Genomic DNA, 288,358 nt, shown 5'->3' with positions numbered 1-288,358 from the left:
GTATACTTTTCCATTTTTACGTAAAATGGTTCATATTGTCCATGCAGTGCCGGCTGTACAGGTTTCATTGAAAAAATTTAATAACAGTTATTTTTGGTCTCTGCTATAAAGTAAACAACAAAGATTTTTCTGCTTCGAAAATGTTACCTCTTTTATTTTAAAATAAGTGCGGTTGAAGCACACCATGAAAATTGTTGTAAAACTCAACAGGAGCTTGACAGACCTTGAAAGACAATTTTGCATGTCGAAAATGAATCTTGAACGATATAAAGAGAATAATTTTTGCACCGAATCATTACTTGCGATGAAAAATTAATCAAAAAAAAAAATCCCGGATTTTTAACTCATACACACAATATATGGGTTCGTAGTTGGCATAAGAGCTATTGGGCGGCCCCTCAAACTTGCTCACTTCGGGACTGTAAAATTTAAAAAAAATCACAAACATTTTTACTTTTCATAACATCAAGAAACTGTATATTAGATAGTACTGACAAATATATATTATGTTATAGATGTGAGTTATCTCTTTTAGTTGTTGACACATTTTATTTTTTCATTTTTACCGACGCTTTTTCGACGCTTATACGAATCTGTATAGGGTGGGAAAATTTTTTGGAAAAATATTAGTTATATTTGTGATAATATTTCAAATAAAATAGAGAACAGTTTCATCTAAAATAGGGCATATTTTTAAGTTTCTTCCCAATTATCTTATAGAAAAACATTTTTTCGGACTAAATTAAAGATTAGCTCATTTAATTACTTTGTCCGCTTTCAGCGCTTTCCAAAATTGCTAAATTTGGAAGAAAAATTTCAGATTTATACAAAAATTTCTAAAAATTCCAAGCTCTTATAAAAAAATGAAATGTTTGAATGAAAAAACTAAATTTTTAGAACATAGTTAGAAATTTCAGTATTTAAGTGAGGCAAAAAGTTATGTTTTGCACTTTCAGGAATGCCTTTTTTGTTGTTGGTATTTGATAAAGAATATATTAAAGCAAATAACGGCATGTTTTGTTTTTGTAAGAAATTAACGGCGACCGCTCAGCAAGTGGTCAAAATCATTGTTTGTGAGAAAAGTGTTGAAAGCTACATATATATACAGTGTAATTTGGTCGAATTTTTAAGTTTATTTAAATAGTTAAAATATAAAAATAAATTTAAATTAAATATGGAAAACAAGAGTGATAGTAAGTGTTTAATAGTTTAAGAAAAATATTTTGTAAAAAAACAGTTTTTGGCGAAAAAACCATAGAGAAAACACATAGAGCGGAAACTCTCCTGTCAAAGACCTAACTCAGTTGTCAAAAACTTAAGTGGTGAGAATGTATTAGTAAAAAAAAACTATGTGAAAACAAAAACATCACTCGTATGTGTAACTTTTCTGAGTAATTTTTTTGTTTTAGTTTTTTCGAGTTTCCGCTCTATGTTCTCTATGGAAAAAACTCATACTTCTGACATAAACTTAAATTTTATAATTTTTTCTATAAAATTAATTTTGGATAAGCTTTTAAAAAGTTGGCCCAATTTGAAGAAATGAAGAATTTTGAGTTTAATTTGTCAATTTCATGTTGCGCTTTTTTGAGAAAAATCATTTTTCGTAGACAGCCTCCGCTTCCAAAATAGCGAACTTGAGGAAGTTTGGTTGGATGAACAAATGAAAGAGGAGAAGAATGCTGCAGTTTACAATTTTGTTGTTGCTAAAGTTGAATTCAGCGAAATTTTGTAAGAATATCTCAGTTAGATGGAAGAGTTCCCGCAATATTAGATCCGCTATTTTGAATTTGAAAAAGTTTACCTCAGATTTGAAATCAGCAACCAATTTTCATGTAAATCAGAAGACATTTTAAAATTTACGATTTGAAATCAGCAACCCTGAATACCCCCGTATACTGATTTTCATCCTTGTTCAGTGATTCCTTATAGTTTTGGGCACAAAAATGGGTGAATTTACATATAGTGCAAGTTATTCTTATATTTTACGAGTTATTCGCATTTGAAAAGTAAAATTTTATGTTTTTTACCTACCCTGGTCTGCTTTTTTGCTAATAACGGATTCAATTCTTTCCTTGAAGTACATATTGGGATACAAAACAGGTCTTAATTTTTTGAAAGCAGCTATGCGATTAGAGAACATGTTGTCTAAATTTGAAATTTATATAAAAAAATACGTCTACTTCGGAAGGCTCTGGACCACGCACTAATACGAATTTTGACATTATTTTGCTTTTGTAATATTTCCTGAGATGTTATCCTGCAGAAAAATATATATACATTATTTATATTTTTCTTATGTTCTGTACAATTTAAAATTAATGTAAGTACTTTTTCGAAAAAACGACTTTTTTATTTTTTTAAGTTTGAATACACATAAGTTTTGAGTCAGTCAAGTTTTTTAAACGGTTTTTTCTTACGGTTATTAATAAATTTGTTGTTAATTCAAAAAAAGATACTTCAAGAAAATCGAGAAAGATATGGATCCGTTGTTAGCTATAAATCAGACCAAGGTAGGTAAAAAACATAAAACATTTTTTTCTCAGTTCTCCCACTGTGCGGCGTCGCTATAGGAAGAAATTTATATAAATTTATATACATCAGGTTATATAATCGGTACTGAAGCTACAGAAAAATACTAACATTTTGGTCATAAATTTTATTTTTAGATTGGCATCTGCATCTACTCATTAGTGATTTAACGGTTAACTAGCTAATGCACTATAGGTTAAATGACTACTTTTTCTGTGCTAAATTAATAACGACTACAAAATCATGGTATTCAAACAAAAACCTTAAAGAATTTCGAAAGTAAGAATAATTCTATTAAAAAAATGGAATTTAACCCACTAACGACCAAAAATTAACCCATTTACAATCATTAATGCAAACTTAATACATTAATTTATTTTATTATACTAAAACTTTTAGTAATATCTTAAATCTAATACATTTTGTAAATTTAAATCCTCTTCGCTTTCATTAAATTCATTGTATTGGTGGCTAAAGTGAAATTCTTCCATGGGTTCACTGCAACATAACAGTTGAATTACTTCTGGTAGAAGTATGGAACGTTTCCGGTTTTGTAAGCGCCTATCTAAAAATGATGTGGAAATTAACGGATCTGAGGTACAACTAGGTACAACAACTAATTATGAGCTTAAAAAATATGTCTTCTCCGCCTCCATTACAGCGTCTTTTTGAATCTCAAAAATTTGTCAGCAATATGAAGTAAAATAGCTTTTAAAATTTCAATAATTTTTATTCGTGAGTGATGTTCGGAAGTGGGTTATATGGGAGCTATGACCAATTATTATTTTCTTTATGAGAGTTGAATTTTCTGTTGAATTTTATGTGTATACCAAAATTTTTAAGAGATTTATGCACGTTAAAGTTATTTTCGGAAGCGGGTATTATATGGGAGCTATGACTAATTAAGGACCGATCATCATAAAATTAGCTGACATGAATTCCGTATATATAAAATTTATTTGGAGCAAAATTTGTGTATATACCTATATAAATTAAACATTTATGACCGATAAAGTCCAATTACGGGAGGAAATTTGTATGGGGGCTATGTGGTATATGGTGGTGTAGGGTATAACAAATTTATTGTTTTCGTTATATGCTTCTCCACTTCATCTGAAAATATGTTTACTTCAATTTTGTCCACTACATGTTTGAAAACGGCATAAAATTTTCCTTTTTTTGAATTTTCGTTAAGCCAAATTTTAAACAATAACCTAAAAAGATAGTATTATTCGAAATCGGTTTGTAACATTTCAATATATTCATTTCTGATTTCATTTAATCTGCCGAACCTTGAAATTTTAAAAGCTTCCACGAAGTTTCATTTTGAAAACAATCGCAGCTCTTTTAAGGTTATGTTAAAAAAGTGGATTTATTTCAAGCAAGTTAAACAATTTTATCACATATTTTAACAAAAAACATTACTTACTTACTTAGTTTATTGTTCTCCATTTTCACTTTCTTATTTATAAATCGCGAAATTATTTAAACATGCAATTGAATATTTGAAACCAATACAGGCTTTTCAACAAAATTTATTAAGTAATTACGATGCAATGTCTTTGACTGCGTGTTGTCAAATGGAATTTAATATTTACCAAAAACAAAAAGCTGACTTAGTTAATTTGGAGTATTGGTTACAAAATGGCATTAAAAGAAGTGCAATATTTGCATTTGAAAAATTGGACTTTAGCACAGTTTTGGTAGCCGTTTAACCTATAGTGTAATGGCACGTTTTTCATTTTCCTATGAAGATAGTGCATAGGAAAATGAAATAAGTATGTTTATGAACGACAAAAAGACATATTTTTCACCAAACTATAACCATTGCCAAACCTGCTAATTTCTCTGAAATATACTGAGCAACTCCGATAAATAGTTAGACTACTTACTTTGACAGCAAGTTGTAGTCGCACAGTTATTATTCGAACAGTAGATATACATAATTGCAGTGATAGTTTCATATTCTTATTTTATACATTGTCAATATCTGGAAAATAATTTTATACCAATGTGCAAATTTACCTTAAGAAAATTTACACATCAAGATAATTATATACAGGTTTTTCAGAGATTACTTCATAACGAAAACTTTCAATTTGAAAACTGTCTTACTAAATTCATATGAATATTTAAATAAATTTGTCATTGATAAGCTTTAAAAATATATATCACTTTATATGTTGTATCACTTTATATTTGTCACCCCTAACCACAAACTTTATATCACTTTATCTATCTAATTTAAATATGAAAATTATAATGCTGAAACTAAATTCACACGCAGAGAAAAAATATGGTTGTGGTAAACATAATCTAAGAACAACATATTATGATAAGATTTATGATTGTAGTCAAAACATATTATGATCATTATAATATCATATTATGATATTTTTACTCCATAAGTAACTTAGCACTGATGGATATCTATTTGTTTAAATTGCAGGAATTAATGTGAGAAATTCCCAATTTAAATATTATTGATAAATTCACTGAAATTTATTGCTGTTATCTTTAGCAAGTCTAAAGATATTATGCAAATAAAACTATATTGTTACAAAGAACACAGTTTAGTTGTCGTAACCAAGCCGAACCATAATTTTTCTCTGTGTTTAGAAGATTTCTCTTTCTGTGCGAATAAAGGTATTAGGGGAGGACAGCATTAACAAAATCTTCTTTTATTGTAGTTTTGAAAAATGAAACGAAAGCGAAAGTATTGCATATTTTAAAAAAGTAATGAATGAATGACTTTACAAACATAATTAGTTTAAAAGAGTTGATGAAATTAAAATTGTTTTGAAATAAATATTTGTATGTGTGTATTGTTGTCGAGTTGAAGGACAACAAAGACTAAACAATTACACTCACAATATTCGTAAGTTTCATATTGAAGTAGTGAAAAAAGTAGAACGAGGCTGACTGACTGGGGTGTTTAGAAGTGGTAAAATTCAAATGAGAAGAGAAGTGTTTGAGTGAAATGAAAATAATTAAATTAGTTTTATGCTCGTTGAAAGTAGAGATATTATTCATTATAAAATTAATGTATAATAGAAATTATTGAAAAGTACTTAAGGGTATTTTAGTGTTTTAAATCAGTTGATAAATGTTACTAAAATATAATGAGTTTAAAACGTTGTATCTTAAATGGTTTGGTTTAAAGCTATTTATGTTATACAGAGTGCTATTACAATTAAATAACTTACTTATATGGCTAATTACAAGCTTAAAAGGTCTTTAGCCGTGTTTAAAGTAAAACTCCATACGCTTCGGAGTTGTGCTCGTGACCTCCAATTTCATTAGACATTCTTGTACTTGTTCTTTAACCTTCTGCGTAGTAACTTGAAATCGTTGTTATCCATTCGTAGTATATGGCCCAGGCAGCGCAACTATATCGATATAGGAAAAGAGCTCACTTATCCCACTATTCATTCGTCGTCGATAATTTTCGTTCACGCATAGAGGTCCGAAGATTATCAAACGAATCTCTCTCTCCCTCGGAAACTCCTAATATAGCTTCGTTAGCTTGCCTAAGTTTCAGCGCCATAAAAAACACAGGTATTACTTATAATCGTTTTGTAGAGCGTAGTTTTAGTTCCTCGGGAGATGGCTTTGTTTTGGAGCTGTTTATGTAGCCCAAAAGTAGCACATGTTTGCTAATATTGTTCTTCATTTAATTTTGAAGGTCGCTTTTACACACAGCAAGTTTACTTGAAGCAAGTCTCTTCGATTCTCTTTTAAACTTGCTCGCCTGTTTACACATAGCAAGTCTGTTCAATTTTGTATGTCAAAACCTAATAGACGCCATAGTGAAAATGAGAAAACAAAAGTGAATTGAAGAGACTTGCTAGTACAAGCATGTATGTCTTCTTTCTTCTTGCCTCTCTCTCCTATAAGCTCAGACTTGCGGCAAGAAAACTTGCCCTGTGTAAAAGCAGGCAAGCTGAGCAGATCTCGCAACTGCCAGTCTCTCCTCTGTTTATTCCTCCCCAATTATCCTCGTTTATTCCTCCCCATGATGCTAATTTCATCTGCATGTTCAAATCAGTATCATTGGATGCTTTGTATAAAATTCATTGCAGCAGTATATTGAATAGGTTTATCATCTTGTCTGAGACATTGTTTCGTATCAAATGGATTAGAGAGGTCCTTCCCCATTTTTTGAGTCGGTCAGCGTTATTCTGCATAGACGTACTAATATTGAAGGGACACAAAGATCAGTCGTGGTTTGAAATAGCTTTGATCATATCGATATCATATCATATGTCGAAGGCTGCTTTATAATTGACGGTATTTGTTTTTCGTGGTTCCTTTTCAGGATTTGCCGCAGTATCAGTTGTCAGTTTTATATATAGCAGGCCTAAAGCCACATTGACATGTCTCTCTCTTTATGTACAGGATGAAATTCCAATCATCAGGCATACTTTTATTAAACCAAATTGCGCAGATAAGTTGGTGCATTCCTCCAGTCTTAAATAGCTCAACCGGTAGACCATCGAAACTAGCTGCCTTATTATTTTTAAGGCAGTATGATGTTTAACTTTTTGAAAACCATTTCGGGCACCTTTTCTACTAGTATAAACCTCAATATCCTCCCACTCGCATCTTCCGAGCATTCCGATGTTCTATTATTTTATCGGAGTAGTCACTTTTCCTCTCTGTTGACTTTCCGATAATTCTCCCATGCTTTCATTACTTCTGTAGATTTTTTTTGTCATGTTTGCACTGTGCACTAATATCATCAGAGGGAGGTGTATTCATTCAGAGTAATTGTGATAAATTGGTGGAAAACTCATGCTATGTGTTCCGTTTTATACGGCCTGTGCTACACTGAATGTTACGTACCTTTGCTACAACTAGGTAATAATCGGAATCTATGTTACCACCCCAGATTGCTGGTTCATCTCTTCTGTCTATCACAACGATCAATTCAATTGCGTATTTTGAGATCTAGGAACAGCCATCATAATTGTTTACGTGGTATTGGCCCATGTTTCCAACACATCCTTATTTCAAGTGCCCCAATAAAATTTAAAAAATTTCCTTACAAAGTCGCAAAAATCATTTATTGGTTTGGAATCCAAGCATCAATGTACAATGTTTTACAAAAATAGAAATTTTCCTTAATTATAACATCTATATTCTTTAAAAGACGAAATTGGTATCATTAAAAATTAACTTTTTATAACCACCATCCGTAAAGATGGGGAATAATTGATTTTGTCATTCCGATTGTTTCACATCAAAATTTTTGTCACAGACCCACATAAGCATACAATATCTTCTGGATCCTCATACGATTCTAGACGATCTAGCTATACCCGTCTCTTAAAAAACTGATCCCTGTTGATCAAATTAGTTTGGTATTGAAAATGGGCTATATCGGTCCATTATTTCACCTAGCCCCCATACAAATGTCCCCCCGGAAAACTGTTTGAGCAGTCATAAATATATTGATTATGCGGCAATCCAGATAAAATTTCGCGCAATTTAGTTCTAAGTACTCTGTAATTATATAAAATCATATAAAATCTACTTTAGAAAATGACTTGAACATTCATAATTGTCTTATAACAAATATCCTGATGGAATTGGACGTAAACAAGTTTTATATAAACCTAAATCGTTCTACCAACTTTTGTGAGGATGGATACATAATTGACCCATAACCCCTATATCAGAAAAACATTTCATTGTCACATATTGATGTTTGGAATACAAGATTCGGCACAGCCAAATATAACACTCTGTAACGATTCTTCTGTCGAGGTGTATCTCCTTTTGGGAAGGTCTACCTAGTAATACCGGCCGTGCTCTGTGTTGGGGTGTGTTCTTGCCCAATCAGAGTTACAATCGAATCGAAAACAGAAAACTGTACTTTAGGTAGCAAGAAAGAATTTCACAATTTCTACAGAAAGCGATTCCTCATGTAAAATAAAACTAATAAAAATCATAACTTTAAATAATAAACAAGCATAAATATTATTGAGAACCCTTTGATAGAGAGATGGTAACCTCTATTCAATTATTAACCCACCCACCATGCCGAATTTCTCGTTAATATCAGCCCAATATCTGCCATAACCTAGTCTATTTCCATGCTATAACTTCACCTTTCGTAATTAGTACACACAAATATTTAAAATTTCATAATTACACAATACAAATTTATTAATAAAAAAAATGTAAACAAAACATTCAAACAAAATTAAATGCAAAATTGATATGATATAAGAAGAAATTGACAAGATATGGTCACCTTAATATAATGTGACATATGGAAACAATATATTATTAATCTTTTGAAATAAGAAATTATTATTATTTTTTTTCTTTTCTTTTTAATTAATTTACTATATATTCATATGTATGTTTAATTTAGTTAAATTTAATATTAATTTTTGTTACTTACTCTTAAACTTGACACTCGTATCTGAAGGTGCCGGAAGATGTAGAGCTTGAGTTTGGCAATTCAAAATTAAAAGTTTATAGATATTTCCTTTAACTAATTAAACATAAAGCTGATAGATTTGTAATATCAAAAGGTTGTAAAAATTTAAATTATATCATATTTAGGTGACCATCACAAAACAAAAGTAAAAATTTAAACCAAAATTAATTAAATTTTAAATTATCAAATGTGGGTTAAATTACACTAAGAAATGTTAAATTACTAAAATTGAATAAATTACGTTAAAATTATGTTAATTATATTAATGAAATTAGCAAAGTTAAGTTAAATTAGGTGACTTGATTATTTTACGTTAAAATTATGTTAAAAAAAAACTAGCAGAGTTAAGTTTAATTAGGTGAAAATGTAACTTGAGATTAAGTTTTAAATGAATCAAATCTGATTTTTTCTTTGTCAAAATTAGAAATATGGAAAATTAGATATTTGATGTAAAGAAGCCACTCTAAATTTTGAAATTTTGAATATTTGTACTCCCAAAATATGTTTCGTTCTCGATGTATTTGATTAAAATTTTGAATCAATGAAATATTTTGTTTCTTGATTGCTGTTTTTCCCCAAATGATTAATTTTCCTGTGCAATTATGTATTATCCTAGATATACAATTTTGATTTATTGCTATGACAAATATTACAAATTCTAAAAGAAAAGGTTGACGATTAATTATATGCCAAATTTACCACCGAAGCTATCTGCCTTACCTTTATAATCAATTAGATAGGTAAAAAAATTAGAAATTCCTTGCTTCTATAAAAATTGACAAAAAAAAACTTTCAAACACCTTTTCTCGATTATATTTTCTTGTTCAATGAAAATTTTAGTTTTTACATTTTCAAAAGCAAAATGAATAGCCTGCTCGATAAAAAATGTTTCTAGTTTCATATAGATGTATAAAATTTTAAATATTTTAAATAAGTATTTATATATATATTAATTCCTGTTGTTCCTATAAGGAGCATAGGGCCGTATCATTCGTTACGGTTTCATTAATCATTTAAGCTTCGGATGATTAGCGGATTGGGCTAAAGCATCCTAGACTGGTGCTAGGGCTGCTAGCTAAGCCTACCAGACAGGCACGGAGAACATCCGAACACATTTATATAGCGAGCCGCTTGATGCAAGAACAGACGCCCGCTTGCAGCTGTACCAAATCGGCACACCCTGCAGTAGCTAATGGTTTTGGATGGCGCCAATGACTCGCCATGTCATTTCGAGTATCATTGACACTCAGAATTTAGGTGGAGACCGGTGCAACCCGGTATCCCTCTGAGACTCTACTCTCAAAACCGCTGATTGTCCGCGACTGCATAAAGCAGCTACCCCACATATCTGTGGGACGTACCACTATCCGCAACCTGTGACGCGTCCGGTAGCATTCAGCTATGCTTCCCACAGGCAGATAATAAATCGGGCACCATCATAGATGGTAATGTCCGAATTATTATCCGCAATTGGGCGGAGATAAGTATTTACACTGAACCAAATAATGAAAAAAATAAATATCGGGATTAACTAACATCACAACTCTTACTTACTTGCTTAAATTTATTTGAGTTTATTTACCCTAAAGCAATATAGATAGTTTTTTTCATTAAACATATTTGTTATCTAAATTAATAAGTTTAAATATGAACTATTTATATTTCACTTTATTAATGTGAAATACATAAACAAAGTTGACTACAGTATATAAACAATACATCAACAGTATTTTTGTTTCTTTTTTTTGGCACAGTTTTAATGTTGATTTATAGTTTATAAAACAAAAAAAAAATAATATTCTCAATCATTTATTCTTTAATAAACATGATTTCTCACACATATATACATATGAATACAGGCATACATAAATACAAAATACAATGCAATTGAACAAGAACAATTAATGGAATTTCAATGATGCATGATGAACACATCACAATATTGTGTTTATTATATTTTCAGAAATACAAACACTTGTATACATATATACATATACATTTATTTATATAGAATTCATAAATACAAATGCAAACACTTGCACACATACATATCGCTCATTTGCTGCAACAACGTCATAACTCAAAATCCGGGTGTTTTGAACTGAGTAATACAAAATATGCGCCGTTCTTTAGCCTTTCATATAGTTTTATCAGTTTTTTATTGTCAAAATTAAAATTCATGTTTTGTCGTATATTTGACTATTAAAAATTTGGTTTAAATACAGTTAAGAAAGATTATAACATCTACTATTTAAATCAGGTTTTATTTCTGAAATCGCATGATTTATTGAAAATTTATTTAAGAAATAGTAAAATGTCATAAAACATTCAAAGCCGTTTTTCTCGAAACGACTTTTTTTGAATTATGACGTTGTTGCAGCAAATCAGCGATATGTGTATTATTATTGTTTATTTAATTTAATGAAATTGTTATAATACAATTCAAATTTATCAATATGTTTCTTTTTGTTCGTATTTGTTTTTTTCTTTTTTAAATTATATGGAATTAAAGAAGTCTGAATTGTAATCGTACATTTTCAATTTAAATGATAATGTATTGAAAGCTTTAATTGTTTTCTGTGGCAACACATGTCGTATGATGGTTTTTAATTGCTAGTGAATCAATTTAATATTAATTATACGCCATGGCGTACTTATAACCATAAAATGGATAGTTAATAAACACCTGATTTAATGCATTTGAAACAAATTTCAAACCATTCTTTTGCTTACATTGGCTTAAGACAAAGCTTAAAATTTAAAAGAGAACAATAATAAATACAATTTGAAACGAAATAGTAAAAATATGCCCACAAATCAATTCTAGAAATCTTTAATATATCGAGCCCTAACCGCAAAAATAACATAAGCGACATTTTTTTTAAAAATTGGCTTTTTAATGAAAATCGATAGAAAACTTTCGTGCGCATCAACACCCGAAATAATGAAAATTAAGTGTTTATATATACAGAGTTATCGCAATTTCAATTATATCGTAAGCGACACTCACCTTTTTGCTTTACCGCAAAAATAACGTAAGCGACATAAAAGCAAAAAGGGGCAGTAAATGAAAGCAAGAGTAGCCGAAGAACTAGAGAGAAAATCAAAAGAAATTGAAATACAAAAAGATTGATGTACTAAATGTGATCAAGGAAAAAATTTAGACAGCAGTCAGATCCAAACAGAAGATTTTAAGTTTAAGAATTTTTTTGAAGGAACAAAAACAAAGCAGGGAAAATGTTTTGTTTTTATGTGCTAGTTTCGACCTTCAAAAAGTTTTGAATATGCCTCATAGTAAAACAAGTAAGAAAGTATGGTTGGTCAAGCCCGACCATATAATACCCTACACTAAGAAAAAGAGCAAAATCATTTTTCTTTTAAAGTTTCAATAATTTATATTTTTGAGTGATTTTCGAAATGGGCCTTATATGGGAGCTATGACCAATTATGGGACCGATCAGCATGAAATTATGTCGTGTGAATTACGTTTACATGAAAGTTATTTATGTTGAATTTTATGTTTATACCAACATTTATAAGAGATTTATCCATGTTAAAGTGATTTTTGGAAACGGAACTTATATGGGAGCTATAACTAATTCTGGGCCAATCACAATAACATTTGGTGACAGGAATTCCGTATATATAAAACTTATTTGAAGCAAAATTTGTGGATGTATCCTTATAAATTAAACATATATGACCGATAAAGTCCAATTTCGGTAGGAAATTTGTATGGGGGCTAGGTGAAATAATGGACCGAATTCAGCCAGTTTCAATAGGATCCGTCCTTGGGCCGAAAAAATTATGTATATGTGCAAAATTGCCACCTGTACTCTGCGCACAAGCTTCACATGGACAGCCAGCCAGACGGACGGACATCGTTTAATCGACTCAGAAAGTGATTCTGAGTCGATCGGTGTAATATCGGTATACTTTAAGTTGGGGGTTACAAACATCTGCATAAACGCATAATACCCTCCCCACTATGGTGGTGTAGGGAATAAATATTACACTGTTTTATTCAAGAAAATACTAGTATTACAATTTAAGTGTTTATGGATTGTGTTTTTTATGGGGTGAAAAAGACAGCAAACGATGTTGTAATGAAATTTATACATTTTATTTTAGATGAACGGAAAAATGTGAATTGATTTAAATACTTCTACGGTCCGTGGACCTCTTCCGCTATACAATACAGAATTAAAAATTTCGTCACATAAATTCAATGATATAAAAGCTCATTGCAATAAAAATAGTATTCCTCAATGTTTTCATATCGAATATATTGGCCTAAAACATTCCCAAAATATTAAAGACACCTTAAAAGAAACATATGAAGAAGATGTGCCTTAATTTCCTAAGCACCTACTATATTATGTTAAATCTTTACTATGATTTATAACAAATGCTTAATTTACCGCATACTTTAAGAAAATATATTTTTTTTGCGAAACTTAAGAAAATATTTTTTCTTTGTAAAGTATGTATCGAATGCGCCTTAATTTAGTCTCAGCTGCCTGTAATAGAGACGGTAAAAATAACGTAAGCTCCAAAACAAATTTGTTGCTCACAAATTTAACTTAAAAATGCACTTATCGCATGTATGATACCCTTAATAGACTACATTTTAATTTTCAAAGAAATCCTTCGCACAACTTAAAAAAAAACGAAAAGAACTCTCTCCTATAAAATTTGACTTTTGGCTCTTACATTATTTTCGCGGTTAGGGCTCGCATTGAAAGGCGTCTTAAAAAGAGTGGAAACATATATACGACTAAGGAAAATAAAGTCCCGCAATTCTTTAAAATTTTGCCCATAGCTGACATGTAAAATATCAAAAAAATGGCACGTGTTTAAAAATTTTAATTGGAGAACTCATAGCGCCGCCCTCGAGTATTTGTAGGGCCCATTTTAATAACTTAAACCCACGTCAAATTTTATCCCGATGGGAGATAATTTTTTTCCAAAAAAATTTGATTCTGTCTCACTGTGCACTGTTATTTAAACTCTCGGCAAATTGTTAGGATTTCCCTAATTAATTTGCAACGTAAAAACATAAGTTAGTCTACCTTATGTTAATGGATATATATAGCTTTTATCATGATAAACTTCAAACTTAGTATTATTGCTTCGTTATAAAAATATTGTTAGAGCTTTTGCTTAGACATCTTTGTCTTGACAACAAATGTCATTTATTCATGTAATACTTTTTTTAAAATTATGACAAAAAATGCTTTCAAAATTTTTATTTATGAATATTTTTTAATGAAATGTTACAGTTATATAAACTTATATTGAAAATTTAAAAATAAAAACAAATTTTGAAATTTTTAATCAGGAATCCCGACAGCAGCCCTCAAAATAGAAAACACTTCTTCTTTGTGCGTGTAAAATTTCATTCAAATCGGCTTAAGGGTTTAGAAGTTACAGATTTCACTTATTTTTCTTTCCTATACCACCCTTGCCCCTTCCGACTACTATTTGTTTCGATTTATGCAGAACGCTCTCTAAGAGATACACTTCACTTGGAATATTGTATCCGATATTGGCTGGATTCATTATTGTCCTTATAAGATGAGTAGTTATTTTAGCTCGGAATCCATATGTTGCCAGAAAGATGGAAAAAGGGCATAGCTGAAAATGCCCAATACCTTGAATAAATTTATATTAAACAAAAGTTTCAAAATACATGCAAAACATTTGAAAAATCCCTCATTTTTAAGTCATACACCCAATATCCTTCGAACATTTATTCGGGATACTTATAAAATTCATAGACGATCTAACTGGTACCGTGAAATAGCTCCCAAATGAAATAACTCCCAATGAAGTAAATCTCAATAGAAAGGAAATAATTCCCAATCCGAAGCACTTTATTTATATAATCTAAAAAAAGGAACTACAAAAGTGAAATTATTCTTCGCTTACCAACCATTTTTTGAATTGCGGGCCTATGGCGTAGCGCAAAGTTTTACTCCTTTGGGATGTGTAAAAAACTGGCTTCACTCAGAAATTTTTTTTTGCATTGCCGGCCTTTAGCCGGTCGCTTAGGTTTTCTCCTCTGGGGTGTATCAAAAACTGGCATCGCTCAGAAAAGTTTTTTGCAATACCGGCCTTTGGCCGTGCGCTAAGGTTTTCTCCTCTGGATTGTGTCAAAAACCTTTGTGCTAGAACCCAACAAAAATTTCATTGGGAGTTATTGCATTATGAAATAACTCCCAACAAAGAATTATGAAATAACTCCCTATGCGTTAGGAGTTGTTTCATAATGAAATAAGTCCTAAGTTATATGAAAAATTTGTTTTGTATTTCATTTTTTCGTGGGGAGTTATTTCATTTGGGAGTTATAGTATGTTAGTGGAAAAATAAGGCCTAAAAGGTGGATTTAGGATTATAACATTTTTTTTATCAGATATGTTTGGTGTTGAAAACGACGACCAACCTTTAGAAGAAATTAAAATACGAAAAGACTTAGAAAACGGAAATTTTTCACAAATAGTTATGACTAAGTTTATGTTGTGTTTATAGAAGATTCGATTTGTTTAATTTATATTAAAAGTGGCTCCCTTAATTTGTTAAAATATTTTTTTCTAATTAATAAATAAAACTTTTCTTTCTATTTTCAGGTTTGTAAAATATTAACATTATGTCACGACAACAAATAATATTATGGTGAATATTTAAAAGAATAATAGCAGGTTTGTATAAATAAAATAATAATACAAACGGGAAACATTGTTTAATCAACCAATTACATACTTATTTGACTAACTCAGTCATAAACATTCAGTTTAAAAATTTAAAGTTCCAAAAATTACCAAAATAAATAATTTTAATTTAAATTTCAAAATATATGTAAATAAAAGAGAATCATCATATTTTACATGAAAGATTGACATGACTGACCAAACAATAACCAACAGTTTTTTTTTCACAATTTATTTTTGGTACGAGTATGTCCTTTAAAAATATTTTATACAAAGTAGTCATTAATTTTACAACACACTCATATGTACATTTATTTTTGTGTACATATGTATATATGTATGTATGTCTCTGCACATAAAAGAAAGATGGACAGCCAAAAAGGGGAAGGAATATTATAAAAATAAAATTAAACAAAAAAAAGAAGAGAAGTGAAAACGCGAATACATTGTAAGTCGACATGTCATTGCGAAAGAATAAAGAGAAGAAAAACTCTGAATGAAAACTGAAATGTCATAAAAATAACAAGCACACAACAATGTAATGATTATTATGCTGTCATAAAGGAAAAAATGATTTAAGAGTAAGAAATTACATATTTTTAAATGGATCATAATGAAGTTTAAGTAGTTTTTGCTGCTTTAAAAGGAAGAATGATGAAGAATTTATTAAAAACAGGAAATTTGTACTAAAACGAATTTAAGTGGGGATAATAAAAGGTCAATTATATAAAGTACTTAAATTTGTAATTTGCACTAGTTCTTTAGTTTGGATATATCAGAAAACGGTAGCCAGTCGTAATCTCTTTGGACGGTATGACACTTCTAAGTTTAATGAATTTCTCTATTTTTTTTTTTAAATTATTGGAAACTTGGAAATATTTGTGTACCTATCACCAAAATTATTTTGTCATTCCGTTAGTAACACATTGTCTGTCTATTTGTTTAACGCACAATAAGGCCTAGAAAGAAAGACATAAGGGGATTCAATTTTACGCCAAATTTTAAAATACCAAAAAAATGATTGGTATTTTAAAATTTTAGAACAAAATGTTAGTTCACCCAATGTTTCAATACATTTACAACATGATATTTTGCACAAATAGTTATTGGAAATTATTGAAAAAAATAAGTTAGGTTTCCAAAAATTAACCAAATATGTTGAACCAGTAAAAAGTAATAGAATATAGAAAACAAATAAGAATATATTTGTCGCTCAAGCTATGCGAAATTATGAGCCGATCGCAATGAGATAAGATCTTGTGAATTATGTCTATATGAAACTTATTTCTGTGGAATTTTATGTTGATATAAAAATGTTTAATTTTATGTCAACAGCAGAACTGCTTTACGCACTTCAACAGAAACATACCTGGGTATGTTAATACGTTTTGTATGGTGAATGACATGCCGTTAGCATAAAAATGGTAATATCTATCTCGTTTGTTGGAATATCTGTATTATTTTTTTTTTAATTTATATACAAAATGTTAAAAAAATTTATGATAACCAGGTTTACCCTTTCATTTAGTCATTGTTTTTTGAAAAAAGTGGTAGGTATGTCCAAAAATGCTTTTTATTCAGTTTTTGGAAAGATACAAATTTTTATATTAAAATGAATTTTTTATTTATTTATAGATTTTAATGAAATTTAGAGTTATATAGACTTTTCTATTAGATATACATAGAAAAATAAAAACAAATTTTGAAATTTATAATCAGGAATCCCGTAATTCCCAAAAAAAGTTTTGAAAAATCCCAAAAATGGGATTTTTTAGTTTTTTTACTATAATATCCACACCAGGAGCGGGGTTATCGGAACCCTTTACAAAATAATTTAGAACATATTTGGCCATCTAAAATAGGTTACATTATTTTGATATCGACTACGCGATTTGAGAATTTTTGCCCTAAAGTTGAATTTTACATAAAAATAGGCGTTTTTTGAATGGACCTGGTCCCCTCCGTATCAACAATTTTTAAATTTGTTTTCATTTAAGATATTTAACGTAAAGTTAGCTTTTCAAAAAGCATAAATACATCTTCTTTGAAATTTTTTAGATAACTTAAAAATAAAAAAGTAATTTTTTCCCAAAAACTAGCGAAAAATCGCCTTTTTAATTTGTTTTAAATTCAAATACATATAACTTTGGAGTCAGTCACGATTTTTAAATAACTCTTTTTTTGTTTGACATATACATTTGTTGTTAGTCCAATAAAAATCGGGATATATTTGGTCCCGCTGTTATCAAAAATGTGGAGTAAGGTGGGTAAAAACTTTAAAAAATACTATACTTTTAAATTTTATCATTATATTTGCATGCGTTTTACTATGGATACGTAAAGGTGCAACTTTGTAAATGGGCTTTCTCTTCCAAACGGGTTATCATATCCTAACCAAACTTGGGACAATTGCGGAAAATATGAAATTTCAAGTCGATCCGAATATTCAATTCAGAGCTACATCAATTTAAAAATGCAAAACATACCCAGGATCGATTAACGGTAAATTTCTGATTCGATCATGTTGTGCTCCGGTACCTTAATCGTCAAAAAAATATGTCGCCTTACGAATGTCGCGTGACAAATCATACTAAAGTTTGTAAAACAAAAACCAATGCAAACATTTCAACAAGACAACTCTTTATTGATGCCAATTTAATATCAAAAAATCTTTAATAAATGATGTCCCAATTAACTGATTTTTTCCTTTTTTGTAAAGGTAGTCGAAACGAGTTACATTTTTTGCGCGTTACCATGATTATTGCTAATATATGTATATGAAATAATTAATCGACAAAACCTATCTTTTGCACTAAACATAGTGCTACAGATAGATATGCTATCGACAAATGGAATAAAAAAATTCAGATTTTCTTAATTTTTTCATTTCAAAGTCATACGAGTGTCATGTACGGCACCGTGAAAGTTTTCATATGTATATGGGGCATTTCATGTCAAGTGAACCAACTTTTGAAATCGATGTCTTCCGATCGGGATGAAATTTGCACCAAGGTTAGCTCTATTGGATAGTAACTCAGACACAATTTTTCAACAACATCGGTCGAGAACTCTCTGAGTTATAGGGGGTAAAATTTTGACAATTTGGTCAAACAGGGGTTTTTTCTTATCCATGTAACTTATTACCTATTGTTCTTAGCAAAAAATGTGTCCCAAATGGCCCATTTGGAAAAAAAATCGTATTTGCAAAAAAAAAAGTCAAAAATTGTAAGTCTTGAGTTAAAAAATATTTATTTTGATAGATATCCCACTCGCATCCCACTAAGCGACCAAAAGGGTCTTCAAGGATAATATCTAAGCTTTTGTTTGACCTAAAAAAAAAGATTAAAAAAGGGTCCATTTTGAAAAAAAAAAGTCAACAAAGTTTTTGATTTTGCAAAAAAAGTCAAAAATTTTATGTTTTGAGTTACAAAATATTTATTTTGATAGATATCCCACTCGCATCCCACTAAGCGACCAAGTAGGTGTTCAAGGAAAATATCTAAACTTTATTTTAAGAAAAAAAAAAAAAAAAAAAAGGACGCATTTTAAAAAAAAGTCAAAAAAGTTTTTGATTTCGGAAAAAAAATATTAAAAATTTTTTATTTTTTTTTTTAAATATTTTTTTTCGAAAGATCGAAGAAATAGCTATCTATACTATTTGGGACACATTTTGCTAAGAACAATAGGTAATAAGTTACATGGATAAGAAAAAACCCCTGTTTGACCAAATTGTCAAAATTTTACCCCCTATAACTCAGAGAGTTCTCGACCGATGTTGTTGAAAAATTGTGTCTGAGTTACTATCCAATAGAGCTAACCTTGGTGCAAATTTCATCCCGATCGGAAGACATCGATTTCAAAAGTTGGTTCACTTGACATGAAATGCCCCATATATGAATTCTCTAATTTGATTATTTTTATCTAAAACTTCAATTATTTCTGAAATATCTGAGACAAGTTTACTCCGACTTCCACTAAAATTAAGTCTTGTTTAGAAACAAAAAATGTAAAAAAATTCAAATAAAAACAAGTAAGAAAGTATGGTCGGTCAAGCCCGGCCATATAATACTTAGTGTAGGGTATGAATGAGTAAAAGCATTTTTATTTTAAAATTTCAATAATTTATATTCGTGAGTGATTTTCGAAATGGGCTTTATGGACAATTATGGACCGATCACCATGAAATTATGTCGTGTGGTTTATGTCTATATGAAAGTTATTTATGTTGAATTAAATGTGTATACCAATATTTTTAAGAGATTTATGCATTTACTGTCTGTTTCTCTATATGAAAACGAACGTTTTCTTTAGTATTTTATATTGAAAACAATAAAATTTAAATTTAAAATTTAAAATACGAAAGAAAACGTTCGTTCGCACTTAGAGAAACGGGCTGTTAAAGAGATTTTCGGAAACTAGTGTTATATGTGAGCTATGAACTATTTATGTACCGATCATAATAAAATTTGGTTACATGAATTCCGTATATATAAAACTTATTTGGATACAAATTTGTGGAGATACCTATATAAATTAAACATTTATGACCGATAAAATTCAACTTCGGGAGGACATTTGTATGGGTGCTAGGTGAAATTATGGACCGAATTCAGCCAGTTTCAATAGAAAAAGTAATATATACCAAATTTGAGAGAAATATTTTCAAAATTGTGATCTGTACTTTGTGCACAAGATTTACATGGACAGCCAGACGAACGGACAGAAAGTGATTCTGAGTCGATCGCTATACTTTAAGACTAATTAAAAGCATCTGCACAAAAACATTATACCCTCTCCACAATTGTGGTGTAGGGTATAAATACTGCATCGAATAATACTAATTTACAAACACACATTTTTGTTTGCTCATGGATGAAACTTATATTTTTGAGAAGAGCTAGGGACGCTAGCTAATTGACCATTTTTTGTTTCCCATCTATACATCAAAATTTTGAGATATATGGGTTTTTATTTTTCACCTGCCCTGAGTACTAATGCATACTGTATTATACCGAATTGTGGTAATTAGGTATTTACCGTTTCTGGGTACTCAACACGCTGGCGAATCTACTAGATACTTTCAGAGTTGTATTTTTTCGACAAATTCCAAAAAAACTTAACGGGAAAAAGTAAATATTGTTTAAAAGTACATCTTTTTTGTAGATAAACGTTAATAAATCGCTATTAAATACAAAACTCTAAAGTAAAGACTATTTTAAAATGTTTTCTAGAAAGAAAAATTTAGGGTGATACCAAATTTGAGTGTCTATTAACCAATGTTGAAAAAACAGCATGGAATTCTTTTAAACTTGTTGTTCAAGAATTTTTGGGAAAAAAGAAAAGTCAAAACTACAGAGATATTGTTGCGAATTTATTACATAATTTTGACCTGATGGGTGTAAATATGTCCCTCAAAATTCACTTTTTACATTCTCATGTGGATTTTTTCCCGGAAAACCTCGGACACATGAGTGACAAACATAGAGAGCGTTTTCATCAAGTTGCAGATTTTCGAGAGGTATTATCAAGGTTTTTGGGATCAGAATATGCTAGGAGACTATTGTTGGAGTGCCATGAGGGAGACAAATGAAAATAATTATAAAAAGAGGACTAAAACACTTCACTTTAAATTTTTTTTGTCCTAATTTAATGTACATTTTTATATGTTTCGTTTTTAATAATTATCTCAAAATTTGACTTCCAGGATTTTTTTTAATATTATTTCCGAAGTTTGAAGACCTAAATACACAAATCCTCATATGTTTCAATTTACGAGCAAAATCCTTGTAAACTAGGTCGGCAAACGACTTATTATAAAGTAAATGCAACGGCTGCAATCCAAGGAGATAAGTCTTTGACTCTATAAGTTAGGACTATGCTAATGAGCATAATCCGACGAGATAAATTTTACTCCAACTTTCACTAAAATGAACATTTATATAAAAACAGCTGGCTTTAAAGACATTTTGAATTTAATAGATTTTTAATAAAAAAAAAATAACCCACATACAAACTATAGTGACTCGAGTAGAATGTTAACAAATACACATAATTCTTATTATTTTCTTAAAGAGATTATTTCTACATATATTTATCATGATAAAGCAAACGCGTAGTTAAAATTTTTTAAAAAAAAAACTTAGCATACTACCTGTTTTAACCAATGTGTCTTATCTTTAATAGGGATCCATTTATCGAAATTCCTAATTTAACAATTTTTTAAAAAAAAATCTCAAAGCTAGAAATTCTAAACAGAATATACATGCATACTTCCTAAGCCTTTTATCAGCCTCGGACAAAATTTGGCCCTAATCGATAAAAATCGGGAAATTATGGGATTCCATTTTTAATTTCTAGCAACTAACTATTTACAATTACATTGTCTACTTACGTAGAATTTATTTGCGACATGTTAAATAGCAAACACCATATTTTTTATAATATATATTTAAAGATCAATTTAAGCCAAATTTTCTAAATATACTTTTCCAAAATTGATGAAAGTTATCTCTAGCAAAAATGCACTTTTACAATATGCTATTTTCCTTGCTGTAATCATAATATTAAGGAAATGTTTTGTTTAAAATAAATTTTAATAAAACTACTTTGTCTGTTAATACTGAAGATTAATGAATGCTAAATTTATATTTGCTTTACAGTTGACGTAAATTATTGGCTCTTCCAAGTTTAAATTTAGTAATAATTTTACACTAAATTAAGCTGAATAAAATATACAATAAATGGACACAGCCAGCCCACTTAAAGGTTTCTCACTACAAAAGATGTTAAATGGTTTGATAAAAATAAATTATAAAAAATTATAGAAAAACATACACATCTATGCATTTTAAATGGCACACCAGCTCTCAGTCTATTATACATTATAAAGTCTGCTAGTATTTATTGGCTCTGGCAATAAAAATAAACCCATAGTATGATTATAAGGATTTAAAAGTTAGACCAACAAAAAAAAACAACATATGAAAACAAATATTCATTTTGATTGATGTTTACTGTAGTAGGATGACATCGAACACAATCTTTATTTCAAACATAAAATTCCTACAAACAAAAGTATTTCAATCAATATTTCAATTTGGTTTTGGATTTCTATGTTGTTTTTTTAGTTTTTGGCTTAGTTTTATTCAATTTAAGCTTTGAAAAGTCATTTATCTATGACATACGAGCAAACATTCAAACATTTAGTGTGTGTATTTTTCGATACATCTTTTGGTTAAAGAGAAAAAAATCAAATAAATGAAGTCATTGTGGGAAGTGCTTTCCACTAATCATAAACCTAATGTTGGGGGAACTTTGAATAGCCAGTTAGGTTTGACGATATATTCGGATATAGCAAATTGATATTGTAATGGAAAATTTAATTAAAACTTGTACCTAATCTAATTTATTTTTTAAATCTAAAATCCGAGAACTATTTGTAGTGCTGAGATACATATTTATCTCAAAAATGTCGAAGGTATCAAATTAGCAAAATGGGCTAACTCACAATTATTAAATTTATTGTTATTTTTATGGAGATTTAAACCTGCCTTCGTATGTATCTATACATGTGTGTTTATTCCCAATACTTTAACCCTTTGAAAATCTATTCTTCTCTTGGAATCCATGTAAACGAATGTGTCATTTGGCTTTTGTTTGCTTGTCATCCTTAATAGTTTATTTTTTCCTTGCATTCGTTTTTGTTTGTGTTACTTTTTCCAAGTAGATATATTCTTAGACAATTTGTTGTAATATGTATTAGATTCAGATACCTTTTCTATATGTTTATGTTCACACACAAACATTTTCCTTAGCTCTATACATGTCATTATGAAAATGTCGTTTATAAATGACCCCCTTTGTTCTCTTACATAAATTTGTTTTGTTCAATGTGTTTTAGGTCAGAGAACAGAAAGAGAGATAAATGTTGAAACAAGAAAAAAGTTCTGCCACTTGTAATATTGTTTTAGAGCCGTGTAGAGTATGTGTCTGTGAAAAGAGAGAGGAGTGTGTTTGAATGTTCTATTTTGATTTTATGATGATTAATTTTCCAAGTTACATAGTTTATTGTGGCGTATAAGTGTTTTATAATTAATTATTATCCTTACTCATGCTACGGATATTTAAATCACTGGTCGGCCGTTAAAGAGAAACCATATTTGTAAATGTATTTATGTGATTTAACTAAATGAAAATTATGTTCACTACATTGTATTTGATTTGGTCATAATCTCATGGGTTCTGGATACTAAATTATAAGTGGAATTGCTTTAAAAAACTGATTTTTTATACCATACACAATCATAGTGTGGATAGTATCATGTGTTTGTAACTCCCAGAAATATTAGCCTAACACCCACCTCAAGTGTCACTTTCTGAGTCGATGTAAACATTTTGTGCCAAGTAAAGGAAGTAATTTTGAAGACAAAATTTGGTACATACATTTTGTTTGATTCAACAACGAAGCTTATTGAAATTGGTTGGAAGCGATGCTAGCCCCCATTCAAATGGTAATTTATAGGTCATATATATTTAATTCATATTCGATCGAGTTTTTAAATTAACCCACCTCTAAACAACAAATACACAGAGGGCATTGTTTCTAGGCAACAACAGATGGCAGCCCCATTATCCTATACCAGCTACAGCAGACCAATTATCTACTTAGCTGGAACAACAACCGATTATCGAAAATGATACAATGCAAAAATAATAATAGACTGGCAACAACGTACATGTATCCTTGGATCCGCTACAGCAGACCAATCATCTACTTAGCTGGAACAATAGACTGGTTATAATGGCAACATCGTACATAGAGACGCACGATACTCCAATAACTAGAACATATGAAGAAGCTTTGTGGAAGCCAAATGCCCCCAAGAGGAGTAGTGGAGAAAAAAATGTATGCATTGTTCTTAACATTATTCTTATTTATTACAAACTAGTTGACCGCCCCGGCTTCGCCCGGTAGCATTTACTAATATTAGTTTTAGGTCCAACTTGCTATAGCCTTATATACGTCGCACAGTGGTATGAGAATAAAAAAGGAGGGAAATAAATCTGTAACTTCAACACGCGCAAAGAGAAAGTGTAGTCGAGTTTAAGTTTTGAATTTGGACCTCATGACCCCACCAGGAGCGGGACCAGGGGTTCCCAAAGTAGGACACCTCGGGTATGTTCAATTTTTAAAATGATCCTATTTCTTCGTCAGGTTTCCGATTTTAAAACAATTACACATATAGAATCTCCTCGTCGAACACTACATAAAACCTCGTCGTATCTATCAATTATCTCTTATAGCTTAGGAGATATTCGCATTTGAAATTTAATTTTCAAAATTTTTACATTCAAAAAATGCCAATTTGTTATGTAAAATTCAACTTTAGGGCAAAAATTCTCAAATCACATACTCGATATCAAAATATAGTAATCTATTTTAGATGGCCCAATAAGTTCTTAATCATTTTGTAAAGGGTTCCGATAACCCCACCCCTGGTATGGATATTATAGCCAAAAAACGAAAAAATCCCATTTTTGGGATTTTTCAAGATTTTTTTGGGAATTGCGGGATACTTGATAACAAATTTCAAAATTTGTTTTTATTTGTCCATTTTAAATAGAAAAATCTACATAACTGTGAAATTTGATTAAAAAATATTCATAAACAAAAATTTTATTTCAATTTGAAAAATTTGTATCTATGCAAAATTCAATAAAATGCATTTTTTGTCATATTTTTCAAAAAAGTATTCCATGAAATTTTTAATTGTCAAAAGTTATACATTTTTGAAAAGTAGACTAAATCCTCTATCCACTGATATATAACATGTCTACCTTATGTTTCTTACGTGTCATATAAATTAGGGAAAACTTAACAACTCGCTGAGAATTTACTACACTTCCTCTTTGCGCATGTGAAATTTCATTCAAATCGGCGTAAGGGTTTAGAAGTTACAGATTTATTTCCCTCTTTTTTTATTCTCATACCACTGTACGTCGTTGCAAAGGTCTTTGAAATATCTATCATTAGATATCCATATTGTCTATATTAATGACTTAGTAATCCAGATATAGGTCAAAAATAGGTGAAAAATTGAAGCATGTCTGACAGAATTATTGATGATTTGTATACCAAAGATATCTGGGGTCTTTAAATTATCGGAAAATTATATTATATTGGATCCAGAATATGTATACTTTATAGGGTCGGAAAATTATATTGTGAAAATTACAAACGGAATGACAAACTTCTCACGATGAAGCAAAGCCGAGACATCCGTGTTTAGTGCAGCTTTCTCCCGCAAATCACTTTTACAATTAAAATTCTCTTACATAGAGAAGTAAAATTTAGCAAGCATAAGTTGTTAACACTCTCTCACTATTCAAAATTCTGTAATGATCGATCCACAATTGATCTTATAGAATATTGAATATAAGAAAATCTCAAATGTTCAAATTGATGTAACGTTCAAGCTGTAAACTTTTAAACCGTGTGGTAGTTCCTTTAAAATTTTAAATCAAATAATTAAAAACCATTTAAGGAATGACACTTTTTTTTGAGGAATCTCTTCCATTTTTAACCTTTATGTCAACAGCAGAACTGATTTACTCACGTCAACAGCAAAATTTTTCTACAGTTATATAGAATTTTTATTAGATATACCCCCATTACCACGAAGCCTGGTAATGTCTTAACTAATAGTTATACTGTCGGTTAAAAATATTTTTGTATGAAAATTGTCAGTTTAACTATTAGTTAATACATAATCAGAGTTCGTGTTACTGGGGGATAGAAAAATAAAAACATATTTTTAAATTTATAATCAGTAATGCCCAAAAAAGTTTTGAAATATCCCAAAAATGGGATTTTTTAGTTTTTTGCTATAATATCCACACCAGGAGCGGGGTTATCGGAACCCTTTACAAAATAATTAAAAACATATTTGGCCATCTAAAATAGGTTACTTTATTTTGATATCGACTACGCGATTTGATAATTTTTGCCCTAAAGTTAAATTTTACATAAAAAATAGGCGTTATTTGAATGGACCTGGTCCCCACCGTATAAACAATTTTAAAATTTATTCTCATTTAAAATATTTATTGTAAAGTTACCCAGCAAAAACTTGGTAATGACTTGCAGTTACTGAACAGCTTACTTTTCAATGACTACTACATACCACCTGCATTACATATAAGTAGTTTAGTAATGGCTGGCATATAATCTGTTACATAAGTACTTGTTTATAGCTAAAGTCTAAAAAAACAAAATAAACAAACAAAACAAATAATCAGTTACTTTTTCTCAATATAGTTTTTAAAAAAGTTTAAATCCCTAATACGTCTTCTTTGAAATTTTTTTGGATAACTTAAAATTAAAAAGATTTTTTTAAATTCAAATACATATAACTTTGGAGCCAGTCACGATTTTTAAATAACTCGTTTTTTGTTTGACATATACATTTGTTGTTAAAAAATGGAGAAAATCGGGATATATTTAGTCACGCTGTTGTCAAAAATGTGGAGTAGGGTGGGTTAAAATGTTGAAAAAATACTATACTTTTCAATTATATCATTATACTAGCTGACCCGGTGCGCTTCGCCACCCCAATTAGAAGAAAGAAATAGTACTATTAAGTCTCCCGCTCACTCGGGTCCATATAATCTTTATTTCATGGTAAGGAAATTACTAAAAGTACCATTCGAATAAAGAAATAGTACCAAAAAGTCTCCCCCTAGAATCCTAACTAGTCTCCCCCTGAATTCTCACTCACTTAGGACCATGTATGCTTAATTTCATGTTTCTAAGTCCATTGTAATAGAAAATTCAAAAAGTACCATTAGAAGAATGAAAAAGTACCTATAGTTCAGTTCTCACATTTTGATACCTAAATATAATCCCTTATTTCTAACACTAACTTTGCTCAGATACATATCAGCTAACTTTAATGTCGATAAGTGAAATTATTTAAAATATCAAAAAGGTACCATTAGGAAAAGTACCAATTTCCCTTTTCCTCCTTGAACACTCCTCAAGTTTGAAATTTAAAAATATTCCATTTTGCAAAAGTTGTTTATGCTACAGACATGTCTCAATCGATTAAAATCTGTGTCCAATAATAAATATGTTTTAAAAAAAGTACCAAATTGTTCACCCGGATTTGGCCTGAAATACACCATGGCACTCGAGTTCCAAATAACAACCTGTTAGTTAATTTTTGTATGAATCCAGGAACCAATGTTAAACAAATTATCAAAATCGGCTTAATAATTTGCAATAAAATGTATTTTCCCGATGTTGTCCCCTTTTTGGTACTTTTTTATCCCCATTGCGGTGGTAAAATATTATTAAAATAATTTTCTGTATCGTGGTGGGAGCTCATAGTAAAATATTCGAATGTCTATGTCAAATTATAGAAAAACATATTTTATGAAAAAGTACCAAAAATAAACACAATTTTTATCCCTTAAGGGTTCGAATTTCCAAAAAGTACCAAACTTATATTTTTTATTTTTTGATAAGTAAAGAATACGATTTAAATTTTGTTTCTATGTTTATTGATTTAAAAGATACATAGGGTGCCAAAAAAGAACCAAAATACAGTTTTTACCCGTTTTCTCCCCTAAACGGTTCGAATTTCGAAAAAGTACGAAACACCTGTCAGGTTATTTTTTAAATGGAGTAACATGCAATTTCAAGTTTTTTGTTTCTTTATTAGTTCTGAAGATATAAGACTACCGGATTTACCCTTTTTTACCCCCTAAACGTTCGAATTTCCAAAAATCGTTTGGGGGAGGGAGGAACCCACAGTTAAAATTTCATGATTCTAGCTTCAGTCGTTTGGGCTGTGGGATGATGAATCAGTCAGTAACGTTACTCTTTTATATATATAGATTTGCATGCGTTTTACTATACTACGTTTTACTACGTAAGGGTGCAACTTTGTAAATGGGATTTATCTTCCAAACGGGTGATCCTATCCTAACCAAACTCGGGACAATTGGGAAAACCGTTTGGCTAGGGTATCAAGAAATTTCAAGTCGATCCGAATATCCAATTCAGAGCTACAGCATTTTGAAAATGCAAAACATACCCAGGTATGTTGCCGTTGACATAAAGGTTAAAGTTTTTAAAACTTTTTTGCAAACATATTTACATTGTAGTGCACTAAAAGTATATTTCAGCTAGGCACCCCAATAATATCATTAAATTTAATTAGAAAGTCATATATATCATACATATGCAAACGGTTGTGTATGAAACGTTCAAAATTATAACCTATTTAGCATAATTGGTTTTTGTATGTAGATTTCAAAAATATTTTTAATTAAAAATGCAAATGAATGCTAAACAACATTAATAACAAATAACAGCTACAACAGGGCAAACATTTCCAATTCATAAAATGATTGTTTTCGCCTACAATAATTAAAAATTAAAGTGATCCTTAAACAAAATGTTATCTTATCCAAAAACATGTAGAAAAGTTCAATTATATTTGTTGTGGAAAATGTTTGAATGAATGCATATACCCAGCTTTACTAGCTTTGTAACTATTTAGTTAAAAATCAAAGTATCCTAAGAGGAAGGCAATTGCACAAACATAGACTACAAAGGGATAGTAAAGTAGCCAATCTGATGATATAATGTAAAAAGTTGGTCTTAAAATAATTAAGCACATAAGTATCAAATGACCCTAAGTTATAGAAATTACGGATTTACACTACAGTACAAAGTACTTTTTTATTTGGAAAGGTACTAAATTTGTAATCAAAATATTTTGCTAGAAATTGTTGTGGTATAATATTTCATAACATAGTTTGGAAGCAATTTTATTTAGAAACATATTTTGCAGTCAAATACTTTGATTTTAGCTGTTATTGTTTCCAAAAATAAAAACTAAACTTTTTGTGAGAAATGTACCCTAATACCAAGAATTTTCCAGCCCCAATACACACTCTATTATGTAAATTAATCCATACGTATTTCTACCAAACAACATTGGTTTCACTCGATTTTTAATAAAGGCAGCTAAACTAAAGCAAAATCTTTCCAATACATAAAGTTATGCTTTTCAAATCCAAACACTTGAGAAATACAGTTCATGTACTCGTACAATGAATTTGTTCATACTAACACGTACTTGAGGGGAAAAGTCGATTTTTATTTTTTATTTTTTTTTTGTAGTTTAGTGTGTTATACGTGTGTTAAGATTTCATTTCTTAAAATCAAATAGAAATTTCGTATGTGTAGGAAGTAGTAGTGATGGAATGATGAATAAATGAACGAATGGATGAATGAGTGAATTGAATAGAAGTGATTTTAATGGCAAATCGATGGCAGGTCATAAGTGAATGAATTGAGTTTTGGAATAAGTAAATAACCCAAGGCTGAAAATGTAATAGAGAAAACAAAATATGCACTACAGGGGGAAGAAAATAAATACGAGGGGCAACCTTGAGAAACTTTACGAATTAGGCTTAATTAGGTTCAGGATCTCATTAGTCTCGCCAAATTTCAGTTTGACGCTCATTTCAGTTTGTTCAATTATTAATTTAAATAAATGCATGTTTAATCAACTTCTGGCGAGTTTGGATTGAAAATTTACATAAACAGATTTTGTTTTAACTGATAACTTCTAATATTAACATTTTACTTCATTTCTTGGTAACGAAGGTTTTTGATGTTATTCCCTTAATTATGTATGTATATGCCTTTATATAGTCTTAATTCATTAATCGTGTATTTTTATGTTCTATTGTGTTTTAACCAGGGACCGAAAATAATAATTATTCTTGAAATTTCAAAGAAATATTTGATTTTTATTTTTTTGTCAGAAATAATTGTTATATTTTTGTCAGACATATTTGTCAGACTATGATTTTTATTTTTTTGGCAGATATAAAAATTTATTTTTGAGTTTTATTTACATATTATTTACATATATGTAAATAAAAAAGTCTACGTACGACCACAATTTTTGCCACTTTATTAGAGAAAACCCGGTAAATAAAAAAATAATGCAGTTTCGTTTGAAATCTATTTTTATTGCTATGCACCAAAAAAACTTGCAAAATTATTCATAAAAAACAATAAAAAAACATTGACAAAAGTCTACATACGACCACATCATATCCTGATTTTTTTTGAATACTAACAGATAAGCATGCAATTTATTAAATCTACAGTTCAAACAATATTCAGTAACTTTGAAAACACTGGTAGAGCTAAAAACAAGCTGCGAAGTGGTCGCCCTAAAGAAACTACATCGTAGAGATGTAATCTTCATTTTAAAAGAAGTCAACAAAAACTAAAAAGTAAATACCACAAAATTGACCACAGAACTCGAAACAAGATAAGAAGTCATCCACGAACAATTCAAAGAACCTTAAATAATAATGCCAATTAAAGCAGAAATCCTCGTAAATTAGCGAACGGATCGCAAACTTCGTTTGGAATTCGCCCAAAAGCGAAGTTAAGCATGGTGTTGGCAGTGTGATGGTTTGGTGTACTGTCGCTGCTTCTGGAGTGGGAAAGTTAGTGTTTATTGAGGATAATATGGATCGTTATCAGTACAAATCCATTTTGGAACAAAATTTGAGAGCACCAGTTGATATTTTAACTCTTGGTTAAAGTAGGACGTCACAAACTGTCAAAGATTGGCTACTCTACCATGCCCCACGACAATTGTACACACCACCTCAAAGCCCGGACTTAAAAGTTATTGAGCGCTTGTGGGAAATTCTACATCGGAAGATCCGAAAACATCTTATTACTTGTGAACCAATGTTAAAGAGGAAGCTTCCAGAAGAATGGCAAAATATAACGTCCGCAGAACTGAAAATATGCCCGTGGTGGCCAAACGAAAATTTGAATTTAATGAAAATTTGTATTCGCTGAAAAATGTTTATTTAGTGTACAGATCGTATGTAGACTTTTGTCAACATATTTTTTTAACTTTTTGTGAATAAAAGTTAAATTAATTATAAATTTAGCGATATATTTTCGTTATATTACTAAAAATGCATTTGAAATAAAACTGCATCATTACTTTTACTTGTTATGGTTTAGAAGTTCAAAAGTATGTAGACTTTTGTCGGTCACTGTATGTACATATGTAGTAATATTTTAGCCTTAATCATGGTCATATTTTATCTTTAATCTTGGCTCTTTATACAGTCATATTTTAACTTTAATCGTGGGCCTTTATAGGGTCATATTTTATTATCTTAGTTGTAATCTTGGCTCTTTATAGAGTGATATCTTATATTTAATCGTGTATTTTTATGAAGTCATATTTTGGCTTTAATTGTGGCCCTTTATGCAGTGATATTTTGGCATTCATCATGGTCCTTTATAGAGTAATATTTTTTCGTGGCACTTTGTGAAGTCATATTTTTGCTTTAATCGTGGCCGTCTATAGAATCATATTCTTTATAAGTCATATATTAGCCTCAATCGTGGTCATATTTTAGTCTAATCTTTACCCTATGTGACTTAGCCGTATTTTAGCTTTAATCGTGGGTCTATATGGATACAAATTTTGGCTTTAATCGTGGACCTTTATGGAGTCATATTTTAGCCTCAATCGTGGTCATATTTTTGTCTATTCTTTGCCGTTTACTTAGACATTTAATCGTTTATCTTTATAATGTCATACTTTGGCTTTAATCGTGACGGTTAACGAGTCGTATTTAATACTGGCCGTTTATAGAGTCATATTTCAGCTTTAAACTGGGCACTTACAGCGTCTTATCTAAACTTTAATCGGGGCTCTTTATAATGTATAATTTTTACCCGCTGTCCTTTAAAAAGTCATATTTTAGTTTCTTTCACGTCTCTTCAAAATGTCGTGTCTTAGATCCAATCATTTCTTCTAAATAGTCATATCCAGATAAAGTTTTTCAAGCAAAAGGCTTTAAAAGTAAGCTACTGCATATTTTACAAGTTTTTAGAAAAAAAAAACACTTTTTTCTGAACCGTGCATAAATATTTATTCATTGAATATAATTTCTTTAAATAAAATATTGCTTTTCAGCTTTTTACCCACAAACAGACCTTAAACATTGATTGTAGATTCCACAACATTTATATACTTTGGGTCCTTCTGAAACTTAAAGACGATCTAACTATATTCGTCAGTTTGTCTGTCTTTAAAATTAAATTATTTTTTTCATTAATTTTTTTTATAAAGTTTCAGCCTAACCACAAAAGTCGATTTTAAGTCCATAAAGTTGACTATTATTATAAACTAGCTTGACCCGGTGCGCTTCGCTACCCCTGTCGTAGTAAAATAAAAAATATATAGCCTATTGACGCTTCCCAGTAAGGATCTATCTACGTTCCAAATTTCAATAAAATCGGCTCAAACAAACAAACAAACCAACAGACCAACAAACAAACTTACAAAGACATTTATATATTTATATAGATATCGTACCATAAAACAAAAACTATTTTCATTTATTTGAATGTATAGGTTGGAAAAGGTTTTGAAAACTTTTTAAAAATATTTCTTATGGTACAAAAAAAACAAAAGTTCTATTTTAAAATAAAGTCGATTTTAACAAAACTTAACTTTAACGTTTTGTTTATAGTTAGGCTGTTTATTTTTAAATATTTTTATTACAATAAAATTAATTAATTTATGCTTTTTCTTATGCATATATACATATATATATATAGCATATATGCTATGTGCAAATTTTCCCGTTTTTGTAGCTTATTTTTAATTTTGTTGTGCATATAATTTATTTTAAATAGCCGAATCTTATCTTCAGACCTGGTTCATAATACATTATCATACCTCAACCTAGGCTCGTTATATAGTCATAGTTTAACTTTAATCCCAATCACTTGCATAGTCATTTTTCAGACTTAGAGTCATTTTTTAGCTTGGCCATTTAAGACCTCTTTTTTTCCTCAATTGTAGCTCTTATTCAGTCATATTATTCCTTTCTATCTTTAAATTACAAATCTCTTCATACAACCCTCGCAAAACCATCATCATCATTTATTTGAGCGCCATTATATCCACACAATCAAACCATCATTGACTTTTATGAAGAGTTTTCTTTTTATACCCTTCACCTTCGTGAGAAGGGTATATATAAGTTTGTCATTCCGTTTGTAATTTCTACATTTTTCATTTCCGACCCTATAAAGTATATATATTCTGGATCCTTATAGATAGCGGAGTCGATTAAGCCATGTCCGTCTGTCTGTCTGTCTGTCTGTCTGTCTGTCTGTCTGTCTGTCTGTCTGTCTGTCTGTCTGTCTGTCTGTCTGTCTGTCTGTCTGTCCGTCTGTCTGTCTGTCTGTCTGTTGAAATCAGTTTTCTGAAGACCCCAGATATCTTCGGGATCCAAATCTTCAATAATTCTGTCAGACATGCTTTCGAGAATTTTGCTATTTAAAATCAGCAAAATCGGTCCACAAATGGCTGAGATATGAGGAAAAAACCAAGACAACCTCGATTTTTGACCTATTTTTTTACCTATATCTGGATTACTAAGACATTAATATAGACAATATGGATATCTAATGATAGATATTTCAAATACATTTGCAACTACGTATATAAGACCATAGTAAGTTGGACCTACAATGGGTCAAAATCGGGAAAAAAATGTTTAACCCGAATTTTTTTTTCAAAAAAAAAAAATTTAAAAAACAAAAAATATTTTTTTAAAATTTAAAAAAAAAAAAATTTAAAAAACAAAAAATATTTTTTTAAAATTTAAAAAAAAAAAATTTTAAAATTTAAAAAAAAAAAATTTTAAATTTAAAAAAAAAAAAAAATTTTAAAATTTAAAAAAAAAAAATTTTAAATTTAAAAAAATTTAAAATTAAAAAAAAAAAATTTTAAATTAAAAAAAAAATTTTAAAATTTAAAAAAAAAAAAAATAACAATAGAAAAAAATTTTTTTCCAAAAAATTAAAAAAATGGAAAAAAAAAAAATAAATTTTGTTTACCTAGAAATATTTAAAAGTTTGAAGTATAATTTGGTGAAGGGTATATAAGATTCGGCACAGCCGAATATAGCACTCTTACTTGTTTTTTTGTAGTTTTTTTTAGCAGTTTTTTTGCTCGTTCGTTTTTATTCAATACATGAGCCATGAAATTTATAAACTCAAAATTTGTGTTATGATGTTAAAGAGTGTGAGTTTGTTGATTTTGGTTTTAAGATTTAAGTATAAACATGGCATTTTTGCACAAAATATCCTTGTATTTTCTTAAATATTTTGTTACGACCTAATAACACTAACACTTATTTAAAGACTCACACACAAACTCATCCACATTAAGGAAGTTATTTCTTTAAGGCAAAAAAGTAGTAGTAGACTTTTTGCCTCAAGGATTATAAACATGAAGACACACACACAATTCCAATACTTTTATTGTTTATCTCTCTTCTCTCTCTCGGTATATTTCTTATGAAACCTCTTTCTACCACACTTTGTTTTATTTATTTTCTGTACCAATTTTATGTTAATTTATCTGTCAACACAGATTGACATAATTTTATGTTAGACATCTAAATCAGCATTTATTCTAATATGTGTATTTTAATTTATGCTTGTGCATAAGTATACATATATCTATGTATCTATGTTTAATTTATATATTTAAACATAAATATACATATGTACTATATATTATACATATAAATTATATAATATTAATTTATAAGAAAAACATTTATAAATTATCTTGTACTTAAATACAGTGTGACAAGTAAAATTTGTTTAACGAAATAAATTTCCAACATTTATTAGATATTGCAAAACATTACCACAAATTAAACCTGGGTCTTCAGATATTCTATATAATCAACTTATACATTTATATTCTATGATGTAAAATCGGTTTTTCCTAATTGTTTCATTTATTATTTGTCACTTTATACCTTGCCCAACATATAACCTTACATATGTATGTATATTTTAAACAAAGTTTATGTAGCTGAACATTAAGATAAAATAATATTGAAATTAGAATTACATAAAATAACTGTTGGTTTAAAGGATTAAGCTTTGCATGAACTTGACGACTACCAGCAACAAAAATAATAAACATAATTAATAAGTCACACACAAAATCTCATATCTATGAATCCTATTAAAAGTTAATTCATTTTAAACCTTTTTTCCACATTTGAGTTTTTATTGCTTTTAACTTTTAGTATTATTTATTGAGCTTTTAAAAATAATATCAAGGGTTTAGATATGAAATATGTAATGTATCAAAGGTTGTAATCATAACTACTGACCTTCATTCAACCTTAGTTGGTTAATTGGTGATGGTGATAGTTCAAAACGAGCAAACAGTCAAGTACACAAAACCACACCTATCGCCAGATGCGATGTGCTTTATATCACAATTAATGCTAGTGGGGAAGGTACTAAATCCAACCTGTAGCCATGAGGTAGGTCATAGTTTCCCAGGATTTTGTGTATCTAGAGAGTTCTTTATCTTTGCAACTTAAAATAATGTATTTCTGCAAGGCAGTTACGAATTTTTTTGCCGAATGCCTTTTTACATTTTTCGTTATATCTTTGTAATTTGCAGTCGGATCTTAGAGTATAATATATCAATGTTTTTGTCTTGAATAGGCCAATATTTTTCTTTAAAGCATCCCGTTTTACTATTTATCCACCAGAACTGTATTCCTACCACCCTAATGTACCACCCTAATATCAGAAAATTACAGCTCGCAAGAAATCATGCGAGTTCGGCTTACATAAAACTAAGATATTTATGAGAGCTTAACTATTTTCAGATAGGGCAATTATATGGGGGCTAGGAGAAATAATGGTCCGATTCTAACAAAATTCAATAGACTTCGTCCTTGGAGCAATAGAAAAGCTTGTACCAAATTTTGTCGAATTATCTTTGACAAGAAGACACGATTTCGTTGGCTAGCTCTCCTGCCTGTTCATTACCATAGTTATTATGTAAAGTTTAATAGGAACAAGGGGCAGTGAGCAGTGCCTTTGAAAGATTAGTTCTTAGTGCAACCGTGATTCTAATGCATGCATAACTCAGATCTTTATATATCTGGTCTGCGACATATTTTCACCTAGTTGCAGTTCTCCATACCAGAGATCCATATGTCAAAATTGGACTAGTACAGCTGTAGATATCCATTTAACTATGTTAGGTCTAAGACCCAATTTTACACCGAACATCTTACGACAGGTGTTACGCTACTACTGCCTTCTTGACTCTTCAGATTCCATGATATCATAACCATTTAACTACCACTTTAGCGGCCACATCGAACTAGTTACTTGTATAAGTAGTAATATAGCTAGTGTAAGGTTTCCATTTGGCACTTTTCAAACTGCTGGGTAAGAAATAGAACATATTCCTACTACTAATAAACCAATCACGGGTTCAATTCATTCTAGTGATGGATTTGCTTTTTTCTGCAAAGCATTGGCAATGAAAGTCTAACTTAGATTATATCACACATCGACCATTTATACAGCTTGTATCGAAACTCGTGTCCAACGAAATCATTACGTCAATTTAAAAAAGAAAATGTAAATAAATTTTTCAAAATTAAAAAATTGCAAAATAAAGCATTAAACTTACATGAATACTCTTGCCAATTGTAACACAGTGATATTTAAAATAATACTTAAGACTTTTTCACCATGACTTTACTTCGTAAATAAAATGTTTCTGTCTGTTAATGGATAACACCTGGCATATATATTACTTTCGTCTTAAAAATGTGCTAATTACTTAACTCCTGCACATACACATTCATCTTAATTAAAATTCATGACAAAACTAAAACTTATCTTAAATGTTCACCAATTTGTCCTTATATTACACAAAAGAACTATTAAACTTATGTAATGTTATCTCTTAAACTATTATATCAAAAAGGTCATTTTGATTAAACGACAAACATGAAAATTTTATTTGAATAACCCTTTAACTCAGTTGCGTAATATGATGTAATCAGAGTGTGAAAGGAATTCATTTTGATGTACGATAGAATGACAAATTTAACATTAAAAACGTATAGTTCTTAATATAGTAAAAATAGCCCTCTTTTCCAGTTAAGTTTTTCTCCCGCTTGTTCTATTAAGTTCATGGAAATTTCATACATGCATGTAATGTAACCACTCCCCAGACAATTTATCCAATGAACATATCCACTGGAACCGCGTCAACTATTCTAAAACCGATTTAAGGTAATAGGTATTTTCTGTTTTAGGTTAATGGTTAAAAACGAGATATGTATCTTGCAAAAACCCCAGTCGTTGATGAATTAGATGAGTTGAGATTGCAATTAGCAAAATAGTAATTGTGTTATTAACTAAATTTCGCCGTTACATATTATTATTCCTTCTAATTTTTATTTCCATTAAATTAATTCACGATTGTGAATGTTAATTTATTCCATAGAAAGGTCCACCGTGACCGAAAATAAAAATATTCATAAACAATCATCTAACATCATATTAAAAAAAAGTACTGAAAACTGAAAATATATTTTTTTCTTATTCTTATCAACTTTTAATTACATTTTGTTTAGAGTAATTGTTGATCACAAATTGATATCATGTAATATAAAAACTTTCTATAAACAACAAATTAATCAAAAAAAAAAAAATAAAAGAGGCAAAACAAAGATTGATTAACTTTTTCATTGGATTTTGTTCATGTTCCAACGTCGCGTTCCGGTATCTAAATCATTTTTGGTTATCAGTACTCCGAGATTGTTTTACTAAAGTGGTAAAAATGTTATTTCACATCAAAATTTAGTGGCTGTAACTAAAAAATAAAATACTGCATCTAATAATCGTATGTGCAACATTTTTAAAGTTTTTTTATAATTATTTTTGATTTCATTATTAAACTAAACTAATGAAATCAATTTAGAATTTAATTAAACTCATTTTGCTTTATTTATATATGTATTGTGATTTCTTTTATAATATTTATAATACATTAGTTCAAAATATACATACTTGAATAACCGGTATTACAAATATGACGGAAAAATATGTCACGTGACATATCATACTAATGGTTGTAAAATAAAAACCAATTCAAATATTTCAACAAGACAACTGTCAATTGAAAACTACATATGTAATTCTATTTTAATTTAAAAAATAAATATGTAATTCTATTTTAATTTAAAAAATAAATTATGTTCCAATCCGATTTTTTAATTTTTTCAGACACAGTCGAAAACGAGTTATATTTTTCGTTAATATACTGGAAACATCCAAGCGACAAACAGATTTCTTTATATTGCTTCACTTCAAAGGCATACGAATGTCGCATTCGAAACTTTGAAAATGCCCATTTATTGGGTATGCCTTAAAAATTCGGTATTTTTTTTTAGTTTTTAGCTTTTGTACAATATAAATTTATTCAAAGTATTGACCATTGTTAGCTATGACCTTTTCCCATCTTCCTGGAAATATATGCATTCCGAGCCAAAAGAACAGCTCATCTTTTGAGGCCAAAAACGAATCAAGCCAACACACAGTGGGGGATCTGAAAAAAAAGTGGAAATAAATCTTTAACTTCTAAACGAATAGCCCGATTTTAATAAAATTCCGTGGCTATAGAGTAGGTGTTGATAAGATTTATTTTTGAATTTGGGCCTTTGACCCCAAGGGGGGCCCGAGCCACAATGTCCCAAAGTTGGGCACCTCTGGTATATGAAAAATTAAAAATGATGCCAAATTTTTGTTTGCGATCCGATTTGAAAGATTTATATATATATATGGAATCTACTAGATGAGATCTACAAAAAACATAGCCTTAGCCATATATTATCCCTTATAGTTTACGAGTTATTCGCATTTGAAAAGTAAAAATTTATTTTATTTACCCACCAAAGAATGCACATAACTTTTGACTCAGTAAAGGTTTTTAAACAATTCTTTCTTACTATTATTAATACGTGTCTTGTTAATTCAAAAAATTATTTCAAGAAAATCGGGAAAGAATTGGATCCGTTATTAGCCAAAAACCAGACCAAGGTGGGTAAATAAAATAAAATTTTACTTTTCAAATGCAAATGTTTACCAGTTATTTGCATAAGGGATAACATATGGCTAAAGCAATGTTTTTGTTGATCTCATCTAGTAGATTCCATACATATATATAAATCTTTCAAATCGGTTCGCAAACAAAAATTTGGCATCATTTTTAATTTTTGATATACCCGAGGTGCCCCACTTTGGGGCATTGTGGCTTGGGCCCCCTTGGTGTTATAAGCTTAAATTCAAAAATGAAACATATCAACACCTCCTCTATAGCCATGGGAAATTTTATTAAAATCGGACTATTCGTTTAGAAGTTACAGATTTATTTCCACTTTTTTTGCAAATCCCCCACTGTGCAACATCGGATAATCTGTTTCGAAGTGAAGCATATCCCAGAGAGAGCGTTCTTCATCGATCGAAACAAATAGTAGTCGGACGGGGCACGGTCTGGAATATAAAGCTGGTGAGCCAAAATTTCGTTCTAAATTTTTATTACTGATATCATCAATATCAATATTACTGATTCATGTCTCGGCGCATATTCTGGGAGTTTTTCGGCCAGTGCTCGCTTCAAACGAATCAGATACGTACGGCACAGTTTACCTGTGATGCTCTGGTAAGATTTCAGCAGCTCATAATAGGACCCTTTTGCTCCCACCAAATACAGAAAATACCTTAGCGCCATGGATATTTGGGTTTGGTGTCCATTCGGCTGGTTGGCCTGGCTTCACATACAGTCTCTTATGCTTCGGGTTACACTCCACTTCTTGGTCTTCAAACTTTTCTGGCTGGCCTGGTCGCAATTTGTCTTCAGAGTCAAAATCACCACCAAACTAACCATTTCACGCAGATTGATACCACTGGAAGTCAATCACCATAAGCTTTGGTGAGCAATCGGTGTGCTTCAGCGCACTTTTTTCAAATGTGATGCTTTGTTATTACAAAATTTTACATTTTTGAAGCAAATAAAAAAAAATTTGTTTACACTACACTGTTCAATAACTAAGTGAGAATAAATGACAGATATGTACCCTTTAATATGATATATAAGTTATTAAAAAGAAGAACCGCGTTCACAAAGTCATAAAGTCATACACCAGGATTGACCAAAACATAATGTGGATAGTTTTGTCCGTTAAGAGCTATCATGAAGCTACTCGAATGAAGATGGCACTGTGTATAAATAGTGGCTGCGGGTGCAGTAGTTCGTTAGTTTCTCATCCAGCTAACAAAATCATGACACTCATTTTGAGGCTCATAATTTATCTTCCATACAAACGGGTCTAATATATATATGTTTATGGGCTTATTTTTGTTTAAGGGAGTCGATTTATGTATGTCTGTTGAAATTATCTTTCCGAAGTGCCTAGATAACTTAGGACCAGTATGATTATTATTTTTCTTATTTAAAAAACCTACTTATTAAAGCTTCCATATAAATTTCAAAACCATATATTGCTCACATGTATTATCAACATCTGAATGCCCACATTATCAACAGTATTTAATATCTGAATCCAAATCTAGTTTTCTCAATACATACAAACAAAAATCTTTAAAATTACTGAGATCCTGTTACTTAAGAATATATTCCTTTAAATTCTTTAAACAAATATTCTCCTATAAACAAGTTCCTCAAACCATTTATGTAATTCCCACAAATCCTCTTACAAAATGGTACCTTTCCCAACAAAACCTCACAAAAAGGTAAAACTTTATTCCTCAGCGCACACAACAAACTAATTGTTATCCTTTAAATGTGTAAATTTTCATGACTTTTCCATTTTCGTCAGGATTTACTAATAAATATTGTGCTTTGCTTTGTTTTATGTTATTTTGGGTCAAAAGGGCGGACAAGCAAGGACGTTTTTTCCTTAATTCTAAATTGATAAATAAGGGCTATAAAGTACACGAATGTTTGAGAGTGTGTAGGAGTGCCGAAGTGTGGGAATAATGAAAGTGGATGTTGTTAAGAATGTTTTTGTTCAAAAACTTTGCTGTATTCCAACGACCCTTTTCAATAAATTCTCTGGCATCATTTTAAATACTTGTCGACAAAGGAGTTGGTGGGTCCTTTGTAAACAAAAATGTGTTTAGTGTTGATGTTGCTGTTGTCGTTGTTGTTTTTGCAATTTATGAGCATAATTTATATATTGGTAAAATAATAATAATAAAATAATAAAAATAAAATGCTTGTAACCAACATAATATGAGCACCAAACAACAGCAACAGCAAATACCGCTTGTTTTTTATACACCTAAATAGATTTCATTTTTATTGTTGTTTAATGTGTTAGAAAAAATTTAATATGTGTCAAAGTATCCATAGACTAACATTATAATCTGGAAAATATGCACACATAGTTATTCATACATGCTAAATTTATAAATAAATTTAATTAATTTCTAACATCTGAAAGCTTTGCGAAATCATATTAAACCTCTTATGCCTGAATTAGTTTTATCGATTTTATATGCAAAATACCGCAGTGTACAGTCAGTTTTCGACATGTTTCGACATATAATTAAGATATTTATTGAAGATGAGGTTTAATAAGTTTTTTTAATAAAATTAAATTTAAAACGTTTCAACTTAATGTTCCTAGTTATAAGAATTGGTAAAAGATTTAATTTTGCGCTACCATCCCTATCGTAGTCAAATAAAAACAAGTAAGAGATATATGGGGGAGTTCATGTCAAGTGAACCAATATTTCAAATCGTTGTCTTCGGATCGGGATGAATTTGCACCAAGGTTAGTTCTATTGGACAGTAATTCAGACACAATTTTTCATCAAGATCGGTGGAGAACTCTGAGAAATTTGACATTTTGGCCAAGCAGGTGTTTTTTCTCATCCACACGCAGAGAAAAAATATAATTGGGCATTGTTACTGTAACCATTTATATAGTGTTACAAGTTTTTTAACTATATTATAGTCACAGTAACCATTTACATGATTGTGGTAACCATAATATGGTTAACTTACGATTCACATGATTATCTCAACCATATATATGGTTACAGTAAACATATATATGTTTGTGGCAACCATAATTATGATGAATAATTTTATCATAATATGTTGTTCTCGGATTATGATAAGCCTTAAGCCGAGAGCACCATAATATGATAAGTCCTTCGTCATATAAATGGTTGTCACAAACATATATATGTTTACTGTAACCATATATATGGTTGATACAATCATGTGAATCGTAAATTAACCATATTATGGTTACCACAATCATGTAAATGGTTACTGTGACTATAATATAGTTAAAAAACTTGTAACAATATTGAAATGGTTACAGTAACCATGCCCAACTATATTTTTTCTCTGCGTGCACGTAACTTATTACCTACCGTTCTTAGCAAAATGTATCCCAAATAGTTTAGATAGCTATTTTCTAAATCTTTCGCAAAAAAAAATGTAAAAATTTACAATTTTTTCCCCGACATCAAAAATTTGTTCCCAATAAAGCTTAGATAGTTTCCTTAAAGACCTATTTGGTCGCTTAGTAGGGCGAGAGTTGGATATCTATCAAAATAAATGTTTTGTAACTCAAGACATAAAATTGTTGACTTTTTTTGCAAAATCAAAAACTTTTTTGATTTTTTTTTTTCAAAATGGACCTTTTTTTTTCTTAAAGGGAAACTTAGGGTTTTCCTTGAATACTTTTTACCAATATCTATTTTTTTTTTCAAAATGGCCATTTTTTAATTTTTTTCCTGTAAGACGTTTTTGGTCGCTTAGTGAGAAGGTTTGGTTTTGCAAAAAAAAAAAAATCAAAAATTGTATGACTTAAGTTACAAATCATTTGTTTTGATAGATATCTAACTCGCATCCCATTAAGCGACCAAGGAGGTCTTCAAGGGAAATATCTAAGCTTTCAAAAAATAACAAAAGTTTATTATTTTATAGTTCTAAAAATATTTAGAAATAACTATTTACATTGAATTGTAGTTGGAACACCACATGTTCCAATGCGTCCTATTTTTAGTTAATTCAAATGTGAAGACTGATTCAATTATAGTTCTGCAGATATTCGAAAATATATATTTCCTTTGTACGAATTAAATAACTAATACATATTTTTTATTTTCAGGTATGTGCTCGTGATCAATATATTTATTTCCAACATCAAGGTAATTTTAATAACAATACAATTTATTCTTATCGGTTGAATTGTTTCTGTGGTAGCTAGGTGCACCCGAGAAATCAAGTCGATTTTGCAAGAGCACATCACTCAATGAGATTAAGTACAGATTCTAGTGAAATCAGTGTAAGATCAAGCTCATCGTTCAGTATATTTAATTTTAGAAATTTGGCAATGCCTTGATACACATCAGTCTTACACAGAGAAAACTGATTCGTGATAGCAACCGAATTTGTTGCCTATCGAATGATTCTACCTTAGTAACCGAATTTTACAGTTGTAGCTACAATATTTTAGAAGCGATAACAAAATATTGGTTGCTTCAACCGAAATTCTTCTTTATCAACTGACTTTCTGTTGATGGACCCGAAAAATTCTATGTGTGGAACCGAATCATTCGATTGGCAACAAACTTGAACTTTTTGACAGTGACAAAACTAAATAAACTGAAAATTTTACTACTTTTGTATTGTTATAGTTTTGTCAGCGACATGAAATAACACCCAATGAAATAACGCCCAATTAGGAAAATGAAATAAGTTCCAATAAAATTGGAAAAATTTTAAATTGGGCTTTATTTAATTTTTTTGGGGGGTTAATTAATTTTTAAATTGGGAATTATTTCATTATGAAATAACTCCCAAATGAAGTCAATTCAAAAAAAAAAAACAATTGGATTTTTCATATACAATATTTTTGTGCTTTATTTCATTTTATTTGTCCCTAAATTATTAAGAATTCATTTGTCTTTCAAACTGCAATGTTAGTTTTTTTAATTTTCATAAACATTTTAAAAGTTATATAGCCTTATTTACAAAATTTATGGAAAATTTTCGAAAAATTGTAATGTAGGGCACCTTAATGAGCCAATTCATTGCAAAAACTACAAATATTTGCACACAAAAATAAAGCATGGACATTTTTCTTTTAAACTGTGTCCTCAAAAGTAATGAAATTCGAGGGTCTTGACAAAGTTATGAATAAAACTCAAAAAAAGGCCGACAAACACGATTTTTGGCAAAACCTCGACTTGAGCGACCTCTAAACCTCTTCCGACAAATCTGAAAAAAAATCTCAAAAATACTATACCCTATAAGCTTTTTTATGATATAAAACCCAAATATGTATTGGGAATTACGTTGTAATTTTAATTGGGAGTTAGTTCATTAAAATTGGGTGTTTATTCATTTTCTTTCATTTGGGAGTTATATAATTTTTTTGGGTTTTAATTTATTGGGACTAGTATTTTCCTAATTGGGCGTCATTTCATTGGTTGTTCAGAATCCGGGAGTTAATACAAATTTAGAACCGGTGACAATATCAAGCAAAAATTATTGATTAGAGAATCATTGTAATGGAGGGGTACGGGCTACACTACGCTTCCGTAGACATTTTTGCGAAGTTGACATATACAAACAACATAAGTCGTTACACCAAACTAGAACTTATAAACAAACAAAAATTTAAATATAAATAGAATACTTTAAACCTTATAAAATAATGCCATCACTTAAAACAAATTAAAAAAAATGTTTGTACATATTTTAAATCAAACCTATTTAAACCATGCAAAAATATTAAATTGTCCAACTAATTAAAAGTTTTCTCGTCTTCTGGTAAATTTGGCAACCAATTTAGTTGCGTGTAGCAACACACAGTCAACACAAATAATGAACAGTAAAGCAAAATCAAATTAAAAACAACAACAACAACGACAACTGTGAGAACAACAGTAAACGAAACTGTAGCAGGAACAGGAAATCATATTTATTATTTCATTAGGTGTGTATTTATGTGCACCGGAGGAGTGTGTGCGTGGGTATGTGTCTGTTTTACACAAGTCAAGGTAAACATAAACTAAAGCATTAATAAGCCGCATTTAGTATCGGTTACTAAATAAAAGTTTCCGCTAAATAAAGCAACAACAACGAAAAAACTTATAATTAGTAACAGATTTCTTTGGCGCAAAAGAGGATAAAACATATAGTAACACACCCATACAAATGTTTTTGATAATTGTGTACATGAGTGTGTGTTTAAGCAATAAACTTAATTATAATTATAGTGAAAAACACGCACTCTAAAACAATGTATGCATGTGTATTAGGGTGGCCATTATATTGGACGATTTTTGGTGATTGCAAGGCCTATGTTTTCCGTCATCTAAAAACCAAATACCAACAATTTTAACAAAATCGGATAACTTTGTTATTTAAAGTTAGCAATATTTTCCAAAAAAAAAATAAATATTGAAAAAAAATCCAACTAAATATAATTTTCATAATAAGTTAGATGTTGAATTACAAACTATGTAAACTGTCTGATATCAATTCCAATTTTTTACCGAAAAAATTATAACATTTCATACATATTTCAAATCTCAGATTGTACATTTTCAAATTTTTTTAATGAAATTTCAAAATGTTATGATAATTGCTTTTGATTGTAACAATCGCTAAATAACGATTAAAAACTAAAATTTTAACATTTGTATATATTATGGGATTAGGTTGGAGATAAATTTTAAATCGGTGGATTTCAAGGCAACTGGAGTTTTGATTTATTCTTGTAATGACACTATAATGATTTTTTATATAGAATTGGATGTTATAAATGATATATATGCAAATAAAAAAAATTTTGAAAATTAAAAAAACAAAAAAACAAAATTTTTACTTGTCCAAAAATATTTATTTTCTCCAACTTCTATGGATTGTACCTATTGATCTCTAACGACCTCTAGCCCGAGACTAGAGGTCTCGGGCCTCTGAAGTCTCAGCTAACGATTTATTAAAAATTCAGCTGCCCGTTTTTGCCCCTAAGCAATTCCGGTACAAAAATACAAAAAAGAAGTTAGAAAAAATTTGCTTCACAAGCATGTTATTGCGCATGCAATAACAGCTTTTTTTTAATAATTCGGTATCTCGGGAACTATTCGAAATATTATTACGATTGGTTGGAGCTGAGATGGTTTCGAGTTGATTCGTAGTTGTTCAGATTCCTAAGGGTAATGGGGGCCAGTACGTGGCCCCTCAAATTTGGTCACCTCGGGTCTCAAATTTTAAAAAAAAATCGCAAAAAACCATTTATGATCCGAATGAGCTGTAATTTAAAATATAAATAGTACTTGAGAAGATCTACTAAAAATACGCTAAGATTTGTAGGTTATCTATATTAGTTGAAGAGATATTGATTTATTTTTTTTAATTTTGCTCGATCTTGTTTTGGTTTTTTAGATATGTCAGGCCAACGGACGGAAATTTTTTTAATAACGTCAGCTATATTGGCGATAAAATTCTAAATAAAATAAAAACAACTTGGAGACAGTTATGTAGTCCCTATAAAAAGTTACATGCATCCAAAGTTAGAAAATGTAAAAACTAAAAAAAAATTATAATATGGTGATTTTCCATGAAGAAAAATATAAAATTTAAATTAATATAAAATTTTAACGGTTAAAGATATCATAACAAAATTTTGAACTGATATAGACTCAAATATCCTAAAATCAATGGCATTATAATTTTTGAAATTTTTTATTTTCTTGAAACGGGGAAAATTTGTTCCAAAAACTCAGTTTTTTTTTAGAAAACTGCCTACTGTGACGTTATTTACCGTGTGATAGTAAAAAAACTTTGCAAGTATTTAAGAAACATATAGGGCTATACAAATAGGAGGCTATTTCAAGGATCGATGCCTTGCCTTTTTAAATTTTTTTTTTAAATTGGCCAAGTTTGGATAGATCTAGTGAGTGTTATGTCCGCTTATGTGAGCCAAATTTTAGTTTCGCGCTTTTCCATTAAGTTCTCTTTCCGGAGCATATACAAATTGTATATAGTTCCGAAGAAAATTTTTTTCTACAAAAAAAAACTACGGACTTTTTTCATGTTCCAAATTTGGATGAGTGTAAGTTTTTATAGGGACGACATGACTCTTAGCAAGTTATTTGTATTTTATTTAGAATTTTATCGCCAATATAGCTGATTTTGTAAAAAAAATTGCGACTCTCCGTTGGCCCGCCATAACTAAAAAACCAAAAAAAGATCGAGCACAATTAAAAAAAATAAATCAATAAACCTAAATATCTCTTCAACTAATAGAGATAACCTACACGTGTAAGTGTATTTTTAGTAGATCTTCTCAAGGACTATTTATATTTTAAATTTCAGCTAATTCGGATCATAAATGGATTTTTGGCGATTTTTTTAAAAATTTAAGACCCGAGGTGACAAAATTTGAGGGGCAACCATTACCCCTAGGAAGCTGAACAACTGCAAATCAACTCGAAAACACCTCAGCTCCAATCGTGTGAAATTTCGTAATAATATCTCTAATAGTTCCCGAGATACCGAATTATTGCCAAAAAAAATACGTTTCTGAACCACTGTGATACGTGCCACAAGCCCTCTGAAGTTTTTAGATGCATTTCAAGTGGAAAAATGCATTTTTTCAGTTTTTATAAAAATGTTGCCATTAAAAAATTAATTTTGCAATTTAATTTAAAAGAAGAGAAATGTGTACGTCATTGTCGTTCTAATGAGACATAAAAAACAGAAATTGGTCAAAAAATTTTAAAGTTATTAAAAATTCGCCAGGCTATTAACGTGTTCCTATTCTACCATTTCCTACTGTGCATTAGAACAAGAAATTTAGGGACAAAATTAATATATTTTGAGAAATATTAAAATAAAAGTTCATTTTTACTTAAAATATATCTATATTGACTTGTCTATGAGTTTTTTTTCGTCGTAGGATACCGTTAACATATTTTACCTAAAATTGTTTCAGTATGATTTTTTTATCAATGTTCACCAAACTGTTGGGTGAGACATTCAAAAATCCAACTTTCGTTTATTAAGGGCCACCCTATTACCCATATTCAACCGAAGTCAAATGAACCATTCATAGCAATATGTAATACATAAAGGGTCTTTCGTTAAGCGCAGCCTATCAATTAAATTTAAATAAAACAATGGTGTGTGAAAAATCATCGACATTTTTTTATTCGTTTGAAAGGTCTATCAATGCTAATATTTATAATGCTATCGTGTAAATGTAAAGTTTGTTTGTCGCGGCTTCTCTGGTTGCCCGCATACGAAATGTACTGTCGCATAAATCTGGCTGAATTTGACCGACGGCATGAGTTATCTTGGCTTTGAGGGCCGCTGTTGTTTGTGGCTAATTGCATAGACCTGCAACTTAAGAAAACACCACAAGAAAAAATCTAACGGGGTAAAATCACACGATCTCGGGATCTAGTTTATAATCATCGACCTATAGTGCTTGCTGTTGATGGTGACGACCTGACCAACGCACGATGGCACCATTTGAGTTTATTGTTGCAAAAAACATAACTCTTGAATCAAATGAGATAATCAAAAAATTTACAAGGCATATGATAGATAATTGAACAAATCAATTTTATGGGAAGTAAAATACAATTTTTATACCCTACACCACCTTAGTATACAAAATTCATGTCACCAAATTTTGTTATGATCAGTCCATAATTAGTCATAGCTCCCATATAGACCCGCTTCCGAAAATCACTTTAACGTTCATAAATCGCTTAAAAATGTTGGTATACTCACAAAATTCAACATAGTAAACTTCCATATATGCATAAATCACACGACCTAATTTCATGGTGATCGGTCCATAATTGGTCATAGCCCCCATATAAGGCCCACTTCCGAAAATCACTCAAAAATATAAATTATTGAAATTTTAGAAGAAAAAAGTTTTTGCTCTTTTACTTAGTGTGGTCTTGACCGACCATACTTTCTTACTTGTTTATGTTTCTTTTTGTTTTTATATATCTTCCTCTTCATTCGTTTTTAAAAGTTTTTTAAAAAAACATTCTACAAACTAATTGGAAATTATTTGTGTTACTGTCCCAAAACGTCGTACGTAAATTATCATCGTTTAAAGCAGCCATTTATAGATTTTCAATTGGCCAGTAGGTATATATGTAGATCTGTGTTTAATACTAAGACATAAATCGATTCTAAATATTAACATCTAAATAAATGTTCCAATAAATATGGCAAAATGTAACAATTAAACTAAATAAAGATTTATTCCCAGTGTTGCCTTAACTTCTTAAATAATTTGTCACTGCGTGTTTAGTTGTGTGTGTTATTATGATTGTAGATTAATTAATGAAAGTATAAACAACATATGACTATTAATTACTATTAAAATTGATAAGTAGAGATTTCCATCTATAACACTTAAGGAATTAACAGCTATAACTTATAAATTAGCAAAATATTATGAACTTTCTTGTAAAAAAACGTCATAGAAAAAGGTGATGACAATCTTAATCGTTTTATAATTAGTGGCTTTATTCTATATATATTAATAGTTAATGCTGTATAAGTTGTTTTAGACATTTTGTAAGTAAATAATGCTGATTTGTGTAGCAACCTTTTTGAATCATAAAGTGTTTTTTGTAATTTTAGATTGCGTTACATATTTGACATAAGCACCGAAAAATCACAGGAATGAATTTTAAAACCAAATTCATTGTTGAGTGATAGTTATGATTTTAACATCTTTCTAAAATTTTCGAACGTAAGTTCGAATTCTCGAATTTAACTTCGAATTTCCGAACATAATATTCGATTGTTCTTGTTCAGGTTCATGCATGATCTAGAGATTATTTTTACATCTTTAAAATTATTTTCGAACAAATTTGGAATTTTCGAACATAGTATTGCATTGGTTGCATGCTAAATTATCTGTAATCGCATAGCTGGAATCAAAAAACGAGAATCTGTTCTGTATTTTTGAATTATTATCCCTGCTTTAGGATTGTTCGAGAAATCGAGAAATTTTGAACTAAAAGTTCTATAGAATTTATTTAAAAACATTCATTAATAATTACTTGCGATGAAAAATGGATTCATTACGAAAACCCGAAGCGTAAGAGATCGTATATGAAGCCCGGTCTACCAGCCTAATCGACACTAAAGCCAAATATCCATAAGGTAACTTGCTGATCCTTATATATAACACCTCAAGTCGACTTACAAACCTCCTCGTGGTGGTCCCTGGGCGATGAAGCATCGGCGAGTAGCGTCTGTTCTCCTAGTTGGTGCGGCTGCGAGCGAATGTCTGTTCTTATATTAAGCGGTTCGCTATATGAATGTGATACATACTCAGTCAGTCTTATGGCTTATCTGACAATTAATTATTAACGAAACCCTAAAAAAGCCAGGTTTCCCACTAGCGCACGTATTGTTACGTGTATCCAATGTTATGATACCCTGGAGAAGGCAATTAATGGGAGCAACCGATGATTGTAATAGAGATTTTCATAAAGTGACTTGGGTCTCCCCGGACCAAAGAACGAAAAACCAAATCGACCATGTGGTGATAACCGGTAAATATAGGGGTTCTCTATTAGATGAGCGTAGTCGTAGGGGCGCAGACATGATCACTATCTTCTAGTCGCAGAGGTGCGTATCAAACTTGAAGTATGGAGAAATTGCCGCAGCATATTCTGAAGCCTTGAGAAATGCTGTGTGATCTTGCCAAGAACGTAATCTAACGGAATGGTAAAAAGTGAGGTCTATATTTATGGAACCTGCTACTCGAATTTTCGACCATAAGGAACGTGCGCTAAAAGAGTGGATCCCCGATGAAACCCGTCGAGTAATCGTACTACGGTAAAGCACGAAATTTGATATCATTAGAGCTCGCACTTGTAGTGTTAAACTACACTTGCAGACACGTTACAACGAGGTCGATAGAGAAGTGAAACGTAGTGGTCGTCGAAATAAAAGGAGATGGCTGGGCAAAATCAGCAAGGACGCACAAATCGCAGTAGGTAGTCATCGTAACAATGAGGGATCTATACTCTGAGGAAACTCACGATTGATTATATGATATCGCAAAGGCCCCTAAGAGGTGCGAACGGCGAACTTGCGACGACAGAAGAGCAACAAGTTGAGGTATGGGCGGATCACTATAACCGAATGCTCTCGAAGAATGTCCGTCCTTAACGCTGGCAGAGAAATCAGTAGGTTTGATGATAAAAGTCATGAAGACAAAAACTTTACGTATAAATGCAACCTCACGGTATTTAATTCCAATTGGTGCAAGCGAAATAAAAGATGTCAGCCAATTCTGCTATCTTGAAAGCATAATATCTATGTACGGGGTATCGGGTGCAGAAGGCACATAAAACATTTGGCCGCCTAAAACCTATTTGTAGATCACCCTCTTTATATCTGCGTACAAAAATTGCAATCTTCAATGTTAATGTAAAAACTACCCTTCTATACGGCAGCAAAACTTGGAACGCCGCCACTCCTGATATACGAAAAATGCAAGTATTCGTGAACCGCTGTCTTCGCAAGATCTTACGTGTATTCTGGCCGAGAACCATATCTAATCATACGCTATGGGAAAAACAGGCCAACATATCCTATCGATGGAATTAAGAAGACAAAAATGGCGTTAGACCGGCCACAGCCTTAGAAGAAACTCGTTTGACGTTTACACACATCAACACTTTAATTATAATTTTTCACAAAGCAAAACATGAAAAATTCCTTACATTCGCAAGACAAAAAGTTGCTACGATTTATGCTAATGTGCCTAATTAAAGTATATTCTTAACTAAAACTATAAAATTATTTACAACAATTTATAAAATTCTCCAATAATTCTAAAAAATATTTACTAAATCATTATGCCAATGACAACTCAATAAAATATCCATTCTACTCTAGCTCTAATTTATTTACAGAACTATTTTTGAATAAAATTTCTATTCAAAACAACATTTCAAATACAAATATATTCCGTGCTCTCAAATCCCCCTTGAATTAAAGGTACTTGTAGAGTAAAATGGTACAAGTATCCATGTCATATCCTCTTTGGCATGCTGTGTGAATGAGTGGTTTCTGGCAGGCGGTATTTACCACAAACTGTGACACATGACAAACTGATGGGTCAATAATATTTTGTATTTCAACTCTCGTAAACTAAATGATGCATAAACAATGGAAATTTAATGCGTCTATAAACAATTACAAATGGTCAGTTTGATACATTATTTTATTGGAAAAAAAACTAAATAACAACTACAATTACTCGTGCATACAGTAGTAGCCAGCATAATAAATAAATTGGTAAAATAATTTCTACACAGTAGGCCAAATGGGTAACACTTTAAATTAACAATAACAAAATCTACTCATCAATATATTTATGTAGATGCTGGCATAAATTTATGGCTGTGACAATTCCATAAATAAAAATCTATATTGGACATTTTTCAAAAACTAAAAAAAAAAGGTTTTTTTTTTGCTTAAAAACAGAATTTATAGAGGTTATAAATTTTAAAACATGAATATATGGTGTGTTTTATAAAGAGGAAATTGAGGTTTCAAAGAAAAATATTACTTATTCAATACAAAAGCGTGAAATACGAGGATTGTCTGTTTAATATTCAACATTTCATTAGAGAAATGTATTTTTATGCTGTGGCTTTGGATTGGTGGCATTATTGATGAATTTCCTATTTCATTTTAATGAATTTCCCAAAATAACTTTTAACATATGTTTAGTTAACAATTAAATTAGTACATGTCTATTTTGGAATGTGCGTCATCATCAGCTGAATTAATTATTTCAACAAAACAGCATTAATGTCTTATTCTTTGGAAAAAAGTAATATTTTTCACTTGTTTCTCTTCTCTCTCATCTGCTGCCCCATCAACATCTATTTATTCCCATTTAGTCAGCCAACATGTTGTGACATGTTCATTAGAGTGACAATCAGTTGTATGGAAAAAAATTTTTGTTAAAATTTTGAAGAGTGCCGGGTGGAATATTGTGACACTAGGCCTAAATGTTAAGTGCTGAAAATTTGAGCCAAATCGGGCAACGATTTCTGGACGCGCATCGAGGTCAAAGTTCAGATATATGCAAAATTTTACTGTTAATATGGAATAAATAGGTGAAACTCGTTAACTTTCTGCATTGTTTTCTGGAAATATGTAGATTTATTTATATTAATGAATATTACATTAAAAAAAAAGTTTTGGAAATTAACCCTGTATCTCCTTTGGTTCAAAATGACCCAATACTGTATTATCGCCAAAATTAGAGAAAAATGCAAATTTTTCAGTTTTTGAAAAAATTTTGCTACTAAATAAATACTTTTGCAATTGAATGTAAAAGAATCGAAATATGTACGTAATTATCGTTGTAATGAGATATAAATGACAAAATTTGATTAAAAAATTTCAAAGTTATTACAAATTCGCCAGACCATTAACGTGTTTCAGGCCAATTGAACAAAAAATTTAGGAAAAAAATTAAGATATTTCGAGAAAAATTAAAATAAAAGCTCATTTTTACTTAAAATATGTCCATATTTACTTGTATATGAGTTTTTGTCTTCGTAGGATATCGTTAACCTATTCGCAGGTAAGGCCAAAAAAAATAATTTTTTTTAACGGCTGTTTCAAAACTCCATTTTCAAATTTTTAAAAATTTTGTTAAACAAATTTCAGATTTTTTCGATCATCACATTGGGGTTTATTGAGATCAAAATAGGGAATAAAAATATGAAAAAATTATATCAATACCTCTTACAGTTTTTCCGTACCTGCGATTTAAATTTAGCGCTTTTCAAGAAAAACTAATTTTTTGTCCATATTTAGGCGAATGAGTCCAATTTCCATACTGTTATAAATTTTAAGTAAAACCTATTCATAATATTATAGTCCTTGTAATTTTAAATATGTTCTGAAAGTTTTACTAAAATCGGAAAACGATAACCTTTGAATCGTGAAGGTCAAAGGTCAAATTTTTCAATATTTGGAATTTTTCATGGAGAGATAGCGAAATGTTATATATTTTTGGGCCGATTTTCATGAAACTTGAGGAAAATATATATTGGTGTCTAGCATTTACAACAACAGTGCAAAAATGGATTTTAACCTTTAAGAGGACTTGGGGTCAAAATGGTTGTGTTTTTCGTGATTTTAAAAGTTGAGGGTAATTTGAACCCCAAGTGCTGCTAAGGGTTAATTTCCATTTTTGTGCTGTTATTTTAAATTCTGGACTTTATGTTATATTTTCCTTAAGTTGCATTAAAATCGGCCCAAAAATATATAACATTTCGCTATCTTTTCATTAGAAATTCCAAATATTGAAAAATTTGACCTTTGACCTTCACGATTTAAAGGTTATCGTTTTCCGATTTTAGTAAAACTTTCAGACTGTATTTAAAATTATCTGGACCATAATAGTCTGAATAGGTTTTACTTAAAATTTATAACAGTATGGAAATTGGACTCATTCGCCTAAATATGGACAAAAAATTAGTTTTTCTTGAAAAGCGCTAAATTTAAATCGCAGGTACGGAAAAACTGTAAGAGGTATTGATATAATTTTTTCATATTTTTATTCCCTATTTTGATCTCAATAAACCCCAATGTGATGATCGAAAAAATCTGAAATTTGTTTAACAAAATTTTTAAAAATTTGAAAATGGAGTTTTGAAACAGCCGTTAAAAAAAAATATTTTTTTTGGCCTTACCTGCGAATAGGTTAACGGTATCCTACGAAGACAAAAACTCATATACAAGTAAATATGGACATATTTTAAGTAAAAATGAGCTTTTATTTTAATTTTTCTCGAAATATCTTAATTTTTTTCCTAAATTTTTTGTTCAAGTGGCCTTAAACACGTTAATGGTCTGGCGAATTTGTAATAACTTTAAAATTTTTTAATCAAATTTTGTTATTTATATCTCATTACAACGATAATTACGTACATATTTCGATTCTTTTGCATTCAATTGCAAAAGTATTTATTTAGTAGCAAAATTTTTTCAAAAACTGAAAAATTTGCATTTTTCTCTAATTTTGGCGATAATACAGTTTTTGGGTCATTTTGAACCAAAGGAGATACAGGGTTAATTTCCAAAATTTTTTTTTTAATGTAATATTCATTAATATAAATAAATTTACATATTTCTAGAAAACAATGCAGAAAGTTAACGAGTTTCACCTATTTATTACATATTAACAGTAAAATTTTGCATATATCTGAACTTTGACCTCGATGCGCGTCCAGAAATCGTTGCCCGATTTGGCTTAAATTTTCAGCACTTAACATTTAGGCCTAGTGTCACAATATTCCACCCGGCACTCTTTGAAATCTAAAAAAAAAAAATCGGCTGTCACTCTAATGTTCATGTATCATAATTATAATGAAAACATGACACATTGCTATTCTTCTGTTTTGTTGTTTTAATTAAGAAGCCTGCAAAGGAGCAACAGAATAATATTTCAAGAAAAACACCAGTCAAATGTATTAAGTCAATATTATTGACTTTGCTTGTGTAATTTTGTGGTGTAAATATACGTGTTGATAAAAATCATTTAAGAAATAATTAATCATCAGGGGACATTAAATGTCACATAGTAAAATTTAGTATGACGCAAAATTTCACTATTTTAGTATTAATGGAATGTTTTTGCAAAACACTTAATTATATATCCGTTCGTTAATTTGTATTGAATTAACAAAATAAAGGTTAGGATTTTTATTGTTTTTCAAAAAAATTACGAACGAAAATAATGTTTTGTTTAACAATAACAGGTGTTAAGTTTAAAATCGGGTTCATATACTTTGCGCTTCGAAAGTATTAAGTTGGGAAACCCTACATGGAATTCAACTCACTAACCAAACAAAATTCAGCACAAATAAGTTTTATGTAAGCCGAACTCGTACCACCAAATTTTGTGACGATCGGTCCATAATTAGTCATAGCTCCCATATAAGGCCCACTTCCGAAAATCACTTTAACTAGCACAAATTTCATATAAATGTTGGTATTCCAATTAAATTTTATGAAAATATCTATACATAAGTCATTTCCCCAAATTTTATAACGATCGGTCCATAATTAGTCATAGCTCCCATATGAGACCCACTTCTGAAAATCATTTTAACGAGATTTCTTAAAAATGTTGGTATTCAAATCCAGCTCCTCCCATATAAATTTTAAAAGAGAACTGTTTGTAATCATATTCTAGGTGTAGAGTAGGGTCGGGCATGACCGACTATACTTTCTTACTTGTTGTTATTCTTTGGGTATAATTAAATTATAAAGTATTTCCAGTTACTTAGAGAAAAATAATGGCATTATGTTAACGTTGAGAGTTGGATCACCAATAACGCTTCTCCGCAACTTAAACATGCCAAAATTATGCAACGGAAAAGATTGACCATCAAAAAATGTTCACCCACTTTAATTGAGGCAACAATCATCGGTGGCTCCCGTTTCTTTTTTTTTTAAGGGCATATCATGGCACCAACCCATAAGCCGTCATCTGGCTACATATAATGCCGACACTGTATATTAACATCGAGATCGAGATGCAATATAAAATAGATTTAGGGGCCAGCAACGCGGACAGCTAGTTCCTTAATATATTAATTAATTATGACAAAACATAACATAATTCAAAATGATTCCTGAAAAAGCTTAAGTATTTTATTTTTGGCCAACATTTTCTGTGTTATCTTTTCCGCATATATTAATTTATTTTTAATATAACCATTTTAAAATAGAGCCAATTTCTTTTTAAATTAATATCGAAGTAAATTGAAATCTATAAAATATTTGTGAAAAGATTGGGGTAATAAATTGAATTTCATAAATAAAATATCTGTAAATAACTTTTATTATTTTGGTTACATTTATACTGAAAAAAATCAAAAACCTAACTCTAGCAACAACAAAATAAATGTTAGTCAATATATTTTGTTGTTATGATTTGTGTTATTTTTCTTTTACAAAACAGAGTGTCTAGTGTCTATGTATAAGTCTCTATGGTTACAGAAATGTAGCAACAAATATAATTTGTAAATTAAATTCACTCATTTATAAAATTTTATTTTCAGTGTAATACGTTAGCTTCCACCGACTCTTACACACTTAGCAAAATTCGCAGTAGCACAGTGTAAATGAAATGAAATAGAAGCCAAAAGTTCGAATGTCTCTTGTTATCTCTGTACTTTTGTATATCTTTTCTCAGTTTTCTAAGAATTGTTTCTATTTGCGGTAGATATTGTTTATTTTCGATGTTGTTCTTCCACTCTTTATGCCACTTGCTATCGCTTTCATATTCTTTACGATTTTTCTGTCACAATGACTAATTAAGTTCGCCAGTGATGATGGAGCAAACGAAAGCTTTATCACTTAAACTGTTTTTATACATACATATGTATACTGCTAGCAATATGGTTAGATAAAGTGTAAATGTATGTAGGTATGCGTGTATGTGTGTTAGGAAGGAGCAAAAGTAAAAAAAACGGAAATATTTTAGCACATACTCACTCACATACTCACTTACTGGATTATTAGACGGAAAGCTTTAATTAATCAAGTTATTATCAGCAACATTTTTGTTGAAACGAAAACAGTTTTGCTATCTATCTATTTTGTTAGGCGACTTAAACAGATACAAATTCTTTGTGTGTTTTTTGTATACTGTTAAGAAGGCTTTTTGGAGAGTAAAATGGTAAATATGGAATATAAATCAGATAAAATGAAGCATACTTAGTTGATGAATTGATAAAATTTACTTTTCTAAAAATCCGTTTCTCAACAAAACAGGATATTTGAAGGATGCCACAAGATAAAGGTTACTTTTGCAAAATACACAGCATATTTTCTAATGAAAAAGAAGGATATTTTTCAATATTATATATTATATATAAAAAAATTATATATCAAAATATATAAAATATTGTTACGTTTTAACCTTTTTAAAACGCTGGTTTATTTCCTTTAAATAAACCGGATACTTTTGATTGCAAATAAAAGCCGTTTAGTAGTTTAAAAATTGTAACAACTCTTTATTTATTTAAAATGTACAACAACCACAGAATTAAATAGCCACTCAATGTTTTTTATACACATTTATAAATTCTCAGAAATACAGACACAGGCACTAAGTTGATATTTATTCGAAAAGCGTCTCTGATAAACTCACTAACGACTGCAACCTCTGCTAATATTTATAACACTGCCATCTGCACTCTAGATTTCTCTTTAACTGTCTAGAGGTTTCTAATACATACGCCATCTGTGGTGTACTTTCTACAATGTTCTTTAACTGAATATTCGAAATCGAATACAGCGTTGCCAACTTACGATCAAATCAACTGAAAGCTTTTATTTAATAATGCCCACAGATATGTTACAGTTTTACAGCACTGTTATTTGAAAGCATTATGCTACTTTTAAATCAGCCGTTAAAATCGTTATATTTGAATTCAAGTACAATTTCGTAACAATATAATACAATCAAATTTGATCATTCAAAATTTAAATTACTATGCCATGTGTGAGGGCTATGGCTTCCACAATCTATCGCACTTTCAATCTCTGTTCGGCCAACAATATGGTGAATTTTCCAATTGTTTCGGAATTTAGAGAACTCAACTGTGCGTGCAGAACGTTCGGCATCTTCCGTGCTTGTACGGTTAACCACATTTTTACTATTGAAATTGATGGTGCAGAATTCCTATAGTATTGCTCAAGCTTAGCCTTGGTTTGAGTGATAGTTTTTTTTCCTCCATATTTTTCTCAAGTCAAGAGGTAGTCTGCTATAAATGGTTGTCAAAAACCAACTGAATGACGCACCTTGTAAAAAATTTTACGGGAGTCTACTTACAGATGCCTGTCGACAGGAGCCCTTTCAGTTAAGTGCCAGGAAATTCAAAAGTCGCGGACATATTGACCCACCTTCGTATTACAATAAGAAAATATGTACAGTGACTTACAGCTTATTTGATGCAGGTAAAATTATTTTAGAAAATCGAAAATTAGTCAATGTTCATTCAGTATATCAAAAAATTTTATATAAAATGTAATGATATATGTCCTGTTATAATGCTGAGGAATAAAAAATAACAAATACCCATCTAATTGAAGAAATATTAATGAAAAAAAGAATTTTCTCCTTAAAATAAACTCACAGCTTAAATGATGCACTGTATTTTATACATTCTCTGATAATGAAATAACGGTGCTGGACAGTTGAGGACCTAATTGCAACAATTTAAGAAATTTATCGTTGGATTTTGCACTGTTTAAAATGACGAATAGCGTCTTTTCTGTTCTGAACTGAATTTTTTTTCCCCCATTTTAAGATTTAATATCTTTTCAACTTATTTTTATAAAAATTCTTTAAAAATGACCTTAGCTTAGCAGTTACATATGTATATATATTTATATGCATGTATAAGTATATTAATTTATCCAGTATAAATACCCCCACTATATTGTTAGTACGTAAGTCTATATAATATTCATACTCACTTAAATATATATACATACGTACATACATATATAAAATAAGTACTCATGATTCTGCATGCCCAATTTTGTTTTGTTTTCTTGTTACTAGCTGATGCAATAATAGATCAAACATGCACAATCTTGCCTACCTATTTATATACACATAATGCGTATATTAAATAAGTAATCATGATTCTGCATGCTCAATTTTATTTTCTTCTCTTCTATAATTAACTGATATACATATATCACTACTTACTTACATACGCACAGCATATCTAAAATTAAGTAAACATGATCGTGCATGTTCATTCTTGGTTTGCATATATGTCTACTTACTTACATATGCACAGCATATATAATTTTAAGTAAACATGATTGTGCATGCTCATTATTGTTTTGCCTATTTGTCTATGCAATATTTTTGTTACTATGCACTTGTTTATCACTAAAGAAATAATTAAACATGCATGATCATGATCGGTATTTATTACCGTTTTCTATTCTTGTAAAAGCATATTATAAAACACTTAATTATAAGAATTGATGTGTAGTTGGATTTGAGGATTGATCTTGAACACATCTTTAACACAAATTTAAAATAAAAATATAAATTAATAAAATAATAAAATAAATAACTTTGTTTTTTTTATATAATATAAAAATCCTACGATAAAACTGGCGCAGTCGGTAGGATTGCCCAAATAATCCTTGCTATAAGTGCAAATTATATGCAAAGGATATTTGACATTTTAATGTCCTTGTGGGCAATCATAAAAAAAATTTAATTGAAAACTCAAAAAAAAAATTCTTACATAAGTGCAAATTATGTTTGTGTAATAAAACATTAAAAAACTATAAACATAAAAAATAGTATATTTTTAGTGAGAATTTCGAAAAATAGTAAACTTAAACAACAAAATTAAAAAAAAAAAAACTATTTTTATAAACTATAAATTTTATTTTTGTAATCTCTAATTTTTTGAAAATATCGTATCAAAAGAAAATTTACTGTAAAAAAAAAAATAATAAATAAACTTAAAAATAAAATATTTTGAAGTTCAAAAGAAAAAACTTTACGCAACAAAAAACAACATAAGTGCAAATTATGTTGGTATAATAAAACATTAAAAAAAAATAATAAACATAAAAACAGTATATTTTTTTAGTGAGAATTTTTTCAAGTAAATGTTGAAAAATAATAAACTTAAACATTAAAAATAAAATTAAAAAAAAATTAAATTTTTGTTGTAATCTCAAATTTTTTATGAAAATTGACCGTTATAAAAAAAAATAAATAAATTAAATTCATAAATAAACTTAAAAATAAAACATTTTGAAATTGAAAAAAAAATGTACGCAACAAAAAAAATAAACAACATAATAAATTATACAAATTCAGAAGCTGCATAATACTACCAAGAAACCGTATACAGATTTAAATTGTACAGTAAAATAAAGGCCATCGTTGCAGAAGAAATATCATCATTTAAAATTGTTTATTGTTAAGTATTGTATTATATTGTATATTTCGTATATATGTATGTATATTATTAAAGTCTTAAAATAATTATTGAAAAAAAATTTTTTCTTTTTACCAAATTTGTAATTTCAAATAATTCGTAAAACTTAAATATAATTAAGTTCAATATATAGTATATAATAATACAGTTTCTTCCTAAAAATATATATTTTTTTTTATTATATACAAAATGGCTCAGGAAAACGTTGCATTTGTTCCAATTACCCTTAACCCTCTTACATTAATTGAACGATTACCGGAATTTTCAGGCGAAAAACAAGATTTGTACACATTTATTTCTCTCGTTGATAGAATCAACCCGCTTTTCCTTCAATATGATAATCCTTCTCAATTATTATTCATAGATTTAATTAAAAGCAAATTCAGAGGTAAAGCCAAAGAGGCTCTTGAGATAAATTTTCATGCTCAATCGTGGTCTGAAATTAAAACAGTTTTAATTAATTACTTCGGTGAACATCAGAGTGTGGAAATACTGTACGATAAGCTTCGATCCATAATTTTCAGAACAAATACTGTGGATTTTTATAACGAAATTAAAGACAGGCTTCGAAGCCTTAATAATAAAACTGTATCGGATTTGGGAATAAATTTGAATAGCGAGCAAATTGCTTGCAATAATATGAGAACTGCTCTCAATATTTTTAGACAAAAAATTCCAGAACCGATGAGAACAATATTGGCGTGTAGAAATCCCCAGACTCTAGAGGAGGCCATGAATATTATTTTTGCATCAGGATACGGTAATTATAGGGTTGCTAATGAACCTCGTAATTTAGAAAATAGGAATATAAATCGGTCTAATACGGATAATAGGGGCAAACGCGCTAATCCAAATTCTAGCTTTTATAGGAATGAAATCCGTTATGATAATGGTCCACATAACAGGAATAATTTTACCAGATCTAATGATAGTTACGGCTTCAAACCCCGGAATACTAATTTTGATTATAATAACCGAAATCGCTTCGGCAATAATAATAATAATGGTCAAATCTATGGCAACAATTTTTCTAACCCTAATAACAATGGGCAGAACTTTTCGAAACCTTTTCAGGACAGGAATTCATACTTTCGACAACAGATCCCTGAACCAATGGATATTAATATGGTTCATAATTTTAACCCTTTAGTTAATACACCACAGTTTTGTCCCAATTTTTCAAATCCAATTTCTAAAGACCGTTATTGCGAACGTCCTTTAGAGAATTTAAGTCAATCTGGTGGAATTCAAAGTTCTTGGAATAATGCATCTTTGATGCCACGGGAAACCCTGAATTTTTCAGGCCAATTTCATAACACAGAACAACTAAATTCAAACTTAAATACGGATGAGAACCATACAGCACAAAATTTTCATTTTCCGGCCTCTCCGGAGAGCTACCGTATATAATACTGAAGAATAAACTTAAATTTTTAGTGGACACAGGAGCCTCTCACTCAATTGTGAATCCTGGGCTATGTGATCCAAAATGGAAAATAAGGTCCAAGACCTTAACACTAAGGACCTTGCAGAATACGATATTGTCGGACACCATATATCGAGTACCGTTGTTCTCGGAATTGGGAGATAGTACTGAGAGAATGTGTTTGATAGAGTGCAAATTTCATGAGGAGTATGACGGAATTATAGGTAACGACATTTTACGGACTTACAACGCAATTGTAGATTATGATAAAAATCTATTGATAATAAACAATAGAATAGTACCTTTGATATTTCCAAAATTTAACCACGTAAAACTCGTTACTCATGTTGAGTGCGGATTAATACACATTAAGCAACATTGCAACAGTGCTGGGGAAGTTATTGCAAACGAGGGTGTTTATAATGCACAAAATTTTAAGGTCGATATAAAGACACTTGCCAAATGCCCGGATATAATCTACCTAACTAAGGAAAATTCTTGGCCAGTTACTCCCGACAATTATTATTTAGTGAACGACAATGTAATGCAAGAAGATAATCGTGAAATTCCATTATTTGACAAAATTAAAACGGATCATTTAAATTTCGAAGAAAAGCATAATTTGAGAAATATTTTAAATAATTTTAGCGAACTGTTTTATGAACCTAATTCGAATTTATCATTCACGAATGCTATTAAACACCGGATTATTACCAAGGACGAACTACCAGTTTTTTCGAGAGCTTATAGATACCCTTATATACACAAGGATGAGGTGAAAAGACAAATTCAGGAGATGTTAGAATCCGGAATAATAAGATCTTCAAAATCCCCGTATTCCGCTCCTATATGGATTGTGCCAAAAAAGGATGACGCCAGTGGCTTGAAAAAATGGCGATTAGTAGTGGATTACAGGAAACTAAATGAGAACACTGTGGATGATCGTTTCCCTATTCCAAACATAGAGGAAATTTTAGACAAACTTGGTAGATGTATGTACTTTACGACTTTAGATCTAGCTAAGGGTTTTCACCAAGTAGAAATCGATGAAAGGGATGTCCACAAGACCGCGTTCTCAGTTGAAGGGGGCCACTATGAATTCCTCAGAATGCCTTTCGGACTTAAAACTGCACCGGCTACATTTCAGAGGCTTATGAATAGCATTTTAGGTGATCTTGTAAATAAGGTTTGTCTGGTTTACCTGGATGACATAATCGTCTATTCCACGTCCCTTCAGGAACATATTAATGCACTACGACAAGTACTTGGAAGACTTAAGGAAGCAAATTTGAAAATTCAGATAGATAAGTGCGAGTTTTTAAAGCAAGAGACTGAATTTCTAGGTCACGTTGTCACCCGAAATGGTATAAAACCGAACCCTAAGAAGGTCGAGTGTGTAGTAAATTATCCATTACCTAAAACACAGAAACAAATTAAACAATTTTTAGGACTCAGTGGGTATTATCGGAAATTTATAAAGGATTACTCTAAGATAGCAAGGCCAATGACAAAATATTTAAAGAAGGATGCTAAAATTAATTTAGATGATACAGAGTACGTGGAATGCTTTAGAACTTTGAAAATGCTTTTGGTTAACGACCCCATATTAGCACATCCCGATTTTAAAAAACAATTTGTTTTAAACACGGATGCAAGTAATTTTGCGCTGGGTGCCGTACTCTCACAAGACAACCACCCCATATGTTATGCAAGCAGAACGCTCAATCAACACGAAATAAATTATAGCACAGTCGAAAAGGAACTGCTAGCAGTAGTATGGGCCGTAACGTATTTTCGGCCTTATCTTTTTGGGAGGAAATTTCTTATCAAGACAGATCATCAACCTCTGCAATGGCTAGTTTCAATTAAGGAACCCAACTCTAAATTAATAAGATGGCGACTTAAATTGGAAGAATACGATTACGAAATTGTATACAAACGTGGCATAAATAATGGTAATGCAGACGCATTATCACGCATAGAACATCAGATAAACTTAATTCAACAACCACAACAAAGCATAATATCTACAAGCAATTCTCCACTAAATGTATATAAAAACCAAATTATTATTGAAAAGTCAAATAACGGTTCGTTAAAAATAATAAACAAGTCAATATTTAAGAACTCGAGAAAAATTATAACCGCAAGTAGTTTCAACGAGAGTGATATGATAGCTATAATTAAGAACTATTTTCACCCCACAGGAGTTAATGCTGTTTTTATCAGTGATAGTTCTCTGTATGAAATTTTTAGGGAAACCTTTTTAAAATATTTTTCAGGAAACCCCCATCTTAAAATTGTGAAATGCGACAATTTCCTTAACGATGTTGTAGATGAAAATAATCTTTATGAGTATATTAAAAGCGAGCATGAAAGAAATAATCATAGAGGTATAAGTGAAAACTTTGAGCAACTACGGCGTAAGATATATAATCCAAATTTAAAGGTCAGAATTCAACAGTTTATTAACAGTTGTCACATCTGTAATATAGAAAAATATGACCGCAACCCTATAAAACAACATTATAAAATAACTGAAACACCTGACAGGCCTGGCCAAATTGTACATATAGATGTATTTTATAGTTTGGGAAAAACGCTATTTTTGACCATTATAGATAAATTTTCTAAATTCGCACAGGCAATAAGAATTCAAAACAGGACGTGGGTTGAATTTAAAAGGGCACTTATTCAATATCTTAGTATTGTAGGCAATATTGGGAAAATTATAACCGATAACGAATTGGGATTTAAAGCATTGCCACTTTTAGAATTTTTGAGACAAAGAAATATTGAAATACATTTTACTTCTAATAATAACCACACCTCTAATGCAGACGTAGAACGTCTTCATAATACGATAAACGAACATATTCGCCTACTAAGACACGACCCTGAAAGGGACATTGACACTGTCGAGGAAAAGATTAATAAGGTAATTATGTTTTACAATAGCACAATACACTCTACAATAGGATGTAAACCTATCGATTTCCAAAACGGTCTAATAAAGGCTGAAGATTTTCCAAAAATTAAGGAGAAAATTAGAAAATTGAAGGAAAAGTCGATTGCTAATTTAAATTCTAATCGGGAAGACTGCGATGTTCAAACTGGTGATGTTTATCTTAAATGTGAAAGAGGTGGTAAAAACCATGCAAAATTTCGAAAGATTAAAGTAGATCAATTAGACAGTGACCATGTTATAACTCAAACAGGTCACAAGTATTACAAATCACATATTAAAAGGAAGAAAACACGCTAGAACTTAAAATTATTTAATACACTCATTATATACATAAGCCTTGTAATTATTTACTAAGTTATTTTAAGTTATAAAGAGCAAAAATATATGTATGATTATTTTTAATTACTTTTCTAAAGATTGTTTAATACTTAATAAATAATATTTAAATATCCTTGTTGCTAATTTACATTTTATTTTGCAAAACAAAAAAAATATATGTATGTACATATATATAAAAAAAAAATAATAATAATAATTCTAAATGTAAAAATAATAATATTAAATGTAATGTAAGTAATTAATTATGTATGTCTTCATGTACGTAGTACATATGTTGTAATATTGTTATTTCTAAATTGTTTTCCTCGGAGCGTCAATCAAACGTTGGGGGAGTTACATATGTATATATATTTATATGCATGTATAAGTATATTAATTTATCCAGTATAAATACCCCCACTATATTGTTAGTACGTAAGTCTATATAATATTCATACTCACTTAAATATATATACATACGTACATACATATATAAAATAAGTACTCATGATTCTGCATGCCCAATTTTGTTTTGTTTTCTTGTTACTAGCTGATGCAATAATAGATCAAACATGCACAATCTTGCCTACCTATTTATATACACATAATGCGTATATTAAATAAGTAATCATGATTCTGCATGCTCAATTTTATTTTCTTCTCTTCTATAATTAACTGATATACATATATCACTACTTACTTACATACGCACAGCATATCTAAAATTAAGTAAACATGATCGTGCATGTTCATTCTTGGTTTGCATATATGTCTACTTACTTACATATGCACAGCATATATAATTTTAAGTAAACATGATTGTGCATGCTCATTATTGTTTTGCCTATTTGTCTATGCAATATTTTTGTTACTATGCACTTGTTTATCACTAAAGAAATAATTAAACATGCATGATCATGATCGGTATTTATTACCGTTTTCTATTCTTGTAAAAGCATATTATAAAACACTTAATTATAAGAATTGATGTGTAGTTGGATTTGAGGATTGATCTTGAACACATCTTTAACACAAATTTAAAATAAAAATATAAATTAATAAAATAATAAAATAAATAACTTTGTTTTTTTTATATAATATAAAAATCCTACGATAAAACTCTTAGCGTCTAAACAAAAAAATGTGCATTGCACCGTTATTTCATTATCAGAGAATGTATAAAATACACTGCATCATTTAAGCTGTGAGTTTATTTTAAGGAGAAAATTCTTTTTTTCATTAATATTTCTTCAATTAGATGGGTATTTTTTGTTGTTTTTCTTCCTCAGCATTATAACAGGACATACAGTTTGTCAAAAATATCTTTGCACAGTAAACAAATTTTTAAAATTTTATTTTCATTTAAGAATTCAAAGAATAAATTCATTACATTTTTGTTTTTTTCCCACACATTCCGTTATTGAACCTGTTACGACTACCTGAATCCACCAACACATTTAAAATTGACACACACATTACAACACCAACAATAAAAATATATGTTCTTCAATATGAATGGTGTCAAAAAAATCTTTGCATACTGAGTGAAGAAAACAAAAAACTAGTTAAATTTACTCGAATTTCGTGCAATTAGGCCTTTTTATGAATATTATCGCATTTGAAAGAGGTTGCATAGCGTTAAGTTATAAAATATTTTTTTAAAGTTCTACAAGTGACTTTATATTTAAATAAAAATAATGACAGGAAATCGCATTTCGAAAAAGATTATACTTTTTGTATTTTAATTATTATAAAGGAAAATCTGCAAGCGGAAAATGATTATGGGCTAAGAGTATCACTATCACATGAAACACTCCGAAATGTGCTACTAAAACACAAATATTCCTCACGAGTGGCTAGGAAAAGTTCCCTGCTCTCAATCAAAAATATTGAGAAACGAGTAAGGTTTTCTATAGAGCACATTTTACTCCCTCCAGAGTGCTGGGACGACTTAATTTGTTCTGATGAGACAAAAATAATGTTGTACTGTCATGATGGAATCCAAAAAGTTTGGCAAAAACCTCTGACAGCTCTAGAAAACAAAAATGTAATTCCTACAGTTAAGTTTGGAAAGCTTTCAGTTATGGTATGGGGTTGTATATCCAGTAAGGGAGTAGGGGTAATCAGGATTTTGGATAAAATATTGACGAAATAAGTTTATATTGATGTTTTAAAAACCGATTTAACCGCTATCATTCTGAAATTCGGTTTTGTTGACCCTGTAAATTCGAACAAGTTTAAATAGAAATATTACCAAGACAATGATCCTAAACATTACTCTTATTTATGTAGGTCGTGGTTACAATATAACTGCACAAAAGTTATTGATACCCCTACCCGAAGATTAACCATATCGAAAATTTGTAGGTACATTTAAAGAAAAAAGTGGGAAAAATAAAGCCATAGAATGAAAACGAATTAACTAAAGAAGAGTGGGACAAAAAATGTTAGAATATGATATCCCAAAGCTAATTAACTCAATGGGCAGCCGTAATTGAAGCTCAAGGTGGACACACAAATTATTAGCAACTAAAATCCTGGAAATGTATCAAAAACTTAATATTTTATCGAATGTGCAAACATTTATTTGACAGTATAAAAATTGATTTTTTTGTCCTTTCTTATTATAAATATGAATGGTTTTATTGAAATTGATTTTTTTTGTTATCTATTATATTAATAAACATATGTTTATAAAAAGTATGTTGAAAATAATAAAGAAGTTGATTATTTATATTAGTAATCAATGCTTTCTTGGAAATTTTGTTATTTTTTCTCTATGTGCAAAGATTTTTTGACAAACTGTATATCGTTATTTGATATTTGTATTTGTTTGATATACTGAATGAACATTGACTAATTTTCGATTTTCTAAAATAATTTTACCTGCATCAAATAAGCTGTGAGTCACTGTATATGAAAATATTAATTTTAAACATTTCGTGCTGTTGTTCTCTATTTGTGCAAAAGATATTTTTAAAAAAATAAAAATATTCAAAATTGTAGGACTTTATTATTTATCAAATGTATATACAATCAATAATATCCGACGTCAGGGTCATTAAATATGAGTATTTAAGTTATAGCTCATGTAAATTTTCTTGATTTTTACAAAAATTTGAATCGTGAATAAAGTTTTTCTAAATTTAAAACATTGAAAATGGAAATGTCCAAAGACTCCAAAGGGTATGTGTTTACCGAATATAGTAAAAATCGGAAGACCCAAGGTATAAAACTTGTGATTTTTATATGCTCTGGTGGAATTCATGATATATGTCTAACTTATAAGTTACAGATAAATAATACTGTCGCTTGAATGAAATAACAGCCAAGTGGAAGGAAATTTTCATTTTGGGACATTCTTACTAAATTTTTATTATTTCAAGATTCCATCATGGTTCCGGTCCGAATTTATTATGTGTTGTTAACCACACAATGACTTACAATTGAGGAAAATCTTAAAAAATGGAAAATAACTTCTTATTCTCTGTTTAAAGACAATTTTTTGGTTCAATAAAAAATCATTTTTAGGAAAATATATTGACATACCATGTCTAATATTGTAAAAATTGGATAAGCAGTTAAACAGTAATATACAAATAAAATTGAACGATTTTCAAGCATTATTATTTAAATTTTAACTTTAAACTTTTATAAAACAGAAACCAAATCGAATTTAAAATATTTAAAATTTTGTATGACTATAAATATCCTGTGTTCCAACTTTTAACAAATTTGAAAAGAGTAAGGTCTGAAGCCTTTCCAAACTATTAGTTTTTTTCCTGTAATAAATTAAACAAACTCATAATAGCTTTAAAGGACAAGATATCAATGTAGATTATACAAAAATTTTAACATAATAATAAAATGACCTAAAAGAAAATTTCAAAACTTATTTGCATTCAAAATTTAATTGTTTTGGCTAACCAAACTCTGCTGCCACCTTCAAAACCACAAACATTATTTTTTGGCTGTCAATATTTGAAATTTTCTGAAAAGGAAACATTATTAAAAATTCAACAATATATACAATAGCAAATATATAGAAAGCAAAATATACATAAGTATTTGTTTATGTACTTATGTATAGAACATATCCCAGCAGTTCCAGGAGACTGTCCCGAACTAGTGATTTTACCTGAAATTTTGAGTTACAACTAGTTAAATAACTAGCTACGTTATTTTAACTAACAGTACGAAATAAACGATCAAATTGACTACACTCTAGATTACTTAGAGACACTAAAGTGGCAATTGTCTTCACTCTAGATTACCTGGGATGTATAAAGTAACCAATTGTTTTCTATCTGCACTACAAATAGCACATACGTGTTCGAACATTAGTGACAATTACGGTATACTGCTGAAATCCTGGGCACTGCTGGGATGTTCGTGTTTTATATACATAAACACACACTCAGACTTATTTATTTATTTTCCGTTATCGTTGACAAATATTCAACATATGGTTTCATCGTATGAATATTCCATATTTTGAATATTCCATTGTGGTTTCTTTGCTAAAACAATTTATTTGTATTTTTGACCACTAATTAACCACAATGTGGGTAGTGATGAAAATAAATAATTTTTAGTGTTTTTGAATGTTTTTACTTGCAGCGGTGAAAGTACAAAAATATTTGCTATATAAATGTGGTTCAAACACACATATATTTTTTTTAGTTATTATTAAGGGAATGGTTGCTTCTCCAACACAAATGTCATAAAAATGTGGTTTAAACTGTCAAAGACCAACAGTTCTAAGAGACAGTACCGAACTAGTGATTTTACCCATCATTTAGGGTGACAACTAGTTACATAACTAACCACGGTTTCAAAACCGATTCCGACAATATTCCGACCGATTATTTTAAATTCCCTCATTCTTGGTGATAGTGTACAAAATGTATGAGAATGGAAATTAGTAGCTTCTTATAAGGGAAGCTTATAGGAACCTACTTACTTCCATTTTCATACGTTTTGTCCACTAATTCGGTATATCGGGAACTATTGGAGGTATTATAATGAAATTTCACAAGGTTGGAGCTGAGCTATTTTTGAGTTGATTTCAGCTTCCTTCGAGGAATGGGGGCCTGTGGGTGGCCCCTCTAATTTGGTCACCTCAGGTCTCACATTTTTTTTAATATCGTCAAATATCCATTTATGATCCAAATGAGCTCAAATTAAAAACTCTAGAATCGGAATTCGACCACTTTAGAACGCTTTTTACCAACAATAAATGATAACAATTTTTGTTTCGTATACATTTTTTTGAAATGGAATATTTTTGACAAAATTTCCTGACCAAACAACCGAAATATCAAAGTAACACTGTATTCGATGAACTATAAACACTCTGTGCTTTTTTTATTGAATGCTCGAAAGTCTCTTAAAAAACTGATATTTACAATACTTCCAAATTAATATATTTATGTAACCAGAGCACCCTGACGGCAAAGTTTTGCATAAAATCATAAACGATGACTTCAAAAAATATATAATTGTTTAGCAAAATGGCAATAAATGCCAATAAACTATGTTTTAGAGACTATAGAAAATGTGGTTAGTAAACTAACCACCAAACCGCAAAGAGTTAAACCACATATGTTTCATCAATATTGGTGGACAATAACATAATTAAAAGTGTCCCACAAAAAAACGTGTGGCCTATTTATATACATATAAGATATATAGAGAGGATCGACAAAAAATATTCTTACTTATATATATTCAGCTTAAATGTAAACGGACGTAACTACACTTTTATTTTATTTACAGGAGAAGCAAAAATCCTTATACAATCAATAATAATAAAGTCAAACGTCCGTTGGAATTTCTTTAATAAAGTTGTAATTTTTGATCTAAAAATCTGCGTGAGCATGTAGTCAGCATAAATAGTTACGTTCTTTTGCTCATAATTTGGGTCGAAATTCGAACTTGAAACATGTAAAGAGGCTGTTTTTATACCCATCGCAATGAGTGGTAAGGGTGTATACTAGACCGTCTCAGTTTTTATACTATTTTCGAAATTCCTTCATGAACATGGATTTTCTTAATCTACTCTAAAAACCAAGAATTTTGGTGTATAACACTTAAATATGGATGAACGTTAAGTGGTCTCACAAATCGCTTTTTCGTTTTTTTAGGTAAAATGCATTTTTTCCAAAAAAATAAAAAATCGTGCTTTAGTAATTTGCTTCTAATTTAAGCAATTCTTAACAGATTTGAACCTAATTACATGCATTAGAAACCTAATTAAATTTCATAAATGTTTCTTAAAGCAACATTGCCATTTTGTTCGATGGTTTTTTATTCATAGCATTACAAACTCAGATTTTCAAATAAGAACTTATCATTTTTTTTTAATTTTTGAAATTGAACGAGGAACAATTTTTATATTCTGTAAATGCAGGAATTTTAAAATGAAGATTTTGATGTAAATTACGGTAGCATTCGGTTAAGAAAAACTACAGTTTTAGTTAAAATTATGAAATTACTAAAGTTGTTTATTTGTAAATTTGCATCAATTTCATAAATACATTAATATAAAGTAGGAAGAGAATGATGTTGGTTTTTTATTTTTTCAAATTTGTTAAAATTGCACTTTGGTTGCAGTTTGGATGCATTTTGGGAAAATGCTAAAAAGACTTGAATCAAATCATTTTGCTCTCTGTTTTCCATCACTACACAGTGGGGCAGAATCAACATTTTTTGGAAATAAATCTGCCATTCTAAATGGCTGGTCCGATCGGGATAAAATTTGACATGAGGGTAGCCAAGGAGTATTCGAGTTTAATGTTTTAAAATGCGCCCTACAAATTGTAAAATTTTTAAACACGTTCCATTTCTTGTTTCCCATCTGATTTTTGGAAAGCGCTTGGCTAGGTCTTGAAAAACGTGTTTACGTGTGCTATTTATCTCTTATAATTTCCGAGTTATAGGCATTTCAAAATTGAAATTTTAAAATTTTGCCATACCTTGGTCCGCTTTTTTAAAAATATAGGTCGTACTTTTGGACCGAATGGACTCGATTTTTTTTGTTAGTTAGACAACTAAATCGCCAATAATATACAAAAGATGTTAGAGCAATATCAATTATGGATCCAAAAATAAACGATTTTCAATTTAAAAATTCAAAAAATAGTAGATTTTTGCTGTTTTTTGGGCGAAAAGGTGCCTTAACTCTTTCTTTGTTAAAAAAAAAACTTTCTTTAAGAACATATAAAAATTTGTTGTGTTTCTGTAATGTATGTTTACGGAGAACATTTTGATATAAAAAACATGTCCTATTTTTCGACTATGCTGTCCCTACGCCCTTCGGAATTTGACCTATTTTTTATCAAAATTTCAAATTTGGACCACATGTTCTATAATCCCAAAGCTGGGATCAGAACACGGAAAGTAGCCTTGGAAACCTCGATGTGTTCCCTATTTAACCATAAAGTATTTTCCCAGCCCGGATGGAAATGTTGGCAAAATTGTAAATAATACCATTTTTGGGATTTTCGCTCCAATTTTTAGGAATTGTGGGATTCACTAACCGTCCTTCAAAAATATTACACTTTTAAAGCGGATGCCATTTCGTCCATCAAAAGTACAATTTTAACAAATTTGAAAAAATAAAAAACCAACATCAATCTCTTCTTACTTTATTATGAAATTGAAGCAAATTTACAAATAAACAACTTTAGTCAATTCATCATTTCAACTAAAACTGCAGTTTCTCTTAACAGAATGCTACTGTTATTTACATCAAAATCTTCATTTTAAAATTTTCTACCATACTACATTCACAAAATATAAAAATTGTTCCTCGTTCAATTTTTATAAAAGAAAAGGTAAGCAAAAATTAAAAAAAAAAATTATAAGTTTGTGTTTGAAAATCTGAAATTGTAATGCTATGAATAAAAAACCATCGAACAGAATGGCAATATTACTTTAAGAAACAATTAGGAAATTTAATTAGCTTTATAATGCATGTAATTAGGTTCAAATCCGTTATGAACTGCTTAAATTAGAAGCAAATTGCTAAAGCACGATTTTTTGGTTTTTAAATTAGATTAAGAAAATCGATGTTCATGAAGGAATTTCGAAAAAAAATTAAAAGTGAGACGGTCTAGTGTATACATATAAGTTCGTAATTTCTACATTTTTCATTTGCGACCCCACAAGGTATATATATTCAGGATCGTTATAGATAGCGAAGTCGATATAGCCATGTCCGTCTGTATGTTGAAATCAAATTTCCCAAATAACTTACATACATCAAAATATTGGGAATTCTTCCGGCTCGGCTGTAAAATCGACAAAATCGGCCCACAAATGGCTGAGATATAAGGAAAAACCGGGACAACCTCGATTTTGGGCCTATTTTTGATCTATATTTGGATTACAGTCATTGATATAGACGATATGGATAAATATTTCAAAAAATTTAATTTTGTTTAAATAAAAATATTTAAAAAATAAAATATTTTTAGGTATAATTTGGTGAAGGGTATATAAGATTCGGCACAGCCGAATATATCTCCTTACTTGTTTTTACATAGGTTTGAGTAAAAAATTCTAAAAACGAAAATTAACGACCCTTGAAAAGGCTCCATATTTGTATAGCCCTGTATATTACTGAAATACGTACAATATGTTTTTGAACACATTTCCCCTGTTTAGGAAATGTTATTTATTTAAGAAACTGTGGAAAGTTGATTTCAACATACAGACGGATAGACAGATATGGCTATATCGTCTGCTTTATCTATAACGATCCAGAATAAATACTCTTTATGAGGTGGCATATGAAAAATGTAAAAAATACAAATGGAATGAGAAACTTATATATACCCTCGCCACTCATGGTGAAACTTATAATAATCTAATAGTCACCTAAAAGATTTTCAGTTTAAAAATAAATATTTTTATCAGCGAAATATTTTACACTCGTTTTTTAAGCTGATATACAAACAAACGTTTTTTATGTGTATTTACATTCATTTAACATTATTATTTTCACCCTTCTTTATTTAAATCCCCAACAGCATAATTTTTATATATTAGAAATATTTCAATTTAATTTATTTGCTGCAAATCGAAAAATTTATAGAAATGAATAACAAAATACTTTTAAACGCCCAAAACATTCATTCATTCAAACTCAGTGGTATATAAAATAGAATTTGACCCTCCTTTCAAATACAGACTGTTAAAAAAAAACACACACTTATGTATAATACACCTACAAAAGCTACATTTTATACCCTATATCAACATATGTGGTATAGGGTATGCGATTATGCAGATGTTTGTACTGCATATATTGAAATAATATTACAAAACCCAGCTTTTAGTACACAATTCGACTCACTCAGGATTTATTACATTCTGAATATATCCGTAGCAGACACGGAAAATTAAGTTTTAAAAAATGGCTGAATGGCAAAATAACTACATTTTTTTCGAAGTGATGAGGATCCACCAAACATGTAATTGATTGCTATTTTTATCGGACTACTTACTCATACATTTGAAAAAGTCAACTTTTAAAATAAAAAAGTGACGTAAAGGATTTTTTTACGAATTTTAGAGAGATAATTTTTGAGAACAATACCATTTATTATCTAAAGATGTAACCTTTGACCTATTGAAATAAATAATAAGTATTCATACTATTGTAGATTTAGGGTAATATCAAAAGGAAATACAAATTTTCACAATATGTTGGTTTGATGAAGGGTATTTATTAAATGGTCATGCCTGCCTGTTTATACACTCTTACTTGTATTTTATTAAAAAAGGATATACCAACAAATACAAACATTCACTCCCTCTTACACGTTCTCGTATGAATATAAAACTTGAATTTTATCACAAAAAATAAACTCGACTTCTGAAAAAAATAAAAATATGACTTTAAATAATAATTTCATCAATGTATATAAAATTAACAACTACACTGACAATGAATGTGTTTGTACGTTTGTTTGTTAATACCCAGCAGTTCTAGGAGACTGTTCCGAACTATTGATTTTACATTTATGTCCTTAGCGGTGGCTCAATACTGGTTATATAGCGTTAGCTTCCTTACCACCTACCTAACTGGTTACATTATCAGATACTTAACTGGTAATTATACCCTACACCACCATAGTGGGGAGGGTATAATGCGTTTGTGCAGATGTCTGTAACGTGCAAAAATATTAGTCTAACACCCACCTTAAATTATACCGATCGACTTAGAATCACTTTCTGAGTCGATAGTCAGCTAAAATAGTCAGCTAAAAAGGAATATCATACAGAGTCCAATAAACGATTGCTTCTAAACAAACTTTCCTCCGACAGCTATACAATATTTTACTTCTGTTGGCTAAAATAACTACTATTCAAAATGCTTTAAACAATAAACGTTCAAAGTGACTTTACTCCAGGTTACTTAGAGACACTGAAGTTACAATTGACTTCACGCTAGCTTACATAGAATGTCAGTATATTAAAGCAAGCAAAAAATAAACTGTATGAGATTATATCAATACAATTTTTATAAAATCAGTTTGTACGAATTTCTCACAAAAAGGAGCAGCAAAATAAACGTTTAAAGTGTCTACACTCTAGATTACTTAGAGGCACTTTAGTGACAATTACCAAGGATATAAAACCACTTGACGTCTCTCTGCACTATAAATAGCACATATATGTCAACTAAAACAAAATATATTAGCCCAATTCACAATTGATGTCGTAGTGTTGTAGCGTTGTATGTCATAAATATTTTTCAAACAATTTTTTCGAAACAAAAACAAAACATTAATAAAAAAAACTACGACATACAACGATACAACGCTACGACAACAATTGTGAATTGGCCAATTGATTGAAGTTAGTTAAGTGATCAAAGAACTCACAATTGAGTATTGAGTGACAAGTACTGTCTATAAGGGGTACATTGACTACTTGCTTAACTGCTGGGTATGATTAAATTTCCACATATGTATCTGTTTTTTGTAAGGACTTTTTTGAGCAAAAACGAGCGGAATGATTTTAAGAGAAAAAATTGTGAACAAGAGGAGCAGGTGAATACATATTTATGTACATAGTATTTATATAGAATTAACATAAATAAACATACATGCGATTATACATATAGCACAGTGCGACCTTAATTTGTACATATGGAAAAATCTTAAAATATCTTAAAGTAGTGACCATTCAAAGTAATACTGCTTAGTCAGTTTTGCTTGATCGGATCAGATGTACTCTTAACTCTTTGCGGTTGAGTGGTCACTTTACTAACCACCTTTGCTATAATCTTTAAAACATAGTTTATTGGCATATATTGCCATTTTGCCTAACAATTATATTTTTTGAAGTAATCGCAAAGTTTTGCAAAAAATCATAAATTTTTGCAAAACTTTGCGGTCAGGGTGCTCTGGTTAGATAAATCAGAGATCGAGGTCCATATATCAAAAAACACAAATTGTGATTTATACTATTGTGATAAAAATAAATCACTGAAAATAAGAGTTATAAAATGATTTTTATTTAAATAGTTTGGTATAACCTTTATTCGTTTTTGTTGTTTTTTAATGGTTTGGTGTTCTTGTTCTTAATAACTGTATAATTTGTTCTTGTTCTTAATAACTGTTACACAGTGGGGCAGAATCGAAATTTTTTGGAAATAAATCTGGCATTTCTAAACGTCTGGTCCGATCGGGATAAAATTGAATTGGGCGTAGTCAAGGAGTATTCGAGTTTAAGTTATTAAAATGGGCCCTACAGATAATCCAGGGGCGGCGCTATCGGGGCTCAAAGTAGGGTACCTTCGACATGTAAATTTTTTAAACACGTGCCATTTTTTTGTTTCCATCCGATTTCAAAGAATTTTATATTTTTGGAAAGCGCTCGGCTAGATCTTGAAAAAACATGCGTGTGCTATTTAATTCTTATAATTTCCTAGTTATAGGCATTTCAAAATTGAAATTTTAAAATTTAGGGCGCACTTTTGCACCGAATGGACTCGATTTTTTATTGTTAGTTAGACAACTAAATTACCAACAACATACAAAAGATTTCAGAGCAATACCAATTACGAATCCAAAAATAACAGATTTTCAATTTAAAAATTCAAAAAATAGTATATTTTTGCTGTTTTTTGGACAAAAAATTGACATAACTCTTTTTTTTTATTAAAAAACAATTTTCTTTAAGAACATGTAACAATTTTATGCTTTTCTATAAAGTTTCTTTGCGGAGAACATTTTGGTATAAAAAACATGTCCTACTTTTCGAACATGTCGGCCCTACGCCCTTTGGAAATTGACCTATTTTTCATCAAAATTTCAACTTTGGGCCACATGTTCTAAAATCCCAAAGCTGGAATCAGAAAATGGAAAGCAGTTTTGGAAACCCTGATGTGTTCCCTATTTATCCCTAAAGTATTTTCCCATCCCCGAAGGAAATGTGGACCCTATAGACAAAATTGTAAAAAATACCATTTTTGGGATTTTCGCTCCAATTTTTAATAATTGCGGGATTCCCTTTGACAAGTTTTTTTACACCTTGTTATTTAGTATGAGAAACTTAAAAACGCTGAAAATTTCATTGAGTTTCGTTAATAAATAAAGATTTTATTACATATTACATATTCATTGAGTTTCTAAAACTAAAATTTATATCAAAATTGTAATAGGATTGCAAATATTAGGAACAATTTGATCCATATTTTTTCCAAGCTATATTTTTTTGTTTAGATAAGTTAATTTTTGGTCTTACAAAAAAATTTCAAGTCAATATCTCAATTAGATTCATAAATATGCCACTTTAAAACTCCGTCCTTCAAAAATATTGCACTTTTTCAATATTCTTTAGATCTGTAAACGCAGTTCTCTCCTATGATCTGTTGGCTTTAAGTATCGGTTGAAAAAATACAATAATTGAAATGACTTTAGAAACTGAAGCCATTTTTAGGGACTTAGCTCTTTTGATTTTTATGATTTTGTGTTTTTTGGCACATTTTCTTATTTTAATTTATCATTTTATTATTTTACAAATTAGTTTTATTATTTTATATTATTTAAAAAAAAAACAGTCTTATTTCATTGCTGTAAAACAAAATAACCCAAAATCTTAAATAAATTAGTTTTTTATTATTATTTCTTCAAAATTTATTTATTTTTTTTATTTTATAGTGAATTGTGTAATCTACTATAGTGATTACATCGAAAAATGTTAATCTTCAATGTATTATAGCAAATATTATTGAAAAAGTAGATTTAAATAGCATATTCAATGTTTTTTGCTGGACTTAGCATGTTTTCTTATTATTATTTTTTTTTTGTGGAGTTAGCACTTTTGCGCATCACTGAAAAATCATCAGCTAGAAACAAAATAACAAAATTTTTTATTGCAAAATATGTATCTTACGTTTTACTATCTTTCTGCTTCGAAATCTTAATTTCAATCAAAAGTGGACTTGTTACATTTGCGTACTAAGCTAACGATATATTAAATATTTGATTCCATAATGGGTATCAAATAAACAGTTTAATAAAGCTAAATGTTTTTCCTTTGATTTAAAAATTTAAATCTACCATGGCTACATACAAATATGTAATGTTTAAAAGTTTCTCTATTCAAATTTTCCATTCTCCTTGGTACCAATAATATAAACTACTCTTTTTTGACTAAAATATGACCAACGGCCTAAACGAAAAGGATGCAAAAAACTTTCTTTTAATGCAAACTTCAACAAAGGTCAAAATAAAACCCAATTAAGTCATTTATCAAAAAGGTTCTCTACTAATAAATACTTACCTCCTTAAGCCGTTTTTACAGTTGCTTAACTACAATACAGCAGGTTTAGCAAAGAGATTTTCTTTAGAATAATCAACAAACTTTTAAAAAGGGTTAATTGAGGAATTTGTAAATTTTTACACATGACTTACTTTTAGTACCCCAATTTTTTTCTGCAGCTCTTTGGTGAACATCCGGTTGTATCCCAGCAGTTATAGGAAACTGTCCTGAACTAGTGATTTTAGCTATCATTTATCAAATCGCCACGTAACTATTTATTTTAACACGTACATGTCCTAAACACGTGATCTTTGGATTACAATGAGAATGTCTGATAACTGGTCCAAAGTAGTCAACGCGTTGTATTCACATACCGGTTGCATAGAGTCAGTTATTTTACCAACTACCAAAGTGGTTACTTGATCAGCTACATAACTAGTTATTTTACAATGTACGGTTGCTAACTGACCTCTAATAGTCAGTTGAAAAGACATCTCATAGACAGTCCAACAACCGATTACTTGTAAACAAACCTTCCTCCAACAACTCTTCAATCTGGTGGGTAAAATAACTACTTTCTAAAGTGCAGTATAACAAAATTTTAAAGCGTCTACAACACTCCAGGTTATTTAGAGACACAAAATGTCAGTATCCTTAAACAAAAAGAAAATAAACTATATGAGAATTATATGAACAAAATTTGTATAAAACCAGTTTTTATGCTAGATTACATGACATTTATAAAGTAACCAATTCACGTCTCTCTGCACTACTCATTCGTGTCAAGTGACGCAAAATATATAAATTGGAGTCACCCAAGTGGCCAGACATGTGTGCCAAATACTGTCTATGGGGGATACATTGACTACTTGCTTAACTGCTGGGATATTTGTACATAAAAATACTGTGACAAAAACTTTGTACATCTGTATATACCTGTATGTATGTATTCGTTGGTTATAAAAATGACAACAAAAGCTAAATATTGGTTTTCGTTTATTGAGTTATATTGAAAACTGATGATGCATGATGTATTGTAATCGCATATTGGTGTTTGTTTAAAATATTTATATACATAATACTTTTACTTTGTTACATAATTATATGGCTATAGTTTTATCAGGAACTTGCAGTGACGTTTCCTCTAAGATACGGAGATGTTCTCCGCACACCACAAAATAATTGCATATTCTTTGATGTACACACAATATAAAGAGTGAGTCAGAAAAAACTTAAACACTCTATTCCAGCCAAAACTTATCCTTTTGTGTTAAATTATATTTTTGTGTTAAAACATTTATTTTGATACTATCCCACTCGCATCCCACTAATAGACTAAAAAGCTCTTAAAGGAATGGACCTAAGCTTTCATTTGAGCAAAAAAAAAATTTTAAAAGAGGGCTCATTTTGGAAAAAGTTCGATTTTGCCAAAAAAAATCAATGGACCGATTTCAGCTAGTTTCAATAGACTTCGCGTTTGGGCCGAAAAAATAATATGTACCAAATTATATCGAAATATCTTAAATAAAACACGATGATTATCAACATTTTAATTTTCGATTCTGGTTGGAAATGCCCATATATAATCTGGGCTCTCATATAATTCGTCTGTCCGCTGAAATTTTCCACAAATACCCTCTATTGATAAGATTTGTTTGGTATTGAAAATAGGCAATAACGGTATATGATTTCACCCGGGCCCCCGAAATTCTGTTTGAGCAGCTATAATTATGTTGATTATGCGGCAAATTTGATAAAATTGTGCACTAACAGTTCTAAGTAATCTGCAATTATACTATAAATTATGGCGAAAATCAGGCAACATTTGTCCCTATTCCCCAGACAAGGTCCTCGTCCGAAAATGACTTGAACTTTCATAATTGTCTTATAATAACAAATATCAACATTAGTGAGAATCGATCCATAATATACCCTACTTCCCATATAACCCCTGTATCAGAAAATTATTTTATTATTTTACATTAACATAAATTTCGACAGAAGTCATTTAAACTTTTATAAAATTGATCACTCTATTACTAAGTCAATTTATCAAGTCCCCATAGAATGTCAAAACTACATATTGATGGTGGGTATACAAGCAAAATGATAATTTCACATACTTTTCATTCTGTTTATCCAAAAATGCAAATAATATTGATTGGAACCATTAGCAAAAATAATTGTTGCTCAAACGATGTTCAGTTAAGAATCTTTTGCTCTCAGTTAATTACTGTTAATTCTATTCATAAACCGCTAGATAATTGTTATTTTTGTAAAACTCTTATTGTAAAGAATTATTTCGTTCATTTTGAGACACAATATGACAGATAAAAGATAAAAGTTTTTTCTGTATTTGAAATGTGTTACATTGGAGAATTTCTTAAATTGGTAATTTGAAAAATTGTATGAAAATAAATTTGAGATCGAATTAAAACATTTAAGATCCAATAATTATTTAAGATTTCATTGATTTAGAGATATACATGAGTTCCGAAACATTATGTAAAATATGCAACGTCTAAGTGCCACACTTGTACTTACACAACACTTCAGAAGATTATCGTATTCTCTGTTTTTTTTAATTTTTTTTTTTTAAATTTCCCCCCATATATGTTAACACTGATAGTGTTTGAGTATGTACGAGTATTTTTAGTTCTTAATTTAACACAATCAATATTTTATTGATTCAATTTTCGATAACAGTGTTTAAACACATGCACAAATATATGTAAATACAGACACATACAGGTTTTATATCAACTTAAAGCTTTATTTTATATTTTATTTAAAAATATATATAATAACAGCAACAACAACAAATATTACAAAAGAAATAAAAATGTACAAAAATCAATAAGTGCTTGATAAACAAATTTACCTGCACATTTCAAGTTTATGTACCTTTGGTTACATCTGCAATCTGCAAATATTTGCCATTTCAGACAAAAAGGAAAATTCTACAAACAACAAAAATAATATATCTTAAAACTAAAATCAATTTCATTTGTTTTGCTGCTGTTGTTGTTTTTGTCTATGTGTTTTGTTTAGCATTTTAACATTTGTTGAAATCCATTTCCTTGGCCCTTTTTGGGCAACGGAAACAGGAAGTTATAAAAAACGGACATTACAACCATACAGGATGTGACAAAATATGTAAAGCAGAGAAGCTTTAGTATTTAGTAGCAATTGTAGCACAGCAAAGACTGCAAGCAGCTTTTCTTGCTTAGTTTGTTTTGCAATAAACATTAATGCGGATATTTAAATATTTTTGTTGCAGTGTGCTCAACAAAAAGGCACGAACATTTGGATTTTTAAATGTAACTAATGTTTCCTCTTGTGTTACATTTATTGCGACAGGTTTTTACAATCGCAGCCAGCGACGACAATAAACAAATTGATAAGAAGAAAATAAAAATTGATTTTGGCTGGAAATGAATAAAACAAAAGCAATATTCCAAAATTGCGTTGGTATTAAAATGCGTGCAAATCTAGCCAAATTGTAATGAATTTAAAAACAAGTAAGAAAGTATGGTCGGTCAAGCCCGACCATATAATACCCTACACCAAGTAAATGAGTAAAAATATTTTTCTTTTAAAATATCAATAATTTATATTCGTGAGTGACTTTCGGAAGTGGGCCTTATATGGCAGCTATGACCAATTATGGACCGATCACCATAAAATTAGGTCGAGTGATTTATGTCTATATGAAAGTTATTTATGTTGAATTTTGTGTATATACCAACATTTTTAAGTGATTTAAGCACTTTTAAGTGATTTTCGGAAGCGGGTCTATATGGGAGCTATGACTAATTATGGACCGTTCGTAACAAAATTTGGTGACATGAATTTTGTATATATAAAACTTATTTGGAGCGAAATTTGTGTAGATACATATATAAATTAAAGATTTATGACCGATAAAGTCCAATTTCGAGAGGACATTTGTATGGGGGCTAGGTGAAATAATGGACCGATTTCAGTCAGTTTCAATAGGCTTCGTCCATGGGCCGAAAAAATTATATGTACCAAATTTTATCGAAATATCTTCAAAATTGCGACCTGTACTCTGCGCACAAGCTTTACATGGACAGCCAGCCAACCAGCCAGCCAGAAGGACGGACGGACATTTAATCGACTCAGAAAGTGATTCTAAGTCGATCGGTATACTTTAAGGTGGGTGTTAGACCAATATTTTTGGGCGTTACATACATCTGCACAAACGCATAATACCCTCCCCACTATGGTGGTGTAGGGTATAACAATGGGTTTTTGCCATCCAAGAGTTGCAATATAAGGTGCCATTCAAACGGATAAAGTCACATATTTTATGTTCTGCTTAGCAGATTTATTGGTATCATTGATAATCCGAAGCTTAAGGCCATACATAAATCCCGGCCTACTAGCCGAATCGATACCAAAGCCAAATATCCGAAGCGCTAAGATAATGCTCTGTATTTGGTAGAAGCAAAAGGGTCCTATATATTATGAGCTGCTGAAATCTTACGCCCAGACATGAAACTGTAATATTCCATCATGACAACACTCGGCCATATTTATGTTGCAATACCTGTTAAAAGCTAGTTAGAATGAAGTGGTTGGGAAGTTTTGATATACGCTTCATATACGTTATATAATGGACAAGACACCACTTCTGATACTCGATGGCTCTCAATAGCCGAAAATCATTTTAACGAGCACAAATCTCTTAAAGATGTTGGTACATTTTAAAAGAAAACTGTTAAAAGAAAATTGTTGTCTCTAAATTATTAAGAATTAATTGATCTTTCAAACTGCATTGTTAGTTTTTTTCATTTTCATAAAAAATACAAAATTTATGGAAAAATTACGAAAAATTGTAATGAGCCAATGCATTGCAAAACCTAAAAATTTTTGCACACAAAAATAAGGATGGACGTTTTTCTTTTAAACTGTGTCTTCAAAATAATTTGGAAAATAAAATCAATTTTTTAAACATTAAAGCAAACATAAGGTTTAGATTCATGCTTTTAAAACCTGATATCCTGGGTTCGAATCTCAATGGAGGCGCAAACATTGTTACTTAAAAAATTAAAATAATAGTACATAATATAAAATAGGAAAAAATACTTTTCAAAATAAAGTTCCAAAGTATGAGAACCGAAATTTTCCCTTTTTTACCCATGCAGAAATAGTTCTAGGGAATTTTCATATTAATGCTTGTAATAAATCGAATATGAAAGTAATACATCATGATCCTTTCATTGAAAAAATTAAATTTTTATAAAAAAGTAACAAAAAATAATAAAATGATATTAAAAATTAGAAATTAAAAAAAGTACCAAAAGTAGTACATTTGAAATTTTATTTCTGTGATTATTTGGAAAAAACAAAGTGTACCAACTGGTTCTACGGTTACCATTTTTACCCGCTAGACCAACTAGAACTTCGAATTTCCAAAAAGTACCAGAAGAATGTTACATATTTTTGATTAAATGCGGACACATTTAAAATATTACTTCTAGAGAAATTTGTTTTCGAGATATAAGGGTACATGTTTTACCCATTTTTGCCCATCGTATCCCTCTTAACGTTAGAATTTCCTTTTTAGTGGATCTATATGATGCAAAGGGAACCCATAACCCGAATTTCAAGTTTCTAGATTCTCGTTACACTTTTCTACTCATATATGGATCAAATTACACTGTCCAACAGCATTTGCAACAGACTACCGACCCAGTAATTCTGAAAAGGCATGTTGAGTAGATCATTTTTGTAGAATAAACTTATAGTCCAGCTGGTCTGAATTCTTTTTACAGTGGGTCAAAGTTTTCATTTTTTGATCGAAGGTAGCATTATACCAACTGAAAAAAATGTTGTAAATTAATATCTGAGAGAATTCTTATTGTCAGAGTTATATTGTGGAATTTTATAAGAATCATTTCTGTGGAAGATCTTAACCCGTCATCTCCTCTCTTTAGGGGTCAATTTGACCCCTTTTTCTAGAAAATCGAAAAAAGTCCTTTCAAAAAGGACATTTAAGGATTGAAATATTCTACGAAATTTTTTGCCGTAAAATTTCAGTGGGTGTCACCAAAGACACAAAAGTTGTACATAAAGCCCTTTACGCTTAATTAGCAAAATTACACACCATATCGTGTCTCACATTTTTTAAAAATATCTCCAAAACTTCAAGTATCATCCGAATGAGCTGAAATTTTAAATGTAAAGAGTCCTTAAGGAGATCAACAAAATAAATGCATTCATATGTAAGTTATCTCTTTTAGTTCAAGAGATATTTATGTTTATTTATTTATTTTTTTTAATTCTGCTTGATCTTTTTTTTTGGTTTTTTTGATATGGCGGGCCTTCGAAATTTTTTTTAAATATCGTCTTTAATAAAATTTCGAATACAATAAAAATAACATGCTAACAGTTATCTCATTCCTATAAAAAGTTAGACGCATCCAAAGTTGGAACATGAAAAATTGTCGTATTTTTTACGTTTTTTCCTAAAAAAGTCCATATATTTTTTCTTTTGTAGAAATTTCTTCGGGACTATATAAAATATGCATATGACATGAAAAGAGCACCTAATGCAAAAGCGTGTAAAGTAAAACTTGGCTCACTTAAGTGGACCTAGTCGCCTCCAGAATTATCCAAACTTTTCCAATTTAAAAAAAAAAATTGGTTTCAGTAAAAAATTATGAAAAGGCAAAGCACCGATCCTCGAAAAGGCATCATAAGGCTTGTATAGCCCTATATCTTATTTAAATACATACAAAGTTATTTTGCTATCACATGGTAAGTAAAGTCGCAGTAGGGTATTTTCTAAAAAAACTCAGTTTTTAGAACACATTTTTCCCGTTTTAGGAATTTTGGTATTTTAAAATAAAAAGTGTCAAAAATTATAATGCATTGATTTAAGGACATTTGATCCTACATTATTTCTAATTTTAGATGTATTATCTTTAACAGTTGAAATTTTAAATTAATTCAAACTTTATATTTTTGTTCATTATAATTTTTTAGTTTCTAAGGTAAAAAACGTCTGAAAAATTCATAAAATTATTTCACTTCACTAAACTGTTAAGCTTCGAATCCTAAGGTTTTCAACAATACCAATTACATATACAAAAAGCTTATATTAATTCACCAGGAGCTCCAGAAACATTGCTCCCTTTGGAATTTTAAAATTTTGGAATTTTAAAATTTTTTTATACATTCCATGCAAAATGTGTTTTGGAAAAAACTTAAAAAGTACGGCCATTTTTTCATGTTCCAACTTTGGGTGCGTGTAACTTTTTATAGGGATGAGATAACTGTTAGCATGTTATTTTCATTTTATTCGAAATTTTATTGCAAATATAGATGATATTTAAAAAAAAAATTCGAACCTCCGTAGAGAGGTTCAGAACAGAATTAAAATAAATAAATAAACCTATATATCTCTTGAACTAAAAGAGATAACAAAAGTAGGCACATTTTTTGTAGATCTCCTTAAGGACTATTTATATTTTAAAATTCAACTCTTTCGGATCATATTTTTATTTTTGGAGATATTTTTAAAAAATGTTGGACCCGATATGGCGTGTAATTTTGCTAATTCAGTTGGTGACCCCCACTGAAATTTCACGGCAAAAAATTTCATCCTTAAATGTCTTTTTTGAAATGACTTTTTTGATTTTCTCAATAAAAGGGTCTTATTGACCCCTAAAGAGAGGAGCTAGCGGGTTCAGGTCTTCCACGAAAGTGACGACCATAAAATTCCACAATATAACTCTGACAATAAGAATTCTCTCAGATATTAACTTACAACATTTTTTTCAGTTGGTATAATGCTACCTTCGATCAAAAAATTAAAACTTTGACCCACTGTAAAAAGAATTCAGACCAGCTGGACTATAAGTTTATTCTACAGAAATGAGCTACTCAACATGCCCTTTCCGAATTATAGGGTCGCTATTCTGTTCCAATCAAAAAATTTCAATGTGTTGGACAGTGTTATTAGAATAATAATACTTATTTCACCGAATAAAAAAATTACTTTTATTTGTTGTCAAATAGCTTCAGCTTAGAACAGGTACATGTTAAAATAACTAGTTATATAGCTAGTTAAGTAACTAGTTATGTATCTAGTTAAGCAACTATTTAAGTAGCTTGTAAGGTAAATGCCACTTGTAACCGACATCTGAATCCCATTTTTTGACTTCCTTGGACCACCTATTAGACCGTTTTCTTGTAATCTATATAGGGTCAATTGAACTCCGTCTAGGACACACATATATTCGTACCTTAATTTTATTAGTGAAGTGTATAAAAATAATATATTTCAACTTTTTTTATAATTGTTTCTTTACATTTTTTCTTTTTCCTGTTTGTTGCTTCCATTTTAATGTATAATAATAATCCTTTTTTTACTGTTCATAAAGTTTTATCGCACTGTATCCCATGTTTGTATTTTTTGTCATAATATTAAAACAATATAAATGTTATTATTTATTGTAATATTACTAGCAATAAATGGCCAGGCTACCAGTAACAAAGTTATTAAGCGGAAAAATAAATATATAAAAATTATTAATGATTAAATCAGAATACATACTTAATAAATTATGCAAAATAATAATAGAAATTATTAAAAATACATGTAGTTTCTTACAATTTACCATTACAAGAAATAATGGTTGCATTTGCATAATCTGTGACACCATCGCAGTCACCTTCCTCGTCAACGTCATCATCATTAGGAGTGAAAATTTGCATGTTGCACTCACATTTAATAAAACAGTGTGGCAGAAAACTAAAAAATTAAAAAAAATTAAGAGGCATAACTTCTAAAATGTTTCCTTTAAATAGCCTATAGTTGCTCCTTTCTTATAACTAAAAATATGTAATTCTTAAAATTAAAATGCAAGTAATTCATAAACTATTTTATCATCTTAGACCACTGTTAAAACTATAAATAACCAACTTCAAGTAATTTCAAGGAGTGTTAGGTTTTGTTATTCAAAAATTACTCTTGCATGTTATTCGTACTTAAATTCTCACAATAAATAAATAAATAAAACTTAAACTTGCATGTTATGCAAATATCACATTTTGTACACACCAGCTCTTCTAACATGGAATCATTTTTGATTTAACACTAAACATTACAGTAGGGGCTTGGCCGAATCAGTAATTTAATTTAAGTGTTCTTAAACTCGTTTATTTTATTGACATTTAATAATTTTCTGGTAATATTAGTGTTAATGTCATTAACCGATTTTTTGACATTTCACCTTTAACATGCATTTCGTTCAGTTCGCTCATTTCAAATTCAGTTTAGAAAATTAATTTTAACATGCAAATTTTCTATTTTTTTTTTTTTTGTTTTTGTGTTTATTTTTATGGTTTTATTAGTACTCGTATGTATACGAAATATTGCAAAAATGCTAATTGAAATTGTAGGTGGTGGGTTATTATTTCAGTTGTACTTGACTCATTAAATAATAAATTTAAATTTTTATTTTTTATGAACAAATGAATAGGGGTGTTCAAAAAGAAGTGTTAAAAACACATTTAATTTTGTACAAAAATAAGAAAAAGTAGAGTTATAAGAATAAAATAGTACTTTCATGTCAGGATCATTAATTTATACAATCAGAAACAAGTAAGAAAGTATGGTCGGTCAAGCCCGACCATATAATACCCTACACTAAGTAAATGGTCAAAAGCATTTTCTTTTAAAATATCAATAATTTATATTTGTGAGTGATTTTCGGAAGTGGGCCTTATATGGGAGTTATGATCAATTATGGACCGATCACCATGAAATTAAATCACGTGATTTAAGTCTATATAAGAGTTTTATATGTTCAATATTGTATGTATACCAACATTTTTAAGATATTTCTGCTAGTTAAAATGATTTTCGGAAGCAGGTCTATATGGGAGCTATGACTAATTATGGACCGATCATAACAAAATTTGGTGACATGAATTTCGTATATATGAAACTTATTTTGAGTGAAATTTGTGTAGATACATATATAAATTAAACATTTATGACCGATAAAGTCCAATTCCGGGAGGACATTTGTATGGGGGCTAGGTGAAATAATGGACCGATTTCAGATAGTTTCAGTAGGCTCCGTCCTTATGCCGAAAAATTTTATGTACCGAATTTGATCGAATTATCCTCAAAATTGCGGCCTGTACTCTGCGCACAAAGTTTACATGGACAGCCATCTAGACGGACGGACTGACGTCGTTTAAACGACTAAGAAAGCGAGTCGATCTGATTTAAGGTGGGTGTTAGACTAATATTTTTGGGCGTTACAAACATCTGCATAAACGCATAATACCCTCCCCACTTTTGAGTCCCAATGAAAACTGCAATTAAAACGATTTAGACAGAAATCATCCAACTATTGAAACACGTTATGATGATTTTATTCAAACCTTGTATCCCTAGATCAGAGTTGGGGGTAGTGCACTAAATTTGCAGTTTCCACTAAAAGTTAGTGATAGTGCAAAATGTTTCACTATGACTAATAGCTATTTAGTGGTGAGTTGAAAAATAACAGTCTCACTAAGCAATAGTGGTAGTGGTACAAGAAAGTTTTTCACTAAAATAGTGATAGTGAAAAACCTTTATTTTACAGTTTAGTTAAAATTTTTTTTCTCCACTAACAGAATATTGGAAAATATATATATCATATCATTATAATGAATCATTTTATACTTTTTTAACTTAATATTGTATTATTTAACCTTTAATTCTTGAGGTGGTGGTAAATTTGGACGAACTAGACATATCACGAGCGGAGCTACGCACATCCTGGTGTAAAAATTACCACTCGTCAGCATTTACGTAATTTTATCTTTGAGAATATTTTCCACGTCAGCGTTAGCTTAGGTATGTAGTGGAAAAAAATTTACCCCACATCAAATTAAACGTAATATTTTCATAGAATTATTATTTTGGATATTTGTGGTGTCAACTCTTACATTATTTTTCAGACTTTTTAAAAAAGATTTTACCACATTTGAAATACGTCAACACAACCAAAAGCTCCCTTGATTATTACTGGACAATTGGTAACATTTTGGGTCTGGACTCAGTAACTCCGTCTCCTTTAGAGTCGATTCCTGCTTGTAAGCCAATGTGTAGGTGATTCAGCAAACGTATGCTCAAACGTATCGAACAGTTTATGAGAATTGCTCATACACTGTTCGAACACAGATTTTGATGAGTAAAAAACCTCCAAAACGGATGAAATGTAGTTTCTACAGCTTTTATGATCTCTTTTTATACCCTACACCACCATAGTGGGGAGGGTATAATGCGTTTGTGCAGATGTTTGTAACGCCCAAAAATATTAGTCTAACACCCACCTTAAAGTATACCGATCGACTTAGAATCACTTTCTGAGTCGATTTGTCGTCCGTCTGGTTGGCTGGCTGGCTGGCTGGCTGGCTGGCTGGCTGGCTGGCTGGCTGGCTGGCTGTCCATGTAAACCTTGTGCGCAGAGTACAGGTCGCAATTTTGAAGATATTTCGATCAAATTTGGTACATATTACTTTTTCGGACCAAGCCTATTGAAACTGGCTGAAATCGGTCCATTATTTCACCTAGCCCCCATACAAATGTCCCCTCGAAATTGGACTTTATCGGTCATAAATGTTTAATTTATCTATGTATCTACACAGATTTCGCTCCAAATAAGTTTTATATATACAAAATTCATGTCACCAAATTTTGTTACGATCGGTCCATAATTAGTCATAGCTCCCATATAGACCCGCTTCCGAAAATCACTTTAACGTGCATAAATCGCTTAAAAATGTTGGTATACACACAAAATTCAACATAGTTAACTTTAATATAGACATAAACCACACGACCTAATTTTATGGTGATCGGTCCATAATTGGTCATAGCTCCCATATAAGGCCCACTTCCGAAAATCACTCAAAAATATAAATTATTGATATTTTAAAAGAAAAATATTTTTACTCATTTACTTGGTGAAGGGTATTATATGGTCGGGCTTGACCGACCATACTTTCTTACTTGTTTGTAATTGAAAATGTATTAGCTTATTTTTCAAAAGCAAATAATTATTATAAAATATTTTTTGCTGAATTTTTTTTTAGTAACATTAAAACTATGTCCCAAAATTTCACCTCGACTGTTAAAGGTTAAGTTTATTTCTTAAAACATTAGGTTATATTGCGATATACGTTGTTAAATTATATTAATACAAATTAATATTGCTAAGATTTTAATTCCTGAAATTTAATTTAGTTAAAAATTTAAAGTTTTTATTTTATTTTTTTTATTCAATAAAAAGTAATAAAATGGAAATATTTTTACTCTATTTTAAATTTGTTTGAAATATTTCTATAAACACTATTTTTGGAGATTTTAGTGCATATAATATAATTAAAGCATTCAGTAGTGACTGTTAAAAATTTGCACTATTTTATTGTAGTGCAAAATTTTCACTACCACTAATTTTTTTGGTGGTAGTTAAAATAAGGTTTCACTACCACTATAGTGATGAAAAATATTGGAAAATCAAAATGTTGTAACAAATGTTGTGACAAATAGTGGGATTTAGTGGAAACCTTAGTGCACTAAATATCTAATGCATTACCCCCAACTCTGCCCAACACACATGTTAGAAGAATTTAATTGGATACAAATAAAAAATCTAATAAAATTTAATATATAGAGAGAAAAAATTACTAGATTTCTAATTTTGGTTATATACAAATCTGTCAGCATTTGTCTTTTTTATCGGAATGATATCAATTAATTCTGTTAATTCGCTAAAAATAAATACTTTTTTTTTTAATTTTGAATTAGCCATGTTTTGCTTATTAAATCAGAAATTAAGTAAAAATATTAATTAAAACTTTAAGAAACCCCAATAATATTAAACAATATTCAATTCCACGGAATGTGTGATAAAGAAAAATACTAAAATAATTCCACTTTCGATCGGAATAGAATCTATGACAGCCCTGAATATTAACTAGTTTTTGGAATAATTTGAATAATAAACTTGTTGTTGGTCTATTTGGGTTAAATCTTTTTGCTGTATGAATCTGCTGCATTTGTTTTGGAGCCTTAAGCTTATTTTAGAGAAAATCATGTTCGAAAAATATCACATAAAACTAAGGAAAATAATTCCCAAGAACTCTCGTACAATTTCCCGGGATTTTGGGATTGCGAATTTTGCGGAATTCGCGTGTAAAACTAATCAGTAAAATGAGCGATTATACCCATCTCTATAAGGAATGTCGAGTAGAGATATTTAGAGCAATTTATCCGGAACTTCATGAATGAGTCGAATTATTTTAATGGAGTCCAAAGTCACTAAAATCAAAATTATAGTTATTAGTTTATTATGACGAATCAAACCCAAATTAATCATTGTACACTATTATTCTGACTTTAGATGAATCAAAAGTATAAATTTATTTTTCAGTCATAACTTTTTCGCAAGCACATATTGCTAGATTTAAGGCTAATAAATAGTGTTATCGGAGTACTAACTTCTAGCCTATTCTTATATTGAGTAGTTAAAACAACATTGTACAATTTTGTTTTAACCCTCCGTTACTCGCAACTGATCTGGTTGATATTTGCAAATATTTTTTTATTGTAAATTTTTTGAAACACCCAAAATTTTAAGCAATTTTTTGATAAAATAATATTTTTACTGCAATTTTTTTGTATTACTCTTTTAAATACATTGCATTTAATATTGTTTTTATGTTTTCGAAATAAAAACTGAAGAGATTATTTTCAAACGCTCCTTTTTATACCCTACACCACCATAGTGGGGAGGGTATAATGCGTTTGTGCAGATGTTTGTAACGCCCAAAAATATTAGTCTAACACCCACCTTAAAGTATACCGATCGAATTAGAATCACTTTCTGAGTCGAATTTCATAGCTCCCATAAATCACCGCTTCCGAAAATCACTTTAACGTTCATAAATCGCTTAAAAATGTTGGTACACACACAAAATTCAACATAGTTAACTTTAATGTAGACATAAATCACACGACCTAATTTCATGGTGATCGGTCCATAATTGGTCATAGCCCCCATATAACCCCACATCCGAAAATCACTCAAAAATATATATTATTGAAATTTTAAAAGAAATTTTTTTTTGCTGTTTTACTTAGTGTAGGGTATTATTATTTAAAAGGGCTTGACCGACCATACTTTCTTACTTGTTTTGATATCAATTTGATACATTGCGACTAGTCTCGATTGAAAATGATTGCGACTAACGGAGAGTTAAATCTCTGGTAAACTATTTTTAAACTATCATTAATCTTAAATTATTTTATTCCAATTTTTGTTTATCTATCTGAATTAATTTATAATTTCAAAAACGCAAAACTCAACTTCTTCAATACAGCAGAATATCACATTGCTGTGGCGTATGAGTCACACACACAAATTCGTAATTCCAAATTACTCATACGTACCCCCCAGCCATATAATAATTTTACAATATCACCAAATAGTTAATCCAACAACAATTATTTTACTGTTTTCATTTGTTTTACCTTTTTTTATTATTTAACAGTTTTACGTTACTAATCGCCTTAATTCAACAATGCTTAAACGTTGTAAAAACAAAAAAACGAAAATAAATTCCCAACGCATTAAAATATAAAACACAAACGAGCGTTAAGAGCTAATCCTAAGCCACTAAAGGGTTATTTTCATTTACATACACACATGTACTTACACCTATAAACACACCTATACTTGTTTATTTGTTACAAAAACAATGTTGATAAACAAAATCCCCCATCATCCCCTTCTCACCCATGTAGAATAGCAAAGTAGAACGTAAGTAAAGAACTTAAACAAAATTTTGTAAAAGTAGATTAAGGGCTCAATAAACGTAATGACCTTCAAATTGATTTGAAACCAAAACAAAACATATCAAATATGCGTAAGACAGCCAAACAGCCCAACAGATGGACGGACGTACAGTTAGAAAAGCGATTAAACTGCAAACAAGACTTGGCGTTATTTTGAATGTATGTTTGTGCAATAAACCGACAATAAACTAAATCAAATCAAAACCAAATGAGAACAAGTGTTAAAGTAAAATAGAGTGTAAAAAGTGGGCATACAATTAATGGGTACGAGTATGGTAAATAAACCAACAATAGTTAAAACAACATTGTGTAAGTGTAAACAGTTTTTAATTGATTTACACCAACTACAAGTTACAAATGCCTGCACACAATTCAAGGATGGAAAATGCACAACTGTAATAATTTTGTTTGCACTGTTAATATATTTTGTTAAATCATATTTATTTTTTATAAACTAAATAATTTTTTTAATCATTTATTTGTGAATTAGCTATATAGATGACTTAAAAAAGAAACGACATAATTTCCTTTTTTTTATTTGGACCTTTAAATTATTTTTTTACACTTCACCATGAATGCCAAGGATATACGTTTGTCCATGTACAATATACGATCCCATAAAGTATATATTTGTCCAATTCACATTCGGTGTCGTAGCGTTGTATGTCGACATTTTTATACCCTTCACCATGAGTGGCAAGGGTATATATAAGTTTGTCATTCCGTTTGTAATTTCCACATTTTTCATTTGCGACCCCATAAAGTATATATATTCTGGATCGCTATAGATAGCGGAATCGATATAGCCATGTCCGTCTGTCCGTCTGTCCGTCTGTCCGTCTGTGTGTTGAAATCAACTTTCCGAAGCCCCCAAATAACATACATACATGATTCATATATCAATATCTCCGGAATTCTTCCGGCTCGGTTGCTATTTAAAATCGGTCCACAAATGGCTGAGATATAAGGAAAAAACCAGGACAACCTCGATTCTACAACAAGTACAACATTTACAAAAACCACTTGCAATTTGTTTTTGTTTATGTGGTTTAAGCTGTCAAAGTTTGCCTGTTGTTTTTGTTACTTTTACGTTTGTTGTAGCATTCGCCGCAACAATCACAGGATAATTGACAGCACAAACATCCAAACAACACTAATCAGCTGTGCTATCAACACCACCTGGTATATAAATTCGCCTTGAGAGAGAGCTTTTCATAATGTGTTCTCCAAAGAGCAACTCTCTCACGCGTACACAGAACCAGTGTTGCTATATTTTTTGAAGAAAACTTTTTATTTCTAAGTACATACTAAAATTACAAAACCCAATTCGTACATATATGTAATCAAACTGAGGTAATTTATGTGAATTTAGTGCTGGAGACACTTTCAATATATTCAAATCAATCTCCCCATTTAGTGAATGAATTTGGGGACTATCATTTTGAAATCATCGGTTCACTTATTGATATCAATTTTCCAAAAAACCTTTTTTTTTTAAAAATAAAACTTTTTGCGTCTCAAAAACCTTGCTAAAAAGGGAAAACTTGACATATGGTAACACTGCACAGAACAAATATTGTACAAAAACAACAACCATGTTGTTTGAGCACATTGCGTTTGCGCTTATTTCATTTTTGTTGTTGTTTGTTGGAGCAACGCAACCAAATGTACAAAAACAACAGGTACTTTGTTTTTGTTAAAAGATAGTCGAACTGTCAAAGTTGCCTGTTGTTGTTTTTGCCTTTGGGTTTGTTGTATTTTTCGCCACAACAATCACAAGTGAATTGACAGTTCACTTGTCTAAACAGTTCGCCTTGACTCCCATATTGTTATTCTATTTTTATTCTATTCTATAGTTATTCTACAATGCAAAAACAACAGGCAATTTGTTTTTGTTAAAATGTACGGTAGATGGCAAAATCAAGGCGAATTAAAATATTACTATGTTATTTACAATAACAAATGTAAACATAAACAAAGTTTGACATATAGTGTACATAAAACCACAGCGAATTAAGTAACAGCTGATTTTATGCACTCACCTTGTTAATACGCCTTGTAACAAACATTTCAGAAAAAGCTTTTTTTTCGAATGTTGTGTTTAATTCTTTTAATACCTTTCATCATAAGTGGCAAGGCTATATACATATGTATATGTAAGTTTGTCATTCCGTTTGCAATTTCTATAAAATTTTATGAAATTTCAACAGATTATGTAAAAGATTCAATATTGGATTTGCTGTTACGGTTCCATATGTGTTCTCCTATTTTAAGATATACTTTTAATCTTATATACAGGGATGGAAAATTATATTTTTGTTCCATATTAAAATAGTATTAAAAAATTACTTTCATCACTAGAGTACTTAAAATTTTAATATTACAGTAGCTTTATGTTGTAAACAGTCGTCTGTTATCACAAAATTGTCTATAGAAAGTGCTGTTGAATACGAGATTTTCTATAGAAAATGCTGTTATAATAGACAAGATTTTTAAAGAAAATGCTGTTTTTCATACGATTTTCTATAGAAAATACTATTATACACAACATGTCCAAAAAATATAGTTATAGACAAGATTTTCTATAGAAAATTATTTTATTTCCTATAGAAAAATGTTACACTCAAGATTTTCAACAGAAAATATAGTTATACTTAAGATTTTCTACAGCAAATAATGTTATACACAAGATTGTTTATACAAAATATTGTTCTACGCAAGATTTTCTATAGAAAATATTGTTCTACACAAGATTTTCTATAGAAAATATTGTTCTACACAATATATAGAAAATATTGTTCTACACAAGATTTTCTATAGAAAATATTGCTCTACACAAGATTTTCCATAGACAATATTGTTCTACACAATATTTTCTATAGAAAATATTGTTCTACACAAGATTTTCTATAGAAAATATTGTTCTACACAAGATTTTCTATAGAAAATATTGTTCTACACAAGATTTTCTATAGAAAATATTGTTCTACACAAGATTTTCTATAGAAAATATTGTTCTACACAAGATTTTCTATAGAAAATATTGCTCTACACAAGATTTTCTATAGACAATATTGTTCTACACAAGATTTTCTATAGAAAATATTGTTATAGACAAGATTTTCTACAGAAAATATAGTTATAGACAAGATTTTCTACAGAAAATATAGTTATAGACAAGATTTTCTACAGAAAATATAGTTATAGACAAGATTTTCTACAGAAAATATTGTTCTACACAAGATTTTCTACAGAAAATGTTGTTCTACACAAGATTTTCTACAGAAAATATAGTTATAGACAAGATTTTCTACAGAAAATATTGTTCTACACAAGATTTTCTACAGAAAATGTTGTTCTACACAAGATTTTCTACAGAAAATGTTGTTCTACACAAGATTTTGACCTATATCTGTATTATGGATATCTAATGATAGATATTTCAAAGAAATTTGCAACGACGTATATAAGACCATAGTAAGTTGGACCTACAATGGGTCAAAATCGAAAAAATATATTTTAACCCAAATTTTTTTTTCACTAAATTTAAAAAAAAAATTAAAAAACAATTTCGAAAAAAAAAATTCCAAAAAATTGGAAAAATAAAATTGAATTTGTGTTTACCTAAAAATATTTAAAATTTTTATTTAAAAGTATAATTTGGTGAAGGGTATTTAAGATTCGGCACAGCCGAATATAGCTCTCTTACTTGTTTTTATTAATATTTTGTTTTTGTTTAGAAAAATTTAGTTTGAAAAATATATATGGGCTAATCCTGCGTGACGAACGTTTCATTCGTACACGTTTTCATATTTAAATATGAAAATTTTTTGGTTTTTCAAATAAGATACCTCCAACGTATACTATACGCTATAGTGAGATTTAAGTGCAATTCCAAATGGCATAAGACATTTCCTTTTAATTGCCATTTCTTGCGAAATAATTGAGCGCAAAATTTTGTGACGCACGTTACAAAAAGTGGAAGTAACATTCAAAGTTGAAGTTTTTATTCGTAATTTTAGCGAATTTGGCATAATAAAGCACACAAAATCTTATTTCTAAAAGAAAGAGGAATGAAAGAGAATTCTAATATAACTTATTTGCATGAACAATCAGTTGCCGTTTTCATAAAAAGCCGAGAACATTTTGTTACGCACGTTACGTGACGCTCGTTACAAATTATCCAGATGCTAGAATATTATCTCCTTTTCCGTGAGAAGTTGCGAAAAATTCCATTCAAAGTGAAATTACTCAAAATTCATTTGTATTTAAATTGAATGGTTAAAAATATAGCTGTCAATAGAACCATCTTGTTAACATTTCATTAATTATAAAAACACATTAAAAAATTCAATTTTTTTGTATAAAATTAAGATATGTGACCTAGTGTTGGATTTGATAATCATTTTTGTATGAATGACCATCAAAATACATTTTGTTTATATATAAAATATAATATAGATATCAAGTCTAATATTACAATTAAGAATTCCAAGTTTGATTCATTTAACAATTTTTTTGTTGGTAGACTGTTGACCCATATGACAAATAACATACAACGCTACGACTCTGATTGTGACTTGGGCAATTGTATATTCTGGATCATTATATATGGCGGAGTTGATATAGTCATGTCCGTCTGTCTGTTAAAGCATAGATACAGTTGCGAACAAGATAATAGCAGTACCACTAAATTTTTAAATATTTCAACTGACTTCATAGCGCACAGGGGTTTAGAAACGTTTTTATTTAGATAATCTCGGGAACTATTAGAGATATTTTTTATAGTTTCACAAGGTTGGAGATGATGTATTTTTGAGTTGATTTACAGTTTTTCAGCTTCCTAGGGATAATGGGGGCCAGTGTGTTGTCCCTCAACTAAGGTCACCCCAGGTATCATATTTCTAAAAAAATCTCCAAAAATCCATATGATTACATATCGTCACCTGAAACGCAAAAGGGATTTTTTTTCATATCATATTTTTAATCATATTTGTAACGACAACACTTTAAATTTTATTATGTTTTTTTTTCTCTCCTAGGCTCTTTTATATTTTAGTTGACAATATGTAGGTTATTTCTTTTAGTTGAAGAGATATTTAGGTTTATTGCTTTATTTTATTTAATTTTGATCGATTTTTTTTTGTTTAGGTATGGAGGGCCTACAGAGAGTCGATTTTTTTTAATCGGATATATTGGTGGTAAATATATAATTAAAATAAAGTTGGACAATTTTTTATATATGCAATTTGTATATGATCCAAAAGGAAAAGCGTGTAAATTAAAACTTGACTCACTTAAATGGACCCAGTTCCCAATTAAAAAAAAAAAATATGTTTGAGTAAAAAATTCTAAAACGCAAAGCACCGATTCTTTAAAAGCTCCATATTTGTATAAATCTTTATTTTGTTTTAAGAAGTACAAAGTCTTTTTACTATCACACGGTAAATAACATCACAGTAGGCTCTTTTCTAAAAAAAACTCAGTTTTTGGAACACATTTTCCCAGTTTTAGAAATTTCGGTATTTGAAAATAAAAAATATCTAAAGTTATTACGCCTTTGATCTAAGGACACTTTAGCTCTAAATTTTGTTATGATACCTTTAACCGTTAAAATTTTACATTAATTCAAATTTTATATTTTTCTTTATGGAATCAGCATATTATAATTTTTTTAGTTTTTAATGTAAATAACGTCCGAAAAGTTCATAAAATCATTTCATTTCTCTAAAATAGCAATCTTTATGTCCTTAGGTATTTTCCAATACCAAATACTTATACAGTGGAGTCGGGATAGAGTGAAATAATTAATGCAAGTTCACTTTATCCAATAAATTCACTTTATCGAGACTGAAAAAATTATAAAGAATTAATAAAATTTTATGTCAAAAATGTACATTTTATTATATTTTTATAAAGGAACAAATAAATCATTAATGGTTGCTCATTTTGTACATGTACTTTTGGCTTTTTGTACTGCTAAATCACGAAATATGTAAAACTAAGATATTTTAATAATCTTTAGTATTGTTTTCAGCCCAGTCAATGGCTTTTTCAAAAATTTGATCGTGTAACTACTCGTGTATCGCTGCTTTAAAAGTCAATTATTATTATATTGTGGCATAGAATTCCACTTTGTATTTTTTTAATGCCACATATTGTGGACTTTGCTTAGAAACTTAGTCTAAGTGGTATAAAAATACTAATGAGATTCAAAACTGCCTGTTGACAAAATAAACAAATAAAAACTGTTGATTTTAAATTTTTTTGCAAAAAAAAAAAAATTAAGTTCACTCTATAGATGTAGGCGATGTTAACACTTTAGAGTCTCCAATGTAAAAATTTGTGAGTTCATACTATCCAGTAGTTCATATTATCAAGTGTTCGCTCTAACCCGACTCCACTATATAAAAAGTTTATACTTATTCTTCAAAAACTCCACAAATCTTGCACCCATTCAAAAGTTTTAACATTTTTTTTATATATTCCATAGTCCTTCTTGAGGACTATTTATTTTTTAAATTTCAGCTCATTCGGATAAAAAAGAATTTTTTACGATTTTTTAAAAAAATGTGAGACCCGAGGTAATCATCTTTGAGAGCTGGCCCCCAATACCACTTTTGAGAAAAAAGGCCCGTTTTGAAAAAACAGTTAAAAAAGTTTTTGATTTTGGAACAAAAATGTAAAACATTTTTATACCCTACCATAGTGGCGAGGCTGTAATGCGTTTGTGGAGATGTTTATAACTCCCAAAAATATTAGTCTAACACCCACCTTAAAATATACCGACCGACTTAGAATCACTTTCTGAGTCGACTAAACGATGTCCCTCCGTCCGTCCGTCTGGCTGGCTGTCCATGTAAACCTTGTGCGCAGAGTACAGGTCGCAAATTGGAAGATATTTCGATCAAATTTGTTAGATAAGCCTATTGAAACTGGCTGAAATCCGCCCATGATTTCACCTAGCCCCCTTACAAATGTCCTTTCGAAATTGGACTTTATCGGTCATAAATATTTAATTTATATATGTATATCCACAAATTCCGCTCCAAATAAGTTTTGTATATACAGAATTCATTTCACCAAATTTTGTTACGATCAGTCCATAATTAGTCATAGCTCCCATATAGACCCGCTTCCGAAAATCACTTTAACGTGCATAAATCGCTTAAAAATGTTGATATATACACAAAATTCAACATAAATAACTTTCATATAGACATAAATCACACGACCTAATTTCATGGTGATCGGTCCATAATTGGTCATAGCTCCCATATAACCCTACTTCCGAAAATCACTCAAAAATATAAATTATTAAAATTTTAAAAGAAAAATGTTTTTGCTCTTTTACTTAGTGTAGGATATTATATGGTCGGGCTTGACCGACCATACTTCTTACATGTTTATTTTTTTTTTAATTTTTGTCTCCAAAGATTGAAAAAATAACTATCTAACTAATTGCTAAAAACAATATATTATAAGATACATGGATGAAAAAAAGAAACACCTGTTTGGCCAAAATGTTTTTTATTATATGGTCGGGCTTGACCGACCATACTTCTTACATGTTTATTTTTTTTTTAATTTTTGTCTCCAAAGATTGAAAAAATAACTATCTAACTAATTGCTAAAAACAATATATTATAAGATACATGGATGAAAAAAAGAAACACCTGTTTGGCCAAAATGTAAAATTTTGACCCCTAACTCAGAGAGGTCTTGACCGATCTTGTTGAAAAATTTTGTCTGAATTACTATCCAATAGGACATCGATTTCAAAACTTGATTCACTTGACATGAAATGAACCATATACTTTATGGAATGACAAACTGGCCACTCATTATGAAGGGTAAAAAAATAAAGTTAATTATTTAAAAACTGAATTTGGGAAATTTTTGTTTTGTATAAGTAATAAATCAATTACATAAGACATGAATGGAAGATCAACAATATTAAAAAGTTGTAGAGGGGATTCTCTTATAATTTGCAAGGCTTTTTTTTCTTAATTCCTCGCTATTTTCCATCCCTGATACAACACCAATACCCAAACACATGTTTTTGTGAGTACAGTTTTGCTAAATTTATTGACTAAAACTTGTTAATGGCACCAATTTGGTGCGTTTTTCTTGAGACCATAAAAGAGAAATGGGTGAGTTTTATTTAACACCAACCCACATGCCAAATAAATGTGTGTGTTTTATTTACATTTTCACTCTTACATACGTATAATTGTGGTTATGTAACAATTTTACAGTAATTTGAATTTACCATTTAACAGTAGAGTTTAAAAATTTAGCAACATTTGGTTGTTGAACTTCTAAATCCTCTGTAATAACTTAGATTGTGAACATTACACAGTGTCTGTTATAAAAGCAGATCTGTGCCTTAAATGAGCTAGAATTAAATTGCTAAAAAATCATTGGTAAAGATTCCCTTGAAATTTATAGTAGAATTTCTTCTAATTTATGACTCTAATCCCATCACTTTTCTTCTCCCCCTATGCTTAATAAATAAAAGCTTAATTTTTGTCATAATTCTTGATTTTATAGCTTCAAATTTTCTGCAACAAAACGATTTCATTTGTCAGCATTACGTGTGCTGTCTTTGCCCATAATCGAGAGTGAAAATTTAATTTTAAAATAAAATGATTTATGTTCCACAATGTTGACACTTAATAATTCAAGCTAAAATGTGTATGTGTGTTTTGTTGGTAGTCATGTATCAATTTCGTGTTATTTTTTTAACAGCCATTATTCATAAATCGCTACTCTTTTGTGCAGATTTCTTTTCATTTTGCACATAAATAAATCCTTGTCAATGGCAATGATTGTATTTGTTCAATGTAAAAAAATAGCGAACATTTAACACAATTTTCTTTTAAATGATGTAGTAATTTAATTATTGGGACGAAACGAAAAATTTGGATCAAAAAATAAAATTTTAAAACTTTACTCTTTTGGTTCTCTTATTAGGGCATAAAACTTAGAGCTTCCCTAAGTCTAAAGGTACCTACAGCTTCATCCAAAACAAATTACTTACAAAAACTTGTTATATGGAGGCTATGTAGCCCTTAGTAAACAAAAGTTGGATGCCAGTATCACCCCCCAGTTTGGTGAACATTGGTAAAAAAAAAATTATTCGAAAAAGCCCTCTGAAGTTTAGAGATGCTTTTACAAGGGAAAAAATGTATTTTTTTCAGTTTTTGTAAAATTTATGCGATTATAAAATTACTTTTACAATTTAATTTAAAAGAATAGAAATGTGTACGTAATTGTCGTTCTAATGAGATATAAAAAACAGAAATTGGTCAAAAAATGTTAAAGTTATTAAAAATTCGCCAGACCATTAACGTGTCTCAGACAACTAGAACAAGAAATGTAGGAACAAAATTAACATATTTTGATAAATAATAAAATAAAAGCTCATTTTTACTTAAAATATATTCACAGTTACTTGTATATGAGTTTTTGGCTTCGTAGGATACTTAACCTATTCTTAGGTATGACCAAAAAAAAATAGTTTTTTTTACGGCAGTTTCAAAACTACATTTTCAATTTTTTAAAAATTTTGTTAAACAAAATTCAAAATTTTTGGATCAGCTATTTTGAGTCTTATTGAGAATATAATAGGGAATAAAAATATGAAAAAATTAAGAAAATATCGTTTATAGTTTTTCCGTAACTACGATTTAAATTTCGAAATTTTCGAGAAAAACAAATTATTTGACCATTTTTGGTGAATGATCTTAATTTCCTTACTGTTAAAAATTTCAAGTAGAACCTATTCTGAATATTATAGTGCAGATAATTATAAATATTCTCTGAAAGTTTTACTAAAATTGGAGAACGCTAAACCTTAAATCGTGAAGGTCAAAAGTCAAATTTTTCAATATTTGGAACTTCTCATGGAAAGATAGCGAAATGTTATATATTTTTGGGCCGATTTTGATGAAACTTAAGAAGAATATAAAGTGAAGCCTAGTATTTATAAAAACAGCACAAAAATGGAAATTAACCTTTAATTGCACTTGGGGTTAAAATTACCCCAAACTGTTGAATCCCTCCAATTCAGTATATACAAATTTGGAACTATTATGTCATTTCCTTTTCTGGAAAAAGAGCTGCCTTTTTTCTGCCTTCCAACCCATTAAGCTTTGCAACCTTAATAACAAACTAAGTAGATTTCCACCCATTAAAGTAGCCATGAAAACAAAATGAATGTCTGCTTTTAATGTTACCATAAAAATACATTTTATTTTGACACCTACAAAAGCAAAAAAAAAACATACAGCAAAAACAACTAACAAGTCTCACAACCAAACACTGATACTTAATTTTGAACACAAAACCTTTAGCAGCAAAATGACACACAATTTGCTGCATGTTTTATGGTCGAACAGAAAAGAGTTTGATGTAGAAATTGAAATCAAAATAAATGGCTTTTAAATGTCATTGAATTAATGACAACAATATTTGTTTTAGTTGAATATCTTTTTTCTCATTTAGTTTAGCAAATAGCTTTTAGCCTGGCTGGTATTTAAATATTTAAATGAGTAAATTTAAATTTTAAAACAAATCACTGGCAAAGGCACAAACTGGTTTTGTACAGCTGGTATTTACTAAAGAGATACTGGTCATGATGATGATGATGCTGCTGTTGCTGCTTTGGCTGAAATAAATATAAATATGCTTTTTCTGTTAAATAAATATTTAACAACATAAATAAATATTTAAAGCTGTCATGCTGTTTTTTATGTTTTTTCCCTGTTTCCTTGTTAAAGGTCATACAGAATGCTTAAGGGTACTTAAACATTTTCTTAGAAGACCCAGAAAATGTTAAAGTTTGAATTATTTTCATTTTGGTTAAGAAATATTACTTAATATTTCTTAATAAGCGAAAAAGTAACCAGCAACTGAAATTCTGTACAATAACTTTTGACATTTGCTCGTAATAATGTGGAAATTGTTTGACAACTGAACAAGATGTTGCGCGTGTATTTAAATAAAATAAATTCTGACAAATTCCTTTCAAACACGATTGGATTACCAACCAGTCGCTAACATCTGACATATTTCCTTTCATTTTATGCTCCTAGATTGTACTAATTAAGGTGGATGAATTTGTACATGTATTTGAAGTCAAATAGACATTTAATGTTTATTAAATTAGCTGTTGAATTAATTAGGAGTTAATTAGTTCTATAGGCTGGCATGGATAAGTTTTATACTTGGTATTTCATTGATTTTTTTATTAGCCTACATTTTTTAAAAGGATTTTAAATTTAATTTTGAAGCAATCTTTAATCAAATTTAGCATTTTAGTAGTTTAAGTAACAAATAAGAGTTTAGGATGCAAAACATTAATTTAACATATTTTTTTATTTTCACTCTTTGGGGAAATTGTACTTTAAAGAAATGTCTTTTTGAAACATTAAAATTGTATCTAATTCAAATACATTTCAAAAAAGCTTAATATAATTAAATAATGCTATAATTTTTCTTTAATTCAAATCTATTAAAAATATGATTTTTTAATACCCACCATAAAAAAGTCCTCATTCAAATGTCCCCCCGGACGCTGTCTTAGCAGTCACAAATATGTTGATTATGTAGCAATCCTGCTAAAATCGTGTACAAATTAGTTCTAATTACTTTCAAGTTATACTGTAAAGTAGGTGAAAATTGGGCAACATTTATCCCTAGTCCACATACCAAATGACTTGAACATTCATTATAATATCATATAATAACCAACACAGAAAAATCTATTTTTTTAACCGTTTCAATTCAAATATTTGTCACATATTGCACTGGTTTCAATTATTTCATAATTAAATCAAGTATTGATTTGCTCAAAACCAAAATTTCTTGATATTTTCTATTGAATTTGATTATTTTGACAATTAAATATACAATTTTCGTTATTGGTTGAATTTAAAATACAAAAATTATTGAATAGACAATTTTCGTAATTGAAAACACATTTTTGTTATTTTTTGTGTTTCAATTACGAAAATTATCTATTCAATAATTTTTGTATTTGAAATTCAACCAATAACGAAAATTGTATATTCAATTGTCAAAATAATCAAATTCAAAACTCAAAATTCAATAGAAAATATCAAGAAATTTTATTTTTGAGCAAATGAATACTTGATTTAATTATGAAATAATTGAAACCAGTTCAATATGGGATAAATGGTTGAATTGAAATGTAATTTTTTCTGTGCAACAAATTGAGGCTTTTTCATTGGAACCTATGTTCTGAAAGGGCATGTTGAGTATATCATTTTTGTTGAATAAACTTATAGTACAGCTGGTCTGAATTTTTTTTTACAGTGGATCAAAGTTTTAATTTTTTAATGAAAAAAATGTTGAAAGTTAATGTCTGAGAGAATTCTTATCAGAGTTATATGGTGGAACTATTTATATGAGGAATATTTTTGTAGAAAATCTTAACCGTCTAGCTCCTTTCGAGAATATCCAAAAATCCTTTCAGAAATTCCATTTAAAGATTAAAATATACCACGAAAATGTTTGTCGAAAAACTTCTCTGAGGTAGACACTCACTGAAATTATTCGGCAAGATAATAAGGTTGTAAGTAAAGCTCTTAACGGTTAACTAGAAAAATTACAGGTCACCTTGGGTCTCACATTTTGTAAAAAATCGCCAAAAATCTATTTATGATCCGAATGAGCTGTTATTTAAAATATAAATAGTCCTTGAGAAGATCTACATAATTTGATCTACATACTTTAATATCTTTGGTGATCCCCACTGAAATTTTTCGACAAACATTTCCATGAAATATCTTAATTTTTAAATGATCTTTTTGAAAGGAATTTTTTTTGATTTCCTCAAAAAAGGGGTCCCTACAGAAAGGAGCTAAATGGTCAAAGATTATCCTCAAAAAATTCCACCATATAACTCTACATACTCTGACAATAAGAATTCTCTCAGACATTAACTTACAACATTTTCATTTAGTATCATGCACCCTTCGACCAAAAAATTAAAACTACAGACCAGCTGGACTATAAATTAATTATACTTGCTATTCTGTTCCAAAAATGCTGTTGGACAGTGTAAGTAATATCGTGAAGGAATTGGAAAATAACAAGTTTTTTATTAACTTAAATCGTTCTACCAACTTTTGTGAGTATCGAAGCGTAATTGACCATACCCTCATAAAACAAATTGATGGTGGGTGTACTGGATTCGAAACAACCGAATATAACACTTACTTGTTTTACTTGTTTTTCATGTATTGTTGGCAGTTATAGTTTTAAAACTTTAAATAAGAATATCTTGGGTCTGAAATGAATTTTGAAGGCTTTTGAAATTCGGCCTGCTGTTTTGCTTAAAGCCAATTATCCGATAATAAAACGTGGACCGCTGTTTGCCTTTACTAAATTAAAACATGGACGGTTGCAATTAACATTTTGTTAAAAAATATGAATAAACTCAAAGAACGTACAAAAATTACTTTTATTATTTTCGAGAGTTATTATATGTATATAAAATGTCAAGACAGACTTCAAATAGTAAATCCAAATCATTTAAGACAGCTCAACCCACTATAGGCAAATGGCAGAAATATATTAGACAAAAGATTGATCTAAATTAGACAAAAGATTGTCCAGCAAATGCCGTAAATAATATAAGTCTAAATCAAATCCCAATTCATAATTTCATTAGTCAATCTTAAGGATTTAAATTTTTCTATATTTTCTCAATAAAACAGACAAGTTCTGAACACAATTCTGAATTTTGGACAAAAAAGAGGTCAATTACAGCAACTGAAAAATTTTTATGGAATAGCTATATCCATCATTATTATTCATCTTTCTTCCACCTGGGTACCATAGTAGCCAGCTTAGAACCATATGTCTCTAAGTATACACTCTTTCTCTATCGACAATTGCACTAGTTAAAATGTCGACAACTTTCCTTAAGGGTCAGTAGAGATACGTTAGAGACAATAGTTCTATTGTATTTCTGGTGACATTGATAAATGTCATTAGAAGATTACATGGGCTGAGGTGAATATGGTAGTAATAATACTGACAATGTCACTAGTAAATCACTAAAAATTCACTATTTTCATTCCCTGCAGAGGTATAAACAAGACAATCTGACATTAAAGTATTTCTACTGAACTGTTATTTAGAGTAATCTTCCAACAACTTAACAAAGAATCAACTTGAAAATTTTACTTTAATCATAAAGTACTTATGCAAAACACTCTCTCTTGCACACATACACAACCATATAAAAGCATCGGGAATTTGACAACAACTACAAAAAGAACACGAATACAAATGACACTCTCACATGAAATTCGTATTTGTTGTTGCATTCGTTGTGTTGTTTTGCAGCAGTTGTTATTATTCAAGTGTTATTTTCCCACACATTTAGTTACTTTATTAACTGGGTTAAATGTCTACTTCAAAGCCATATAATTATCAATGCAAAACTACCCACACACATCCACACTTGCGAATATACGAGAACACACACCATTACCCATGTTTACATACCCAGCAGTGTGCGGAATTGCAAGCCACTTTAAAGGATACTAATATCTTTGAAGGTAACTAATGTGTTGTATAAGTAGCATTACAGCTAAGTAGTTTGAAGTAGACAATTGCTACTTTTAAAACTGCAGGGTTTATGCACATTAAATACTTTATTTGCATAAATTTATAGAAACGCTACTACTGCACGTATTTATCTCAATGAAATGCCCGTACAAATTGTGTATGTTTTTTCTATGTTATTGTAGTTTGTTGTAGTTGTAGTATTAGAAAGTTTTTTTTAGAACTTTCTGGTTTTTTTCACATTTCTCTATCTGTTCAGACAGGAAATCCCCTAAAAGTAGTTTTGTTCAAAATCATACAAAAAGGAAAGAAAGATAAAAGTGCTATTTAAATGAATGCTCAACTACAGTGGTGATTAGAAGAGAAGTCGACAGCGTTTAATTGTTATTAAAGTTGTTTGATGGATGTAAATAATGGTTATGAAATCAAAGCGTTTTTTATAAATCTCGATGGGGTTGTTTTTGAATAAGTGAAAATTGGTAGATAATAGAGATGAGAAATCACATCGGCTTCGAAATACATTTCGCTGAAGGAGAATCTGAATTAGTATCAAGCTTATATTCGTCTGAAATTAAGTGGAACTGTAATGTAGAGAATTTGCCACAATATTCATTTAAGGGCTAATAATGTTTTTGCAAGGACGTATAACATAAGTTATGACTTTAATCTAATGAATAATATGACTCTTTATGTCATCAGATTTTAAATAGGATTTTTGTTGAAAAAGTTGCGCCATCAAAAACTGATATGTGTTATTGTTTAAAGATTCTTTATTTGACCAACTGAAAACATTATCCGTCGTCCATTTACTTGCCAAACTATTCTCAACTATGTCAATTAGTTCGTACAAAGAGATTATTATGTATGTTTTCATGACTTTTACATATATTAAAAATAAAAAATGTTTGCTCCACAGTTGGAGCATCGACGAAATGTTTATCTAGTATCAACTCAAACAGCAATTTCCCAGTTGCTACGGAATTTAATTGTATTAGCTTTTTCACGGTTCCTCTGGTTTCAGTACATACACCTGAAAGATTATTCATTAACGCAACTCTGAGGCTACCAAGATGCTAAGATAAGTGTATTCCGACTGACCAAAGTCTGCAATCTTCTATAGGAAGGATGTGGCACTTCCATTGGCATGTACCCACTCATCTTCCCCCTCGTACAAACAGCTTTTGTAGAAGTCAGACAATAACTTTTAAAGTGCATTATATTTGTTACCAATTAGTACAAGGGCGCTTGTACTCTTACTCATAAGTTCAATTCAGAGGAATTTATCTAGGAGTAGTCCATATCCACTCCACTGAACTGAAGATGCTTTTACTCTTGGTATTATAAACTTAAAGGATTTATTGATATTAACTTGGTAAATTATTCGCAATCATGTCTTACGACTCCCTAAGTCCCAGTGAAAGCAAAACAGACCAGCCCATATTCAAAATGGAGTGATTTGTTTCTCTACACCGCCCTCCAACGAGCCAATTTGAACGGCCCAGTTTCTCAAAATCGAGTATACATTTATTATTGGAATGTTTTAATGATTTGAAGTTAGGCCTCTTCTCAAGGGTGCAATACTCGATGTCATACCACACAGTGGTTCAGAAACGTATTTTTTTTGGCAATAATTCGGTATCTCGGGAACTCTTAGAGATATTATTACGAAATTTCACATGATTTGCAGTTGTTCAGCTTCCTAGGGGTAATGGGGGCCAGTACGTGGACCCTCAAATTTGGTCACCTCGGGTCTTAAATTTTTAAAAAATCGCCAAAAATCCATTTATGATCCGAATGAGCTGAAATTTAAAATATAGATAGTCCTTGAGAAGATCTACTAAAAATATGCTTAAACGTGTAAGTTATCTGTATTAGTTGAAGAGATATTTAGGTTTATTGATTTATTTTTTTTAATTTTGTTCGATCTTTTTTTGGTTTTTTAGTTATGGCGGGCCAATGGAGGGTCGAAATTTTTTTTTACAAAATCTGCTATATTGGCGATAAAATTCTAAATAAAATACAAACAACTTGCTAAGAGTCATGTCGTCCCTATAAAAACTTACACTAATCCAAATTTGGAACATGTAAAAAGTCCGTATTTTTTATGTTTTTTACCAAAAAAGTGCCTATATTTTTTCTTATGTAGAAAAAAAATTTTCTTCGGAACTATATACAATTTGTATATGATCCGGAAAGAGAACTTAATGGAAAAGCGTGTAAACTAAAATTTGGCTCACATAAGCGGACATAACACTCCCTAGATTTATCCAAACTTAAAAAAAAAAAAATTGGTTTGAGTAAAACTTTTTAAAAAAGCAAAGCATCGATCTCGAAATAGCCCCCTATTTGTATATCCCTATATGTTTCTTAAATACTTGCAAAGTTTTTTTACTATCACACGGTAAATAACGTCACAGTCGGCAGTTTTCTAAAAAAAACTGAGTTTTTGGAACACATTTTCCCCGTTTCAGGAATTTCGGTATTTGAAAATAAAAAATGTCAAAAATTATATTGCCATTTAAGGACATTTGAGTCTATATCAGTTCCAAATTTTGTTATGATATCTTTAACAGTTAAAATTTTACATTAATTCAAATTTTATATTTTTCTTCATGGAAAATCACCATATTATAATTTTTGTTTAGTTTTTACATTTTCTAACTCCAAGTTGTTTTTATTTTATTTAGAATTTTATTGCTAATATAGCTGACGTTGTTGGCCCGCCATATTTAAAAAACCAAAACAAGATCGAGCAAAATTAAAAAAAAAATAAATCAATAAACCTAAATATCTCTTCAACTAATATAGATAATCTACAAATCTAAGCATATTTTTAGTAGATCTTCTCAAGTACTATTTATATTTTAAATTTCAGCTCATTCGGAATTTTGGCGATTTTTTTTTTAAATTTGAGACCCGAGGCGACAAAATTTGAGACCGGAGGTGACAAAATTTGAGGGGCCACGTACTGGCCCCCATTATCCGTAGGAAGCTGAACAACTACGAATCAACTCGAAAACATCTCAGCTACAATCATGTGAAATTTCGTAATAATATCTCGAATAGTTCCCGAGATACCGAATTATTTTTTTAAAAAAAGCTGTTATTGCATGCGCATAACATGCTTGTGAAGCAAATTTTTCCTAACATTTTTTTTGTTTTTTGTACCGGAATTGCTGAGGGGCAAAAACGGGCAGCTGAATTTTTAATAAATCGTTATCTGAGACTTCAGGCTTTAATTCGATATAAGTCTCGGGCTAGAGGTCGTTGGAGATCAATAGGTACAATCCATAGAAGTTGGAGAAAATAAATATTTTTGGACAATTTATAGTAGTAAACATTTTTTTTTTTTAATTTTAAAAATTTTTTTATTTGCATTTATATCATTTATAACATCCAATTCTATAAAAAAAAATCAGTATGGTGTCATTACAAGAATATTTTAACAGCATGAAGCGATAAAAGGTAGCATATATAATACGGGCATTCACTTAGGTCACCTTTGAATTTCTCTGGACAAATAAGTAATAAAGATATAAGCCTAATATTTTTGGTACATGATAATTATATTGTTTATTACAAAGTGTGAAAAAATCAAGTAGATCAGAAGACATAAAAAAAACTAATGCCGCCCTTGAACCAGTGTGTACCACGGTTCAATCATTGTAGTATCGAAATTTTGAATCTCTGAGACGTATTCTGATATGTAGAACTAACAATTTAATAGAAATTAAATGCTTGAGAATTAGGGATGCTAATCATATTGGTATGATAATCCAATTCACTAGTAATAATATCTTATGACTCTCTCCATTGATAAGTCACAATGATTGCAAAACAGGCCAGCCTATATCCAAAATGGATATATCGAATGATTTTACCTCAGTGACCTATACAGACCTGTACAGTTATAGATACAAAATTTTAGAAAGGGTTACCAAATTTTGGTTTTTTAAACCGAATTTGAAATCGAATTTGATATTTTACTATTTCACTATTTCACTAAACAATACATTACAAATTAATTCAAATGTAAATTCCTATTAGCTTCAAATATATTGAATTCATTCCTTTAAGTATTTATTCTTTATAGAATTAATACCTTATTGAATCACTCAATTTGTGTTTAATTCCAAAAAATCCTTTTTCATTACTCGATAATAAAATATTATGCTGAAATAAAGGTTATATGGGAGCTAGGGTAATTACGGACCGATCCTCACAAAAATTGGTAGAAAGATTTAGGTTCATATACTTGCTTATCAGCAATTTCATCTCGTTATTAACTACTATGACCCCCATTAATACAAAGTCTGGTTATGTCTTAAGTAATAGTTATAATTAGTTTTGTATGAAAACTGTCAGTATAATTATTATTTAACACATAACCAGACCTCGTTTTACTGCGGGTAAGACAATTATGAATATTCAAGTCCTTATGAGGGGGTCCACACCTGATTTTTGCCATATTTTACAGTATAATTTCAAAGTACTTAGAACCAATTTGTGCAAAATTATATCACTATTACAGCATAATCAAAATATTTATGACTGCTCAAACAGTATTCAAGGGGGTCAATTTTATTGGGGTTAGGTGAAATCATGAACCGATATTGCCCATTTTCAATACATACCTTGTCAGCAGAGAGTATTTGTGAAAAATTTCAGCCAGCTAGCTTCATTCGTTTTTGCACTATCATTTTCAAATTCAAATGACAGAAAGACGGAGGAACATACCTAGAACGTATTATAATCTAATGAGGAACCAGAATATATGTACAGTTGTGGCCACCAATTTAAGACAAATACTTGAATTTTTTTCATCAACTGAATTTTAAGTGCGATAGAGCCAAAATAAAAGGACCTCTAAGGGTATGAAATTTATTATTAATGTTTCTAATTTCTGAAAAATGTTTAGAAAAATCGGTAAAACATATATGGACAAAGATATGTGGAAATACGTTGACCCACCTCAGCGAACATCCGCTGTTAATAACATGATATGACCGAAACTAATGGAACTAAAAATACGAAATTTGGTCCGAATATTTCATAATAATAAAATTATAATGATATAAATGTGAGAAAATATGTTTATTTAAAAAAAAAATTTTTTGGTCAAGTTGTAGAAAAATTGTATGTGTTCATGGTGAATATGTATGAATTGACACAGTCGAATAAAACACACTTGTGTGTTAAAACAGTCCTCATGCATACATATTTGTGGAAATATTTGAAAAAATAATTGACAATTACATGGAATTTAGCAAACAATTTTTGTCTTAAATTCCTGGCCACCACTGTATATGTATATCAATGTGGTTCCAGGGACTCCTAATTTTCACTAACAATATTTGCCAAAGTTGTAGCTACGGTAAAGCTAGACAAATCTTGTGAACATATGAATGCATTCTGAATGTGTCTAGTAGGGTATTCAATTAATCGGGTTTCTGGTTTAATCGGTTAATCGAGCAAATAATTAATCGGGGTTTAGATTTATTCGGTTAATAATCGGTTAATTTAAAATTATTCGATTAACCGAATAATTTCAATTTTAATTTTAAATTGAAAATACAACAACGAATTTCGTGTACAAATACATACAAAAACAAAACATAACAATTCAACCAAAAAATAATAGTAAATATGGTATTTGAGATCCTTTTTGTATACACATGTAAGTTTTTTAGGGTTTTATTGAAAACTTCTGAAATAATCTTTTAAAAAAAAACATACAATTTAAATGTTTTCCTTTAAAACTATTTTTTTCCTTAGATTTAATAAAACTTGACTTGGAAAAAATTCTCTCGCTGATGTATTGTTGGAGAAATCGAAATCATGATAAAGAATATCTTTCTTAGTTATACCATTGGAGTCCTTTTTGGATTGTTTTAGATATTGAATACTCTTAATAGTTTCGTTATGTTCTGATAAAAAACTCTTTTCCAAAAAAATTTCGTCTATACATGTAAATACAAACAAAGTTTCAAATACATGTAAATTAAATATGTCAGTTTTTATACTCACTAAACATGTTTCTTGAATGTTTGAAAAATATGTCATTTTAATTTGAAATTTGTTTCTTAATTGAAACGGAAAAAAAATACAAAAAAATATGTATGTTAATGTGCAAAAAAAAGGAATTTCGGTTAATCGACACAAATTAATCGGTTTATTTGTTATTCGAAAATCGGCAATTTTAAATTATTCGAACAGTTTACCGTCAAAAATTAATCGGTTAACCGATTAACGGTTAATCGATTGAATACCCTAGTGTCTAGGTACTCCAAATAGAACATAAGGAACACTTTGTACCTTAAAATTTTTCGTTTTTATTATTTTTGCCGTTAAAACAAAGTTTTTTTTGTTAAAATAGTATGATCAAGTCCACAATTCTATGTTGAGCTGTATTATTTACTCGGCTGAAGTGTTATCGAGTTGATTTACTGTTTTTCAGCATTGTAGGCGGAATGATGGATCAGTGGCTGCACTTCAAAGTCCCACATTTAAAAAAAACGCCAAAAATCCATTTATGATCCGATTTAGTTGAAATTTAAAATTGAGAAAGTCTACAAAAAATATGACGTATATTTGCTATGAAATCCCAAAGAGAATAAAACAAATCAGACACAGAAAAAATTATATTTCAATTCAAACATTTATCCCATATTGAACTGGTTTCAATTATTTCATAATTAAATCAAGTATTCATTTGCTCAAAAACTAAATTTCTTGATATTTTCTATTGAATTTTGAGTTTTGAATTTGATTATTTTGACAATTGAATATACAATTTTCGTTATTGGTTGAATTTCAAATACAAAAATTATTGAATAGATAACTTTCGTAATTGAAACACAAAAAATAACAAAAATATGTCTTCAATTACGAAAATTATCTATTCAATAATTTTTGTATTTGAAATTCAACCAATAACTAAAATTTTATATTCAATTGTCAAAATAATCAAATTCAAAACTCAAAATTCAATAGAAAATATCAAGAAATTTTATTTTTGAGCAAATGAATACTTGATTTAATTATGAAATAATTGAAACCAGTTCAATGTGGGATAAATGTTTGAATTGAAACGGTTTAAGAAATAGTTTTTTCTGTGGATAGCAATTATCTTGTACCGAAAAAAACACAAAATTATTTCATTTTACTAAAATATCAATCTTCAAGTCCTAAAGCTTCGGCCAATATCAAAAACTTGTATAAAACGCTTATATTTACTGTTCAGAAGATCCACAAAGCTTATCCACTTTCAAAAATGTTAATGTTTTTTCATTTCTTGCATCAAGCCGGTCTTGATCAAGATTGGGTAATGTAATGGGCCCGGATCATACTGATAATGTATTGCCCATTCTTCACGATTGCAGTACAGTAGAGAAGAATAGTCTAAAACGAAAATATTTCAGGTACAAAGTGATCTTTGTGAGCTATTCAAAGTACCTAGATATGTTCATATTGCATTGATATGTTCACAAGAGCTGTTCAGAATTTACCGTAGTTACAACTTGGCTAAATATTGTTAGTGAAAAGTTAGGAGTCCCTGGAAGTTATTAAAGCTTTTCTTCCTATATTTTTTCAAAAATAGTAAACGAAAAAACTATTTTTTGAGAAAAAAAATGTTAACACAATTTGTGTGGCAGACTCTTATCTATATGATTGCCATATAAAGTTATGCGTTATTGCCAAGCCTGAATTAGCTGTTGATTTTCAGAATTTTTGATTGCCCATAAAAAAATATTGGTCACCAATATGGACAAACTGAGTATAGGGTTTTACTACCCTCTGGTAGTAGAGTCGAACCTATACTGTCATGATCTTGTGTTTTTCCAAAAGTCTTCATTTGTCAAATTCAAAGTCAAATTTCTAAAATATTTAAAATAAAGGATTTTAGATTAGCTTGTACAAAATTTATGAACATGGACTTATCATGTTTGCACACTAAGCTAACGAGTTAATTTAATAAAAGATTAATAACTATGAACCAATTATAAAGATTTTTTTAAATTTCATTGTGCGTATCGAAAAAAAACTCTTGACAAATTATGGATGATTACTTTTTGTCAACACTGTACTGGTGTATAAGTAGCTCTATATATGCGGCTAAATGTGTAGGAGTATTGGAGGTTGAATGTGCAGAGGAATATTTTACTTAAATGCCAGGTGTACGCAATTTGTATGTTAATTTTTTGGAAAGCACTCAAAAAAACAACACACATGTACATTTAAACATGCACAAATACAAACTCGTATGTATTTACTTTACATATATAAGTGAGTAAGTAAACTAAACATATTCATACAGGTACAAGTAAGCAGTAGGGAAAACTTTGGCAACAAGCAAAACACTCGCACACAGCAGGTGACTTTCTGTAAATAGACAGAAGAAAAAAAAAACAAATTGAAAATGAAACTTATTTCTCTCATTGTCTTCCTGCTTCATTACAATGGAAACGTTTTTAGATTTTGTTCAGCTTTTTTTCAGTACAAAGTCAAGTGTTTTTAGAATTTCATGGGAGGGCAAGTGGCTGGTGTATGAATAAAAAAACAAGCATTTGGTTGTCACACAGATTTCCAGTAAATGTTTTCATTATTGCGCTGCTGTTTCTAATTTCTGTTGTTGTTACTACTGCTGCTGTTGTTTGTCTTAAATCTTCAGTTTAAATCAAGTGTTTTAATATGTAATTTAAATGGCTGCTAAAAAATAGAATTCTAGATAAGTAAAATTGTAGTAGCTCTTCTTTAAACTGAAATTTCAAAAAGTAAAGATTAAAATCTGTTTCTATTATACAAGTATTAGCTGTATGCCATTTCTTAATATGGTAAGAAACTTTATTTTACTTGTAAATGTCACTGAAAGAATTGTGTGGGAGCATGTGAAACTAAATATGAAATGAATTTTGGGAATTTGTTGAACTTTTTTTTCTTAAGCAAAGGCAAAAGATAAAGGTTAAAAAGTCAAAGAAAAGGTGGCTTCCCAGCAAAAATTTTTATGAATTTTTGTAATGACAACTAGTAATTTCATGCATTATTTTGTAAGTAGTGGTGGTTACCCAGCACATTATTTTATTTACTAGAATAAGTACTTATTTTTATACAGGTAGGTAATGAACTTTTGCATTTAGCACAGCTATCTAGTGTGTTTGGCTGGAAAACGGGAGGTTAGTGGTTCGCCACCTATCAAAGCCATTAATTTTTTTGTTCATATCATATTCATTTATATGTTGATGTTAAAACTATTGTTAACTTACAATAAAATAACTCGTACATGGAGCAGTGAGTTAGCAGCTTGACTATCAAACAAAAGCAAATAATGTGACTGTTCGATTCCCACACAAGGCAATTTTTTTTGTGTGTTTTTATTTAGCTACATATTCTTGTTGTGAATTTACTACATATTTCTTAACTGATTGTAAGTAGATTTGTAAGCTTGACCCATGAATTTTTTTTAAAAATTTCGAACAAAGGTAAGTAGTGTTTCAGTCAAATAATAAGTAGTTATGCCTTGGCTCCAATATTACTTGCTGGCTTACTAAGTAAAGTTTTTGCTTTGTTATAATTTCATCAATTTATGTATGTATTCTATTTAATAAATAGAAAATTTTTAAATGAGTATCATGAAGCGTATGTTTAATATTTTATTGAATTAAATAACAATCATACGCCTCCTAGGGAATTTCTTTAAAAACCTGATTTTATTAAGTCAATAAACTTAATTTGAAATTATTTCTATGAAATGGGTTTGTTTTCCTTAGAACTTAAAAATCTAATAGAACTATTTAAAAAAACATAAGGAATAGGTACTAGGGTATTCAACCGATTAACCGTTAATCGGTTAACCGATTAATTTTGGACGGTTAACTGTTCGAATAATTTAAAATTGCCGATTTTCAAATAACAAATAACCCGATTAATTCGTGTCGATTAACCGATTAACCGAAATTCCTTTTTTTACACTTCAACATATTTTTTTGCATTTATTTTTCCATTTCAATTCAAATACAAATTTCAAATTAAAATTAGATATTTTTTCGAATTTTAATTTACATGTATTTGAAACTTTGTTTGCATTTACATGTACAGAACTTACAGAAAATATCAAAAGTATTCAATATATAAAACAATCCAAAAAGGACACCAATGGTATAATGAAAGATTTGATATGCTAGAAAAAACTAAAAAAAAACTGAGATATTGGATATTATTTATCATGCTTTCGATTTCTCCAACATCTACAACCAGCGCGAGAGTTTTTTCTGAGTAGTTTTATTAAATCTAAAGAAAAAAATCGTTTAAAAGGAAAAAATTAAATTATATTCTTTTTTAAAAAAATTATTTCAGAAGATCTCACTAAAATCCTAAAAAAATCAAATGTGTATACAAAAAGGATCTAAATTATCATATTTGATATTATTTTTTGGTTGAATTGTTATGTTTTGTTTGTTTTTTATGTTTTTGTACACAAAATTCGTTTTATTTTCAATTTAAAATTAAAATAGACATTATTCGGTTAATCGAATAATTTTAAATTAACCGATTATTAACCGAATAAATCTAGAACCCGATTAATTATTTGCTCGATTAATCGATTAAACCAGAAACCCGATTAATTGAATACCCTAATAGGTACTCACGAACAAATGTTTTATAAGTTTGTTTATATACCAGCGAAATTGTTATCATTTTAGTTTTCACATAGTCACAAGTAATGTTGACAATTTAGAATTTTTAGCGCTAGTTCAAGCATTTTCTCAAGTCAATTAGCACCTAGCAATTTTCAATTTTGTTTTATAATTTTTTTTTATCATATTTTAGTTGTTTGTAGATTTTTCGATATGTAAAATTTTTAAACACATGCCATTTTTTTGTTTCCCATCCAATTTCAATGATTTTATATTTTTGAAAAGCGCTTGGCTAAGTCTTGAACAGTTATAAACGAGTTACAGGCATTTCAAAATTTAAATTTTGCAATACCTTGGTCGGCTTTTTTAAAAATATAGGGCATACGTTTGGACCGAATTTACTCAAATTTGTTTCGATAGTTAGACAACTAAGTTTCCAATAATATACAAAAGATTTCAAAGCAATTTCGATTACGGATCCATAAATAAACGGTTTTCAATATAAAAATTACAAAAATAGTAGATTTTTACTGATTTTTGTGTGAAAATGTCACTTAAATCTTTTTTTATTAAAAAAAAACTTTCCTTGAGAACATATAACATTTTTAAGTTTATCTGTAGGGTATCTTTACAGAGAAGATTTTGGTATTAAAAAATGACCCGTTTTATGAATATGACGCTCCTACGCCCTTCGTATTTTCACCTATTTTTTTATCAAAATTTTGGCCACATGATCTAAAATCTCAAAGCTGGGATCAGAAAACGCAAAGCAGCTTTGCAAACTTTAATGTGCTCCCTATTTATTCCCAAAATAAATTAGATTTTTTTATTACCTACTAAAAAAAAAACATTAAAAATAGAAGTTGAGAAAAAGTAAATTTTGTTACTTTGGATGCTCCGAAAATGATTTTTTTGATATGTCGTAGTGGAAATTTTTTTCCTCATGCCAAAAGCTATCGAAAAATCGTTGGCACAATATAGATACCCTATTAACAGAGACGACAAACGGGCTTATTTAATCCCGAAGCCCGGGATTTTACAATCTCCGTTATTAAATAAGGGAAATTGTAATTTTTGTGTGCCTTTTTCATGCTTTTTGACATTCTATATGGCCGAATATTGCAAACCCAGCAAAAACTTTACTTACTTAGTAAGCCAGCAAGTAATATTGGAGCCAAGGCATAACTACTTATTATTTGACTGAAATACTACTTACCTTTGTTCGAGATTTTTTAAAAATTCATGGGTCAAGCTTACAAATGTACTTACAATCAGTTGAGAAATAAGTAGTAAATTCACAACAAGAATATGTAGCTAAAAAAAAAACACAAAAAATATTGCCTTGTGTGGGTGGGAATCGAACAGTCACATTATTTGCTTGTGTTTGATAGTCAAGCTGCTAACTCACTGCTCCATGTACGAGTTATTTTATTGGAAGTTAACAATAGTTTTAACATCAACATATAAATGAATAAATAAATCAAACACACTAGATAGCTGTGCTAAATGCAAAAGTTCATTACCAACCTGTATAAAAATAAGTACTTATTCTAGTAAATAAAATAATGTGCTGTGTACCACCACTCATTACAAAATAATGCATGAAATAACTAGTTGTCATTACAAAAATTCACAAAATTTTTGCTGGGTTATTGAACATTTAATGGAGTTCTATGTTAGAAACTATTTGGAGATACTAATATTAACTTCGTTAATAATGCATCAAACTTAACTTGCTAGAAAGTTATGATTTCAGAAATCTTCATTCACTTATTACAAGTCTGTTATCTAGATATATAGAGTAACTTCGGGTATTGTGGACTATGCGTCTAATGTGGACCAGTGTCTTTTTTCAGAAACTATTGAAGGTATGATAAAACTGATTTGTCGTACATTTTACAATTAGTTTGAAACAACAATTGCACATTTGCTTTCATGAGTAATTGATATGTTGGCTTTTTATTCTTGTATTGAAATTAATGCGCGTGCTCAACATTTTTTTCGGCTCAAGTAAGAAACAAAATTTGGTACAGTTACTTGGTAGAATTTAATGTTTGGTTGTTTTATATAATTAAAGTGGACACGTAGTTTTGCATATATTTGGTAAGAATTTAAGCAAATTTAGATTATTAGGTAAAAATAATTTTTTACCACTGTAACCCAAGTTCGTGTAATGTTAAATTACTTAATTATGTACTACTGGTCCATATTACCCGACAATAACTATGTACTTTGTAAGCAATCTGTCTAAGCCAAGAACGCGACTTTTTAGTTTGTATTAATAAAAATATATTGAAATTAAATTTTTTAATCATTCATGATTAGCTGGTTCATGAATTTTATGTATTAAATACTAGTCCACATTACCCTCATATAGTGGTCCATATAACCCTCCATTTTTTTTAATGCTGGTTTTTGGGTTCCTTACAATATTTTCACATAAACTTTTTATCCTTTGACGGAAAAAATTTTCAACTGCAAAAACAATTAGAGAATACATTAGCTAATTTATTGCTTCACAACTTTTTTAATATCCATATATATTGTGGCCAAAATTTAGAAAAAACAAAACGGTAGTCCACATTACCCGAAGTTACTCTATATAAAAGAGTAACGTTACTGACTGACTGACTGATTCATCATCCCACAGCCCAAACGACTGAAGCTAGAATCATGAAATTTTAACTGTGGGTTCCTCCCTCCCCAAAACGATCCACTAAGAAGGGATTTTTGGAAATTCGAACGTTTAGGGGGTAAAAAAGGGTAAAAACGGGTAAATCCGGTAATCTTATATCTTCAAAACTAATAAAGATACAAAAAAACTTAAAATTGCATGTTACTCCATTTAAAAAATAAGCTGACAGGTGTTTCGTACTTCTTCGAAATTCGAACCTTTTATGGGAGAAAACGGGTAAAAACTGTATTTTGGTACTTTTTTTGGCACCCTATGTATCTTTTAAACCAATAAACATAGAAACAAAATTTAAATCGTATTCTTTACTTATCAAAAAATAAAAAATATAAGTTTGGTACTTTTTGGAAATTCGAACCCTTAAGGGATAAAAATTATGTTTATTTTTGGTACTTTTTCATAAAATATGTTTTTCTATAATTTGACATAGACATTCGAATATTTTACTATGAGCTCCCACCACGATACAGAAAATTATTTTAATAATATTTTACCACCGTAATGGGGATAAAAAAGGTACCAAAAAGGGGATAAAATCTGGAAAATACATTATATTTGAAATTATTAAGCCAATTTTGATAATTTTTTTAACATTGGTTCTTGGATTCATACAAAAATTAACTAACAGCGTGTTATTTGGAACTCGAGTACCAAGGTGTATATTGGGCCAAATCCGGGTAAACAGTTTGGTACTTTTTTTAAAACATATTTATTCTTGGGCACATTAACACAGATTTTAATCGATTGAGACATGTCTGTAGCACAAACAACTTTTGCAAAATGGAATAATTTTAAATTTCAAACTTGAGGGGTGTTCAAGAAGGAAATTGGTACTTTTCTCCTAATGGTACCTTTTTAATATTTTAAATTATTTCACTTATCGACATTAAAGTTAGCTGATATGTGTCTGAGTGAAGTTAGTGTTAGAAATAAGGGATTATATTTAGGTACCAAAATGTGAAAACTGAACTATAGGTACTTTTTCATTCTTCTAATGGTACTTTTTGAATTTTCTATTACAATGGACTTAGAAACATGAAATTAAGCATATATGGTCCTGAGTGAGAATTCTAGGGGGATACTTTTTGGTACTTTTTCTTTATTCGAATGGTACTTTTTGTAAAGCTTACATGTGCCCGAGTGAGTGGGAGTCCACAAGTGGCTGCTTTTTGGTACTTTTTCTATATTCTAATGATACTTTTTGAATTTTCTATAATAATGGATATGAAATTAATAATGGATATGAAATTAAGAGTATACGTCCTAAGTGAGTGAAAATTCAAGCGGATACTTCATGGTACTTTTCTTTACTATAACGGTAATTTTTTAATTTTCTATAATAACGGACTTAGAAACATGAAATTAAGCATACATGGTCCTAAGTGAGTGAGAATTCTAGGGGGAGACTTTTTGGTACTTTTTCTTTATTCTAATCGTACTTTTTGTAATTTCTTCATCAATGAACCTAGAAACATGAAATAAAGCTTATATGGACCCAAGTGAGTGGGAAACTACAAGTATATATGGTCCTAAGTGAGTGAAAATTCAAGGGGATACTTCATGATAGTTTTCATTAATCTAATGGTACTATATATGGTCCTAAGTGAGTGAAAATTCAAGGGGATACTTCATGATAGTTTTCATTAATCTAATGGTACTTTTTTGAAATTTCTATAACAATGGACTTCGAAATATGAAATTAAACATATATGGACCTAAGTTAGTTAGGATTCTAGGGGTAGACTTTTTGGTACAATTTCTTTATTCGAATGGTACTTTTAGTAATTTCTTCACCAATGGATTTAGAAACATGAAATAAAGATTATATGGACCCGAGTGAGCGGGAGACTTAATAGTACTAATTCTTTCTTCTAATTGGGGTGGCGAAGTGCACCGGGTCAGCTAGTCTTTTATATAAATTTACAACCTATTTACAAATGTTTCTAATTCCCTATACATTGATGAAATCCAATGTGCGATATCTGATCACAACATGATTATGTTGAGATTGCGAAGAAGAATTGTGACTACAACTAATTTATAGAATATTTTTTTATAATGCAAATAATAATAATTAACCCTCTAACCCGCAAGCGTGCCTCAAGGCGTGTATTAAAAAACACCAAAAGTAATTATATATGTATATATTTTTAAATTTAACTGTGACTTTAGTTATAGTTTTGTTAACATTTCCCTCGAAGGTCGAAGTGCATTCTGACTTTTAGTTTTTGTTCTGTCAGCTGTTTTGTGAGTGATGTCATAATTTTAGCACGTGAAATTTTTTATGTAATTTTTGTTGTTGTTTCAAATCAAAGTTTTACTAACTTTTACTAGTAGATCGGCTATTCGAAATATTTTGTATTAGTTCATTTTCATTATTTTTGCAATAAAATTATTCAATAATTATTGTTTTTTACACCTAAACCTGAAACAATGAGGCACTTCACCTTTTTGCACTGTTCTGAGTTTATAGGACTATTTATTAGCTTTTTAAAGTTTGCGGATTAGAGGGTTAAAGTTGCCTATTAATAATATATGTATCATTATTACCATGATAATTTATACAACATTCAGCACGATCCTATAAATAGTGTTGGGGATTTTCGAACGAAAGGCTGGGAAGAAACTTTAAAAAGCAAATAAATTTACAAAGTTAATGTGGCGAATTAACCACAGATGATGCAATAAAATGTGATCGTCAGAATAAATACTTTTTTCAAATTCATAAAACAACGAAGAAACAAATTTATTGTTCTTCTACTGATTAGTATAATGGACTCCGAACTCTAAGATACTGCAATATTTTGAAATTTAGAAACACAACGATTGCTGAAATTTCACAAATCATACTTGATCTCTCCAATAATAAGACCCCTGATCTTGATGGCGTATCGCCAAGTTTATTTATTAAATTGAATCATCAAATCACATCATATATAGTAAATATATTTAATAACGTAATTTTGTAAATCCCAACATAAAAGATATGTATAGACTTATTGCGATATTACCTATAATTAATAGGCAAGTCGATTTCTTTAGAACCCTTTTACGCTCACATTATACATTCAATTTGGGCAAGAAATATACCATTTTAAAGGGATTTATTCACAGAAGTGCAGAATATATATTTTGTTGAAATCGGTTCAGTTTTTTAAGAGTTATAAGCGTTTAAAGATGTTACTAACACATATGAAAAAACGCGTACATGTGAACCTTAAGCTAAAATGTAAACAAAGCGATGCGTGTTTGTCCAATTTGTTGTTGTAAATAAATAAGAGAAACAATTAAACAGTATTGAATTCGCTCTGTTTTAAGTGAGAGTTGTTATAGAAAACAAAGAAGAAGACTTTAGAAATTCAAAGTCACTTAAAAAAACTATATTTTGAAGGTGTTTTTTGTTTTGTTTTCTAATTCCCATATGCATAAATTAATTTTTAAATTTATCAAAGGTTTGTAAAACAAAATTTCCATTCAAAATTTGTTTTATAAACTTCTGACAAATTTAAAAACTGTTTATGCATATTGGGGTAAATACTTCATACGAATCAATTTCTTATCAAGGCATGAAGTTTAATAAAAAATGGGACGGGTCGGAACAAATTAAATAGTTATTTCTAAGTATTTTGTGAACTATAATTGCAAGATTCTTCTAACTTCAAAATGGCTCATTTATAATTTTGCATAGTTTCGATGAAATTGTTCGGAATTGGAATAGTGGGCGTGGCACACCCTATACAAAGTAAATAATTAATTTCGAATATCTGTAGAACTATAATTGTAAAAGTGTTTAAACTTTTTACGAATTAATTTCTTATTACTGTGCGGAGTTTAGCTGAATATAGACGGAATTAGATTAGATGGCGTAGCATCTCCCATGCAGAATAAATATTGATTTCGAATATCTGGGGAACCAAAATGGGAGGGGTTGGAAAAGTAGGTGAGTCACCTTCCATACAAAGTAATAATTGCATGGTTATTCAAACTTTGTCCGCATAGCTCTCTTATCATTTTACAGAGATTGTCTGAAAATGGTCGGGATTGTGGCACAATGTAAATAATTAATTTTGAATATCTCGAGAACAATAATTCTAAAAATATTTAAACTCTGTATCAATCAATTTATTACCATTCTACGGAGGTTAGAATTTATTCCTGATTACTGTTCGCAGTTTAGCTAAGCATGATCGGCTTAGTAGGAATGATCCCTCCCTTATAAAGGAAAGATAAAGTAAAGCTTGATATTTACATAAAAGGTTTAAAAATGGGTGGGATCAGAGCAGTGGAGTGGTATATCCCATACCAAATTAGTTAGTTATTTTCGAATATCAAGTGAACTGTAATTGAGGGATTCTCATTATTTTGTATGTTTAGTTAGGTTTTATCAGAAATCCATTAATTTTTTTTTAATTTTACTAGGGTAGGGGTAGCGAAGTGCACCGGGTTATGCTAGTTACCTATAATCGATAATATTTTTGAGAAATATAATTCAGCAACAATTTTCTACATTTCCGGGAAATTAAAATCTACTTCATGATTGCCAAAAAGGTTTTAGAAAGGGTAGTGGTACTGAAAATGCTGTATCATGGGTTGGATGAGAGATAAAATGGTGTTGCTGGTATGGAAAAAAAACACAAGTAGCGGTAAAAACTATTTCCCGACAAGCTAGCCTCAAAATAGGACACATCGGGTATGTTACATTTTTAAAACGATCCTATTTCTTCGTTTGTGTTTGATTTCAAAAAATTACATAGAATGTCCTCACCGAGCAAAAAACCTCGTTATAGCTATCAATATCTCTTACAACTATTTGCATTTAAAAATAAAATTTTGCACATTTTTACCCACTCTACTCCAGTTTTTTGATAACAGCGGATCCAAATATTTACCGATTTTCCCAATTTTCCTTTATTGAACTAATAATATATGTATGTGTCATATAGAAGAATAATTGTTTAAAAATAATGACTAAATCCAAAGTAATATACATTTGAATTTAAAAACTTTTCATTAAATAAATGAAAAAAATTTTAAATTGTTGATACCGAGGTGACTAGGTCCTTTAAAAAAACGCCTATTTTTTATATAAAATTCAAATTTAGGGCAGAAATTCTGATATCGCATATTCGATATCAAAATACAGTATCCGAGTTTAGATGGCTCAATATGTCTTTAATTATTTTGTAAAGGATTCCGATAACTCCGTCCCTGGTATGGATATTATAGCCAAAAAACTAAAAATAACCAATTTTGGGATTTTTCAACACTTTTTTTTGGGAATTGCGGGATTGCTGATAATAAATTTCAAAATTTATTTTTATTTTTCCATTTTAAATAGTAAAATATAAATAACAGTGAAATTACATTAAAAACAATTCATAAACAAAAATTTAATTTCAATTTCTATTTACATACATACATATGTAATTTTTTGAAATTTGGATTTGGTGTAGTTCTTTTGGCGCGGTATCCATTTGTTATCAGAAAGATTGGAAAAGGTCATAGCTAACAATGGTCAATACTTTGATTAAGTTTATATTCTACAAATGTTTCAAAATAAAAGCTAAAAATTTGAAAATATCCCTCTCCTATTTATGGGTTATACAACCAATAATATTGCAAAGCGTATGTTTAATACGTATTTTTTTATAATTAAATATCAATCATACGCTCTATACGAAATATTTTAAAGAAATATTAAATAAATGATTTATGAACTTAACTTAATATTCTTTCTATTAAATTGCATTAAAACCCAAAGAACTTGCAACTAAAACTATTTGAAATTTAACATATATTTTATTTAATACAAAGTGCAAATACAATGTTAGTCCACAATGCAAACATCTGACATGAACATCTGTTATTTTATTTTACTGAAAATAATATATTGCATTTAACTTATTTTATATCCTCTTTTGCTAACCTTTCATTTTCTTGTTTTCCTGTGTTTTCTTTCCAGGATATCGTGTGTCTGTAACATTTGCTAAAGAAAAATCTATAGTGCCATGCAAGTGGATTTAAGAAAACATACAGCGGAAACACATTTTTGGATTGTAAGTATCTAAAAAAAAAAGTAAAAAAAATATAAATTCACGTTTTGCCTTTAGGATAAACTTTGAAATGTTTTTACGCAAATATTTATGCAGGTGAATTTATGTTTTTACATATTTCAATAATAGAATAATTTGATATTCTTTCTTATGATGGGAGTTTAATGTTTTTGTTGACAATTTAAATATTTGATGACATTTAGATACTTCAATACTGTTGATGCACGAATGACATTATAAAATTATTAAGATATGCGGAGATGTGCGGAGTTCTAATAGTTATGCACATAATATAATACTGAGTACTTTCGAATGAGAACAAGATCGCCAATTATTTGAAATTAAGAAAAGCATAAGGTCATCAAATTAAATAATTTATAAAATTAATTATATCGATTTTCAGGTATTGGAATTTGTTTATCTTTATTAATCACATATACTCTCTTACCGATATGATTCTAAATAGGTATTGGATATTAATTTTGTTTATTTTTAAAAATCCTTTTAACAATTTTCAAATAATATATTTTATTTTATATTCCTGAAAGGAAATTCCAATAGTCTACACATTGATATATTATTTCAAAACTATAATCATCTTTTTCTGTTATTTACTTAGAAACATTTCATAAAAAAAAAAAAACTTTACTGACATTCATTTGGCAATATTATGCCATAAGTTTTAAGTAAATATGAAGCAGTCTGGTTCAAAAGCCAAAAATAACACCTACAACAAAAGCCACAAAAGAATCTAGTTCATCAAATACGCTTAGACAAATATTTAAATAAAGTGCAAATTCAAAGTGTTTTCATTGGCACGCAGCCAACCACAAACAATATGGTTTTTGATTAAAAACAAAAAACCAAAAAAAAATCTCGAAACAACCAAAACAATCAGCCTTCCTTTCTCTTGGCCATCTACACAATTTATTATCAATACTGTCTTAACAATACAAACTAACGCACAAATACCAGAGTTTACAAAAGAAATTACACGAGAAACAGAAACGTGAGTGAGTGTGCGGAAAATCCTTTTTTGGTATTTTTTTTTTTATTTTTTGTTCAAGCCTAAAAACCCACAATAGAAATTTTATTGTTTTGCAATTGAGAAAATAAAACAACAACAAAAACAAATTATTTGTTTCCCCTTAATTTTACATCTGCTGCTACAGTTTATTTTCATGGGGTAAAGTTTCTTTTTGATTTCTCTTTTTCTATTTTTTGTTTGTTTTTGATTTTTATTTTTGTGTTTTTTGGCAAATAGACTTTGCCGTAAGCTCCATAAAAAATGTCATCAAAAGTATTTGGATTTCATTCATTCTTACGCAAAGAGAAGCACACAAATTGTGTTGTTATTGAAACCAACACTTTTGTTTCCTTTATCCTTTTTATTTATTTTTTTTTACATTAAACATGCTTTGACTTGTTGTTGTTGTTTTTTTGAGAATTTTTGGCTTTTTCGTAACCCTAGTAGTCACTTTTGTTTAAACATAAAGCAACATGTCACATGTTTAATGTGCTACTGAACCAGCACAGTTTTCTTTCATGAAAAAGTGGGTTAAATAAATACCATAAATAGTTACTCCTGTCTCCTCCACTTATTGCTTAACAGAATTTTCTTTATCATTCTATATATGTATGTATGTTTATACTTGTATTTAAGTCCAATCAAATTTTGATTTGTTGTGACATTTAATGTCATATTTTGTTAACATTTCATATAAACCTATAAACTGTTTGCCAAGTTTTAGCATTTTTATATTATTTTTTGCTATTTTACCATAAAAATTAATAAATTCTAAAACAATTGTTGTATTTAATGTGTAGGTTGAAGTTAAATATTAAATGTCAAGTTAATCAAAAGTTCAAAAGGTATTGTTACAAAAAATTAAAACAATTTAAACCTACGAGCTAAATTCAAAATTTCCTTTATAAAAGGTTTGTTATCAAAGTAGTGAATGACTTAAGGGGATAAACTGGTTCCTAAATATTTTTTGTTGATCAGAAATGTTTGTTATTTGGTTAAGTACAACAAAAATCTGGCAAGTAGAACCAGAGTTATGGACAAAAGTGTGAGAAACCTTCAAAAAAGTTTATATTTTTAAAAAATTTCTTACTATTTTCTTTTAATATATTGTATTGTTGTTCCTATGATAAAATTACAAGCTCTGTTGAAAATGCTTAGACGGGGTTCATAAATAAGTTCCATGTAAAAATAAATCACAAAACGATTTTTTGTTCAAATCGGCACATAATTAATATTTTCAAGTAATAGGAAATAAAATAAAGCCATAAAAAAGACTTACAAAAGTCTATGTCGAATGACTATATTCAAAACCCTCTATCTTGTTTGTTTTTTTTTGGCGTATTACTTGAGTTACTAAAATTTGGTGTTCTACAATATTTTTTAAAAGCAACTACTGAATCTCACATGTAATTGGTTTTTAAAATGTTGCATTATTGTGGACTTAATGAAAGATAGAGGGTTTTGCTTTTCAAAAATATTCAATGTGAATGTACTAGGGTATTCAATTAATCGGGTTTCTGGTTTAATCGGTTAATCGAGCAAATAATTAATCGAGGTTTAGATTTATTCGGTTAATAATGGGTTAATTTAAAATTATTCGATTAACCGATTAATTTCTATTTTTATTTTAAATTGAAAATACAACAACAAATTTTGTGTACAAAAACATAAAAAAACAAAATAAGGTATTTGAGATCATTTTTGTAAACATATCGCCTATTTGCTGCAACAACGTCATAACTCAAAATCCGTATTTTATGAACTGAGTAATACAAAATATGCGCTGTTCTATAATCTTTCAAAAAATTAATTGTATAAGATAGAGAAATAACAAAAATTCAAATAAAACAGCAAAAACAAAATACGTTCGTTATGAAATTCACACCATAGATGAGGGCTGTTTTACTGAACATTTTACCATCAAAAAGTAATTTTCGTGAAAATCAAAGATAGAGGGTTTTGAATATAGTCCCTCGACATATATTATGGGTTGTTATAATATTGTATCACGATCCACATATGTCTGTCTATTTGTTAAACGGTAGGCCCTAAAGGGCAGCACTTAGGGGTATGAACATTTTTCGCAAATTGGCTCTGTTGTCAGAAATGAGCAATATCTGTTTAAAAAAGAATTAAAAACACTGTCCAACAAATTGAGACTTTTTGATTGAAACAGAATAGCAACCCTATAATTCTGAATGAGTATCATTTTTGTAGAATAAAATTATAGTCCAGCTGGTCTGAATTTTTAAGAAAATATTGGAACATTTTGAAATTTATTATCATCTCGAATACTAACATTAAAAACTTTAAATCAATTAACAGAATTAAAACGATAAAAATAGAGATAAAATAGGATATAAGAAAATGTTCTAACACCAAAAAAAAAAAAAACAAAAAACGTAATAGAAAATGTGCTAAGTCTCAAATAAATAAACATTCTTCTAAACTGTGATTATTTATTATTATAATAAAAGCAATATATAACTGAATTAACAGATTTCAGAAATAAGTAAAACAAAAGATTTTAGAAAGTGTTTTGTATTTGCTGTACAATTTGGACTTTTGCACACTAAACTCACGATATTAGGAGGGAATTATCAAATGTGGATTATATTCCTTTTATCTATATATATACAAAAAATATTTCTACCTATGTCCGTAATAGTCTCTGAGACCATCCATCCGATTAGCTCCAAAGGAAAGGAAATTTTCTGAACATGGTTTAGAAATTACATATTAGATATTACATTAGGTCCATTCGGTGCTTCCGTAAAGAAGATTTTCGAATTTTCTCATACAAACACTTTTCATCTCTATATATAAAAATGGATGTATGTTCCGAATGAACTCAAAAAGGCCTGGACCGATTTCAATGCAATTTTCAGGGAATCTTCAGAATAGCCTAGCGGGTAACACTCTAAAGTCAGATTTTTGATTTTCGGTCTGTGAGAGGAGGGGTGTGGCAAAATCAATTTTTTACATTATACCGCTAATGTCATCTATATATATAAAAAACCGCTGAACCGATTTTGATGAAATTTTCAGATAATCTTCAGAATAGCCCAGCGGGTAACACTGTATAGTCAGATTTTTAATATTCTGTGAGCGGAGGGACGTGTAAAAATCCAATTTTTACATTATACCGCTAATGCCATATCTATATATATAAAATTAAAAAAATGTTTCTGCCTATGTCCATTATAGACTCTGAGACGATCCAACCGATTAGCTCCAAACTGGTATCATTGGAAAGAAAATTTCCTGAATATGGCTTTAGACACCTAAAATACTACATTAGGTCCATTCGGTGCTTTTTTAAAGAAGATTTTCGAATTTTCTCATACAAACATTTTTCATCTATATATATAAAAATGGATGTATGTTCCGAATGAACTCAAAAACGGCTGGACCGATTTTAACGAAATTTTCAGGTAATATTCAGAATAGCCTAGCGGTCAGATTTTTGATTTTCGGTCTTTTGGCGGAGGGGTGTGGCAAAATCAAATTTTAACATTATACCGCTAATGCCACCTATATACATATATAAAAAAGCGCTGGACCGATTCTGATGAAATTTTTAGGGAATCTTCAGAATAGCCCAGCGGGTATAGTCGGATTTTTACGGCTATATTCATAAAAAAAACCTTATTGTAGAATTAAAACACAATTTTGTTAACGAACACTTTAGCTTTAAAAACCATTTATAAAAGTAATGTATTCATAAAAGTTTGATAAAGGTACAATAACTAATGTACTGATTTTTGTCTAAGCTGGCAATGCTTCTCATTTATTTCTCCTTTTTTGTTGTTAGTGTTGCTTTCAATTAGGATAAAATATTCGTTAATTTTCTTTTTTTCATTAATTGTTTTTAGTAATAATAAATTTTTGAAGATAACCACTAATTTTTAGATAAAAATATGTATATCTGATTCTAGTAAATTTATATTAAGCTAAAATGTATTAATGTACAAACTTTTTTATATAGTTTATTTCAATTATTATTTAAAGTATTCGAATGACGAATATTCTGTGATAAAATAAACATCACTGTTTTATAATTTGTTTTATTAATTTATTTTTATTGACATTTTGTTAAATTTTAACAAAATTTAATGAATTTCTATGTGGAAACACATAGTTTTAATTCCGCAGTGGGTATATTAGATTGTGTGGACCTTCTTCCACAATGTTTACACATTTTATTCCTATATGGCGTTGCAGGTTAAAAGTAAATGACAAAAATGCCAATCAAACTCACTTGTGAACCTCATATAGTTAACTGCCGGAGGAATATTAAACAAAATCATATACTATTAAAATGGAACTTAATCGCCAGCGGAGTGGAAATTGTGTTTAGAAATTGCAATAGTATCATCTATTATTCCAAATTTATCTTTAAAATCCTCTTTTTTAAGATAAAAAGCAAAAAGAATTCCTTAAAGTAGGTTTAAAGTAGGGTCGAACCTACTATAAAATTTTTACATTTAACAATTGTTTATCAAATGTATTTTAAGCTATTAATCGTTTATGAATACAACTTTATGAAAATTTTCCTATAATTGGTTTATAAACCTTTTGTAAATGTTTATGCATATGGCTGTTAATATTCGGTCTGTGGGCGGAGGGGCGTGTAAAAATCCAATTTTTAAATTATACCGCTAATGCCATATATTTCATAAAAATGGATGTGTATGTATGTATGTTCCGTATGGACTCAAAAATGGCTGGACCGATTTTGATAAAATTTTCACGGAATCTTCAGAAAGGCCTTTTGGGTAACAGTGTATAGTAAGATTTTTGATTTTCGGTCTGTGATAAACAATAAAATACAAATCGATTGACACAGTAATGAACGAAAAACAAGTCCTCAATTCTCCTACTGAATTTTTGAATTCATTGGAACCAGCCGAAATGCCACCACATGTATTAACATTGCAGGTTGGATTACTGACTTTTTCCGACACTGTATATTAAAATCGAGATCGAGGAACAGATGTTTTCTAAAGGCCAGCAACGCGGACCGGGTTCATCTATATTACATAAAAATGGATGTGTGTATATATGTATGTTCCGTATGGACTCAAAAATGGCTGGACCGATTTTGATAAAATTTTCACGGAATCTTCAGAAAAGCCTTTTGGGTAACAGTGTATAGTCAAATTTTTGATTTTCGGTCTGTGATAAACAATTTTGCTTACTCTTGCATATTAAATGAATGAATAAGAAATTTATATATAAAATATACTTTTAATCAAAAAATTATGATGTTAACAAGCTCGATGACCAAATACAATTGAAAGTGTCTGGCGAAACAATAAAATACAAATCTATTGGCACAGTGACAACGAAAAACAAGTCATCAATTCTCCTACTGAATTTTTGAATTCATTAGAACCAGCCGAAATGCCACCACATGTATTAACATTGAAGGTTGGATTACCGACTTTTTCCGACACTGTATATTAAAATCGAGATCTAGATGCAATATAAAACAGATGTTTTCTAAAGGCCAGCAACGCGGACCGGGTTCAGCTAGTTATTAATATTAATTGTTGGTTAAGTTGTAGTTATAACATGGCATTCTTTTAATACATGGGAAATATTTTTGGATTTTTAAATATAATTATTAAAATATCAAATATTAAGTTCTTACTGCAATGAAAAAAAAATAAATATTTTTAGAATAACCAAATTAAGAAGAAAAATAAAAAAAAATTAAATCTTAACCCATATAGGATTCGAACTCTGGTTCCAGGATGAAGATATGAAGAAAGTTCGGATTGCAAAACCAAGTCAGTTGTGAAAACCTATAAAAATAGTTAATTTACATAAAAATTAAAAATACTTAAATTAAGAAAAATCAAATTTAAAAAAAAAATAAAACAAAATTTAAATCTTAACCCACATAGGATTTGAACCCAGATTCCAGATATGCAAAGAAATCCTAAAATTAAAAAAATCTGGAACGTAGATAAACAACTGTCTATTATGAAAAACCTATATCATGAAGAAATATTTGTAAAAGTTTTTGTTTACGCGTATTTGTAAAATCATATTTTCTTTATTTCCTAGATCAGGGGTGCCCACAAGTTCCTTATGGAAGAGTAAACACCAATACATTTAAAGAAAAGCTACCTTTTATTCAATATTTGTTGTTGCTAAAACCAATTCATACAAAGAAAAAAGAAAAAAAACTCACTTTCAACACACACATTATTAAAATATCATACGATAAACAAAATCTACATGGATGATCGGAGTCGTCAATGTTTACCAGCAAAGCATACGAAAGTGTTGTTGCTTTCAACATGAGTGTATTCAGTGAAGAACGACAAAAAAAATAATAAGACAAAGTTGTTTGTGTATTTTGTATTGCTAGTGCTGTAGTGAGTATACAAAACACACAGCCTATAGCTTAGAGCAATTACAAAAACAAAAGAGTACCAAGAGTATAGGGCTTGGGCATGACTGTCCTAGATGATCCCAATTTTCACATTCAGTTTATTCTCATATTATCGGATGTTTAATTGCTGTAATATAATTGACTATTTAAATAAGTATATTTTAGCCTCCATATTTTTTTCACTACTTTCTATAATTTTTCTTTACAGAACATTATCTGGTGTGCCTTGGGTGCCATAATATTAGTTGGCATAGCGGTCATATCGTACTGGATAAGAAGATGCAGGTAAGTTTTCGTCTACTCCAAAGCAACACCAACAAATTAAACATGTTTATACATAGTATATTGATTTTTTTTATGAGTTTAATAAAACCTATATTACAAGATAATTATTATATGGAGGATTTATTCAATAATTTTGTGTGTCAAATCAAGTTAGGATGGTGTTACTAATATGTTTTTTACTTGTTATTTATTGACTACTCTGTAGTATAATTAACTTGTAATTAATTTAACATTGTTTTTTGGTGTGTGTAAAAATATAGTTAACATATCCGCTTTTAGTTGTAATTTCCTATTTATTAACATTTGCTGTAAATGTTAGAAAATTTACGAAATGAGTAAAGAGAAAGAAGAAAAATTGTAATGATTTTTTGTAATATAAAAATAATAGCGTGCTGGGTAGGATGACATGATAAACTGTGATATATTGGATGACATGTGTCATACATATGCTACGAAATCAGAAAAGGAAAATGTTTATACTTGTTTGTCTTTGTTGTTATTTATTATAAGAAAATATTTGTGTTTGTTTTGGGATTGTAAGGGAAGTATGCCGGCGTTAAGTAAATTTTGACAACTATACTTTCTTTTATTATAGCTAAATTAATTAGGTAACTTAAAAATTTAATAAAGATACATATCTAAATTTTAATGTAAACGGACGTAACTTCACATTGATTATGGTTCATAATATCAAACTACATGCTCATGCAAATTTTTAGACCCCTGCGATCAAAAATTACAACTTTATTAAAGAAATTCAAACGGACGTTTGAATTGCTTCGCCTGTAAAAAAATAAAAGTGTAGTTACGTCCGCTTGCATTTAAGGTGACGATATATGAATAGATGTTTCGCATGTTAACGGATTTGAAATAAAACAATTGGATTTTAAATGGATTCACTTAATAAATCATGATCAATCATGCACTTGGCTTAGTTGTCTAAAGTGTTTTGTTTGCAACCAAAAGGTTGTTGGTTCGAATCCCACCTTGGTCTTATTTTATTTCTCACACATAAAAGTAAGTTTAGTTAAAATAATTGTCAGAAGTTTTAGCAAAATTATTCAATTTATACATAAAATTTTTGTGGAAAATAAACGAATTATTAAAAATTATGACATTTGACCTCTGAGCTTAAACGGTTAAAGTTACTTGATTTCGATCAAATTGTCAATATAATCTGTCTAGTGTTATCTGTCGGATAATAGTTTAAAACTGTGTTATTGAAACTGGACAGATTATTGGCATATGTCAATTTATATTTTCAAATCCATTGTCAACTCTTTATACATAGTTTTTAATAGAATATTTGAAATTTTTTTAAACAGATTTAACAAAAAAAATTTATAATGTCAATTATAATTATTTAGTTTCTTTTTAAACAACATAAAACAAATTAAAGGTCGTAAAAATCAATAATGAAAATTGTCTGAAAATAGAAAATAAATAATGAATATTTTCATTGTTTAATATGTTTTCATAGCAAATGGTACAAAATAATTATTTACTAACGTACATTTATGTGTTTCAACTTAATATAAATACAAAAAGCTAATTAAACATAATTCATTATGTTTTAATATTAATTAATAATTTTGCAACAAAAAAAAAGAATCTTTTAATAAATAAAAAACCAAAAAAATTAAATAAAAAAAAACTTTGTGACAGCGGTGGGATTCGAACCCACGCCCTTTCGGACTGGTGCCTAAAACCAGCGCCTTAGACCGCTCGGCCACGCTGCCTTGTATCTGATGTCTGCTAAAAGTTACATTTAAACTTGTGGTGTGTAAATTTCTGTTTTACAGAATTTCTTTTTGTTTATTATTCTTGTACTGTTCTTTTTATTCTAGTAAAATTAACAATTATCACACATTTTACTGCTGGTAGCTTATTCTAGCTTTAAAATAACAACAATAAATAATACAATTTATTATTATTTGTGTTGTTATTGTGATTAGCGTGTGACATATTCATAAACATTTGTACAGTGAGCTACAAAATATTAGAAAAAATAGTTTATAAAAGATAACGAGAACGTTTTTATCAATGATTAGAATTTAACACGGAACAATTAAAATATTTTTGTAGCTTTTTGCTACAAAGAGTAATTGTGATTCCATGTTCAACAAGTCCAACAAAAGTAATGAAAAAATACCATAAGGTCTCAGTATTTTTGTATCATTAGAAGTAAAATATCATTAAGTTCCGATTTTTTTTTCAATTTAAATTTGTGTAAATTTGCCTCAAATAAAACAATTTTTTTTTTAAACATTTTTCGAACCAAAGTTGATATTTTCGAAATAAATTTCAAATTTTAGAACATAATAGTTCTTTGTCATCATATAAGATAATACATACTATATAGCGATTTTTTCAACAGTTTTAAAAATTGTTCAAACATTCAGAATTGCATATGTCTTCTATGCTTAATACCTATAAAATATTAAAAAATTACAATTATAATAAAGACAATCTAAGACATTGTGCATAGTAACTTCATTTGGGGTCATATGAGCTTAATATAGATTCATTGTAGGGTTCTATACTTAAAAAGAAAAAGTTGACTTTTCGATCTTTCGATTTATTGTAATTTATAAAAAGTCGATTCTTCGATTTTTTTTTACTTTTTATCATATTTTTTTGACTTTTAAAAAAGTTTATTGCACAAATGTCGATTTATAGAAAAACATTAAGAGATAAAAATTTTCAGAAAATCTCAGTTGTGTTTTTAACTTATTCATATATTCATAATTTGAGGAGCCGCAGAACAAAAGGTACTCTTTTGCATCTTATCAAAAATTGTTTTTTTGGTATTTTTATAAAATTTGGGTTGAAATCTTCTAGAAACAATCAAGTCAGCAAAATTTTTTGTAATTTTTTTATTAAGTAAATGGGTTCTAAAATTTGTACTTAATACAAATTTTAATCAAACATAAATTGTTTATGACAAAACAAATTGTATACATCGTTGCAATGGACCTGGAAATATTTATCATTAGATATACATATTGTCTATTTTAATGACTTAGTAATCCAGATATAGAGCAACAATAGGCCAAAAATCGAGGTTGTCCCGGTTTATATCAGCCATTTGAGGGTCGATTTTCTCGATTTTAAATAGCAAACGAGCCGGAAGAATTCTCAATATATTGATGTATCAATCATTGATTTCAACTTACAGACGAATCCGCTATCTATAACGATCCAGTATATAGATACTATGTGGGGTCGCAAATGAAAAATGTAGAAATTACAAATGGAATGACTAATATATATATCCCCTTGCCACCCAATGTGAAGTGTATCAAATAACAGCATGATTTTATTAAATGGGTTGTATTTGTATTAATTTAATACATTTACCAGTTTATCTCTTTTTTACCTCTAAAGTATGAAATTTCCAAAAACATATTCTATTTGGATCTATTTTATTTAAATATATTCATACATATGTAGATATGTGAACCAGGAAATGATTTTTATTTGAAATTTTCAAATTATTGAGCAAATTTTGTAATATATTATTTATGCTTCAAATTTTCTCCCTCGAAACTAGTTTTGACAACTGCATTAAGTAAGAAACTCCTTTTTAGTGTTTATAACTTTGATTTTTGTTAAACATTTTTACGCTTAAATTAGTTTTGAAAAGGAGTCAATGAGCCATAGGGTAACATAGATACGAGACGTAATTTTCAGAAACCTAAGTCTGTTGTCAAAAACCTATCACTGGCAACAACCAAATACATTCTAGTCAATGTATTTTGTTTTTGTATCAGACATATGATTTGTTGTATTTGTTGTTTGACAAATCGTAGTGTCTCGTCTCTATGTACATATAATTGTCTATGCAAAGAGCTTTCATTATTTTTTTTTTATTCTTCGGGAGATATCACCACTCATGTGTATTCTCTGAATTTCAAATGCAGCAAATTTTTACGATCGTTTAGGATGATTTTATATGAACTGTGGCAGCCAAGCTTTCATTATTTTTGAATAATGTAATGTAATTTTTTAAGTCATGGAAATATAACCATATACGGACACCATTATGTGATAAAAGACCAAAAATAAAGACCTGTGTCTCCCAGTTTCCCCAAAGACATGCTCTTTTTTATGGGCCTCCAAAGATTTGGAGCATCGGAGTAATTTTTGCAAAAAAGTGATCATTTTCTCAGACTCATATCTTGCAAGCAGTTCGGAAATTTGAACATATAAAATCAAAAAAACTTCATCTTCAACATCAAAATCGCAAAAAGCTTTACAAATGGCGGCAAATTAAAATATAAAACAAATAACTATTGTCCCTTGTAAACCGGATCTACACAGCTGAGCGAATCTAGTGTATGTACAAAAGAAAACTATTCTAGGAGAAATAAATATCGAAATTCGACATATTCAGCCTTAGATTATGTTTAATCAATCTGCAAATTTACATTAGCATATAATTTCAATAACACGTGTTTCCCTCATTAACCCTTCCACTTTTACAAATGTTTTAGCAAATTATCCATAAAAATATTAAATCAATTCCAAGTGAAATGTCTTTGTTTATAAAACAATAAAAAACACAATAATATGCCGAACCCATAAATAACATTAAATACTAACATCCGCTTTAATAAAATTCACATGGAAATAAGGAAGCAAAGGACTCTTGCCAATATTTTCTTTTTTACACACCCACGTATTCTCCATCTCTCTCTCTTTCACTCTTTCCAAACAACTACCTACCTACTACTTAAACATATTTCCATATTCCACATATTTATTAAACCTTAAATGTCATTGTTAATAAATAATTTAAGACATTTATTCCATTTTGATATGAACGTTTAACTTTAATGGCTCAAGGTCGAAGCAATAAAAAATATGTGAACTGCTAAATTTTATTCTTAATTCTTGAAATTCCTTGTAAAGAGACATTTTAAAAAGGTCTTTTACCTGTGTAAAATCAGCAATTCATATTGTAACAATCTTAAATATACAATAATTTTTATTTCATTTCGGTATTTGTTCACTCCACCCTCATCAGTCTGTTTGGCTGGGGGTTTTCTGTGTTTTTTGTTTTGTTTTATTTATAAGAAAAAGCTTTACCACTTTTACACATTAGTTACTTATGTGGCGCTACTCTTTTGTCATAGGTATTATTTGTTTGAGTTAGGGGTATGATATATAAGTAGGGACTTTTTTGCATTTTCAAGAATTATTGAAACTTTTAAGATAATAAATTGAAAATATAGAAAAACGAAGCACCAAAATAGACTTTGAAGCATCGGCCCATAGGAGTCATTTTCCATTTTAGATCGGATATAGGTAGTGTTATTAGTAAGGAGATCAGATAGAGTGAAGTAATTCCTACAGAGTTTCTGAAAACCGAGACACCTGAATGATGCTTTCGACACTTAAAAAATGTGTTTAGTGGGCAGAATCAAAATTTTTTGGAAATAAATCTGGCATTTGTAATTGGCTGGTCCCATCGGTATAAAATTTGACGTGAGCATAGCCAAGGAGTATTTAAATTTAGGTTATTAAAATATGTCCTACAAATTATCCAGGGGCTGCACAATCGGAGCTCAATGTAAGGTAACTCCGACATGTGAAATTTTTAAACACGTGTCATTTTTATGTTTCCCAACCAATATTTTACAATATTTTTGAAGAACAGAGTTAAAGTGGCATATTTTTGGATCTAATTGAGATACTGACTTGACATTTTTTTTTGGAAGACCAAAAATTCACTTATCTCAACAAAAGAAGTTAGTTTGGATACAAATTTTAGCTTTAGAAACTCAATAAATATGTAATAAAATCTTTATTTATTACCAAAGCTCCCGCAATTCCTAAAAATTGGAGCGAAAATCCCAAAACTGGTATTTTTTACAATTTTTCTCATAGGGTCCCCATTTCATTCGGGGCTCGGAAAATATTCTGGGGATAAATAGAGAACACAGCAGGCCTGCTTTCCGTTTTTTGGTCGCATTTTTGAGATTTTAGACGTCTGGAGTTGAAATTTTTATAAAAAATATGTCAATTTTCGAAGATCGTAGGGACAACGTATTCCAAAAATAGGACATGTTTATTATACCAAAATGTTTTCCGTAAAGATACCTTAGAGAAAAACATAAAATTGTTATTAATTCTTAAAGAAAGTTTTTTTTTAATAAAAAAAGAGTTAAGTCGCCCAAAAACAGCATAAATATACTATTTTTTTAATTTTTTAATTGAAAATAGTTTATTTTTGGATCCATAATTGCTATTGCTCAGAAATCTTTTTTCTATTATTACTAATTTAGTTATCTAACTAACCACACAAAATTGAGTCCATTCGGTCAAAATTATGCCCTATATTTTTAAAAAAGTGGATCAAGGTATGGCCAAAATGTTTAAATGCCTAGAACTTAAGTTCCAATTTTTAAATGCCTAGAACTCCGAAATCATAAGAGATAACCTGGCCGAGCGCTTTACAAAAATATAAAAATCTTTACAATTGGATGGGAAGCAAAAATATTACACATGTTTAAAAATTTTACATGTCGATGGTACCTTACTTTGAGCCCCAGTAGCGCTGCTCCTGGACAATTTTATCCCGATCGGACAAGACGTTTGGAAATCCCAGATTTATTTCCAATAAATTTTGACTCTGCCCCACTGTACAGCGGACCAAGAGCGTCTGATTTCACAGTATTTACACCACCCATAAACACAGATGAAGCGACATGGTCTGTCGTTCGTTTTTAGGTCAACATGACCCCATTCCGAGATTGTCACAAGGTCCCGATTAAGGGAATCATGTTTTGCCTCATTTCCCCAATCTCCTAGAGGCTTGGTCTATAACTGAATGAATATGAATAGCAAATGTTGCTGACATCTGCAAAAGAATATATAGGGTTGGAAGTTTCACGTAGAGGGTCGTTTAGAAAAATAAGTAATAGAGTAGGAGAAAGAAAGAAGCCTTGTGGTATCCCTGAATTTATCTTGAACTCATTTGATAAGATCCCATATATAACTCGTATAGTGCGATCTCTCGACACCAATAAGTTTTGATAAAAGAGCACCATTGCACACTCTATCGAATGCCTTGGAAATAGCTAGAGCCACCACTTTACTTTACAATTACTTTAAGATGGAGACCAGGGACCTGAATAAGCCGTGTCATCGAAATATTCTGTATAAAATGTGTAGTAAACCTTTAAGACATTGGGAAAGAAGTAAACAAACGGAGTACCTATGATTTGGACAGAACCGAGAAACCACATTGATGGCTGCTATTTATGTGTTGTAAAATTACATAATCATGGAATCAAGAAAGACTAGCTTCTGACTGAAAATATGAAAAAAAATTTACAAGCCCACCTTTGATTTCCAGAGATTAGATAATTTCACCTCCATTACACATGGAATTGGGAATTATAAATCAGTATTTGAAGACATTAGATAAAAGTGGCCTATGTTTTGCCTTTGTTTCAAGAAAATTTCCAGTTTTTAGTACAGAAAAACTAAAAGCTGATATTTTTGATGTTCCACAAATGAAACGCAGCGATTTCATATATTTAATGAATGATTTAGATGCAGCGACATGGAAATCTTTAGTTGCCATTGTGAAAAATTCCTTAGTAGATCAGAAGGCAGAAAATTACGAGGAATTAGTTACATAGTTTTTAAAAGTAGACCATCTGCACAGTCGTGTAGCGAAGAAAGAGGACAACATTTCCCCATAGATTTAAAAGTAATGTACGATAGTTAGGTCGCTGGGATGAACATATGATGGCAGATTACTGTTGGAGTATTATACGGGAGTGTCCTGAGGGCCTTCATCCTCTAACCTCTAAAATAATTTAATAAAATGTAAAATCGTTTATTTTTGTGTTTCTAAATCTACAATTTACCGAAAACTACATGTAGCATTGAAAGTATACATTTATAAACAGGATATCGAATATACTTAAAATGAGTTTTAGTTTTGGCAGCACCAAAATTATTGTAGACCTGGAGGGTTTTTGTATAATGCAATTCGACAGAACACATTCAATGTTAAGTACTTTTAAAGATTTTGTAAAATACAGATAGGGATATATAGCGAATCCAAAATTCGACCAATTTCTCTGTAAATAAGTTTTGTTTTCATTTCGTTTCAATCGTTGTCATTGGATTTTGTTGTATTCTAAAGCTAAAGCGTCTTTTGGTCTTGTTTTTTTCCATGTAACCCCATAAAATTATTGTCGCCATAACAATCAACACAAAAATGTCAGTGTCAGGTTCTACATTTTTTGTTTATTCGTAAAACAACGACCATAAAATACAACTCTGTCAAGTGTATAGCTGTACATTTGAGTATACCGTTGCGGCATGGCCAGAAAACTCAACATTTCTATTTCAAACGACTGTTAAATGTGACAAAAAGTAGACAGAAAGCTAAACAAAAACAAGTAAATGTACGCTGGAAAACATTTCTTTTGTTTTTTGTTTTATTAGTCTGTTGAAAAATTGAAATGTTATTTTGGTTTTTGTTTATAGTTTTCTTCTGTCCAAAAAAAGGGAAACAAATTTTTCATTGAAAGTTGTAGGTGTTGAAATAAAACTACCGCAGTAATGAATTTTGTAAACGGAAAAATTACTAAGAAGTTGATTTATTTTTACTCATAAAATAACTTTGGTTTTCATAGAATATACTACAGACATACTAGGTATTTATTTGCTATTTTATGATATCAAATAATTATATTATTGTTTTTGTTAAATAACAAACTTTTTGCAAACAGTTCTTAGGTACTGTTTTGAAATTAAACTTACAAAACTTTCCAGACAGCTTAATTTTAAAGTCAAAATAACTACCAAGGAAATTTGTATATTTAGTAAATAATACTCAAGGATGTTAATATATGTACGTATTTTAGTTATTATATGTAGGTAGATAGGTTGAGTTCGAATAGGGTTTTGTACAGTTACTTTTATAATTTAAAAACACTCCAAATGTCTCTGAATTCGCGATTTGAAAGATTTGGGTTGAATACAATCATATCGTATTCACGCAGTATACGATTTTATCTTCTAACATTTGAATGTAACTCAGTACCGCAAAGAATCTTGATGGTGTTGAAGAAATAGTTTCTGTTATTGTACGCAATAAGCTGTGAGTAAAGTTTCTCTTCTGCAGCAGATGTATAGTGGTAATTCCAAACCAAGAGATGCAGATATCACGTTTCAAGCTGTGGCTCCATATGTCGTTAATGCAAGCTTTTGGATTATGTATACTATATATTTCTTAATTACAAAGTCCTGTCTAGCGCCTTGAATATTTAGTTAATATTTATGTGCTGGACCGCACAGTGGGGCAGAATCGTAATTTATTGAAATAAATCTGGCATTTCTAAACTCTTGGTCCGATCGGAATAAAATTTGACGTGGACGTAACTAAGGAGTATTCGAGTTAAGGTTATTAAAATGGGTACTACAAATAATTCAGGGGTGGCGCAATCGAGGCTCAAAATAGGGTAGCTTCGACATGTAAAATGTTTAAACATGTGTAATTTTTCTTTCTCTTCCGATTTCAAAGATTTTTATATTTTTGGAAAGCGTTTGACTAGGCCTTGAATTTATTATTCTTATAATTTCCGAGTTATAGGCATTTCAAAATTTAAGTTTTAAAAATTTGCCATGGACCAAATGGAGTCGAGTTTTCTTTTGTTAGTTAGACAACTAAATTACAAATAATATACAAAAGATTTTAGAGCAATATAAAAATTAAAAAAAATAGTAGATTTTTGCTGTTGGGCAAAAAGGTGACCAACTCTTTTTTTATTAAAAAAACCTTCTTTAAGAACATATAACAATTTTATGTTTTTCTGTAAAGTATCTCTACGGAGAATATTTTGGTATGAAAAATATATTCTAGTTTTCGAAAATGTCGGTCTTACGCCCTTCGGAATTTGACCTATTTTTGATCATGTTCTAAAATCCCAAAGCTGGGATCAGAAAACGGAAAGCAGCTTTGGAAACCTTGATATGTTCCCTATTTATTCCCAAAGTATTTTCCCAGCCCCAAAGGAAATGTGTACCCTATTGGCAAAATTGTAAAAAATTCCATTTTTGGGATTTTCGCTCCAATTTAAAAGTGGCGTATTTTTGAATCTAATAAAGATATTGACTTGAAATTTTTTTTGTAATACCAGAAATTAATTTATCTAAACAAAAGAAATTAGTTCAGAATAAATGTGGATCAAATTGCTTCTAATATTTACAATCGTATTAAAATTTTGATACAAGGCCTAGCCGAATGCTTTCCAAAAATATAAAAATCTTTGAAATCGGATGTGAAACAAAAAAGTGGCACGTGTTTAAAAAATGTTCATGTCGAAGGTACCATAATTTGAGACCCCATAGCCCCTGGAGCATTTGTAGGGCTTATTTAAATAACTTAAACTCGAACACTTCGTTTAGAAATGCCAGATTTATTTCCAAAAAATTTCAATTCTGCCCCAATGGGGACCCTTAGTTTGTTTGCATGTACAACTTGATTTATCATCAAATAAACTTTTAAAAATTTACATATTATTAAGTGCAGTATCAATTTTCATGCAGTTTATAATATTTAGAATTTGGATATCAGCCCATCATTATAAATTATTTCTTCTGGAAACCGGACTTAGTTAATGCGAGCACTTGGACGCTATAGCTGCGTCCGGATATTTATTCCGTTTGCTTCGTGGTTCATTTTTGTTCAATATAAGCTATTTAAGAACTATTAGATGAAAACGAATTATACTTCGGTTTTCCATTGTTTAGAAGAGCTAAGATAAGAGATATTTTCAAAGAGAAGGGAATATATCCAGTGAGCATGATTTCAGAGTAAAATTGTTAAAATAAACTATTTCTTTATTTCAATGGTTCTCCATTTATCAGTAACTGATATGACATCTGGATCAATAGAATATTTGTTAATGGAAATTGATGTGCTAGTACGCATTATTCTCATCGCTTGTAATTTTCGACAGCTTGCCAACAATTTTTATTTGAGAATTTTAATGTGAGATCAGCAGCACCATAGCAATCTTTGGGTCCGACTTATAGTATGTCACTTTGCTAAGTCCAGTGATACTTTGTTCAGCGCTTGGCAGTTGCAGGGATGATGTGACATCCATCTAATATTTGCATAAAGGGCGTTAACGAATGTTGACCATAGCGCTTTTTGAAAATTCTTCTTGGTAGCGGAATTAGATCTTACGGAAAATTATTACTGACCTATGATTTTCGTCTACTTGAGTCCTTTTGCATCGAAGTCCAGGTGTATATTACTCAGCTCAGCTCATTTGTATTTATGAAGGATGGGGGATATTAGGAGTACAAATTAAGGCCATAATGAGTTTAGTGGTCTGTAAATACTAATTATATTAGTTGAAAAGCCTATCCATGACAGGCAAATATAAATAATTTTCATAAGTTAACAAAAAATAATAAAAAAAATGTTTTGTAGACAATATTCTTAGAGAAAACTGCTTCCCATCTTCATGAATCACTTTCACACTAACATCATGTAGGGATCTGGCTCTAGAAAATGCAACATATTGTTACGTTTTAACCTTTTCAAAACGTTTGTTTATTTCCTTTAAATAAACCGGATACTTTTGATTGCAAATAAAAGCCGTTTAGTAGTTTAAAAATTGTAACAACTCTTTATTTATTTAAAATGTACAACAATCACAGAATTAAATAGTCACTCAATGTTTTTTATACACGTTTATAAATTCGAAGAAATGCAGACACACTTTATAATGTACACGAATTCACTTGAAAAATACAGCACACTTTAAGGCACTCAGTTGATGTTTATTCGAAATACGTCTCTGATAAACGCACTAACGACTGCAACCTCTGTCACTATTTATAACACTGCCATCTGCATTCTAGATTGCTCTTTAACTGTATAGAGCTTTCTAATACATACGCCATCTGTGGTGTACTTTCTACAATGTTCTTTAACTGAATATTTGAATTCGAATATACGGTCGCAGCAAACAACGTTGCCATACTTACGATCAATGGTCAACTGAAAGCTTTTATTTAATGTTAATAATGCCCACAGATATGTTAAAGTTTGGGCACTGCTATTTGAAAGCATCATGCAACTTTAAATCAGCCGTTAAAATCGTTATATTTGAATTCAAGTACAATTTCGTAACAATATATTTGGCCACGCCTAAAAACATATTTAGGTAGATACGTCCAACGTCTGGCCTTGTCCTTTATTAGTTGTTATGCAAAATGCCAGCCTTATGGGGAATTGTGTTCTGGAGCCAGGTCAATCCCTGGGATAAATGAGGGACTTCCTTCGGCAGTGCCTGTCAGGATATTTGCACATATGAGGTTTTTCGAAAGATTGGTGCCATTACCGAGTCGCCTCCTCGTATTTAAATTCCACAGAAGCATTACAATAGCACCGACCTTGAGGTTTAATTTATGAGGCTGTTCAAAAACTCGACCGGATAGTTTTCTCTTTCGGCAATGCATTCTACTGTGTCAATATTCAAGTATATGAAACGCTCGCCCTCTAAAAGGTTTAACACCTCCTCGTTGATTTAACAAACGTCATCATTTCTAGCGCAAAGAATGGCAGATTTTGAATACTTTTCTATTGTAGAAGAATTAAATTTTTCACCAAAAATGCAATTGAAAACCATAATTTCATTTGGAATTCAACTCCGATTCTTCTCCAAACTCTGATTCCCTTCATCGGTATTCATAAAAATCTATAAAATATAAAAATTCCCTACAAAAAATAACTAAGTAAATATTTTTTAATTCTTTTCATTATTTTACTATGATTGGAGTGGCGAAGCGAACCGGGTTTGCTAGTATAATATAATTGTCAAGACTATTATAAATAAATGTGGTAACACAATTACCCGCATATTTAAAATTGTTGCAAAGTTATTACAATATAAATGTCAAGACTATTAAAAAGATCTACATGCATATCTATTTGCTAATTCTATTATTCTATTTTATTTAGAAGTAATAACTTGTCCTTTTATCTTAAATATCAATAAAGCATTCTAAATGGTTAAAATGTCCTGCATTTGTTCTTGACCCAACTAATTAATAACAATTTCACAACTTGTTACATTTTACACATAAAAAGTCTTCGTTCGTACCTCCTCCGCCACCCAAAGACAAACAAATGAGAAATCATGCTGTTTTCATTTCTAAAATACAGCTTACTCTCGCATTCAACGACGTTAACATTGTTCAGCAATGAACTTATTTCGTGCGCTTTTTTCTAGCCATTTAATCTGTTTTTTAGCAAAAATCGAAAAAGAAAGAAAGATAAAAACTTAAAAATCAATTTTTATAATCCATTTAAAGGTAAAACATCTTAACAAACTGTATAAACTTGTCGTACACTTACATACAATGTTTGCTCTACTCTGGTCAACATGCTACAATAACAACAATTTACAATAATAATAATAATAACAACAAAGAAAAATTATTGTTGCTGTCAGTCAGCTACAAGCAACAAAAACAACAACAGTTCAAAAAAAATTTAAAAACTAAATAAATGAACGAAGGAACGAATGTCCGACCAGTGTCTAACATTAAATAATTGAAGGGCTAACTGACATAGAGACAAAGGAACGGATGGACGGACTTAACCGTTTATTGCATGCATACATACATATGTGTTTGTTTGTTTGATTGCCTGAATGAATGACGAAGTGACTGATTGCCAAACACAAATAATTTACACAAAGAAAAAAATAAATAAAATATAAAACACGACCGACAAAAGAAAAAAAAAAGAGAACAAGTGGTGATTGGACTGACGGACTGCATGTATAGAATAGGAAAATAAAAACACAAACGAACCGAAATAATCACATATTCACATACACAAATATATTAATGTACAAGTACTAATACAGTCATAATTAGTTACTAATACGAACACATTATAAAAAACATAAAAAAATATAAAAAAAATAATAAAGAAAAAACGAGGTAAAATAAAATACTAAATAACACACCACAAACTAAGTAAGGACACCGGGGTTGTAAAAGGATACATTCGTTTAACATTTAAATCCAGATTATTTAATCTAAAACATGGACTGACAAGTCCGACAACATTATTAACTTGCTTCTAGGTTTTTAAACTTTAAATTTTACCGAAATATCTTTATATCAGACCTAATTGGAAATTAATTGTTCCTTGTAGACATACCATCTGCATACATTTGATCAAATTAGTAAGAAAGTATAGTCGGTCAAGTCCGACCATATAATACAATAGGCTTCGTCATTGGGCCTAGAAAATGTGTCAATTTTAATCGAAATATCTTCAAAATTGTGACTTGTACTTTTCTGAGCCGATCTGTCTACTTTAAGGTGGGCGTTTGACTAATATTTTTGAGATTACAAACATCAGCACAAACGTATAACATTCTCCCCACTACACTGTGGTTCCAAATCAAAATCCAGGTGGACAAAATTATTTGGTGCTCCTTTTATACAGCATTGGTGTCTCCGATTCCAAAAAAAAATGTTTAAAATATCAATATAAACTTTTTTTCAAGTTACAGTAGGGTTTACGTTTTCATGTGTTTCTGAAACTAAATTTTTAAAAAGATCTGTATTTGCAATATTTCGAGATACAGTAGGGTCTAGAAATCAATAGTAAAAAAAAAAATATTTCTTAAAATTCCATTCCATAAAAATTAAAAAAAAAAGTATTTCGGCGGGTGCTGGCGACTACAATTTTTTTACTAAGACATTCCCTAGAAGTTTCTTTAAATGGTGTACATATATAGTCATTGAACGGGCTTCGACGGTCTTTTTTTGGCAAGCTATATAATATTCTTAGAAAAAAAAAATATCAGTATATTTGAGACCCAAGTTTAAAGGACTATAACAGGAAAATGGAAAGGCCCATAAATATAAGACATACACTTAATATCTATGTTTGGAAGTATGAAGTTCTATATGGTAAAACAATTGAGATATATGTAATTTAGTAAAGCAGTAAAATATTAAAAAAATTAACGAAAATATGATTCAAAATTTTTTTAACTTCTGGCGCTTCTGTCGATAAAATGAAATGTCCAATTGAAAAACTTATTTGTATTGGAGGAGAGCAGATTGTCAGCTACCGAAAAAACTTAGTTTTTCCAAATTCTGAAGATACCGATTTCATATTTTTGTCCACTTAGATTTAGATTTGGAACCACAGTGCACTATGGTGGTTTAGGATATAAAAATACATGAAATATTATTTCTAAAAGTGTATATTTCATAATAATATGACAAAACTATTAAGAAAGAATATTTGGCCAAGTCCGTTAGTATTTTTTTAAAGTTCCATTTATTTATTGAATATGTCACTAATTAGACCTAACAATAAATATATAAATCTTAAAAATTTACTCACTATTGAGAGTTATATTAAGCTAATAAGCCTCAAATAGCTCAAATCGCGGGTTGGTAGATCGGCTCTGCAAAGCCTTGTATGTGTAAGAGTTCGAGTGAGCTGTCTTGTAAGAGGGTTCGGAAGACTATTCTTTTTTCAGTGAGACTTTTAAGTCATTATGGACGCTTTCGTTCCTTATGTACCATGGTGCTCTCGTCATTATGAGGGCATAACTATTTTCACATAGGGCAATCGTATGGGAGCTAGGTGAAATAATGGTTTTGGATTTTAACCAAATTCAATAGAATTTGTCCTTGAGCAAATAAAAAAGCTTGTACCAAATTTTATCGAATTATCTTTATAATTGCAACCTGTAGTTTGATTACAAGGTTTGCAAGGACGGACAGACGGACGGGCGAACATCGCTTCATCGACTCAGAAAGTGATCCTGAGTAGATTAGTATGTATACTTTAAGGTGGGTGTTGCGACAATATCTCTGCAAGTTGAAAATATCAGCACTAACCCAATATACCATACCCCCCCACTTTGGTGGTGTAATCACTTTTGTGGATCTTAACGCAGTAGATCTCAACCCTCTAGGTCCTCTTTGTAAGGGTCAATTTGACCCTTTTTTCAAGAAGATAAAAAAAGTCCTTTCAAAAGGGACACTAAATATTCGAAAGTTGCAAATAATGCTCTTTACGCTTAATTAGCAAAATTACACGCCACCTTGTGTATCACATTTTTTACAAAATCGCCAAAACCCTATTTATGATCCGAATGAGCTGAAATTTAAAATATAAATAGTCCTTGAGAAGATCTACAAAAAATATGCATATATATGTAAGTTATCTCTTTTACTTCATGAGATATTTAGGTTTATTTATTTTGCTCGATTTATTATTGAAATGGCGGGCCTTCACCTTCGTCATTCCATTTGTAATTTCCACAAATAATTTTCCGACCCTATAATGTATATATATTCTGTATCCTTATAGATAGCGGGGTCGATTAAGCCATGTCCGTCTGTCTTTCTGTTGAAATCAATTTTCTGAAGACCCCAGATACCTTCGGGATCCAAATCTTCAATAATTATGTCAGGCATGCGAGAAGTTTCGAGAACTTTCCTATTTAAAATCAGCAAAATTGGTCCACAAATGGCTGAGATATGCGGAAAAAACCAGGACAACCTCGATTTTTAACCTATTTTTGATTACTAAGTCATTAATATAGACAATATGGATATCTAATGATAGATATTTAAAAAGACTTTTGCAACGACGTATATAAGACCATAGTAAGTTGGACCTACAATGGGTCAAAGTCGGAAAAAATATTTTTAACACGATTTTTTTTTTGTCACCAAAAAAAATTTTTTTTTAAATTTAAAAAAAAAAATTTTAATTTTAAAAAAATAATTTAAAATAATTCGAAAAAAAATTTTTTACAAAAAATTAAAAAAAAAAAATTGGGAAAAAAAATTAATTTTGTTTACCTAAAAATATTTAAAATTTGTATTTGGAAGTATAATTTGGTGAAGGGTATATAAGATTCGGCACAGCCGAATATAGCTCTCTTACTTGTTTTTTTTTTTTAATTTTGCTAATTAATCGTAAAGAGCTTTATTTACAACTTTGGTGTCTTTAAACATTATCGTTAAATATTTTTCCTTAAATGTTGTTTTTGAAAGGAATTTTTTAAGAGGGTTAAGATCTACATAAATTTTCACAATATAACTCTGACAATAAAAATTCTCTCAGACATTAACTTACAACTTTTTTTCATTTAGTATGATGTTATATGATCAAAAAATTAAAACATTGACCCACTGAAAACAAAAAACTCAGACCAGCTGGACTCTAAGTTTATTTTACAAAAATTCTCTACTCAAAATTTTCTTTATAGCGTCGCTATTCTGTTCCAATAGTGCTGTTGGACAGTGTAATTTACATAAAAAAATAAAAAAATAATTTTCATATGTTAAGGCATTAAAAAAGAGTTCAGCAATAACCGATCTCAACGCTCTATGGGCACTGCTACACGTTCAATATATATTGTGATATTTGGATACTTTCTGATTTTTTAAACTCATTTCACACAAAAGAAAACATTCGAGAGCAAACAATATCTCTCAAGCTTATTACATAAGCTGGCACAAAGTTATATACTAATAGATAAATCATTCCAAATATGGTTAAAAGATGTGATCTCTTCACGTCGACAAATTTCCGCTGGCCGTACACCAGTATTATCCTGGGGTACACCATCAATGAATTGGATAAATGGCTACACAAATAGAGAATATGTATAAGTTAATGTTGCGAAATGTGTCCACCCTAAGATGATGCACGATATCTTCGTATCCATCTCGACCGCCGTCCAACATGGACCCATCATATCGAATCTAAAATAACACAAATAACCTCGGCAAACATCTTTAAATATTGGAATAGCAAATTGTGCTCCATTAAGAGCTTAACACCGTAAATAGTTCTTAAAACTTTCAGCTTAAGTTCACGTTAGTAATAATCTAAAAGCTAAAATATCTTGAAAACTGCCGTATCTCGAAAATGTTTGACATACATATCTGTGATCAGCATCCTAAAATTATACATAAAATATATTTTGGCCGACATAAAGACACTTGGTTATAGAATTATTAAATCGAGAGTAGTCAGCTCTTGTCTCAGAGAGCTGTAGAGAGCAGTTCTAAATATACATCAAGTATTCCAAAGTACTCAATTAAGAGATTAATTTGCATAGATTTTGAATTCATAAATATTATTTGTTTTTGTATTTGTATTCTGTTTTCTCTGTTTAACTATAAATATGTTTTTGTTTAATCCATGCGGGGTTCGAAATTCAAATCTAGCTGGCCAAATCATTTATGGGTATTTTTATATGGATTTGGGAGCTCTGAATTCAAAAATGCGAATTTTCGGTTGTTTTAATACGCTATATCTACACTCAAATTCACTAAATTGGAGTAAATTAAAAATGTAAAAATTAAAATTTCATACCAATTCTTTAAAATTCTATATCCATCTCAAAAAATACTTATAATTGATTGGTTTGCTGCAGTAACTCGATAGCCACCCAAATTCGAAAACAGATTTTATCTGTTAATTTTAGTACTATATGTCTCGGTTACATTAAACAAAAATATTTTGTGTAATTTCTAACATATTTATTTTACATGCTTTTATAAAACACATACATTTTTGTGTTTTTCAACATTGTGATATTGTGCATTGTCTACACCATCTCCAATTGTATTTCAGAATCTTCCACTTGTATTTCAGAAATTTCTATTTGTATATCAGAAACTTCTAATAGCAATATAAATGGAAATTTCTGAAATACAAAAAGAAATTTCTGAAAAACAATTCGAAAATTCTGAAATACAATTAGAAACTTTTTAAGTATAAATTACAAAGTCTGAAATACAAATGAAAATTTCTAAAATAAAATTAGAAACTTCTGAAATATAATTAGAAAATTCGGAAAAATAATTGAAAATTTCTGAAATTCAATTGGAAATTCTGAAATACAATTGGAAATGGTGTAGTTACTGCAGCAATCCCTTCAATTCTAAATTGTGTACTTGAATAAAGATTCCACTCCTTTATACATCAGTATCTCTGCAATAAGTATAGCAAAAAAATATATATATTTATACACAATATACATAAATACATTTAAAAATTAGTGTTTTTCTATACACTCACACATACTCACTCACTCACACCATACCGCCAATTTCCCATGTGTATTGGTGTACATGTCGCTGTGTGCGTGTGAATTTTGTGTCAAACTGTAGAACGTTTGTATATTTGTAGTCGGCCGTGTAACTTGTATGGTTAATTTTCGTAAAATTTTACTTCATTGTTAAATGAAACGTAGATCGTAAAACATTAAATGTAGCAACAGAAATTTATTCAAACTATTTTTTTATTCAAATTTCAACAAAAAAATAAATAACCACGACAAGAAGAAAAAAATACGCGAAACGCGTTTGTTATCATAATAACAAAAAAAACAACAGTGAAACCTTTTAAAAACAAAAAATAGCAAAAAAAATAATAAAAAAAGGAATAAAAAGTCATAGAAACAAGTGAAATAAATGAATTCATAAAAAAATTATGACAAAGCAAGTGTATAAAAAGAAATCCTATTTTTAATCTGAATAAAAATGTAAATCGTGTTGAAATTGAGAATTTTTTATAGATTTTAATTTTGAATTATTTAAAAGGTGCAGAGAGAAAGAAAGAGTGTTAATAAAAAATAAATTTTTAATTTAATAGAGAAATACATTCATACACAACAACAACAGCAACTAAAAACTAATGTTCGCTTAATTGCGGAAACAGGAAATGTAAAATGAAAATTTTGAAATTTAAATTTAATTTTGAATATTTATGAAATTTGCCACGCCAAATACCTGCTACTACAACAAAATAAATAGTTAGCAAACAAAATTAAGTGCTAAATTTGATTAAAGTGTTTGGCAAATCCCAACAAAAAGTTTTTCCTGTTAAACATGTAAACTGGAGCAGCTATAAAAAGTGTATGTTTTAAAAATTTTCTCCTTCATGTTTTCCATTTTTTTTAATGCTGAACACCTGTTTGGCCAATTTTAGTTTTTAGCCTTGTGCAATTTTAGACACAGTTTTTCACACACATTTTACTCGTTTTGTTTTCGCTTTCATCTCATTGAAGTCATTATTGGCAAAATGTTGGACCATTAGAAAACACTTTTATTTTAGTTCTTCTGTTAACAACATTTTTGTATTTTGTTGCACCTGCCGCTTTTGCAACTTTATTGTAATGGTGCACACAGCATACAACACATTAGTCATTAATTCTCCCATCAATTTGGGTCAAGTTTTTGGATACAAAAACCTATTATGCATTTAAAACAATGTGTCCAGCATACAAGAAAACATTAATTACAAGCTCAAAAACAATATTAGTATTTTTTTGAAAACATGTGCTGAAAATGCATAATTTTACAAGTTTACAAAAAAACAAAAACATCTTTTTTTTGTTCATTAAATGAAATATATACTTTTGAGATGGACTAGGTACGGTACTTTATTAAATATTTTTTAATTCCCAAATATACATCACAGTGTTAAGAAAAAATGGTTTTTATAAACACCATCAAAAAAGATTGATTTTGTCATTCAGTTTGTAATACATCAACATATTTGTCGCAGACCCACATTAGTATATACATTCTGAGTCCTCAAAAGATTCTAAGACGATCTATCTATTTCCGCCAGCTTGTCCGTCTATCTGTCAGTTGAAAACACGACAAGGTCCAAACGAAGGGAGCTAGCTGTCTAAAATTGTCCACAACTACACTCTACTGATAAGGTTTATTTGATATTAAAAATGGGATATGTTGATCCATGATTTCACCTAGTCGCAATACAAATGTCCCCTGGCAATTTTGCACAAATTAGTTCCAAGTACACTTAAATTATACCGTAAAGTATGGCGAAAATCGGGCAATATATGTCCCTAGTCCCTATTCAAATGACTTGGCTATTCATAATTGTCTTATAATAACACTGTCCAACAAATAGAGACTTTTTGATTGGAACAGAATAGCGACCCTATAATTCTGAAATTTTGTTTTTGCTTTCCACATAAATATCACTCTGGTGACGTGATTTAACAAAATTAGGGCCTTAATGTTTTGATCGAAGGGAACTGAAAAAAATGTTGTAAATTAATGTCTGAGAGAATTCTTATTGTCAGAGTTATATTGTGGAATTTTATGAGAATAATTTTTGTGGAAGATCCTAACACTCTATCTCCTCTCTTTAGGGGTCAATTTGACCCTCTTTTTGAAAAAATCAAAAAAGTCCTTTCAAAAAGGACATTTAAGGATTAAAATATTCTAAGAAATTTTTTGCCGTAAAATTTCAGTGGGGCTCACCAAAGATACAAAAGTTGTAAATAAAGCCCTTTACGCTTAATTAGCAAAATTACACGCCATATCGGGTATCACATTTTTTAAAAAAATCTCCAAAAATCCAAGTATGATCCGAATGAACTGAAATTTAAAATATAAATAGTCCTTAAGGAGATCCACAAAAAAATTTATACAAATGCAAGTTATCTTTTTTAGTTCAAGAGATATTTAGGTATATTTGTTATTTTTTTTTAATTCTGCTCGAAAGTTCGATTTTTTTCTAAATATTACCTACATCTATTTGCTATAAAATTTCGAATACAATAAAAACAACCCGCTAAAAGTTATCAAAGTTGGAACATGCAAAAATGGTTGTACGTTTAAATTGTTGTGTTGTGTTGTGGAGCTCCTGATGAATAAATATATGAAAACCTTAGGACTTGAGGATTAATAGTTTAGTAAAAGGAACTAATTTTATTAATTTTTGGACGTCATTTACCTTAGAAACTAAAAAAATTATAATATATGGATTTTCCATGAATAAAAATATAAAATTTAAATTAATGTACAATTTTAACGGTAAAAATATGTAGTTCCAAATGTCCTCAAATCAGTGGCATTATAATATTTGACATTTTTATACCCTTCACCATGAGTGGCAAAGGTATATATAAGTTTGTCATTCCGTTTGTAATTTATACATTTTTCATTTGCGACCCCACAAAGTTTATATATTCTGAATCGTTATAGATAGCGGTGTCGATATAGCCATGTCCGTCCGTGTGTTGAAATCAACTTTCTGAAGCCCCCAAATAAATTACATACACGAATGATACATCAATATCTCCGAAATTCTTCCGGCTCGGTTGCAATTTAAAATCGAGAAAATCGGTCTACAAATGGCTGAGATATAAGAAAAAACCAGGACAACCTAGATTTTTTACCTATTTTTGACCCATATCTGGATTACTAAATTATAATATAGACAATATGGATATCTAATGATAGATATTTCAAAGACCTTTGCAACGACGTATATAAGACCATAGTAATTTGACCTACAATGGGTCAAAATCAAATTTTTTTTCACTAAATTTTAAAAAAAAAAAATTTAAAAACTAAAAAATTTTTTTTTTTTAAATTAAAAAAAAATATAAAATTTAAAAAAAAAATTAAAAAACTATTTCGAAAAAACAACTGGAAAAAAATTTAAATTTTGTTTACCGAAAAATATTTAAAATTTTTTTTTTAAAGTATAATTTGGTGAAGGGTATATAAGATTCGGCACAGTCGAATATAGCTCTCTTACTTTTTTATTTTCAAATACCAAAATTCCTAAAAGGGGAAAATGTGCTACAAAAACTGTTTTTTTAAGTTCATACTGTGACGTTATTTACCATGGGATAGTAAAATAACTCTGTGCTTATTTAAATAAGATATAGGGCTATACAAACATGGAGCTTTTTCGAGGATCGGAGTTTTTTTTAATTGGCGAAGTTTGGATAGATCTGGGGCGACTCGGTCCACTTAAGTTAGCCAAGTTTTACTTTACACGCTTTCGCATTAGCTTCTCTTTCTGAATCATATAAAAAAATATAAGGACTTTTTTAGGAAAAAAACGTAAAAAATACGGCCATTTTTACATGTTCCAACTTTTGATGCATGTAACTTGTTATAGGTACGAGAAAACTGTTAGCAATTTATTTTGATTTTATTAAGAATTTAATGCCAAAAATAGCTGATATTCTAAAAATATTCGGCGCTCCATAGGCTCCCCATATCTAAAAAAACCGAAAAAAGATCGAGCAGAATTAAAAAAAAAAATTAATAAATAAACCTAAATATTTCTTGAACTAAAAGAGATAACTAACATGTGTATATATATTTTTCGTAGACCTCCATAAGGACTATTTATATTTAAACTTTCAGCTCATTGAATCCAATCCAAGCTCATACTTGGATTTTTGGTGATTTTTTTAAAAAATGTTACACCCGAGGTGTCGTATAATTTAGCTAATTAAGCGTAAAGAGCTTTATTTCGTAGAGTATTTTATTCTTTAAATGTCATTCTTGAAAGGACTTTTTTAATATTCTCGAAAAAGTGTCTAATTGTCCCCTAAAGACAGGAGAGGGTTAAGAACTTCCACAAAAATGATTCTAATAAAATTCCACAATAAATCTGACAATAAGAATTCTCTTAAAAATTAATACTTTGACCCACTGTAAAAAAAATTCAGACCAGCTGGACTATAAGGGCACATATACACGTTCAATATATATTGTGATATTTGGATCGCGATCCATTGTAATGGATCACGCAAAATTAGGTTCTTCTGCGATTTGGATTGCGATCCATCAATACTGCATGCTACACGTTCAATAAATACCGCGATATTGGATCGCGGTCAATATATATTGAACGTGTAGCAGTGCCCTAAGTTTATTCCACAAAACTGATCTACTCAACATGTCCTTTCAGAATTATATGGTCGGTATTCTGTTCCAAAAATGCTGATGGAGAGTGTTATTAACTTTCATTGCTGTTAGATTAGTGGACATGGCAACTCACATTATCTCTCCGAATTACACAGTTTGTTATAAAATGGTATCGATTTCTTAGAGCAAATTTTATTGATAATGCATAGTTTTTGTTATATTTTACATCAAAATGCATATTATTTGAATTTTTAATAAATGTGTAAGTTTTTGTCCCGAGAAAAGGGTTTTTGTTGAATTTGTTATAGAAATAGCATCAAATTTTGTCGACTAACTGGCAGTGAGTTTTTACTTCTCTATCACTAATTGAAAATGATAATTTCAAAACATTTTGCTTCAAAAAACTTTAGAGTTTTTTTTCATAATTTTCTAACGAAGATATTTGCGAAAAACAAAATAAAGTCAAGTTAAAAAACGGAAATTTCAAAATGTTTACTTAAATATATTTTAAACTATAAGAGATAACTTAGTGAAATAAATATATATGTCTTTACCTTCTAAATTTCTTCAAACATAGTTTCATTCTTTAAAAGTTGTCCTCATTTTTACAAGTTGAACAAAGTTTACCTAACCAGAGGCGGTTGACTTTGCCACCCTGTATCTCACTTTGTATTTCTTGAAGCCCATGTTCTACTAAACGATTCGGCATACATAATTTTCCAATCATCCTAGTAGTTTAACAGATTCAGATGAATTACCACTTTTTTGCGATTGACCCACTATGCGATGGAGAACAATTTTCGATGGACAAAGTTCAAAATAAAGCCACCCACCCTAATGTACACAATTATTGTTTAACAAATTAAAGTTAAATAAAAGTTAATGAAACAATTTCAAAACAAACAAACTGCATAATAAAATAAACAATTTAAATAAAATAAATAAAAACTATGCGATTTTTCAAGGGCAGGATAAATTTATTTACTTTGTTTAGCAATTCCACCCATTTGACTATTTGACTGATACCAGACAAAAAGAGGCGTTTTGAACAACAAACTTTAATATGAATTCTTAAGGGAGATACAAGTATGGTTATTAAACAACTATTACATGTTTTGTTTAAACTGTTTAAATAAATAAAACTCAAAATTCATAACAAATTCAAAAACTAAAATTCTTTTTACTTTATCTAAGTAAAACAAATCGCATTTAATTCATGTGAGTGCTTAAAATGTATCTACAATAATTTATCACATTCAGTTTTTACTTTCGGACTCATTATTTACTATTTAATCTATATCTAAGACTGTGTTTACTTTTTACTTTTATGTAAAAGCTTTCTATAGCTATCTGTCTATAGGTTTGAGTCTATAAATTAACAAAACCCTTTCTTTTAGCAGCTCTTTTAACATTAATTGTCCTTCACCGACTAAAATTTTCCATTAAATCTAGTTTTACCTTTCACTTAATTTATTTTATAACTGAACTTAATGGTTAATCCCTTCTTTTAACCTACAAAACAAACTAAATACAAACGCCCGCACAATTAAATTTTCTTTTTGTTTCTAGTTTATTTTGACTTTGTTTTCATTATTATGTTTCTCTTATACTCTGTATTTAGTTTTGTGTTTATTTTAACACAGTTCTTTAATATTGTATTTGTATTATAATTTGTATTTGTTTTTTTTTTTGTTTTATTTTATTTATACTAGTTTACACACATTAGGATGACACCATTTGTAGGGAGTAAAAAAGAGGTTGACTTTCAAACAAAAATTTAAATTTTATTATGCCCATCATCAAAAAAGATGCGGGTATATTGACTTTGTCATTTCGTTTATTATAAATCAGAATATTTGTCACATGCCCACATTCGTATATATATATATTCTGGGTCCTAAGAACATTCTAAGATGTCCGTCCGTCTGTCTGTCTGTCTGTTGAGCAGTCATAAATATGTAGATTATGCGGCAATCCTGATACAATTTTGCACAAATAGTTCTAAGTACTCTGAAATTATACTGTATAGTATGGCGAAAATCGGTCAACATTTGTCCCTAATCCCCATACAAGGCCTTGTCAGAAAATGACTTGAACATTAAGAATTTTAATGAAATTTATAAGAACCAAAATCGTTCTTTAAACTTTTGTGAAGATCGGTCCATAATTGACCCACATTAGTCCAATATCAGAAAAATATTATATTGTCCCATATTGATGATGGGTATACACGATTCTGCAAAGCAGTCCTTGGAGGGCAATTGACAGGTCCATTTCTCAAAATCAAATTATCGGAAAATTTTGATTTCTATTTGATCCTGTTGAAACCGCATCTCGTCCGGATCAATGTCATCCATATTTTCAAACAAAAAATCACTGATCATGTTGCGGTAAAGATCTCCATTGACCGCAACGCAAGAGCATAAGGTTCGATGACGGTGAGTTTTTCTCTATATAATGGAGTCTGTAGGCTCTGTTGTGGATTGGTCTCACTCAATATGCAGCAATTAAGCCAAAAATTAATCCCATCGCTAAACACAATTTTCCGATAAAACAGTAAATACAAGTTGCACGAATCGATGACTGATTTTCAAAGTAAATTGGTAGCGTTGTTCAAGCCTTAATCTATTCATGATGATTTGCTAGATTATACTGATAATAAATATCAAAAAGTGAGCCAAGTATGACAGTTAAGCATTTCATAAGTTCTATCGTAAATTGCACTAGATTGTGAAAAATTGTACGATATTATATATTTAAAGAAAATAGAAAAAAAAATATCAACTTCTTTGATCCAAAACACTGACCGATTTTTCTCAATTTCAAAGCCAAACATTTCTGATCATCAAGGAATGTTTTGGGAAAATGTAATGCCCGTACGTCTATACCTAGAGGGCCAACAATAGAAAGACGGACAGACAAACAAACGTAGCTATTCGATAGGTTACAAAGGGAATGACAAACTCAATATTCCCCCCATCATCTGGTAGGTAGCTGATACAAATAGCCAGCCTGTTGAATAATTCAAAAATATAAAGTATTCGAAACAAGTCGGCTTTCCAATCAGAATAATTAAGTTTCGCTTTTTGAATTCTCTACTAGAAAGTCTTCAGTATACTTTCCCTAGATAGGTGAAGTTGATAAGAAACTTATTCTAACACTTTATATGAAGGGGACCGCGTTAGCTTAGAATTGGACAAATTGTTATCTTTTAAAAATTCTATAAAATCAGCAACTTATGTAAACCAAACAGAAGCATTTAATTAAATGATAATATTTTTTAACAAATGATAAATTGATAAATTCTCAAGTTTTTGCAACAATTAAATCAAATGTCATCTTTTGCACATTCAAGTACTATTTTCCTCATTTCATCCCCAAGGAATAAATTTTCCCAATACAAACCGCAACAATAGTTTTCAATTAGTATAATACGTTTGGCAAATAATTTTAGTTTAGCTGTGCGTGAGTTTTGGTTTGGTATTTTAAAGTAAATTTAAAAATAATTTTCACAAAATGTGTTGGGCCCATCCTAATATATATACATTAGGGTGGCCCTTAATAAACGAAAGTTGGATTTTGGCCATTCTCACCCCCCAGTTTGGTGAACATTAGTAAAAAAATCATCCTGAAAAAATTTTAGGTAAATCGGTTGGGGTTAAGACGTGCCGCAAGCCCTCTGAAGTTTTGAGATGCATTTACAAGGGGAAAAAATTCATTTTTTTCAGTTTTTGTAAAAATTTTGCCATTAAAAAATTACTTTTGTAATTCAATTTAAAAGAATCGAAATGTGTACGTAATTGTCGTTCTAATGAGACATAAAAAACAGAAATCGGTTAAAAAATTTTAAAGTTATTAAAAATTCGCCAGGCCATTAACGTGTCTCAGGCCACTAGAACAAGAAATGTTGGAACAAAATTAACATATTTTGAGAAATATTAAAATAAAAGCTCATTTTTACTTAAAATATGTCCATATTTACTTGTATATGAGTTTTTGTCTTCGTAGGATACCGTTAACCTATTCTTAGGTATGAACAAAAAAAATTAATTTTTTTAACGGCAGTTTCAAAACTCCATTTTCAAATTTTTAAAAATTTTGTTAAACAAATTTCAGAATTTTTTGATCATCTCATTGGGATTTATTAAGAGTATAATAGGGAATTAAATCGTGAAAAAATTATGAAAATATCTCTTATAGTTTTTCCGTACCTGTGATTTAAATTTTGAAATTTTCGAGAAAAACCAATTATTTGGCAATTTTTAGGCCAATGAGCTCTATTTTCTTACTCTTATGAATTTTAAGCAAAACTTAATTAGAATATTATAGTCCAGATAATTCTAAATATACTCTGAAACTTTTACTAAAATCAAAAAACGTTAACCCTTAAATCGTGAAGGTCAAAAGTCAAATTTTTCAATATTTGGAATTTCTCTTGGAAAGATTTTGAAATGTTCGAAATGTTGTATATTTTTGGGCCGATTTTGATGAAATTTAACAAAAATATAACACAAAGCCTAGTATTTACAAAAGCAGCAGAAAAATTAAAATTAACCCTATATAGCACTTGGTGTTAAAATGACCCCAAACTTCTAAAACCATAAAAAATTATGATTTTAAAAGTTTGGTGTCATTTTAACCCCAAGTGCCATTAAGCGTTAATTTCCATTCTTGTGCTGTTATTATAAACCCTAGAGTTTATGTTATATTTTTGTTAAATTTCATCAAAATCGGCGCAAAAATATACAACATTTCGATCATTTCGAAATCTTTCCAAGAGAAATTCCAAATATTGAAAAATTTTACCTTTGACCTTCACGATTTAAAATTTTTTAACCGATTTCTGTTTTTTATGTCTCATTAGAACGACAATTACGTACACATTTCGATTCTTTTAAATTGAATTACAAAAGTAATTTTTTAATGGCAAAATTTTTACAAAAACTGAAAAAAATGAATTTTTTCCCCTTGTAAATGCATCTCAAAACTTCAGAGGGCTTGCGGCACGTCTTAACCCCAACCGATTTACCTAAAATTTTTTCAGGATGATTTTTTTACTAATGTTCACCAAACTGGGGGGTGAGAATGGCCAAAATCCAACTTTCGTTTATTAAGGGCCACCCTAATATACATATGTACGTATACAAACAGTCGGCTTATTTGTCCATGTTTGTGTGAATTGTAGATGCATTCGTGCCTTGACCTTGAAATCATTTAACAAATGACTAGTGATTATTGGTTTTCAAGTTGTTCTCAACATTTTCAACTCATTTTCTACAAAGAAATTTTTCTTTTCATCAATAATGGCACTCACATAGAGCGAATTATCTCAATACATACTACTACTAGTTTTTGGGAATGATAGCGGACTAACACCTAATTTTAGCCAATATTACTTGAAATTTCAAAACCAATATAAATATGATTTTTTTTTTAAATAGGGATGGCAAACGCGACTGTTTTCACAATCCCGGATTTCGGATTGTTATTTTTCCAAGCCCCGGATTTATTGGGATTACACGAACTACAGAGAGAACTACCGGGACAATTTCATTATTCTCTGCTAATGACGGATAAATATTATTTTAAAACACTATAAATATATTGCATGAAATTTTTAACTAAAAAGCTAAACCCTGTTGAAAATGGTAAGAATAGGTCCATGATTTTTCGAAGCTCCCATACAATTTTCGGCCCGAAATATGGTACTTTGAAATATAACTGTCTGTGGATTAGTAGTAGGGTTCCTACGCGAGAAAAATTTCCTGGGAATTTCCGTGAATATTTTTTTATAATTTTCGGGAAATGTTTGTCGGGAATTTTCGGGAATTTCTTCATAAGTTTTCTTCTAAAAGTTACAATTTTCAGATTCGTTTCGACGGCCAAATTTGTTGCTAATTTAATCATTTCATTATATCCATAGATTTTTTCGGTTCTAGCAAGAGCTAGTCAGTTGGCAAAGAAGTATTACGGTTGAAATAACCAAATTTTTTTCACACAACTCAAGCCACAGCAGAAAATTTTGGTTATTAAGAATGAATATAATTCAAAGTTTATACTCTTAAAGGAATTATTAAGATGTCTAACATTTAGGGATATTCAATGAATATTATTAATATTTAGAGAAAGTAATAGCAATAATAGTGGTTCAAATTTGTTTATCTACAATCAGATATGAAAAATGCCTTTAACTACGCATGTTTTATAGATTTAACATAGTCGAAATTCTTAAGTTTTTAATTAAACTACGACTGTGACAATACCGATAAAATGCCACTATTAAATTAGAAACCCTGTGCTGGACCAACATTGTACAACCAAATATAGTTATTTTATACTTCCTTTAAAACCATGGTACAATTATAAGTCAATTTATTTGAAAACAAATTTCTGGTTTTGGTTTAATTTAGTGTTAAAAAACGATTTTTAACTTCCTCACGGGAAAGAAAAAAGTCCGGGAAATTAGGAACCGTAATTAGTAGTATCCATGCAATATTCTGCAAATATTAGTTTTGTGCAGAAACAAATGACAAGAATAATTATTTTCTGGATCGGTGATATTTAGCCATAGCCCCCATATAAAAATCACTTCCGAAAATCTTTTGAATGCAAATACATATCTTATCAATAATGTAATCAGATTGAATTTTGATATAAATAATCCCCATATATATAAAAATCGAAGCAAAATTTTACACAGATTAGTTATTTGTGTCTATGAATCATACTAATGGATTTTGTAAATATCGGTCCATAATTTGCCATAGTTCACATGTGATATCCATTTCAGAGTATATCTCAAATCCTGTGATATTACTCATTTCCATTCGGTTTGGCCGAATATAGAACTCTACACCACCATAAATAAGGAAGAAAGTTATTTAATGATTTATTGCATGTAACTATGATATTATTGAAATGTTATTGAAAATTAACACGGCAGGGAATTGCCCTTTTACTTCTATTACTTCTCCATTTTTCTATAATTTTAACTTTTGCTAGTAATAGCAGGGGAAGTGTTAACAATTTATTTTGGCATTAAAACTAAATTGTTAAATTAATAACATCAAATAAGAACATAGTATTAGAACGCAATTTTTAGCTTTATATAGAAACTTAAATAATACCACTACTATATAATTTTTTATTTGTTAGTAAATTCTAAATTAATTACAATATAATAGGATGGTAAGACAAGTTTTACTTTTGACAGTTAAATTGTTATTAACAAAATGGCCAGCCATTATGGCATTTTCTTAGTTCAAATCAATAAAATAATTTTGACAGTTCTTAATATTTATTTTCGTTTGAAGTGAAAATTATACATTTGTTATTGTGTCCAAGTAATGTATAATTATTTGACTCATTAAAGCAGTCAATTGAATTCCATTTGAAGTTGCTGAAAAATTGATGGGGTTGATTTTGACATTGAATTTAATTTGGTGCCTGTTTTAGTATGTTGTCTTTTAGACATGATTATTTATTATTGATTTGAAGACAATAAGGAGGTTAATTTTGATGTGTTTTCATGACTAATGACAATTTACAAGTTATAATGCTTGTTTAAAAAAAAGCATTTATTTATAAGTATTAAAAAAGGAAATGTTAACATTTTAACTCATAAAGTTTGAATTTTTTATAAATGCTGGAAAATATAGATAAAGTAATAATGCTTTAAGTTTCTATTGAGATGCTTATGACATCCATTTTATTAATTTTTGCTAGAAATTCCAATTAGTATTCGATTTTTAAAAATTTTGATCCTAAGTTATAACCAAAAAAAGATTTTCGGTTATATCATTTACAGCCATTATTAAAACTTGCCTTTATTGTTAAAGCTAACTAACCTTTTTCTATTGCTTAAAGTTACCTTTAACTATAAAGGCAAGTTGTAATAATGTCCCTAAGAGAAAGGCAAAATTTGTTTTTCTACACATATGATATGTTTTTAGGAAAAATGTAATGTTCAATCTTTTTAGTAAAACTCAAACAACATTTTGTCTTTTAGTTAATCAAAATAGATATTTATAGAAAATTATTAAAAACTCGTCTAAAACTTTCTTTGTTTGGTATTGTTCTTTGATATCTGTTCATGATTTCAGCTAACCCATGCACAGTCATAAATATGTTGAATATGCGGCAATCTTGAAAAAAATTTGCACATATTAGTTCTAAGTACTCAGAAATTATACAGTAAACTATGATGAAAATCGGGAAAACCATTTGTCCGTAGTCCCCACGCAATGCCCCCTTCAGAAAATTACTTGAACATTACTATTTTTATAATAATTAATATCCTGATGAAATTGCACATAAACAAGTTTTATACGAACCTTAATCTTTCTACCAACATTTGTGAGGATCGGTCCATAACTGACTCTACCCCCATATAACCCCTATATTAGAAAAATATTTCATTTTCAAAAATGATATTCACATAAATTTCGAGTTTTAGAGTTTTAAGAAATTAATCACTCTATCAAATTCTGTACAGTTCGGACCATAACTGATTCAAGTTCCCAGATAAGGCAGATGATGAGTATACAAGATTCGGCACAGCCGAATATATAACTCTGACTTGTTTAGTTTGATGCTCGTAATATCACATGCCAAAAAAGTGTCTTGTCTTGTATCCATAAGATTTTGTACACAGTGGACAGAATCAAAATAGTTTGGAAATAAATCTGCCATTTCTAAATGACTAATCCGATTGGCATGTGGGATCTCAAAGTAGGGCACCTTAGACATACAAAATTTTCTAAAATCCCAGAATTTCTTAGGAAAACGTTGCTGCAATAAATCGATTGTTGAATGCGCGGTGTTGCAGGTGGCGCTGTCTTGCTGATACCACATGTCGTCCAGATCCATACCATCTAGTTAAGGTCACAATAACTCCGTTATCATGTTCCTGTTACGAATGCCGTTCACTGCAATTTCGGTCTCATCTTCGAAAATTTGGTGCAGTCACGAAGCCATTCAGATCAAATGTTTGATATAATTAGTATAAAATAACTATAAAAAATTCACCAAAACATGATTTCTGCTGATTTTAGTCCCAAATTTTCAAAACCGGTTAACCGAGTGATATAAACCGGATAAACCGTTTAACCGAAAATCAACATTAACGGTTGACCGGATTATAAACACTACCGACCAGTACGTTGACGCAAATGGAATCTTAATGTCCATTACCGACCCAGTTTCTTCAAATTGTTTGACAACTCTCTAAGTTTTCACAATTATAACTTGTTATTCTTTCGTAAAGTGCTCCATTTTTTATCGGAATAAACCTAGAAAGCTTTTATAAGGATTTCTTTAAAATAGAAAACTCCTAAAATATACTAACATCCCTAGATCCTTCAGAATTCAACCTCGTTTTATCGAAATTTTGAATTTGGGCTAAGTGTTCTAAAATCCCAAAACTGAGATTCCAAAATGGGCAACAGTTTTACATACGAAAACATAGGACAGCAAAATTTTCCGATTTATTGTTTTGTCGCAAAGCCACATTTAATAGGAACAAAATGTGATATCCATCATAAAAATCGATGGATTCTTTTAGAATTTATTCACAATTAAGTGAATTCGGTCATTTTCAGAAAATTGTATGTGCTTACATGCGTTTACTTAATTTTACATGTGTTTTGTTATTGTAACAAAAATTCAAAAAAATATTTTATAAGAGTCCAAAACTAGGTCAATTTAAAGTTGAATATTTTAGAAATTTTGAATTTCATAGATTTTTAGTCAAAAAATCCTATACAAATTTTAACTCCTGGCGTAAATATTTTTATAAAAGTACAATCGTTTGTATATTTTCTTGCAGATATTACTACAGAGACTATTTAAACATAAACATATGGTCAATTCATAAGGTATCTTATCAGTCATATAATGTCCTAATATATCGCGATTCGGCGGCTCGGCTTAACCGACTCTTAGGCATTCGGCGCAGGTCTCTGCTGATTGGTTATGATAACACAATAAACATAGCATACAGAGTAGTATTATTTTAGGACATTTTTTGCTTCAAAATCAATAAAAACCATTGTGAAATATTATGACATTATGACAATATGACATGATAAATAACCTTGTGAATTGTCGAATTTTTAATAGGTGTCCTTCTCAAGTAAAGTTAATACATTTTATGTCGAAATTTTGGATCCAAAATACCAATGCACCAAGTGGACAAAAATCCGAAAATTCCCAAATTGCCTTCACTTACTGCTTCATAAGTCCCAAGTTAATATGTAATGGAGGCAAAATAATCTTATTTCTGAAATCCAAAGTTCATAACATTTTGTTTTCCAACCGTAATGTTTTCCCTCAGAGGCCAGTCATTCTTGATCCATATTTTAGCAACACAAAAATAGCTGTCATCAATGTGGTTTTTCGTTTATGTCCAAATCATAGGTACACCAAGCTTCAAATGACTACCGCTTTCTTATTGTCCTAAGTGTTCACTGAAAACTTTACATACAATATTTGTAAACCACGGATTATTCGGGGTCATAATCTCCACCTTAAAGTAATTGAAATACCTTATCCTCACTAAGTCTGTTATGAGTTTTAGCGATGAGGGCATAATGTTAAAATCAATTTATTTATAGAAATGTACAAATAAGATAACGAAATGAGCACACGAATTTATGAAATGAAAATTTAAACATTTTAAAAAAGTACTTTTTTCCAAAAATTGTTTATTAAAAATTTTAGGAAAATTTAAAAAAACTCGTAAAAAATAATTTTTTTCTGTTGTTGCAAAATTAAAGATCTAAAATAAATAAATATTCTATTTAAATTACTTTTACTTTTTAACGCTAATTTAAAGACAACAAAATCCCTCTTTTAATAAATGCATCCCTTTAAATTTAAAATTTCTTAGAAAAAGTACTTTAGAAATGCATGTTGTATTTTTGCGATTACATTTGGTTTTAAATAAAACGTTGAAAACTAATTGTCAAACAGTGTGGTCTAAACTTTGTCAAACAAATGTCATAAGACATGTCCACTCAACCGATTAGTGCTAAATGTCTACTAATGCAAATCCACACAACAAAGAAAGACAGGACAGAACAGAACAGAAACACTTGATATATAAGTTAAACAATATATACAAATAAATGTACAATAAACTAATAAGAACATGAATGTTATAAGTGGATAGATAGAAAGTATTCTCCACATGCTAAATATTAACACTTGTAAGTTTTCCAACGAAAACAATGCCAATAAAACGATAGCAATACATCACTTCTATCCCATTATTCACGCGTAAATTATATTATCACTTTATTGTTATTATAGCTGCTACTAACATTATTATAGGTTTTATTGTTCTTGTCATTATTATCTTGTCTATTTGACTGTCATGTCATATTTTACAAGTTGGCCTTCTGCTCCTTTTGTGTGTCCTATCGTCTACCTGTCTACAATATTTAACCACATAATTGTGAGGGAAATTGTAATAATAATAACATATCAAGACAAGAGAAGTATAAAAGAGTAATAAATACAGAGAGAGTGAGAGAGTCTAAATTTCTTTCCTTTGTTTTGTAGGTTTTTTTTTGAAACAAAACGAACTTATTCGTTTCCAATAAATCATTTGATTATATACAAGAACTCACCTACATATCATTTTTCTACTCATAAATGATTTTCTTAAATGGTATTCGAAAATAACATAGATGTATGTATGATTATGTATGTAGGTATTGTCTACAATACCGGTCAAGACTTGAGAATAAAACGAAAACTATTAGAGCGAGAGAAAAACAATAAAATAGAAAAATTAAAGAGCACAATAATAAAGAGAAAATTAAACAGTAATCAATACAATCACAATATTTATTACAAAATTCATCAATACAAAACACATAGAAACAGTACATTAAAAATAAAAAGAAAAACAATCAGCAAATTTGTATTTATAGACAAGATTGATTCAAAAAATGCCGTACTTTGTTAGAAATTCTCTATTAGAGAAAATAGTATTTATTTGTCCATTTAACTTAAAGTGAAAGAATAATTTTCACTCTGGAGTGAATAATTAAGGCGATAGAAGTTACTTTAATTAGACAACAATATGTTCCTCAATATTGGAATTATTTAGGGATCTGTCAGTCATTGTATGCTTATGCTAGAAATCTCATGGATCTCATCATGCCCAACACCAATCCCATTACTACTTATGCTTAAATGTAACATTTGTAACACATGCAGTGATATCTGCAGATCATTATCCAGAAAGCTCTTGTACTTTGACCTGACAATTTGGAGATCCAAATTTGAAAAAAAAAAAATAATTTTTGGAAATATTTCGGTGTCTCGAAAACTATTAGGGATATCGTAACGACAAGGTTGGAGCTGGGGTGTCGATTTACGATTGTTTGTCTTCGTAGGCGCAATGGGGCCCCTTAAAGATTTTTTAAAAATCGCTAAAATCCATTTATGATCAGAATGAGATAAATTTTAAAACATTAATAGTCTTGAGAAGATCAGTTATCTCGTCCCTAAAAGTTACACGCATCCTAAAAGAGATGTCTCTACCAATTTTTGTTAAATTTGGAAGAGTAACACAGACGTTTTCAGAATATTCCTTTATCTCAATATCGCCTGGTGGTATATGCGTATACTTGTTATAATTATCACATATTAATCATACGCATGCAATCCCAATCCTAGATATACTAAATACTGTACACTACTTTTAAATTTAGAAGAAATATCGAAATTTTTTCAAATCAGTGAACCTTTTCGGGATTTTTTTTTTCTAAAAAAATATTACAAATCATTTGATAAACATGTAATACTATATTACTTGCTTTCTTACTCTGTAGGATACAAATAAAAAATCAATAAAAACAAAATCAGAAAGCAATTGACAATCTCAAAACAACAACAATAATAATAACAATAATGCAACAACCACAACACAAACAATACGACAATAGGCCAAATCCAATATTAACAATATAAACGTGGTATTATTTTTGAGTTTGTATTTGTCTTTTAAACAACAAATACTCAGACAAACAAATTGATGAAAATACATCATAACAAATACAATATAGTGTGGCCCTTATTTTGCAGTTTTTCAATTTTGAAGAATTTACCACATTATACTGCTCTCGGCTTATGGTTATCATAATCTGAGAACAACATATTATGATATAATGATTCATCATGAGCATGATAGTCATACAAATTTTTTTCTCTCCAATTTCATTTGTTTTCTTCACATTAAGTTCACACCGGGTTATATTTCTAAAGGGTATCACAATGGATCCTATGGGTCTCCGAGTGGAAGTGTGTTTCTATAGAACACACCCCTTCGAGTCTATCTAGACCAGGGAAAGGCAAAACATGGACGCCGCGTTTTTCATTTACTCTTCTCTTACGTACGTGTGCACACGCATTGTAGAGAAATAAACAACTTTTAATAAGTCTGGCTTGAGAATTCAAACAAGCAGGTTGTGTATCGTTTTTTATCGCACAATTTAAGAATCAGCGTTGCCAGTGAAAAAAAAATTGTCCCAACTTTTAAAGATGTATGATGAACAATATGAGATTTTATATTTTTAATTGGGGAAAAGAGACGAAAGTTTACTGGCAACACCGATTCGTGGTGAAAGCGGAGAGAGTGTATAACTAATACAGTCGTAAAATGCAATAGTATAGGTTGCCTTTCCCTGATCTAGACCATGGATTCTGTAATTTTGTTTCTAAAAGTGTCATTGACACAAAATTATTTGCTATTTGCTTTAAAAGAAAACTGTTTTCGCCCATATATTCAAAAATAAAATGTATCTATTTTATTTTTAATGATTTTTAGTGTAGCTGTCTTGGACAATTTTGACACCGGCTTTAAAAGGGTTAGCAATGTCCTAGAATACGTACAATCTGAAATTAATATTTGAATTGTGTTTTTAGGTAAACAAATTAAATTTCCTCGAAATACGCCAATTTCAATTCGGTCCATACTAAGTAGAATGCATAGTGGTATAGAAAAAAATGTGGGAAATAAAATTTCTGAACCCTTAGTCTGATTTGAATTTTGACATACCCAAAGAAGAATTGTTGTCGAGTTTAAGTTTTGAATTCTGACCATATGAGACCACCAGGGGAGCGGCCGGGATCCCCAAATTAGGATACCACGGGCATATTCAATTTCTAAAACGATCATATTTCTTCTTCTGTGTTCCGTTTTCCAAAACATATATCCTCGAGCACTACAAAAATCTTGATAGCTATCAATTATCTCTTATATATTAGGAGATATTCGCATTTGAAAATTAAATTTTCAACATTTTTACCCACCCTACTTCTAAAATATTTGATGTGAAGTTAGCTTTTCAAAAAGTATAAATTGCTTATAAATTATCTTAGAAATTTGTTAGATAACTTTAAGAGAGGAAAAGTACTGTTTTTCCAAAAAAACTAGCGAAAAATCGCCTTTTTAATTTTTTTGTAAATTAAAATGCATACAAATTTGGATTTGGTCAGGATTTTTAAACAATTCTTTCCCTGTTTGATATATATATTTATTGTTAATCTAATAAAATAAAACTGGAGAAAATCTGAAAATATTTGGAACCGCTGATATCTAAAAACTAGAGTAGGGTGGGTAAAAATGTGGAAAATTTAATTTTCAAATGCGAATATCTCCTAATCTATAAGAGTGCTCGACGAGGAGATACTATATATGTAATTCAACATACCCGAGGTGTCCTACTTTGGGGACCCCTTGCCGCTCCCCTGGTGGGCCATGCGGTCAAATTTCAAAAATTAAACTCGACTTAAACTTCTTTGCGCATGTCAAATTTCATTCAAATTGGACTAAGAGTTTAGAAGTCAAATATTTATTTCCTTCTTTTCTTTATACCACTGTGCAACGGTTAAAATTTGCATATTTAATTCTAATTTGATGTTTGTTAGAATTGATAACAAATTTTCTAATTTTTTGAAATTTTGATTAAGAAAATGTTTGAAAATGTAAAATATGAGATTTGAGATACATGCATAAAAATTTATGATTTTTTGGTACGAAGTCACAACGATTTATCAATAAATGAAATACAAAAGCAATTTTTAATTGGATGTTTTTTAAATTTTTATATTTTTTTCAATTTCTTTGAACCAAAACTTCGAATAACTATGTGCAGCTCTTAACGTTATCAAATTTTCAGCAGTTATGATCAGGGCTGCCAGATGAATTCGTCAATATCCCGATAAAAAAGAAAACAATTTCGTCATTTCGAATTTTAAACATCGTCAAAAAAAATCGGAGAATTAAAAAGGTCAAGATTTCTAACAGGAATTTTAAATTTCTATTAAAAAAACATTTCTTAAAATTGAAGTTTATAAATAAGGGATCACTAAAATAAAAAAGTAAAGCTCAATTTAATTATAATATAAGGTTTCATTCAGAATTGTTTTTAATTTTAAATAAAACACATAAAATAGAATTTAATGTCTAAATCTTTATTATGACAAGAAAGAACAATCTCTGACTTTAAAGATAATTTCATTAAAATATAGCACTACGATGTAGGTGGTCCATTCGGAAGGTAATAATGCCTGAGATTAGAGCATAAATTCAAGCTTGGTGGCTTCAATTGAATGGGGTAATGTCATTATATTCTCCATAAATTTTGTCAAAATAGAAAAAGTTGCTTTAGAATTTTCTCGTTTTATTACAGTAATTTATTTACAAAAATTGATTTAAAATCTAAAAATTTTAATTGACAAAATTCAAAATCTAAATATGCTTTTCATATTCACCAACAAAATGAGAAAATTCTTAAACTATTTCATAATATAGTACCATATTTTCATAATGCAGAAAATCGTAATTTTCGAGTAAGAAATCGTCAAATTGCTATTTTTGAAACCAAAAATCGTCATAATGACGATAAATCATCAAATCTTGCAGACATGGTTGTGAAAAAAAAACAAAAGTACAATATAAGGGCCACCCTATTACACATACATACATACATGCACTAAATAAACACAAATCCCTATAAAATTGTTGTTTAGTGTTTAACATTGAAACATACGTAAATATTATTTATTTATAAATTTGTATTTATTGTTTATATACAAAACGTAAATATGAATGAATACCCTGCAATGTTAAAAGCAACAGTTGCCAACTTTGTAATACTTATGCACACCTTCTAAGGTGATTCTACAAGCGACTGGTAGTACAGAGCATGTCAATGACATTCTTATGTGGTATTATTGTACCATGGTCTATAGGTTATTTACACACTTCCCCAAGTATTCTAGAAACTGATTCATATATTTAAAATCTCACAAACAAATTTTCACCTCAACTAAATATCATTCAGGTTCCACGTGCAAAAAAATTACATTTTCATGTTCATACTCATGTTATACATTTCAAAGAAAATACATCATGTCAATAAATATAAATGTTGTTTTCTTTTTGTTCCTCTTCTCTGTTTTCACTTTGTTTTCATTTCTCCGCCGGCTTTGTTCTAATGCCTAAATGAACACAATGTTCTACACATGTTGGGGCTAAAGATAAAGAATGGGGAAACCACCTCCCCCGCTTTCAACAAATAAGTATTAGAAAATTAACTTAAATTTTGTTTTAACTCATGTTTATTCCTCAACATCCATACAATATTTAAACAACAGCAAACAAAAAAATGTTTAAATCACAAGGATTTTTTTGTCGTTCTTGCTTAACAAGAAATTTACAAGACTCATATGGGGGAGCATACAATTTTATATTTTTATTGAATGAAAAACTGAATAAAGCTGTTAAAATTATGTATCAGCAAATTTATTTAAACTGATGTTTATTTAAGATGAAGTTAACAATATAAATTATGGGATTATTGGGGCTTTATTAAATGCATATGTGTGTTTATGACATGTGACAGGTAAAAGACATTTGCTAAAGTGACGGAAGTGAAATTGTTTACAACTTTCATGTATTTACATAATTTTTTGTTTGTTTATACATATTTAAGTGAAAAAAAATAAGAGGTTGAAGTTATCTCCTAAACAGATAAATTTGGTAACCTTATATATAAAAAACAGTTGAATTAAATCATCATTAATATAAAGAAGATCAGTCAGACAAACATAAAAAAATAAAATGAAAGTTTAGTTTGTTTTAAGGTGACCATTTCTCTATATTTTTGTGTTGTCATCAGTATTTGATGAGCTGGATCAAAGGATAAATAGGTCCTTTTTTAAGATTCTTATGATTTTTTAAGAACCGTAACGGTTATAAGTGATAACAAAAAAGCTATTTTATAACAGTTATTTTGTGACTTTAAAAATAAAAATCCATCTAAAACAGTTATTATTCAACTTAAAAATAAAAGTTCGCATGAAACTTTTAAAAAAGGAGTTTTAAATAGCCTTCATAATAAACTCAATTGAAGAGTTTTATTTCTCCCGTCAGAAAAGAAAATTCATTTGAGGAGTTTTATTTTTCCGTCATAAAAGAAAAGTCATTTGGAAATTTTATTATTCCCGTCAGAAAATAAAAGACATTTTATGTAAATTGACACCTAAAGCTTGCCGCTGGTCAGATCATTAAAATTTGTAAAGCACCTTGCATTGATTTGAATAAATTGTCATTAAAAACAAGTATGATTTCAATTTGCTATTGTTTGATTCCAATTATCAAATTGTTGTTGTTTTTTTTTTTCTTAAACAGAAAGACTCAATAAAGTAAAATACTGAAAAAAATAGAAAATAACCGAAGAGTTTTATTTTTTAAACTCTCTTTTAAGAGTTTCATGCGAACTTTTATTTTTACGTTGAAAAATAACTGTCAACTGTGGAGTTGAGATCATTTTTTACTATCACCATAGATTCTGAAAGAGCACGTCACTACCAATATATTTTTATAAAACAGTATAGGTATCCGTTGACTCTAACATAGTGGTTTTTTGATTTAAAATTTTCTGGATAACCGTTATTTACGATCCCTGGATTTTTTTCACATTTTTCTCAAACGAAACATACGAAATATTAGTATCATGTGAAAGGTCTTTGAAAGGCGTATTAAATGGCTGATCTGAATTCTCGTCCAAATCTAAAAATATTCGAAATTTTTGAATTTTTGGTAAAAATTTAAAGTTTTTTTAAAATTTCTACATCGAATTATTCAAAGTAATTATTGGGTGTACGACTTAAAAATGTGGGATTTGTTCCAATTTTTAGCTTTTATTTTGAAACATTTGTACAGTGTAAATTTATTCAGAGTATATATTTATGGCAACATATGGTTTCCGAGCCAAAAAAAACTGCTCATCTTTTGAGGCCAAGAACAAATCAAGCCATTATCGGATACTCTATTCCAAAGTGAAGCGTATCCCAGTGGGAGCATTCTGCATCGATCGAAACAAATAGTAGTCAGACGGGGCACGGTTTGGACTTGGGTGAGGGAAGACTTCCCAACCAATTCATTCCAAAAACTTTTTAACAGGTATTACAACATGCTGCTGAGCTTTGTCATCATAAAATATTACGGCTTCATGTCTGGCCGCATATTCTGGGCGATTTTTGGCCAATGCTCGCACCAGATTTTACTATCTCAAAATAGATAGGGTCTTTGCTCCTACCAAATGCAGATTCGGTGCAAAAATAATTTTCATTTATTGCGTTCAAGCAGCAAAATCGTCTTTCAAGGTCGACTTTAATTCGTATGGTAACCAATTTCCCTGATTTTGGATGAATCCTGCTGCTTGCAAATTTTTTGAAATTGCTGTTGAGTTTTGCAATAATCTTCATGGATGCACAAAATTCGACATTTGTGAAGTAAAAAAAAATGTTGTTGTTTACTATTAATACGTTATAAGCAAAATTCCATTTATATCGAATTTTATTTGAACTTTTAGAATCAAATTTTTATCCCGATTTGATGTTAGCTACTTGTTAAATACGACTACAATATGAACATAAAAATAAGCTTAATTTTGTATTGGTATAACACTTCATAATTTCATTAGATTATATAACATACGTTTTACTTTAAATAAAACTCTTGCAACATTTCACAAAAGACATCATGTATTGTCATGTTTTCTTTGTGATTAACATTTTTATATCCACCATCAAAAGAAATGGGGGGTATATGGATTTTGAGTTTCCGTTTGTAACCTATCAAAATTTTCATCTGGATTCTTATGAAATTCTAAGATGATCTAGCTATGTCCTCTGTCTGTCTGTTAAAAGCACGAAAGGAGATAGCTGGCTGAATTTTTCCACAAATACTATATGTTGGAAAGGTTGGTACTGAAAATGGACAATATCGGTCCTTGATTTCACCTAGCCCCTATACAAATGAGCTGTCATAAATATGTTGATTATGCGGCATTATTCATACAATTTTTCACAAATTAGTTCTAAGTACTCCGAAATATACTGCATACTGTAATGTATGGCGAGTCCCCATACAAATGACGAGTCCCCAGAAAATGACTTGAACATTCATAATTGTGTTATAATAACACTCTGCTACAAAATGACACTTTTTGTGAGAACTTGAAAAGCGACCTAATGGGGGTTATAGGCCTAGGTGAGGACATACTAAAACCGTTTTCAAAGATTTTGAAACACCCTCAACATTTTGAGTTATTTTGAAAAAACTATTTTAGGGTTGGTCGTGGTACTTTAGTACCTCTAACTCACACATTTTTAGACCGATTTCAAACCCTTAAAAAATATGAATAAGCACAGAATTAAGCTTCCATCTTGTGTCTGCATAAAATGTATATTCTAAGAAATTGTTTAAGTTATTATAAAAAGTTTAAAATTAGTTTTTATTTTTTTTTTTTGTAATTTTTCAAATTCAACAATAGTTATTTTAATGTTTTTCTATGAAAACCAAATCTTTTGCACAATGTTTTCAAGACAATTTTATATAGACAAAAACGAGATATTACTTATTAAAATCGGGTTATATTTGCAAAAGTTATTAAACTTTTTCGAAAAAAGTTCCAAAAAATTTACCTTGTAAATTAAAAATTTTACAAATATTTTTTTTTCATATAATTTTCTGTTTTTTTATTCATATGAGCTGGGGCAGAAAATACTCCAAAAGGTATTAATGAAATGTTGAATAACTTTTACAGTTTTCTTCCGATTTTAAAAATTTAAATTTTGTTCTATTAAGAACTAAATTTTCTTTATACATTGATATAAATTATTATAAGATTTTATATCAAAATAAGCAATGAAAAGCGACTAAAATCAGAAAAGTTTATAAATTTTTTTTTTAGATATTCTAAACAAAATCAATACTTATAACTTACAAATGTATCAATAAATGCATGTCGCTTTAAAGCGTCATCAGTTTTCTACACGTTAAAAAAATTAAAATCGGACAAAAACTGACTGAGTTACAGGTCCTTAAGTTGACGAACATCACTGAAAACGGTGTTTTAGAATAACTTCTGAATTTGAGGGTGTTTCTGAAATTTTTTGACATAATTTGTAATGTACTCAGCAAGACCAATAACCCACGCTATGTCATTTTTAAAGTTTTTTTTACATCGTAGAACCGTGTAATTAATATCGTGATGAAATTTGGGATAAACAGGATTTATAAGAACATAAGTAAAAATAATAAACCCATTTTGAGAAAACAATTTTATCAATTGCACGTTATATCCATTTATATTGATTTGGCAAAACAAACTAAATAAATGACAGCCAATTCGACAGATGTAGCTTCAACAGTATGTATCATTGTAAGGCAAAAATAATGTTGAAACTATTTTGTTTTAAACAAAGTATCTGAACAATTTTTATAACACATATACAGAAGGATACAACACCAGATGTAAATTGGACAATTCTCTATCACTTAAAAATAGCATGTTTACAAGAAAATTTACTTTAATGTATATTGTTCGAAACTTATCAGCTGTTATGCCATGTTCGAGGTACTAAACTTTTAAACTTTGTGTCTTTCTAAATTAACCTATCATTATAACAAATGTTAATATGGGAAGTGATTCTGATATGTACCATGTATACAAATATTAAAAATCTATTTCCTGAAAGTGTAGTGAAGGAATTAATGCCGGTTGTTGTTATTTAATAATTTACAAAATATTGTTTCAGGTAATTAGTTGAAGTTTCTCAAAACATAAATAAAAAACTTTCCTTAACAACATAACAACGATTTAACTACAAGTCATTATTGATAAAACGAAAAAAGACATACATATTAAATATAAGGTTGCCTTAAGCGAAAAAAAGCCTATCTAACATTTTAATAATTTTACAGAAGAAGCAAGTAATTTATTTGATAAAATAGACAATTAAGAATTAATTAAATTTTTTAAAGTTTATTCTTAACCAATCCGTTAATGAATTCATTACGAATTCATTCATATGCATAATTCCTTAGTACTTCAAACGTATTAAATTCATTCCATTGAGAATTCATTATTTCTGTGGCCGTATGGAAAAACTAGTTAACACCACTTTTTGCGAAAATTGAGTTAACACCAAAAATAGAAAGTACGCATTTACTGTCACTCTGTCATAACAAAATTGTTTAAAAGTTATTTTTTAAAAAAAAGAATGTAACTCCAGAAAAACAGAAAAATTAGAAGTTTAAAACGACGTTTTTTCGAAAACATAGAGAGAAAGAGCGAAATAGAACAAATTCGAATCAAAATCTCTTTTAATCCAAATTTTTAAACCTAAAAAAATAAAAAACTTTTTTGGAAAAACTAGGTAACTGCCATCGATTTTCGGTTTTAATGTCCAAAAATTAATTCAGTGGAACCAGATATCTTCAACATTATTTAAAAATTATGTTACGTTTAATGCGCAAACATAACATAAATTCATATTAAATAATTAGCGAAATATGTTTAAAACGTTAAGTGTGTTTTTCTTGTGTTTTAAAAAAAATGGAGTTACCTAGTTCTTCCATACGACCACAGATTTATAGTGTTAATTCCTTATTAAATAATTTTAAGTTTTCTTTAATTTAAATCCATTATAAAATAGCTTTAAAAATTTATTGAAGGATCAGGCTTTTTCTTGTACAAATATATGTATGATATACATTAGAGTTAATTTCAAAAAATTGATTTGCGGGTATCATAATTGTTCTGTGCTTTTTTTTGGAAAATTTTCACTCCTTGTGGTGGTTCAACGCACCTAAAGACGCGCATTTTGATGACATTTTTCTGTAGGGTTGAATCTATTGCAAAACTGATTTCACCAGTCGATTCTGCATCAAAAATTAATACAATTGATGTTCTTAATCCTTAAAAATAGTTCCAAAAACCCACAACAGGGGGCGCAAATCTCATAAACAAATTTTAGTTTTTTAAAACCTGCACGATAAAAATTTAGGATGTAAGTTAGGATGGGCCGATTTGTAAGGACAAAAAATTCTCTTAGATAGCTTTTGGCATGGGGAAAAAAATTTCCAATACGACATATCAAAAAAATTATTTTTGAGGCGCCCAAATTTCAGTAAAAGTCAAAAAATTTACTTTTTTTAAGGTTCTTTAGTAAGTAAAAAAATTCTCTTCTAAGGTAATATTTTAAAAAAATTAAATCAGCTGATTTTTTTAATACACATTAAAAAAAACCTTAACCTTTATGACAACAGCTGAACTGCTTTACGCACGTCAACAGCAACATACCTGGGTATGTTCATACATTTTGTATGGGGAATGGCATGCCGTTAGCATAAAATTGCTAATATCTAACATGTTTGTTGGAATTTCTGTATTAATTTTTTTTTTCATTTTGTTAGAAATAGACATAAGGTTAAAAAATTTAATGATAACCAGTTTTACCCTTACATTTAGTAATTTTTGTTGAAAAAAGTGGCTGTATAGGTATGACAAAAAAAATGCGTTTTATTGAGTTTTTGCACAGATACAAATTTTTCAAATTAAAATTAATTTCTCAATATTTTTTAATGAAATTTTACAATTATATAGATTTTTCTATTAGAAATAAATGGAAAAATAAAAACAAATTTTGAAATTTATAATCCGGAATCCCGCAATTCCCAAAAAAAATTTAAAAAAATCCCAAAAATGGGATTTCTTAGTTTTTTGGGTAAATATCCACACCAGGAGCGGGGTTATCGGTTCGGAACCCTTTACTAAGTAATGAAAAACATATTGGGCCATCTAAAATCGGTTACTATATTTTGATATCGACTATACGATTTGAGAATTTTTGCCCTAAATTTGAATTTTATATAAGAAATAGGCGTTTTTTGAATGGACCTAGTCCTCTCGGTATCAACAATTTTCAAATTTTTTTCATCTCAAATATTTAATGCAAAGTTAGCTTTTCAAAAAGTTTAAATAAATTTTTTAGATATCTTAAAAAGAAAAAAGTACTTTTTTCCCAAACAGTTTTAAAAAATTTTAAATTCAAATGCATATAATTTTGGAGTCAGTCAAGATTTTTAAACAATTCTTTTTCGTTTGATATATATAATTGTTGTTAGTAAAATAAAAGAAAAATGGGAAATATTTGGACCCGCTGCTATCAAAAATGTGAAGTAAGGTGGATGAAAATGTTGAAAAAATACTATATTTTTTAATTATATCATTAGATTATAGAATTATAGAAGAGCTGACAAAAATGTGGTTGCTTCTTCTTTATCAACCGACTTTCTGTTAAAAAAATTATATTTGTGCAAACAAATCATTCGATTGGCCACAAATTCGGTTGCTACTACGAATCCGTTTTATCTGTGTACCCTTGCCACTCATGATGAAGGGTATACAAATTTTAAACATTCAATTAATTCAACCTTGTATTAATTCTATTTAAATAAAGCATTTGAATGAAGCTGAAGAATTTGAATTGTTTTATAGAATGAATTGAATTAAGATTTTAGTGAGGTACCGTGAAATAACTCTACAGGAAAAAATTAAATAACAACACTCAATTTTCCAAACAAATTTGGACACATTTCATTATGAAGTAAATTACAATGAATTGGAACTTATTCAAAATATTTTAAATTTTCTTTTTATAATAATTCGTCTTTATTGGGAGTTATTTCATCTAGAGTCTCGCTCAACATTAATGTGTGGTATTAACGGACTTTGGCCGGGCTCAAACGTTTTTCCTTTTGGATGTATCTAAAACCGACAAGAAATTTATATTCGGCGAAGCCAGTTTTTGATACAACCCTAAGTGGAGAAAACTTTAGAGATCAGCAGAAGCTGATGATCATTTATAATTGAACCAGAAAAAAATCTATTTCATTTAGATTTCTATGTAACTAAAGGTAATAATTAAGATACGATTTGACTATTTAAATTAAAAGTTCTCTAGTAGATTTTAGGAATTACTTTTTTTAAAAGATCAGAGATGAAGACCATATGTGAACTAATACATTTAAGAGATATATTGGGTCCTTATATAAGTTTTAAATGTTGGATTAATTTGGGAATATTTCTATTTAAAAACATTATTTATTCTTCTATAAAAATTGTTAGTTGAGGCCCTTACCACATAATATATTTAATGTAACACCGACGTCATTAAGGAATAACTAAAAACTCATAGATATAATGATATCATCACTATTGTATTGCCTATTTATGACGTCTGTCATGAGATTTCAATTTTACTTAATTGAATGTTACACAAATCATTTAATTAATAATAAAACAACTTTCATAAATATAATAATTGTTATTGTTATTTTAACACAAATCATTAATTACAACAATAAATAATACTCTACAACTAATTTAAAACGAATGTGTGTGTGTGTGTGTACAGTAGGGGTATCTATTGGACAAAGGATTCCTACAATTAATAACAGCAAGAGCGGTAGGTAAAAGTGAAAATATGTACTATTTCATAATTAAAAATAAAACTGCAACGTAAGAACAAAATCACTTTGGCAAATTTATTAATTTTTCCAAAAAAACTGAAGCAGTGACATGAAGGGAATGTGTATAAAACTTATGGAAACAACTTTAAATACAGTTTTGCCATGAACTTTCCCTTTGCATACTTCAGTTTCTAGGGAAAATAAATGTAAAACTCTTTCATTTACACAAATTGGCACTTTGTAATCAAATATTTATTTTTTAGTTGTTTCATTTTTTTTTAACAAACATTTCACTATTGGCTGCATTTGTTATTATAGTTTGTATTTGTGTTTAATTTTCATTTGTAACAAAATTTAGTTTTCAAAAAGCATGTTTTTTATCCAAATTTTCAAATTTATTTTAAGTTTTGTACTATATATTTTAAATTTAGTTTAACAGCTTTTGTGATGTCTTATTGATTTGTTATTGAAAGTATTTAAACATATGAAATTGTTTAAATCATCATTCATATTTGTATGTTACTTATTTGAATGAAGTTGAAATGTAAAATTTAAATTTAAAGTTTTATGAACGTTAACAAGCAAAAATAAAAAATAAAATAAACATGAGTTTGTATGAGAATTGCAAATGTTGGCTGTTATCATTTCAGAGTTATTACATTACATATCAAGCTAAAATCATCATTAATAATTAAAAGATACCCTCTCAGAAAGTAAAGGCTTTATGGGCATAGTAACACTTTTAAGTAGACGCCAAGCAAAAATTCAGCCTCCAATTATAGGATGTTGTCAAAAAAAATAATGGAAAATTAGAGTTAAAAATGATTTTTTTAAATAAATTCTCAAAGACTTCCTAAAAGTCTAAACGGCGTAACAGTTTCCTCATACAGCCATAATCACGTTACTAGTTTTAACACTTTATAAAGAATAAGCTTATTTTAATATTTACACCTTCTGGACATTCTGTAACATGTCACTAAACTAGTTACGTGACCGGTTCCATGTGATTAGATACCAGTTCTAGTTAGTATATAACAGTTTTTCTAAAAAAAAGTTTTGTGTTTTTCTTTAAAAAAAATGCATATATAACAGTTTGTTCTATAAAATATTGTCTTATAACATTTATACAAACATTTTTTATAGAAATAAAAACAATTTATACAACATTTTTGTTATTTATAACAGTTTTCCATAGAAAAAAACTGTTATACAAGCAATTTTTAATAAAAAAAACCTTTATACAAAAAAATGTTTATAGAAAACTGTTATACACAACATTTTTTATTGAAAAAACTATTATATTCTAAACCTATCTGTACTAAACCAGTCTTTAGAAAAGTCTTTAGCTTTTCCATAAAATAAAACAGATGTACAGACAATTTTCAATAGAAAATACCGTTTCTTCTTTAGAAACTTGCCGGTATAATGGTTTTTTCTAAAGTAATGTTTGCATATAACATTTTTTCTATAAAAAGTGTTGTGTATAACAGTTTTTCTATTTGTATAACAGTTACTTATATTGGCAAAACTGTTGTACACACATTTTTTATAGAAAAAACTGCTATACACAATATTTATATACTAAATTTTCTTTAGAAAAACTCTAATACCGCAAAGTTTCCACTGAAGAAACACTTACACAGACAATTTTCTGTAGAAAAATCTTTCCATAAAAAAGGTGATGTACAAAAAATTAAAACACAATTTTCCACAGAAAAAAGTGTTATACTGAAGATAAAAAATTGTCCATAGACAAAACCTTTAAACGGCCAATTTCCTATAGAAAAATCTTTAGCTTTCCTTGAAATCCCACCATTCTTTCAAACACTCAAAAGCGTTTCTTGGCACTGAGTATTCTGATTGCATGACTCTCTTCTTTTCAATATGGCGAAATTAAACGATAACGAAAGAAAAGAAGAATAACACGACATGAACGGACAAGTCTAAATCGAATAGAAAATAATTTTGAATCTATAGGAATATATAAATTTGTGTTTTTAAATAAAATAAAAAAAATTATTCGAAAATATAAAATGAGTCGCTGGGTCGGTCTTTCTTTTCCATACCTGTCTGCTACTTGATATGAAAGAGAACTGTCATTTTTAACATGTTATAAGAGGAAGTGGATGCCTTATGGATGATCTGTGACATGTTATTTTTTCTGTTTCCTTTCGGATTCTAGTAATAACCCAGCAAGTCATTGTAGTCATTTAACAGGTATGTGCTCTTTGTAATCCAGAGAGAAGTAAATTGGTTACTTTATACATCCCAGGCAATCTAACGTGAAGTCAAACGTCGCTTAAATGCAGGGACGGTTATAGGTGATATCAAAAAAGTTATTTTATAACAGTTATTTTGTAACTAAAAAATCCACCTAAAAAGGTTATTTTTCAACGTAAATATAAAAATTCGGAAGAAACTGTTAAGAAGGAAGTTTTATTTTTCCGTCATATAATAAAACTCATTTCGGGAGTTTTATTTTTTCCATCAGAAAATAAAACTCATTTTAGATCATTAAAATTTAATTAGTCGTCATTAAAACAAAAACAAGTGGGATGTTAATTTATTATTTTATTCCCATTATTAAATTGTTGTTGTTTTTTTCTTAAACAAATAAATTACTACACACATTATGTCAGAGAGACTCAATAAATAAAGATACTGAAAAAATAGAAGAAAGTAAACTAAATGAGTTTTATTTTCTGACGAGAAAAATAAAACTCCTCAAATGAGTTTTATTTTCTGACGAGAAAAATAAAATTCCTCAAATTATTTTATCGTCATAAAATAAAATTCCTCAAATGAGTTTTATTTTAGACGGGAAAAATAAAACTCCTCAACTGATTTATATTTTATGGCGGCTAAATAAAACTCAATATTTAGCAGTTGCACCCGAACTTTTCTTTTTACGTTGTGGAGTTGAGATCGTTGTTTTAGTATCAACGTAGATTCTTTCTGTAAGAGCAATACGAATCTATTGGTATATGACAGTATAGGTCTCCGTTGACTTTAATATAGAGAGCTTTTGAGTTACATATTTACGGTCCCTGCTTAAGTGGCTTCGGTTGAAAAATTTAAATTTCTGGAATCTCTAAATTTCAATAGGAAATTTCTTAATATCAATTAGAAATTTTTGAAATAAAATTGGATATGGTGTAGTAGTGTATACTTTCCGATAGAGACCCATTCTTGACCTAACAATTTATATGGTAGAGATTGATCGAAGATGTCATGAAATTTGTTGAGATGTCATTAAACTAGTCATGAAATCAAGATGAATAATATCTGTAGTTCTAATAAGAGGCCTTATACTTTACTATGTCATTGCAAGGGGCTTTTTACTAGGACTGGTTCATTATAAATAGAAACCGGTTATACTGGAAACCCTCATATTGCTATCATTGGAAGGAAGAACTCTGTGACTTTTTACTGAACTAATCAAATGCTGAATTCTTGCGAAAGTTGCCTGACAATCAGACGCCTTTAGACAATTTGTGATGTCACATAAGTATTCAAGAGACTGGTTCCTTGTGGGTAGAGAACGTACTAATCATAAGACTTCATATGAATGAAATCGGTCCCTCTGCGTGTCATTATCTTAAACAAAAGAAGATTGACAAGTGTTACACATTCTGTTGCATATTACACAAATAATCACGTAAGATATTCCTTGAGAATATATAACATTTAGACTTGTAACCCCTTATAAGAAAGCTACCGGCAACTATAACTTGTCGTGCACTCTTTATACATCCTAAACAAGTTACATGTCTGATTCCATGGGAAATCATGAATATAAAAAGCATTGTCTGTTTTTTAAAACAGTTAGTCCACTTTTTTAGAAGAGATGACAAATTTTTCTCACAAGGGGCTTTTATAAATTGTAATATTGTTAAAAAAAAACTACATGGTTGTCCGGGAGAAAGATCTAAATTTACATAAAAGGATCATAAAATGAGAACTGAATTTTTAGTCAGCGTAAATACACAAATACATTCATAAATACTTAAATGTCTCTATGTGCCAACCACTGATCTTAAACCAGTCTATGCATAGTGTGTTTTCTCTGTGTTGCTCTTGCACTATTTATTCTCACTAAAGAATTGGTTGCTTTGCACTGTGTGTTTCGTGCCTCTGAGAGTATTTTAGTTACAAATTAAGGCTGCATATGTTTGCCGACCTCTGGTTCAAATTATTTTATAATAAAAAAATGTCACTGAAAGTAGATAATTAACAATATCAAAATTTAGCTGGTGGGTATAATCATCATATCACCAAAATTCATTTGCACCCCCAAACAAAAACAAGACATTCTAAATCATGGCTTCAATGTTGTTGTTAACAAAAGAACTTATTACTGCAGCTTGAAAAAAAAAAAAACATTTTATAGACCATGAATAGTTAAAAATACACCCAGTTTTTATAACAATAAAAAAAAACCAAACTGCTTTAAAGTTAATGCCTTAATTTTTAAGAATACTTACATTGATTTTTATTATTATCATTTCTATGTTTAAATAAATGCGTCCATATTTTTAAAATATTTGTCTGTCTTCTGTTTTTTCTTTCTTCTTTGTTTCTTTTTTGTAAAAAAAAAAATACATTTTGTGTTAAACAACTGCAACCCACATTTAAAAAAATAAAATACTTCCACCACCACCACCAACTACAAAACAAACACACTGTGATAAAAAATCATAAAAAATATTTTAAAAAAATACACCATCACTTCTATAAACCACTTGAAAATCACCAAAAAAAAAAAATCTATATAAAATCAAATACAAAAAAATGCCAACAAAAAAATCCAAAATGTAAAAAAATTACAGGATATTACAAGTGAGATACCTCCACTGCAGCCAGTCTGCACTGAGGAAGTTATTATCAACTGTCGTCAGCAGCAGCAGCATACTCAACAACCACTGCATCAACAGCAGCAGCAACAACAGTCAAATCAACATTCTCAACAACAGCCGCAACAGCAACATCTTTATCAAAAACGTTCACAATCTACCGCAACAACAAAATCTGCTGCAATTAGCACAACAACTACAGCAAAATCCTCTTTACCAGCCCAGCAACAACAAGCCAATCATCAACAGCATCAGCTCCAACAACAGCAACAACAACAATTACAGCAGCAGCAACAAAATAATCAAAAAATTATCACTCGATCACAATCATCAAAAGTTATACAAGACTTTCAGCATCATCACGCTTTCCATCAACTAAAACAACAACAATCGTTGCCCACACCCCTACACGGCAATGTTGGTGCTTCCCCCAATGCCCACAATCATTCCAAATCCGTTTCGATTTTGGTTTATAAAACATTAAACACGGTCTTCAAGAGCAGCCGCAAAATCATTGTGCGCGTTTGTGAGGTGGCCAGTGTCAAGAAGAATTTCAACATGTTTAAATTCAATAAAGCATCGCAACAGACACGTGCCGATGCCAGGGCCAATGCGTGTACGGGTCACGATCAGTTTGTACGACCGCCGGTATCGGAAAAGTGAGTTGAAATAATCGTACTATTCGGACTGAAATAGAGAAGAGCTTTTTTACATTTATTTTCTATTTAAATTGAAAGAAACAGTGGTGAGATTTTTATATTATTCATAGGAGTTCCAGATACATATATACGGACATATATAAATTTATTAATTATCCAGTTCTCCTCGCAAAATTTAATGGGTATGACTTTTTATTTCTTCTGTCACTTCTGTCGCCTTTTATACCAAAAAGAAAATACCTAATTCAATCACTGCACTTCAAAGTTAATTCCCATCTGTTCGATCAAATCCAAATGATCATTGTTCAATTCACAACTGAACCAAACAACTAATGAGGTTTATTGAATCTTTATTTTGAGAAATTTTACCTAAACTAAAACTAAACTTAGTATTGCCGCTTCAATATCCAACATAAGTGCTCAATAAATTGGTTATCTAGGCAGATCCACTGTTTTCATTCGTATCAGTCTTCTATGACCCTCAAATGACAACAACTCTCTGGCAAGTTTTGAAGGGTATGTTAAACTGGAGAGTTTGATCTCCTCGCGTATTGTGAGATAGGGCACCTGTTTTGTCCTTAACAGTGCTGACTGCTTTATTTGCAATTTTTCAATGTTAGATGAGATGGCTGTTCCCCACAGCTGACTTTCGCCATATCGGTCTCCAAGTCTAATGCAGACCATGGGCCAATTAGCCAGTGAAACTGAGCTGACTTTAATTTTGTTTGCGTAACCTCTGCTAAGGTAAGCCATGTAAAGCGGCGATCAAGATGGATACCAAGATATGTCACATGGCTGTGATCTGAAATTTGTATACTACTTATCTGTAAGGGAGGACATATTTCTCGTCTTAAAGTAATTGACTTCACTCCATTTGTCCAGCCATTTTTCCAATTCGCCGATGTTAGATTGGAGTTGTCCGGAAGATTACGAAAGCTGTATCGTCCGCAAATGTAGATATGTGAGTCAGTATGCTCCTAGGCATATCTGCAGTACACCAAATATATAGAAAAGGCCCTACAATTCTTCCGTGTGGTACATCAGCGGATATTTTTCGATATGACGAGTCACATCTTTTAATCAGATTTGGAAAGTTCTTTCTAGTATGTAATTATTTCTTAGGCAATTTATGTACATTCGGATATTTTCCATGAGGATGGAAAATATCCTATACGTAGCACAGAGGGATTTTGGTGTCAAAAAGTAAATTTTTCAAACACTTAATTTCAAAAATCAAATGATGCAGTTTTGTAGAGAAATGTTTAAAGATGAAATGTTATGATAAATGATAGTTTTAAGAAAAATTTTATTTTTTTAAAAAAAAATTTAAGTAAAGTCCATGCAAGGGAGTTAGCAAAAATTTACTTATATTTTCACGCAATTCAGTGGTTTATTTATGTACAATTTTCGTAATAATACCATTCAACTTTAACATATTCGATTTTCCATGGAGAAAAAAAATGTTGCCCCACTTTCCCCCAAGCTGTTTTTTTAATAAAATGAAAGGTGGAATTGTCTTGTTTCAATTAAAAAAAAATAGTTTTCGGAACAGGATGAAAGCTTAAAATTTTTTGTCGAATAATAAATGAAATATCACGTGAGCGTGCCCGATTTTACTGAAACTCGGCATGCGTTCCTTTTTGGTTTCAATAATTGTATGTACCAAATTTCTAGACTTTTGCTTGGATACAAACAATTTTATGCGAAAAAATCAATTTGGATTGTATGGGCAGTGGGAGTGGTCGATTTTGATAAAATTTCATGTTTTTTCTTAATTTAGTCCATATAATTCTCGGTGCCAAATTTCAATGCTCTACGACCACTCCTTATAATTTTTGCACAAAAATGTATTGCATTTGGATTGCATGGGCGGTATGCGGTGGGCATGGCCGATTTTAATAAAACTTAGCATACGTTCTTCCTTGGGTTCAGAAAATATATGTACCAAATTTGTAGACTTTTACTTGGATAGGAAAAATTTTATTCGAAAAAATCTATTTGGATTGTATGGGCAGTGGGCGTGGTCGATTTTGATACAATTTAATATTTTTCTTAGTTTGGTCCATATAATTATCGCAGCCAAATTTCAGCGCTCTACGACCACTCCTTATAATTTTTGCAAAAAAATCTCGAGTTAAAGATAAACAAAATAATTCATAGTCCTGAATTGGTCAGGTTAGTTAACATCGTGGCAGTAATTTTATCTTTACCAGGTGATTTATCTGCCTTTAGACTTTTGATTGTCATATTTACGGTAGATAATCGGAATTGTATTGGGCGTGGCACCACATTATGTATAATGTCGGGGTAAATATCTTCTCCAAGTGATTGATGAATGCCTCGAATTTTTCGGAAATATTTTTTGCCCACAATAGGGCATTACATATTTTTCACTGCTTTCCAGAGACTATAATCTGTTTTTTTAGTAGGGTCCATGTTTTTGTGATCATTTCTCAGATTGGATTCCTTATTAGTCTTTAAGGCGACGTAGAGTCTTCCTTGTCTCCGAGATTTGCGATTGTTTAATAAGAGACTCAATGTCTCTAGGATATTTGAATGTCTGTAATCCCTCAAAGTGACTGGGGGCGTAGACAGCCCCCAGCATTTGTCAAAATATCAGTATATATATCTGCAATTAATGGATATTAAATAAAACATTGAGATGGATCTGTTAAGTATCAACCATTTGTAATGATTTCGTAGTTTTTAACCTATACTAGCTAAATTTAAAAATATATTTTAAAATTTGGGTATAATAACACAACAAATACTCCTAATTGTACTTTGATCTATTAACGAATATTTATAAAACTTTCCATCTCAATCAAAAAAAGTGCCTAAATTCGAAACAACTTTTCAAACTCCTTCTGAGTTTTTTTTTGTCCTAGTATATTTTTATTTCACATTGGTTTTATAGTGACAGATGAAATTGCTCCGAAGTTTTTCTAAAACCTAAAAAGTTTTATTTGTAAACAACTTTTAAGTGGAAATAGCAATAATCATGAATTATTGCAAAATCAGACGACATACTACTGAAACGACTTTAGTTTGAATAGCCTAAGGGTGCTGTGGCTTAATTGGTTAGCGCGTTTGATCATTAAGCATGATATGGTATTTGTGGCCTGGGTTCGATTCCCAGCCGCTGTCAATCCACAACATCAGTTTATAATAATTATTAGTTTACTAATAACTAATATTTATCACAGCCCTCCTTCGGTGGTATAACACTAAAACGCCACCGAAGTAAAATTATTAAATAAAGGTTGTTGGCTTCACTAATGCGCCATCTCACCACCACAGGCGCTGCAACCTGCACTAATAACAAATTAAAAAAAGCTTTTCTTCTCCTTTCACCACCTTTTCGTCTACTCTCTATCCCCTTTCCAAAGAAAGTAACACAATTAAATATAGGCATATTAATTGCCTGAGTGTTACTTCTCTTTTTAAAAAAAAAAAAAAGAAGACTCATGCATTAAACACATTCAAGACAGCAGGCTACCAACTTCAATCTGTCAAAAATAAAATGCACACGTTTATATGGAGACGATTATTTTAACGACAGCACAGCTACACGGCCACACGACTACTCATGCCGATGTAGCCGAATTAGGCTAATTTCTATTTTTGTCAACTACAAAACAGAAATAGTGTTGCTAATATAATAAAAAAAAATGTAAATCAAATTAGTGCTTAAAAAAATATATTTTTTTTACTTAATTAAGAGAAGTTTCTGATAACCATATTGAAATAAATTAATAACAGGTACATAATTAATTATAACCATATATATATTTTTACTCAAAATAATTGTTTCAGTCTTAATTACTTTGGAATTTTGTACGGTTATTTTTTATTAAAGTCGCACCCAAGGTGCATTTAATAAGGTGCCATCGGCAGCACAGCTGATTATAGAAATAGCACGCACAAATGTCAAACTACATATATAAAAAATATTCGCCCGTACGTCCGTATGTCAAACTCTATATATAAAAAATAAGTGAATTCGCCTGTATTTATTTCAATTCGCCACTGCTATCACCTTGTTAAATACGCCTTGGTCGCACCACTGAATTATTAATCAGCTGTTTACTTTGTAGCTGTCGTCTTTAAAATAATTCAGTAGCTGCCACACGACTACAACTGTAACCAGCAGAATTTGTGTTCGTGTAGTCGTGTAGCCTGTTGTCTTGAATGTGTTTAATGCATCAGAATGTAAAATGTTGTATTAATGATAATTCCTGCCATCAACACGAATTATTTATTTGTTTATTGGCTCTTTCATGTTTTGCTTCTCTAAGTGCAATGATTATCTTATACTAATGCAACTACAAATTAAAATTGTACATCTGAGCCTAGATCTGATCTCCTCCCTCAAATACTTTTATTCCCGCGTGATCAACATTATTCTTGAAAAACCTCTATGCAACACTGTATTGTGTCTTCGCTAACTAGCTTATGTGTCTGCAAATAACAGTCATAATTTGACAGTAAATCATCTCTATGCAAAAAAAAATGTTGCAACATATTTTAATTAAAAAATCTGCTGAAATCGTGAATTAATAATACGCATTGTATTTACTCTAGTTCATTGTGGCTAAAGTTTAGATTTTCATAGATCAGTGGTGGGCATACATAGAATATTTTGAATTTGTAATTATATTTGCGTATTCGTACTGAAGGAAACTTCTGGCCGATGTTTTTGATATATATAATTAGTGTATTTGTGTATTTTCCGTCCTTGATAATTATGTAAGCCGACCACTGATTTAGATGTAATATTAATATCTTCCTTAGTTCCATAGCAAATTAATTTGTTCTTTACCTCATCAAATTTAATAGTAAAACTTACTAAGTAATGGCCCTAAAGGGAAAACTCGTCTGGATGGCAGTGACCGTTTCTGGTTCTAACAATTTTTATGAAGAGGTCCTGTCACTTTAATATGGCTATTGACATCATTGCCATCAATTAATGCTCTTAATAAAATTAAACAAAGATCCACCACTGTTTCTTTTAAATAATTAAAATCGTGTATTAATTAACAAACCTTATTTCAAAACTCTTCCACAAATACACATATTTAACATGACAATAATAACGATCGTTTATAAATGCAATTAAATTTAACATACAAATAATATTAACAAATAAATCCACGTTGTTCAACTTAAAGAAAAGCCAAGCATTTAATGAAAAAATTGCAAAAACAAAATGGATTAAAACGTTCCAATTCAGCAATAGAATTTGATGTATCAGCATTAACAGCCGCAAATCGAAGACATATCTACAGTAGGTAAGTCAACTGCCAAATAAACAAACTAAAAATAATCCTAAAATATATACATACAACCAAAAAAAAATAAATCAAAAATATCAAGAAAAATTAAAAAAAACATTTGTAAATTTTGTAAAAAAAAATAAAAACAAAAATATACAAGCAATATTTTTCTTAATTAAAACAGAAACAAATTGGCAGTTTCTTCTAATTTATTAACACTTTATTTCGAAAAAAAGCACCTAAACAAGGCTTTATTTATAATTTCAAATATAATTTGCTTTGTTTATTTCTTTCTTTAATTTCTCAAAAACAAAATTCTTTTCTTCTACTTTTTTCTTTGTCTTCCTTTAATTTTTAATTTAACAATAATTTTACAAAAAAAACACAAACAAAACAAACTAATTTTCATTTACAGCAATCGTTCGGCAAGCTCAGAACAAGATAATTCAGATATGTCTGAACATTCGGAGAAATCACCATTGGTTAGCGCCAGGTTAGACAGTTTGGCTAGGATATTTTTTAGCAAATCGATGCCAGCGGAAAGCGGAAGTAGAGATACCCTAGATTCAGTGCTAACATCAAGGTTGTCACAATTCTTTTGTTTATTATTATTATTTCTTATGTTTTTTTATGAAAAAATTAAAAAAACTTTTTCAAAATTTTTCTTGTTTTCGATTTTAATTTATTGTAGTTTTTTTGTATAATTCTAAACGTAACAATTCGAAATAATTATCCTTGGGAATTCCTCAGTGGTTGTTGTATTTTTTTGTTTGTTTTTGTATTATTGAAATAACTAACAATTAAATTACTTGAATAACATACAAATGCTTTTAGTTTTGTTAGACACAGCAGAACAACGAATTTTTTATGCTTGAAACATTTTTGTCTATTTTTTTTTTATTTTGTTGTTGTTGTGTTGGTCTTGGTTTCAGCAAATAACCCAGCAACATTTTCCAATAAACGTTTTAAATATGTACATCAGATTAAGGTTTTTATAAATGCCCCGATTTAAGTCATACACACAAAATACATTTCACTTTCAGTTCTTTAATAATAAGATTTATTTATTTCTCATCACAGTGTCTCCTTTTCAATATTTCTCCGCTTCACTTAAGGGTTTGAAAAATAGACTCCGTCTCTATGTTACCCTATGGAAGCACCAAAGACGAATTTATTTTATTATACGGTGGTGATGATTCTCCTACAAGTTCAACATTTATAAAAACATTTATGTTGTTTAAGCTGTCAAACTCCTGTTATCTTAGTTTGTTGTAGTTTTCGCAGCAACAAACGCTAGTAAATTTGATAGCTCAAACATCTAAACAACTAAAGATAAAAGTAATCAACTGTGCTATCGACACCACCTTATAGTAAATTCGACATGGAAACACCACTTCTCTTAACAATTAATTTAAAATTGTCAAAAAAAAAAACAAAAGGACAATATAAACAAGTAAGAGAGTGAAAATGGAAAAAACTATTTTTCTTTTAAAATTTTAATAATTCATTTTCGTGAGTGATCTTCGGAAGTGGGCCTTACATGCGAAGCATAGACTAACATAAACCCGAATCAGCTGTTTTTAACAACATGGCGGAGGCAAACAAAAAAAATTTACGAAAAATTAACAAAAGAAAATGTATAATAAACCACGGTAGATTTAAAAGAGGGACAAACATATAAATTTATCTTTCTATATCTCGTCTCACACACTCATCGATTTTTTACTACATTTTATTTTTTCTCTCGCTCTAAGATCTGCCTTAATGGTGGAATTGAAAAAATGGTAAACAAAAAATGTAAACAATACCATACGGTTCGATATTACTATTTTGACAGCTGTCAATGGTTTCTTATCTGGGTATCTGTGATGCGAGGTATGACCAATTAACAACCGATCGCCATGAAATCATGTCGAGCGATTTATTTCTATATGAAACTTCTTTCTGTTAAATTTTTATTGATATACCAAATTTTTATTAGATTTAAGCTCGTTAAAGTAATTTTCGGAAGTGGGCCTGGTTTGAGAGCTATGTCCAATTATGAACCGATCGCCATGAAATTAGGTAGCGTGATTTTTTTATATATTAAACTTTTTTGTGTTGAATTGTTTCTGGATACTAAAATTTTTAAGATTATCTCATGGCTACTGGTTGCTTTTAATACTTTCCCCATTAGGGGAAATGCCAATACATCTGAAGAGTCTTCTATTGTTTGCGCACTATAAAACACCACGATAATCAACCAACCCAACCTCGATATCCAATGTTTGCCTCCTCAATTTCAGTCCATATGTAGTCCATGACTATTAATCGCCTTAAGAATCTGGCATTATTATCATGAATCCATTGGTAAATAAATAATCTATTAAAGCATTATCATGACTCTGCCTTAGTTCCAGTTATTGTGAGGAAACTTGGCACTCTAGTATCTTGTCTATTTTCTTGGATGTGACCTTTTGAATGAAACACTGGTTTCAAAATAAAAAATAATATAAATATAATGAGCTCTGCAACTTTTTGTATCCCTTCCAGAATATAAGATTTGTCGAGGTCATTTTGTGAGAATTTCATTGTTGGAGTTAAATCTCCGTCCGCCAAGTCATTTCTTCAAGTTTGGAAACAAGAAACAGTCACTCGGGGCTATTGCCGGCGAATAGGACGGATAAGGGAGCATCATGCATTTGTGGTCGATTATGAGCAAACGCGGCATCCATCTTTCGGAAAGCTTTCTCATACCAAGTGATCATTCAAAATTGAAACCACTGAGCCATATGAGATATCTATGGCTTCCACAATCTCTCGCACTTTCAATCTCCGATCGGCCAACACCATATCGTAATTTTTTTCAATTGTTTCGGGTGTAGAGACCTCAACAAAATTCAGTAAACCATTTTTTACCATTTAAATTGATGGTGCAAAGTTCGCGTAGTATTCAGCAAGCTTAGCGTTGTTTTGAGTGATGGCACACGATACACACTTGCTATCAATGGCTATCAAACTAATAACGCAGCTTCCTCAAATTTTGACAGGAGTCAACTGACAGATGCTTGTCAGTTGAAGCCAGGAACATGCGGCCCTAATAAAAAAAAACCTTGTATATTAATATTGCATGTGAATAAAAGCGTAGGCTCTATATAACAATTTTACTGTCTGAAATCAGTCCATATTTTCACATATCCCCAATACAAATGTTCCCACTAAATATGACTTTTTCGTCGTAATTGTCTGATTAGCTCCCATATAAGTCCCAATTCCTAGAATTAGTCACGAAAAAAATTATTGAAATTTTAAAAGAAAATTGAGATCAATTCCAGATGCTAGTGAAAAGAAAACTAGATCCTACTTGCCGCATTCAGATATCCAATAAGATCACACTGTCTGATACCCAGTCGCTCGTTAACCCTTTTATAAATCTCGCCGTCTGATCATTATCATAGTAGTGTCTTTGTGCTGGAATCGAACCTCGAATGATATCATCACGTTAAAATATACGTACTGCGCACAATTAAATGTCAGCAGATCATAAAAACGTTTAGAAAACCCTCTTTGGTCTATCAGTTCTATGTCTGCTCTAGAACGATAGCACCCATATAACTCTTATTTCCGAAAATCACTTTAACGATCATAAATCTCTTAAAAATGTTGGAATCCACATAGAATTCAACAGAACTCAGTTTTATATAGACATAAATCATAAATAAATCTAATTTAATTTCGATCGTTCCATAATTGCTCATAGCTCCCATACAAGGCCCACTTCCGAAAATCACCCACGAAAATAAATTATTGAAATTTTAGAAGAAAAATATTTTTGCTAAATTTAGGACATTATATGGGGTCGGGCTTGACCGACTATGTTAGACGATTTTAAACATTTTAGAACTGTGGTATGGTTCCCAATAGGAATATAGTTTTAAGCACACAAATGCGTCGGAGGACGATGAAACTGAAAACATTACAGAACTTAACGAAACTATTAAAGTATTCAAAATCTAAAAAAATCCAAAAAGGCGTCCAATGGTATGATGGAGGATTTTATGCTTTCATTCCTTACTTTTGATTTCTTCAACATCTACAATCAGAGATAGAGTTTTTTCAAGTCAAGTTTTATTACAACTAAAAAAATCGTTTAAAAGGAAGCATTTAAATTATATTATTTTCTTTCAAGATTATTTTCTTCTGAAATAAAAATTCTAAAAAAACACATTTTTTGTGAATAAAAAAAATAAATATACAATATTTTTGGTTGCCCAATGTTGATTCAACGATATTCAAAGAGTTTGTTTACGCCAAAAACAACACTAAGCGATTTTCTTAATTTCCCTGCAATTTCTATTTTCCCCAATATATATTAATGCAGAATGCCATGTGTTGCAGTATACTGCCAATTGTCATTTAGTTCTAAATCAATCGTAAATATTTCTTTTCGCGAGAGATTCAATTCTGACTCTAACCTGTTCACATCGCTGTATTACTCTCATTGTCTCTTATTGGTAAGAATCCATTGTCCAAATAATTTAATAAATAATTAGTAAAATTCCTAATCCTTTGGTTTTATTCATTTCTTTTCATTTCATATTGTTTGTTAAATTATTCTGAGTATAAAAGCTAAACGATTTTGTTTCGGCTGAGAGAGTTTGAGAGTTTCCAATTTAGTCAGCCTTTTTTCCCTTCACCCAGCTTTTCAGCTTAACATTTGTGGTCCTTCGAACACATAGCATTCTGCATTAATATATATTGGGGAAAATAGGAATTGCAGGGAAATTATGAAAATCGCTAACTGTTGTTTTGGCGTAAACAGTAAACGTAAATCTGTTAAAATTTAGTAATATCAGTACTTTAATTTAAAGATTTCAGATTTCATAAAAAGCCTAATTAATTTATAAAGAGAAGTTTTTCCAATCAGAATGTTTATAAACAATGAAGTTGTAATGTTAACTGCCTTAATAATTCCTTTAAGAAATTAAAATTTCAATTTGTACTACTACAAATTAAATTTCTTTAAAATTATTTTTTAAAACTTCTTTTAATATTAGCATCCACCATATGGATTAAGCAATCACTCCCAGAGCTCCCATTAAATTTATACATTTATTCTGCATAAGTAATAAGTAATTAAAAACAGTTAAAAACAAAAATCTCCCAGCACAACATCCGCAACTCTTCATCTTTAAAGTTTTCACTGTGCGCCCCCATTCTATAGTTCTATAGTAGGGTTCCTAATTTCACGTACTTTTTCACTTCCCGGGAGGAAATTCAAAAATCTCTTCATTCCCGGGAATTTTTTAATACTAAATTAAACCAAAAACCATTAAAATTGTTTTCGAAGTAGCCGTAGAATTTTACCATCGTTTTAAAAGAGTTGGTTAAGAGTTTAAACTAGCGGAGTTCATTGCATCAATGCAAAATTGTAAATGTTTTTGTGTGTATTTTGTTATTGGATTACGGCAAAATTTTGCATTTGCAATGATGCTAGACCATTCGCACTTAACAGTGAATACTGCTACTATAATAGTGGCATTTGACATGTCTTGTCACACACGTAGTTTTAATCGGTATAAAATCAATAAATAATATTATTTTAGTAAGCAACTTCCAAACTCCGACTATATTAAATCTGGAAAACATCCGTAGTTTGTTTCGAAAGATGCATTTCGCAAATCAGATTGTTTATAAACAAATTTAAACCACTATTATTATTATCTTCTCTAAATTTGACTATCCTTAGAAGATATAATGTTAGGCGCACTAATAATTATTCCTCTAAGAACATACAATTTCAATTTGAGTCATTCTAAATGATCAAATTGATCTGCTGTAGCTGAAGAATTGTAGTTGAGTGACAAAAGTTCGTTTATTTCAATGCTTCATTGCCAACTGACTATCTTTTACTAAAACCGAACAAAATTATAGATGTAATGTAATCATTCGATTAGCAACAAATTTGGCGATTATAACAAATCAGAATATTGCAAATTGCAAATTAGGAAGAAAACGTATAAAGAAATTTACCGAAAATTTCTTAAAAATATTCCCGGGAATTCCCGAGAATTTTTTCCCGCGTAGGAACTAAATAGACTATAGACTAAAATAAAAAATAAGAGCATGTCAATGATGTTCATGAAATTTATATTTTTTAGTAGACAAATAACACATTCGAGAAACAAAGATTTTTGAGAAACATATCTATAGCGTTCATGCATCATTTCGTACATGCTAAATCGTCTTTCAATGTCTCTCAGCTTCAATTCGTTTGGTACCCAATTTCCCTGCTTTTGGTTTAATCCTGCTGCTCGCAATCATTTTGAAATTGCTGATTGAGTAGCTCTCAATTATTTCGCAAGCTCTTGTTGAGTTTAACAACAATCTTCATGGAGTAGTGCCTCCAATTCCTGGTCTTTAAACTTTTTTGGCTGGCCTGGACGATCTCTGTCTTCCGTGTCAAAATCACCACTTCTGAACCGCACAATCCACTATACAAACGCGACATTGAAAAACGATGAAACACATCCACCATGAGCTTTGGTGAGCCATCGGTGTGCTTTAGCGTCATTTTTTTCAAATTAAACAAGTAAAGCAAAACTTCCCGCATATTACGCTTTACACTATAATTTTCAATAACTAAGTGAGAATAAATGACAGATATGTACCCTTTCAAATGTCACATAAGTTATTAAAAACAAAAACCGCATTCAAAAGATACGCCATCTATTGGAAATCCTATACATACAAAATCAGCCGAGTTAAATTATATGATTAGCTATAGTTTTAATCATTATATTAATAACTTTTAAAAGGAAAATGTTAGCTGGGTTATAAAGAAATGTTTTTATTGTTTTGTATTTTGTTGGCCTGCATTGTATTAAACCACAAATGACACCAAGGACTTTTTCACATTGTACTTATTCGTAAACGTATTTGAGTATGTTGTTTTGTATCTCAATCTTTCTTTTTTTTAATTTTTTGTAATCGCATACATTCGTATCTGTGTATGTGTATGTGTTCTTTTATGCAATATGTTAAAAATAATTATTTTCTTTCTGTTTTTTTTTCATTCTGTGATCACAATCTGTATGATTTTTTTAAAATGTTTTTATGCCCCCACAAAACAACTTTTATGACATTTTAAAATACAATAACAATAATAATAATATGTATTCGTAATTTACAAATTGACTAAATGCATGTTTGTTTGTATTTGTGTATTTGTGTATCTGTGTGTAGCTAAATGTTTATGTAATTGTTGTAGTATTTGTAGTGTTTTGTGGTTATTTGTTGTTTTCAGTTCATTTCAATTAAACTTTTAGTTGAATAATTAAAATGCTTTAAATATTATTTTAGTGTTATATTTGTAGCCTTTTTTGAGCACAATTATTTATAATAATATTTAATATTTATATTTAACAAAAATATGTGTTATGTTATAATTTTACACTTTATTTAAAACACAATTTAGCTGATAAATATTTAAATTTTACACTCATACAATTTCAAATGATTTATATGACATTAAAATCACTAAATATGTATATGTATAAACAAACCATTTAAGTTTTAAATATAAACTACATATTTTTATAGTTTACCAATATATTTTTAACAGTGACCTGTTTAATTTTAATAGTTAAATTTGTTGCCAATCTCTAGCTCAAATTGCATTAAATTAGTTCTGTTTTTATGATGTAAAAAATTTGGTAAGATGTAAGAAATTTGGTTGTTATAATCAAGGGGGACGAATTGAATGTAAATAAAAAAATATCAGAATATAAACAAAAATCGTCAAAAGACTTTATTTGTAATTCGATTTCGCACATTTTTAACTAAACTTCGTACAATTATAAGAAATTTATCCGGACTAAACTTAAAAAGTTTCACAACTTTTTTTTTTTTTTTTAAATATGCGAAAATAACTAAACCAATCCGGATTATTAATTAGAAATCCATAGCTAATACTGTTCACCAGATATTTGACAATATCCACACTGTTCCGATTCAGATAAATTGTTAGCTCCGTACACTGATATGAAATACTTTACAATTATTGTTAACCAGATATTGAAAATTAACTAATTACAGCAAAAACCATGATAATCCGGACATCGTTAATCCGGACATCAGATTTCATTACATTGTGTACTCTATAATCCGGATTGATTGCATCTTTATAACTTGCACTCAAACGGATTGCATTCAAACTTTTGTGTAGTGTTAATCTCTATTAATTTTTACTCCAAAAAAATAGTTTTTTTTTGCTGAAAAACAAACTATTTTCTACGCAATTCCATGTTTTTTTCTGAAACATAGAGAATAGACATAGAGCGGAAACTCTGCTGTCAAAGACCTAACTCAGAAACCTAAGTGGTCAGAAACCTAAGTGGTGAGAATGTATTAGTAGAAAAAACTATGTGAAAACAAAAACAACATTCGTATGTGTGATTATTTTGAGTAATTTTTTTGTTTGAGTTTTTTTCTAGTTTCCGCTCTATGTTTCTCTATGTTCTGAAAATTATAAAAGTACCGTACAGGACCTTTTTTATTATTTATTTTCTTGTTTTTTCTTCTGAAGTTCAGTGTTAAGTTTATTGTTCTTTTTTAATGTAATCATTTATTTAAATGATATATAAATACAATTGGTCAATTCGCAAGGTCTCCTATCATGTCATATTTTCATAATGTCCTAAAATTTCACAATGGTTTGAAAATATTGTCATTGCCTTTCAAGCTAAAATTGTATGGTTATTGTGTCGATCTCCTAAGAGTCGGTTAAGCCGAGCCGTCGAGTTGTGCAATATTAGGACATTATGACAATATGACATGATAAGAGACCTTGTGAATTAACCAAATATATCATTAGATATGTGTTTTAAAAACATTTTTAAAACAAGAACAAAGTTTTTAAAATTTTATTCGGTAGTCCGGATAATTTGATAATCCGGATTAGAGTCTGCAGTCAATTATACGGATTATCCATGTTTTACTGTACTTTGTATGGGATATTCCACGCCCACTTGTCCAATCCCGAAAATTTTTAGCGAAACTATGTAAAATGATAAGAGAGTTATTCGGACAAAATATGAAGTATCTTTCCAACAGAACTACTCATCTTTTAAGGCAAATAGCAGTCAGACGGGGCAAAGTCTGAACTAGAAATCGGGTGAGGCAAAACTTCCCAACCACTTCATTCTAAATGGTTTTTAACAGGTATTGCAAGATGTGGTCGAGCGTTCTCATGTTGGAATATTACGGTTTCATAGCCGCATATTCTGCGCGTTTTTTTCGGCCAATGCCCGCTTCAAACGACTCAGTTGCATTTGGTACGGTTTCCCTGTGATGGGAATAATAAATAGGACCCTTTTTCTCCCACCAAAAACAGATAAATACCTTAATGCCATGGATATTCGTAATGATTTCCTTTTATAGCGTCAAACATCATTTCTCTCGGCTTAAATTCGTATGGTGCGAAATTTCTCTGCGTTTGGATGAACTCTAATGCCCACAAATGTTTTGGAATTGCTGCTTTAGTATCTCCTAATGATTTTGACTGTTTGGCTGGCCTGGAGGATCTTTGTTTTCTGTGTCAAAATCACTTCTTCTGAACCGCACATACCATCTCTCCAACGATATCTTACGCTTCGGTTTATCGTAGTGAATCGGTGTAAAAATGATTTTGTGCTATAGCGTTCAACAATATTTCCGATATGCAAAATAGTCTTTCAAGGTCTCTTGGCTTCAATTTGTATGGTACCTAATTTCCCCGCTTTTGGATGAATCCTGTTGCTTGCAAACGTTTTGAACTTACTGCTTGAGTAGCTCCCAATAATTTTGCAATCTCTTGTTAAGCTTGACAACAATTTTCCAATTCTGCCTCCAATTCTTGGTCTTTTTTGGCTCGCCTGGCCGACCATTGTCTACTGTGTAAAAATTACCACATCTGAATCGAACAAAGCATTTCTAACACGTTGGAAGCGATGATACACATTTACTATAAGCTTCGAAGTAAAGCAAAACTTCCCGCATATGACGCTTTGTTGGTACGAAATTCTACATTTTAGATGCAAACCAAACTGTCTTGTTTAGACTATAATGTTTAATAAATGATAGATATGTATCCTTCAAAATGACATAAAATACACCCAATAGTTCCAGAGATATAAGAAAATAACTATTTAATTTATATGGCAGGTGAAACAGCCCCTGTTCCTGTCCCTCCCATTTTTGGTTAAACTTAAACACAGGGCAACAAAATCGAAAAAACTTCAAAGGCTTTTTAAACCACTACACAATTTTGATGTACTATGGTTCCAGTAGTACAAATATGGTCCAAATTTTATATTCTATGGAGAAGTTTTTTTTTAAATTTTTTTAGTAAAATTGTGAATTTTATTAGACGTTTCTGTACATAATTTATGATATAAAGCCGAAAATAATCCATCGATTTTTATGATCGATATCTCATTTTGTTCCTATTACATGTGGCTTTATGATAAAACAATAAATATGAATAATTTCTGCGGTTTTCGATTTTTCATGATTTTTTTAAAACAAAAAAATTTGATATTTTCGCTTAAAAAATATATTTTTTGCTTCAATTTGCTATTATAACTCTAAAAGTACTGAGCCGATTAAAACGCAATGTTTATGTGAAAATTTGTACATAGCATGGGAAAAATGTTTTCAAAATTTAATCAATCGAAAGAAGAACATAACTACTCAAATTTATGTATATCAAACAAAAAAGGAAAATTTTGTGAAAATGAGCGAATTCACTTAATTATGAATAAATTCGAAAAGAATCAATGGATTTTTATCTTCAATATCTCATTTTGTTGCTATTGCATACGGCTTTCCGACAAAATAATAAATCTGAACAAGTTCTGCAGTTTTCGATTTTTCATGAGTTTTTTAAAACACAAAAATTACCTATTTTCACATAAAAAATATCGGGTGCCCCGATAGACCAGTGAATAGTGTGCTCGACTATTAATCTGAGGGTTGTGGGTTCGATTCCCGTCAGAGACTCTGGGTGTATCTACAGACATGCAAAACGCTTCGCAGTTTGTGTTTGTTTTTAAGGCGCAATAAATAAACAGATTAAAGGTTATGTAAATTTAAATTTATTTCAATAATATCAGACTAACCCTATTTGAGTAATCATAAATTATGTGGAGAAACATCTAAAAAATTCACAATTTTAGAAAAAAAGATTTTAAAAAAAATCTATACATAGAATTAAAAAATTTTACCATTTTTTTACTGATTTCCATAATAACTATTTACTTTGTATGAGAATTGGAAAAATATTCAAATTCGAATTAGTGCAAAATGCGATAGGTATACATCAAACATCAAATAATCGAATCGATTTACTTCATTGCTATTTTTATAAACCTGTGAAATTAACTAAATCTACCCCTATAATTAAGATGATAATTTTAGGTTTATTATCAATTTTAATTACAAAGGAACTTTTTACAACCAATACATAACATAATTTACTGGCGCACAAAATAAACATAAAATTGACTCTATATAAAATTAAGCCTTTTTTAACAACTTGGCTATAAAGAAATTTTCTGCTACAAATATTTACGGCATCAACAAAATGCCTGCCTAACTATTATCGCTTGTATTGAAAATGAAAAGTACTCGCACAAAAACAAGTTCAATAAACTCCGATGTAAATAAATTACCACATCATCCTAAAAGCTTAAATGAAGGAAATTTAAACAGCATCAGCGAAATGAAAGAAACTTAAACGAATCAAGTTATAAATCACTTAAAATGGTTTATGCCGCAACACACAGTCTTGCCCACAAACCCATAAACGGAAACACCCACTGCCAAAGTTGACTTTTAAATGAGAAACACTAAATTTGATAAAGAAAACAATAAAAATAAAGATAAAAAGAAGGGAAGAGAAGAGAAACAAAATATGTAAATTTTATTATTTTACTAGCAAGTCATAAATGCGAATTTCAGGGGAAAATTCTTGAGGAAAATTTATGTATATTGTTAGTAACAACGAAAAACAGGTAAAAGCTAATTTATTTATTTTATGAAATTGAAGGTAGAAACACAAGAATCTGGCGTAATATGTAGAAGTGACTACAAAGAAAAAAATCTCTACTAAAGAAATGCAGATAGATACAATTTTCAAGTCTTTTTAAAAGAAACAAATTGCTGAAATACGAATAAAGTAAATGAGAATGCTATTGTAATCATGTAATGATTTGACAATTATTGTTTAACAATTTTGCAAACAACTTTCAAAGCTTTTGAAATAAAGTATTTGTTGAAATTAAAATTTAAAAAAGTTTAGGAAAGCTTCTTATAAAAAACGTTTTCCTTTGAAACGAAAATAAAATGCCTAAACTTTTATTGTTAAAAGAGCAAATTGTCATTTGTATATTTTTTGCTTGCGAATCCGTTTTATCTTTTTTAAGTAATGCAAAAAAACCAAAATTAGGGTTGTCAATTATTCGAGTTTAATTTAGATCAAATAAAAGCCTAACAAATTTAATACCCACCACCAAAAACATAGAGGGGTATATTTTTCTAGAGGCTTTAAATTGGCAGCACTATTTTCTGTGACAAATGATTTTAAAGTTCTCAGCATAAAGAAATATACATAGAGTGGAAACTCTGCTGTCAAAGACCTAACTCAGTTGTCAAAAACCTAATTGGTGAGAATGTAGTAGTAATAAAAACTATGTGAAAACAAAAACAACACTCGAATGTGTGATTATTTTGAGTAATTTTTTTGTTTGAGTTTTTTTCTAGTTTCCGCTCTATATTTCTCTATGGTTCCCAGTTATTTTGAGGTTAGTTTGGGTTGACAAGTTTTCATGAACTGCCAAACCAACGTTTGAAAATTGTTGAAATTTATTTTGAAATTAAGGTTCAATTCGACAAACTTATCAGGCATAACATGCATTTTATGGTGCTCATAATCGTCCATCAAAGCGATTAGTTCGAGAAACTATGGATCGTTGTCGCAATACCTTTACTCTTAACGATAATACTCATTATCGTTAAGAGTAACAGAACAAGTGATTGATGGTGTGCAGCATAGTGTTTACAATGATCCAAATGTATCAATTCGTCATCGTGCTCAACAATTAAACTTGTATACATCCACTGAAACATTTAAAATTAAAATTCTCTGTCACTATAAAAAAACACCCTTTATTAATGTAGTTTCTGTAGTTCTTAATATATTTATTTGGAGGGTATTTAGGGAGTTATGTATTAAAATGTGAAATATTATTGGGACTATGACTGAAAAATTCGGGAATTTTTTTTTCAAAGTTTTAGCTTTTATTTTCAAATATTGGCACAATACAAAATTATTTATAGTAGTATTTGATATTGTTAGCTATGACCTTTTCATATGGATTTCTGTCCATCTTCTGAGCCCATGAACAAATCAAGCCAATATCGGATACTCTGTTCCAAAGTGAAGCATATCCTAGAGATAGCATTATGCATCGATCAAAACAAATTGTAATTGGACGAGCCACGGTCTGGACTATAAAGTGGGTGAAGCTAGGATCCTTTTGGTCCCTCCATATATTTACGATAAACTTTCGCATACAATAAAAACAACTTGCTAACAATTATATGTATCTTCCCTATAAAAAGTTACACGCATCCAAAGTTGGAACATGTAAAAATTAGCGTATTTTTTAAGTCTTTTCCAAAACATATTTTGCATGGAATATGTATATAAAAAAACGTTAAAATTGTTCAAAAGGGAGCAAGGTTTGGATAGCTCCTGATGAATAAATGTAAGCTTTTTGTAAGCATTTGATGATTCTGACGATGTTTCGATCGTCCTGAGGTGCAGTTTTCCGTTTATTTTCTATTTTTTCTATTCAATAGTGTTTGATATAAAGTTGAATATATGGAAAAGATTTTCCTTATTTTTTTAACTTTAAAATTAATTTTCGTTAAGCAATGGTGCTATGTATTGCGCAACCCACTAAAACAGGAATTATATAAAAAAAATAACTATATTTAACATTAAAAATACAATAAATTCAGCATATTTAACTAAATTTTACTTTAATCTTAAAAAATATTTGACTTCTTTAAAAAAAAAAATTAAAAAAATTAATTCAATAATCCGGGACTGCTATTTCTATGTTAATAAAAAAAATACATATTGTCATATATAAGAGCGTTTATTTCCAAAATTATCATTATTTTTACAAAAAGAATATCTCACAAAAAATGTACAAGCTTGACCGATTATGGGTAGAAACAAAATTTTAAGTTTAAAATTTTGAAAGACGTTGTACGCCGTTTCAAAAAAATTTCTTAGTGGTACTGCTATTTTCTTGTTCGTAACTGTATATAAAGATTTTTATAATATAAAGATTTTCCATTAACAAAAATATAAAATTTGAATTAATGTACAATTTTAACAGTTAAATATATTATAACAAAATTTGGAAATAAAGTAGATTCAAATGTCCTGAAATTAATGGCATTATAATTTTTGAAATTTTTTATTTTAAATACCAAAATTCCTAAAATGGGGAAATGTGTTCCATAAACTGAGTTTTTTAGAAAAGTGCCTACTATGACGTTATTTACCGTGTGAAAGTAAAATAACTTTGTACGTATTTAAATAAGATATAGGTCTATACAAAAATGGAACTTATTCAAGGATCGGTGGTTTGCCTTTTTAGAATTTTTTACTCAAACCTAATTTTTTTTTTAAATTGGCAAAGTTTGGATAGTTTTTACTTTTCACGCTTTTGCATTAGGTTCTCTTTTCGCATAAAATACACATTTTATATAGTCCCGAAGAAATTTTTTTCTACAAAAAAAAAAATATAGGGACTTTTTTTGAAAAAAACGTAAAAAAATACGGCCATTTTTACATGTTCATATTTTGGATGCGTGTAACTTTTTATATGGACGAGATAACTGTTAGCTAGTTGTTTTTATTTTATTCGCAATTTTATCGGAAATTCTCAAAAAAAATTCGACACTCAATAGGCCCGAGAAATCTAAAAAAAACGAAAAAAATCGAGCAAAGTTAATAAAAATAAATAAATAAACCTAAATATATATTGAACTAAAAGAGATAACTTATATATGTATGAATGTTTATTGAAGATTTTCTCAAAGATTATTTACGCAGGTCATTCGGATTATTTTACCCTACACCACCATAGTGGGGAGGGTGTATTGGATTTGTGAAGATGTTTGTAACGCCCAAAAATATTACTTTAACACCCACCTTAAATCGACTCCGAATCAGTTTCTGAGTCGATTAAATGATGTCCGTCCTTCCGTCTGGCTTGGTTCTCTTATTTTTTTTAAATGAAAGACCCAAAGTTTTCCTAATTAAGCGTAAAGAGCTTTATTTACAACTTTGATGTCTTTGGTAACCCCGAAATCCTTAATCCCTAAATGTCCCTAAAAAACGGTCAAATTGACCCCTAAAGATTGTTAAAGAGAGTTCAAATCTACCACAAAAATGATCATTATAAAATTCCACAATATAACTCTGACAATAAGAATTCTCTCAGCCATTAACATACCTTATTTTTTTCATTTAGTATAATGCTCCCTTCGATCAAAAAATTTAAACTTTGATCCACTGTAAAAAAACTCAGACCAGCTGGACTATAAGTTTATTCTACAAAAAAGATCTACTCAACATGCCCTTACAGAATTATAGGATCGCTAATCTGTTTCAATCAAAAAGTCTCAATTTGTTGGACAGTATTATGGTTTAACATTTTTTGAGCTGTCTTTCATGCCGTTTGATGAGCCTTTCATATTGTATTAAAACTGCATAATGTTAATTTAAACAAATTGGATATAAAATAAAAAAAAAAACTGAAAAAGAAAGAGAAAATGAATTGTAATTTTAGCAAACACCTTAGATTTTGGGAACATCATAAAGTAGAGTGTGGCGTATGATTAATACTATGATTAATTGATAATAAATATTAAGTATACACATTAGGGTATTCAATAGATTAACCGATTAATTTTGGTCGGTTAACTGTTCGAATAATTCAAAATTGCCGATTTTCAAATAACGAATAAACCGATTAATTTGTGTCAGTTAACCGATTAACCGAAATTTCTTTTTTTGCACTTTAATATATTTTTTTTTGTTTTTAATTTTCCATTTTAATTCAAATACAAATGTCAAAGTAAAATTACATATTTTTTCGAACATTCAAGTAATATGTTTAGTGAGTATAATAACTTATATACATATTTAATTTACATGAAATTTTCAGATGAGAACATGATAATAGACTGGAGACACTACTGAAACGAGTATTTATCAGAACTTATCAAAATTATTAAAAGTATTTAAAATCTAAAAAAAGTCCAAAAAGGACTCCACTGGTATAATAGAGGATTTTATATCCTTAGAAAAAAACAAAAAAATAACTGACAAATTGGATATGGGCATTTCCTCCGATTAGTCAACCAGGATCGAAAAATAAAATGTTGATAATCATCGTGTTTTATTGAAGATATTTCGATATAATTTGGTAAATGTAATTTTTTCGGCCCAAGGACCAAGCCTATTGAAACTGGCTGAAATCGATCCATTATTTCACCTAGACCCCATACAAATGTCCTCCCGAAATTAGACTTTTCGGTCATAAATGTTTAATTTATGTAGGTATCTACACAAATTTCGCTCCAAATAAGTTTTATATATACCGAATTCATGTCACCAAAATTTATTATGACCGGTCCATAATTAGTCATAGCTCCCATATAAGACCCGATTCCGTAAATTACTTTAATGTTCATAAATCTCATAAAAATGTTGGTATACACATAAAATTCAACAAAAATAACTTTCATATAGACATAAACTACGATCTAATTTCATGGTGATCGGTCAATTGGTCATAGCTCCCTTATATGGGATTTCGAAAATGAATTTTTAAAAGAAAAATGTTACTTAGTGTAGGATATTATATGGTCGGGCTTGACCGACCCTACTTTCTTACTTGTTTGTTAAGGAAATTTGAAAATATTTATGGGAAAACGCATGGTGATAATAATAAAAACTATATGGAAAAATCGTACGTTCGCGACCCGTACGTGCGCGACAAGCTAATTAAGCCAATTAAAAAAAAATCAATAGAGATATTTTATTGTGTAAATACCGAATAGAGACCTACATTAGTACAGTTTTAAAATAAATTAATCGCTTTTAAATATTCCATTCCATTACGCAGAGTTTTACATTTCACTACTGTCAGCTAAAGTTGACTTCATTATGAAAACTTAAAGTCCATGGAATCCATCTTTAGCACTAAACATGGAGCTACCAAAATGCTATCGATTTGCAAAAAAATGATAGGAAATGTTTTGTTTTCTATATTTTTTGGACATCAAAAGCGTAGGAACGTACGTTCGTGACCCAGGGAAATGCCCATATTCTTTATCATGTCTTACTTTCGATTTCTCCAACACCTACAACATCTACAATCAGCGAGAGAGTTGTTTTTACAAATCGAGTTTTATTAAAACTAAAGAATTTTTTTTACTTTTTGGTAGAATTGTTATGTTTTGTTTATTTTTTAAGTTCTTTTTATTAATAAAATACTTCAATAAGTATGCAAAATTCGTGATATAGTTTCAGTTTAACATTTAAATACAAATTATTCGGTTAATCGAATAATTTGTATATTTGGACAATTTTTGTAGATAGAATAGAGGTAATGATTTTAGAAAAATTTTAAAATTTTTGTGAAAACATTTGGAATTTTAGAATGTTTAGATGATTAGAAAATCATCTAAAACTATATCTTTGAACTTCGATTCTAAAATGGCAAAATCGAACACAAAACAATTCTATATATAATGGTTTAATGGCTTGTAAAAATTACAATTTCAACATAAAAATAGTAGGTTACATGCTACTATTGTAGCCCACTAACAACAAAATAAGTTTTATATAGTTTTCTCAAAATTTCTATATAAGTTTTAAGCAACTACTTACCTTATTTAAATTTTAATTAAGTCCACCATTAAATTATACAGCTATAGATGTACTATAATAATTATATATAGGTATGTACGCGTGTATCTTAAAAAAATTTAACTATTTTATTCAATTATTTTGCCATTATAATGAACAATTTCCTAAGATCGTTAGACTAAAAAAAAAACTGTTAAAGTCATAAATATTTTAAGTAAGCAAGACAAGATTAGAAAAAAAATATATAAAAATTTGCACTTGTTACTTGGAAGTCAAAAAAGAAAGAAACAACAATTTTATTATTATTATTGACGCTGTTGCTGGGTTTCATTCAGTCTTAAGAAGCTTAAAACTGAACTACTTTTTCTCCCAAGCAGATTCATTTTAAATAAAACACACACCCGCATACCAACTGACTCCATTCAGTCAGCACATACTTTTACCTACCACTAAAAAACTATGCCAAAGTCAAAGTTTCCTCAGAACTGTTGAAGATGATGTTGACGGTAATGATAATGATTATAATGATGGTTAAAAGGAAATTTTTCCATTTTAGTTTTCTTCTTATTTTCCCTGAGCAACAACAGGTGTCTTTGGAGTATAAAATAAAAAATAAGCTGCATGTGTATGCAGCTAAAGTTAAGGATTTTGTTTCATTTTGTTTTTTTCTTCTCTCTATTTAAAATATGTTTTTTTTTCAACATAGTGCTTTAAGCTATAAAGTTCAGGGTTGCTGACAACGTCAAAAGGGGATTTTTCTTTCATACAGCAAAATACCAACAGCAAAAATAGTGAAATATTAACTTTATTTCAAAAGTCTTTTATGTTATTTGAATGTTGGTTTTTTAGTAGTCAAGCTTGTAAATTCCGACAAATTTATTTTTTGGTTATTCATAAAAAATTGTTATTAAATGGTAAATTTGTTATTCTTTTAAAAATTCTGGTAGCTTTCAATTTGTGTTACGCAAAATATTCAGAAATTCTTAGTAAGCTCCTTAGAATGTACGTAAAAAATAATTTACGAAAATATACTGCACAACTTATGAGTTATTTCGATGAAATTAAATATTAATCATACGCCTTGTGTTACAGAATTAAATGAATGTAAATAAAATGGCATTACAAAGAAGTTGTCCCAATTTTTCTGAAATCTTTTGTATATTATTGGTAATTTAGTTGTCTAACTACCACAAAAAAATCGAGTCCATTTGGTACAAAAGTACGACCTATATTTTGAAAAAAGAGGACCGGTATGGCAAAATTTTAAAATTTTAATTTTGAATTGCCTATAACTTGGAAATTGTAAGAGATAAATAGCACACGCAAGCATGTTTTTTTAAGACCTAGTCGAGCGCTTTCCAAAAATATAAAAATCTTTGAAATCGGATGGGAAACAAAAAATGGCACATGTTTAAAAATTTTACATATCGAAGGTACCCTACTTTAAGCCCGCATAGCACCGCCCCTGGAGCATTTGTAGAACCCTTTTTAATAATTTAAACTCGAATACTCCTTAGCTACGCTCACGCTCAAACTTTATGTCCATCGGACCAGCCGTTTAGAAATACCAGATTTATTTCCAAAACAAATTTGATTCTACCCCACTGTGCATCGGTTTCAAAGAACGGGAGTTGGTTTGAGCGGTCCAGAACTGGTGATTTTGACACGAAAGACAAAGATCGACCAGGCAGCCAAAAAATTTGAAGACAAAGAACTGGAGGCATTATTCCACGAAGATTGTTGTCAAACTCAACAAGAGCTTTCAAGTTTATTGGGAGCTATTTAAGCAGCAATTCAAAATTGCAAGCGTTTGCACTGTGGTTTCAAATCAAAATCTAGGTGGACAAAATTATTTGGCGCTCTTTTTATATAGAATTGGTATCTCCGATTCCAAAAAAAGTCTTTAAAAGATCAATATAAACTTTTTTTCAAGTTACAGTAGGGTCTAGATATACATATAAAAAACATTAATAAAAAATTAAAAAAAATACGTTTTCATGTCTTTCTGAAACTAAATTTTTAAAAAGATCTGTATTTAATATATTTCAAGTTACAGTAGGGTCTAGATATATAAAAATCAATAATAAATAAAGAAATATTTCTAAAAAATTCCATTCCGTAAAAATTAAAAAAAGTATTTCGGCGGGTGCTGGCGGCTAAAATTTTTTTACAAAGACATTCCCCAGAAGTCTTTAAATGATGTATATAGTCATTGGACGGGCTTCGACGGTCTTTTTTTTTGGCAACCTATATAACATTCTTAGAAAAAAAAAATATCAGTATATTTGAGAACCAAGTTTAAAGGACTATAACAGGAAAATGAAGAGGTCCATAAATATAAGATATACATTTAATAAAAGCCTATATCAATGTTTATCTATGTTTTCAAGTATGAATTTCTATATCGTAAAACCATTGAGATATATAAATCTAATTTAGTAAAGCAGTAAAATATTAAAAAAAATTAACGAAAATATGATTCAAAATTTGTTGAACTTCTGGCGCTTCTGTCGAGAAAACGAAATGTCCAATTGAAAAACCCATTTGTATTGGAGGAGAGCAGATTGTCAGCTTCCGAAAAAACTTAGTTTTTCCAAATTCTAAAGATACCGATTTTCATAATTTTGTCCACCTAGATTTTGATTTGGAACCACAGTGCGTTTGAGGGCAGCAGGATTAACCTAAAAGCAGAGAAATTGTAAACTGCTGAACCTGTATACATCATATAATATTCGGCCGCATGTTGCCTCACCCGCTTTATAGTTCAGGCCGTGCCCCGTCCGATTGCTATTTGAAGATCGCTCACTCTGGATACTCTTCACTTCATAACAGAGTTTTTTAAATTGGCTTTATTCGTTCTTGGCCTCAAAATATGAACAGTTCTTTTGTCGCGGAATCCATATGTTGCCAGAATTAATCGATATTGTACAATGGTTTCAAAATAAAAGCTAAAAATTCAGCATTTTTATATCATACACCCAATATTAATGTCTTCTTTAAATGAAAAATCGTAGTTCCCTTTTTGTGTACATATCAAGAAAAATCATTACAGGACAAAATATCACAAAGTGTCTAGAAAAGTCCGAAACTATACATTTCAACCCTTTCAAATGTAATTTATGTATTTCACAAATTGAATTTGTTTTTACTTGTGTGCTTAAGAAATCTATATATTACATTTTAAGTCTGCCGATCATTAATTTAAAATAAAAAAAATCCCTTTTTACCCTAAATTCCGCCTAATGAAAAAAGTACTTTTTAAATACACATGTTTGTGAGTCCATAAAGCTACAACTCAATTTTTAACGATTTAGAACAAAGTATAAAAAAGGTACTAAAAAGTACCATGGATAGATATATTTTTTTCCCCTTTTTTGCCCATTAGTTTTAGATTTAGCAAATATATGTTTTTTTTCGAACTCGCACGCCACTAATCGACGAAAAAGTTCTTCGAGGAAAATATCTAAGCTTTCTTTTGAGCAAAAAAAAAATTAAATACTAAAAAATTTAAAAAAAAAGTCAACGAAGTTTTTGATTTTGCAAAAGAAAATATCAAAAATTGTATGTTTCGAGTTACAAATCATTTATTTTGATAGATATCCAACTCGCATACAACTAAGCGACCAACTAGCTCTTCAAGGAAAATATGTAAACTTTCTTTTGAGAAAAAAAATACGCCAATTTTGAAAAAAAGTCAAAAAAGCAAAATTTTTATATTTTTTTGATAGATTTAAGAAATCGCTATCTAAACTATTTGGGACACATTTTGCTAAGAACAAAAGGTAATAAGTTAAATGGATGAGAAAAAACACCTGCTTGGCCAAAATGTCAAATTTTGACGACACCCTCTAACTCAGAGAGTTCTGAACCCATTTTGTTGAAAAATTGTGTCTGAATTACTATCCAATCGAACTAACCTTGGTGCATTTCAGAAAATATTTCTGAAATTTTAGCCTTATGTATGATTTTTAAAAGAATGAAAGGATTCTTTTTCCGGTTTTTCTGACTTTTTCATATTCATATTTGTTTAAATTTGTTCGTTAAATATCAGAAATACGGGTATGATTTAACTTGATCCGTAATTTCCTTTATGCCATTTAATGAGCCATTCAAATTATATAAAAACTGCATAATGTTCCTTTGGAATAAATGTAATAAAATCTATAAACCCTAAACAAGTACACTTTTGTTCCTTGATACTGTGAACCAACAGCTAACAGATGACAAAATAAACTTTCATTTTAGTTAAGAACATGTTTCCTTAAAGTACATCATGCCGTATGATTATTATTTAATTATTGTACATTAAATATTAAGTATACGCTTTGTTTGCGCATATAACATATTTATAAAAATAAACTTAAATTGAAATTCACAATGGAATAGTTTAAAAAATATATTAACTGAAGACAAATTAGTTATAATAAGGAGAATTAAACATGAAGTCAATATTACAGTTGCATTTTAAGATCATAAGTTTATTCAAAGATGTATGAGGGGTATAGAAGCAAAGTCTGAAATCTCCATTTTTTACGAGAGCTTATCTAATAATGCTATTTAATTACATTTAATAGTCAATAAGCCAATACCAAATCCTTTTTCAAATAATATAAATCAATTTTAAAAACTGCTATTGGAAACAATGTCAATTGGAGATAGTTACTTTTGCTTTGCTCTCATTAAACAGTGCAACACTGCAAAAATACACGGTAATGACAGTATAGGCTCGACTCTACTACCAAAGGTTATACTCAATTTGGCGATTTTGGTGACCAATTTATTTTTATGGGGCTTCAAAGATTCTGAAAATCAGTGGTCCCTCAAAAAAGGTGTCATCAGTTTTCAGACAACAGCTAATTCAGACTTAATGATACCGCTTTACTATATATGGAAATAATGTAGCTAAGACTCCACCAAACAGATTTTGTAAAACCTTGTTGCCAAAAAAATAGCTATTTTCTTAATTTGTTACAATATTTTTAAAAATATCATAATTTTTGCTTTCTAATTTGAGCTTCTAGCAACTTATTTATTATTAAGTGTTTTAAAAAAAGTTTTGATTTCGATTTCAAAAAGGCTGAATTTAGCCAAAGTAAAATCTTTTCAACAATTTTTTTAAGAACTATATGAATCATAGACAATTTGAATTTTAATACAAAGCACCAAAATTATAAAAGAGTATATTGATTTTGTCACTACGTTTGTAACACATGGAAATATTGACCGTAGTCCCAAATATAATATCCTATAATCCATATAATATAATATTCTAATATTCTGTCTGTTGAAGGCTTACAGGGAAGGACCTAGAAAGATGAAATTTTCCTCAATACTTAAAATCGATTAAACCAAAACAAAACGTCCGACGGACTTTTAAAACAATTCAAATACGATAGGACCTAAATGAGGAGATACAGAAATATCCTTATTTAAAAATATAATATAAAATCAAGTGAGTTTAGTTTAAGTTTTTATTTAACTAAAAAATTTAAAATTTTTGAACAACTAACTTAAAACAAGTCTTTTTTTCTTTTATAAAACAATCATAATTCATAATAAAAGAAAACTTTAAGATTCATATAAAAAACAAAATATTGCAGATGAAATCTATGTATATAAATGTAAGCACATAAACCTTTATAATTTGTTTTAATAACTTTTCAACTTTTCTTAAACAAAAACTTATAAAATATAAATCATAAATAATATTTTGTTCTGCCTTTCATGGCTAGTTTTAAATCAAAGTCGTAAAAGGCCAGCCTTTAATTTCCTTTAACGCATTTATATTTATATGAAATACAATACATACATACATATACAAATTGTATTTGCATTTACACATACTTTTTTACGTGCATAAAGTTGTGTATAAATAACAGCAAAAATTTTACTTATAAATATTTTTCAATTACGTCCCAGCTGTTCTTGGAGGCAGTCCCGAAATATTGATTATAACTATCACTTAGGGTGATAATTAGTAACATAAATAGTTATGTGACTAGTTATTTTAAAATGTGCATGTCCTAAGCTGGGGATCAATTGACACTTTTTAATTACATTGGGACTGTCTGATAGCTGTCAACGCATTTTATTCACATACCGGTTGCAGAGATTCAGTTACCTTACTGGTTACTTGATCAGCTAAATAACTAGTTATTTTAACATGTACATCAATTGTCAGTTAAAACTAATTCTGATAGACAGTCCAATAACAGATTGCTTGTAAACAAAACTTCCTCCGACAACTCTCTAATAACTACTTTCTAAATTGCAGTACAAACGTTTAAAGTGACTACACTCTAGATTACTTAGAGACACTTAAGTGACAATTGACTTCACGTTAAATTACCTAGGATGTATAAAGTAATCAAGTGTCAAATGACTCAAAATATATAAATTGGAGTCAATCAAGTGATCAGAGATTAGAGACAATTACTGTCTATAAGAGATACATTGACTACATGCTTAACTGCTGGGAAAAAAAGTATACAGGTTTTTTTTAATTTCAAGGTTCTTTTTTGTATTAAATAGTTTATTTTTTATTTATTTGTTTGTTCTTTTTTCCATCTCCTGCCAACTTTTATTATGAAAAGATAAACTCAAAATGGCAATGGCCATCTCCTTTCGTATCCTTAAAAAAAGAAAACAACAGCAACATGCATATAAATGTATACGCGCTTACATGCACACATTTTTACATTCGTACATATAAATATATGTAAACGAAATAAACGAGGCCAACTTATAAGGACCTCTTAGAATCTGGGCAATGCAGATAATTTTCTTTTGAGAATTTAGTTCATTTGCATACCGATAAATGAAAACAAAAAGTCTTTTGAGGAAAAAGTTTTCTATTATTTTGAAAGGACTTAAGAGATTGCTGTCATACTATATGAAAACTATATAGAAACATTACATTTTCATGTTATAAAAAAACAACAACAGCAGCAAACCAACAATAACCAGCACGCATTTCCCATGAATATAAAACAAATATTTATCTTTCTCTACATTCGCCATTCGAGAAAGTGCATTTTCAGCAAACAAACCATTTTTTTTTGTTGCCAATAAAAAAAACCTAGTTCCTACAAAAAAAAATAAAATAAAAATATGCAAATATGTATCTGTGCAGACAAAAATCATTAAGATGTATTTATATTCTCGTTTTTTTCAAGATCTTTTAATATGCCACATTCACAAACACCCAAATACAAATTATAACACTTGCATGTTGAAAAACCCAGCCACCATATAAATGAATGTGTGTTCAAAATGTTTTACAAATAAAACATATAAAAAACACTACACATACGTAATGATGTTCGTTACAGTAACGACTAAAAGTAAAACTACTCAGGATAAATGTTAATACAAAATAATGAACTTTTAAACTTTTCATATGCCTACAAACTAGAAAATTTCTTAAATCATATTAGATTTTCTTAATGGTGGAGGCAATTTGCAATAACTTTAATATTTTTCCAAAAATTTTTGAATTTTATATTTAGATTAGGGTTTTTAATTTCCCGACCTTTTTTGATTCCCGGGAATCGGGAAATTTTTTTCTACATTCCCGGGTACCCGGCTATTCCCGAAATATATAATGATACTGTAAATTAGAAATATTATAGCCAAATTACATATAAAAACTTAGTATTATAATTATTAAATATCAGGGCTTCGAATTGATTAATAAAATTGGAGCTTAATTCTCTAAAATCTTAGTCCGTAATTAAAGAATGTCAGCCTTTCATTCCATAAATCCATTCCTAATATTTAATTTTGTAGTTTCATTCAAAAGCCATTGTTAAACTGAATTAATTTTTGATTTTTGAAAAAAAGATTGGTTCCAAATTTAGAATCAGTTATTTACCCGCAGAGAAAACTGATTCTTAGTAGCAACCAAGGCATATTTAACCAGGTGGTAGCGTAACGCTAGTTGACTAATTTTTGCTCTACTCATGTTTACCTTCTGAATTGTAAAAATTTGTTTACAAAAATTTTTAAATTTGATATAAAAGTAAAAAGATTTTTTTTATATTTAAAAAAGTATATTTTTGTCACCGCTTTGTGTTCGTAAAATATTTGAATGTGCTAAAAACAAATATTTCATTTTAAAAAGTGCGTTTTTGTGAAATTTTTTTGGACAGCTTAGAAGGTAAAAATTACTGTTATACTTGCATTGTTGTAGTTACACTGCCACCTTGTTAATACATCTTGGTAGCAACCGAATTTGTTGCCAATCGAATTATTCTAGCTTAGTAACTATATTTTATAGTTGTAGTTATAAAATTTTAGAAGGAGTAACAAAAAATTGGTTGCCTCAATCAAAATTCTGCTTTATCAACTGACTTTCTGTTGATAGAGCAGTCGAGTCCAGGGTAGACCTACGGATTCACACACCATAAGTGATAACACGATTTAAAACTGGAAAATACAAACGGAATGACAAATTTATATGAACCATTACGAACATAGGGTAACATAGTGAAGAAATGTAATTTTTTTTGCTTTGACCTACTCATGCAATACATTGTGTTGGAACTAGGAAAATAGTTTATGGGAGAGAGGATAGAGGGATTAGTGTTTGTGGACATTTGATTTGAATTTTCCTATATTAAAAGTCACTGGAAAGACTTATTCCACATACGGACAGTACGGCCAAATATCGAATTTTCCCTGTAATTCCGAATTAATGATCTCTTTGCCGTGTGTTGAGTAAAAACTGCGGCTTTCGGGAACCATTGTAGTATCGCTTGAACAATGAAACACAACCCACATTGCGACGATGTTCCAGTGAATCAATAGAGCTGGATACCCTACTGTCAACGATAAGCACCTTAGCCCTCTCCTGTACGCGATCGAGAAACTTCAAAATAGACTTCGAAGCACCGGCCATTATGGGTCGGATATAAGGTCGGAAATAGTAAGGAGATCAGACGGAGTGAAGTATTTGCTACACTGCACAGTGGTATAGAAAAAACAAGTAAGAAAGTATGGTCGGTTAAGGCCGACCATATAATATAATAAATAAATGGGCAAAAAACATTTTTCTTTTAAAATTTCAATAATTTATATTTTTGAGAGATTTTCGAAATGGGCCTTATGATCAATGGGAGCTTAGATCAATTAAAGTGATTTTCGGAAGCGGAGATATGAATAATTATGGGCCGATCATAATAAAACTTGGTGTCATGAATTCCGTATATACATATAAAAGAGTTCAAATTCGGGAGGCCATTTGTATGGGGGCTAGGTGAAATAATGGACCGATTTCAGCCAATTTCAATAGGCTCCGTCCTTGTATGTACCAAACTTTATTGAAATATCTTCAAAATTGCGACCTGTACTCTGCGCACAAGGTTTACATGGACAGCCAGCCAGGACGGACATCATTTAATCGACTCAGAAAGTTATTTTAAGTCGATCGGTATTAAGGTGGGTGTTAAACTAATATTTTTGGGCGTTACAAATATCTGCACAAATGCATAATACCCTAATAAAAAGCAATTTTTCGCTAGTTTTAGGGAAGAAAGTACTTTAAATCTTTTTAAGTTATCTAAAAAAATTCTAAAAAGATGTATTAGGAATTTATGCTTTTTGAAAAGCTAACTTTACACTAAATATTTCAAATGAAAATAAATTTGAAAATTTTTGATACTGAGGGTACCAGATCCATCCAAAAAAAACACCTACCTAAGTATTCAATCAATCCATGTCCGTCTGTATGTTGAAATGAACTTTCCGTAGCTAAATCGACAAAATCGGCCCATAAATGGCCGAAATATAAGGAAAAAAACCGGGACAACCTCGATTTTTGCCCTATATTTGATCTATATCTGGATTACTAAGTCATTAATATAGACAATATGGATATCTAATGATAGATATTTCAAAGTCCATTGCAGCGATGTATATAAGGCTATAGTAAGTTGACCTACACAATGGGTGAAAATCGGGAAAAATATTGTTTAACCCTAATTTTTTTTTTCTTTAAGAAAAATTTTTTTTGTCATAAATTATTTACCCAAAAAAAAAAATTTGGAAAAAAATTTTAAAAACAATTAAAAAAAAATTTAATTTTATTTAAATAAAAAATTGTTATGTATAATTTGGTGAAGGGTATATAAGATACGACACAGCCGAATATAGCTCTCTTACTTGTTTTCTATACCAATGTTCACCGTTTTAGAGAACCATGAAAGACAAGTGTTGCTGTCATCTTCAATAGAGTAGATAGGGTTGGAAGTCTGACATAGAAGGTCGATTAAAAAGATAAGACAAAGAGTAGGACAAAGGACGGGGCCTTGCGGTAACCCTGAATTGATCTTGAACTCGTTTTATGAGATTTCATCTATAACAACTCGTATAGTGAGATCTCTGAGAAAGCTCAATATATATCGAGAGAAGTTATTACAGACATCAAAACTAATAAGTTTTGATAAAAGCGCACCAGGCCACGCTCTATCGAACGCCTTTGTTGTTGTATCAGACATATGACTATTGCATTAGACAACTCCAAATGAGGTAAACTCATTATGGCCCTATGATTATTTTAAGAACAATGAAAATCAATGGGCGATTTTCTTCTAATTAAACTTATTTAATAACCATATAGGAATGGTTTATTAGTTACATTGTATATGACAAAATCTATTCATATACCTTCCATTTATAATATTTGATATAAATGTTCGCTTCAGACTTTCGTTACTCACTATACGTCATTTGTTCTTACAAGAGTAAGAAAATTAGGTTATTTGCATGATCAGTTTTTCGTTTTTTGGCCCCTATTTTTTAACCTCGTCGAAATACAATTGAGTTTTATTTGGGCTTTATTTAGTTAGTTATTTTATTTGAACAACTCACACACCACAATGTCTCAGCGGTTGTTCATTAATTCTACATGTATATACATTAGGGTGGGTCAAAGTTTTTGACTTTTCTGAAATTTGAGGCGCCTCGAAAATGAGTTTTTTGATATGTTACAGTGGAAATTTGTTTTTCCTCATGCCAAAAGCTATCGAAAAATTGATGGCACAATATAGAAAATTTGTTGTCCCTACAAATTGGCCCACCCTAATATAGATATGTATATAGATGCATGCGTGATTATATGTTAGTGTGAGTATGTAGAAGTGCGAAAATGTGTCTCTGATGTAAAACCAAGGTTGCTGTTGCTTTTATTTTGTTGTCGCTTAAGTTTCATTTCATTTTTCTACCCTGTTGACCAAAATTGTATGTTTAACAAAATATAAAAAAACGAAGAAAAAACATTCATGTACGTACTCGTACTGGTGAGAGTGTGCAATTTGTTATGTGTGTAAGTTTGGTTGTTTATTCATGCAGTTTTCATACATATACATTAGGGTGGCACTTTTTAGAATTTCGATGCTCCCAAAGTTTAAAATTGTTCTTCTTCAAATGCTGAAAATTTAAGTAAGATCGGATAACTATTAGAGGTTGCACAGTTTATGTGAAATTTCGAGTTTTGGGTCAAAGTAGAAATCATTTCAACAAATTTAAATACTGAAAAAAAATTCCATTTCAGAATTCTTTTTGTATTATATTTCGATTTAAATAAAAATCATAAAATTTCATACAGTATTTGGCTTTTAAATGACGAACTTGGGAGATTTGAAAATCGAAAAACTGAAAAATAAGGCCCATCCTAATATACATATACTAAATGAATGAACCAAATGTAGTTGTACTGCATTTCTTTTTTTAAACTCTTTCTTTTTTCATGAGTTTATGTGTGTTGCTTTGTAGATTGTAAATAAGGCCTAAAGTGTACTTTACAGTCTACTTCTTTTCTTTTTTTTTGTACAATTTAACAAACATGAGCGACACAAAGAATGGCAATAAATTTTCAAAACATACAAATAAATTCAAACAGGATATTAAAAGTTTATTTAAACTTACAACACACAAAATTTTCATTTATAAATATAAAACGAATATTTCTATATGTATGAGAGTATGAGTAGAAGACCAAAGCCGAAATCTGATTTTAAAAGAACAACAAATTATTTATATACAAGGACTTTTTAAGGTTTTTTTACAGAAAAAAATAAACTGTTAAGAAAAGTTTTTTATATGTTTCAAATAAATATCAAATGGATTTTGTAAAAGTTAGTTTTACACCAGTATAAAGTGGTTTAATTGGTACATTTTTAATATGCAGCATTAAGTCAAGCAAAATATGTATTTTTTTATAGTTTAAATCTCATATATAAAAACTATTCTTAAAGTTATTAAAGGCTTACAGCAGTAATTTTGTATGAAAATAGTCCATAAAAAATCATTATTAACGTAGAATATTTCTGTCAAATTTTACTCTTTTTTCCCTATTAAAAGTGTGTAATTTTGGGGAAAAAATTCATGGAGTTCTGTTAAAATTCTTATTACAAGGAATTTTGTTAAATGGTTTAAATCTTTTTGGTAGAATCGTATGTGATCCATGCAACCATAGTTTGTTTATGTTTGAAATTCAAAGTTTTATTCAAATACAAATAAGAAAGCTATATTCGGATGTGCCGAATTTTATATACCACTCACAATATTATACTTAAAAATATTTTTTTTTAAATATTTTTAGGTAAACAATATATAAATTTTTTTTTCCAAAACTTTTTTTTAAATTTAATTTTAATATTTTTTTTAAATTTTTAAACATTTTTTTTTTTTTAAAAATTTAAGAAAGTAGATTTTTTTGATGAAAAAAAATTCGAGTTAAAACATTTTTTACCGATTTTGACCCATTGTAGGTCCAACTTACTATGGCTTTATATACATTACAAAGGTGTTTGAAATATCTATCATTAGATATCCATATTGTCTATATTAATGACCTAGTAATCCAGATATAGATCAAAAATTGGTAAAAAAAAATAGATGTTGTCCTGGTTTTTTCCTTATATCTCGGCCATTTGTGGGCCGATTTTAAATAGCAACCAAGCCAATTCCCGATATATTGATGTATGAATCATGTATGTAAGTTATTTGGGGGCTACGGAAAGTTGATTTCAACATACAGACGGACAAACGGATAGACGGACATGGCTATATTGACATCGCTATCTATAAGAATCCAGAATATATATAATTTGTTGAGTCGCAAATGAAAAATGTAGAAATTACAAAAGGAATGACAATTGCCACTCATGCTGAAGGGTATAATAAATAAAAGTATATAAAATACTGAATAAATTAAAGTTGTTAATTATAGGATTGAATATCGATTTAACATTGGCTCCATGAAAATTCGATTCATACTTTTTTTACATTTTAAATTATGTTGTGCCTTATAAAATTGGGCATAGTCGTTCTTTTTGCTCAGTTGTTCATTTTTATTCTGAGTCGTTTGACTGAACTAAGTGCTTGAACGATTTCTTTGTGAATGTGTATGAAGACAGACAACAAAATGAACTCCTAACTAATGCTTTCAGAAACCAATTGTGCCTATTATTAGCATGATTTTTAATGATGATGAAAATGCCATTTAAAAGCATTTTCTCACTGTTTGAGTGAATTGTTCTATTGTACTTGTTCGTTCAACAACAACCCAACTCTAGTCCCTTATAATTTCACAAATTCGATGGAGAGCGTGTAACATGTTTTTGTAAACTTTGCAATGGCTTTTTCAACATTCAAAATGTATGTAGGCATCCAGGATTTTAATAGAATTATAAAAAAGTCTTGCAATAGTTGAATGATTGGATACTCTTCGAAATTAGACTTCAGACTTGATTTGACAGAGAAAATACAATTTAGGAATCCAAAAATTTGACATTATAGGGAAAACTCTTTCATTTGTCGAACCATACGTACGTTTAATCTACTACCTACTAACGTATTTCCGGCGGAATATAATATTTATCAATTCAAATCAAACGTCAACAGACACTACTCCCTTTTTCCTCCTTCTCATAACTTTATTTCCTAACATCAACACAATGTACTGCATATACATATATATATGTATAGGGGTATCCCCTGAGTGTTGGTTATACAAAAAAAAAGCGGAAAACATGTAGAACCTACAACACTAGCTATAATAACAAATCGTGGCAAACCTAACACGATAAGTTAAAAGCTTACAAGAAAGCTATAGTAGTTGGAAAAAAATATATATAGCTAACACAAATGACTTTGCTAGACTCATCAGAATTCTAGACAAGGGGCAATCCCTTCCTACATATATTAAAAGGAATGATGACTCCTGGTGCGAATCGTCAGCAGAGTTACTAAACCTTTTTCAAATGAAAATGAGAACTTATCATTTCAATTCGGAAAAGATCAATTGGAATTGAGATTTTCCGTATGATATTCAGAAAATCGCAATTGAAAATGAAAATTTCCATTTTTCTATTCCGAATTTTAAATGAAAATTCTCATTTTTTAAATTTTTTCCGAATTACTGTTGAAAATGGTGTAGGTATACTGCTTAATACTGACGTCCCAGTCTGCAAGGATGTTTCTACGGATATTGTGAATGAAAGTAGGCCACTATCCAATATCGACAGTAAAGTTATCTTCTATGATAAGATATCATGGGCTATTAATAGTTTCTCTCCATTCAAGTCACCTGATTCTGATAGTATTTTGCCAAAGATGCTACAAAGCGCAAAAAGGCATATCATCCCCTGGCATTACAGAATATTTACCATTTTACGGCAAACTGGAGGGTCAAGGTCGTTTTTATTCTCAAAATTGGCAAAACAAGCCATGAGAATGCGAAGGACTTTCGTCCAATTATGTTTCCTTATTTCCAACTTAAAACGTTGGAAAGACTCACCGACGCTCACATAAGGCATCGACTAGAGGCCACAACACGGCTCTGAAGCAGTCATTAAAATTAAAAAGAATGATTCATTTACAGTTCTGATATTCAGGTACAATTCATATAAAATTTCTTGAGCTACTCAAAGACTTATCGTATGATATACAATTTACATATAAATTGTTCCTTTAACAATTATAATAAAGCACATTTTTTCATTTAATCCAGATCACAAACGTAAATAAAAATATTAAAAAGTGTTAAATTGATGTTAACTTAACTATAATTTTAGTTGGGAACAATGACATCTGTTTTTTGAGCACAATCTTAATATACATACGTATGAATAATATTTATTTTAAACGTACTAATTAATATAAATCATACGTCATATTGTACTTACCGTGGATTATTTTGAAATAACTAGTATTTGTTTAATATACATTCACTATTTTTTTTTTAGAGAATTATGTATGAAGCATATCTTTGAAATAAGTTTTAATATAAATCTGCTTTCATCTTTCAAGCTAGAGATAAAAGTATATATTCGCTTATTCATATTCTAAAGAAATTCTTTGAAAACATTATTTATTCTTTATTTGAAATTACTAGGTCATATCAAATGTTAAATGTTTGTTTGTTAAAGTTCTCAAGTCTTTTTATCATATGGCCAACATGTCTGCATTAATATTATCCCATTTAAAACCTTTCAAAATATAAAGTTGATTTTATTTACATATTTTTTTAGAAAGTTAAAAAGGAAAATTACAAAGCATGGTTAAATATTGAATACTACGACCAATGTTCATATCCAAGGCGTCAATTGTTGCTGGTTTATCAGCATAATCTAGTGACTTTACAGGAAAAATTCGAGAGGTGTCAAATCGCACGACATGTTCATTTCTCGAAATCAAGATACCGCCAAATTTTGATTTCAATAAATCGATGATTGTGGTCGTCGTATGACACATAGCGCCATCCTGTTGAAACCATATCTCGACCGGATCAATATTTTCAAACAAAAAATCATTTTCCATGGTGCGGTAATGATCTCAATAGACAGTTACGCGAAATAATGTCCGATGACGATGCATTTTTCTTTATATATTGCAGTTTGTAGGGTCTGTTGAGGATTGGTCTCATTCCATATGCTTTTATTTTAGCAGACATTGAAAACTATTTATTTTAACTTCTTATATTTAACATATCTTAATCGTATCTTCAGCATAAATTATGATTGTTATTGTTTATATTATTAAACTATTAAACTATGTCTACTATGATCCTTAAAACACTATATCATTAAAGTGTATAGTTATTTCTCCTGCTACTTGTCATTATGAGTTTTACTCCACTGACAGCTGTAGAACGTGGTTTTTATAACTTGTTTCATTTCTCTTCGCTAAATAAATTCTTAACTAAAACACACAAATACTAAATAAATTATCCTTAAGGGAGTTTACTCGCACATGACCTTCAACTGCTTTATGTATAAGTATTAACTTTTATCATTTTGTTAAATAAATAAAATATGCACACAGTCAGTCAGACACATAAACGTTAAAATACATTGCAAATGAAAACTTAAGTTTGTTTTTATTACGGCAAAAAGGCAAAATACTTTAGTAAAGTATACAATTTAGTAAAACAACACAAATAAGAAAATAGTTATGTTAAATTTAAGGAACTGGTATGAAATTATTTAAACAAATTTAATAATGAGGAACGAAAATATACGTTCTACCATAGTGGCAAACGTTGAATGTTGATAGAATAAGTTATTAAGTCTTTAATCATTTGTTTACAAGAGACCAATACCTTTCCGAAGTTCTGGTGAATTTTCATCCCGTTTTACAAATATGAGATTATTGTTTTTACTTTTAAAAAAAGTAAAAATTGTTTTTGCAAATGGCTTGCCACACAAGAAACCTCTTGAGGAATTTTGTTTGTTTTTTGTCCGTTATTGTTCTTAAACATTACCTTGTTCATCAGCCACATAAAAAACTTGACCTGGAAGTTGTGCAAAGTCTACCAGTATATATGTTTCTTCATCCATTTTACCTCAATTTTTCATTTAAGTTCTTTTGCTTCTAAGTTCATTAACATATTGTGATCTCGAACTTTCTGAACTTTATACAACTTCAACCCAGCATTAGCTTTGGCTCAGAATCAGAGAATTTTACTTTACGAGCTGCTTTTCTGATAGAAGTGTTGGGTGCTCTTCGACAGAGTTGTTCGACCTCTTTTGCCTTACCAATATCATTTTCTTCCTGATCCAGGTTTTCTCGCAATGTTCAAGTCATCCTTATACTGTTTAATTACTTTTGAAACAGTTTGTTCACGTACTATTTTTTTGTTGACCATTTTGACCGAAATAACAATTGTAAATGAATGATTTTTAAAAATATGCAAAAATATGCACTATCACATCGATGCCAAATTCGTCAAATTGTGGGAAACGGATAAATAACTAACTCAAATGTTTATGTTGATGTTACTTCTCAAATGCTATTGAGTGTGAAATAAACTTTAAAACTTTACAAATGTGAAAAGATTTTGCTAACTGTTATCATTTTGTAAAACAGAAAAAGTTATTACCGAAAGAATAGACTGTTACGTTTTTACCTTTTAAAAACGTTGGTTTATTTCCTTTAAATTAACCTAATTCTTTTGATTACAAATTAAAGCAGTTTACTAATTTAAAATTGTAACATCTCTTTATTTATTCAACATTTATGCAACAACAGTTAAATGGTCACTATATGTTTTAATACACATAATATAATGCACAAGAATACACTAGCAATGCAGTTGATGTTACTTCTAACAGCGTCTATCATAAACTAAATACCGACTCCAACCACTGCCACTATTTACACATAGCTCCATCTTCCTTCCAGTAGTTTCATGAAAGTTGTATTTCTACAATAACCAACCCAAAGCTTTTATTCAATGTTATGTTCCACAGCTATGTTAATAATGTCCATAGTTATGTAAACTGCTTTTAATCGGCAGGTAAATAACATTGTCCACAATTAGAATTCTTCAGAAATAGAAATGTTGAGAAATTCAAATATAATTCAAATACAATTTCGTAACAATTCTTATTATACTAAGGGTTTATACAGTCAGATTTTAGCTTCAGACGTAGGTCTTCATAAAGACAGAATTTAGCTTATTTTGAATGTCTTTAGACGGTCAGAATTTAGCTTCAGACTTAAGCCTTTATACAGTCAGAATTTCGATTAATTTGAAGGTCTTTATATGGTCAGAATTTAGCTTTAAACAGTTATATTTTAGCTCCATTCTAAGGTCTTTATACAGCCTCAGTTTATCTTCATTCGAAGGTCTTTATTCAAACATTGTTTAGCTTTAATCGTATTTAACGGTCTGTAGCAACTGCCAGCAATATAATTCGCGTTTATAAACATTTCCATCAGTAGAAGCTTCTACTTATCAACAATGTTGATAGCACGCGGTTGTTTAACTTCGGAAGCTCTAGAATTCAATATAGTAATTGTCCGTTAAGAACATTGTAGAAGGTTCACGAAAGATGGCGTGTGTATAAATAGTGGCAGAGGCTGCACTTGTCAATGATTTTACTATAAGCGCTGTTAGAGTTAACATAAACTGTCTTGTACATTATTAAGTGTGTCTGTGAATTTATAAACGTGTATAAAAACAAAGTGAAGTCATTCCATATGGATTGACAGGATTTGCTATATTTGAAACATTGACTCACATTAGTTTTGAAATAGCGATCATAGTTTGGTGTCCAAGCCAAGATTCATTTTATTTTTTTAATAAATATAAAATATTTACTAAATATCTGTAAACATTATGCAAATTATTTAATAATCTACACAAAAATAACCAAAAAAACTCAAAATTGTAAACTATTTTTCTTTATTTTTACTTTATTTATTGTATATTTGTATGTCTGCTTTTTAAATAACTCTTTTTTAATAGAATTTTACATAAAAACCTAAATATATTTCAATTAATTTAGTATAAATAAATCAAAGCAATTGAAATTCCAAAAAAACAAAAAAAAAACAATTTATTTAAATGTTAAGAATGTTTTATATGTATAAAAATAATCTTACTTCCTAGATGTGAAATGTAAATGTTTAAAAAAATAAAAATAAATGTTAATAAAACTTTAGCAAATAGAAACATAGAAAAACCATAAATTTAATAATTGGGTTCGTTTACTAAATTGCTTTAAAAACAAAAACAATAAATTTACAAAGTGCACACATACACACACTGGCAAATATATTACAAATAAACCAAATACATACACAATTTTTATATAAACGCACTCCAACTCACACCACCAACCACCCGTTTAGTGACACCAACAAAAATCTAGTTACTCTGGCTTTAAAATCCAGGATACACCAGCACACTCGCCAAAAAAAAAAACTAAATAAATAAAATTAAACCAACAACTACCAACAAAAAAATAAGTGTTTGTTCATTTTTTTTTAAACAAAATTTGTGGGAATTTAATTTTTTTCTTTGTTGTTTAGCTTAAAATAAACAAATTTCTCTTTTGTTCCACAATTTATTGTATTTATTTATTAAAGAAGCAAAATTTATTAAGTCATTTAAATGAAACAAATTTAGTTACCAAACAATGAAAAAAACAACGACTGGTAGCAGCAGCAGCTGAAAAACAACAAAAAAAAACACAAAAGACTACAATTTAAATTTATGTCTCCAACCATCGACTAATAAAGTCTTCTTCCGTTTCCGCTGTGCCATACATTAGGGGTTCAACATGTTCCTTTTTTTGTTTTTGCTCTTTTTCCCTTTGTTCCGGTTTATTTTAGAAAACCCCACACATCTACATATACAATAGCAACAACTTAACTAGCATTTTTAGAGAGAATACAAAAAACTAACACACATAAATAGCTACAACATTATCTCTAAAAAAAAAGAAAATAGAAACCCATCTAGGGAGCAGCATTCATTTTGTTTTTTTTTCCAAATGGATGTTTTAGAACTCACAAACATATACGTATATTAAGGTGGCCCCAAAAATATATTGTGGATGTAAAAATTCATTCTATGATTCAGTATTTAATGACCTGGGTCAAAGGTTAAAAAGGTCCTTTTTAAGGTTTTTTTAATTTTGTTCATATTTCTAGCAAATGAGATATATGAAATATCATGTAAAAGGTATTTGGAAGGAGCTTTCGATGCCGTAGATTTAATTAAGGTGAAAATATAAAAATTTAAAAATTTATAGAAGGAGAATTGAAGCCGAGAGACCTTGATATACGATTTTGCATGTCCGAAATGAAGCTTGAACGTTATAAAAGGAAACCATTTTTGCAACGAATCATTACTTTCGATGAAAATGGATTCATTACGATAACCCGAAGCGTAAGAGATCTTATTTGAAGCCCAGCCATGGTGCTAAGGTAATTCTCTGTATTTGGTAGGACGAAGAAGATTCTATCTATTATGAGCAATTGAAATCTGCCCAGACCATTACAGGGAACCTGTACAGAACGCAACTGATTCGCTTGAAGTATTTAGAATGAAACATTTTCAATCTCGAGTCAAAAACATTTGATAAATATATAACACCGTACGACACTCAATATTAGACACGAACCGGATGATATACGTCTGAAACTATAAATTAAATGGAGAAAAACTGCGTTTTCAGTTTTTTCATTTGATGATCCTGTTTTCTTTTTAAAAAAAAAAATTTAATACTTCTGGTCATCCGACTATGCCAAATTTGGTGTCAAATGATCAAGAAGAGTTGTAAAATATTTCGTATTGTTTTTACTTTATCCTGTCAGGATTAAAAGATATCAAAAATTACCTTTCAAATTTTTAGCCTGAAATATTTTCGAATGAAATATTAAAATAAAATATAAAAAATAAAATAATGCAAATTTAAAATATTATTTAACATTTAAGTAGTGAAGATAGAAGGAGGAAATTTTCGCATGTGGTATTCAATAATTGGATCTTTAACGCAATATTTTTTTAAAAGGAATTTATTGGCAATCTTAAAGGATATTAAAGGATAAACATTTTAAAGGACATTTTTGGATCCTTACAGGATAAAATAAAGACAATGCTAAATATTTTACAGCTCTTCTTGTTCTTTTGACATAAAATTTGTCATTGTTGGAATAGCAGGAGTATTTTTAAATTTTTTTTTTGGAAAAATGTACTTCTTTAAAAAGGACAGAGGATCACGAAATGATAAACTGAAAACGCAATTTTTCTCCATTTAATTTATAATTTCCTACGTATATCATCCGGTTCGTGTCTAATGATTTTTTTCTCTTTTTGTAGTACGATGTAATCACTGTGCAAATTTCATTAAAATCGGAGATGGGAAATCTGAAAAGTGCTGTTTTCTGTCCGCTTTCGCATAGATTCTACCAATTAGTTTAAATTAATACCTTATAATCCTCATATAATTTCAACGAAGCGGTTTTATCCATTTTTCGAAATTCAATCTAGAATTTTTTAAACGGCGTTGCAACTTATAGTATTTGCGGAGTTGTCTAACAAAAACAGATTTCCTCTCCTTTCACCACCTATCCTTCTCCAATCGATCACCTTTTTAAAGAAAGAAATGCTTTAAAGGCATAGACTACGGCAGGCTACACGACTACAAGTGCAGTTTGCAGCAATCTTCGCCCTGTAGTCAGCTACTTAATTGTTATGAAAAAGACAGCAACATCGCAACCAGCTGATATTGAAGTTTGATATATCGATACATATTGTTCATCGTTGCCCACGAAAATAGACAGCTTAAGATGACTAAGGCAACGCACAGTGGTTTAGAAACTTTTTTTTAGAAATAATTCAGTATCTTGGGAACTATTGGAGATAGTTCAGTGGTTTGAGCTGAGGTGTTTTCCAGTTGATTTACGTTTGTTCAGCATCCTAAAGCTAATGGGGGCCAGTAAGTAGCCCCTCAAAGTTTGTCACCTCGGGTCTCAATTTTTAAAAATCGCCAAAAATCCATTTATGATCCGAATGAGCTGAAATTTTAAGTGTAAATAGTCCTTGAGAAGATCTACAAAAATACGCTTACAAGTGTAGGTTATCTCTAATAAATGAAAAGATATTCAGTTTTATTAATTTATTTTTTTAAATTTTGCTCAATCTTTTTATGGTTTTTTAGATATGGCGGGTATACGGATGGTCGAAATTTATTTTTAAAACATCAGCTGTATTGGCGATAAAATTCTAAATAAAATAAAATCAAGTTGCTAGCAGTTATCTCCTCCCGATAAGAATCCAAATTTGGAACCTGTAAAAAGGGCCGAATTTTTTAAGTTTTTTCCCAAAAAAGCCCATATATTTTTTCTTTTGTAGAAATTCTTCTGGGCTATATAGAATTTTTATATGATCCGGAAAGATAACTTAATGCAAAAGCATTTATAGAAAAATTTGGCTCACTTAAGCGGACTATCACCCCGTAGTCCTATTCAAAATTGGTCAATTTAAAAAAAAAATTCGGTTTGAGTAAAAAATTCTAAAAAGGCAAAGTATTGATCCACCTACACTTGTAAGCGTATTTTTTGTAGATCTTCTCAAGGACTATTTATATTTAAAATTTCAGCTCATTCGGATCATAAATGGATTTTTGGCGATTTTTTTAAAAAAATTGAGACCCGAGGATACCAACTTTGAGGGGCTACGTACTGGCCCCCATTAGCGCTAGGAAGAACAAACGTAAATCAACTCGAAAATACGTCAGCTCAAACCATGTGAAATGTCGTAACAATATCTCCAATAGTTCCCAAAATACTGAATTAATTCCAAAAAAAAAAATGTTAAACCACTGTGCAACGGTGGTCGTGTAGCTGTGATGGCATAAAAAGAATCGTCTTCATATAATCATGTGTATTTTAGTTTTGATAGATTGTGGTCGGTAGCCTGCTATAGTCTAGTTAGTTGTCTAAATTTAAATTTAAACAATGTTTTAAAGCAAAATTTCCATACGAAATTGATTTTAAAACTTTGTTTAAATTTAAAAATTGTTTATAAATAAGGCCTTATGTGTTTAAAGCATAGCACAATTAATATATAGGCGTTAATGCCTGAGTGTTACTTTTCTTTATCAAAGAACAAAATTTACTGTCTGTAAACCATTTTTACCATTACCATTTTAGCAGATAAGCTGCTTATGGAAACTGTAGAATCAAATTGTATGACAGCAGTTACAGTAGCAATAGTTTCAAGCATGCGAACTGAGCGATCTCGATGATAGAACCGTCTTGTGACTTACGCTCTCTCTCCTTGGCGTTCAATTCAAATTCTTGTTTCATCATTCCAATATCCGATTTTCTTTAAATTGAATTATTATAAAATGAAACCGGTTTATTACCCAGAAAAAAGATATAACGTGAATGTCTATGAGATGTCTTTTTAACTGACTATTAGAGGTCAGTTTACACCCATGCATTTCAAAATAATTAGTCTACATAGCTACATAGATCAAGTAACCAGTTACGTAGCTAGTAATGTAACTGACTCTATGTAACCTGTATATGAATCCAATGCATTGACTACTTTGGATCAGCAATAAGACAGTCACATTGTAACTACTTATGTAACTAGTTGTCACCCTAAATAATAGGTAAAATCACTAGTTCGGAACAGTCTCCTAGAACTTCTGGGTTGTTTTTCCTCCATCCAAACGGGGCCACCTTAATATACACAGTATGTATTTGGCTGTGTAGAGTAGGAGTATAAGTGCGTCTATGTATGTAAATGTGTATATATGTATGTATGAGTGTGTAAGTGTGTTCCTGTTTATGTGCAAACTAAAACGGAAGTTTATACTTATGGAAACCATAATGCCTTTTTAGTTTGTCAGTATTTTAACTTATAGATGTTTATTGTAACAAACATATTTAGCATGTATGAGAGAATTTCTCAATAACAGCCACATAGTTTATTTAATGAAAAAATATATGCAGCATAACAACATCCAGAAAATATACTACTTTAGTGGAACTTCATCGGTAAATATGTAGCTTGTTTACATAACATATTTAGAACTTTTGCTACAATAATAAGAAGTTATTTAAATATTAAATTTAATGTCAATTATCGACGATTACTACTACTAAATATCAATTGTGAAAATTGTTTAGCAATGTTCTATTTAACTTAAGCTCACTGATAGACAAACATTAGTTGACACTTTCTAACTAATCATTTTTATCCGTGATGAGAAATCGTTTGACTCAACAATAGCTTGGAAAATCATTGGGAGCTACTCAATCAGTAATTTAACAATTTTTGCAAGCAGCTGGATTTATACAAAAGCTGGGAAATTGGTTACCATACGAATTGAAGCTGAGAGACCTTGAAAAGCGGTTTTCTATGTCTGAAATACTGATTGAACGTTATAAAAGAAAACAATTTTTGCACCAAATCATTATGATAACCCGAAGCATAAGAAATCGTACCTGAAGCCCGGCAAACCAGCCAAATCGACACCAAAGCCAAATATCCATGGCGCTAAAGTAATGATCTGGCCATACCATCATGCAACTGATTCGTTAGAAGCGATCATTGGTCGAAAAATGCACAGAATATGCGGACAGACATGAAACTGTAATATTTCATCATGACAACGCTCTGTCACATGTTGTAATAAGTACTTGATAAAAAGTATTTCGAAAGAAGTGGTTGGGAAGTTTTTTCTCACCCGCCTTATAGTCCAGACCTTGCCCCGCCCGAATACCATTTGTTTCGATAGATCCAGAATGCTCTCTCTGGGATACGCTTAACTTTGGAACAGAGTATCCGATATTGGCTTTCATTCGTTCTTGGCCTCAAAAGATGAGCAGTTCAAATACTTTGATTAAATATATATTGTACAAGTGTTTCGAAATAAACGCTTAAATTTTGAAAAAATCTCGCATTTTTAAATCCCATTTTTTGGGATTTTTTAAAAGTTTTTTTTGGGATTCACATTTTTTTCACTTTAGTATTTTGTTCTATACACCTGGAAAACTTTGATATAATCAAAATTACGACCTGTGGTATGAACAGAAGGTTAACACACCTACACACAGAGGGAGTTTTGTGTCAAAACGCCTATTTTTCAAACTATCAATTTCAAAAATCAAATGATGCAGTTTTGTAGAGAAATGTTTAAAGATGAAATATGCATTTACAGTTTTTAGAAAAATTGTATTTTATTTTTAAAAAATTGAAGTAAAGTCCATGAAATAGTGTTAAGCGAAAATTTACTTATATTTTCAAGCAAGTCAGTGGTTTATATATGTATAACTTTCCTGATAATACAATTTACTTTTAACATATTTGAAAAATATAGCATTTCTCCATAAATACAAACAATTATGGGGATATCATAAATCGTTAAGAAGATATGGCCATATCTATAAGCCTCTAAAAATTATTTTATTTTTGATTTTCCATGAAAAAAAATAATGTAGCCCCACTTTCTCCCAAGCTGTTGTTTTAATAAAATGAAAGGTGGGAGTGCCTTGTTTCGATTACAAAAAGAATTAGTTCTCGGAAGTTTTCGGAACAGGATGAAAACTTAACATTTTTTGTCAAATAAAAAACGAAATATCCAAAAAATTCTTGTTTTTGTATAGGTTTCGTGGGCGGTGGGAGTGACCGATTTTATTGAAACTCGGCATGCGTTCTTGCTTTGTTTCAATAAATGTATGTACCAAACTCCAAGACTTTTGCTTGGATATCAACAATTTTATGCGAAAAAATCAATTTGGATTGTATGGGCAGTGGGCGTTGGGCGTGGACGATATTGATAAAATTTAATTTCTTTTCTTAATTTAGTCCATATAAATCTCGGTGCCAAATTTCAATGCTCTACGACCACTCCTTACAATTTTTGCACAAACATTTATTGCATTTGGATTGCATGGGCGGTATGCGGTGGACATGGCCGATTTTAATAAAACTTAGCATGCGTGCTATCTTTGTTTCAAAAAATGTATGTACCAAATTTCTAGGCTTTTACTTGGATTTTATGCGAAAAAATAAATTTGAATTGTATGGGCAGTGGGCGTTTTGATAAAATTTATTTTTTTTTTCTTAATTTAGTCCATATAAATCTCAGTGCCAAATTTCAATGCTCTACGACCACTTCTTATAAGTTTTGCACAAAAATGTATGAAGCCATCCCTCTGTGCGACATGTCGCTACAGACAACCAGATATCTGGATGGACATCGTTAAATCGATTCAGAAAGTGATTCTGAGTCAGTTTAAAGAAGGGGTGGTAAAGTTATACAAATATTACCTTTTATCAGTCTTTGATACAAATATAACTTACAATAGTTGTTTTTTTTTCAAATTTATAAAACTAAAATTAAATTTTATTCAACTTCTTCTAAACAAAATACCCCTGCGAGCTCTTCTACATTAACTAATATAGAAAAGAAAAAAAAACATTTAAGTTTTTCAATTACGTTTTCTGCAATTAAATAATTTGTTATTTCGTGTATTATTCATAAATACACAATCCCAACAGTGCCAACCAACCATCTGTTACTGGTTTTGCAGCGATTATCTGGGGAACAGTTTAAATTTCCAACTGTGCAAACAAATGTTTACATTTCAAATAGAACTGTAAATACACAACATACGATTCATTTGCAAATACTTGTGACAAAATATTCTATTTACATATTTTCACCAAGACTGGGGGACGAAAAATTAGCAGTAGAGTTGATAAAAAATCAGCTGCTACTGTTAAATTCTTTTTTTTACAATTTCGTTTTACAATTACAAATTATTGGGTTTAGATCAGTGGTCGGCGTAAAGAGAATATGGACCAAGAATTATGATAACATGTGGATAACTGACCAGTTGTTTATAGTGTTTTATGTCTGTTATTTGACAATTTGTATTAACTTCGTTGACATTCATGTCGTTTACAAGTAAATAACCGATATAGTTCGTCCTCTGGTGATTATTAGTGTCGACCATTGATTAGGTCAATGATCCTCCGTATATAATAGTACAACATCCTTTCCAGTGATTTTAGAAGACAAAATATAGGGTATATCATCAGAAATTCTTCGGAATAGAATGACAGCTCTTTCTTGCTTGCAGCATGTGTTTTCTCCACATGTCAGTAATATATGATAACTTATAAAATACAGGGAATTTTCCAAAAGACTGAAGAAACGTTTACTAATTTTAATAGCATAATTGTATTTACATATTTGTCTATGTACAATAAATATGAATTTAGAACTAGTCTATTGCAAATAATGTTTTTGCTTCATTATATGTAAGATGTCAGGATGAAAAGAGCTTTCACAACAACTAAAACACACTTTATTTTTATTCAATTCATTAGTGAAGACCCCTTCACAATGAGTGATAGGGGTTTATATAAGTTTGTCATTCCGTTTGCAATTTCTACATTTTTCATTTCTACATTATATATTCTGAATTGTTATAGATAGCGAAGTCAATATAGCCATGTCCGTCTATCTGTCTATGTTGAAATATGAAATATATGTAGAAATCAGTTATTTGAAGTAGCCTTCAAATAACTTACAAACATGAATGATACATCAATATATCGGGAATTCTCCCGGCTCGGTTGCTGTTTAAAATCGATAAAATCGGGCCACAAATGGCTGAGATATATGGAAAAAACCGGGACAACCTCGATTTTTGGCCTATTTTTTATCTATATCTGGATTACTAAATCATTAATATAGACAATATGGATATCTAAAGATATATATTTTAAATTCCATTGTAACGATCTATATAAGGCTATAGTAATTTGGACCTACAATGGGTCAAAATCGGGAAAAATATTTTTTAACCCGAATTTTTTTTTACCAAACTAATTTTTTTATCATAAATTTTTTTTTTTCATTAATAAATTCAAAAAAATTAAAAAAAAATTTGAAAAAAAATAAAATCGAAAATTTTTTTTTTAAGAAAAAAAATAATTTTGGTTACCTAAAAATATTTAAAATTTGCATTTTAAAATATAATTTGGTGAAGGGTATATAAGATTCGGCAGAGCCGAATATAGCTCTACATCAAACTGTTTGATTCTGATACAAAATTTGTATCAGAAAATCATTATATGCAACATTACAATACCTCACTAATGTCCTGAGTTTTCTAATTGTACCGACCACTGATTTGGTTCAATAACAGTGGAATAAATGTGGATGTGGGAATTAATGCATAGTCAGGATTAAAGAAGGGCTTTTCGTTAAATACTTTTTATTAATTTGATCCACTCTTTTAAGAGTGTTTCGTATGAATTAATCATGCTATTCGATTACTTCTTGGTTTCTGGTGCATTGTGGCACTGGTTTTTCTTTTCCCAAAGCATATTTTCAAGTTTTATACTTCCACCAAAAAAATTGTAAGGACCCATTAAGATTGCCTTCGTTTTTTAAATGATGTTTTTGCATGTATTTCTATTTACTAGACATTTAGCAGTTATGAACATTTACAATTACACATACCGACACAAAAGCAATTACATTTACAAAATACAAAATAGATATCCATATGTGTGTATTTCTAATAGTTACTACTAAAACAATATTATGGATATTGAAATCTAAATGCAAACAAAACATATCACAGTGACACAGAGACACCGAGTATTTATGAATTTAGACGATATTCACATAAGAAGTATTAGTTTTCAAATGAATATTTAATGCTTACGAGAATTGTGCTTTAAGTAAATAAAAGCAAATCTTATTATACAATATACTCACACAGATACAGCAGGGATAACACATACAAACAGATATTTATTGTATTTATGAAATTGTTATACTAGATAGTAAAATATTGTTTTCCGAAGGCCTACTAACTACTTACCAACGAGCACATATTATTTTTGAGTGCACCTTTGAGAAATAAATGTATGGTTTCTACTCGAAATAGTTTTTTATAGAAATGAAAATGTTCTGTTCATTTGAGTACTTGAAAGACATTAAGTAAATGTTGTAAAAACTTTTAAAGATTTTAGTATTTATATTGTGTAAAAGTTTTAAATACATTTTCGGTTAAATCTTGCTTCTATACTACTTTTATAGGGGAACAAATTTGCTTGATTAAGAAAAAATAATATATCATACGAAAAGTTCAAACCCCGATTTAACTAAAAAACACAAAATATAAGGGGTAAGCCTTCTTTTGAGCAAAATAAATAAATAAAAAATTGTCCATTTTGAAATAAAAAATAAAAAAGTTTTTGATTGTATGTCTTGAGTTACAAAACATTTATTTAGTAGATTCCCCACTCGCATCCCACTAAGCACCCAAAAAGGTCTTCAAAGAAAAGACCTAAGCTACATGGATAAGAAAAAGCACCTGTTTTTCTTGACCGATCTTGTTGAAAAATTGTTTCTGCATTATCCAATAAGACTAACCTTTCATCCCGATCGAAGACATCGATTTCAAAAGTTGGTTCAATTGACATGAAATCCCCCACATATATAGGCCTTACAGGTTCCCCTCTGCCTATGTGTATATCCCCTAAGAAGATATTTTTGGAAATTCGAAGTTTTCATCGGTACCGTGAAATAGCTCCTAAATGAAATAACTCCCAGTGAAATAACTCCCTACGAAATAGTTCCCATCAAAAATGAAATAATTCCCAAACTTGAAAAATGAAATAACTACCAAAGGGTAAAATGAAATTATTCCCAATAAAGCTACATTTCCGCATACACAGATTCGTTTCAGAACATTTTTTCGGTGCAAATGTATGGAATTTCGTTTTCGGTGCCGATTACGGTGTATGCGGAAACGTAGCTTAATCGGCGGTTTCATAATTTTAAAAATATTATTCCCAAAAAAGCGAAATAACTCTCAATGAAATAATTCCCAATCCGAAGCAATTCCTTTATGTAATCTAAAAAAAGAAACTTCAGAAGTGAAATTATTCTTCGCTTACCAAACAATTTTTGCATTGCGAGCCTATGATGTAGCGCAAAGTTTTACTCCTCTGGGATGTGTCAAAAACTGGCTTCACTCAGAAAATTTTTTTTGCATTACCGGCCTACGGCCGGTCGCTAAGGTTTTCTCCTCTGGGGTGTATCAAAAACTGGCTTCGCTCAGAAAAGTTTTTTGCATTGCAGAAAGGTTTTATAATATTTCAGAAAGCCGATTTTCATTTCGCACCAGATTAAGAAATCGGTGGGAGTTATTGCATTATGAAATAACTCCCAACAAAAAGTTAGTTTCATTTGGGAGTTATTTCACGGTACCGTTTTCATCTACTTAAAAATAAGCAACAGATCTCTGGTACTTTTTTGAAATTCAAAACCATTTTAGGGAGAAAACGGGTAAAACTATACTTTGGTACTTTTTTCGGCAACTGAAGTATCTTTTAAATCAACAAATATAGAAATAAACTTTAAATCGTATTCTTTATATCTCGAAAAATACCAAATACGAATTTGGTACTTTTTGGAAATTCGAACTTCTAAGGTGTAAAAATTGTATTTATTTTTTGGCCTATTTTCATAGAAATTGACATGGACATGTTATGACATCCCACTATGATAAAACTTGTATCATATTTGGTAAATTTTTGTAAAAAAAAAAGTACAAGAAAGGGCTAAAAACGGGAGATAAATACATGTTATCCGAAATTGTAAAACGAAGTTTGTTAAAGTTATTGATTTCACCACTCATACGAAAATAAACTAACAGGTTGTTATTAGGAACTCGAGAGCGAAGGGTTAGATTGATCCAAATCCGGGAAAACAGTTTGGTACTATTTAAATTATGTTTTTCTTGAGAAAATTCAAGAAAATTAAACGATTCATGTCTGTATTATATTCGCCAAAATGGAGTAATTTTACATTTTTTAATTTAAACTGGACGGATGTTCTGAAGTGAAAGGAGAAATTAATAACTTTCCTCCCAATGGTACTTCTTTTGCAATTTTAAATCATTTAACATATCGACGTCGAAAAGTTAGCTGATCTGCTTCTGAGTGAAGTAAGAATTAAGGATAGAATACTTAAAGATATTAAGGTGCCATAAAGAGAGCACAATTAGTATTTTTTTATTCCTCTACAATAATTGAATGAATCTAGAATCATGGAATTAGACACATATAATCCGAAATGAATTAGATTCTACAAAAGTGGATCTAATGGTACTTTTCGATATTTCTTTCTTCTATTGGTACCTAAGTCAGTAGATGTCACTCTAAAACAACAGATATTTTCGAAAAATTTATGGAAATTCTTTGAAAGTTCGATAAAATCCGGGAAGTTTGAATGATTTGGAATACATCATTTGGAATAATTTAGAATATTATCGAAAAGCGTCTCAAAAACCTATGTATGAACAGTTTTACAATTGATTATTACCGTAATTCAATTAAAATGTATAAGAATTTGTAAACTCTTAATTAATATTAATCATACGTCTGATGTAATTATTTTTCAAAAATCGTTAACTTACAACATAATAATGGAAAACTTTTGGAAAAATTTATACAAATAGAATGAATGATTTATTTATAAATTCAAGGGCTGATTAAAAAAATTAACGAAGGTGATTTTAAAAATTACGAAATATTAAATGTTTCTTATTGCAAACTATAAAAGTCTTCTTCAGTACGCTAACCAAAATAACACTCCACTTTATGACAAACAAAATCAGTCCGACTTTGACTTACATAATTATCAGCACAACAGCAGTATTGAAAGTGACCTGGAATTCCCCAAAATTATAATATCCTTATCTGGTGTGGACTATAAAGAGCGTGAGGCAAAACTTATCAACCACTTCATTCTAAATACATTTTAACAGGTATTGCAACATGTGGCCGATCAATGTCATAATGGAATATTACAGTATCATGTCTGTCCGCATATTCTGGGCGTTTATCGGCCAATGCTCGCTTCTAACGAATCAGTTACATTCCGTATAGGTTTCCTCAGATTTCAACAGCTCTTATAGCATTAAAGCAGTATTTCGGACATGCGAAATCGTCTTTCAAAGTCTCTCGGCTTCAATTCGCATGGTTTTGGGTGAATACTGCTGCTTGAAAACATTTTGAAATTGCTGATTGAGCTCCCAATGATTTTGTTGAGTTTTACACCAATCTTAATGGAGTAATGCCTCCAATTCATAGTCTATTGTAAATCCCACATTTTTAAGTCATACATCCATGTGTGTAACGCCCAAAAATATTAGTCTAACACCCACCTTAAAGTATACCGATCGACTTAGAATCACTTTCTGAGTCGATTAAACGATGTCCGTCCGTCCGTCAGGCTGTCTTGTTGGCTGTCCATGTAAAACTTGTGCGCAGAGTACAGGTCGCAATTTTGAAGATAAATTTGGTACATATAATTTTTTCGACCCAAGGACGAAGCCATTATTTCACCTAGCCCCCATACAAATGTCCTTCTGAAATTGGACTTTATCGGTAATTAGTCATAGCTCCCATATAGACCCGCTTCCGAAAATCACTTTAACGTGCTTAAATCACTTAATAATGTTGGTATATACACAAAACTCAACATAAATAACTTTCATATAGACATCAATCACACGACCTAATTTTATGGTGATCGGTCCATAAATGGTCATAGCCCCCATATAAGGCCCACTTCCGAAAATCACTCAAAAATATAAATTATTGAAATTTTAAAAGAAAAATGTTTTTGCTCTTTTACTTAGTGTAGGGTATTATATGGTCGGGCTTTACCGACCATACTTTCTTACTTGTTATACCCTACACCACCATAGTGGGGAGGGTATTATGCGTTTGTGCAGATGTTTGTAACGCCCAAAAATATTAGTCTAACACCCACCTTAAAGTATACCAATCGACTTAGAATCACTTTCTGAGTCGATTAAACGATGTCCGTCCGTCCGTCTGGTTGGCTGGCCGGCTGGCTGGCTGGCTGGCTGTCCATGTAAACCATGTGCGCAGAGTACAGGTCGCAATTTTGAAGATATTTCGATCAAATTTGGTACATATTACTTTTTCGGCCCAAGGACCAAGTCTATTGAAACTGGCTGAAATCGGTCCATTATTTCACCTAGCATACAAATGTCCCCTCGAAATTGGACTTTATCGGTCATAAATGTTTAATTTACCTATGTATCTACACAAATTTTGCTCCAAATAAGTTTTATATATACAAAATGCATGTCACCAAATTTTGTTACGATCCGTCCATAATTAGTCATAGCTCCCATATAGACCCGCTTCCGAAAATCACTTTAACGTGCATAAATCGCTTAAAAATGTTGGTATACTCACAAAATTCAACATAGTAAACTTTCATGTAGACATAAATCACACGACCTAATTTCATGGTGATCGGTCTATAATTGGTCATAGCTCCCATATAAGGCCCACTTCCAAAAATCACTTAAAAATATAAATTATTGAAATTTTAAAAGAAAAATGTTTTTGCTATTAAAATTTATGGTCGGGCTTGACCGACCATACTTTCTTACTTTTTTTTCTAGATCTACGTGTATTTATTTATGTAATATGATCACAGGCTTTTTTAAAACATGATTAAAAGTTATTCAACAATAGTATAACCACTGTAATAATTCATATGACTGCTGCAACTATATTATTATGGTTATCCTAAAAGAGCAACATATTATAATGTAATTATTCATCATATAAATTATTGCCACAAACATATACTTTTAGTTTAATTCAAGCCTTGAATACAACTTTAATTTAAGGCTTGAATTAAACTTGATTATTACACTTTATATCAATAGCTTTCTCCAGTAAAAAGGAAATACATACATATAAATTCAAGCCATATGTTTTTTGTTTGAAAAATATTTAATTTTTTCAAATATTTTTCAAGTTTAAAGCATAATTATATTTGCATTCAAGTCAAATTCCAAAAAATTTTCAAGTGCTTGAATTTTTGGGGCTTTGGTGCTTATTTAGATTTATGAATATTTAAAAACAAAAGATTTTGAAATGCTTTTTGTTTTAAACATTTGTTTATTATTTGGTTATTTGAACACACGAAACGAAAAACATAAATTTTGAAATTGACTTGTCTATTGGCAACAAATTACAAATTGTAGCAATGACCATGTTTTCTCTGTTCGCTTGATGTAAATATAAAGTATTTTCTAACCAATTTGATGATGACCTTTAAGTATTCAAAAATAAACTAATTTTTGTTTTCCAACGAATTTTGCAATTTCCTCTCGATTTTATTTTGATCTAATGCAATTTCAGCAACAAAAGCACATCCTGTCTTTTAACAATAGAATTTTCTAGTCGGTTGGCAACAATATCTGTATAAAATTAATGGTTTAGAAAATTCAATAAGAATCTTATTAAAACTTTCCAACAACAAAATTTTTCGCTAAGACGTTTCGTTGTAATAAAAGATTTAATACAATAAATGACACAATTTGTTCGTAGTTCTATTTTTTGTTCTATTATATTTGTGAATTTTTAGAACAAAATAAAAGAAAAAGTAACAAAAACAAAAACAATTCAATGCTCTGAAATGGAAATGTAACTGAAACTGAAATTGAAACAAAAACTGAAAGGATTCATTTTGCATTTTAGTCGTAGTACTCGTCATAGCATTAGCATTTTCTTGTCATAAAATAATTATTCATGAGATTTTTCTAAACTTAAACATGCAGTTCTTTAGTTAAATGACACAAGTGTCCTTCTTAGCCATTATCCTTTTTTGTACTCTTTCTCTTACAAACACAAACAAGAAACAAAAACACACATACCTACCTACCTACACAGTGTAACAAAACTAGACATTTGGAAAATTTACTACATTTGGATGAATGTATTCGTATTCGTAAGTTTGTATGTATATATTGTAATATTTAACTTGTATTTTTAGAAAGTAAAAAATACACACCCACACACATTTTAACGAGTAGACAATTATAATGAAATTAACAATGTAGGTTAGTAATACATATTATTTAAAATTAAATTTAAATTTGAAATTATTTCATTCCAAACGTAGCCAGGCAGTAGTAGTTCTTATTATACCTTTAAATCCTCTTAACATAGTTTTTAAATTAGAGTTTTAGTTTAAATCATTCTAGTTGTTGAACTTTAAAACTAATAATTCCATTACATTCCACTTCCAGACCCAATATCAAATATCAATATTCCGCTTTAGACAGTGGCAATGGCATCGTTGAGCGGTCGCCGCGTGAAAGAGCCGCCCGAGAGAAGGCTCTCAATGCCACACAGGAGTGGATACAACAAACGAATGGTAGATATGAAGTAATTGCTCATTTAGATGAAATCGGTTCGAGACATGGCAAAAATTGGTTCCTAGTAACCGATGCTTCGGTAAGTGTTTTCACTTTTTCGTTTATAATATTCAAGGTTTTAAATGTATTTCTGTTTCTTTATTGCAGGTCCGCACCGATCGTTTAATGACTTTATTAACCCTGCCTCCTGACTGTGTCGCATTTGAAGATCTGTCGCCAAACGAAAGTCCTCGCAATATGTTAATGGAACTTTTGGGTTCCTTGCATCATCCTTATATCTATCCCGTTTTGGATTTGGGCTTTTTGCACACCAATTCAGGCAACTATGCCTGTTTGGTGACACCTTTTAATTCAAGGGGTAGTCTTAAGGATTTAATATATAAGGTGAGTTAAATAATATCATAATGTTTCCATAATAATCTTAACTGATCTTTGTTAATACTTATTGGGTGTATGACTTAAAAATGTTAATTATTAAACATTGTTGAAAATGTCGAATTTTCTGCCAACAAAGCGTCATATGCGGGAAGTTTTGCTTTACTTCTTTAATTTGAAAATTTCTCACCAAAGCTTATGGTGAATGTGTTCCATTGGTTTCGGTTCAAAAGTGGTGATTTTGACACGGAAGCCAAAGTTCGCACAGGGCCGCCAAACTAATTTTGAAGACCAATAATTTAGAGGCATTAGTCCATGAAGATTGTTATCAAACTAAACAAGAGCTTTCAAAATCATTAGGAGCTGCTCAAGCAGCAATTTTAGAACGTGTGCGAACAGCAGGATTCAACCAAAAGCAGGGAAATTGAGTATCATACGAATTGAAGCAGAGAGGCCTTGAAAGACTATTTTGCATGTCCGAAAAGATGTTTGAGAGCTATAAAAGAAAATAATTTTTGCACCGAATCATAACATGAGATGAAAAATGGATCCACTTCAATAACCCGAAGAATAAGAAATCATATTTGAAGCCCGGCCAATCATCCGGATCGACATCGCCAAATATCCATGACGCTAATATAATTCTCTGTATTTTGTGGAAGCAAAAGGGTCCTATCTATTATGAGTTACTGAAATCTGACCAGACAATCACAGGAAACCTGTACCGAACACAACTGATTCATTTGAAACCAGCATTGCCCGAAAAATGCACAGCCATGTAATCGTAAAATTCCATCATGACAACACTCGGCCACATGTTGCAATACCTGTTAAAAAGTATTTAGAATGAAGTGGTTGTAAAGTTTCGCCTCACCAGCTTTATAGTCCAGACCTTGCCTCTTCCGATTACTATTTGTTTCGATCTATGCAGCACGCTCTCTCTGGGATACGCTTTACTTTGGAACATTGGCTTGATTTGGAATATTAGCTTTATTCGCTCTTGGCGTCAAAAGATGAGCAGTTATTTTAGCTCGGAATCAATATGTAGTAAAAGGTCTAGAAATAAATTTATATTGTAGAAATATAAAATGTTGCCTTTTTTGGCATCACAATCTTCATCTTCATCATCAACAACTAATAAGGAAAGCAAAATATTACAAAAAAAGCCATGAAAAACAGAAAACGTACCTTTTTGTTCGCCGTCACAATTGACCAGTAAAAAAGCCAAATATCCATGACGCTAATATAATTCTCTGTATTTGGTGGAAGCAAAAGGGTCCTATCTATTATGAGTTACTGAAATCTGACCAGACAATCACAGGAAACCTGTAATTGTCTGGTCAGCCATGAAATCGTAATATTCCATCATGACAACGCTCGGCCATATGTTGCAATACCTGTTAAAATGTATTTAGAATAAAGTGGTTGTGAAGTTTCGCCTCACCAGCTTTATAGTTCAGACCTTGCCTCTTCCGATTACTATTTGTTTCGATCTATGCAGCACGCCCTCTCTGGTATTCGCTACACTTTGAAACATTTACTTGATTTGGGATATTAGCTTTTTTCGATCTTGGCCGTAAAAGATTAGCAGTTATTTTAGCTCGGAAACCATATGTTGGAAAAGGTCATAGCTAGCAATACTTTGAATAAATTAATATTGTAGAAATATAAAATGTTGCCTTTTTTGGCATCTCAATCGTCACCTTCATCATCAACAAAGCCATGAAAAACAGAAAACGTGCCTGTTTGTTCGCCGTCACAATTGGCCAGTAAAAAAACCCATGGCTTTAAGTCATGACTGAAAGTCGTATGTTCATGGCCAGCATTGTGGTCTATACGACTATTCATAGGTCTGTCGAATTGGTTCACAAAGTAACCTATTCCGAAAGCAAGAATTGATTTTTTCTTAAAATGACCCTCTGTGTAATTTTTTGAGTCATGGAAATATAACCATATACGGACACCACTAAGGAAACACATAATTCCTTTAGCTTTTTCTTACTAAACGGTGTTAAGAATCATTCCTAGGATATTTATGTGTTCCAGAAAGTTGTTTATTGAGATCTTAGATACATTTTTGTAGTTGATTGTTTCCTTGAATTTTTACCACTGTTCAGGTACATAGGTAGCAGTACCTGAACAGTGGTAAAAAAAAATTCATTTTTTAAAGTTTTTTGGAATTTCGATCTTGAAGATGAAGTTTTTGTTGATTTTATATGTTTGCAATTCTTCATAATAAGCGCTACAACTTTGCCTCAGAGAGTAAATCAAAATTCCGAACTGTTTGCAAGATATAAGCCTGAGAAAATTATCACTTTTTTGCAAAAATAACACCGAGGCCCCAAATCTTTGGGTGCCCATAAAAAAGTGCATGACTTTGGGTCTTTTTTGGTATTTTATCACGTAGTGGTGTCCGTATATGGTTATTTTTTTTTTGTGTTGCACTGTGTTATCTGTCTGATTTGCAATATTTATTTTCTACCATCTCCATTCCTTTTATTCCAAAAGAGCTATCCAGTATTCGTTGTGCATAGAGATGCCAAACGGGGAATCCCGTTCCCGAGTATCCCGGGGTTTTCAGGATTTCTTAAATCCCGAGGCCCGGGATTTTTTAATTTTAAATTCCGTGATTTTCCAAATCCCGTTTTTCATAAATAAATAGGGGAAATTGTAATCTTTGTGTGCCTTTTTCATGCATTTTGATATTCTACATGCCCGAATATCGCAAAGTGATGTTCAGCAAAGTAGTTAAGCTCAACTCCTGCTACAACATAGTTAATAAAGGAAAGCGGTCTTTTTGGTTTTCCTTGAGTGGGGCTCTGGAAAATAAATTCTTCACATTTTTTTTGTAAGTTATCTAACAAAACTAAATTTAAATCCTCATCAAACGAAATTTATTTTATCTCAGATGAGGTGCTCGAACAAAATGAAAATATTTCGATTGCTCAAAGGCTAAAAGATATTATTAATAAATGTAAAAAACCCAAAATAACAATAACGGAACCAAGTTATAATGATCAAATAGATCATTTTACTTCTGAAGGAACAAGAGGATTTGCAGATTTGTTATAAGTATTTGCAAACGGTTTTGCCAATGTGAAAGATGTTTTTCGGCAGCAGCATATGTCGGAAACAAAATTCGTTCCAGAATGGCAGATGAAACCATAGATGCAATAGTATGCTTTTTAGTGACTAATAAAAATTAATTGCTAAAGAAAAAATTTACTTTCAATTGTACGTTTCTTTCTTAAAATTTTCGGGATTTTAGATTTCCCGAAAATCCCGAAATTTACCAAATCCCGAACCATGGGATTTTCAAAAATCAGTCCACATTAGCATCTCTAGTTGTGCAAGATGGAAGATCGCTGATATTTGAAGATATTTGAATTGGAAAATCCATCGATAAAGAAGTTTTATTACATTTGGTTAATATATTCCAAACTTACAGCATATATGGCTCATTCTGTCATCAACCACTAACAATTAAATAGCGGTAAATAGTTTTTTTTACACTTGTTGCTATTTTTTACAAGAAACTTGACGGATCTTTGAGTGATATGATACCCACAAATTATCTGGATCCAATGTATAGAAAATGTTATTCCCTGAAAGTTTTGTAATCTCTCCTAATCTTGTAGGATGAATAATAACTGAGATATATGCCTTTGATTAGTATGACCTTTAACTTATAAATTTCGTCTAAGTAATTAAATATCCTTTAGTTTAAAGAAGAGATCATTTTTGAGCCTCAGGTTGTTGTGAGAAACATTTCAACCTTTCAAATGTTTAAAAAGAAGAACCTTAAATTAAGTTTTCCGATACTGGTAGTTGAAAGCTTTAATATTCCTAGAAGAATATAATCAATAGTCCACAACTAACCAGAACAACTGTAAGAAGGGTGATTGGCGGACTTTCGAAACTGAAACAGGCCACCCACCCTTGAGTTATCTGACATTGAGAAATATAGAATCTGAAAAGATGAAAAAGAAACCCTTACCTATGAACTAGAACATTTGATCATATTGTGAATAAGTAGGTATTAGGGAACGCGATTATCGATCTGAAACACTCCGCGGAATGAAATAATCCAAGTGGTGCCATAGTAAAGGTAGCTGTAAAAGGTTGATCTCAAAGTTTAGGATATTCACTGTAATTTAAGTCTGCAGAACACGCAAATTTAGAGCCCTTGAGTCTATTTTTTAACCTAAGATATTGTTACGAAATTGTACTTGAATTCAAATATAACGATTTTAACGGCTGATTTAAAAGTAGCATAATGCTTTCAAATAATAGTGCTGTAAAACTGTAACATATCTGTGGGCATTATTAAATAAAAGCTTTTAGTTGATTTGATCGTAAGTTGCCAACGCTGTATTCGATTTCGAATGTTCAGTTAAAAAACATTGTAGAAAGTACACCACAGATGGCGTATATATTATAAACCTCTAGGCAGTTAAAGAGCTTTCTAGATGGTAATGCAGTGTTATAAATGGTGGCAGAGGTTGCAATCGTGAGTGAGTTTATCAGAGACGCTTTTCGAATAAACATCATCTAAGTGCCTTAAAGTGTGTTGTGTTTTCAAAGTAAATTCGTGTACATTATAAATTGTGTCTGTAATTCTGAGAATTTATAAACGTGTATAAAAAACATTGAGTGGCTATTTAACTCTGTTGTTGTTGTACATTTTAAAGAAATAAAGAGTTGTTACAATTTTCAAACTACTAAACGGCTTTTATTTGCAATCAAAAGTATCCGGTTTATTTAAAGGAAATAAACCAGCGTTTTGAAAAGGTTAAAACGTAACAATATCCTAATATCCAGGCATTTGGGAATGTAAAGATGAAGATGATGTTTGTATGAAAATTAGGGTCAGAACAAAACACTCATTTTGATAAAGCAATTTTATAATTTCCATTTCTTGTTGAACGCATATCTGGGCATGGTAATTTGCAAAACAACGGAATAAATTACAGCCAATACGACATAAGTACCTTCAATAATATGGCCACAATCAACAGTTAAAGTTCCGAATTGGAAGACCCTTTAGAAATTCCAAATATTTTAAACTTTTGGTAAAATATGTATTTACATTTTTATTTTTTCACAATTTCTTTTAATGGCTTCTATAGCTCCCCATTCTCCAACAAAGAAGCCATAAACCATTAATTTTATAGTTAATTTTTTTGCAATTAAAAGAGAAAAATAACAAAAAAAAAACAAACAATAAAGCACGAGAATAAATAAATAAAAATTTTAATTGCAAATGTGTTGATTCAAAGATTATTTTTAATGTTTGCAGTAATTAAAAAGCATTTTTGTGTTGGTATTTTGACTCAATAATTAATAAATATTACTCATGTTTTTTATTACTTTCTCAATTTCATGTTATAGGCCCAATGGAATGAACCTTGGTCACGTAAATACACGCGAAAACCAACTGGTTTACCAGTCACGCAAGTACAACGTTTGGGCAGACAAATCTTGGAGGCATTGATCTTTCTCAAAGAACGTGGTTTTCCATTGCATGGTCATTTGCATAGTGGAAATGTAATTTTACAAAACGGTGCTGCAAGGTAATTTGAATAATGAATAAGTAGTAACTATGCAACAATAATTTTAATTTTTTAAAGCCTAAAAGTAGGCAAACAAGATTTTATATCGCAATAAAAACGTTATGGTATGTGGTAAAATACCTGTAGTATATTTTTATTTACCAGTGCATTTCAATTAAAAAGTAATTTTGTGAAAAATAGTTTTACTATTTTTACATTAAAAATACAGTTTTATTTTTATGCTTTAAGGTGAGTTTTATCCTTTTCAGCTCAAACAAAAGTTCTTAGAAAATTGAATATTTTATGCAATACGAAATTTGTATAGAAAAATATTTACATTCTCAAAAGGGAAAGCATCTATTACAATAGAATTTAAATATAATTGTTTGTACTGTGCAAGGGATGTGTGAGTAGAGATATATAAACATGTATTCAATATGATTATCAGAATTTAAACGCTATCTGCTGGTATTTGAAGTACCGACAGACACTAAGATTGGAAGCTATTTAGAAGAATATAATTTACTTCATATTTAATACAATGCTAAGGATAATGACTCCTAACTACTTTATATACTACCACAAGTATGTTTTTAATAGAATTTCAACTTACTTAAACAATCACATCATATAACCCTCGTAGCTTTACTGATTGCGTAAGTTTGAGGAGTGGGTGTTTGAAAATTTAATGTTGGTTTCTACAATGTTACATATTTTTTCTTGAGAGATAAATAAAGGGAAAAGTTATTGTTAAAAAATAGTAAAATGCTGAATATAGTCAGATGAAAACAACAACAATAACATCAATAACAACCCATTCTTGTTGCACTCTAATTCACCTAAAAGTATGCCACTAGTTGTAACATTACTTATGAATGGCTTGCAAAATTATACAATACAATTTTTTGCTTACTCAGCTCAAATGCATATTAAATATAGCTTGATATGAATACAGTCAGGGATAAAAGGTGGCGAACAAACATGAAGAGTTTTGAACTTTTTACAATTTCCAAGGGATGTTTTGGTAATAAAAATAGTTTTCAAATGAGATATTAAAACAAGTAAGAGTGCTAAGAGGCTGTACCATTCGCCAAATTAAACTTAAAAATTCACCTTTTAAAAGTTTTCAGGTTAACAAAATTTAAAAAAAATTTTAAAAATTTATTTTAAAATTTTTTTATATATAATTTTTTTTTTTGAAAACTTTTTTTCAAAATTGCTTTTTTTAATTTTTTAAAATTTTTTATTTTTTTTTAAAAAATATGTTGGGTTCCATTGTAGGTCCAAATTACTATAGCCTTATATACATCGTTGTAATGGACTTTAAAATATCTATCATTAGATATCCATATTGTCCATATTAATGACTTAGTAATCTAGATATAGATCAAAAATATCCTAAAAATGTAGGTTATCCCGGTGTTTTCCTTATATCTCAGCCATTTGTGGGCCGATTTCCTCGATTTTAAATAGCAACCGAGCCGGAAGAATTCCCGATATATTGATGTATGTAATCAGGCCTAAAGAAGACATTAAAAAGGTTAACAAAGATTAAATTGCATATCTTAATATAATTCAATTGGCACTTTTGTAATGGACTTTAAAATATCTATCATTAGATATCCATATTAATGACTTAGTAATCTAGATATAGATCAAAAATATCCCAAAAAATTAGGTTGTCTCGGTGTTTTCCTTATATCTCAGCCATTTGTGGGCCGATTTCCTCGATTTTTAATAGCAACCGAGCCGGAAGAATATTGATGTATGTAATCAGGCCTAAAGAAGACATTAAAAAGGTTAACAAAGATTAAATTGCATATCTCAATATAATTCAATTGGCTACTTTACACATCACAGGTAGTCTAGCGTAGAATCATTTGTGACTTTAGTGTCCCCAAGTAATCAGGAATGTAGTAAATTTAAACTTTTTACATTTAATTTTAGTAAGTAGTTTGTTACCCACGAGATGTAACATGTTGGAAAGTAAATTGTCACAGTTATGATCAATATAAATTGTTCTTCATTTCGCCTTAGGATTTATATGGAACCATCACTTTGACTATCAGGGGTAAATTATCTTTATTCAAGAACATCTACATGTTTAAATAAACACTTAATTAGTGAGTCAAAAATGCAGAGGTAATTGACTCGTAAATTGCCTTGGCATATATATGACTTCTTTGAATCTTTGTAATCACTGTAAGGTAAATTGACTTCCTCCTAGGTAACTTGAATGTCAAGTTATATAGCAAAAAAATAGATTACACAGAGGAACAAAATTGACATTTTCATTTGGTGTCACAGAAAATGTTTTTGATAAAACATGTATGGAACATTTCATAGTCAAAACTATCTTTTGTTTTTTTTGATCAGCTCTTGTTTTTAAGATATTGCGGTTTTAATTTTTTGGTTATTCTGTATTTTTTCTCTTTTTGTTTGATTATGTCATAAATGGAGACTAAAATTAAAAATTTATTTTTGTACTGGTATTCTACACAAAATTATCTTTTCTTCGATATCAATTTTGTTTACCTAAATTTCCGGATTTATTGGTCATATCGCAAGGATGTTGAAAATTAACTTTTTTCAGTTTCATTCTAATAAGTTTGACCTATGCTAAAAGGGTTCAAAATTTGTTCACTATATACAATAAAAACATATCAATAAACTAATTTATATAAAAATATTGAAAATTCCCTGAAAATATACCAAACTATTTGGCATATAACTCAAAGTTTTACAATATTTTTCATATGTTTTTCATATTAAAAAAAAATATACAAATGTTCGTAACTTGAATGTTTTACACCTGCAAGATTATACATAAACTAAAGATTTATTTAAACATTTTTTTTTTATAAATATAATTCCTCTTGTTATATTATTTCATTATGGCTAGTGAGAGATGAGATGCTGTGTTAAGATCCTAATATGTTTTCTTACATTTGGGGCGAATATATGTTAAAAGATCAGCGAAAATCAATTACATACACTGTTCTCCAATTGTATTTTACTTACTTTGGTATTCAAATTCGCAACTTAGACAATTCCCGGATATATAATGTAGAAATAAACCTATATGTTTTTCTATAAAATACTAGTGTTAATTAATTGTTTTTATTATATTTTTACCAAAAACGCTATAATCACGTAAATACAAAATTCGCAATATTTTCCAAAGTCAATTGAAGTATTTATATTATTATTAAGAAATAATTATTAAAAATGACTACCTAAAAATTTATTTATAAAAAATAGTTTTTTAGGATGTAAAATTTCGGGATATTATCCAAAAATTTCATTAAATTTAACTAATTTGTCATTTTAATTAAAAACTATGTTCATTATAATGAATTGAATGTTCAGTGCTAAATTTTTATTTAAAATTTTCATAATGCTTAATTTTATTAAGGATAAAGCTAAAAGACTCAAATTTCAACTTTCCTGAAAGATCAGACAAATATGCCAAAACATCCATTAGAATTATTATAATCAAAAGAAGCATATGTTTACGTAGACTAGTCTCATGCTAAAAAATTTCACATTTTTAGCTGCATTATTCAAAATTTTGAAGAAAAACACCAAAAAATAGGGTATTCAATGAAAATATAAAAACAGCGATATTTCGACGAGCTGACTTGAAAAAAACAAGTATAACATAGTAATGAGGGTTCATCAACTTGTACAAAACGTAGTTCAAATCTCGGGCACCAAAATATCTGTTCCGCAGTGTTATCTTTACAATCAAATGTAATATTATTCCGTTTAAATCGTTAATAAATTCATAACTAATATTTATGTTAGGTGCTTTGAACTCAAAGTTTCAAAATCAAATTAAATTGTATCTCTTAATCATTCCGTTAATGAATTCATTCTTTATAGAATTAATTCCTTATTGAATCATTCAAATTTTCTTTAATTCAAATTCATTACAAAATATGTAGCTTTAAAAATGTAAATTTTTCTTCAATTCAAAACACTGCTCCTTTCAACAGGCATATCTGTCAGTTGACTCCTGTCAAAATTTGAATAAGCTGCGTCATTCAGTTTGTGTTTCAGGAGAAATTGGAAAAAAGTGAATTTCGTCTGCTCATTAAGTCCCGGTCCACACTGTGAAACATTTGCTGCAAAACATTTTTAAATTCTCTTTTGAAACTGCATTCGTATCCACACTATGAAGTTTTTGCTTTTCAGTTTTTGACATTTCTGTACAGAACGAATATGAACGAATAAATGTAGATGACATACTCAACAAAAACTTCATGTACATGAAACAGAGTACCCTTTTCCATTCCTCTTTCCCCTTTCATCAACAAACTCAAATGTTTTGCAGCAAATATTTCACAGTATGGATGGGGACTAAGAATTATTTTTTGCGGAAAAAAACTCTGCACCATCATTTTTAATGGTAAAAAGTGGTTTACTGAATTTCGTTGTGGCCGTACAAGCACGAAAGATGCTGAACGTTCTGGACGCCCAGTTGAGGTCTCCACACCCGAAACTATTAAAAAAATTCGATACGATATGGAGTTGGACGATCGGAGATACACAGTGCGAGAGATTGTGGAAGCAATAGGCATCTCACATGGTTCAGTGGTTTCAATTTTGAATGATCAGTTGCGCATGAGAAAGCAAGTTGCCTGTCGCTTTTGTTAACAATCGGGTGCACGTGCAGTTTCCATGAATCCAGAAATCCATGAATTAAGCTACGAAATGCTCCCTTATCCGCCATATTCTCCGGATTTAGCACCGAGTAACTATTGCTTGTTTCCAAACCTGAAGAAATGTCTCGGCGAAAAGAGATTTGACTCCAATGATGAAATCATCTCACAAAAAATACCTATTTTGATGACCTCGACAAATCTTATTTTTTGTAAGGGATAACAATTTTGAATAAAGTACATAGAGCTCAAAGGAGACTACGTTGAAAAAAAATATAATTTTTTATCCAAAAATCTATGTTTCATTCTAAAAGCACAGACTCTCATTTAAATGTATTCCAAAATTGGAAGTTCTAACAGAGCTTAACTAATTCACTAAAATCTTAATTGGGAGTTCAAAAATATCAGCCATTCATTCCGTAAATCCATTCCCAGCATATATGTAATCCTTTAACTCTATTAAAAGGCTTTTATTTAAATAGAATTCATTCATCGTTAAATTAATTCATAACAAAATTCATTCAACTTTTGAATGATTAAAATTTTGTTAATTCAAATCTAATATGAATTGAATTAAAATATATATTCTACATTCAATTTGTTTTTGTATTGTTTTTAAAATGCATTGAAAAAAATTGTCTGTTTTAGATTTGTAATAGATTTGAATTGAAGTTAAGCTATATTCTAATGGATTTGAATTATAGAAAACTTGAGTGCTTTAATAAGGAATTTACTCAATAAAGAATAAATAATCCAAGAAATGAATTCAATATGTTTGAAGTAGTTAGAAATTATTATTATTATTTTGTGAAGCCCTAAACTTCATCATAATGCTGGGTATACACGATACTATTTGTCGTACTAATCGTAGTATGAGTTAAAGTACGATTTTGTGATAGACGTTACTACAAATCGTACTATTTCCTTTAAAAAAATGACAAGTAATAAAAATATCACAAAAATCAAAATTTTTTGATTTTCATACTTCGTTAGTACGACAACATGATACACTTTACTAATTTCATACTTATACGATTTATCGTACGACTTATCGTAACGTGTATACCTAGCATAACAAATTCACACTACGTATGAAGGTAATTACCAGGGGCCCTTTCGAGCCACTTCGCTCTCACGGCACTAATGTTTTGTATCACTATAACCTAAAGTAAATTGGTGGTACCTAAGACCACAGTGTCCAGCAAATAATCCAGTAAGTAGCCTCAAATCGCCCTCTCCGAGCGATAGGAACTTTTGGTGTCAAAAAAGTTGTTTATCACAGTTTTTAAAGTTGTGTTTTCCAAATGTTAAAAGATTGTAAAATAAAGCAGATTGTTCCCTCAATATTCAGATTTAATAAGAAATTCAGACAACAAAATAATTTCCTGTATAAAGGCGCCAAAGGACTAAGACAACTGTAGGGCCTGTAATTGAGTTTATTTTTAACTATTTGTTAAGAGTTTTATTGTCGTTCATGTTGCGTTTGAGTAAAATGCCGATTATTGGTGTAAAAATACTATAAAATTGATTCCTTTGTGTACTTTTAAGAATGTGGCATCGTAATAGTTATCCCAAAAGTTGTAGCACATTTTAAATATTTATGAAATTGACAACCATTTCGCAATGTATACTTTTTGTTATTTATAAAATTAATTGTAATTTTTTAATAACCAATTTAAGGACACGTCTTTGTTATATATCAGTATGTATGTATAGTATTCATAACGTCCTTGTTTACATGCAAATATATTTATGTACATCCATGAAATTGGATGTCACGTTTCGTTTCGCATAGTCGTTACTTTTGTTCATATTTTCTTAATTCAAATAATTGTCATAATTATACGCTCGTTCCACATTTTAACTGTCACATTATTATGAGCAGTCATCGTGTTGCAAGTAGCAAGCAAGTTTCTGCTGTTGTTAAGTACATATATGAATATGAATGTGGATGAATGTATTGTAATGCCACATGTTAACAAGGCTAAAAACAAACAAACAATTCGTAATAAAATTAAGATAAAGGCATACATATACATACATGCTACAAATACGAATTCAAATGCATACATCCATATTTATAAACAAAAAAATTGTTGTTAATTTCAAACAATAGCATAATTAAAAGTTGGAAACAACACACATGCAAACATTTGCTCAGAATATCGAAATATTGGGGGAGGCGACAGGGTTGGAAAACACAGTTTCTCAGTAGAAATGAAAAGGATAAACTTTTGTAATTGAGCTACTTTAGAGAACAATGGCCAACATTGTTAACATTTTTCATATTTTTTGTTCATTCTTTGCATACAGATTATCTGGTCTGGAAAATGGCTTGCTGGGGCTATCGTCGCGCATTAATGCAGTTATGTGGTCACGTTCTACAACAGACATCGAAAATGTTGATATCATTTGTTTTGGCCATCTGCTGTATGAAATGTGCATGGGCCAGGAAATGACAACACCCAAACCGTCCATGAGAGTGCTAGAAATGGAAATGGAACAATTTCCACAGGTAGGTTTCTGAAAACTTATTCGCTATTTATTATGTGAATTGAATAAATTAATATTAAACTTAATTTGACTTTATTTGTGATGTAGATTTTAGATGTATTGAGTTTAATATTCGAACCATCCAATGGCGCATGTCCCTCTGTGGAGGAACTGGTGTTATGTGATTTATTTAGGTCAATCGATTTACGAGAATTAAGGGGACCCTGTTTTAACGTAAGTATTAAATAGATAAACGATTAAAATTGATTTTTTTGCAGAACTTGAACAAAATTTAGCGATAATAAAAATCGATAAAAAAATTATCTCTACAAAAAATATTTTTGTTATCGATAACAAATTCTTTTTCTGGTTATCGATAATAAAGTGAATATACATATATAGAGAATATAAACAAAATTTTCTCTAAATAGAGAAAGAATTTGTTATCGATAATAAAATATTTTTATATAGAGACAAAATTTGTAATCGATAACAAAAATTTTTCTCTATATAAAGAAAATTTTTTTTATCAATAACAAATTCTTTCTGTTTGTAGAAAATTTTATTATCGATAACAAATTAGTTTTCTGTTTTATAGAAAATTTTGTTATCGATAACAAATTATGTCTTTATATACGAAAATTTTGTTATCGGTAACACATTTTGTAGCTATATATATGGGGGATTTCATGTCAAGTGAACCAACTTTTGAAATCGATGTCTTCCGATCGGGATGAAATTTGCACCAAGGTTAGCTCTATTGGATAGTAACTCAGACACAATTTTTCAACAACATCGGTCGAGAACTCTCTGAGTTATAGGGGGTAAAATTTTGACAATTTGGTCAAACAGGGGTTTTTTCTTATCCATGTAACTTATTACCTATTGTTCTTAGCAAAATGTGTTCCAAATAGTATATATAGCTATTTCTTCGATCTTTCGAAAAAAAATATTTAAAAAAAAAAATAAAAAATTTTTAATATTTTTTTTCCGAAATCAAAAACTTTTTTGACTTTTTTTTAAAATACGCTATTTTTTTTTTTTTTTTTTTTTTTCTTAAAATAAAGTTTAGATATTTTCCTTGAACACCTACTTGGTCGCTTAGTGGGATGCGAGTGGGATATCTATCAAAATAAATATTTTGTAACTCAAAACATAAAATTTTTTACTTTTTTTGCAAAATCAAAAACTTTGTTGACTTTTTTTTTTCAAAATGGACCCTTTTTTAATCTTTTTTTTTAGGTCAAACAAAAGCTTAGATATTATCCTTGAAGACCCTTTTGGTCGCTTAGTGGGATGCGAGTGGGATATCTATCAAAATAAATATTTTTTAACTCAAGACTTACAATTTTTGACTTTTTTTTTTGCAAATACGATTTTTTTTCCAAATGGGCCCTTTTTTTAAAATTTTTTTTGTAGTCAAAAGAAAGCTTAGGTCCATTCCTTTAAGATATTTTTAGTCCCTTAGTGGGATGCGAGTAGGATATCTATCAAAATAAATATTTTGTAACGCAAGACATACAATTTTTTAATTTTTTTTTGCAAAATCAAAATTTTTTTCCAATACGGGCCCTTTTTTAATTTTTTTTTTTGCTCAAAAGAAAGCCTAGGTCCATTCCTTTAAGATATTTTTAGTCCCTTAGTGGGATGCGAGTGGGATATCTATCAAAATAAATGTTTTAATACAAAAATTGTATGTCTTGAGTTACAAAACATTTATTTTGATATATATCCCACTCGCATCCCACTAAGCGATCAAAACCATCTTAAAGGAATAGGCCTAAGCTTTCTTTATAGCAAAAAAAAAAATTACAAAAAGGGCCCATTTTAAAAAAAAGTCAAAAAAGTTTTTGATTTTGCCAAAAAATCAAAAATTGTATATCTTGAGTTACAAAATATTTATTTTGATAGATATCCCACTCGTATCCCACTAAGGGACCTAAAATATCTTAAAGGAATGGACCTAAGCTTTCTTTTGACTAAAAAAAAATTTTTAAAAAAGGGCCCATTTTGAAAAAAAATTCGAATTTGCAAAAAAAAAGTCAATAATTGAATGTCTTGAGTTACAACATTTTTATTTTAATAGATATCCTACTCACATCTTCCTAAGTGACAAAATAGGTCTTAAAGGAAAAGACCTAAGCTTTCTTTTGAGCAAAAAAAATTTTTAAAAAAAAGTCCCATATTGGAAAAAAATTTCGATTTTGCAAAAAAAAATTAAAAAATTGTATGTCTTGCGTTACAAAATATTTATTTTGATAGATATCCCACTCGCATCCCACTAAGGGACTAAAAATATCTTAAAGGAATGGACCTAGGCTTTCTTTTGAGCAAAAAAAAAAATTAAAAAAGGGCCCATATTGGAAAAAAATTTTGATTTTGCAAAAAAAAATTAAAAAATTGTATGTCTTGCGTTACAAAATATTTATTTTGATAGATATCCTACTCGCATCCCACTAAAGGACTAAAAATATCTTAAAGGAATGGACCTAAGCTTTCTTTTGACTACAAAAAAAAATTTAAAAAAAGGGCCCATTTGGAAAAAAAATCGTATTTGCAAAAAAAAAAGTCAAAAATTGTAAGTCTTGAGTTAAAAAATATTTATTTTGATAGATATCCCACTCGCATCCCACTAAGCGACCAAAAGGGTCTTCAAGGATAATATCTAAGCTTTTGTTTGACCTAAAAAAAAAGATTAAAAAAGGGTCCATTTTGAAAAAAAAAAGTCAACAAAGTTTTTGATTTTGCAAAAAAAGTAAAAAATTTTATGTTTTGAGTTACAAAATATTTATTTTGATAGATATCCCACTCGCATCCCACTAAGCGACCAAGTAGGTGTTCAAGGAAAATATCTAAACTTTATTTTAAGAAAAAAAAAAAAAAAAAAAAATAGCGTATTTTAAAAAAAAGTCAAAAAAGTTTTTGATTTCGGAAAAAAAATATTAAAAATTTTTTATTTTTTTTTTTAAATATTTTTTTTCGAAAGATCGAAGAAATAGCTATCTATACTATTTGGAACACATTTTGCTAAGAACAATAGGTAATAAGTTACATGGATAAGAAAAAACCCCTGTTTGACCAAATTGTCAAAATTTTACCCCCTATAACTCAGAGAGTTCTCGACCGATGTTGTTGAAAAATTGTGTCTGAGTTACTATCCAATAGAGCTAACCTTGGTGCAAATTTCATCCCGATCGGAAGACATCGATTTCAAAAGTTGGTTCACTTGACATGAAATCCCCCATATAGAAACATTTGATTCTTATCCAGAGAATATTTTGTTATCAATAATATCTATCTCTAATTAGATAAAATGTTGTTATCGATAACAAACTTAGTCTCTATATATCTAAAATTTTGTTATCGATCACAAAGAAATTTAGAAAATGTAATATTATCTTTATAGATAACAAAAAATACGTATCTATTGGGTGTATGAATTAAAAATGTGAGAATTTTTAGCTTTTGAAACATTTCTAAATTTAAAGTATTGGTCATTGTTAGCTATAATCTTTTCCCATCTTTCTGGCAACATGTGGATTCCGTGTCAAAGGAACTACTTATCTTTTGAGGCAAAGAACGAATCAAACCAATATCGGATACTCTGAGTGTGAAAGTGGAGCGTATCCCAGAGAGAGCGTTCAACATCGATAGTAATAGATAGCAGTCGAACAGGACAAAACTTCCCAACCACTTATATTACAGTTTCATGTCTGTCCGCATATTCTGGGCGTTTTACGACTAATGCTCTCTTCAAACGAATCAGTTGTGGTCTTGTCTGATGTCAGCAGCTCATAATAGTTAGGACCATTTTGGTTCCAAAATACAGAAAAATCTTAGCGCCATGGATATTTGGCTTTGGTTCGTCTGGTTGGCCGGGCTTCACACATGATCCCTTACGCTTCGGGTAATTGCAATGGAGACATTTTTCATCGCAAGTAATGATTCGTTGCAAGCACCAAGCATCATTATGATATTTCAATGTCTCTCGGCTTCAATTCGTATGGTACCCAAATTCTCAGCTTTTGGATGAATCCTGTTGCTCGCAAACATTTTCTAATTGCTGCTCAAGCAGCTCACTTGGGTCCATTCAAAACTGATTCCATTGGGAAACCCTAGGGGTAAACAGAAGGTTATTTGCAATACCTCCATTGTACCGTAGGCCCAATCTTCTAGCATATGTCCCAATTATACAGTGTCCTGTAATAAAGGAGACAATTAGCCTTATGTGCTCACGACCGAATTCCATAAATATATTCGCCAAAGTCGCTTTCGTTATTCCACATGAAGGTTCAATGGTCCACCTGTTTTGTGCATTTTCAAGGGAAATACCAGAAAAGGGGTCGATCGCCTCCTGATTCATCATCGCACCCCTTTTGGTCAATTCGTCTGCTATATAATTACACTGATTTCCATCGTGCCCATCTCATTTAGGGATACCCGGCATTCCTCCGTCAATCTAGATGTCGTGAATTGGTTGGAAATTTAATAGCAGTAATTTCCTCCTAAAGAACAGTTAGGTAGCCTAAAGTAGGATTTTATCCCAAAGTTATCCTGCCACTTTCTGAGCCGTCGGTATATATTCTTATGACATCGTCAGGGGGAAGAGCCCGCGCTGCCATAAATCCCAGTTCGGGATTATAATATGGAAATGACTATCGAAAAAAAGTTTTGCGATGCAGTAATCGACATAAATATGTATGCATGTGCCCATAGTAATTCAGTATCTTAGAATGCCCAAGGTCCTTACCAGACGACGAACAGCCAGCATTCAGCCTTACAGCAGAGTTGAGAGCCATTTGTATCACCATCAAATCAACTGGTAGCCAGTTTAAATTGGTAAAAAATGCATGAGAGGAGGTAGACCTTATAGCGTATGTAATCAGTATAGTCGTTCAACGGCCTTCCGGTGAGTAGCATTCTCTAAAGAGTACCACCACACTAGTACTCCATAAAACAAGATGGGTTTAACAACTGATTTGAAGATCCAATTGATACCTTTCGGCATAATACCGCTGTTAGTTCCAATTGCCCTTTTACAGGAGTAGATGGTCACATAGGCCTTATTAATCCTGTTCGGAATGTTTAGATTCCAGTATAATCTTTTATCTAGAATGATGCCAAGGTTTTTTGCATTATCCCTGGTATCAGGACTGATTCCATTCAGTCATCGGTCTAAAGTCATCGATCTTGTACCTCCTAGTGAAGAGAACGTCTTTTGGGAGTTCACAGTAAGTCCACTCGACACACTCCACTCACTCAGTGTACTTAATGCCGATTCCATACAACTAGATATTGTATCGAGAAATTTAGCAGATATTAATACCAAAACATCATCAGCATACGCGACTGTTTTGTTCAATCCGCTATCCATTTTGAGCAGAAGGATATTCATAGCCATTCACACAATTGGCCACTTTTGAAACACTTATGCCACCTAAGGTAGCACACATGACTCTAACCGAGTATTTTTCCGGCGTACATAAAGATCAATCCCAAGTTCGTCCATCGTAGATAGGATGGCATTGGGACTGACATTGGTAAAAGCTCCTTCAATATCGAGGAAGGCAACACGTGTATATATGCGATAGAGATGAGTTCCGTAGGAATTGTCATTCTCAGGTATATGTCAATCACCCTTTCTAGGGTTTTCAGCAGGATGCAAGTCTGGTTAGTCTGTAATCCTTTAGTTTATTATGAGTCACCTTACCTCATTTTAGAATGAAGACTAATCCACATCCCGTCCACCATGTAAAATATAGGTCCTCTGATACACGCTGTGTATATATTATTAGTGAGTCATGGTACAACTATTTCTTCATTCTTCTAAAATCAGCAGGAATGATGCCATCCGGTCAAGGGGATTTGCTGCTTGAATAACTCCCAATGATTTTGCAAGCTCTTGTTAAGTTTTACAACAATCTTCATAGAATAATGCCTCCAATTCTTGGTCTTCAAACTTTTTTGGCTGGCCTGGACGATCTTTGTCTTCCGTCTCAAAATCACCATTTCTGAATTTCTCGCATGAAGAAACCGATAGAACACATTCACTCTAAGCTTTGGTGAGCAATCGATGTGCTTCAGCGGCACTTTTTTTAAAATTATGATGATTCCTTGGCACAAAACTCTACATTTTCGTAGCAAACAAGACTTTGTCGATTACACTATAATGTTCAATACTAAGTGAGAATAAATGACAGATATGTACCCTTCAAAATGACATATAAATTATTAAACAAAAACCTAGTTCAAAAGATTCGCCTTCTATTGTAAATCCTGCATTTTTAAGTCATACACCCAATAGAAATATATGTATACACAACATTTATTTATTATTAACAAAACTCTACTCTATATAGAAATGTTTAGTTATCAATAATAACTAGTATAACCCGGTGTACTTCGCTACCCCTACCCTAGTAAAATTAAAAAAATATGAATGGAAATACGAAAATAACACATACAAAATTTGAGAATCTCTAAATTACAGTTCACTTGATATTCGAAAATAACTAACTAATTTTGTATGGGAGACACCACTCCACTGCTCAGATCCCACCCATTATTAAACCTTTTATGTAAATATCAAGCTTTACTTTAACTTTCCTTTATAAGGGAGGAGTCATTCCTACAGGGATCAGGAATAAATTCATTTTTAGATAACCTCCTTAGAATGGTAATAAATTGGTTGATACAGAGTTTAAATTCTTTTAGAATTATAGTTCTCCAGATATTCAAAATTAATTATTTACTTTGCGCCATAAGCATTAATGCAATCCCGACCATTTTCAGCCAATCTGTGTAAATTGGTAAGAGAGCTATGCGGACAAAGTTTGAAGCACCATGCAATTATAACTTTGTATGGGAGGTGACTCACATCCGTTTCCCACCTCTCCCATTTTGGGTGCTATGCCCTCTAATCTAATTCCGTCTATATTCAGCTAAACTCCGCATAGTAATAAGAAATTAATTCGCTAAAAGTTTAAACACTTTTACAATTATAGTTCTACATATATTCGAAATTAATTATATACTTTGTATAGGGTGTGCCACGCCCACTATTCCAATCCCGAACAATTTCAGCGAAACTATGCAAAATTATAACAGAGCCATTTAGACTAAGTTTGAAGAATCTTGCAATTATAGTTCACAAAATATTTAGAAATAACTATTTACTTTGTATGGGAGGCGACTCACCATTTTTTCCGACCCGCCCCATTTTTCATTAAACTCCATTCAGTGATAAACCGTTGAAAATCGTCACAATTATAAAATAACTATTTACTTATCTACAATTACATATTTACCCCCTTATGCATAAACAGATTTAAATTTGTCAAAGGTTTATAAAACAAATTTTATAAAAATTTTAAAATTGTTTATGCATATGGGAGTTAGAAAATAAATAAAACACCTTCAAAATATATTTATTAAAGCGAATTTAAATTACTAAAGTCTTCTTCTTTGTTTTCTATAACAACTCTCACTTAAAACAGAGCGAAATCAATACTTTTTAATTGTTTCTTTTATTTATTTACAACAACAAATTGGGCAAACACGCCTTGCTTTGTTTACTTTTTAGCTTAAGGTTCACATGTACACGTTTTTGCATATGTGTTAGTAGCATCTTTAAACGCTTATAACTCCTAAAAGACTGAACCGATTTCAATAGAATATATATTCTGCACTTCTGTGAATAAATCCCTTTAAAATGGTATATTTCTTGCCCAAATTTAATGTATATTGTGAGCGTAAAAGGGGTCTAAAGAAATCGACTTGCCTATTAATATTATGATGTTTGTTCTCCATAGAAGATATTGTTAAATAAATCTAATTTTTTTACACTTTACAGACCATCAAACCCAGTCTCAGTAGATCAACCTTAAATTTATTACAAGCCGTCAAAAAACGCCAGTGTGCTTCATTGGGCAATTCGTTTAGTGAGACCAGTTCCCCCTGTACACCACCCTCAACACCAAGAGATCGTAGATCTGGGTAAGTTTCAACTTATGTTTACACAATAACAAAAACACAACACTAAACCATTCTAAATAAATGTACAAAAAATGAGCTGTTAATAAGAAAAAAATATAAATATTTTAACAAATTTCAATGTTGTAATTTAACAAATGCTATATGTTTCCCAATAAAACTAAACCAAAACAATATAAAAAATATTGAAATAAATTAATAAGAAAGCTAAAACACACACATGTTTTGTAAACAGTGTTGCATTTATTCGTACTATTTCAATATTTATGGTTTTATTTTGTTGGGACTTTTGCTAACTTTGAACATGTTTTTGTTCTCGTTTTGTTACTCTTTTATTATTATTACTACTACTTCTACTACTACTATTGTTAATTATACTTTTTTCTGTGTACAAATACAAAGATAACAACAAAAACAACAACAAAATTACTCTGTTCTTTTTTTCAAAATTTAATATATAAACTCATAATCTTGGTTGTTTCATTTACATAATGTTGATTTACTACTAAATTATGCATAAACAGACATTATGTTTTTTACTTTTATACTATATTTTTACTGTTACTGCCTAAAGACCCCCTTTTCTCCACCTTTAAAGTAAAAAATTACCCTTTTTTGCTCTCTTTCTAAATAAAAAAAAAACAGACAAAACTAAGCAATTTTTTTAACTTAAAAACAAAATTAAGTCCTTCTTTAATGTAGCATGTTTTTAAATTTAATAAATATTTAATTAATGAAAATAATAATGATTTTTTTATATATTTATATACTATATAAAGTATATAACAATATATATACATATATTTTTTATATATATATTCCAATACATACCTAATACAATATATTTTATTAAAAACTTTATAAGTAAGTAATAATGTTCCTTTTTGTTAACATTATTTTATTTTAGAGCAAAAACTTTTTGTACATTTTATTTCTTATTCCCTCCTCCCCCTACAAAGCAGATAAAAACCAAATTTATGTTAATGATTTTAATCTGCCTTAAATATGGGAAGTTGTATCAAAGGGGAGACTTTGTGGAAACTTCTTGTTAGATAAACTTGTTCTAAAAACAAAAATTATTTTAAAAACATTCTAAATAAAGTTTTTCATTATTATTAAATTGAAGTTTTTAGTTTATCTGTAACAATTCTCTTCAAAAGCCAATAAGTTTAAAATTATGATTTTTTTATATTAAACAATTTCCATTTCAAATAAATTTTGAATCTTGTGATTTAAATCAACAATAAAATTGTTTATGCAAAAGTTTCTTTAAATATAAAACAAAATTTGTTATACATAACTAAATTTCGTCTCTTCTTTATTATTGGGTGTATGACTTAACAATGCGGGATTTATTCAAATGTTTAACTTTTATTTTAAAACATTTGTACAATAAAAATTTATTCAAAGTATTGGCCATTGTTAGCTATGAACTATTAAAATCTTTCTGGCAACTTATGGATTCCGAGCCAAAAGAACTGCTCTTCTTTTTAGGACAAGAACGAATCAAGCCAATATCGGATTATATGTTCCAAAGTGAATCGTATCATAGAGAGTACGTTCTGCATCGATCGAAATAAATAGATGCCGGACGGGGCATGGTCAGGACTATAAGGCGGGTGAGGCAAAACTTCTCAACCACTTCATTCATGAGGGAATATTACGAAGTTTTGCAAATACTTGCTTCAAACGAGTAAGTTGTGTTCGGTACAGGTTTCCACAAAATACAGAGCAATCGTGGAACCCCGCATCGAAGTGTACTATCATCACATTTGTGGAATATGGCTATGAATATCCTGGATAGCAGAATAATGAAAACAGTCGCGTATGCTGATGATGTTGCGGTATTAATATCTGGTAAGTTTCTACTTTCCGCATACACAGTAATCGGCACCGAAAACGAAATTTCATACATTTGCACCGAAAAAAAGTTCTGAAACGAAATTTTTTTGTGCAAATGCATGGAATTTCGTTTTCGGTGCCGATTACGGTGTATGCGGAAACGTAGCTTTAGTGTGTAACCCCAATAGACAGAACTGGTTCTCTTCACTAGAAGGTACAAGATCGATGACTTTAGACCAACTAGACTGAATGGAATTAGCCTTGAGAACATGCGTAGTGCAAAGTCTATCAGCATCACTCTAGATAGGACACTTTTACTCCCACCAAATACAGAACAATCGTGGAACCCCCCATCGAGGTGTACTATCACTTTTGTGGAAAATGGCTATGAATACCCTGGATAGCAGAAGAATCAAAACAGTCGCTTATGCTGATGACGTAGCGGTATTAATATCTTGTAAATGTCTTGTTCTATGGAATCGAACATTCACTGAGTAAATGGAGTGTTTCGAGTGGCCTTAGTGTGAACCCCCAATAGACAGAACTGGTTCTCTTCACTAGGAGGTACAAGAACGATGACTTTAGACCACCTAGACTGAATGGAATTAGTCTTGAGAACAGGAATAGTGCAAAGTCCCTCGGCATCACTCTAGATAAAAGATTATCCTGGAATCTGAACATTCAGAACAGGATTAATAAGGCCAATGTGACCATCTACTAATGTAAAAGGACAATTGGTACTAACAGCGGTATTATGCCGAAAGGTATCAATTAGATCTTCAAAGCAGTTGTTAAATCCATTTTTCTCCTCTAAGGCACTTTTTACTATTTTAAACTGGTTACCAGTTGATTTTCTGGTGATAGAAATGGATCTAAATTCTGCTGCTCGTGAACCGGTAAGGACCTTTAACACTCTAAGATACTGAATTACTATGGTCATATGCATAGTAATGTCGATTACTGGATCGCAAAACGTTTATTCGATATGCAGATCCAAAGGGTCAATAGGGTCGGTAGAGTTTTCTTTATTGAGAACTTTGTTATAAAATCCTACTTTAGGCTACCTAACTTCTGTACTGCTCTTCAGGCGGAAGTTACTGCTTTTAAACTTGCATCCAATTGGCTGAGGTATTATCGAATATCTGGTGATATATGTATATTTACTGATAGCAAGGCTGCCGCTAACGGAATAGCGGGTGTCTTCACGAAATCTAGGTTAACCGAGGAATGCCGGGTATCCCTAAAGGAGATAGCGAGACATTCTAGGATAACGCTTATAGGGGTCCCTGGACATGATGAAAATCAGAGTAATTGTATACCAGATCAATTTGCCAAAAGGCGTGCGATGATGGATGAGGAGGTGATCGATCCCTTTAAATGCAAGATGATTGTACAGCTGAAATTATATGAGACTGCACAAAACAGGTGGACCAATGAATCATCATATGCTATAATCTACTTAAGGAATTCCATCGTGAGCAAATAAGGCTAATTGTCTCCTTTATTACAGGAAACTGTATAATTGGGACACATGCTAGAAGACTGGCCCTACGGTAGAATGACTACTGTACAAGCTGTCATAATGAACTTAAGGGAAAGTATCCTCGTAGTCCCATTCCTATCGGGTTTAGATGAGCTATCAAGGATGAATCCACTCCTTATTCAGGGAATCTGGTTGGTTTACCAGGGAGATAGCGGACGTATTATAAATACCCTGTTGTTTACCTCTGGGTATCACAATGGGATCAGTTTTGAATGGACCCAAGTGAGCAACTTGACAAGTGTTATTTAGCTGTTATTTATTATCACTTATTTATTGAACATTATAGTGTAAACAACTAAGTTTTTTTTTGCTTTGAAACTGTAAAATTTTGTACCACCGAATCGCCATATGCGAGAAGTTTTGCTTTACTTCTTTAGTTTGAAAAAAAGTTCCGCTGAAGCACACCGATTGCTCACCAAAGCTTATGGTGAATGTTTTCCATCGGTTTCAACTTGCAAGGTGTGGTTTTCGCTGTTCAGAAGTGGTGATTTTGACACGAAAGACAAACAAGAGCATGCAAAATCACTGGGATCTACTCAAGCAATTTCGAAAAGTTTGTGAGCTGCTGGATTCATCCGAAAGCAGAGAAATTGGGTACCATACGAATTGAAGCCGAGAGACCTTGAAAAACGATTGTGTATGTCTAAAATGCTGCTTGAACGCTATAAAAGAAAATAATTTTTGAACCGAATGCGAAAAATAATCAGCTGTTTTATCGCAGTCACCTTTCTAAGTGTGCCCTGCTGAAACCTGACCAGACCATCACAGGGAACTTTAAAAAAAAAAAACAAACACAAACTGCGAAGCTTTTTGCTTTTCTGCACCCGCTTCGTTTGAAGCGAGCATTGGCCGAAAAACTCCCAGAATATGCGGCTAGACATGAAACCATAATATTCCATTACGACAACACTAGGCCATATGTGGCAATACCTATTAAAAAGTATTTACAATGAAGTAGTGCGGAAGTTTTGCATCGTTTGACTACTATTTGTTTCGATCGATGCAGAACGCTCTCTTTACTTTGCAACAGAGTATCCGAAATTGGCTTGATTCGTTTTTGGCCTCAAAAGATGAGCAGTTCTTTGGCTCGGAATCCATATGTTGCCAGAAATATGGGAAAAGGTCATAGCTAACAATGGCCAATAATTTTAATAAATTTATATTGTTCAAATGTTCAAAATAAAAGCTAAACATTTTAAAAAAATTCCGCATTTTTAAGTCATACACCCAATGGATAAAGAATATGTTATCAAAAACTAATTCTTTATTTATATTTCCAAATAATGTAGATAATTTTTTTTTATCGATAACAAATTAATTATATCAAATTATATAATCGATAGCAAATTTCGTTTCAATAGAATATTTTGTTATTGATAACAAATTTGTTCTCTATAAAGAGAACATTTTATTATCGATAACAATTTTTTTCTCAATATAGAGACAATTTTGTTATCGAAAGCAAATTTTATCTCAATTTGGAGAACATTTTGATGTAGATAAAAAATGTTGTCTCCATATAGAGAAAGTTTTGTTGTCTATAACAAATGCTTTCAATTTTTTTTCTCTATATAGCGACATTTTTGTTATCGATAACAAATTTTGTCTCGATATAGAGACATTTTTTTATCAAAAAACTAATTTTTTTTTGCATGTATCGATAGTTATCGATAACAAAATTGTCTCTATATATGATGAATTTAGTTATCGATAACAAATACTGTATCTACATAAAGAATATTTTGTTATCTATAACACATTCCTTCTCTATACGAAGAAGATTTTGTTACCGATAACAAACATTTAGTGATAATTTTTTTATCGATAACAAAATTTTGTCTTTATGCAGAAAGTATGTTTTATCGATAGAGAAAATTTTGTTATAGAGATATTTTGGTGTCTACATAAACCAAATATTTGGTGTCTACATAAACCAAATATCTCTATATAGAGATAATTTTGTTATCCATAACAAATATTATATCTATAAAGAGAAATCGATGTAACAAATTGTCTCTTTTTAAAAAAAATTGTTATCGATAACAAATTATGTTTCTATTTAGAGAAAAATTAAAATCATTTTGTTATCAATAGTAAAATCTTTCTTGACGAATTCTATCTTTACATAATTTAACTATCGATAACAACATTCTCTATTGATATAGAAATAATTTATTGGCAAAATTTGCTATTCATTTTCTCTAGAGAAAGAGCAAGCATTTTATGTCTTTACATCGAATCGATAACTACTTTTTATCAATATAAAGAAAATTTCCTCACAGTCTCCCCAATGATAGCCTTCTTTCCACCCATAAAAAAATATTTATATTTTTTTTTACTATACCAAAAAAAAAATGAAACCTAATTTTTTTCTAAAATTTTTTTTATTTACTTTTATTTACACAAAATAACCAAAAATCCTTATCAAAAATGAAAATATAAAAATATTTTTAAACCACACTAAACCAAAGAGTCCTACCAGCGCCTTATGAAGTCTTTCGTATGTACTAAAAACCAAGAAGATCGTAGTACTAAATACCTAATAAAAAAACTAACTCAAAAAACCAAAAACTATTGTAAAAAACTCAAAAATTGTATTCGAGAAATTTTCTTTTAAATAAAATTTCAAAATTTATGTAAAAAAATCAAATTACTTTAATTTTGTACAAAAAATTGTTCAACATTTACTTTCGAAAACAAACAAACAAAAAAAACTTTGGTAAGTTTTTTTCTAATTATTTTTTTAAATTTCATTGCTCTTCTTTATCCTTAAATTACACCGACATTTCTTAATTTTCAAAAAAAAACAATGCTATTTATTACTCCTTTTTTCACTTTTCTTTTTTAAATTTAATTTAGTAAAATTCTTACTAAAGTAGTAATTAATAAGAAACCAACAAAAATAAGATAAATCAAAAATATCTGTAAATTTTGTAAAAATAAAACAGCAGTACTAATTAAATAGTAAAATTTAACAAATAAAACGCTTAAAAAACAACATTTATTTTCAAAATCCTTTAAGACACATAAACTCACACACATAATTACAACACACCCTTACACATTTTTTTTTATTTGAAAGGATAAAATGCACCTTAATTTGCAAATTACTTAGAAGCACTTGTTTATTTTTTTTTTTGTACTGATTTTATTTTGCCACAAAGTTTGTCTACGATAAAATATACAAAATATTTTAATATTGTTTTGTTTTTGCCAAAGAAATCAACCCTCTTATTGTGAACGTTTATAATTTTCATTATTTTTTCTAACATAACTGGACTTTTTAACTGCTTCCGGTTTCTCCCTTCCTTTGTTATTTTAAATAGTTTAGTGTATTTTTAATAGTTTTGCATGATTTTGATGTGTCTTTTTTATAATTCTTTGTTTAGTTTTTAATTTTTTAATAAGCTTGTTAATTAACTATTATATTTTGTAGCTACAGCATGTTGGTGAAAGATAATTAAAACTTTTAAAATGCAAAAAGAAAAATATTAACAAATGAAAGAAAATTTTAAATTTAAAAGATTTTCAAGAATCATAGAACAATTTGTATAAACTGTTAATTAAATTGTAAATCAAATTTCGCACTAGGGACAAATGTTACCAGATTTACGCCATTCTTTACAGAGTAATTTGTGCAAAATTTTATCAGGAATGCTGCATAATCAACATACATATTTATGGCTTCTCAAACAGTATTCCGAGAGGACATTTGTATGGGGCTAGGTGAAAGCAGACAGACAGACGGTCAGACATAGCTAGATCTAATGGTGTTTTCTTTTCTGGAATAAATGATGCTTTTATTCTGCCTTTTACCCTTTCCTGTGTTCTTTTCTAAAAAAAATGTAGTTAGGTATAACTTTTCAAATAATGTTGCCCTAAAACCCTGAAGATATGCTACACGTTACACCCTCAATTTTATCAAAGCGTTAGAAATTATGAGGGTATGGGTAATCTTTAATAAATGGTTCAAAACTTGTTGGCAACATTTTGTGTCGGAAAAGAAAACGCCATAAGAATCTTATGACGACCCAAAATATATACTAATGTGGATCTGCGACAAATATTTTGATGTGTTACAAACGGAATGACATCAAATCGATATATCTCGAGTCCAAAACCAGACCCAGCGGAACTATTAAATCTTTTTTGACCGATATAGTAACTTTTCCCAATGGCCAGAACCTCCGCCGATTTGGGCTGTCGCACAGTGTTATCAATTTACCCTATCCTAATAAAGAGTAAAGGCGTAGAACCAGCCCCAACCCCCGAATGGTACCCCTCACTCCAGGGTTATTACTCGAAGTTCTTGTAACAACTCCAGCCTAAAGAATAGTATTTAACCCCATTCAATTCCTTCCAGAACCATTTCAAATAAGTTGACTTTCCCAAATTCTCAAAATGTCGTTGATAAAAAAGAAACATGTTTACAGATCTTGCCACGGAACATTTAGGTCTTAAAAACCAACACTTCAAATATAATCAATGAAAATCTAAGCAACAATCAACCTAGAAAAACGAGTGTGGACTAATGGTAACTCATCACGCCAAAGAACCAATAGCTCGAGCTTTTGACTGAACATTATACTGATGATTAATAAGGTTTTGATCCACGTTTTTAACAAATGGATATCGGATAATCCTGTGCCAACATTAAGAAAATAACATGTCGGTTTCCGCCTTAATATGTCATGTATTGACTATACCAACTCATTATGAAACATTGTGAAGCAATCAGTTGACTTGAGGAAATCTATGGCACACTTAACACGTCAAAAAACGAACAGCTCGAGCTTTTCGTACAGATTCCATCTCTTTAAGAGTATGCAATTGGCCAACTCGTATGCAAACATCCAACTTAATATCACTACAACCACTCCTTCAGTCTGCCATCTGACAAATTGGGTAACCGGCGAGGTATCAATCTAACTTATCAGATTAACCGTTAAAAAACCGATAACGAATAATCTAGTGCCAGTATTACGAAAACAATAAAGCTGGTTTCAGCCTTCATATGTCATTTATTGGCCATATCAAATCAATCCGAATTATTGTGATCATCTTGAGGGCACCTTTATATTTGGTATACATCGAGACTTCACGAACGACCTAAGGATCTTGAAGATATATGCCTACTCTCCCTAGCTACTCTAACATATACATTAGAGTTCGTTTGTGACCAGGTCACTTCATTTGATTTTCGGGTATCATCATTTTTCTGAAGGTTTTTTCGTAAATAAAAATAATGGCGTCCTTTTTTTTGGAAAATTTTCACTCCTTGTGGTGGTTCAACGAACCTAAAGACGCGCATTTTAAGCACATTTTTCTGTAGAGCAAAAACGGTTGAATATATTGCAAATATGATTTCACCAGTCAATTCTGCATCAAAAATTAATACAATTGATGTTTTTGAATCCTTAAAATAGTTCCAAAAACCCACAACAGAGAACGCTAAGCTCATAAAAAAATAAAAAAAAATAATTTTATTTTTTTTAAACATGCACGATGAAAAGGCATTTTATGCTTAGGAAAACTGCACCAATATTTCCTTTCTATCACTAACCATTAAAAAGTTATGAGTGGCATGCGAGTTCGATATCTATCAATACAAAGAAAAGAAAGCTTACGTCTTTTCCTTGAAGACCTTTTTAGTAGCTTAGTGGGATGTCTATCAAAATGAATATTTTGAAACTCAAAACATACAATTTTTGAAATTTTTTTGCAAAACCTAACTTTTTTTCCAAAATGGACCCTTTTTTAATTTTTTTTCGCTTAAAAGAAAGCATAGGTCTTTTCCTTTAAGACGGCTTTAGTCGCTTAGTGGGATGCGAGTGGGATATACATATATCAAAATAAATGTTTTGTAACTCATGATATACAATTTTTGATTTTCTTTGGCAAAATCAAAAACTTTTTTTCCAAAATGGGACCTATTTTAAATTTTTTTTTTTTGCTGAAAAGAAAGCTTTTGGTCTCGTAGTGGGATTCGAGTGGGATATATATCAAAATAAGTGTTTTAACTCAAAAATTGTATATCTTCAGTTAGAAAACATTTATTTTGGCGCAAATTTCATCCCGATCGGAAGACATCGATTTTAAAAATTGGTTCACTTGACATGAAATCCCCCATACATGTATGTAAAGCTGCAACAACCGGAAAATTAACAATAGAGGAGACAAAGGTTTTATGTATACATTTAGAAAAAATAAACGATGAAATTCTGGATTCTTCTAACCGAATAAATTAGGTCACTCAATCATTCGGTCAGCTCAACACGTCGTTAGGTGGGACAAAAAATATGTTACACACTTTAAGCAATGAAACATTAAATATTATGGAATGATTGCCGATAAGAACGAAAGGAATACATACATCACGTACATTAGAGTGTCCCAAAAATTTTGTTTTTGGAATTTCGGAACGCATACCCTCTATTTTTTTATATATATAAAACTATAGTTAAATATGAAATTTTGTCTTTCTATCATGATTGCAACCCGTGCCGACTTGCGATTTAGTTTTGTGGTGTATTTACAAGTGGAAAAAAATGCAATTTTTTCAGTTTTTGTAAAAATTTTGCCATTAAATAATTAGTTTTGCAATTTAATTTAAAAGAATCGATATGTGTACGTAATTGTCGTTCCAATAAGAATAAAACACAAAAATTGGTTAAAAAATGTTAAAGTTATTAAAAAATCGCCAGGCCATTAACGTGTCTCAGGCCACTAGAACAAGAAACGTAGGAACAAAATAAACATATTTTGAGAAATATTAAAATAAGAGCTAATTTTTACTTAAAATATATCCATATTTACTTGTATATGAGTTTTTGTCTTCGTAGGATACCGTTAACCTATTCGCAGGTATGACCAAAAAAAAATATTTTTTTAACGGCAGTTTCAAAACTCCAATTTCAAATTTTTAAAAATTTTGTTAAACAAATTTCACAATTTTTTGATCATCACTTGGGGATTTATTGTCAAACATATATATATTTTAAGTAAAAATTAGCTCTTATTTTAATATTTCTCAAAATATGTTTATTTTGTTCCTACGTTTCTTGTTCTAGTGGCCTGAGACACGTTAATGGCCTGGCCATTTTTTAATAACTTTAACATTTTTTAACCAATTTTTGTGTTTTATGTCTTATTAGAACGACAATTACGTACACATATCGATTCTTTTAAATTAATTTGCAAAAGTAATTATTTAATGGCAAAATTTTTACAAAAACTGAAAAAATTGCATTTTTTCCCCTTGTAAATGCACCACAAAACTAAATCGCAAGTCGGCACAGGTTGCAATCATGATAGAAAGACAAAATTTCATATTTAACTATAGTTTTATATATATATAAAAATTAGAGGGTATGTGTTCCGAAATTCCAAAAAAAAAAATTTTGGGACACTCTAACGTACATAGATATCAATTTGCGATAATGGTACAGTTTGGTGTAATGTTTCCATATTAGGCTATATTTTTTTCGATTTATATGATGTATACGAATCATTTGGCTCACCTTCTTTCAGTCAAATGAGATTTCCAGAATGTATCTGACATTAGTTTATTCATAGACTGTCTAACATAAGCCAGATCCAATGTCTTTAACTTAAGTAATGGCTCTCTTTCTGACATAGAATGCTTGTCGACAATTTTACAATCTAATTACCCATCCATAACTCCTACGTTATTAGGTCGAAATATCTGCTCAATTGTATCTAATCACTGGCACAACTGACACAACATCACGACGAGTTGATATGAGTTCCTGGACATGAGGGCATTCGGGGAAATGACGTAACCAACGGGTCGTCCCTGGAAGTAACTCTTGCGCAAAGGGATATTCACACTACTTTGGTCTCCGTATAGAATTTGATAGATGAATGGGCTTTGAGAGAGACGGAACTCAGGTGGTCAAATATCATCACTTGTAGAATATCCAGAATGTTCGCTGACAAATAATATGATCAGGACTCTTTTGTCTCTTAGTAGTAATTCGATTAGGCTTCTTACGGGTATAATTCCTGGGCACTGTATGATTGCACAAATATCGGAACATATGGGTTACCCACGTTATAGCTATTGTAAAAGTGATTTATGTATATGAATAGGAGGAAGAATCAATACAATACCTTCTAACACCTGAGTGTAGACTACTACATCTTGGTAGAGCTCTTTTTCATGATCTAGACTGTCTCAGAGAGTTGTCTCTAGTAAATATGATTAGATTTATTAGAGGTACCGGTTGGTTTTCACGGGTCCAATGGAATTACATAGCCAACGAAATTGAGGAGGGAAACTATTCTCAAACATCCAAAAAAGTCGACATCCAAAGACAAAAAGACTGATTATAGCAAAATTCATAACTTTGATAGAAAGACCTCGCATGATATTTTCTCCAGAACTCTTCCAAAAATTTCGTTCAGGAATGATGACACTAAACCTTCAGCCGATTCTCTGTTCAAAGTTATTTCTTAAGGTTTACACTAGATTTTCAGACATTTAAGTATCCTGCATATCTAACTTATATTTATCGCAATAAAAAGTCTTCTATTTTTAAATATAACCACACTCTTTCGTATTCTTAAACTCTTAAAAGAATCCCTTATATCTAGAAGTTCTTGAAGATCACAAATGAAGATATTTCACTGCGTTATTATTTCTTCAAACAGTATTGGTTCTTCTATATTACAATGATTTGTGAGTATTTCTAGTGTGATAACATATTTACCGAAACAGCGAAGACTTGAGACGAAGAAACCGACCACTAAATGGATATTGTCTTCCTAAGTGGAAATTTCATAGAGAAAAGGAATCACATGGAGGCTCTCACTCCATCTCGAGGATTTGGATTATGCGGATGATCTCTGTATACTCTCGCACAAGATCTTCAACATGCAAGCAATGTTAGACTTGAGATAAATATCAAGAAAACCAAAGCTATGAGAATTATCAACGTTAACACCGATAACATTATACTACAAGGCCAACCAGTTGAATACGTAAAAAGCTTCTGCTATCTAGGTAGAACCGTAGCAACTAATGGCGGCATTGAAACAGACTTAAATAACAGGCACAATAAATCGATAGCGGCATTCGGAAGACTACAACCAGTATGAAGAAATTCACAAATATCCAGGCGAACCAAGCTTACAATATTCAACACATTTATAAAGTCTACACTGTTGTGTGGAAGTGAAAGTTAGTTAGTATCGAATACAATCACGCAAGAGATACAAGTATTCATCAACAAGTGCCTCAGAATCATATGCAGAATATTCTGGCCTAACAACATCAGCAACACGAATCATACTAAGACAAATAAAACGTAGGAAATGGAGGTAGAACAGCCATACTACCAGAATGATTCCTGACAGTATAACAAGGATGGCGCTAAAGTGGTACACTCAATGCTTAATAGGCCATGAAGGAGACGAACGATACTCCAAGAACTTGGACAGTTCTTACATGGAAAGACGCGACAAAAAACTGCAACAAATCGTGTAAGATGGAGATGCTTTGTGGAAGCCATATGCTCCCAATATAGAGATTTGATAGACATTCCAGTCCACAAAATCATTTTTAATATCAACAGACTAAGCTAGAATGAAAAGTAAAAAATGTATTAAAGACATTTTGGAATAATGTCTTCAAATATATATATTCCAAGGACAATGTTAATATAGTCAGTAGATGTTTAATTTGAGAAGAATTATTAAAAAGGATTCAATGATTACTGCACAAATGATTTTGAAACAGAGAAGTTTCGTACGTTATTCATGGTGGGAGCTATGGATTCTATATTTTATATGAACCTCTCTGCATTTGATTTTCATTATATTTGAGCCATCTAGGAAACTTCTTAATAGCGATCCATTAATTTTAAGTCAATAAATCGCAGCACAAAAAACTCAAGAGTCGAAGCAATACAGAAAACATTCATGAACATTCTGATTTTAGTAGAAAAACATTTCGACTTGATTCTCACATCAATTTTATGCACATTTCTAACTGCAACAGCACCCTGCACAATTTTCAATACAGACTAAGTAATAATTATTATAAATCAAACTATACATTTAGCTTTAAAGCCTAATTATAAGTAGTTTAAAGATAATTAATTGCATATTTCACCAACATGCATAAATATTTACAATAGTTGATCTATCTTCCATGTATCGTACTAAACGTTTCAGAGTAAATAAATAAATGTATGTATTATTGTAATGTTAATTGCATGTTTCCTATATCCTGTTCCTGACTAAACTCACATCATTATATTCGTATTCATACAAACAATATGAATGTATGTACGTGTCACATTAGTTCAACATCTATCATGCTTTTTCAAAAAAACAATTGGCAGCCCTAATCAAGCCCAAAACATACCAGTACACTCTTAAACTCTTGCTTCATCTGCATCCACTCATAATCACCATCATCATCATCATGATGATGATGATGTTGATGAAGATGAAGAAACTACTTACAACTATTACAACAATTGCTATAAATAAAAAAAAAAAACAAATATAACCTCAAAGATACTTGACATCATAAAAACTAAACTAAAACAATTTATTTTTCTTTTTCTCTCCTCTGTTTTTCTCCCTCTTAATTTTGTATGCTTTGTTGTGTTCCAATGAATATTTTCCGGATTTGTCTACTACGACTACACACTATACGGACTGTGCAATAACAATAACTAACCAACAATAGCTTCAGTCGAACAATGGAATCATTTGATTGTATATCAAGTGATTCGGAAGAAGGGCTACTTGATGAAATCATAGTGGGTTGTAATTTTCAAGCAAAACAATTGCAACGTATGAAACATCACTATCAGCAACAGCAGCAACAACTGCATCAACAACATCATCATCACCAGCAACACCATGAGCATACTCATAATGGTTCACAACATGCCTTGGCCATAGGTTATTATCATAGTCAACCGTATTTGTGTCAAAAGTCACAATATGATCCCATGGAGTCACCGATACACTATTGTGACAACACCACCCAACTTGAGGATAATTCTACACAAGAATTGTTTAACACTCAAAGGTCGGAAAAAGAGATGCAACAGCTGTCACAGCAGCAGCAATCCACTCAGCCCATGATACGTTGCAGTTCTACGTGTGATAGTGATTTAAACTTAAAAGGTGCCATTTCAGCAAACAGAGGCAGCATTTGCTCTTCAGAAAGTGCCACAAGTGTTACAGCCACTACCATAGTTTCCCATGAAGATACAGATCAATCTTCCATTACCACGCAATTGGAGGTGTCCGACTATGAGACCATTAATTTAAAAGAGAATTCGGGAAATTTAACAGTCAATCATAATCAGTCGGGTAATTCGCATGCCTCCTCATCTTCATCCGCCTCCTCATCTTCTTCATCCACGGCTGGTACTTCTTTTAATCATCAGCTGACAGCGGATATGTGCAACTTCAAGAACTCCAAAAGTCGTCGCTTGGAATATTCTTTGAAATGCTTAAAATATGGTCGCAGCAATCCTTCTCAAGATTCTGCTTTTGGCTCGCTAACTGATAATGATCTGTCCACGTCTAGTTTTCGTTTAAGCAGTTTCCAATCCATATCATCGCCCATAGATGAAGGAGTAGAGGATGTTATTATAGCCACTACTACGGCTGGTCATGAAACCTGTTTGGAATTGGCTACCATACCACGCAGCATGGTGTCTCAAGATTCAGCCATTTCCTCACCTTGCCGCGAAACATCTCCCAGTAATTTTCTGCATATAGACGAAGGAACTTGTTCGGGGGCCTCCAGCTCTTCGGGTTCAACTGGTAATCTTAGGCCACAACATTTTCCAGTTTCATTGTCACCCAAAATCTTAGTCACCGCCACTACCAATTCCAGCAACTCTAGTTTGGCCTCCAGTTCCGGTAGCCAGGCCCAACCACAGCAAAATCAAACTCAACAATTTGATCCTCCCAAAATATTGGTGAATGATCAGAACTCCATCTACACCACGTCGCCCTCGAAAAGGTCCGGCACCATTGAAGTGTTTTCGCAGAAATACCGAGTCAGTTCTTTTGAGGACATGTCGCCCTTGAAAAGAGGCTCCAATACCGACAAACAACATTTGAAAAATGTCAATCGTTTGGCATTTCGATCTCTGGAAGAAGAAAGACGCATTGACAATGCCTTCATGCCCATAACGGATCGCGTTCATTCCGACAATCGTGTTAATGTACAGAGCGAGAAATACAAGAAATTAACTCATGCTTCATTTCGCATTAGCAAAACCTCTAGTCAGGTTATCATGTACGACACCTCTCCGGGCCAAATGATTACCTCTTCGCCCGGTTCGTCAACAATGCTGGCTCAGTGTGGCACTTCTTTGGAATTACAAAGGCCAGCCACTGCCTCGGGCTCATCTAGTTCGCGTCAGACCATGTGGCGTGATAGTAAATTTTATCGTAAAAATCGCATAGCCAAATCCAATGATTCATTACTCGAGACTTCTCCCAATCATTCGGCACGTCTATCACCCTCCTCGTTGAGAGACAATCACTATGATAGTTCTTCTTCGTATGGTAGTCGTAGTCATAGTAGACAATCCTTAAATCGTGGTGGCTCCATTCATGAAATTATGGGCTCCAATCATACTTTGGGACCCGAGATAACCGTCACCACGAGCTTTTGCAACAATCCACCCAATGGCAATCGACGTTATTGCAGCTCGAAAAGCGAAGATTTGGGCGATTCATCAGACTATCTAAGGGTAATGGATGCACGCAAATCTTACTCGGAAAGACATTTGGTTACTTTTGAGACAACCCTTAAGCAGACAGCCATTAATAACACCATGCCTTTGGATGGTTCAGATCCATGCTATCTATCCGAAGACGATACCAGTTTCAATGAAGACAATAATGTTCAAGGAGGTCACTATCAAAATCAAAATATACCTCCACCTCAATCAAGTACACAAAGATCACAGAGCAGACATCATCAAGTACCAACTAAATCCAAATACGGTTACGGAGAATATTATCAGCAGCAATCACAGCAACAACAGCATTCCACAACTGCTAATAGCGCAAAATCTGGCACATTTACAAAGCGTTCCCACCCCAATCAGCTAAGCTGGAGTTCATGCTCTATAAATCGCTTAAAAACGACCAATATTAAAACCACCTCTTTGGCAACCTTATCCTGCCAACAGAATTTAACTAGCCCAGCTGGTACTGCTTACAATCTCAGTCCCCAACATCAACAACAACACTCGTCGTCGTCCTCTTCTTCATGTCATTTGGATAAACCAACCTCGACTTCTTCGACCCCATCACCATCTTCGAATGTCCATAGCGTAGATACCACCTCGAGATCTCCCAAAAAATCCTCACGTAATCCTGTGTTCAAAACTTTGCTAAACACTGCCGCCTCCAACACCAACACCGATACCAGTAGCGACAACGGCAGTCGCAACAACAGTCTAACCCAAGATAATTCTTCGCCCGATGACTCGCCAACAAGACGTTCCATTAGTGGCATTGAGCTGGCGAAAATCTTTTCGATGGACAGCACTGCTGGTTCTGGGGGTTGTAGTGAAGAGAAAACACCGCTGCTGGACAGTGTTGAAATGTCACCTATAAGTCCTACCGATCCCGACCATGATGACGAAGAAGACGACGCCGATGGTCTACAACAAAGAGCCGATCAAATGTGATATAGTAATAATAAAAATTAAGAGCAAACTGAGTGTGATTAAAAGAATCGTGGAATGTTTTTTATCTACAAACAAATAAAGGTAATGCTAATGAGAATGAGAATGTTTTCGATAAAGTGATTAAGATTATACTTATTACATGGTATGTAGTTGTTCATGATCCCGTTCAATATAGTAACATAAATATTTATATGCTTAAATAATGTAGATATAGGGAAATATGGGTTAAGAGAGATTTAAAGAAAGATAATAGGGAAACACTTAAATATTTATAAATGTAACACTAATACAGGGAATTCCTACTTCTGTAATCGGTTAATTAAATTCACCCTCGATGTTTTAAAAATACTGGATCTAATTTTTCAAAAATTTTCAAAAAAGGATATGAAATGTAAAATAGAGAAATCTGTCAAAATATATCATTGTACAAATCAAAAAGTAGAACTTGTTCTAATTTTTCTATAGTGTGAATCAGAATTTTTAAGTGCTCATCTAGGACCTGGGAAAATGGAAAATTTTCTAAAAGATTATTTAAAGTAAAGAAAATGTTTTATTTTGCCTAACCAAATGCTTGAGCCAAATTCTTACACGATCGCTTTCTAACTCTTTTCTATTGATCATTATGTTATTTTTTGTTAAAATTATATCGTAGAGTAAAAACCTAGATGATTATTGTATCTAAAAATGTTAGTATTTACAAGGTTTTAGTTGCTATTTTTCATATCAGTGATCGTCTGATCTGTAAGAGCTACATACATATGTTGCAACTCTTCACGGATTGTAAAGTTTCTAAAGGTTGTCTTATTGTCATATATTTTAGGTTAGGTTATCCTCTGTAGTTGTGATCATAAAGAAATAAGCATAAAGCTAAATATAGAAAAATAACAAACAAAAATATTACTTAAAATAATCCCACATACGAGTGTTTTTTTATTTTACATAGTTAT

The 288,358-nt window shown here is 30.1% G+C and overlaps 1 protein-coding gene and 1 non-coding gene across 2 annotated transcripts; one reads left to right on the top strand and one right to left on the bottom strand.

The window, feature by feature from the left end:
- Nucleotides 1-129,055: 129,055 nt before the first annotated feature.
- Nucleotides 129,056-287,734, top strand: Slob (Slowpoke binding protein). The gene is made up of 12 exons (XM_065501827.1): nucleotides 129,056-129,114; nucleotides 136,753-136,829; nucleotides 190,257-190,939; nucleotides 196,111-196,230; nucleotides 196,631-196,798; nucleotides 249,119-249,326; nucleotides 249,395-249,631; nucleotides 255,014-255,195; nucleotides 262,152-262,353; nucleotides 262,440-262,565; nucleotides 270,184-270,326; nucleotides 284,429-287,734. Exons 2-12 carry the CDS (start codon nucleotides 136,824-136,826, stop codon nucleotides 287,409-287,411), a joined length of 5,058 nt encoding a protein of 1,685 aa, XP_065357899.1. The 5' UTR covers nucleotides 129,056-129,114; nucleotides 136,753-136,823; the 3' UTR covers nucleotides 287,412-287,734.
- TRNAL-UAG (transfer RNA leucine (anticodon UAG)) lies at nucleotides 138,489-138,568 on the bottom strand. Its single transcript has one exon. It is a non-coding gene; the product is annotated as a tRNA-Leu (tRNA).
- Nucleotides 287,735-288,358: the final 624 nt, after the last annotated feature.

This window comes from Calliphora vicina, chromosome 2, assembly GCF_958450345.1.
Source record: "Calliphora vicina chromosome 2, idCalVici1.1, whole genome shotgun sequence".
Classification (NCBI taxonomy): domain Eukaryota; kingdom Metazoa; phylum Arthropoda; class Insecta; order Diptera; family Calliphoridae; genus Calliphora; species Calliphora vicina.
Note: the sequence above shows the minus strand (reverse complement) of the source record. Positions and strands in the feature narration are given on the sequence as shown.

Excerpts from the sequence above, each read along its gene's own strand:
- Slob (XM_065501827.1), top strand. Across the intron at positions 249,327-249,394 it reads TCCTAGTAACCGATGCTTCG|GTCCGCACCGATCGTTTAAT; the intron begins GTAAGTGTTTTC and ends TCTTTATTGCAG. Across the intron at positions 262,354-262,439 it reads AAATGGAACAATTTCCACAG|ATTTTAGATGTATTGAGTTT; the intron begins GTAGGTTTCTGA and ends TTTGTGATGTAG.